This window comes from Zosterops lateralis, assembly GCF_965231275.1.
Source record: "Zosterops lateralis genome assembly, chromosome: 7".
NCBI classification, from domain to species: domain Eukaryota; kingdom Metazoa; phylum Chordata; class Aves; order Passeriformes; family Zosteropidae; genus Zosterops; species Zosterops lateralis.
The window spans coordinates 11,995,395-12,283,752 of NC_139767.1; the positions used below are offsets into that span (position 1 = coordinate 11,995,395).

The 288,358-nt window shown below is 40.5% G+C and overlaps 6 protein-coding genes and 1 long non-coding RNA gene across 19 annotated transcripts in view; 5 read left to right on the forward strand and 2 right to left on the reverse strand.

The window, feature by feature from the left end:
* The first annotated feature begins 375 nt into the window (after nt 1-375).
* NOP58 (NOP58 ribonucleoprotein) lies at nt 376-24,750 on the forward strand. The gene is made up of 15 exons (XM_083865070.1): nt 376-492; nt 3,592-3,668; nt 5,360-5,412; nt 7,224-7,348; nt 8,334-8,470; nt 9,643-9,707; nt 11,014-11,148; nt 12,023-12,168; nt 13,087-13,213; nt 13,857-14,020; nt 14,745-14,879; nt 16,075-16,136; nt 18,654-18,787; nt 23,608-23,729; nt 24,424-24,750. The coding sequence occupies exons 1-15, from the start codon at nt 448-450 to the stop codon at nt 24,478-24,480; spliced, it is 1,584 nt and encodes a 527-aa protein (XP_083721196.1). The 5' UTR covers nt 376-447; the 3' UTR covers nt 24,481-24,750.
* Nucleotides 24,751-34,851: 10,101 nt separating this feature from the next.
* On the reverse strand, nt 34,852-48,305 carry LOC310911648. 3 transcript variants are annotated; one of them, XR_014590578.1, is made up of 5 exons: nt 48,029-48,305; nt 47,064-47,243; nt 46,277-46,400; nt 43,387-43,515; nt 40,068-42,046 (listed from the first exon to the last, which is right to left on the reverse strand). It is a non-coding gene; the product is annotated as an uncharacterized lncRNA (long non-coding RNA). The 3 variants fall into 3 exon arrangements; XR_014590576.1 differs by lacking the exons at nt 40,068-42,046; nt 47,064-47,243 and adding an exon at nt 34,852-39,230; XR_014590577.1 differs by lacking the exon at nt 47,064-47,243.
* A 284-nt stretch (nt 48,306-48,589) lies between these two features.
* Nucleotides 48,590-154,579, forward strand: BMPR2 (bone morphogenetic protein receptor type 2). 2 transcript variants are annotated; one of them, XM_083865466.1, is made up of 13 exons: nt 48,590-49,149; nt 100,576-100,749; nt 102,037-102,216; nt 128,454-128,564; nt 129,084-129,175; nt 131,176-131,406; nt 134,834-134,948; nt 136,497-136,657; nt 137,756-137,903; nt 138,847-138,983; nt 142,930-143,102; nt 144,180-145,441; nt 147,106-154,579. In XM_083865466.1, the coding sequence occupies exons 1-13, from the start codon at nt 49,074-49,076 to the stop codon at nt 147,354-147,356; spliced, it is 3,111 nt and encodes a 1,036-aa protein (XP_083721592.1). In that variant the 5' UTR covers nt 48,590-49,073; the 3' UTR covers nt 147,357-154,579. The 2 variants fall into 2 exon arrangements, with proteins under 2 accessions (XP_083721592.1, XP_083721593.1); XM_083865467.1 differs by having other exon boundaries at nt 147,109-154,579.
* Nucleotides 154,580-164,629: 10,050 nt separating this feature from the next.
* FAM117B (family with sequence similarity 117 member B) lies at nt 164,630-192,816 on the forward strand (the record flags this gene model as incomplete). The annotated part of the gene is made up of 8 exons (XM_083865402.1): nt 164,630-165,167; nt 172,128-172,276; nt 176,974-177,066; nt 177,593-177,706; nt 182,277-182,420; nt 183,430-183,655; nt 184,474-184,594; nt 186,809-192,816. The coding sequence occupies 8 exons, from the start codon at nt 164,630-164,632 to the stop codon at nt 187,125-187,127; spliced, it is 1,704 nt and encodes a 567-aa protein (XP_083721528.1). The 3' UTR covers nt 187,128-192,816.
* Nucleotides 192,817-213,269: 20,453 nt separating this feature from the next.
* Nucleotides 213,270-221,149, reverse strand: WDR12 (WD repeat domain 12). The gene is made up of 13 exons (XM_083865691.1): nt 221,094-221,149; nt 220,914-221,008; nt 219,888-219,982; nt 219,132-219,238; nt 218,190-218,305; nt 217,639-217,793; nt 216,925-216,970; nt 216,649-216,734; nt 216,323-216,463; nt 216,103-216,208; nt 215,050-215,182; nt 214,451-214,523; nt 213,270-213,723 (listed from the first exon to the last, which is right to left on the reverse strand). The coding sequence occupies exons 1-13, from the start codon at nt 221,132-221,134 to the stop codon at nt 213,646-213,648; spliced, it is 1,272 nt and encodes a 423-aa protein (XP_083721817.1). The 5' UTR covers nt 221,135-221,149; the 3' UTR covers nt 213,270-213,645.
* Nucleotides 221,150-224,934: 3,785 nt separating this feature from the next.
* Nucleotides 224,935-256,449, forward strand: CARF (calcium responsive transcription factor). 7 transcript variants are annotated; one of them, XM_083865275.1, is made up of 18 exons: nt 224,935-225,040; nt 226,527-226,778; nt 227,783-227,903; nt 230,158-230,287; nt 230,624-230,708; nt 234,257-234,446; nt 236,581-236,701; nt 237,582-237,725; nt 238,161-238,394; nt 238,788-238,950; nt 239,933-240,008; nt 243,638-243,768; nt 244,743-245,109; nt 245,555-246,259; nt 250,505-250,547; nt 252,399-252,452; nt 253,491-253,654; nt 253,772-256,449. In XM_083865275.1, exons 2-14 carry the CDS (start codon nt 226,584-226,586, stop codon nt 245,671-245,673), a joined length of 2,076 nt encoding a protein of 691 aa, XP_083721401.1. In that variant the 5' UTR covers nt 224,935-225,040; nt 226,527-226,583; the 3' UTR covers nt 245,674-246,259; nt 250,505-250,547; nt 252,399-252,452; nt 253,491-253,654; nt 253,772-256,449. The 7 variants fall into 7 exon arrangements, with proteins under 7 accessions (XP_083721401.1, XP_083721399.1, XP_083721402.1 ...); XM_083865273.1 differs by lacking the exon at nt 250,505-250,547; XM_083865276.1 differs by lacking the exon at nt 250,505-250,547 and having other exon boundaries at nt 246,069-246,259.
* Nucleotides 256,450-271,266: 14,817 nt separating this feature from the next.
* Nucleotides 271,267-288,358, forward strand: part of PLEKHM3 (pleckstrin homology domain containing M3) — a 72,694-nt gene continuing 55,602 nt past the window's right edge. The window contains exons 1-4 of one of the 4 annotated variants that reach the window (XM_083864976.1): nt 271,267-271,311; nt 277,449-277,682; nt 280,113-280,972; nt 288,176-288,358. The exon at nt 288,176-288,358 is cut by the window's right edge and continues 753 nt beyond it. In XM_083864976.1, coding sequence (XP_083721102.1) covers nt 280,315-280,972; nt 288,176-288,358 — 841 coding nt within the window. In that variant the 5' untranslated portion in view covers nt 271,267-271,311; nt 277,449-277,682; nt 280,113-280,314. Of the gene's footprint in view, nt 271,312-277,366; nt 277,683-280,112; nt 280,973-288,175 lie in introns of those variants that run through there. The other 3 variants (XM_083864977.1, XM_083864975.1, XM_083864978.1) reach the window with 3 other exon arrangements.

A 288,358-nucleotide genomic window follows, 5' to 3' on the forward strand; every position in this document is an offset into this window, starting at 1 on the left:
GATGGACCCCGACACCGCTCGGTCCGGCTCGGGGCCGCCCGCTCACAGCAGCTCCGGGATCCGCTCGGTAAACAAAGTCTCCAGCACGGCCACCCGCCTCCCGGGGGCCACACCCGCTTCCTGCCCACGGCGGCTGACCCCGCCGCCAACTGCGGCACCGGGGAAGCGGGGGCGATCGGGTGAGGTGCCGTAGGGGCACGCCGGAGGCTCCCGGGCTCCCCCGTGTTCAGGCGCCAGCAGGCTCGAACCCGCGGCGGGGGCGCGGACGGGCAGAGGCGCGGCCCCGCCACGTGGCCGGCGGCCGGAAGACGGTCCCGCCGCTTCCGCTCTCCGCGCGCGCTCGCTTCCGCCGCTGCCGCTTCCCCTTCCGGTTCCGCTGCGCGGCGCGCGCGTGCTCGAGCGGGGCCCGGTCCGGTCCGCACGTGGCGCCCCCCGCCCGCCGCAGCGATGCTGGTGCTGTTCGAGACCGCCGCGGGGTACGCCATCTTCAAGGTGAGTGAGTGAGCCAAGGGGCTGCGCTCGGGGGCGCCGCGCCCCTCGCCCGGCGGGTCCCGGCCGCCCGCCTGCGGCGGAGCAGAAGGGAGGGCGAAGGGGAACGTGCCGGGCCTGCGGCGGGAATTACGGAGAATCACGGGCGGGGGGGAGAGGGAGTGAGGGCCCCCGTATCCCGTGCGGCACCTCGGGGGCCGAGCAGGGCCGGGGGAGGGAGCAGAGAGGCCGCGCTGTGAGCGAGGCCTCGGGGGCAGAAGGGGAGCTGAGCCCCTCGGTGCCGGCCAAGCGTCACCTCTGGCCTTCGATCCCTCCGCTCTGCCGGCCTGGATTTGGTAGGAAGAGGGGCTCTGGCGGCCGGGCCCTTTCGGCGTGTGTGGGGGCACCCGGGTTTGGGGCCGGCGTTCTCTCCTGGCCGGGCCCTGTGGCCGTGTCCCGGCACAGCCCCGCGGGTGCCTGAGGGGGCAGCGCCTTCCCGGGACGGGCCCTGCAGAGTTCCCGTGTCCCCGCCTCGCTCCCCCAGAGGGAGAAGCAGACCCCTTCCCGGGGCTTTGCCAGCCCCCTGACTGGGTGGCTCAGGCTGCAGCTTCCTGGGGCTTTGGGCAAGCCTAGACTAGAGCTGCTGCAGTGTCGTGCTCCTCTCTGGCTTTTCTTTTGCTCGAGTGTGAACTCCCATACAGTTTTACTAGTTTGGTCATAGTTTGATCATAACATCCTTTTTTTTCCCCTCGTCTAGCTTAGTCTTAGGGTTTAGTTTGTTTGAATGTACGTGCAAGGTGCAAAGAGAGCAAGGCTCTGGTTTCCTTTGCCTGCAGCAGACCTGCACCCTTGCTGCTCTGTGGAGCACTATATTGCCTTCCTCTGCCCTGAAACATTTCCTCTTCATTGGGGTGAAGCCGTGCCATTCAGGCAAGGAGGATTTCAAGATGTATGTCTTGGGAAGAAGCTAGAAACACTTCTAAAAGCAGATAGCTTTTGTTTTGTGCCCCCCTCTCAACACTTACACTGGGGAATTGATGCACAGATAGCAGCCTCCCTGAAAGTCTTGCTCACTGGATGTTAACACAGAATAGTATCTTGAAACTTCAAAGTTACTACTACTAATAATAATTAAAAAAAAAAAAAAAAAAAAAGTTTTGGGTAGGTTGAAACCTCTGGCGCAGTGTGCCAAGCCCTTTTAACTTTTCACAGCAGCCAGGAGGGGCTGAAAATAACGAATATTTTCATTTCTGAAAGTTGAGTAGGCATAAAGCAGAGGTAGGTGGAGGGGCGTGCAGAGGGAACTGCAGGGAGGTCTCTGCAGAGGTGCTGCAGTGTTTGCTGCAGGTGGCAGCAGCTGGGGCTGGCTGTCAGGGCTGCACAGTGTGGCTGGCAGAGAGCTGAGAGCTCACTGCTGGAAATGAACAGAAATAGTATTTCATTAAAGTGTGTATTTTGAGACAAGCTTTGGTTTTCCATGCTGGTTTTGATGGCAGCTGCCAATGCTGGAAATGCCAAAGCCTCAGCCACAGTGCCCATGTACAGGGAAAAGCTCTCAATCAGCCAGCAATCCTTCCCTGGACAGAGCAGCTGTCCACCTGCAGCCTTGTGTCACTCTTACACTTGTGTGGTCATTCTGCATTGACATGGTCTCCACAGAGTTCAGCTACTTTTAATTTCCTTTCTAGGCAGTTTCTGAAGTCTGACACTGCTGGGAGTTTGGGGTGTTCTTTGATTTTTAGTTATTTGAGATTGGACAGATTTTGCATTTCTCAATCTTGGGGACAGTTTTGATCACCCCCTTCCCTTTCCAGCAGTGACCACAAATATTTGTTGCCAGCATAACTGTGTTCTGTCTTTAGGCCTTGGTGAAAAAGAACTGTCTTCTAGAAGCTGTATAGTTCTTTCTGTAGGTGTTGATCCCATCAGAGGAGCAAATAATAAGGGCAAATGAGACATAACCATGTTCTAGGTCTTGAAAGACCTTCTAATGAATCTTACTGTCTTGAAGGACAAATTATCCATAGGCCTGTCATTTTTGTATGTAACAGTCTTGATTTTAGCAGTTTCTATGTCCTGCTTTTCTCTATGTGGCCATGTCCTGGAAATTCTGTAGGCCTTGGTGTAGGAAAGATGAACTGGAGGAAAGAATTGTCTGGCTGAGGAAAGGAAGAGTTGCCTCAAGGTTTTTCTGTGCCTCACAGTCATGTGGGAAGTTAATTACTATGTTTATTTGCTCAGCTACTAATTGAGTTAAAAGAGAACCTCCTTCAACCAGAGTTTAAAAATCTGCAAGGGAGCAAAAATCATAACACCAGGAATGATTTCTGCGCCGAGTTAATTTGCAAATTTGCATTGTGGGGACAAAACCACATGATTTTTGAGTGAGAAGTAAAGAACACAGTATTGTAAAGATCTTGACTATTCCCATGAGTAGTTTTCTGGGAATTTGTCATGCACTCTGCATTTTAGGTTCCAAGAGTGTAAGTGTTAATCTTGTGCTGTTTAAAAGCTGAGGGGGTTCCCTGTGTACAGAGATGGGATTAAGCCTTTGCTGCCTCTTAGGTAATTCTTGGCTCAGTTGTTGACCAGTCTGTGGTGATGACTCTTCTTTACAGGGATTTTTTTTTTTTCTTTCTTGTTTGGATTAGCTCTGATTAATGAAAATAACTTAGGGGATCACTGCTTTCTGTTAGGTTTCCCAGATGTTTTATTTTTCCAACGAGTGGCAAATTTGGGTTTGGGTCACTGTGGTTACGAGTGAGTCCTGTAGAGGAGGTGGAACAAGCCCAGTTTTGACTAAGAAAAAGGGTTTTGCTTTAATGTGCCAGGTCCAGGAGGACACAGCCATTATTGGAAGAACTTCTGTAATTCAGGTGAAAGTAAAAATGTTGCACTATTTGTCTATTAGTTGGGTAAAGCTGCTGACAAAGAATGGTGAAACCGGAGATCGCTGAAGGTGACACAATCGGTGTTAACTACTGCTAACTACTGCAAAGTGGTCAGATACATTGTAGATGTTTCAGGTCTCCTGGGTTGAAGAGTGTTCGAAAATGAACTAAATGTGTGGTTAGTTTATTATTATTTTTTTTAAAATTTAATTTTATTTTACTTTCACTGCAGGTTCTGAATGAGAAAAAGCTTCAAGAAGTTGACAGTCTGTGGAAAGAATTTGAAACTCCCGAAAGAGCAAACAAAATGTAAGCAGCTTTATGTGGGGAGAGCAGTGTGGCTTGTGGAAGGACATGGCTGCCTGTAATTACACACAGCTGAGGTTCAAAATGAAGTATTGATTTTGGGGTTTCAGTATTGTAAAGCTGTGAGCAATGATAATGTGAAGTTGGATATTCTAAGACACTTACAATGGAATGTCAAAGTGAAAGAAATACCTTACAGTGTAATTAAGCAGCAGAAGTCATTACCATGTGTCACCAAAGCAAAAAATTGAACAATATTTTAAGGTGATGTGGGTGCTTTGACAAGAACATCCAAGCTTGTAATGCTGGAAGTGTCAGTCAAATGACAGTTTTGTGCTCACAGGAAATGCTCTTGGGAAAAATAAAGCTTACTCCAGATGGAACTATGTAAATCACTGTTAATTGGGAGCTGGTGTTGTTGCCTGTGCCATCAGTGAGAGTTGGCACCACTGCAGAGTTGCACAGGGATTGCAGGGTCCACTGATCAAGCTGGCCTTTCTAGCAAATTGCCTGAAAGTTGGGGACAATGGTGCATTCCTTCCAAGTCTGGTGTTTTTATTGGAATATTTCTAACCAGCCTTGATTATAATGGATACATCTGAATGAGCTATGCTTTTCATATTTATCCTGCTCTGTAACAGTACTTAGAGCAGAGGCCAGAATATCCCACAATATCCTGTTTGTAGTGTGGCTAATCTTGTCCTGGAAACATCATCGTGGCAATTTGTTATGCAGGATGTGGCTCTTAATGGGATCTCTACTCTGATAAAAATAATTCCTCTTTTGCCTTTCTGAAAAGGCATCAGTGTAAGCCTGAAGCTTTTGTTGGGATCTGCAAATGCTTGACTCAAGTATTCAGCTTTATCTGTGGCCTTGCTTCCTTTGCAGATACTTGACTCACAAAGAGCACTGGTTAATCAGGGCTGGATTAGTTAAATGCCTGTCCCTGACAAGGAATTTACTGGATTGAGAGAGCTCCTTAACTGTAACTATATATCAACACCACAGACTGTGTGAGGGGTAGAGGGAAGCTGTGCCTAAGGATCTGACACAGTGTGGTTAAACACTGTTCATATGATTCTTGGCTCTGGACAGCACTTAGGGCATGAAAGAAATTCTTGTTTTTTGTCTCAAGCTCAGCTCAGAACTTGTATTCTAACATCTAATTACAGGGAAGGACTTGAGGATTCATGGGCAATGAATCAGTTCAAATTTAGTCTTTGAAGATGCATTTGGTTGAAAAGCATGTTAAATCTAAGCTGTGCAGGCTCTGCATTCCACAGAGGCAGAACATTTCCTTTTGAAGATGAGTGGGAAGATGCTATCATCAGTCAATCAGGGTGCAGTGTTGAAATTTAAATGGATGATGCCTGTCTTTAAATATGAACTACAAAGCAAAAAGAGGGGGTTTGGTTTTCTGGTGGTGTTGGTCCAAGAAGTACCAAATCAAAATTCCGTTTTTGTTTTTATTTCTTTATATAACTGTTGGGGGATCCAGCTTAAAAGTCACACCAGACTCAATTGGCCAGTTGAGTGTTCTCAGTCCTTTTTGAGGGTCTGCATGTTGATCTCTGCTCTCTTGAAGCCTTAGGGAAAAGAGAGAAACTGTAGTAGCAGCAGCAGACAAAAGATAAAATGGTTCTAGTATGTGGTTTATATACACTTGTTTTCACACTCTTATTTTATTTCTTTAGAGTAAAGCTGAAACACTTTGAAAAATTTCAGGACACAACAGAAGCACTTGCTGGTAAGTGAGTTAACACTATTACTAAAAAAACCCCAAAACTCTATCATGCACTAATTCATTCATTACTTACCTGTGTCCATGCTCTTTTTCTTTTCTTAGCTTTTAAATTACAGTTTTTTTAAAGTGAGCTGGTTTTGATGGTTATGAGGTCATCTATCCAGTCTATAGGGCAGTAAAGATAAATAAAGTAATAATGTAATAAAGTCTAATTTTTTTCCTTCAGTACACATTTTTAAGCAGCTTACAAATGAACACCATGTAAGTTGTGACCAATACATGTAGCCTGTCTGTTGTCAATGATGGATTCTTGTTGAAACTGAATATCACTGATTTGAGTCAACAATTCGTCACTACCACTGAGACAGCAGACAGCTATTAGAGAACATTCATTATTACAATCACCTGGGGTTTATGGACTTATGTTATGCCTGTTCATTTCAGCCTAAAAAGGTCTGTGTTCTCCTTAAATTCTGGAGTTTAAGAAAATGGAAAGCTTTATGTTCAATAGTTTTTACTAATTTTGCACTTAAATGCTTGATGTGTGGCCTGGTTTGAAGAGAAATTGTAGGAATTCTAGGCAATAATTCAGAAATGGTGTGACAATTACTGCTGAATGTGCTGTATGACTTCAGTAGGTAAATGTTCCAGGTCACACTTATAACTGAAGAACAGTTCTTCATGTGGTAGGGATAGCTTATAAAGGAAGTGAAGAAGCAAGAATGGAGACACAACCATCAAACGTGAGATGCAAGTAGAATTCCTGAGATTGAAGCTGTTGTATGTTCCCCTCCATAGCATATTTTTTTGATTATGCTGCTTTTGCATAGATTTGGATTCACTTCATGTATAGTTAGGCTGATTAAAAAAAAAAGCCAAAAACATCCAAAACCTACTAATTTGCTTGAAGGTGACTTATCTGTGAAATGGAGACATTCAGACTACTTATGGCTCATTTATTTTGAAGGGAAGGCCATGTATGTGACTGTTTCAAGGGGTTTAGATGCTATTAGCCAGCTTGCAGGGTGGAAAATTATCTGCATTGCAGAAGGGTTGAGAGGAAACTCAGCACAGCATTTTGATTTTACTCTTACATGTCAATAGATTCTGGAAACCAAAAATCACTGGCTGCTGCTCTGTTACTGTGATGATGTATCAATTACAGAAGTTCAGTTGAGTACAGAGCTGACCCTCAAAGAGAGTTGTATAAGTGCCTGCTTAAAATATATTGTGTGGGATTGTAGAGCTTTTACAGATCTATTAATATTTGAGAATGAAGAACATCCTTTGAAGATTCTCCTGTCTGCATGATGTATTAAAAGGGTCTATCTGACTGTCCAGTTTGGCATTGTTCCTGGGGCTTTAGATAGTACATTATCATCACCAGAGAATGCAAATAAACCATTACTCAATTTAGGATATCATAGTTGCTGCCTAAGGGACCTGGCAAATGGTTGGTTAATTAAATGATACACAAAATATTCCCATATAACCTCGCCATTGGAAATGTTAAATGCGTATCTAAAGCATATGGCATACTGTTTGTAGAGATCGTTAAACAAAATTAGCAAAAATAGAACTGAAAACATATGGAGAAAGGAGAGGCAACTGGGAAAAGGGTTTCTGATTTAGGCTTTCAGAAGAAGAAGTGTATAATTTTCTTCTATTTTGATTTTTAGCTATTGCATGGTGAAGTAGTACTGCAGCTCAGACTAGAGCTACTGTGGATAGTCAAATGCATGAAATTAGGAGTAATATTATTACAGGTTTTAGAAGTGGAAAGAAACTGTCTTTGATCTTTTTGTTTTATACAGCATCCACAGCTCTTGTAGAAGGCAAGCTCAGCAAGAACTTGAAGAAAATTCTCAAGAAGATAGTGGCAAAAGATGCCCATGAGCAGTTGGCTGTGGCAGATGCCAAACTTGGAGGTGTCATAAAGGTGATAACTGATTTTGCTGTTTATCCTTGTCTCATGCTATTGAAATGCTGTAGTCAGATTCCAAAGATTTTGCAGTTACTGGCAATGGATGGCACTGCCAATGCTGTGTTAGCAGCATAGGGGATAGTTAATCCTAGTTGGTGTACAGAGAAGATATTGTCTTGAGTAGACAGGTGAATGATATGGTAAGAATGCAGTGAGGTGTTCAGGTTTGCTTGATTTCTCTCTTGAGTATTGTTTAGAAACCCAGCAAGTTAAAAAATTAATTTTCCTAATGATCCAGTCCAGGAAAAGAGTGGGGGAAGGAACCAACCAAAAAACTCGAGCCAGGCAGACACATAATCCTCACTAACAGATTCAGCAATAGTAGGGTGATGATTTATGGCCTTGTTGGGAGGGGGCATTGTTAGTGCCTTCCTCAGTGGGCAGGCAGCAGTGCACAGCCCTTGGTCCTTGCCTGCCAGAGGAAGGAGGTGGTGCACTGGAGGTGGACTGCCTTTTCCAGTGGTTCCTTGCTGCCAGTTTCTCAAGTCATGTCCAATTGCTCCCTGTTCCACTGGACTTTCTTCTGACAACCTCTTCATGCTGTCTCAGGAGACTGTGCAGGCTGCAAAATGAGTGTTTAATGTTAAAGTGAGTAGTAGCAAGGACTTTGAACTGATTATTGTCTTGTTCTCTGGAAAAGACACAAAGCCCCCACCCCTCTACCTCTGATTTTTCTTTCTGCGGCCAAACTGTTTCTTGTAAACTTCAAAGTCTTGAATCTTAAATTAAATGTTCTACATGGCAGATAGAGCATTAATTATAAATCTGTCCTTTGTGGGAACTGGAGGTGTCACTACCTTGAGCATCAAAAATAGATGAAATTTGCGTGATCATGGGATTGCAGTGGAAAAACCAGTTAAAATGATGTAAGGCTTCTGGGAGGACTTCAGAGGAAGGTTGTGTTGTGCCTGACTTTGGACCACTGATTTCCACACTGCAGGAGAAGCTGAATTTGAGTTGTATACACAGCCCAATGGTTACAGAGCTGATGAGAGGAATTCGCTCACAGATTGAAGGGCTCATAACAGGCCTCCCTTCTCGAGAGATGGCAGCTATGTGCCTGGGTCTGGCACACAGGTGAGTTCCTGCAACAGCTCTATCTCATCCTGTGTCTGCCCCACTCTCCCACAGCTGTGCTGTGCTGCATGAAGTGTCTCTGAGTGTGTGGCATTGTCTCATACTCTTTAAGTCAAGCTACTTTTGTATCTGAAATCTTGTTTTACAAAGGAAGGGCTTTCCAGTTTCACCCACCCTTTAGAGAGAGGCTTCATCTTCACCCAAAATGGAAGCTGGTAGCTTTCCTTTTCATGTCATGTACTTCAGGATTTTATCTGGAATGTGTCTGGAGCAGTCCAAGGGAGTAATTTAAAGCTCCATTGCCACTAAGAGGCAAGGTGGAGACCACAATTTGATGATTTGTGCCAGAATAAATACCCATATAATAGATAATGCAAATATTAAAGGCAGGGTTGTTTTTCCCACCTCGTTCTTGCTGCTTTTTAGACTTAGTGGTGTAGTAGTTAAATACAAAGTTTTAGGGTTTTGGGATCAAGCGTCCATTGAGTAACGTTTTTTGAGTAACTTTCTAATCCATATTTTAACATGATCATGTCCCGTCACAAGCCATTGGCAAGTTAGAGAAATGCTTTGCTGTAGCTAATTCCTTAAAAGTGTGTTTGCTTAGAAAATGGACGTTAATGTTGAAAAAGGACTTTTAAGATGCGAATCCTCATTGATACCAAGTGTCTTTCACTGTAGCATACAGAGAAATTGTTAACATAACATTAAAGCCAGATGGTAATGGACTTTCTCAGACAGTGAGAATCTGTTCCAGGAAGTTTGTTTTGTTGTTTCATATTAGTGTTGCTGGTATTTGCTACTAGGGAGGTGCAGTTTTATGGATTGCCTCCAGCTGCTGCCCAACTGGAAGTGCTGTTGACAAATACATTTTGTGGGGAACCATGCAGAAAAGCCAAGAGCGAATTAATTTCCTGCCACAGCATTTGTGTTCAGTCTGCTGCAAGTGGTACAAATAACCTTCACTTTCCTTTTCACCCTGGTCACAGGGTATGGGAGGGACACGTCAGGGCTGTTGTGAAGCTTGTGTCAATGTGGCTTCCAGCCACAGCTGACAACTGAGCTTTCAATGAACCTGAGGACAACTGCGTTGGTGTTAAAAAGGATCAGGTGGGGCATATTCTGCAACAGGATGTCAGGATGCTGATGAAACTGTATTTCTGTCTCCTCAGCCTTTCCCGATACAAGCTGAAATTCAGCCCAGACAAAGTAGATACCATGATTATCCAGGCAATTTGTAAGTATATTTAGAGCTTAAATTATTAATGGATTTGACTTAGGGTAGCTGACTTCTTTACATTGGCTAAAGAGAAGTATTGCTGTCAAATTCCTCCTAGAATGTCTTGGTAAATTGGGCACTAATGTTCAGCTAGGCATAAAGTGTGTTTTCTCAGTAGGGTTTTTCACAAGCAGGAACATTTTTAGAGTGATACAATAAGCTGGTGCACACTCTTTCTTAGCGTGGAAATCAGCTGAACTACAGGCAGTGTTAGTTCAGTCCTCTAAGGGCTTTTGTTCCCAACATGCCTCCCTTCTGAGTGGTGCTGGGAGAATGGGCCCCACAGGATAATGTTTTCTGGCCCATCATTTAGCTGGTGTCTTGCATAGAGAGCAAGGTAGAAACCAATCCTACATTAGGCATGTAAAACACTCTACAGTGTGTAATGCTGCATTTTGTCTCCTTGCTTTCTAAATGGAAAACAGACTGAAATTGTTAAAGCAGCTAGGAAGGAAAGCCCATTCCTCATTTTTCCTTGAAGACACACTCATTGTAATCTGCATGCTTGCTGTGAAGCAGTGGTGAGGAATCCTGTTTGGAATATTAATTCCCAGACTGTTGCCAATGATGAAACATAGTTAAACTGAAATTAATGATGTAATTCAGTTCCTTCGTCACTACCACTGAGACAACAGATGGGAATGTTGGTATTGCATTAGCAGGAAATATTTTAGCCTCAGGGCTCTCTAGCAATGTATGCTGTAGGTGCTCTACTCTAATAAACTATAAATCTGGTTATTTGTCATGTCTAGTAAAAGGTGAGCCTGTCGGCCTTGTATTTGGTATATTTATATTATAACAGCAACTAAAAGGCTTGCTCTTTTAAACTGGGTAATGGAACACAAGACCAGTTTGTTACCATTAAAACATTTTTTTTCCTCAAAGTTAATTGAATGGCTACATTTTACACCTATCTTGTGTGTAGCACTTTGGTTGACTAAGAGGAAGGATAACTGGCTGCTGCGCTCCTTCTAGGGCATTGTGCTTTGCAGCTCTTAGGGAGTTTGTCCAGGACACTCCCAGTGATAAAAATTTGAAGCTACACTTGTGGCAATTCTAACATTTCTATAGTATTGTGCCTGGTATTATGCAGTTCTCTGAAAAGTAAAGACTTCTAGTGTACTGCAGTTTGGTTTATTCCAGTATTTATAGAGTGAAATACTTCAGATAATCCGTCATTACACTATTTAATTTGGTTGGTTTGAGAGTACCACATTTTTAGGCTGCCCTTTTAGAAAAAGAACTCTATCCTTCTTTCTTTTAGCACTTCTTGATGACTTGGACAAAGAACTGAACAACTACATCATGCGCTGTCGGGAATGGTACGGTTGGCACTTCCCTGAGCTGGGCAAAATCATCACAGACAACCTGGCGTACTGCAAATGTGTGCGGAAAGTCGGTGAGTAGGGAGGACAGCTGAGCCTGGGGCATGGCACTGAGCATGGCACTGCTGTGAGACCCACTCACTGCTCATCCAGCTGCTCCTTGCCCTGAGCAAGGCTGCCTTCAGACAGCAGAAAAGGAGGGTGTGTTTGCATCTGGATGTTGGTGCAATTTGCCGTTTGGAAGCTTAAGTGAAAGCTAATGCCATCACCAACCAGTCCTTCGTGGACCACCAGCACGTCTTAGAATCACAATTAGTCAGCAGACCACTTTGGAAATTAGCTCCTAAAAACTGATATGAGGAGAAGTGTTGCCTGTCTCTGGAAGTTTTTGAATATGGCAGCTACTAGAACTGCTCATAAGCAACTTTTTTGGACCCTTGCCTCACCTCTTGGGCTCATGTGCTTTGTATTGATGATTTTTTTTTTTTTTTTTTTTTTTTTTTTTTTTTTTTGCATGGTTGCTTTTTTCTAATAATGAAGTTAATGAAGTTTGCAGTCCAAAGAGAGACTTGTGGCTTTAAGGGAGCTTTTTTCCCCCCAGTTGTAGAAACAGTTAAATAGATGGTGGTAAGTGACTGCTTCCTGGAATTCTTTTCTTGTAATATTGTCACTGAAAATTTTGCAGCAACTAGCTACTGAAAAGGTGAAGTATCCAATATGAGGTTTCTGGGTTTTTTTTCTAGTTTCAAATTTAGTATTTCCAACCATTCCTATCTGGTATAAACATGAAGTCAGAACACTGACATATATTTTAGGAATTCGGAATAGTGTGATGGCAGACTTGACTCACTGTTTTTATTTTGGCCTTTTTTCTTCATCTGTCTCTGTGCTTTTTTTACTAGTTCATCTCCCCCCCAGCACAAACATGCTTTCATCTGTCCCCCACAGGAGACAGAAGCAATTTTGCTTCCTCTGATGTTTCTGACATCCTACCAGAGGAGATTGAGGAGGATGTGAAGGCTGCTGCAGAGATTTCCATGGGGACAGAAGTATCGGAAGAAGACATAAACAACATAATCCATCTCTGTGATCAGGTATGTACACATGGATGGATAGGAGTAGGACTTTATTTTATCTGTTTCAGAGCCACTTCTGCCAAGAAGAGCTTTTCCCAGGGCAGTGCTAGCACTCTTGTGATGGCAGTGATGATAACTGTATTGTTGCTTTCCTGATGTTCAGACATGAGGGTGCACAGTCACTACCTCATCTGAGCCATCTCTGTTGATGTCTGCACAAGGCCTTTTGAAAGTGGCAGTCTTAGTTTTGGGAGGAATTTTGCTATCACTGTACTTATAAGTATTTGAAATAATAGCATTGTTTAGCCTCTTTTTAATCTGTCACTGTGGAAGCTAGGTGATAAACCCTGGGTTAAAAATGGACTGCTGACGCCCCAAAAGAATTAGGAGTTCTACCCTGCTCTTGTCTGACTTCAGTTGTGCCATTTGGATCCCTTTGTGATTACCAGGGAGTGGCAGGATTAGAAGTTCCTGTTCTTGGTCTACACCAGGCTGCTTTTTCGTGTGCATTCTAATTGTTTATATTTGTATGGAACAAGTAAAGAGCATGGATCCCATTTCAAGAGAATGGTGGGAAAGTTTTATGTAAAAATTGAATATTCCAGAGTTTTGTCCTAAAGAAAATTTCCTTACTAAGTATTTTTGTTCTGCTTCACTGTCTTTGGCATGTTGTCAGCTCCTTTATCAGGAGTTTTGCTGAGAAAATAAGTTGCATAAGAGAATAAGCAGAACAGATCCTATATACTTTGTGGATGTAGCTCTGCTCTGGGAATATGCCCTATATAAAATTTCCTGCAACTCTGGCTCCTGGCTGTTTGCAATTTGTTAGTCTCCTATATTGAAATTCTCAGCACTTCCTTGTGTCAGTGTATTTATCTGTTACTATTTTTTGGTTGGCTGATGCTGACTCCTGTAACCAAACTCTGTCTGTGCCAGGTGATCGAAATCTCTGAGTACCGGACGCAGCTCTATGACTACCTGAAGAACAGAATGATGGCCATTGCTCCCAATCTCACTGTCATGGTGGGAGAACTGGTGGGAGCAAGGCTCATTGCTCATGCAGGTGGGTTACAGTGATCAACAGAAATAAATCTTAGGTGACCTCATCAGAGGTTTTCTCCAAGGAGCTGGTCAGCTAAAGGCATTATATAAGGCCTGGTGAACATACCGTGGTAAATGGGGCAAAGGCAGCACTTCAGGAATCTTGAGAATACCAGCATGAGCTTGGTAGTAGTCTGTGATGACAAAGTTCTCAGTTGGCCTGAATTCCTTTTTGGAATATGAGGGCAACTTAAGTCACTACCTCTTCTGAGACACTTACTGAGCCTCCTGCTGATAGTTCAGTCACCTCTGAGGTAAAAAAACAACATTGGGCATTTATAGTCAGACTGGCTCAAGTAGCAGCCTCATTTCAGTTATCTGTGCTGCAGTCCAGTGATGAAATGTTCTTGCTGTCAGACTGTCAGGAGTAGGCATTATTCCAGTGGAGTATGTTTTATTGAGTCAGCCTTCTTTCCTGATGCTCAAATCAAATCAAGACAGTTGAGCCGTGAAATACTGAAGTGGTTTACCTGTCCCTCAGGAAACAAATAGCCAACAGCCCTCATAAAAACAGATGGATCTGAACTTCTTACACTATTCAAAAGCAGGAATCTAGCCTAGCTGCTCCTCTGACAAATGACTCGTGCTGTGTCACCTCTTTCTAGGTTCCCTCCTGAATCTGGCAAAACATCCAGCTTCAACGGTTCAGTTGCTGGGTGCTGAGAAGGCACTCTTCAGAGCACTGAAGACTAAAAGGGACACACCTAAGTTTGGCCTTATCTATCATGCCTCCCTGGTGGGACAAAGCAATGCCAAAAATAAAGGAAAGGTAAGTTGCATAGTTCTTTACTAGCTTGGCTTTTTCCAGGGCATTAAAATATCTTGAGTTTCACAGTGAGGCTCTTCCCATGGCTTGCTTTACTGTACTGCTTTGTGATTACATGGAAAAATACCACTGTCCTTCAAGTGGTATCCAAGATACCCAAATCTTTTAATATTGTTCATTTCTGTTAAAAAAAAAGTGAATGAGATTGTCCATTTGACCTATCTGAGCAATAGCAGGTGTATTCCTGCTGATTTAAGACGTAATACTGGCTTTCTCAAGGGGTATGTTTCTACTTCTATGTGATAGTAAACTAAGGTGTTAAAGGCTTTAGTCTTGCTTGAAAATTTGACTCTTTTTGTTCTAAAGTAACTTGTAGCTTGGTCTTAAAGCTCAGTCTTTCATAATGCAGGTGGATGAATATGTGTGTGAATTGTGGAGAGAGCTGGAAGTTACACTTCAGACTAACCTGATGTAAAGGTTGGGGTAGACTAGGATATGTACAACTGACTTGCTGTCTCAGATGTTTCCCTCTATTTATCAAGGAAATAAGGTGTTACATTAACAGTATTTTAGTGTTGAAAGAATGAGACACTAATTATTTTTTCAACTAAACACTGCTAGTAAATGGTTACTTTATTCTTTTGTATGTGGGTATGGTTTCCAGATCAGAGTGAATCATTGCCTTATGTTAAGTCTTAGCATTTAATATTATTTTTGGCTTTTCCAGATTTCTCGAATGCTGGCAGCAAAGACTGCCTTGACTATTCGTTATGATGCCCTTGGAGAGAACACCAGTGCTGAAATGGGAGCTGAGAACAGACTAAAAGTAGAGACGAGACTGAGGCTTTTGGAAGAGAGAGGGGTAAGTCTTGCAGAGAGCTGCATGAAGCTGTCATTCTTGGTCAGGGTATGATTTTCTGACTCTGCTTTTGACTCTCCTCACTCAGTAGCGTGTCACTTATCTTGTCATTCCTCCCAGCTTTGACTGGAGTGGTCAGATCTGTAAGTTGGCTGCAGGCATTTGTGTGTCACCTGTTCTTGTTTACAGGGCTGCCTTTATTTGCATTATACTGAAAAATCTTAGTGAACAAAATGAATAAGATCATACCTTTACATTCCCTACATCTCGATGAATTGCAAGAGAAGGCTTATTACTTCATAGTTTTTCTCTTTACTGTAGGAGTATTTGTGGTTTCTCCCTGCCTCGCATTTCCCACCCTGGTTCCCCAGAATCTGGACAGAATCTGGTGGTGCTCAGTCTTAGGGAGCTTTCTCTGTAGCTAAAGCAAGATGTTACTCTGCAAATTGCTGCATTGCCCTCCTACCACCTGATGCATATCCTGGCTCTCCACACCTGCTGTTGCATGTTGCCAACAGCACAGTGTGCTCGGAGAACATAGGGAGCCTTTTCTCTTTTAGATGGTGTGCCTGCTGCATGTGATCTTCTGAATGACAGCTGGGTTCAACATTCCATCTGATGCCAGTGCTCTAGTTCTGGCATCAGTGGAACAAAAAAGTCCAGAAAAATCTGTCCACTCTCTTCATGGGAGGTGAAACTTCCCACCGGAAGAAAGGCAAGGAGACATGTTAACACCAAAAGACAAACCAGTCACCTGACAAGTACACATTTAATTTACTTTAGGGTCTGTATTGTGGCTTTAAGATTGGCTTTATGCCAGCTGTAGGGTGATACCTGCCCTGACATGCAGTTATTCTTGCCAAAGGAAAAAAGTGCACAAATTTGAGCTGCTTTTGGGAATTTGGAGGTATGATGTTATGTCATGTGACTGCCGTGTATTTGATGCAGCAGTAGATGCCCTTTATTTGAATTGGGCTCTTGAAGGGCAGCATTAGGAAGGCCATTCTCACCTCAGCCTTCCTCACCTCAGTTACACTCCCACTACTCTACACTCAGGTAAAAAACTGGTGCAGGTAGACAAGAGCTTGACCCATAATATGTCTGTCTTTCCATTTTTAATTAAAGAGCTGAATAACTTGTGTTGTGAATTGTTTTCATTATGAGTAATTTGTTTTTCATATCTAATTTTTTCTTGTAGATAAGAAGAATAAGTGGCACTGGAAAAGCCTTGGCCAAGACAGACAAGTATCAAAACAAGAGGTGAATAGTTTTTCCTTTCAGCTTGGCTGAGTAAAAATAACTTCATGTTTTTATTTCTGAAAAGCTTTCTGGTTGTGGGCTGAGTTGACTTAAGATCCTGAAAACATTTTCTGTGCTTTTTAAACACTGATAGTAAGCTCTGTCACTAATAAGAATTTCCTTTTTCCAGATTTTCTAATAGTAAATTACTGACATCATCAGACAGCAAGTACTTTAGCTGCTACCAGCAGCACCCCAAAAAGCAGGGTGTTAATATATAGCAGCTTTATTTATTACAATTCTGAATGAAATAAATTGGCGAAAATCAGAGTTTAAAATAATTTCTTTGACGTGGAAGCTGTCCTAGAGACCTACTTAGCCATCTTATTCTTAAAAAAAGGAAAAAAACAGGTACCACTTGTTCTGAGCAAAGCTTCATCTCCTTGTTTAAGTCTCGTATGTAACAAGTAACACGTCTTAAACAATAGGTAAGGTCTTTATGTACTCTGGACACTGTTTAGAGCAGTTTCTGGTGCCCAAAGTGACACTGTAAATTGCAACTGGGGCAGCTGAACATCTGAGGATTTGAACAAGGTATTATTAGTCTGTGCTGTGACATCTGGGTTTATTGCTTAATTTGGTTGCAGGCTTCTTGCTTAGCTTGGCCTGCTTATTTTGCTGAGCCTTTGGTGTAGAGAGGGCAAGAGCTCAGCAAAACCAGGGCTCAGTGCTCCTGGTGTGAGGAAAAATCAGCACTGTTGCACCCATCTGTAGCCCCCAAACATCTTTCTTGAGTCTAGCTGTAATTTTAATTTCTATATGCCAGGCATTTCCAAGTGTAGTGACGGCTGTGATTTCTGGAGCAGCTTTTGCAGACAATGTCAGTCAATAAATGAAGCATCAGGACATGTCAGGAGGCAGGAGCTGAGGGAGGAGGTTGTTAAAGAGGCAGCATAGATGCTGGGGTTTGACCTCTTGAAATGAAGGATCATGAGCTACTGCCAGGACACGTTTCTTCTGTTAGACATGCTTTGCAAACATGTCTAGGCTTGAGGAGAATCTGAAGACAGTTCCTGGCTGTTTGGCGAAGTCTGGCTGCCTAAAAGGGAAGCTAACTCAGTACTTGTCAAATTGTCCTTGTAGTACAAAAATGGCAGCATTGCTGTATGGGCATGTTAGAAGGGCTAAAACAGGAGATAGGGAAGCATCTTAGTCTTGTATGGAACTACAGATTTTGTATGAAGTAGCTAAGTCAAAGTAATGTATCAAAGTGAAATGTGAGGTAATTTTTAGAGGTGAGGTTCAAGTGAAACGTTTCTATATGCTTTCCAAAAAATACACAAGAAATGCTGTATTTGTCTTATTTATGGTTTTGGTTTTTTGTTTTGTTTTTAATTAGCAGTATTATGACAATGACAAGGAAGCCAGTGAACTCTCACTTGGATTTAATAGGAACAGAGTCCACTTTTTGGAAAAGGCTGCATAATCAATTTCTTTAAACCAATATGCAGTGTTAATACCTATAAAAATAATTTCCCATGTTTAGAGGATGAGTTGATGGGACTGTCTCCTGGCATTACCACATGCTTCCCAGCCCAGTCACTCAGCCTCAGTTGTTTTCATAACCTGTGTGAGGTAGCTACTTCAGATTCCTATTTTAGAAAAGTTCAGGTGTTCGTTATGTGGCTGGGGAGGAAATATTTCAGACTAAGTGTTTTAAAACTCTTTTTTTCTTCAGTAGGAATTCTGTTCCAAATAAGAAAAGAACTGCTTCATTGCTATTTGATGATTCGGTTGCCCATTACAAGTTCCAGTTAAAGAGCACTGGATTTCAGGGTCGCTGGTTCTCTACAGTCTGTAGAGGAGTTTAGGACTGAACAAACAAGCATGCAATAACTGAGAAGAGGCAACTTCAGACACAGATTAGATATTTGAATGTCCCATAAATTCAGTGATACAGGTGGTACAGCAATGAGCCATAACATTACTCTGCCTTGTGAGTTTGCCCTCTCAGTGTAATGGTGGAGAGGTAGTGTAGAAAATGCAGAAGTCAAGCTGCTTCTAATGCTTTGTGTGTATATGTGTTATTACCCCTAGGGTTCAATTATAGGCTCATATACCCAATACAACACTATAATAGGCCAAATGGTGGGGAGCTGTGTGCTTGTGACCATATGGGTATGCTGGATAAGCCTTCAGCATCAAAGAAATCAGTGTATTGGGTAATTAATTCATGTGCTCTGTAGAGTCTTGAACAGGTATAAACCAGGATCAAACTCTTAGTTAACTGGTATTTTTCTTTCAGATCAGACTGTTGTACTTCGTGGGGTCTCTCTTTCCCTAGTTATGATTACTGATAAAGGCATTGTGTATTTGGAGGGAGGGCCTCACTACCTCTAGATGCTTTGTTAGCTGAGCAAGATTGATTTTCAAATATTCTTAGTGGATTGTGTTGGAAAGTTTATGTTCAACTGCAGGGTCTTACCTGAAGGTTTGCTCTTCTTAAAAGATAAACAAGACTTTTTTTCTTCGTTACAGTGAAATAAAAGTTTTTGACCCCTCTGGTGACTCTACACTTCCTGTTGTTTCCAAGAAGCGCAAAATTCAGGAGCTGGATGAACAAGACACAGAGGTTGCAGTGAAAGCAAAGAAATTCAAAGCAGAGATGAAAGGTTGGTTGCTGTACCTGTGCTGCTGCCATGTCACTGCATCATGCAGTTTGGCTTTGCATTTACAGCCAGCCACAGTACCTGGGTATTCTCCTTGAGAATGACAGTGTATTTAAAAAAAGTACTGACTGACACCAGACTGCATTCAATTTACAAGCAGTTGTAAATGTACAAGAACACTTAAAAAACAAAACTCTACTCATATTCTTGCAGAATTTCTTGCTCAGCAGGTTTGTATTTAGTATCTTGAGGACAGAAAAGCTGCTCTCTGTAAAACCAGAACTTGCCCTATTTTCTTTCAAGAATAGTATTTTTTTCTGTCTAGAATTCTGTTTTCTGGTATGTTTCAACATATAAAAAGGTCAGAATTTGACGTGAAATGACACTTGGAAATTTCCATAATACATAAACAATCATTCTCTGGGGAGCCGAAACTGAACTATGGCCATAGTTGTTCTTTCCTTCTCTGATAAGTTACTGTGTGAAAGATTTTGAACTGTGACTGCAAAATAATCTAGTTTAACATTATGGTTCATTTAGAGAAACATTCTATTCTCACCTCATCAGTGTGTAACTTGGGAGGGGAAAAAATGGGGAAAAAGAAGATGACTTAAAGTCAGTTCTCTGAGATCCAGAGCCAGTTCTGGACATGAGCTACTCACATGTTTTGCCAAATGCCTGCAGCAGGTGAGGGCTGTCAGAGCCTTCCCTTTCTGCCTTCTCTGCTGCTCTGTTCTAGGGGATCAGAGTGCAGATATTCAACACCTCTTCATGCTCAGGTGATGGGAGGTGTGATCATTCCAGACATTTAGTTCATGGTGTCTGTGTGCATGGAGGGAGCAACTTGCAGGAGCCTAAACATAGCTGAGAAGTAGTTACACTGAAGGGAAGGAGAATCTTTTGTGCTGTAAAGCTGAGATCTGTGCCCCAGGTTGTTCTCTTATACTTAACATAATGAGAAAAGGACATGAGTACTTTGGAGGCTTGAACTTTGCCCATTTGCTTTTGGAGAATGTGGGTGTTCTCACAGCTACTGCTTTTGAGCTTACTTCCCTTGCTATAGCCAGAATTGTTCCCTTGGGCTTCCCTTGCATTATCAAAGCAAGTGTTGACATCTCACAGGCAGGAGCTCATTGCAGGTGAAATATTACATTGATCTCTGGCCTGCTCTTTTGTAGTTTGAGGAGGATATTTCAGTTCATAGTTCTGTTATTCAGTGGTTGGTGCTTTTATACACAAATCTGCTTGTGTTTGCTTCATTTACTTTATTTCCAGATTTGGGGATTAAGTGGAGCTTAACAGGTGTCCTTGAGCTGGAGGTAGTGCCCAGAATATTTGTGGACAATTGAAATCTGTGCTGTTTGGCTGGTTGTTTTTGAAATTTCCCCAAACCTGAAGTACAGGCTTCAGATGTGTTGCATTTCTTCCTTAAAAGATGGGTCATTCTTCAAATGTATGGTCAATAGCTCCGGCTTTTTCCCAGTTCTTTGTGTCAACTGGGTCATTTTATTTGACTAGCTGGGCATTAGTGCTAACTATGCCAGTTGCTTCAGACTATAAAATTAATGTCTCCAGAGAGTTTATTTATCTTATGTCACCTCTATACAGAATTAATCCCTTCAGCCTGTACTCTTGTACCCTTGAAAATAGCATTGCCTCATGCTTGCAAATTATATTTGAGCATCCAGCAGGGGTACATGGATTTTCCTGACACCTGCTAGACAGATCATAGCCTTGCTGTTTTCCAGCATGATTTCTATGATAACATAGTGTGCTAGTGGGGGCTTGGTGGTCCTAGAGGACTGAGGAGTTCAGCAAGTCACATAATACACAGAAGAGTGCAGAGGACGTCCCAGCATTAAGATTTCTGTTGCATATCTACTTGAATATGCATGTGAGCCTTTAATGTCTGCTAATGTTCTTGGCTCTGTTGTTTTTTGCTGCAGTGCTCTGTTCAGCTTTTGCCTGGTCAGAGATAACACATCCAGGCAGTGTGTTGTAAAAGAAGTCTCTGCACCCTCCTTCCCCATGCTGCTTGTGCAGCTGCATAAAAAATGCGGGTGGTGGGAAAGTAGTCCCAGAAAAAAAGGCATTCTTCAGCCAGAAATTTTTGTTTGGTTTGTATTACAAGAGGAAGGTAAAGGACAGGAAGGAGCTGGGAAGCTACCACTGAAAAGTTTTGGTCAAACCATTGCATTCAATATCTGTTGTAAAGGGAGACAGTATTTTGCATGCCAGTCTGAAGTGTAAATGTTACTGCCAGATGGAATTTTTGGTGTTTTCTCTCTCCCTGTTTGTGCATGAATGGCAGTACTTTGAGTGTGAACTGGCAGGGATTGTGGGTTGAGATGTGACTTCAATTAACATTCACCTTTTACACCTGTCAAGAAACCAGGTGGAAGGATTAGTGCCTGAAACAAGTTATAATCCACTTTAGGAGCTGTCTGTTAAAACCTGTTTTCATTTTGGTGAAGAGAAATAGGGCAGGTGTTTTTGTGACTGTGGTCTCAGGAGCTGGATGTGGCCAAACAGAATGCACACCCCCAGCAGGGCTAGTCAGTGGCCCCAGGGAAGCCTTCAGCTTGATTTAGCACCAGGATATAGTAGCAGTTAGTGACTTGGGAAGGTATCTCTTGAAAAGAGAAATATCTTAAATTAACAGCGTTAATGGAGTGAACCCAGCAAGACACAATAGCAACAGCTTGACAGGGTGTCTTTACTGATGGGCAGTGTGACTTCATTCTGTACATGTGGAATATTGTCTGGAGGAGGGAGGGGACATCAGGCTTGTGTGTAAAAGCTTAGACAGAAATGGTGGAAAATGGTGAGTGGAACACTGCTGGTGGTGTCCAGCACTCACAGGGCCATCAGTCAAACTGCTCTTCAGGGTGCTGCTTTCTGTGCCTCTGTGCCTGAGTCAGAGCTATTGGTTTCCTTGTCAGCTGCTGTGTATCACAAAGAAACCCCCTGTGGCCTTGACTGACTTAGAACTATGGCACCTAGAGGGAAAAGGCCAGCACCCCTGGAGCCTTTATCCTCATTCTGGCTAGATACAAATACGTGAAGTCTTGTGATGAGCTTTGCTAGAAGGCAGCAGCTGAAATCTTCAGGGAGGGCTCTGCTGCCTGCTGTGAGAAGTCACAGTGCCTGTGAGTGCCCAGTGCATCATCTGCCCTGTAAATTGTGACAGGTTCCACTGCCTGCTGTGTCAGACTTGATGACATGTAGGGTAATAACAAGAAATTATTTTTTCAAGGTTACCACCCAACATTTTTCTTGGAAATGCGTATCTTACCACTCCAGCTGAGTAAAAACATGTAGCATAGCAAAATATGATGTGTATGCTCCTGTTATACTGTGTGGCTTTAATATAGCTTATACTTATTTTCAGCAACTTTTTATTTCCCCATGTCACACATAGGGAGGTGAAAACACTTACTTTTATACCTGTTTTGAATGCCTTATGCTAGCACACTGTTTTCTGTGAATTTTGTGTATGGCAGAATCCACTCAAAGTTATATTTACCAGGTTTTTTTGTCTAGAATCTTTTGCTGTTTTGTTTCTGGTGTGTTTTTTAATGTCAGAAAACTGCATGTATTAGCTGGCTGTATTCTTCTGTAGACGTGTCTAGAAATTTTTTACCCTGAAGCCAATTTTTTTTATCTGAAGCTAATGTTAGAGGCAGAGTTCGAAGTGTATTTTTGACTCATACAATCCTTCTTCTGGCTTGAGGAACTAAACTTGTGACAAAATACATTCAAGATGTTACGAGGTTATGTGGTTTGGGTCTTTTTTTCATAATTGAGCTTGTTCTTTTTGTAAATGGTGATTGAGTGTTCTTGAAAAAGGAAATTGATTCTTTCCTGGAGGACATATGGTGAGAAAATGACGTCTTGAGTCATACCTCCAGTAGCAACCATACATACCACAAACACCACTGGGTTCAGCATCAATTTTGTAGCTGCTGAAGGACAGTGGTTGCTGCCTCATGAACTTAGTCATGAGTACTGTGTGAAACTTGGTATCCAGCACTGACTCAGCTGTGCAAATAAATTTCACTTGGGTATGCTCCAGTAACAGCCTGGCTGCTGCATAGGCTGTTAGCTTGGTAATGATTTCTGCTTGGTTTCTTTACCTCGAGATTCCTGAGACTGTGGGATGTATTCTAGGAAGTAAGTGGTAAATCACAGTTCCATTATCACTGTGATTAGATAGGGCAGCTGTTGATGAATAGTTTTGAAAAGTAACTGTAAGGTCATTAGTAAATCTTTCCCTGAGTTGACATTCCTCTCATCTTAAATAAATATTATAAATAATTTCTGTCATCCAGGATAGGAGAGTGTTTCTGCATTAAATGCTTAAAATTGCATTGAGATCTTTGTGTTTGCCAGTTCAAACAGTAAAGAAAACTGGTCAGCTTATTGACAAATTTCCAGCATCAAGATAGAGAAATCAGTTGTGAACAAGCTACTGCTGGCTAAATGTGTTTCTAAGGGGGGATTTAGAGTCCTTTTTGATGGAGTACTTGAAAGTAATATGGCAAACAAATGAAAACATGCAAGCTTGTTTTGAACTCTGGGAGCAGCATATAGGAATAGTGTGATGAGAATTCACCAGGAGATGTGAACAGTGCTGTCTGAACGTCATGACTTGTGTCTTAAGTAGTTGCATATTTTGATTATAGCAGGGGGTAGTTCTGCAGGTAAGGGCAAGGCAGAGGGTAAATAGGAGTCATTACATCCTCTGACATCTCACAGCTTTTCCTTTTGCAGTCTTAATAACTTGACAACCTGCCTTACATTTTGTCCTTTTTGTGGTACAGAAGGGACAGCTTTAGAAGATGGTGAACCTGTCAAAAAGAAGAAAAAGAAAAAGGATAAGGAAAAGCAAGCTGAAGAAGAGGCAGTACTGAGTGAGGAACTCCCCACCAGTCCCATAACTGAGGTGAGGCAGAATGGCAGAGCTACCTGATCTTTTTTGGGAATGTATTCTCTCCAAAATGTAGAGTGAGGGCTGGGGAGAAATTCTTATATGTAGAATCCATGGCATATAAATAGTTTTGCTCTAGTAACTTTATTTTGTGATATCCATCACTGTAATGTCCAAGAAGATTTGCATTACAAAATAAGATCTGGAAAGTCTGTGACTGCAATGCCTCCATTCCCCTGCTGTCCTCTGCCCACCCCCAGCTCTAGTTTTCCCCCTCATTGCATCCTTTCTAGTGGGAAGAGTGTCCCTTGGGGCCAATCCACAGTTTCTCCACTTTAGGACCTGTAGGGAGCAGAGGCTGTACCTGCTGATTTGATATCTTCTAGCAACAGTAGAGCAGATGGGACCAAACCCAATTTTTTGCTCAGTTCTGAAGTCCTGTTCTTGACACAGGGTTTAATTTTGTGCCCTTTGTGTCTGTCAGCTGCAGGGCTGAGGGCAGTGCTGAGCTGTGACAGCGAGGCACAGCCTCCCTGGCCCTGTGAGCAGCCAGGACATTCAGTGGCTGAGCAAGGACATGGCTTGGGCTGTGCTCTGCTGAGCGTGGCAGCTGGGCTGATGCTCTGGGTGTGAGCCCTGTTGCCTCGCTACATGTGTTGTTTGGCTCTTCCATTATGTTTTGTTCATGGCAACATGTGTTTGTTTGCAGAATACAGAGAAAAAGAAGAAGAAAAAAAAGAAAATGAAAGATGATGGTGAAGACTGATGTGGAACAGGAAAACACTGGCTCTTGGACAGCTGCTTTGGAGTAGCATTTATCAGCATAATTTTTTTAGCCTCTTGCTGAAAACCAACTTCCTTGTGTTGCAAGAGGGCAAGGAGATGGGTTTGATAGCTGTCTTCTCTCTGGAACAGGATATCCTGGTGTCTCTGATAATTAGGAGGATTACTGGTTTCTTTTGTTTAAAAGCTCACAATAGATCCTCTTTTCATAAACAATCTCCGCTCATAAGGAATAAAAACATTTTTATGGATATTTTATGTCTCTGTCTTTTAACTTGCTTGCTGGTTTTTCTAGCTATTATGAAGACTATTTCTAAGATGTATTGTTTTAAATGACTGATCAGTTCTAAAGTTCTAAACTGTAAATGTTCTGTTGCAGTTTATTCTCTAAAGATTCCAAAGGTTGTAATATCCTTAAATTTTCCATAAAATGGATACAAATATCTGTGCATGATATCAAAGATGCTTTGAACAGTTGAGTTGTGTTACCAAGTCTGCACTGTAGTTTTCTTGATAAAGCCTTTTTTAAGCATCTTCTAAATGCTTTGGTTCTGCTGCACTGGCTAACAAAATTCAGATGCATTTTTTGAACAAACGTGAGATAGTTTTCAAATTGCTTCATGGTGATTGTAGCAACTTCCCTCACTTGATTTAAAAACAAAATAAAATAATAATTAAAAAAAAATCCAAGAAAAAAGCCCCCAAACCCCAACCAAACCTAAGGCAAAATTACTTCTTCAGCTATTTGATAATGAAGCAGAAAAGACAAGTGTTTTATTAGTAGCAGAAATCAGCCATTTGCTAATTCTGCCATTCTTGTGGGAATACAGATGCACTGAAGTAGCATCATGTGATCAAGACTAAAGCTCTTATGGTGGGAAAGGAAATATTTTTTTAACTATGCTTAGCACTCAGTTTATTAATTATCATGAAGGTTTTTTTTTTTCCTTATGTGTAGCAGTAGAGTATTACCTAAACAAAAATGAGTTTCTTTAGCTGAGTAGCATTTGGTAACTGCAGCCAGTGTAGCTGGTGTTTCTCTCTGGAATACAGCTCCTTTTTTGTTTGTTTACTGAGCAGCTCCTTGGTACTGAACTGCCCATGGCCTGTTAGTGGAAGTGGATCCCTGATGAGATTGGCAACAAGTTACTAATGCACTGTTCTACCAGTATCAAGAATATGAACTGCCTTGTTTTTCCCCCTTAGGAAGGTTGGAGTTTAACTGCTCTAATTGAGATTGCCTGGGTGTACTGAGACCACTCCAGTTCATCTGCTTTTTGCTAGACAAGGGAGATGAATCTAAGCTGAAATGTTTAAATGGGCAGCAAAGGTATTAAAAAGTATTCATAATGAAATAGAAAAGTTGACTATTAGTGCCTTTAGGTTTTTTTATTGTAAATGCATTTTCAAACTGGAGTCCTTACCAGACATAAAGTTCAATTTCCTCTGAACTATTAATGTAGTCTCTTCAAACATATCAGATAAATTATGTATGTGCTGTTCAGAAACTGTCCTGTATAATTTACCCTAATCAGAAATTTTATATGAACATCAGTTGCTAGTAGGTCTCATCAGTGGGATTGAAATGGAGAGAAGTTATTTTTGCATGGCCACTTTTTCCTTCCTTTTGCTTATTCCTTTGATAACAAGGGAATAAGATTTACCTCTTTCCTTATGTAGCATATTTTAGTGGTTTATCATTGCAAGCCAAGGTCCAGTGCAGGGGAGTTTCCATCTCAGAAGGCAGCCCATTGGAGCTCAGTCATGAAGCAGCATGTCTTTCCCTCTCCTGCTCCTGTGCTGAGAATGTTGATTTTAATACCCAATTAACTAGAGCTTCTACTTTATTCTCTTTCAAAATGTCTGTGACCCAGAAATATTGGGTGGAGAAGAGGAAGCAAATTTGAAGCTCTTCAGTGCTGGATAGACCATACACTCATCTGCCATCACCTCTTTTAAGAAGATAAAGAAATGAGTACTCTGGGTTCTAGTTTGAACTGTTAAACTCCTCATCCTCAAAACAATGAGCTGCATATCAACAGGGGCTACTGCTGAAACACTGGTGAGTGTATTCAGCTCAAGTGCTAAATATGATCAGTGAAAATAAACACTGGTGATAGAATGCAGTCACTGTAAGCCAGGTCACTGCATTTAAAGTTGCTTATCAGTTCAAGCAGATAAGATTGGTTTTCTCATGCATGGTTTTTCCACAAACGATGGTTTGGGCATTTGTGTACAGTCTTGCACTTTTAAATAATAATAAAGCCTACAGTTATAGCTGGGAAATACTACAGCCTCTTTGCACAGAGAAGAAGTGGTGATTCTTACCTAAGAAGTGTGACAGGCCTTTAATTGAGACCTAAACATTTTATCTTTTTTACAGTAGATTTGAGGCTTATACAGCCTCTCCTGTAAGGAGTAATTGTGCATCAGAGACATTTATGTAGAGCCTGAACTATGGGTCACTAGTTTTTGTAAGGGAGGTGATGCATCCAAAAATGGATCTTTACTTTGTCTACTGATAAAGTAAAACCAAAATCCCAGAACTAAAGAGTAAGGATAGAGGCTTTGAGTATTTTGAATGCAGAAAGAAGAGTTAGCCAGATGATGGCATTTAAAGCAAAACAGCAAGACCTGTGGAACAGAAGGATCCAAAATAATCCTACAATCTTTAGAGTATTTTACCAATAGGGGTTACTCTAAGCCAAAGCTAGCAGTGGAAAATGGCTGATGAATGAGAGCACCCTGTTTTTCCCTGTCAACAGAATGAGATGTGCAGGCACTGTGTACCGCTCCAGGCACTAGACTATCTGCTCTGGAGTGGAGTTCTCCAGAGCTATCCTGGGATTTTTTGTGTTCCTGCAGTGAGAGGTGCCTGCTGAGACTGGTGTGAAGACACAGAGGTAACTGCTCAGCAGTCACAAAACTTGTCTGCTGTGGAGGGACAGAACCAGTGGTGTTTCTCAGGTAAAAACCTTCAGCTTACCCATCCCTCTCAAGCTATTTCTTTATGTGGAAAATCCCACAAGGCAACTTCCTGCTGTCTGTGCTGCATCCTGGTGCCTGTGTGGTCCTTCAGCAAGGCTTCACTCTTGCTGGAAAAAATAATAATTTTATTATAAACTATAGACAGCTCAGCAGTAGCTTCCTGTTTCTCAGGGAGAAGCACAGCAGCCTGTTGTCTTTTGGAGCAGCTTAAAATTTTGAATAAAAATCTTGTCTGAGTTGTCAGGTTCAGCCTCTGTGCCTCTCCAGCCACAGGGTGTGATGTGCAGCCCCCAGCAGCAGCCTTGCCCGCCCAGAGCTGGTGATGCCATGAGATGGAGGCTGCCTCTTCTGGTTAACATGGAGTGCTGCCAAATGCTCCATCCATGCTTGCACGTCCTTATGCTTAATTAGCCCCTGCTGGAAATCCAGGAGCTTCTGCAGTGAGTGCTTGTCTTCCAAGGGTGAGCCCTAGCTCTGAGCTTTCATTTTCTTTTCATGTCTTTTGCATTCTGTTGTGTTTCTTAAGCAAAAGGTAATTCCTGTTACAGTGGTGAGCATCCCTATGTTCAATGACTCCCAAGTTTTCAGCAGTATTATTCTACAACAGATTTTGTGATGTTTAATTTCTCATCCCATCCAATGGAAACAGCAATTTTGTCTCTACAGATCTCAAGCAAAATACAGTGAGTGGCAGACAGTGATGTTCTTGTGAAAAAATTTTGAGGTACCCTGGACAGAAAGAATGGGGCAGGGCTGAAGTGCTAGGATGAAGTGGGAAAGCTGGGCTGACTGTGTAAGCCAGGGAAGGGCTCCAAATGTAAGGGGAATTAATTAGAAGACCTCTTGTTTGGATCGCAGCCCATTGGACTTGTCACCTTTAATCTCTGATGTTCATATTCCACCTCTTAAAAACTGAGATAATGCCTCCTAAATCCCACAAGTGTACAGGGCTCTCATTATCACATTATTTATGAAGCACCATAAGAGCTCTAAATAGGATGTGATGTAGAAGTGTTGGGAAGAAAAGGAAGGAAACCTGTTTGACAGCACAATGGCTGCGAGTGAGGTTGTCTAAGTCCATGATGAAATCTTTCTTGATAAAGCTACAGCCAGTCTCAGGGCAGCCGCACTAAATGCCCTCTTCTTGAAAAGGAACTAAAGCTTGCTGTGCCAAAACACAAAACATTTCCTTTTGCAGGGTAGCAATAAGGTTGCTTTCTTAGCAATGTAGAAGCACACTTAAAAATGACTTTTTAAAAACTGGTGTGGCACTGATTGGGTGAGGGGGCAGCACCAAAACGTGAGCTCAGTCTTTAGTGCTGCTCTCTGCTGCAGGATCAGCAAGTCTATACAAAATGGAAGTTACTGTGGATGGGAGACAGGCTCCTTTGTAGACAGCTGAATGTAACACCATAACACTGCAGATAGAGATAAATGCAGTATAATTGCCAGTTGCTCAATCACTGTATTGCAACATGCTGAAGCAATCATGGGCAGTGCTGTGGCAGGGGAAGCTGCTTCCTCCCCATGGGCAGCCTGCCTGTGCCCACCTGGGAATAGCAGGACAAGGTGAAAACCTTCCCCTTAGTACAATTCTCCATGGCTTTGCTTGGTTCACAGCAAGGAGGTGTGGGAAAGGAGGTGCCAAGCTGGGTGAGGAATGCCAACAGAGACCTCCTGTGCCCAAACCCAGGTGTGCCATGTGCAGTGCACAAGGGGGTGTTTGAACTTTAGTGCCAGAGTGTCAGGCACTTTCCTGAGAGACCCCTGTGCAAGAGCCCCTTGTGCTCCTCAGATCAACTGAGGCTTCTCAAGCAGGACTGACAAGGGGCCAGACCCCCTCATGGTCTCCCCAGGAGGCAGTTTCAGTGCAGGCAGCTCTTGTTCTTGCCTGACAGCACATCCATGCAAATAGTGATATCCATCCATTAGAACACCAGGGGGTATAGTACTTCTAGACTGCAGTGGTTAAATAAAACAGCCAAAGATGTGGAAATAATTTCCAGCACGTTCTGGACGTGTGAAGCTGTCACAGGTACCTAGAGTGTAAAAACAGAAATTCAAGTCCTCGGATCTGTACTGTAGCATCTTTTAAAAATGTCATCAAAAACAAATGAAAAGAAGGCGGCTTTGTCTAGACGCTTGTTTCCTAACACCAAATGCCAGGAGTTATTGCGCCCGTACCTTTCTGGAGACTTTCTGGCTGGGGAATGTTCTCTTTCCAGAGGAAATCCTTTTAACTTTCAGCAGTTCAAGACTCTAATTGGGTGAAATAATAGCTTGGCACTCCCCCAAGCAATATGATTTTTATCTTTTTTGTTGTCTGCAAAAGCCCGACTTGTCCAATCCTATGAGTCACGGAGGGAATGTGGATGTCAGACTGCCCTTGTATGCAGGGATGGGCTTCTGGTGAGACTGGCATGGGGTCCTTGGTCAGTGACCAATGAGGATCTGAAATATCCTCTACAGAACTTCCCCCTCTGGCCTCACCAGGTTGAGGATGTGGTGTTGATGATGTGCATGTTTCTAGGCATCTTCATTCCCACTGATTTATACAGAGGGGTTTGTTTTTTTTGTTTTTTTTTTTGTTGGCTACTGCTCTGGTTTCTCCAGGTGACTCACAATAATTATGGATTCATGCTTTTTCTTTGCCAAACACTAACTATTCATTAGCTTCAGCTAGAATGTTTAGATGTTTTCAGCTGAGACTTAGATTTTGATGGTTTATTTAGCCCAGAAATAAGCCTGATTGAATAAACACTGGAGCTTTGAACCTCTCAGGCTTTTGTTTCTGTACAGTAGATTAAACAAACTGAGGTACTTAGCACAAGTCTCTTTTCCTTGTTCTGGAAAGAGAAAAGACCTTGAGCCTCAGGGCACAAAGCAGCAGCCGTGGCTTTCACTGTAAGTACCTTGCCATTCCCTGGGGCTGTGCAACTGCCCACGGTGCTCTGGCACAGCTGTGGACCCTCTGGCTCAGTCGTGTTGCTCCTGTGCTCGAGGTCCAGTGTGTGCCAGGAACCACGGCTCAGCCACTTATGAGGACAAGGTGCTGGTTTAACTTGGAGATGCAGCAGGAAGCTGTGTGGATTATCTTGTCTCAGGTCTTGTCTGGCTCACTGAGTTTACCACCAGTCAGTTGAATTCCAACAGGACTGAGCTGGTCCCAACCCCACAGCTCCTCCCTGTGCTCACAGCAGGGCTCCTGTGGGGCTGCAGGTGCTGGTTTTAGCCTCCAGACTGCGGAGAACCAAAACCACATATTGTGCACTGCTGTTTCTCACCTCAACATGCAAAACTCAGCTGCCCCTGGCCTCTCTGCCCTTACACCATCCTCACTGTCCAGCTGGAGACTCCATCCCCCTGTTGCGGATTGGAGCAATGGAGAAAAGGCCATAAATAAGTGAAGATATGCAAACTAGGAAACTATTCCAAATAAAATACCTGTGGGACAGGTGGATGCAAAAGGCTGGGCTGCACAGGACTAGCTTGAGCTAAACTGGAACTAGGACTTCCCCTTGAATCCTTGCCGTGGTTGAAGCAAGATGTTCAAACAGTAAAACCTTTATCTATAAGGAAGTGGTGGGTCCCCATGGACCCTCTGTGAAGGTCCTTATTCTCTTTGTACATCCACGGGATAGACTGAATGCAGAGCCTTACCCATGGATGCAATAGGAGACTAAATCTGGAAAATCAACCAAGCAACCCAAAAAAGCAAACTTGACGTGAGTGCCCGAGTGCTTGGTTTGTAAGCAGCAGGGGCTGCTGGGCTGGCTCTGCTGTTCTTGCTGTCCTTCACCTGTCATGTCTCCTGTGGGAGCAGCATTTGCTCATCCTCCTCCATACTGTGCCAACAAATGCTTCTCCTGCTGCCACTGAAATACTTACTGGGTCAGTAGCCCCCCAACTTGTTTCCAAGGTAGATTTTGTCACTGTGAGCAAAGCAGCCCCTGCTGCAGGTGGCCTCACAGCCAGTGTCCCAGCTGTGTGTTCAGGACAGTTTGCAGGCACCATGGGGTGTGGGTGGACTGTCCCTGCCAAGTCCCTGGCACCCTGCCCCAGCACTGGCTGCCCTGGGAGGTGCGCAACACGCAAGTGAGTGGGGTGAGGGGGGTTCTTAATGCAGGACATGACTTGTGCTGTGCAAGTTTGTCTCAGTTTTACTGTGCCCTTCACTGGTGAGGAGCTCTTTGTCTCCTGCCAGTGCTGCCTCCCTTGGGGCGTTTTTTTCTCTTCTCCTTTTGCCATCTTTACAGCTTGTTTTCCTTGTTTTCCTTCCTGCATCTGCAAGGCTGCCTCCAACAAAGCCCTGGCAGACAATCTTATCTTGAAGCACAAGGAGTCCTGCTCCTTTCACTAGAGTATGTGCCTGCTCAAACACTTGGCTGGAGCAAGGCCCGGGTGGGGAGCCCTGCCTGGGGCACTGCCAGCCCTGGCCCCTGGGCAGAGCCAGGCCCAGCAGGGAGGGCAGGAGAGGGGCAGCTGCAGGAGCTGGCTGTGAGCAGGCACTCGGAGAGGTTTGCTCTGTGCATGCCATTTCTGAAGTGGAATGCTGTTAATTAAATGGGTAGGAGAAATGACTGAGGCTATTTTTTCCCCCTTGGCCTATTCACTTGATTTGAAAGGCCTTTTATTTTTTTTTTTTTCCTCCCCTGAGTTTGCAGGATTAATATTTTGGTTAACAAAATAGATTTGCTCTGGAGCATCTGTGGGAAAGGGCCTCACACTTATTTTGGGAGAGAAGGAAGGGGAAGGAAGATTGAGAACTGTCACTGCTTATGCCTTGAAGCTGATATTCCTGATAAGTAGTGCACCTGAAACTATGAAAGGAAGTGCAGATATGAATAGCAACAAAATTAATTAAGGAAAGGAGCCTTTTGCCTGACCACACCTTGCAAACCAGGAAACACTTCCTCTTATGTAGAAACAGGAAGACTGTGCTGTCCTGGCCAGGGTAGTCTGCAAGTCTCAGGTAATTTGCATTGTTTATGTTGTTGGGGCAGGATGGTGAAGTCAGTGGAACTGCAAGTGAAAGTCTTCATTCTCCAAAGGTTTGTAAAAGCTTATTATCTCTTGAAAAAAAAATCAGTAGAAAATTGGGTTGCTGGGTGCAGCATTTCATCTGGATCCAACTCATATTGTGGCCAGTGGTGACCTTCCTGATTGCTTTGAAAGGCACTGGTAAACAGCCTCAGTCTTACAGGCAAATGCTCAAGATACTTGTTCTGGGGTGAGGGTCAGAGACTTCTTCAGGAACCAGGCCTCTGTTTTATCAGACTGTTCCCCTTTTGTTTCCAAAGTCCAACTGATGTGCATCATTTTGCCAATGAAAAAGGCTGAGAAGACTACTTTCATCAAATGCTGTGCCTAAAGCACGAAGCAGGACTTGTAAATGCTCCTTTATACTAAATACCTTCCCATATGCTAGGCTGGGATTTATTTTTACTTTTTGCAGCCCCCAGCCCTTTCTGACTGGCATTTACTGGAGACTCCTGACGGGTTCCAGCAATGGTCAGTGAGAGCAGGCACATGTCCTGCTGATCCTGGTGAAGGTTTTGCACAAGGCCTGAGTGGATGCCAGTGGTGGTGGATGATCCTCCAACGCCCCATGGTGAGTCACAAGTGCAGGTACTGCAGGCACCAGAGCCTGTGACAATGTAACAGCACAGTCCAAATGGACCTGTGCAATCTGAAGGTACAATCTCGGGTATCATCTAAAAGTAACTCCAGGCATTAAGAAACAAGACTTGTTATGTCCCACGCTGTATCATCAACTAAAAAAAAAAAAAAAAAAGAAAAAAAAAAGACTGTTTTTTTCAGGTAGCAGCTTCTGGGGTTTGGCTGTCTGCTGGTATACACATTTATAGGATCAGTTTATTTTCCTTTGTTTTAGCAGAATGCATAGAAATTTAGGCTGATAATAGCTGAAATGCTGATTTATTCACATGAGTCTCCAAGCTGTCAGGAGTATCAGCTAAGCATGAGACTTCAATAAATCACTGGAGCTCACAACTCTGACACTGACAGTTGAAAAACTGCCATTTGCTGAGGTCAAAGCTGCAAAAAGAGCTTTAAGTGCATTTTTAACCTAAAGAAAATCTGGATGTAGAGTAACAGAATCTGTGCTTTCTCTGATTTCTCAATCAAATTTGCTTAACATGCAACTTAAACATCTAGGTTTCCTTTGGCTGTCAGCTGTTGATTGCCATCCCCTCATGATGCCCTGACCTTCAGAAATTGCTGCAATGAACTGTTTTGCCTACCCATAGTAAAGCTTCATGCCTGCAAAAGATGCAGCTCTTTCTTCTTCTCTGTTTTTAATTCACATCTCTTGTTTCTGGTTCCTGTGCTGTCAGATCAATGGCAGAAACCACAGGAAATGCTGCCCTATGAGAGCAAATCCCTTGAAACATCAAGTCCAGCCCTCATCTTCCCCTTAATTAATGAATTCAGATGGAGTGAGACAGGAGCCCACAGTGACCCTTGTGGGAACTTGTCAGTCACCCCTGCTCTCTGCTGAGGAAGGGTTTGGGCCAACTTCATACAAGTTTTTGGCTAGACTAGTTTTGCCAAGCAAAAAAAAAAAAAAAAAAAAAAAAAAAAAATTAGTGTACTTACTCTGAAAAGTAGTGCTCTGGTGTTGGATGTGACATAGCTCTGGCATTGCATCATACAGACACATCATCAATGCCCTTCAGCTGGGCTCTGTGAATCATCACAAGATGATGCCTACAGGAAAGAGAAGCCAGCTTGGTGATGTCTTCTTCTGGCAGCTACTTCTCTAAGATGGACCACAAAGTCTGTGTGCTCTCTCAGGTGCCATTTATAAAGGGAAGACGCTTTTGCATGTCTTTCAAAGACCACAGTTTAAAAGTGATTTTATGCTTTATGCAAAGGTGGATTTTTCCTATGAACATGCTTATGAAAGCAAACAAAGAATCCAACATTCTTCCTGGGAACAACTCCCTTATCTTAAGTCACTGTCCTGATGTGAGGGGGACAACCACGAGGCAACAACCACAGGGAGACTACCCTGCTGTGCCCAAAGGGCCACGTGTGCCACTGTCCCAATAACACCCTATTTCCACCCAAGGAAGAGGGTGGCAGAGACTCAAGGCTGTTCCTGTGTGGATGGGACATGCTTCCCATGCACTTGTGGGCTGGAGGAGACTGTCTGGCTCTGCACCTACCCACTGCACAGACTGCCCATCTTTGGTCTTTTTCCATTTACATGGGGATTACTCATGCCAGGGCCTCGATGTTGCAACTTTGATGGCGTAATCCTGCCACGTCTTTGGTGACTCAGAGTCTTCTTGAACAGGATGGCGAAGTTTAATATCTGATGTGAAAAGCAAAAATACCTATAAAGGTGAGTATTAAAGTCCTTCTGGATGAATTAATGTGTCACAAAAAAATGAGAATAGAAATGGCACAGAGGGGATTTTCTTTGTTGATCTGTCATTGCAGACCACTTTGAAGTGTGAATTTCTTGATAAACATTTAATATTCATTACACAACTTCATTTTGACATGAAATCTTCAGGGACACATAGTTCAAATACAGCAAACTCCACATTTCTAAAAGAAAGTTAAACTGTATCCTGGTCCATGTACTTATTTTAGTCTTTCCAGATTTCTGTAATCTCTTCACACCAGTTGAGATGCTGCAGAGAGACCCAGGATTGCTTTGGCTGGTGATCCAGCAGAACTGGGATGTCACACTGGCAGTGACCCACTGAAGTCCCAGGGGGTGGATGCTGGAGGGAGCCTATGGGGTCTGTGGTCCTTGCAATTTGTGCCAAACATCAGAGGCAATGAGGGTACAGCCCTACCCCCCATTGTAGTCACCCTATAAGAAAAGCACATAAGGGGTGAGGAGTGGGTGTCTGGCTCTGCACAAACTGCAAGAGCTCGTGCAAACCTGTGGCTCAGGCCCATCCCCATCAAACAAGGTCTAATTCCACTTCTGAGATGGCTCAGTTTGACCTCTTTAGGTTCATGCATTAAAAACACAGCTAAAACTAAACATCACCTTTACTCAAGCTGCACAGGCTACAAAAAATACAGAATGCTTCCCCTGGCTTGTTTTGTGTGGATCACATCCTACTTTCTGTGAGCTTCCATTAAACATATCAAACAGAGTTTGGGGGATTTCTCTTCAGCCTTCACAGCATACTTCATTTCTCACCCTCTGGGGTCATCCTGCTGTTGTTGTACTATGGGAATGTAAGAGTTTTGACCAAGTATTTGTGAAACTCCCTGCACCATAACGAACCTTCTTGAGCTTTGACAGAGCCTGGACTGATGCTCTGAGCAGGGGAGAACCTGAGGGGTCAGCATGAGCCCCAAGCCAGCTCAAGGCCCGCTGAAGGTGCTGCTGGGAGGAAGGAGAGAGTCCTGCCAGTCTGAGAGACGTTTTTGCAGGCTGCAGCTTCATCTGATACCATTTCATAAAGCTAACATTTAAGGGTCAGATAATGAGATATGCTGCCTTCAGACATTGCATACACAAGCCCAGCCCACTGCTGAGACAAAAGTGGCTTTAAGCCCCGTCTATCCATCTATCTGATCCATCTGTTTGGCTTTTGCCAGCTGGCAAGAAAGGTTCTTTTATCTAAAACTAATTCCAGCTATTTTTTCTCTCAAAATCTCCAAAGTGTTTACATGATTTGAAAGAACTATTTCCAGGATTTCTGGCTGCACAGCATTCAAGCTTCAGATTTTATGACAGGTATTTGAGAACATTCCCTTGCTTTTGTAAGGGCTTTTACAGCAGGTCATCTGTCATGGGAAGGGTGTGTCTCCTGCTCTAAATATTCACTTTCTCATGTTATTTTTGATACCTCCTTAGCAATTGCAGGTTGGCAGCATATTACTCCTGGTAAGCCAAGTCCAAAGAATGAGCAGGGAAGTTTTGTGTGTGTGATGAGTCTCCAACTGGAATGGGGAGAGGTTCTGGGAGGTAAGAGGTGTCTCACTGTGGCTGCATCTCTTTGAGACTTACTGGGCTCTGGGAGTTGCAGATGCCCCATTTGAAATTACACAGAGACCTCCAGGTGGGAAGCCCAGAGCAGCTGCTGAGCTCAGTACTGCCCAGGGAATGGGACAGAGAGAATCCTTTTGCTGCTCTTATGAGCCTGCCACTGAGACACTGAGAGTTTTTTACCCAGATCAGCTATTTTGAAAAGACATTTTTATTGCTGTTCAGCACATGGTGGGCAGTGATGATTGCTATGTTTCCTTATGGCAGCACCCAGGCTACTGTATGTTCAGTTTTTCAGGAGTAGCTTTGATAGGTCCAAGTGGGAGGAATTGTGATGTGGATTGTACCTCACTTGTTTCAGGGAGCTTGAATAACTTGTACTTGTCTTCATACCAAACAGCCACAGTTCCCGCTTCCCTGGGTAGCAGCCACATAAGGGAGCAAATCCTGAAGACTGGCCTGTCCCTCACAGTGATGCCGGATGGTGGCATAAAGCAGAGAATTTCAGCTACCTGCTGGAGAAGTGTTTGATGCCAGTCAAAGCTATTGCCTGCTATGTATTTCCAGCCAGCATAAAAAGGAACTCTTTGTTTTGTTGTGGTTTTTTTTTTTTTTTTTTTTTTTTTTTTTTTTTTTTTTTTTTAAGATGTAGCAATTTGTGGCCAAATCACAGGGTCTCGAGGGAGCATTCTTGGCTGAAAAAATTACTTCACAATTTGGTCTAACATAACTTTAAGATAAAAACTTTTATGTAATCACTAATTCACAGTCGCAGTTGCTTTGGCTTCTCTCATTATCATTCCTAAGTTATTCTTTTCATGCTGGGAGTTGGATTTTCCTGGCACTGCATCTGTTTTCAGCAATGTATACACCACAACTGCTGACAACTAGGAGTTGGATCCCATGTTCCTCGACCCTGGCTGTAGCTTGTTTTTTCTGGCATCACTTTAAAGTCTCCCATCTGCACTTGTCTCCTGATGACCAGTGGCAGTCCTTCAGCTGTGTGAGAAGTGCCTGATGTTATCCTGTTGTTCTCGCACTCCTCCAGACCCGTTTCTCAGCTGGGCCGTGAGCACAGCCCCTGCCTTTTCCTAGATAGAGCCTTATCAGGGCCAGCCATGGCAATGCTCCCATCCCCTTCCCAGCCCTCCCTTGTGGTTACTGGAAGGTCCGGTAGCTCAGTGCATTTTAGTGTAGCTGAAATGCTGCTCTGCTGCCTCTCTGGTTTTCCAGTCCTCTTTTGCTTTTCTTAGAAATGTCCCCCTGCCTCTATTCAATCTAGGCTCTGTAGGAGATCACCTCTGCATCCTTCATTTGCTGAGAGGCAGAGGGAGAGCTGTGTACTGGTGTCTGTACTTGCCTCTCATCTCCACTGGGCTATTTTTGTTCAGGCCTGGTGCTGGGTGCGCCATATCCAGCTTACTAATAAGATGCCATCGTTGCTCTTAGCAGTATTTTGAATGAGTACAGCTGTTCTGTGCTTGAATTCCTCCTCCCTTGGCTTACCAGGAGTATGGCTTTTAAGAGATGTGTTCTGTTTGGTAACAATCAGGTGCCCTTGCTCTGCTGGGAGGCTGGGTATTTCTCTGGGCTTACTCTGTAGTTTGATGTGGGCATCATGTACTTGACAGATTAACAGTGTGTTCATTCCTCCTCCACTGCTTGTCTGGGTTTGTTTATTTCTGTTATTCCTGTTATATTCAGTTTCATGTGTTATTTTTGGCTTTGTTTTCCAGGCCTCTCTCCTTTACTTACTTTCGTTCAGGTTAAAGGAATAATTTTTTGAGCTTTCTTAGTATTTTGAGGGAAAACTGATGAGTGTTTTGTGCCTTTTAATTGTACCTCACCAGACGGGGCAGGCAGGAGCTTGCACATACATGTTCCTTCCCTGCCCTCATTCAGATGTGAACTGGCTTTGATCTTCCTATACCTCCCAGCATGTGTTGAAGCTTTACTTGGCAATCAGGGTTTCCATTACCTCCATACCACAGCTGACATGATGTAGCAGTTTTCAGCCATCCCTCTTTTTGCTGTCAACCACTGGCCGCCGCCAGGAAAGCGTTACCCCAGGCTGGGAAATTACTGGGACTGACTCTCTCCTGGAGCCCAGCTCCCACCAGCAGCAACACTGGTGGTTAGGCACGTAGGCCTCCCTCAGTCAGGAGGAGAGCAGTGTCCCAGCCTGGCTGCGTTTCATGGAAAGCCATTTTTCAGCTTATTTCCTTTCCTGCCTGCCAGTGCCCCACTGGTTTCCATGGTATTCGTGGTTGTGTAGGGGTGGCAATTTCAGTATCCTGGCAGCCTTCCAGGCTGCCTCTCCATAAAACCCTGTATGGTTTCAAATGTGTATGTATATATATAAGGTTTTTTTCTTATTTTTCCTTCATCCCACAGAGCTGCTGTGTGCTTTTAAGCAGTTAATCTATTCCATCCTTCGCTTATCTCACAGGCACAGTGTGAGGTTGTGCCCGCTCTTGCTGGCAAGTTGCTTTGAGGTTCCTCTGATGAAAGGTTTGCTGTAAAGGCAAAAAGTGATCAGAGCCATGTTATCGCTCTCACTTCCAGGGGCTCATACAGAACATCCTACTGAAAGAATAACATGGTCCCAATGACCACAAGCTGATTCTTGGAGCTGGACTTAAATGAGCTGGCATCCCCATCACTTCCATCCTGTCACATAAGGGCTCTTTCCATGTCTTCATCCACTTCTGAGCTGCTGTGGTCACTCTCAGTGGGTGTGATCTCCCAGCCCAGCCACACATCTGTAACAGCAGTGCGGAAAAACATCAGAAAATCTTTCTTGTTACAGGGGAGATTCTGTCAATCCTGTTTTGTTTAAAAAGCAAAACCAAAACAATCCAGGGCTTTGCTCTAAGCAATATTTGGAGTGAGCTGAACACACATCTGGTCTCTGCTTCACGCAGGCTTTCATAATGGTCTCTAGCCATAATAGTCTCATTTTTTGGAAGCGAGTCATTGCTGCTCTTTGGGTTGAATGAACTCTGATCAGGCGTGGATCTCAATGCGTCAGGGTGAAAAAACACCTCATGTCTGGGCTGTGGGAGGCTGGAGGGGTTGGAGAGAGGGGGTGCTATGTTTGCATACACACAGAATGGCCTCTGTTACACATAACTTGAGAAGAGTGATTAAATGGTGACCTTCTTGGCTAAAGATGGCAGGGCTATGATTTGTGATTTTGGCTGTTGTGGGCTCTGTTTCGTCCGATAGGATACATCTGGCAGCACAGGGGGAGTACCACATTGAAGGCCCTCATTGTTGAGATGGGTTCAATGGCCCTGAGTTGAAGGAAGATGGTCCTTGGTCTGCTAAAGGGAAAGGGGCTGTAAACTGCAACATGTATTAACTATTTCTATCTGTAGAAACCACAGGAAGAGATAATCCAGTAGTAACAGCTGCCCCTGGAATTATTTGTGCACATGTTTGGCTCCAAAGCTTTTTACCCAGCTGGCTGGAGGTCACAGTGAGTACAGATAAGTATTTGCCAAACGTTAAGGAGAAGACAGGACAAGGTCAGAAGCTCTTCTGGAAGCAAGGCAGAGCATGTTTAGCAAACTCTGCTATCTCCTGAATTGGGGTGAGAGATTTCATCAACAGAGTATGCAGGGGAGCTCTGAATACAAGTGGAGGGCAGGAAGAATATGTTTTACAACTTCTGGTTAAGCCAAGAGAAACTTGAGACTTGCTGGTTCCTTCTGAGCCAAGGACTATCTGCCAGCCTGTCCCAGGGACCTACTCCTGCATTGTGAAACTTCCAGGACAGTGTCCCTGTCAGTGTGGCTCGTATCAGAGATCTGAGTTTAGCACCTTCCTTTTTGTTAAATCAAAATGCATTTTCATTTGTATCCATATTCAAACATAAACCCTCTCCTGTAACTTTTTTCTCCTCCTTTCACTCCTCAGATCCTCTCTTTCTTGCCTACAACTCCCTCCTTTCTGTTCAACATTTAGTTCAGGGTCCATGCTTCTCTTTGCCCTCATATCACACCCCTTCCACCCTTCTGTTGCTGGGAATGTGAGAGCTTCAGCAGTTATGAGACCAGAGCTATAGGGGTGGTAGTCTTCCCTTTTGCTAAATGCAACTTCTCCAAAGTTGAAAGTAAATAAATACAAAAGTGAAACTAGCAAAAATTATAGACAGGGGAAACCCTGCTCAGACATTGATTTTACCCAACTTGGAGGGGCATGAAGAAATGGGAGGAGAAAAAGAAATATGCAAAACATCACAACTATTTTATGGCAAATGTCGGGAGGAAGAAAAGAAGGAAAAGTGCCTTCAAACTTATGAAATTTGTTTGAGCACCTCATGTAGCATCTCTGTGAGATGGTCCTCTCCACTTTTGGAGAGCTTTCATCTGTAGAAAACTACAAACTCTTTACAATGGAGATAAAGGGCAATTTTTCCTTTAGAAATCTCTTCCCACTTATCCCCGCATCCTCATTTATGTGTTTGCCTTTTAATCTGAAATTGTAAGCAGAGGCAGAGGTTTCACAGAGTCCAAGTGCTGCCTGTACCCCCTAAACCACACACCCAAGGTTTGCACAGCCCATGTTATGTTGTGGAAATAGCCTTTGGAGGCCTGGCTCTTGTTTGTGAATTACAGCTTTTAATGCTTCCAAACTTTTAAATGACTGTAGATAGTGTAGGGAGCAACTGTGCCTTCAATGTTTCCTGCAGGCCCCAGCAAGCAGGACTGATGCTGTTGGCTGGAGTTGGTGTCCTGGCCTGTATCACTTCAAGGAGAGAGTTCCTGATGGATGCTTTGGGGAAGCAGTTATTTGGGTTCATGTTTCCAAATCAATCCGTGAGAAGCAAGCAGGGTGTGCAGAGGTACTGACTCATTTCTTGATCTGAAGGAACATTCTTCTCAGATAAAAATGTCTCGAAATTGTCAGGCAACAGATGTCATGTAACAGGCAGAAACAGAAGGGATAGAAATCTCCTGTTTGGTTTAGTAAAAGGTAATAATTTTACTTTTATCTTCCTTCAGGTGATGTTGCCAGAGCTGGCTGCCTGCAGGAGAGGAACGCTGGGCAGTCACACCTTTCTCTGGAAGCTATGGCTCTGAGAGTGGTCAGCCCTCTGACATTGTCCTTGCAATGGCAACAAAATCTGGGTTAAAAGGGGCTTCAATTCAACTCAGCTTTAACTCGTTTTCACATTTGCAAGAGAAGATAAAACCTGAAGGAGCTCTGCTGTTGGGCTTGTAGCTGATGCCTCCTTTTTCATTGCAAAGGGGACCTGTTGTAAGAAGTCTGAGCAAAAATTGTTCCCTCCACACTGTCATTTAAAATAATAAGGAACAAATGCATGTTGGAGACACTACTTCTGTCCTTTAGATGAATCCCTGACTCTTGTCAAGCTGATGTGGAGTTCAAGGATGGCCAGCAATGAGCACAGAGGCTGCTTCCTCTGGACCTCCACCATGGAAAACTGAGTGCAGGTCCATCAGGGCTCTATCAGAGGCTTTAATTTTGTTCTCAGAGGGCATTTTTATTAGCTTCCTGATAGACGTATTGAGCTGATTGGAGAAATATTTTTAGGTCAAATCCTAATTGTCTGCAAGAAAATAAAGACCAAAAAGGAAAAGATGGGTTTTGAAAATCAACCTGGCTTGCACTGCTAACTATATTGTGTAGTAAGTGATTAAAAAAACACCAACCAACCACAGAAAAAGAAAAAATCCCCAACAACCCAGAACTAGAAGGCAAAAGGAAGGTAACAGTAGCAGGAGAGAGTATTGGAGATTCCATGAGCCTCATTCCCAGCTGCCTGTCATGAGTCTGAGAAGGCTGAGGAATGAAACCTTGCAGGTCTGTGGTGATGACATACCCATCTGCTACAAACCAGAAGATGATTCTGACACAGCTCATTACGTTTCTATTTCTGACTACGTCCATTGTTGGATTTAATGAATAAGTGATGTTGTGAACTGATAACAACCCTGCAGCAAATTTCCCATTTTATGTTGTGATGAACAAGCCAAGAGATTCAGACAAGCTGTGAAAGGCCTTTAACATATGATTTCAGACTTAATTCAAAGTGGGAGGTGCTTCTCAAAGCTAACTTGAAAGTTTCTCTCACCTCCACCCCCAAAGTGGACATAAGATTTCCACAGACTAAGCAGTGTTATCTCTAAAACAAGGCAGCAACTGCTACGAACACTGTTGGTAGTTCATTATCACATAATGTATTATGAAATGTAAAAATGGTGATGAACTACTTCACTGCTAATCCTTTTAGAGACAAAACACTCCCTTTGTTTATCCCACAGTGTGCATCTTCCTCCTCCTTCTCCTTGCATACCCAAGGCCAACCTGTCCCAACCCACCTGCTTATGTTTCCAGGCTTGACCCTCACACCTTTGATCATGCAGTTATGGGCTCCCCTTAGGAAACCACTTGCTACACCAAAGTCAGGGAATGTGAGACCAGCATTAAAAAAAAAAAGGAAACATCAAAATAAATCTTTCTGGGGACTGCCACAAAAACGGTGCAATTAATTTTTGCATTACATTTCTTAAAAGTCTGCCATTAAAAGGTAAACAAAGCTGCCAAAACTTCTCTTCTGATTTAGGATGCTGATATCAGACTGTCATGACTTCATTGCTCAGTGTGGTTCACCTTGTAGTAGATTACACAACAGCCTGGTAGAGTTAAAAAAAACTCAGGTCTGAAAACATTTACTAGTTCATACTCATAAATATTTTGGGGTTTTTTTTTCAAAAGCTCAACAGTAGGTGCTCTTTTCTGTGCCTCAGAGACAAAGAAAAATGAAGTCATAACAGCCCTCAGACAGATTTTTATGAGTCTAAAACGTCAAAAGTAATGTCTGGCACAGATTATTTAACTGGACTAAAGGGGAAATTAATTCCCTCTGAGGCAGGGAATTTGATTCACCATTTCCTTAAGGCTTTTGATAGAATTGGGAGCATGACAGCCTGGTCTGGTATGGGATGCCACGAGAGGTTTTGCCATTCTCACATCTTGGCAGGACAGGCTGACCATTGTAGATACGGCTTTTCCTGCCTGTCAGAAAGAACAGAAAGAAATGAATTTTACTCCACAAAGGACTTCTCTGGGATTTTGGTCATGGCTTGGTGTCCCTCTGTCCCTGCTTTGTAGAAGCCATTTTCCCAAGGTAATACCAAGCCCCAGAAAAGGAGCAAAACCCAACAATAATTCAGACAAGATATAAGTGCTGCTGGAAGTTTTTAAAAAGGCTCTGAAGGAGAGGGTGCCTTTCCCTGTTCCCAAGGAAATGTCCCTGACTGAGGAAGGTACTTTTGTGTTCAGATTCTTCTGAAGTCTTCAGAGATTTCATAGTTTTTCCTTATGCATATATGCCTGCCTCCCTGTAACTGCTCTTCCCACAGCCACCTTCCCTACCCTGACTCCAAGGGGATTTCTGGGGGGGTGTTAATGCCACTCTGCAGCACCCAGGATTGGACACTGATGGGAAAATCTATATAAAGCAAGTAACTGAACACTTCCAAAGGTAATGACGTCTGCGTGTGATTACTTGTTTGGCTGCACTGGCTGAAGCTGTAGCTGCTAACTCAGCAGACTGTAAGTAGACACTATTGTCTTTTCAGTGAGTTCTGGCTGCAATTCAGGATGTTAATAATATCTAGAGAGTTACAGGAGGCTTGGATCCCATCTATCAGGAACCACCTCTCTCTCTACATACAATTACAGGAGCAAGACTGGGGAGATGATCTTGCTGACAGTTCCCTAATTTAGCAATGAGTGGCAGGCATTTTCTGGGGAGATCTGTACCGAGTCCATTATTTATTAAGCTATCACTTAGGATCCAGAACGGGTGTATTTATTTGTAGGGAAGTATGTAAAAATCTTGATGGCTGTTCTAACATATGTTTACGCTTCAGAGTCAATGCTAGGGGGATGCTTTCTTTTTAATTTAGGAACAAAATATTCCCTAAAAGTGAAATATCTGGACATGTTGTTATATTCTTTCCCCAACACTTACGGCAGCACTGGGAGAACACCCCAGCCAAGCTGACGGGCAGCCAAATATAATTTATGGCTTGTTTTAAACTGATTTGTTGACTTCATGAAAGGCCCTGTCAAAAAGAACAGTCCCCTGAGTCCTAACGATGATAACAGTTATATTGCATCAGCGCTGAAAAACTCTTGGATAACAGTGAACTTACCCTGAGAAATTTTTTTAAGTGCCTGAACATAGGATTTTCTGAAAAGAAATGAAACTCAAGCTATTTTTTCATAATTCATTTCAGTTTTCTTAATTCTTTGTTCATATTATTTTCCACTGTTTGGAATACTCTCTTGATAGCATGAAAATAGTTTCCCTTATTCCAGTTAATTAAAAATAAAGATGTGTGTTGTTTAAAGGAGATGCTGCTAACAAGGACATGTTTACTTTCTCTTACGTGCAGTGTTGAATTTGCTAGTGATATCAACATGTTTGTGTCTGCATCAGTCTGAGCCAGAGCAGGACACTCCTGAGCCTCCTATCAGCTGCATTTCTCCTCTCTGTGTCTCACTGAAGCAAAGGGCAACCCCCACGTGCTGTTTGTGCCTGTGCTGTTCGTTCAGAGCTCCCTCACCCAAGGGCAAGATACATGTCCCCTGCTGTAGCTGACCCGCATCTTGGGGAGCTTCCAGCCACCAGCCCCTGGCTCCTCTGCCACTGTCCTCCTGGTCCTTGCCCCATGACCCTGCTGCTGGGGCAGCCTTGCCTCTGCCTAGGCCTGTGAGAACAGTGAACACAGCTGAAAAGGACCATCTACTTCCTAAGGTCTTTCCTCCTCATATTTTTTAAGAGTCTTATCTCCAGTAAGTTCAATAGTGTTGTTTTATTTGTCAGAGTTCTTCCTGGTGGAAATACTTCAGTGCTTCAGTCAGAATATTGTCTTTTAAATCTTGGTAAATTTGACGTGTTTTCTCTTGTCTCCTCCCATCTTTACCTGAACCTGTACCCCAGATTTACTGCCTGCAAGTTTTCATTACCCTGACTGCTTTTCTGTAGGTCTTGGTGTAGCTGAATATTTAGCTTACAGATAAAACAATATCACAGGAAGAATTATAAATATGTTCTTGTCCAAGCACATAACAATGAGCGAGTCTGACTGTGACAGTTTGGATCTTTGGTTTCCTCCCACCACCGTGGGAAAAGGAAGCAGCTTCTGTGCTTATACAGCAGGGATTGCTTTCTACATCTGTGTGGTGAAGGGGGCTCAGCCCCTCTTCAGCCCTGCCAGCTGCAGGGACACAGAGGCAGCAGCTCCTGCTCTGCCCTGGCATCGCTGCGTGACCGGGGCGGGTGCAGCCTCCACAGCCAGGAAGGACCTGGCCCTTCAGGGAACATCTACAGGACTCCAAATAGCTTAGAGGAGGAGAGGAAACTCCTGCACACTGCTGTGATGGCAAGTGTGTGAGATTAGTCCAAGGGCCTGATATAAACTCAGGCAAAGCAGATGCACAGCCCCATGCCCTTCAGTGGGGTGTCTCTTCGATGAGGTTTGGGGTTTTTGTGAAACTATTTTGTGAAAAAGGAAATTGGCACGTCTTTTTCCTTCATTTTAGGAAAATACAGAACAAAAATCCAATCCATTTTGTGGAAAGAAAAAAAGAAAAGTATTTTAAGGTAGAATATGTGTTTTTGTACAATTTCTCATTAAGAAGAACTCCTAGCATTAATTAATGAGCCATAACTAGAACCATTGGAACAAATGAGACCTCTGCCATTTACTTCAGGCTGAGCAGGTTTTCATACACATCATAAACAATTACAGTAATTTTCTTTTACCATTTAAACAGTGAAAGTGCTCTGCAACCCACATGGCAATGTTCTTGTTTTCTCTGACCAAGGTAGATCTCTCTTCTTTTATTGGTGGGTACAGCTAGGCAGGGTGTGTTGCATAGTTTGGTGTCTGTGGAACCAGAAAAGAACATTGGATTTTGGTGCTGTAGAAAAAATATTCAGTGTTGGTTTTTTTTTCCTCTCTGGGAGGTAAAACTGTTTTAGCTGTCTTAGGGGGAGAGAGTTGGTGTTGGTGTTTCTTCTAAAGGTTATTTCTTGACACTCACATTCCACAAATAACAGGAAGGATATTGTGGTTAACATGTGGTTGCAATTCTGGAAAATGGAAATACAAATTGCAATCTGTGATTCTATATTTTATTGTCTCACCAATATCCATGTTAGATCTGCATAGATTGGAAGTAAAAATATTGTAGGAAACGTTAAAAACATTTTAAAACTGGGTAAATTCACCTTGACCCTAGGAATGTCAAACTATGACCCTGGCCAAAGTATCACAATGATGAAAATCCTTGGACAATTTATCTAATAATTCTTTTGATGATCACAATGTTAGATTACATCTATTTCATCTGTTACAGCTTGTGAAGAGGAATGGAATTATGCAGAAAAATTTTATTACCACTAAAATTGTAACTCTGACTTGCAACTACACCATTTTATGTAGTAGCATTTAATATTTTGAGGTGTGGAATTGGATTTCTGAACTTGTATTCCACTCTTGAAACTGGTATAGGAATTTGGCACAGGGAAGCATTTCCCATAATCATACCTTTGGTGATGCCCAGATATGAAGGTGCCTTTGGTGTGCAGGGTATACTTAAGAAGCTTTTATTCTATGCTACAGCCAGTAAAACTTGTTTGAAAGAGCCTTGCTAGGCCAGAACATCAGACACCATGTTCCAGTCACAGTTCTCCCATCAGCTGCTGCCCTCAATTTATCTCTTTGGACCTGTGCAACACAGCAAAGGTTAAAGCATACAAACAGCCGAGTGGGCTCACTTTATCTTTGTTTTGAAACCCTAAAATCTCTTTAATTTAAGAGGTAGATAATGATTTTGCTTGGGGAGAGTCAGGTGTCTGAAGCCATAGGAGCTGAGAGGATTTCAGAGTGGACATGAGGAAGAAACCCTTGGGCGAAAGGGTGATTAGCTATTGGAATGGACTGCCCGGGGGGGAAGTGGAGCCACTGTCCCCTGGAGGCGTTTAAGGGAAGACCGGACACGGCACTTAGTGCCATGGTACACGGTGGTGATGGGTCACAGGTTGGATTCGATGACACAGAGGTGTTTTCCAGCCTGGCCGGTGTGTGTGTTCCTGGCCTGCCCGGGCTGGCCGCGGGGAGCAGCGGGCGGTGCGGCCCGTGCTCGGGGGAGCGCACAGGGACAGGGAGCGGGGCTTGGACCCGAGGACGGGGCAGAACCTCCGGGGTGTCTGACACGCAGGCCACGGAGTTCAAACATGACGCAATCTCAGAGACTGCTGAACATTTTTTTTTTTTTTCTTGTTGTTACAGGCGTTTTTTTCTGAATCCCGAGCTCACGCCTCCCCGCTGTCAGCCTCTCTCGCAGACGCGCTGCACGGGGGCAGCGCCCGCGGCCTCCCCGAGAGGGTCCAGAGGCTCCTTCCCCCGGAGCCGCCCCTGGCCCTCAGCTCCGTTACCCGCGGCGGTGCCCCAAGCCCGCGCCCCTCCCTCAGGCGGCGGGGCCCCGCCCGCCCGCGGCCCGCTCTGCCTACCTGGGGCCGCTCCATGGCGCGGGGCGGGGCCGGCGGCGGCAGCGACTCCCCTTTGTGTCTGGAGCCGCCCGTGCTGTTGGGGCGGGCGGGCGAGAGGGGGCGCGGGCGGCGGAGCTCCGGCCCTCGCTCGGCTCCCGCCCGCAGCCGGCGGCGGGCAGGGGAAGGAGGCGGAGCGGCCCCTCGCCGGCGAGCCCGGCGCGGAGGGAGGAGGGCGCTGGCAGCGCGGCGGGGCTGAGCGGAGACCGGCGTGAGGAGGCCGGGCCGGGCCGCCCAGCGCCGTGCAAACTCGGGGCGGGAGGCGGAGGAGGGGAAAGGCCTTCGCCCGCGGAGAGCGGCCGGGTGCGCCCGCAGCTGGAGCCGCCGAGGAGGGGCCTGGCCGCCCCGGGCCCCACCTTCGTCGGGGTGGCCGCGGGAGGCGCCGGTGCTGCGGCGGGGGCCGGGGCAGCGCGGAGGAGCCCGCCCGGCGCGGGAGGCAGATGGGCCGGGATGCGGCCGCAGCTCTCCCCGTGAGAGCGGGGGGCCTCGCCGCCGCCTGCCCCGGAGCGTGAGGCAGCGAGGAGGGGCGGCCGGAGGACAGAGCCCTGTGCCGGGATGGGACGCGCCGCCGCCAGCCCCTAGCTCGCTCTCCGTGCCCCGGCCGGCCCGCGGGGCCCGCGCTGACTGACACCGCTGTGGGCGCCGCTGGATATGTTCCCTTCCCAACCGGGCGCTTTCTTCGATGTCGTGAAGCTGCGTGGGAAATAGCCGGTTCCCGCGGGGTCGGGAGATGCCTCGGGGCTGGGCGGCAGAGCCAGGCGCTTCCCCCGTGTCCGCTGAGCGCTGCCCGCTCCCCGGGCATGAAGGCGGGCGGCTCTAATGGAGTAAGAGAGAAGACGGCTCCTCTCATCTGCCATTTGCCCTTCCAGACGGGATTGTAAACCGAGAGCGTTAAAGGAAGGCTGTGCGAAAGCAGGAGGCATTTCCTCTCTTCGGGGTTTGGGTTGTGTTTTTTTTTTTAACCCCTTATTTCTTTCTCCTGGCGGCTGGACCCGTGTGTTGCCCAGGTATGCCTGCCTCACTGCAGCACCTTGTGCTGGTGCTCCTGCTCTCCAGTGCCACCCTGCTGCTCGGCACTGCGGCTGGTGAGTAGCCACTGCCTCTAGCGAACTGGCCATTTTGGCAGCCAAGGGGGTGGGGTCCGCTGCTGTTTGGGCACATCTCTGCCTCCTTACGAAGTGCCGTGCATCCATTTCAGCGGCGAAGCCTGATAAAAGTTTTGAAATCCCGATACGTTAAGTGTCTCGGGGAATAAAATCTGCTTTATTGTGTAAATGAGCTCGACCTGCGCTCAGTAAGAATGCTTTGCTTAGATCTGCATCTCTTGTCTAATAACTTACTTCAGTTTTGGAAATATATATAATCTTTTTGTTTTGCATACCTCGCCCTTTGTAAGGTAATGCAGGAATTTTTAATATATATTTTAATCGTCAGCAGAGCTGTGCCTGTTTTGCTGTGGGATCTTCGGGCACAGCCATTTTTAATTTTATCAGCATCGGTGCTTCTCGGGGCCTTACACATGTGCTGTAGTTTTGTAACAGAATCACTGTAATGTGTATTTTTTTTCCCCCTTGGAGAGATCTGAAGCAAATATGGAGCTATTTCTCTCGTCACTTGTGATTATAGAACACAAAAAACCACTGTTAAGGAATGCTGAAAGGTCTCGAAGGGTACTCTTTTTTTATAACAAAAAGTTGGAAGCAGAAATGCTGAGAGCATCCTTACTCATATATTTGAACGCTCTAGTCCTATTTTTAATTGTGTTCGGAAGCTCATTGTTAGATATGCAGGGTGTTGGAAGAGAAATGTGTGTTGGTCTGGCATCCTTTGCTTTTCTGTCACGGTGACAGATGAACATGTTGAAGCCTTCCAGTGTAACCCAGCTTTGCTAGGCAGGAATACCAATTGTTCCTGCAGTATGCGTTTTCCAGCACTTTTGGAAGACTCCTACGACTTTTCTGTCGGGATCCAATCTGCAGTGCTTGCTTTTTTTGTGTTATTTTGTAATCTGCTGGGTATAGTTCATAAGCGAATCTTCGTAGGAAAATTGCTGAATCTTGCTGAGCTGACCCAACAAGCTGATGGCAGTTTCCATGTTATTTTTCAGCGAGGTCTTAAAATTAATTTGTCAAAGTTGAAGATACTTGGAGTCATTATTAGGAAAATCCTGTAAATTACATATATTTAGGCAGTTTCTACGTTGCTCTGACTGGATAGTCCCTGATTTTCCTGCTTCTGCTTACTAAGAGGTCTCTTTCAGGAAGGTTCATAAATGAGGAGCTTGGTGTTCCCTATATCATCCTGACCTTTGACTGCCATTATTTTAGATGGATGTCTGCAGCGTCTCTCTGTGGTCGTTTCTGAGGAGTGTTTTTGGTTTTTTCCCCTTTTTTTTTTTTTTTTTTTTTTTTTTTTCTGGGAGAAGGGACTTCTGAAGGTCAAAAATCTTGGTATTAAAGCACATATGAATCAAGAATGCTCAGATTCTCTACTTCTCTTTCAAATGTATTTTTAAAAAAGTGTAAGCTTTTTTTTTGCCTTTGTGAAAACTTTAGTGAATTGGTAATTTCTGTGCCCTGATGAAGGAGGGTTACTGAAGGAGCAGGTACAGATTTGTGCCAGGCCAAGGGCTGGGCAGGTGCTGTAAGAGCCCATTTGCACCGTTTACCCAATTCACTTCCATTCCGACCTGGCAACAGCATTCCCAGTATTTCAGTTCTGCCTTGTTAAAAGGGTATTAATGATGCCACTTTGGTTGGTTGTTTTTTGAATAGGAACCTATTTTCCCATTGTGATTTATTTCTTAATTGTGAAATTTTAACAATTCACATGAAAAAAAAATTGCTCATAATCCTCTGTAAAAGTAATTACATGGATGATTTGAGCTTTAGTTAAAGAAGCTAATGGGTGATTTTAAGTTTATCCTGCATTTCAGAAAAAAATGTCTATACATGGGGAAGCTACACTAATGTGTAATTCTGCCCTTTTATGTTCATGAAAGAGCCAACACTCTTTCTTCTCTTCCCCTCCCCCAAAGTATGAACTGTATGCTCCCATCGGAGTGAAAATGCTGCCTTTGTAGCTTTGAAACCCCTATTAATTCTTTCTTCTGATTAGTGAACAGATACTATATCTCAGCAGTGTATAGAATTGAGTGCCTATAAATGCAAAATCATGACATCAGAGGGAAAGTATTTTGATAACAGGTTTTTAAGTTTTTGTCTGGAGGAGAATATCTGGACCTCTCCGGGGAGAGCTGCACAAAGACCTGGGCTTAGTATGGACAGGAAAGGGAAAATAAGAAGATGACAAAAAAAATCTTACCGTGGGGCTGTAGATGATAGTTCCACTCATAATCTGGAATATGAACGAAGAAGGAATGTGGTTCTTCCTTCCTCTTTGTGACTGAAGGTATAATAAAGAACTAGCTCTAAATTCAGAAACATTTGCTGATTATTAGGAGGAAAATATTACTGGCTTCTTCCATAAAATACAGATCTTATCAGTTATTTGGTAAGTCTGCATTTAAATATTGTATTAGTCTTTGTAAAGAGAAATGCTTAAGTGAGGACATTTTACTGACAACAGTCTTGAGTAGATGTATAAAAACCAGTATTGGACAAAAATTATTTGCAACACTTTGTTCTTTATTTCTCAAGTTATCTGAAATACCTATTTCTAAATATTTTGTGTAGAACTACAAGACATATATAAACATGTCTTTATATTGTAGAGGATTCTGGTGTGTTAATCATGAGGGTTTGTGCCTGAAGAGGTGGTTGGTGAACCTTTGAGCTGTTCCCCAGTATTGCGAAAGGATTTTGTTTGGGTGTTCGAATGGACCAGATATTAAAGATACAATCTCTCCTCATTTCACTTGCTTACGTTCTTTGATATGCAATACTGAACCACTTTTCCTTCTGCATACATGTCCAGGGTCCAGCATTCCATTGTCTAATGTGTAAATTATTTGCAGAAAGTATAAGATGAAAATTAAAGGAAACAGAATATCCTTTTATCTTTGGGAGTATTTTCATAATTCTGTATTTATGAGGTTCAACAGGGCTGCAAAAGTTAAAGCAGGAAAAGAATTGGATAGATACTGATTTTTTTTTTAATTATAATTTTAATTATTAATTAAAATTAGTGAACTGAAGCTTCTTTATCTAATTCTGTCTTGCTGGTTAAAGTTGCTTTAGTATCTCAATGTATTTTGTTTGAAATGTGAATTGGGTGACATGAGGAAGAATCTCCTTTGGATATTTACTCAGTTCTTCTAATTCAGTGTTTCGAATTAGTAACTGACTCTCTGTATATTAAAGAGTGGGGTTTTTTTAAACTTATTTACGTCCCAATTTCTACTTATTTACTGGTGCTACACCCATTGTTTATGGCTTTTTCAAATGTAACCTAAAAATTCAGTTTCTTTTTCTGTTTGTGTTTGGAGCTGTCTCAGAAATCGTAGCCTGGGAGATGGAAACCAGGCTGTTGGCTTGAGGAGCACACTGGTATGCCTGATGGATAATCTCAGCACAGGCACTGCCTGGATGCCAGGCTGGGGCTTCATGGGCTGCCTGCCTGTGTAAAGAAATCGTGTAGCTGTGGGAGCCCAGGGTTCTGCACAGAGCCACTCACCCTGCTGGGAAGAGCCTTTTTTCCATTAAGTAAATCAGCCTGTGTGGACCTCGCTGATATTTCAACTAAGATGCTTCCAGTTTCCAAGCAAATTTCAGTTGGATACTGCACTGTGCTGTGTAGGGACAGCCTGTGAGGAACTGGAAGCTGTGCTCGTCATTCTGGTGGCCAAGGAACCCAAATTTCGAGCCCCAAAATATTACACAGATACCTTGCTCAGTGTGAATGGTTTTACCCTCCAAGGAACCACGTATAAAAAGTTGGCTCAATTGTCTGCCTATCCTTCACTGATGAAAGCAGGCCAGCCTCACTTCACCCTGGACAAAGACGGAAGCATAAGTGTATTAAAATTATTCTTACAGTGAAGTTTGTTGAAGTGGTTATTTTGATGGCATCTTCCTAGCACTTATTACAAATTTCTGTAAAAAAAATTTTGTTGACTTCTATGTTGTTGTTGTTCCCCTTCCTTTTTATATTTCATTGGATATTTATCAGTATTTTGTATAGTCAGTGGCGTTGTTTCCTTGGCAGATACCATCTTCCTCTGCCTTTCTCACTGGGGACACAAGAAAGTTACATTGGGTTCTTCAGAAATGTTTTATTCCTAACAGCAGAGTGCGTGGTACTGGGGCTGCATTGTGTTTGGACTCAGTCTGGCTGTGCTATGAATATGTGCTGTCATTTTCTGGGCAGAATATAACTTTATAGCCAGGGCTGTGAGCTGAGAGTAAAGTTTCACTTGGAACAAAATGTTTATGCCCTGGATAAAACAGGCTGGGTGATGATTTAGGTTGGGTAGGACTGGAATCTGTGCACAGCTTACAGGCAGTAACTATTAATTTTATTGAGATTGTAGACTTAGTGGAGCTACTCATTGCTTGATTTTGAATTTAAGAATAAGTGAAATACAGGAGAAGTTTTCCCCAAAAGACTAACATTTCAGTATGCAAACTGATTTCCTGCAGTGTGGGTTTTATAGTGTTTTGTTTGGGACTTTTTTGGTTGGTTGTTTTTGTTGTTTTTTTACTTGTTTGTGGGGGTTTGGTGGTATGGTGGTGTTTTTTGTTTTGTTGTTTTTTTTTTTTTTTTTTTTTTCTTTTTTCTTTTTTTTTTTTTTTTTTTTCTTTTTTTTTTTTTTTTTTTCCTGAAGCATAAGTTCAGAGAAGCATAAGGCTGGAAGTGATTTCTCTATTTCCTCCATGATCTGGTTGTGTAAGTACAGATAATAATGTCTGACTAACATCTCTCAAATCTCCACTGAAGAGGGATTTCACAGCCTGTCTAAGTAGTCTGGCCTGTTACAGTGCTTAATTATCATGTTTTTCGTAATGCAACAGGAGTAGATTTTTTTTTTGCCTCTTTTATAATGCAAGATTGTTTAAGATACGCCTTAATTAATATGTGGCAATCCACCTGAAAATGTAGTGTGGAGTACACACGCAGGCAGTTGCCAGGGAATATCAGTTTAGATTAAAGTTCCCGTGTTGAAGCTTAGTGTCTTGACCTTGGCTACAGTAAATTGTGATGAAAACCTTGAGTTGACCATCAGTGTTTTAAAATGCAATTTTTCAGTTTTAAAAAACTGAAAACTGTGCTCTTCCTAAAATTTCGATTTCTCATGGTATCTTCCTGACTCGAGATGTTTGTTAATCTGTTAATTGCAGAGCTGGGAGCTGGCTTGAGCAGCTGAGAATCTGATAGGAGAGGTCAGTCAGGGGTGTGGTGAGGAAGGAAGAAAGGCTAGGACGGGAGAGATTTGAAAGGATGAAGGATTCAGTCTGGTTTGCTGTGGGATGAGAACCAAATGGTATTAGACAGCCAGACAGAGATAGTGTCTGAACATTTGTCAGACTTGCTTGGAGAATGAGTGGAATGAACCTTTTGCACTGGGAAGAGAGGGAAAGCATAGTTGTAGATAGTAGTTTTGAAGATTTCTGTTCTTTATCGTGAGAATGAATGGGACACACAGCCATTTAGATGATGCTTTTACCCTTCTCTTTTCCCCTCAGTCTTGTAAGTTTGGAAACCACAAGCTTTTGGGTGGTGATGGCATTTTGTTCCAAGTCACTGGGATGTGTCAGTTTTGTCAGTTTCCTTCTTGAGTTTGCATCAAATCATGTGTTTTGTTTTGAACTGTAAATGTGTCTACCTTTTGCATCTCTCAGTACTCTGTATTTTCCCTTTGGTTTATTATTTCTGTGAGAGAAGGAAGGAAAAATAGGCACTATGGACCCAGAAGACAGCCTTTGACATCTGTGAATCCTTCTGTCTCCACCTCTAACTCTGTAATCTGCTAGCCAATTTCAACCATATGTGAAAGATGAGAAAAGTCTCAAGAGATTAATTTGCTACCGTTTTCATGAAAAAATAGGAACTGAATAGAGGAAACAGTTCCAAGGTAGAGGTTTTGCCAGGGAAAAGAGGAGCATAATTCAGCCCAGGTAATTCTTTCTGCTTAAAAGTGGCTGCCCAGTCAGTGCAAGGATGTAAGTTCTGGACCATGCACAGAATATTTTGTTTCCTGTTCACTTGGCATGCTGTAGGAGACCTGGGGGAGAATGGGGGATCCCTTCTGTGGGAGATGTGGGAGTTGGTTAAGAAGTGTGAGAGAAGAGTCACATTTCTAAGGCAATTAGTTTGCTGCTTGTGGGACAAATGGTGTTTCGGAGACAATGTAGTAGCCATTTTTTTTTTTTTGGCTGAACTTGCAAGAGAGTGCCCAAATCACTTTACTGAATGGCCATCATCCATTTATGTACTTCTCAGTGTGTATGAGTAACTTAAATGGTATGCAGTATTTTTCACACTTTGAAAGTTGCATTTAGCTGATTGTCCTGTGTATACACTGTAGTTCAGATATCCCACACACCAAGCTTCCTTATGATCTTCTTTTTCAACAGTGGTGTAACTCAGGCTTTTCCTGTGGTCCCTTTGAACATTTTTGTAATGTATTATACTTGCTTCAATCTGTGAAATTAATGAAAAATAGTTTTATTATTTGTTCAAGTAGGAGTAATGGGAAGGTATGTACTGTCACCTTCTGGGCTGGAGTAAGTGGCAGACAATGACACAGGTAGTGGTACAGGGAGCCTTGCATTACCTTGCCCACCTGCCACTAACGAGTCAGTACAGAAGCTCTTACTATAATGTCCAGCCAAAAGCTGACATTTATGCTGCTTGTTCTACTATATATCTTTTGACTATTTTGAGTTGTAAGCAGGATGTGTGCAAGAAGAGATGGGTAAGATGCTTTTTTGGGTTTTTTTGGTGGTGGTGAGATGGCTGTAAATATGATCATAGGTCACGTGTGTTAATTGGGCTCCTTAACTTACACATTAGAGAATGCAGCACCTAATTAATATCAAAGTGTTGGGCGTTGACAGTGTCATCTCCAGCTCGTCATTCTTGGCATGAAGTGCTCTTCCCTCTGCATAAGTCACAAAGGTCAGGTTTACCTGGTGTGAGAAGCTTTAATGTAGTTCAGGGACAAGAACAACTGACTAAACATGCTCTACTGCTCTTGCTTTTGCCTTATGAGACTTCCTCAGTAAGGCTGGGTTTCTGTTAAGAATAAACTATTTTATTTCTACAATTACCGCAGCAGATACTTGATACAAGACTCCTAGACCATCCGTGTTAGAGAACCTTAATTAGATTTTTCCAAGAATTAAAGTTAATCCGCAGTCCTTTATTGGACTTTACAAACTTGTATCAGAAAAAATAGTGGGTTGTGATACCATTAAAGCTATTTTCTCTGGTAATGATTGTATTAAATAAATGATCCCACAGCAGTATGCTTAGTTATCCTCTGTATAAAATGCCTGCTTTTGTTAGTGATGGAGTAGTTCTGTTGTAGTTAGTTTGCTGCTGAATGTACTTGAAAATTAGTCCTTTCTTCTGATGATGTCCTTCAGAGAGAAGTCAGCGAAGCTGATTTCCTTGGGAGGCTTAGTGTTCCTATACCTTCCAAGCTGTGAAAATATTGGCGTGGACATATTTTTTTGCAGAAAATAATGTGCTGTATGCTGTGAATTTTTGTCAATTTTTTTTGTTTAAAACCTTAACACTAGAAATTGTTTTCATCTATCCATTGATAGAGAAGTGACTTAGCTGAAAATTAAAATGTTTTAAAACGATTATCAGTTCTTAAATATGAATTTTTGTTATATTTACCCGTCTGAGATATGAATGGTATGTAAAACCAATATAGTAAGGTGAAGAAAACAAAGGTTGTAGCAGGAAAATTGTATCACCTGTCATTTTAGTTAGACAGTGGCACTGCCATACATATGCAAAGCAGGCACTTACCCAAGAAGAAGCTTTCTGTATTAATATAATTTAACTTGCAATCAGAGAAGGATAAAAGGAACCCTGTAATGAAGCTCGTCTGGATGCCACCACGGTGTTGGTTTCTTATGTTTGCATGTTTGAAGTTCTTTTCCTTTATTTCTGGCTGTAATGTCCCGGGCCGGGGAGGCGCAGCCGGAGCAGCTGCCACCACCGAAATACTCGGGCAGGCCTGGGCTGTGCAGCTGCAGCGGGAGCCCAGGGCAGCGCCTGCCTCCCTGCCTCCCTCCCTGCCGGCCTCCCGCAGAACACTCGCCTGAGAAGTGGAAGAACTCGTTCCAGCCTTCTGTGCTATTCTTACTCGGCTCTGCAGGCAGGGATGAATGACTCAGTGAATTTAAATGAGTGAAAAAAGATGTGGAAACAGTAGGGTAAATCATTCCTCATACCCACTGCGGCAGTATTTCGATCTCTGTAAACTTTTTAATACAGAAAATATGCAGATTCTCAATTCTAACGTGTATGACATAGATACAGTGAAGATGAATTGTAAAACATACATGTATATATGGGGGGTATGTGTCTGTATGCATCCTTATGTACTCAGTGTGTTACCAAAATTCCAGCCTAACAGTATGCTCTACTGCTAAAACCTAACATTTTAATACTAGCAAATCTACTGTTCGCATGTGTTCTTCATTTCCAAAAAGTCCTCATAAATGGCTTATTTTGCAGGATGAGTAAACCTTACACTTATTAATTACATCCAGATTCTATCAGGACCTGTTAAATAATTTCTCTTTTAGTTATGCTAAGATGAATCTGACCTAATTAAATTTTAGTTATTTAATCTGTAGTAGTTAATGCTGTTGCAGCAGAACACAATTATTTGGTCACAGTTGTTTCTCATTGTTTTAGCCAAGAATTTTAAATCTAGTAAATATTTTTCCTGATTTTTTTCAATATAGACTTAGAAATATCTAAAGTGGCAAATAGGGAGACTTTCTTTGCTCTTACTGTTTCCTGTCAGAGAAGTAGTACTATTAAGGAAGCTGTCAGTAAACTTAGCTTCCCTTATTTTAAGAAATACTGGAAAGAATGTTTGTGTGCAAAACAAATATTACCCCCTAAATATTATTTTACTAATCTGTATGTAGACTGCATAGCTACGTAAAACTGAAGATGTGGCCTTTGGGCCCAGGAATACACAGTCCAAATATGACATCACATAGTAAATTAATTTTAAAAATGGGCAGAAGGGGGTTTAAAGTAAGGAAGACTAGTGATACAGTAATAATACAATAACTCAATTTTGTGGTTTCACTTTGAGAATTTTCCCCCCCTGCACGTTTGCAAAATGAGAAGAAAATAATCCGTGAGATCCTAAGACACTTGAATAATAAGCAGTGCCATAATATATGAGACTGGTAAGAATGTTGTGAGCAGGAATCACTTCACTGAGGAAATCTAGAGGCATTTAAGAGGGAATGTGCTGAAATGGATGTTGAATTGAGTTCTGTTGAGGAATGGAAGAGTTAAACGTGGAAACAGCTACTCAGATGTTATGTACTTTGAAGCAGTCATCAAAACAAAGTATTTTATCTTGGAGAAGTGAAGGTCTGCAAAAGGAAGCAAATATTGTCAAAGTGATATCATGGCCAGCAGCTTGATTTTCTTGACTGGTTTTGGAAGAGTGGGAGAAGAGTTAGTAACAAAAGAACTGAGAAGATAATAAGAAGTGGAGAAAAATAAAGAATGGGCTTTTAATGTGGTATAAACAAAACTAGGAACAGACTTTGTGATCCAGTAACGAGGGAAGAAGATAGGTGAAAAAAAAAATGCTCTGCAGTCAGTTAAGGTTCTCATTAAACACCGGGAGACCCTGGTGGATTGTGGAGAAGAGTGAATTGTGTGTAGCACCAGGGCAATGTTCATTGTCCTCTTACTCCTGGATGCCCTGTTTCAGAACAGCATCTGAAATTGCCAGTAAATCCAGAATGTGCCCTAGAATTCTGTCTGAACTGCACTGTGTGTAGCAAATGCTCATGATAATAGCAGCAACAGGTTTTTGTTTGAACTGTAAAGAAACAGATGAAAAACAAAACTCTGACTTTTAGAAAACATTTAAAAAAAGTTTTTATGTGGCACATGCAAAACTTTACAGAGCCTTTTTACAGAGAACCTGAATAATCCACAGTTGTACTAAATTAAATAAGAATTTGCTTTAAATCTCCACTTTTTTTATGACTGTCTTTTGGATTATGATTCTGGAATATGTATCTACCATAAATTTGTTGTTATATATTTGTGAAAACTGGTGCTTAATTTAAGTGATTGAATGGCTATGGAATTTTACGTACAGTACCTATGTTTTAGTGTTCCTTTAATACAGCAAGATGAGGTATGGCTTCTCTTTGGTGCTGGTTTCATGTATTTGTTACCCATATGGTATCTTTTCTGCCAAGTTCAAATCTTAAAATGTAGTTAAATCCATCGTTTTCAGACATCAGAATTCAACATACATTTAATGGCAGTGTTGTATGTCACTCCCAGTCTTCCTGCAATATGTTCATGCGTATAATGCAAAAGCAAAACCCAAAAACATCAACAGCCATTAGACAGGCTTCTAGTTGAAGATAAATCAAGATAATTTTACATACTGAACTTTTTTACTGTATCAACTAACTTGTCTCGTGTATCTGATTGCTGAGGGGAAAATGAACATTTATGTGAATGTTCTGTATTTAAAAGGAAATTTAAATAAGTCCCTTTTCCCTTTCTGTGCTGATGTGATGCCAGTTCTGAGCTTCTCAGTGTTGCTTTTTTTCATGTTTTTGTGTTCATGCTATAAGCTTAAACCAAGAATCACTTTGGGACAATGAAGTCCAGTACAGTTATATTCTATTTCCATATGCTTGTTATACATGATGCTGGTGTAATCCCACAAGCCTTTTTAGTATTCCTGTGTTCTGAATACTTTATTAATTTGTACACAGTTATAGTTAGTTCTTTGAACTTGACAGAGGTTTTGGAGATCAGGCATTTTATAGTGAGACTGCCAGGAAACACTGAGAAGTAAGCCTATTGCAATATCCTGGCTTCCCCAGATAAAACTAGACATCCTGGCTGGATGTTTACCAGTGTTATTACAGAAGAAGGTATTTGTGTCTTGATTCTTTCCTAGATTTGTCCATCCTTCTCCACCCTGGGCTTTGTTATTCTTTTTAGGATGGTTAGAATAAGCATGTCACGAATTTACCTTTATGTTACCGACATGTGCTTTCAACATGTAACTGCAACCGACCAGTTTAAAATCTGGGAATACCACAAACAAACAGTTATTACATTTAGCTGAAATATTTAATAGCCCAGGAGGATGACGTATGTGATGGAATCCGATAGTAAATTCCTTTGTGGCAATTACATAAAGCAGTTTGTTTCAGTGCTTAATTGGTAACACTGGAGCTTGCTTCACTTCCGTGAGGTGTGGGAATACGAGGTGCAGAGGTAACTACATTCCATCAAGTCTCAGTCTAGACAGGCATTGGAGCATCATTCATCCCATAGCAAACAAGGCAGGCTAATCACCTTCTTAAAAGTGACCTTGCAGCTGAAGAATGTGCTGTGGTGGGCACACAGAAAGGCAAGTAGAGAGCTCAGTGCCATCACCAGCAGCACAGGTCCTGGAGTTCAGAGTCTCACCTGAAAGGATGTGATCAGAATTGCAGAATGCTGGTTCCGCCTCGTTTTATAGAGGTGGTGGTTTTTGAAAGAAATGGTTTAATGAACTGCTGTACAGTTAATTATGTTTGATTGAAGGAAAAGCTTATTATCTAGTTCATGTGGGAGGAAGTTTGAGGTGCACTTTTATAGCAGTAAGTATTAGGATGCACTAGTAGAAACTCAAATCCCTTTAATTGAAGAGTAACAGAGTGAGCTTTGACTTTTTCAAATAGCATTTACAGGAAAAGGATTTTTTATTGTATTTTATTTATGAAAGTGGATGGTGGCTACTTCTAAGGCATAGCAAAATTAAGAGGTAAGTGTCACGTAGCACGAAGTGAGCCCTGTTTAAATATTTCTGCTGGATTTGGTAGCCTAATCTCTACACAGACACTACCAGAATTAGTTGGAGAGGATTTAGGAGTGGAAAAATATGGGAGCTATTGAGGAAAGTGTGGAAAGGTGTTTTCAAGTTTTCTTGGTTATGTGAGGACAAACAGTTAATAGCAGGTGCCCCTAATAGCAACAGGAGGCACAAAGAGTGAGATGTACCATGACAGCTTGAAGATAATTGTTAAGAACTCTTAACAAAGAGATGTAAAGGAAGAGGATGAGTTCAGATGGAAACTAGTTTGCCAGCTGCTGTGCTTTGATTGACTCTGTGCATGTTTCTAACCTGTGGTAAGTGTTAAGATAGCTCTTGGAAAGGAGTTTTGAGTATGTAGATGCCCAGTTGCTGTAGGATAAATTAAGTAAATTAACACTGTCATTTCATATTTTATGTTATCTGGCTTTGTGGACATCCTTTCTTCTCCCTTGTCAATTGCTCTGCTTGAGCAGGAGATCATAATCCTGCAGATTAAGATCCAAGTGGAGCATTTAAAGAAGGGAAGATGCAAATGTTCTTAGCAGAGAATGAGCCCAGTTTTGTAATTTTGTTTTCACTCAGAAAATCAAAATTACCTAAAAACAGGGCATTATAAATGAACATGAAATTAGTCATATAAACCTCTAAATTGTCATTATGGCAATTATCTGACCTTAATTCAGATGCTTTGTGTATAACTGTGATGGTTTTTATGAGGTGTTTTTCTCTGCAGGATATTTGCCTCTTTTGGTGAAAATAGGGTAATTTCAAGGCCTTGCAGGGAATAGACTTTCACAGTTACACTCTCTCCTGCTTCTCTCTTCCCCATGGGTGTTATATCCTTCAGAGGTGGTTCTTTATGTGTGCTTCTTTCTTGATACTATCTCTTCTTAAATTTCACTTACGTTATTTCAGTTATTGTAGAAAGACATTTTTATTTCCTCTTGAATATTGCTGTTTTATGCATTTCTTCTCTTTAATGAAAAGAAATAAGTTGTATCATGTTACTAAAAAGAGATCTTTGATAAGTGCTCAGATCAACTGGGTTGCATAAAGGAAGTGCAAGAGACTGAAGTTTATTCTTCCCTAGAGGAATGCTTAGCTTCTCTGACTCTTCTGGTATGCTTTCAAAAAGTAAGGCTCCTTTATTTTTCTACTTTTATTTTCTTGCAGAACACAAACCCTCAGAACCTTAATTGCTGGTAATATAATTTGTAACTGTGTAGACAAAACCCAAAATTATTCTCAGCATTGTCAACTCCTGTGTGGCAGGGGAAGGTGGTGTGACAGTTCAAAAAGAAAATGATCATGCTCTCTTGGAGGTCTGTGTCTAGTCATTAGTGTGATAGCAGATACCTTGTACTTCTGCTAGATTTATTTTGAATTCTCATCTTTGTGTTTAGAGTTGTATTGTGCAAGACTGATGAGATCAGTCTTTGGAAGTTAGCTTGGAACTGCTGTAGCCTTTGCTTGCTCTGCCCTTCCTATCCTTCCGGTTTTTATTCACCAAATGTATACAGATGTGAGCACAAATACTGTGTTCATCTCAAATGTCTCCATCTGAGGACAAAGACAGAGTTCCTTTCTCATGTCCTGTACTTGGCATATGGTAGCATTTATCTAGTTCTTTTAAGGACTGCAGAAGACTTGCTCTAGCAGAAGACTTGCTCTAGCAGAAGACTTGCTCTAGCAGATGACAATAAACCTCTCACAGCTTCAAAATAAACAGAATTAAATGAAAGTCAGAGTTAACTAGGATTTCGGCAATGGTACTGCAAGAGAGAAGCTCTTAAATTCCTCTTCAGTGATCAACCAAATACTTGCTTTTGGCCATCAGGAGCTGACAATTCATGCAGTGCTGTCTGTCTCTACAGATTCCTGTACTTGAGTTTAATTGTTCCAAGTGCAGATGATCACACCAACTAGCAGTGCTTGAGCAGCACAATCAGAATCTGTGTGAGGTCTGCATTCCCTTTTACATTTATACACCAGCAGCTTAAATCTGGATCCCCTGGCTGGCCTCAGGGCCTTACCTAATTCAGGCTTGCTATTTCTGTGTGGAACAGAAATAGATGCATTCAAAGGTAAAGTTGCCTGCTGCCCTTCAGAGCAGAAGTTGATTTGGAAGCAGTATTTGGCTTTTGCTTAGGACCTGTGACAGTACTGAAGACAGTGCATAGTTGCAAGCTGCAAGCCCTGATATTTTGTAAAAACAGCTGAGAGAAAAGGAAATAGTAGTTACGGCTTCTGTGTAAGATGAAGAAAGGAAATGGGAGTCTCCCTTAAGTGCAGCCACTAAGGAGGATAGTTAAAAATAGCTGCTTTTCCCCTCTAAACAATTGTCTAAGTTACCATAAATCTTGTTTTTTTTTTTCTTGGGACGTGGAGACAAGCCTCATTCCCTGGGTGTTCTGTTCTGAAACACCAGTTGCGTTTTAAGAACTTGCTCTGCGCACATTGGTTATTGCAGTACAGATGTTTAAAAGGAAAAAAATAAACATTGAGGCCCAACTGTGATTGTAACAAGCAAAAGCATGACAGTACTTAAAAATATATAGACAGTAGACGGGAGGAGGAGCACAGTGAGATGAAGTGTCTTGCTGTTGCTTAGTGTGCCACCAGCAAAAAGGAACACATACCTGGTTTGCTGCTTCCAAGTGCATTGTCATCCACTTCACCATCCATCCATTATAATCCCAAACCAATAGATCTTTTGAGATTTATCATGGTAGAAAGCTGGTTGTGATAGCATTGTACTAAGTAAAGCTGCTCTCAGAGAGAAAAGCTATGAAAAGTGGCAGCTTTATTGCAAAACATACAACTATTAGAGATGCCAATTTTAAAGGGAAATTTTGGTTTTGGAAGGTTTAGAAATTAATTTATTACTTTCTCACCAATGCTAACTGCTTTGTTTCACTTCCATACAAAAAGTTCAAAAGTCATTTCAAATATATTTTGGAGTGTTTTACTTTGTGTCTTACCCTATTGGTGTTTGAATTTTGGTTAGTTTAACAGATTTTTAATAATCATTCCTAGCCACTACACTTCTTCAACTTGTTATGCCAGCCAGGCCACAGATTCCAAATATCTGTAGTTTTGTATCATCCACTCATGCTCTTTGTCTTTTTGATTGAGCTGCTTCTGGGATGTTCAATAAAACAGCTAGGAAACAGATGACTAAAGAGGCAGTGTGTACAATTGCCCAACTACTTAAATATATTTTAATGACTCAGCAAAAAGCTTTTATTTGGTAGACGCATGGTGAATGTTCCTTATTTTAGATGAAAGTGAATTTCTAATCTTAAGCTGCATCTAAATTAGCAGTTCCAAGTGTCTGTACTCTGACATGCTTTCACTGCTTTTCTTAGAAGCAGCAGGAAACTAGAATGTTCCCTGTGTAACTTATTTTCTTCCTTGTCTTCTGACAGTGAATCTAGTTGGGGTTTTATATTGCAAGAAGAAAAAAAATTGTAGAGATGTGAACACATGGCTAGGATTTCATTACTTTTATTTCCTTTTTTCATATTTGTATATTTCCTTTGGGTTTTTTTCTACTTTTTTTTCTCTCTTCTGCCCAGTGTTCAAGCGCCTGCTCTGCCTCTGTAGAAGAGAGAAGACGTAATTTGAGCCTCAGCATTATCCAGTTATGTTGCTGGAATGCTTTGGTGTCTAATACTAGTACATGTAGAATTATTCTGAGTCCTGCTTTCTTTGAAGATACCAAGAAACTTCCAGACCCAAAGGACATTTAAATGAACATATGAAACCCTAAGAGTGTTTTCCTTTAACCTTTTCTGAAGCTATTAATTTTTTGCTTCTCAAGTAGTAAGTTTAGTGTGAGGGAGTCCAGTAGGCTACCATCAGAGAATCAATAAAAGCAGATTATATGGATTTACTTAGATATTGCCAAATTCTCAGTGCAGTTTGGTGAATTTTAAGGTACACCTACTATGGTGAAACTTTAGTGTAGTTGTGGCTACAAGTTTTTTCTTGTAATCATTTGACTTCCAAGACCTTCCTATTTGTAACAGCCCTTATTTTTGCTAATGGCGAGCTTTGTAATTTTTCTTAAGGCTTTTTGTATGTGAGAGAGAGCAAGCTCAGGATGATTGTGGTCATAATTAAAATTATTGGCTGTGGAATTAGGAGACAACATTTTAAGTCATCTTTGGACAGTTGGAACTTTACATTGTCCATTTTGGATGCTCAGTGTTATTAGATTCTTGAATTAAAATACTCTAGTTGTCAAACCTTACATTATGGCCTTATGAAAACCATTATGAAGGTGGACATGGACAATGAGATATAGTTTCTTTACTGTGGAAGAAACATTCTAACGAGGTGCAGATTGCAAACTGTGTTACTAAAAAAGTACAGTAGAATTAAAAGTATCACAATCTGTTGTGACATACAGATGAATATGTGGTAGAGTATTGGTTAATAGATGGGAAGATAAGATCTCTAGCAGAAAAGGTTATTTCAATGATTTACTGCTTGGATGCACATGAAAATTTAGTGAGGTGCAAGAATGCTGATAACTTAACTGGAGATTAACTTTTTTCTGTCTTGATTTTCCCCTGTGACTGAATGGGTGAAGCGCCAGGTAGGTACTAGGCTTGTGTGAAAAGTGAATCCTCTTTACAAGGGCCATGGAATAAAGATCTGTTTAAGCATGTGGGAAAAAACCCCATATTTGAGTTAGTCACCAGAAAAGACTGGACAGAAAGGAATTGTTCTTCACTTAAAGCCTTTGTAGATGTCTTAGTAAATAAACTAAGGAGTAGATTTTTGATGATGACACATGCACACAGTTTGTGCATAATTATCTGTCTCTGCCACAGTATGAAGGTGCTCCTTCTTTCATGTCTGTAGTATGTAGTCTTGTTGGCACTAAGCAGGAATCTGCAGTGAACCAATTAAAAATACATGGTATCTTACAATTTTTATTTGTTTATGTAATTCTCCTCTAAATACTATGAAATACAAATATGCAGTCTTGCATCCACATACCCCAGTGAGAGCTTTGCTGTAAGGTTATGGAAGAAATTAATTCAAAAAGTGAAAAAAACAGCCACAAACTCAAAACTTCATATAGTGAAAACAAGATGTTATTAAAAAGATCTCTTGCTGTATGCTTTGAAGTAAGCAGTTTATTTCCTACTGTTTGCTACAATAATATTTTTCTCCTAAGCACAACATTGTGACCAGAATCATAGAATAAATGCCAGGGAGCTAGAGGGTGAGCAGAGGAACAGGAGGAATAAAAAGCTGCTTCTACAAAGCAGAATTGCTCTTTATTGGAGACCACAAGCATTTCCAGTCTTTATTTTCTCTGTTGCAGCTTGCATCTTCTCCCTGGCTTTTGGTCTTTTCATTTGGTTTTGACCTCCTTTGCTTTTGTCTGCTTTCCTGAGCAGTGGCACCACTGCTGCTTTTTCCACTGACCTGTGTTCTGTCTTTTCACTGTTTTTCACATACCAGCTTTCTTCATATTTTTTGGGGTTTTTTCTATTTTATGTGTTACCCCGGTAAAAGCAAGATTAGAAGACAGAGTGATGCTTTTAGTTCCAATTTACCAGAGTAGGTGCTTGGCTGCTGGATGAGGACTGAACTTCACCTCAGCCTATTCAAAAAGCACCAGATTTTTCCGTGCCTATGAAAGCAGCGTGTGCAACAATCCCATGTCCTAGACAGACCGTAGAGCATGTCCAGTGCTGCTGGTCTGTGAAAAATTGGGTTTCCAAAGTAACAGCCTCTTCTGAAGTTTTTCAGAGGCCTATAATTTTGGTACTTTGTCAAGAAAATGAGCAATCCTCTCTCTGTTCCCCTTCTACTTCCCCACAAGAAAAAAAAAAAGCTCACCGCAAACCAACCAGCAGCCACACCCTTGGTATGAGGCAGCCCGTCTGCCACAGCTTAAATTCAGCTTCTTCCACTTTTAGAATTCGTCAACAGAATACTTTAAAAAAGTATTTTAATGTGGACTTCACAACCTATTTTTTCTAGTCTTACTGCAGGCATGACAACATCATTTTAACAGAGTCTTTTTTAACTTCTAAGTGAAAGAGTAGAAAAGTGCTTGCTGTAAGAAATCTGTGACCTCACTGATAGTTCAGTGAATGTCTTAAGCAACTGAAAATGGAGTTCTTCTAAGATATGTCAGATCCCTAATTACAGGCAGAATTCCAGGCTGGGTTATAATAAATGTAATTACTCCCTCCCCTCTCAATTTAAATTAAAAATAAGTAAATATAAATAATGTCAACCCAACTGTCCCTCAGTGCTGTCCTCAACTGGCTAACATTGAAAAGGTGGCTAACAGTGCAATTAGTTTTTAGAAGAGGTCCTAAAACTTGAATTTCAGGTTATGTATATGAACATGCTGAGGTGAAATTGTGTGAAGATAAATGAGAACAGGAGCACTTGTTGTGGTGGTCTCTTTAACAAAACCGAATCATGGTAAAAAGGCAATGACAAAACAGACCCCGTGTGTTAATATAAATATTTGTAACCTATTTGACTTGAATTATCATTGTCTTCCACTGTTTTGCAATTTTGATGAAAACTTTCCTTCTACTTGAATTTGTCTTGTAGCATTGTTAACAAATTTTTAAAAATATCAATTCAGTACTCAGTAATTTCATGGAGTTTGCATGGAGAAATCTGTAAGTACTAGCAAAATTTTTTGAAGAAGACAGCAAGCACTCCATTATCTGATGATGGAGAATTGGCATCATTGCTATTCTGCAGCTTGTCCCCAGTCCTGATACTTCTCAAACAAGCTACCATCTGTGGAGGACTATTCTAGTGATTGCTCAAGCTTATTTTCTGCTCTGTAAGCAGAAGAATGTGTATTCAGGTGAGTGTTTTTAATGGACCTATTCACAAGAGCATAAAACTCCTCAGAGGTGCACATGCTGCAGTTTTTACAATCAGACTTTTGAATAACAAAACCTTGTATCCCAGCAGACAGAAATTTTTGTGTTTTGTCTATTGGACAGTCCCAGGGGCGTAAACTGTGTGTCTGACAACTAGTTTGATGTATGAAAGATAGTTTTAAAGGCCTTTACAGGAGAAGTAAATGTTTTTCGTGGTCCCTCTTGTGAAGATGGTGTTGTAATGGCTGTGCAGGTGTAGGTGTGCAGTTGGCTGGTGTGGTTGAGGTACCTCCATATTTTTGAGAGTCTGCATGAGGCAGTATAGTATTCTAATGGGGCCAGCAAGAGGTTTGATGTTTCTTAATTGACTCAAGACTGTGTGGCCGTGAGATGTGTTGAATCTTAAAAGGAATATGAGAGACTGGCTGAAAGGCATAGGAGGGAATCAGTGTAGAGTACCCTCTCACGTGTACGCCAGGTGAAGTTTACAGTGGCTGAGTTGAAGTTCCCTTCTTGGAGGGACTTTTTCATCCCCATATTGATGAAATGTATTTGGGGGTTCCTGCAGCAAGGAGAGACCTGCTCCAGGTCTGCCAGGCATTGCAGTTGATAGGGCACTGGCTGTTGGGGGATTCTGGTAGGTTCATGTTTTGACACTCACATTTTAAATTCCCCAGTGCTGCAGTTCAGTCACTGCTCATGATGAAATCATGTCACCAGTAAATTATTTACAGAGGCAGGGCTGCATTGGCAGAGGTACCCTCATTGTGAAGTGAAAGCTCCCTAAAGCAATGAAACAATAGAGAGTAGAATTGGAGCAGAATTTAAATGAAGTAAAGATTTTGTGGCAGCCAGTCAGAAGGTCAGGTCGGGTTTTCTGAAGTACTGGCTGGGTTTGTCTCTGTAATCTGATACTGCAGCCCTGAAAGTTTGTAGAGCTTGTTTTGTTTGTAAGGTGACTAAAATGTGTGTTTGTCATAGCATCTTCTAATAAGCTACTATGGCTTTGCTTATCTAGGGATTCACGGATCCTCTTCTCAGGTATTATGAGCAAGGCTGGGGAGACAAGGTCACTTCAGTTCAAGCTTGTTGAGAAGAGGATGCCGACCACTCTTGGTATGGCAGAAACAGTATATTTAACACAACAGCAGCAAAACTACGCTTCTCTCTCTGCCTCCAAATTTACTCCCACCTCCCACATCCCAGGTGAAAACCTGACTGAGAACAGACTTGTTAGCAGATGGTAACCTCCTGTTGTGACTGTCCACAGCATGGGCTGCATAGGCCTCCCAGGTCCATAGCCTTGTCTGAGCAGAGCATGGGACAGAGGCTGTCTTGGATGGACATCAGGGAGGAATTCAGCACAAATAAGCATTTGGATTTTAAGGGAAATTTCAGCAAACCGTACATTTCAATATCTCATGGATTCTTGCTGCTTTCAAATACTGTTGCCACAAACTTGAATTTATTATCTAATACTATCATTACAGGCTTTAGGTTATGTCAGCACATCTTTAAAAGCAGTCTGTGGGAGTTTTTAGGTGTGTATGTGATGTTAACTCCAAGATCAAAAATTAACCAACATTACAGTATTTACTACTATAACTTACTTGCATAATTCTACAGGGTTTACAGTGATTGTGGGTATGATACATTGTCAAAAGTTGTGTGGAACTGAAAAAAAATGAGTTTTGAAGGTAGATTTCCCCCCATACACTCCTCCAATGGCCACTGAAGCTTGCAGACAAATTCTCTGAACCTTTCTAAATATTGTTCATAAACAGTAATAGATGTCTCATTTGTTTTTCTGAATCTTAACTGTTCACTGTGATTTATTTTTTCATCAGAAGCAAGCCATTATCCCACAGGAAACAGTTTTAGAGCTGATATATACCACTGTAAGAAATATGGGGGGGTTTTTTTGGGCTTCTCATCGTTCCTGTTTAAGGTAAGGCTAGGTTAGTCAATTTTTGACTGAGTAACTTACCCTTTTATGAATGTTAGCTGTTGTTCTTAACAGCTGCAACTGAGCAATGTTCATTGAACATACACAGAAGTAGTGCACTGTAGCTAGAAGATACTTCAAATCCTTTAGCTGCAGATAGTCGTATGGTGGGACAGACTGTGCATTTCACTGGTTTGGAAATGCAGTTTGTGTCGCTGATGGTCTTGGAGCAGGTAAACAAGGTGAAAACTTCAGGACTGGTATGTAAGCTGGAAGCAAAGGGTAATATTCACTTGTCAGTAATTTGATGCAGAATGGTGCTTGCCAGGGTCAGTGCATCTGGGTTTGCAAATGGTGCTACAGTGTCACCGTTCATACAGTTTTTGGTTTAGTGAGCAGTTTGTTACCTTGAAAATAAATAACCAGTGAGATAAACATTTTAGAAAAGAATAACTTATTAATACAAAATTCTAGCTGCACTTCTTTTATGTAAATAGTTTGATTAAGAAATACATTTCTCTCTGCCTTACCCCTTCCCCTGCCACCCTTCTTTTCTTCTTTTTCATTTCAGAGCAAACAGAAATAATTTCTCTGTGGGGATGGTGTTTAATGCATTTTTAAAGATAATACATGAATTTGTAACTATGAATACTGAATTTGAGGATTGCAGGGCATTGCTTTTGAAGAAGTGTCTGCAATTAACAGTAGTTGAGGTTTGGTGAGTGAATGCCCTTTGAGGTAGGGAGAGGCAGGGGGGTAACTTAGAGTTCTTTGCCTACTTGTGTCCCATTTGTCTCATTCTGGCAAGAGCCTTCAGGAGCCAGGCAGGAGGCTGAGGCTTCTGTAGCTGATGATTTAGTCATCCTTCTACAGCAGCAATCCATTAGGAAATCTCTCCCAGCTTCTCTCCTGCTCCTAGCAATGTAGTCCTTCCTCTCCCTTGTACTCATCTAGAACCCCTCATTAAGCAGCTTTAAGTCTCTAACTGGCAGAAATTTAAGCAATGTTTTTGTGGGGCTACTGACCTAGTTTTCTGCCAGACTGGTTAGTTACAGCAGCTCGTGGGGCTCCTGCTGTGGGTCAGCTCCAACACTTGTTAAATAGTGGGAGTGTGCAGTGCTTTTGTACCCTGCTTTGAAATTTTCAATGTTTCTGGCAATTATTCTGAGAAAGAAATTTAGCTCTGCCTGCTCACTATTTATTCAGGAACTTGGGGCTGTTAGATGGTGAAACACAATCTGTGTATGTACTAAGATTCTGTGAGTATCTGGGTTTCTTAATAACACACATCTCTATCCTTTTGTAAAATTTGAAGAGCCTGCGGCACTTCCTTCTGGTGCAGAATGATCCATATTTCTTCTTTTATGTTATTAGAGCAAGGTTCCATAGCTAGATATCTATCAGACTGATAACATAATTCATGTCTGTTGGTGAAGCTGGACTCTTCTGCATAGGAGATGAATGATTGTAACACCATGAAATATTATAATGTCACAACAACACTTCAAATGTGAAATTTGCTGTAGAATTATATAGAATAATACAGTATTTATGTGCTGCACAAAATGGTTTACAAGGTGTAAGCAGTTAAAAGAAATGCTTCATTATGAAAGATCTGGTTGATTAACCAGTAAAGATACAAATTTTTAAGACTCTGTTGCTGTGTATTTTTCTTCTAACGGCAAATCTTTGAACTTTTTTCACCTACAGATAGATTCGCTTGCCTTCCAAACTGAAAGGCTTGGAAGTTATTTGCTTGCTTATCTTTCCTTATTTTAGTGACCATTTCTGTTAAGGAGATTGAAAAGATGTTCTGAGTAATCAAACACCTTTTTATCTTCCATTATTATCAAAGGTCATTCTCATAAAACTAATTTAAGGTAATTTCTGTTGTGTTACAGTGAAGTTGTCTTGTGTGGTTAATCTTTCCTTATACATCATCTCTCTGTGAAACACTCCCTCTTCCCAGTGCCTTTGCCTTATTCTAGAGGAAAACCTGAGATGTTTGCATTGGACAAGTAGTCTTGAATTTCATGAATACTTGTGTGTAAGGAAAGGCAAGTCTGATTATTTGCAACTTGAAATTCCAAAGTCCACTGGTATTTGTCCAGGAGTGAAGTTACTCAGGGTCAGCACAAAGGAGGAAGTAACAGATTTACTGCTCAGAGATGGTTTGGAAATGTCTGTGTGGAGTAATTGCTCACAGGAAGCTCTATGGGAATAGGAGGTCTGAAAAGACCAAAACTGGCAAGTTACAACATTTGGGGAGAATCCAGGCACCTGTGACTAGCAGGCTCATCACTGATTTTGCTCATCGACTTGAGTGATAGTTGCGCAACGATCTGCTTTTCGTTTTGAGTATTTCAATGTGATTAATTTCTTTTTATTTAGGAAAAAAATAAATCTGTTTTTAACTATATAATTGTGGTAAAATTTTCAAGTTTCTGCTTGACTTCTGGAGGTTTCTAGAGGCTTGTTAGAGATGAGTATAAAACGATTTTCAGGAAGGAAGTCACATTGTTAGTAAATAATCCAATTAAATTTTAATGCGGGGAATGTATGGGTGTCTGGTTTCTCTGGGACAGAGAAATCGATCATTCATTACTGAAACAACGAATGCTTTCTCTACAGTTTATTTAAAGGGATGTTCAGAGAACCTCTTTGCATTTTCTATGAAAATATATGCAAATTGACTACCCAGAAGTCCGTTAACTGAGCTATCAAAAATGTATTAAAGTACTTCAAAAAAATTGAACTAAGCGATCCTGAAGTGTTATCATAATGTAGCAGATTCTTTGTGTTTCTCATTTCTTTACCAAGAAATTTCAAATTTCTTCATTGACTGCATTTACTTGGTAATAGGTTGCTGTGAAATAGATGATGTTACATTTTAGCTCCACAGAGGTCAACGAATGAAGTGCAGTGGTATTTAATGCTGAAGGGTTTAGTATTTTACTGTTCTTTGTACAATTCTATATGTTAATTACTCAGTGCAGGATGAGGTTGCAGCTTAAACTTCTGTAAAGTTCCCATAAAGGCACCATGACCAGTCAATGATTTTAAAAATAATTTCCCCATGAAAAAGTTCTTGGTTTTAGTTCATGGGTGTGTGGATGGAATCACACAGTGGACTACTGGAACAATCAGGCAACAATGGCAGTTTTCTAACATGCCTCCAGCCAGCATTTGATGAGTACAAATTTCTATTTCAGTGATGTGACCATTGGCTCAAAAATACTGGTGTCTTTGCATTTGTAGAATTGTTAGATGTTTGGTTTGCTTTTGAAGGAAGTGGTGAAGCCTGGATGCAGTTCTGTGGTAATTGAAGTTGGTCTGAACCTTGATCTGGCAGGGACTACCTTTGTGGACTTCACTCACCTCCAGTATGCACTGGTAGCCAGCTGGCCTTGCCTTCTCTTCCCTGCTAGCCCCAGGGCTTCAGTGAGACCCTTCCAAGAGTGGGCTTCTCAAGGCTAACCTCCCCCTGCTCCCAGTTTGTTCTTTCCCCAGAGCATCTCTCCAAACTGGTTCTCTCTGCAGTTCCGTGACTGTCAGCTCTGTCTCAAGAGAAACAGCAAATAGGGGAGGGGAAGAGGCAAAATGCTGCTAATCCTACTTCAGTTGGGGTTGAGAGGCGGTGTAATGGCCTCGGGAGAGAAAGAGAGAATTATTCCTGGATTACTGAATAACAGGGTTGTCTGGAGTTATTGAGCAGCCGATTAGGAGAAAAATCTGTCTCACCGCAATTGTGCTGTGGAGCACAAGAGACCCAGTATTTCACTACTGATGTGTAAAAAAACACATAAAACAACTTAAAATTGCATTGTCTCAATGAAAACCTTGGCTTAAGTGTTGATGTTTTGGAAACTTCTTGCCTGAGGAGAGAGAGATGTCTTTTTTTTTCTTCTCCTATTTGCTTTGATAGTTTACTTGATTTATAGGAGAAGGAGGCTTGTTTTGAGGCTTGACTATATTGTGCTTTTTCGTGATCTTTGGAGCAGACGTTTGCTGGAAGGAAAAAGGAACTGAATAACTTTGAGCTGGTTGTCTGTGATACTCCGACTTTTGTTACCATCTTTTGAATTTCTGCAGTAATTTTTTTTAACCTCTGTTTCTGTCACTGGGTAAATAGCAAGTGGTGTGAATGCTTGAGTGTTGGAGTCTTTCCCCCCCTCCCCCCCCTTTTTTTTTTTTTTCTTTTATTTTAAAGCACCCATTTCTACTTGAGAAGCATTTCTTTGTGGTACTTCCCAGCCCTTATCTTTTGTTTCATGAGGGCCTCCCTAGAATGCCTAAATATGCTAATCCCTGGCAGAAGGAGGGTAAAGGCTTTATAAACTTTTTGGGTTTGTGAGCCTTTGGTTACTTAAGATAATAAGAAAATGTAAATAATAAAGATATGTAAATGATGTGGGTATTATTGTCTAAAAAGGATACTGTAGATATAGCTGGCTTTTGAGAGACTTCTGTAGTGGGAGAGATAGTAAGGGCAGAGAGACAGAAACAGAACACTTGCAGAGCTCTGAGGAACTGTTTCTAGCTCTGCTACTATATCTATTTGATGTCTTTTAAAATAATATTGTTGCTGTTCTGAAAAGCTACTTGTTTAAATAAATGATCAGTACAATTTTTCATAAGCTTATACTTAACCTATTTATAATTTAAATATTTCATACTGAAGAGTTTGAATAGGTCTGGGTGTTTTTTTTTCCTCCCATTTAATCTGTTGCTCCATTTTAGATTATTTGGTAAAGTGATAGCTACATTATGGACACAAGCTGTTACTAGGGGGTTCTGCATCATGTTTGGATAAGCTGTAAGCATGACATGCAGAAAAATGTGCGACGTGTATATTGTCTAAAGATTTTAAGAGAGTAATGTTCATTTCTGAAGAAAATATGGGGCTGATACTTGGTGCTAGACAACTCTATAGTTTTTAGAGATACTAGCATGAGCAGGAAAAAAAGGACATGAAGACTATTGATTTTATCATGATATTTATGATCTATTGCAAACTTGCTAAATACCACGTTCCAAATCATAATTTCTTGGGGCACATACAACAGAAAATTAACAAATCTTTTATGATAAGCACAAAGTTAAGGATACATTTATGTTCTGCTGAATACGGGTCTTGAATGATAAGCTGAACAAAGACATTTATCTTGTGTTCATAATAATAAGCTTGAGTTTGCACGAAGTCACATTTTTCTTGGTGCTTTATTGCTTTTTTATAAAGTAATACTTTATAATGGACTTTTACACAATTGGGTAATGAGTTTTTTTATGTGACCTGATAAACAAATGGTTTTGGTAGTCAATTATGGACATTTTAAATGTCAGCTTACATGTTCTAAGGCTGTAATTGTCTATTCCAACTCTAGAGAAAGATGTCAATCTTACCAAGATTGAAGGAGGTCGTTGCTAGCAAAATGTTTTGTTGCTGTTTTTAATGCAAGCTGTTTCATGCCATTACCTTCCTGAAAAGAATATTGATTAATGACATTAAAGGATATTGAATTGCATTTCAAATTTCGAATTGCTTAACATCCATATTTGCATTTTAGTTGGGTAAAGCCCATTGTTGCTTTTCTATGGAAGCTGTGATTTGATACAGTTGGTTTCTTTCTAAAGACTATTGGCACATGTGCAGGATAGAACAGGATGATGAAAAGGAGAAATACGCATTTCATATCTGAAAAAAAATTTCTAGAGGTTTGGGGTTTTTTTGACACAAAATGCTATAATCTCTGACTTAGAGAGTCCCAAGCTGCCGCTGCTGCTTAGAAACCAGAAGAGTGTACTGGAAAATATTGTATGTTTGTGTGTCTGACATCTGAAACTGGTCAGAATTGGAAATCATCCAAAAAACATATGCAATGTAAGTGTTGGATTTCAAAAATACTGTATTCTGTTACTGGCACCGAGTGAATAGCCGGAGGGAGACTAATGTAACACCCTAAAACCTTTTCACACCCTGAGCAGTGAGCTCGCTGAAGTGCCTTTTAACCAGCAGGATAATCCTTGTAAATGATGTGCTTTAGGTCACTGGGAAAAACACTTTTCTCTCATACTGAAAGTAAAGGTCTTCTGATCATTTTGCCCGTACATTAAGAATGACAAAAGGCCAATCTTGTGCATTTTCCCGTCTCCTCCTTGTTGAACATCACGCAGGGCATTTGTGCTGCACACCGGTGCTGGTACAAATAAAGAAGTGTGCTTTTCCAAAGCACATAGCTGCTTCCTGAAGGAGTACGGGGAAGGTGAATGCCTTAATCTGAAGCTTCAGCCTTAGTCTGGTGTGTGTGTTTTGTCACCGTGTTGTCACGTAGGCACTGGTGCCATCCTGCCTGCAGTGGGGGAGGTCCGATGTCCTCGCAGCTCCTTCGCTCCGCTGCTGCTGATCCTGCTGCTTTTCTGCTTCATTACCCTGATGTGGGCATTGTTGGTGCCTTTTCACTCTGTCCCTCAGTCTGATTCAAAGGCTACTTTAGTGTATCTAAAGGAAAAGGTCTTTCACCTCCTTCTCTCTCAAAATATAGCCTACTTAGCAAACTCAGTGGTGTGATTATTGAACTATGTGGTGCTGCACTGTTACAAAGATTTAAATGGAATCCAGACTGAAATTTCCGTCCAGTTTGGTGAGAAAATGATAAAAGGAATAACAGGTTTTTCATGATAGCAGCTTGCTAAATTACAGGTTGCTGAATATTGTTAAGAAGAGCAGACATTTCCATCTCTTCCATCTTCTTAATTATGCAGAATCAGTGTCTCTTCCCAAATATCCTTCTCTTTTTTGCATTTCACAGGCATTCATTTGTATGTATTTCATAATCTGAAGGTTTATGAGGATGAGAGGATGGTGTTAGTTGCAACCCTTTCCTTCAATACCATATAGTGGATTGCTAATTAATTCTAAAATTAAGTGATATCTAATACACTAAATCATTATTTAGGTATAAAAATGGTTTTACGTTTCAGCTGATAGGAGTGTTATGATCAGTGAATATATAATTTGTGATTAATGGGGGAATAGATTGTCATGGCAATGATAACCCAGCCAGTGCTTTGCCCCTCTTGGGCAGATGGGCTTACCTGCTGTCTTCCACCATCTTTTCTCTTGTACCCTAACCTTCCTTATCTGTACTTTTGTTTGCTGTTCATATTTCCCACACCCTGTGTGTACTGTTACTGCTGTATTTAATTAAATAGTTCACCTTGGCAGAATTATCCAAATGCCATCCGTGCTTCACTGAGCCACGTGCTAGGAAACGCCTTTCGTAGGAAGTGATGTCTCATTGCCAGGTGTCATCTGGAGAGACCTGCACCCCTTCTTCCTCTCAGCACTGGGGAGGCTTTAGGTTTTATCTGTAGCATTTACTACAACTTTGTGCTCATTAAAGCTCATCCACATATTATATTGGGTACAATCTCTTGCTGTTCCTGATTCCTTGTTCAGTGATCAAGCAACAGCCTTCTCCCTTACCTTTGGGAAAAGCTTCATCCATTCTGACAAGGCTGGCATGGATGGAGAGAGCTGGTGCTGGTCCTAACCTAGGATTTACTTGGTGTGTTCATTAGATGCTACAAACAGAATGTCTATAATGTAGGATTTGCAGAGTAAATGCCTTTGCTAAATACTGTATATTTATAGTGTGTAATTTTCGTTTTTAAAACAAAAGGCTAGGGCTGAGAACTGCTTTCAGCACAAGATGGCAATGGGAGTAAATTTCCTATGTGTTTGTTTTGAGCTTGGGCAGTGCTGGCACTGAGCCTGAGGAGATGGGATTCTTTGTTGGTTCACTGGTGGTAATTTACAAAAGTTACCCTTTTCAGATGGAACTTGGCTGCCAGGAGGATCTGAATGTGTGGTTTCTCGAAGGGTGTCCCTCCTGTGCACAAGTGATCTTTTGGAAAAGATGTGTTTTGGACCTTGTTAGCAAGGGTTTGGATTATACCCTTTAATATGATAGTCAGTCAAACTCAAATTACAGTTTTAATAAAGTTTGCAAATTATCGTAGAGAGAAGTGACATTTCTTTCCAAGTAAATAAACCCCTAAGCAAAACAAGAAAAACAAGAAAATCCTACTCCATAAATGGGTAAGAGACAGCACTTTCTGTGCACAATTCATTGTATTCTGGCTAATTTTTTTTTTTTTTTACTTGAAACTTAATGTAGATCTGCTTGGAAGCAGAGAAATTGCTCTCTATGGTATCCTTAGGTTGTATTGTAATCTTTTTTGTTTTAAGCCAAGCTTGTAGTCAGTCAGAAAAGGAGCTAATCTAAAATATTAATATGAAGCATAAAAATTACTGTATTTTAAAAAATGTGGACTTATGAGTGAGCATTATATTGTTCAGCCAATTGAGTAAGTAGTGTCACTAATATGTTACTGAGGTGTTTCTTTAGTTGATACTTGTTTAAAGAATGAATCTCCTGCTTTGTAGAATTTGGTTCCTCTTGTAGTTGTTTGCCCTATGAGTGATGCTTAGAAAAGAAATCAGAACTTCTCTACTAGTGACTTTTTCCCTCAAATATTGAATATATAACTCTGTTTCCAGCAATTGAAATTATAAGAGTTAAGGGTTTCTTTTGCATCAGATGTTAGCCGACTGGAACAGCATTATATGTAAACTTTGTTAATTGTTATAAGGCATTAGCGCCCGCTTTTCTTGGAGGAGAGTTGAAGTGACACCGGATTAGCTCAGATAAAGTCCGGGCTATGCGATATTCCAGAATGTCGTTTGTCTCTTTATTTTGGAAGTAAAAGCCCTGCTGTCAGGCGCGGCTTTGCCCGCGGTCCTTGTCTGTTTGATGAAGGCTGTTTGTGGCGCTGAGAGGCGTCTGCAGTGCCAGGGAGTTGCCAGGACCTCATTAAGCGCCGCTTGGAGCAGGGCCAGGCATTCAGGGCAGGGGAGCCTTCTCTCCCCGCGAAGACAGGCGGCTCAGAAAGGGAGGGGGAGAAAGAAAAGACTGCTTCGCCCATCAACTGCTGTGTTTTATTGTGCTGAAGGGGTTAGCCGAGTTCTTGGAAATAAACTCCAGGCCGTAACTTCTGCTGGCTCTTGTAAAAGTTGAATGTGGCCCCTCCTGTCCCCTGCCTTTTTCCTTGGCGTTAGTCAGACACAGTAGCTGTAACAGGACAGTCAAAGGTTTTCCCCTACTCTTGGTACTGCTATTGTTCTATACTCAAAATCAAATGAGAAGAAATGTGTTAAAGATGTAAACATCGTCACTTTAGAAAAATACAATCTCTTTTTCACATGTCCCATTCTTTGGAATCTGTAAACAATTAAAAAAAATTTAAATATATTTTCTTAAACTGTAAATTATTAAAATAATAATTTCAATAAGGCATCAAACTTTTTTTTGGCTAATATTAAAAGTATATTTTCTGTATCAGTTATGGTGAAAACTTCAGGTATTTTCTGAAATACTCAGTAACTGTTGTATGAGATCAAGAAAGGACACGTTCTGAGAAGTTCTACCTGACAGAAGGATTTTCAACTCTGATGCCAAGATTTTCCTTCTGTATTGAACCTATGATTTTGATCTGGATAAGATTTAAGGCTTTCTAAAGAACACTGTAGCTCTGAGCGGCACCAATATAAAAAGCTTTTCATTTAACTGCTCCCCTGCTGAATGTTTTGAACAACTAAGATGAAAAACTATGCCCTGAGATGTCTGTGCGAAGACAATCCAGAATAATTTAGTGTAGCTGAGCCATTGTAATGTGGATTGCTTTTAACAGTGGATTGGATGTGTGTGACATGGATGTATCTGGATCTCTCTTCTGTCTTTCTCTTTTACCCAGAAGTGCCCAAAAAGATTGCAGGGGGAGCAGGGGGAAGCATGAAAATGAGTTACAACCTGCTGCCAGCCAGGGCTGTCAGCTGTGAGAGGGACTGTTTGCCTGTGTTGCAAATTTAAAAAACAACTCTTTCCAGACTTCTCTTTAGAAATTACAGTCCCCTCATCAGTTTTATAGTTTATTTAGGAAGATGATGGCATTCTTAGCACAGCTGGAGAAACCTCCTCTACCTGAAGAAATAAATGGTGGCTTTTGTTGATGGTTGTACTGGCAAGGCTTATACAGTGCTGTTTTCTGTTTTGAGAACAGAACCTGATAATGAGTCAGAATATTCATAAAACTAACACATGGCCCCTCAGACTCCACAGGACTTGTGATTTCAGAAAAGCCCTTTGTGGAGATGCGGTAGACAGACTGTCATGCAATTTACTGTTTGGGACCTGTATGTATCATTTTGTAGACTAGGGAGTATGTCTTGAAGGTATTTGTTACTGTTTTTCAGACATTGGACTTACTTGAGCTTAAAGAAATGCTATTGAATGAGATAAATTGTAGTAAAGGAGACTGTATGCTGGTGAAACACGGCTGTTTGTACAGCTGCAGGTCAGTTAATAGAGACATAAAGAAGCAGGCCAGGATGGGGATCTGAATAGTCCTATATTGTCTGAAAACTTAGCAGGGTTGATTATGAAGGAGGGAAGCAGCCTGTTCCATACGGTGGTGTTAATCATTTTCTGGGAGCAGGGCAGTGCAAGGGGCAGTGCTGCTGAGTGGTTACAGTTAGCTTTAAACCAACGTTTGTTTTACAATGCAGATAAGTTGTATGAAAGAAAATGTGCTGCTTTTTTCTGTTCTTTTTTTTTTTCTCACAGGGATTTAGAATTACTGTAAGGATTCCACAAACTGATGTTAAGTCAGTGTAGTGGTTTTCTTCTGCTAGTAAATCTTATGTGTGTAGAGAGGAGTGTGCACTGAGTTCATACACAAGTATTGACATATAGTTGGTACTTGAGCTTAGAGGGAGTTGATTTACAATTCCTCATAAAACACTGGTTTAATGTTTAGGGGTGTAGCATGAGAGAGAGGAGGACCTACCAATGGCTATTACTTTCTGTAGATTTCTTTTTCAAGAAATGGCTGTTCTGCAAGTATTTAAAACAACACTGTCGAAAGCAAAAAATATTGGAAATATTGCTGACCAAGCAGAAAACTCAGATTTTCCCCCCTCAGTTGGAAAAGATAAGTTGATTTGAACATTTACTATGTTAATAGTACACAGGTATTGATAATAGTGTGTAAGAAAAGTGTAACTGACCACTGCAGCTTATTTGTTTGGTAATGGTAGAATGGGTGAAAAACAAACTTAAAAACCTCATAGAAGCATTTGGGTTTTTTCCCCCCAAGCTTGACAATGACATATTTTGACACAGATGTGAAAGATGTATCTATTTGCAAATTTAGAAGGCTGTAGCTTTCCTTGACATGGTCTGAATAATGCTGCATGTTCTTAGAGCCAAATTTTGAGATGTGGGAACTCTACAGCCATAGACCCTGCATGCCATCTTTGTGCTTAAAAGTAGTTGAGATAGTTAGAAGGAAGTAATTTCATTGAAGTTTTACCTTTTTCCCCAGAAAATATGCACAAGTGAAAGGTGATCTCCTTGAACTTACTTAGGTCACAAAAAAAAAGTTTTAAAGATTCTGAGTAATTACGAGCAGAACCATCTCTAGTTAAGGTTAAGCAGACAAGTATATGTGGTTTTTCTGTGCCTTGATAGAATGTCAGAAATGTGTAATCAAATTTGCATGTCTGGGTTTGCATTTAGTATCTAAAGCTATGTATGTAATTTAGAAAATATTTTCTGGTTAGATATTTGGATTAAGAATTTAGAGAACCATTTAAGAAATATTTTCAGTTGTTATTGCAGTTGATGGTAGTTTCTCTTCATTGCTTGCAGGTTAGATATTGATACTGCTCGAACTTTTTCTCAGACCTGAACTCCATACGTAAGATATTCATCAGAAATTGTAGACTCTCCCTCATTTATGATTTTAAAAATGAAAAGTTATTTTTGAAGAAAAAGAATTTAAGTTGCTACTTACACATTTGTCAAATGACAGTGGTAACTTAAATCTTTTTATTGTATTTCCCCCACTAGTGACTGTCAGATCCCTCACTGCAATAGATGGATTTTTTAGGGTCTCCAGTGAATTGGCAGCTGAGGTTGTTATGAATGTTATGCCCAGGGCTCTAGAAGAGAAGTATAGATATCTGCACAATATGAATTAATTTCATGACCTGTATTTTTCCCTCTATTATTTATTTTCCTTTCAGAAGGAGAATTCTTACTGTCCCCGTTTTCCTGCACTTGAGTTCTTTGAGAGGTGTGCCAAGGAAGCACAAATATTTGGTGTCTGCTAGGAAATGTTTTTTCTTCCACTCATAAGAACTGAGCCATCTGTCAGCTATAGCAGAAACTTGTGATAAGAACTACAGACAGTATTCTTTGATGTATTAACACTTGTTTTCATTTATGTGAACTGGAGGACAAAGGGCTGAATCTCCAGGGCATAACGACGTTACTGGTACACGACCATATTGCCATTTGAACATGGTGGCCTGCAAGCCCCTATAAATGCTGGCATCTGTGCCTGCCATTAGCAATGGTGAATTGTTCATCTTTCCAACACCACAGTCCTGCCCAGGGCCTTCATTTGGCATGCAATAAATATCAGAAGTTCACCTTGCAGCTGAGGGGTGTCTTCAAACTCAAAAAATGGATTAGACCAGAGCCTGGCAAATGTCTTGATAATTATTTTTCAGAATAAGATTCGAACCAGAGAATCTGTTAGAATTCCCATTTATTCCACATGGTTTTGGCAACAGGAATACAGTGGAGAACTGATGCATTCTGATGGTGTTCTGATTTTTACTTGAATATTATAATGGCAGTTATAGTTTGTACTGGCATCTGAAATGATATTTTGTTTTTTCTTGCTTGCATAACATTGAATTTCATGCAGAATGGTGGAACCAATGAACAAAATACATAATTGTCTGTTATTTACCCCTGGATGGCAGCTTAAAAAAGATAAGCCAGTGGTACCTTTACTCCAGTCTTCTGTCTTTCCCTAGAGGTAAAACAGCCCTGGATCTGTTTACAGTCTTCATAATACTTTAAAGAAACATATTATTGCTATTAGTCTTTTCTAAGATACTGATTCAAGGATACACAGCCTTTTCTGCGAATTGCACCCAGGTCGTTAGGCAGAATTGGTTTGCAGCAGATGTAATGAAATGTTACAAAATACTCTGGTTGCAGCATGGTGAGTCAAAGAGCTGGGCTACCAGAGAAATCTGTAAATGTGGAATTCTGGCTCTGCTGAAATATGTGGCAAAACTGCCTCTGACTTTAATGAGGTCAACCCTTGGGTTGTAAAGGGACTCAAATAAATACCTTGCATAACTCTTTTCTTGTTCTAGTGACATTTCCTGCAGGCATTTGGGTGTGGATATTGACTGCTTTATTTTATTTCAGAACTGTGAAAATAGGTGAATTTATCCAAGTCTGTGTGGTCTTTGCAAAAGCAACTTCTGTAGCAGATGTCCCTGCTAGTCTTTGGAGGCTTTGTAGGAAAGAGAGGCTCCTTAGAAAAGCAAGATAGACATGGCATTTTGTTCCATCTGGAATCTGAGTGTGTTGCATCAAGGAAGTTTCAAGAGCTGCAGTTGCTATAGTGATGCTTGCAGTGATGTTTTTCAATACTTACTTTCTTTGAACCCATATAAAAAGTAAAGCTTAAGAAAATAAAAATTGTCAGCCTCAGATTCATTTAGCTTTAAATGGTGTCTGGAGTGTAATCTTTTAAATCAATTTATGCGTGTCAAGAAAACTGTATGAAATGAAAAGAATGTCTGCTCTGTTCGTCCTACTGCCAACTGTAAGTTTTGGGTTTTAATAGATAAAATTCTTCATTCTTTTAAGATGCTGCTTGTGCCAGTGTAGGATTAATGTAAGTGTGTGCTTAAGCAGGTGATGAGGATGTGTGTGTGTTGATCCCATAGGATTCAGTTGTTTGAAATGCTTTAAAAACAGACGCTACTGTGAGGAGTGCATGGCTGAGCCTAGATTAAAACACAGCAAGACATTGCATGTGGCTCTTCTTCCGTTACCTCCCTGTTCCATTGCAACTGGTCTTGGTTGGGAAGCTGTTGGCTCTGTTGAGAAGGAGCAGAGACCTCTGCAGTGTTTCTCAGCTTCCACTCTGACATGGTATTTGCCTCTAACACTGCCATTTGGCACTTGTCCGGAACTCAACTTCAGTACAATTTAAGTAAAGTGTACCTGGTTACATGTGTATGCCGAAAAAGTTATGGAAGTGAGAAATGTGGACTAGATCTGATGATGGGAAAAGTTCTGGCCACACTGGGAGCACTGTGTTTGCCAGAGGTCCTCTGAGAGCTGCTGTGATGAGATTAAGTAGGAGGCACTTCTAAGTAACCTTCCCTTTGGCTGTAAAATCTCTTGTGCCTAATCTCTTGCGCACCTTTTCTTTCCATTGGAGTGGTTCTGGTGCCACTTGCCTCTACCCAGCATGCTTTCTTTGAACTCTGGAGAAATGAGTATCCATGAGGTCTTTGTTTTTCTATCAAATTTGATTGCAAATTGCAAGTGAACAATGTTTTATGATCAGTGGGAGAGGAGGGCAGAGTTTGTAAGAAAGAATTTCCCTTGTTTTAGCATCTGGTGTCTCTAGGTTATGGAGCTGACACAGAGTTAAGAAAGGGACTGCTTTTTGTGTGGGTAGGAACAAACCAGTGGTTAAATCCCCTCTGCTGTCATTGTTAGTGCAGTGCTGTGCCCATCCACTGGTGAATGCCTATCAGCCTCAGTTCCTGCCAGTCAGTGTGTGGGTTTGGCTGGCAGCCTCACCCAGGGTCACCAAGAGAATCTTCCACAGTAGCTGCTTGTGCCAGTCAATTTACCAGGGCCCACAGAGATCTCTGGAAAGTCCTCACCTTCCCTCCCTCAGATTGTGGAGTTACATGAGTTATCCCATAAAATGAGAGAACAGATTGCTTCTCCTGAATAGGGACTTTGATATGAACTTTGTGGTAACAGGCAACATAATAGTAACCGGGATGGATTTTATCTTTCTTATTTATTGTTTTTGATATGTATTTGGATGAAAGCCTGAGTTGGATCCTGTCTCAGTTTATTAAAAATCAGAATAAAGACACAGTGAAATGATTCAGGGCAAAAAAGAAGTGTGGAGGCCAGGTCACAGGCTGAAGAATGCCAAAGACAGTCACAATGGAGCCATGTGTCGTGTCAACTTAATGCTCTGTTAGTGTGGGGGTTTTGCTGATACTTCTTAAATGGTTTTAAAAAGAGGAACTAATTTCTTCATTGTGGATTTACGTTGTGGTGGAAAATAATATCTGCACAAGCTTGGATAAAATCAGGTGAGAGTGACGGTGACTTGGCAGCTGCTCACAGGAACTGTGCTGTATGTATAGAGTGACCTAGAAAAGGTGTCGTGGTGCTTAAGAGAGAAACTGGCAGCTGCTCTCAAGTGCACCAGGGGAGGAGCAGGCACAGAAATGATAAGCAGATTGAAAAAAAAATCAGTGGGGAACTGAATGTGGTGGGACTTTGAAAGGTAATATACAACGAGGTTAAACATCAAGGGGAGGAATAGCAAGAGAGAGAACCTCACTGCTTCAGGGGTGCAACGGGGAGGTGGAAAGGTACATAATAATCACTTCTGTGATGGTTTAAAAGCTACCTGGAACGTTATATGTCGTGGGACAGATTCTGCACTCGCTGTTTCAGTAGCTTTTTAAGTCCAAATACTACTAATCTAATGATGGTATTTTATGAGTAAGCTACTCAGTGTGTTCAGACATTGCTGAATTTCATTGTACTTACTTTGTGTTTTCAGTTACAAGTTAGCATTTTTGCAAAGCTTGAGAATTGTCATGTCCTGTTAACATTTTTCTGTAGTGTTGAAAATATCCTGAAACTTGATTTTCATGTACAGAAAAAACCAATTATTTTTGTTTAGAACTTTATTTACATTTCTCCTATGCTTCCTCATTTGGCTTTGTATTGAACCAAGAGACCTTCAGCTGAAGGGAATGGTGTTTTTCTGCTTATTAGGTAGAGAAAGCTCAGACATGACTGAATTAATTCCTCTTTTTTTGATCCATGGAATGCTCCTTTTCCTCTGTAACTGGTGGTCACTGGTTTATTGTCAGATGGTAACAATTGCACATTTCCTTTGTTGGATTTTCTTCATTTTCCTTTGCTATTACTCTACAAAGATGACCCAGCTTGGATTTTTGTCTTTGCGTTTTGTGTTCTGTTCTTCTCTTCACAGAGAAGAGACTTATTTATTTGCCAACATTTTCATTATTTTACTTTCAATTTAGTGTTGGTACCTGTGTTGTGCATCCTTATGGTCCAGTGTTCTCAGAGAGCACTTACAACACACTAATTAGAGGCAGGGGGCCAGGGGGAAAGGATTAATGAAGCTGAGCTTTAGCTCCTTTTATATTTCCTCTGTGAGATCTAACAGATTCTGTTGTTGGGATCTTCTTCATTTAATTCCTGTTAGTGTTTTCTGGTCCCTGAATAATAATACAGTGACTGGGTAACATTAAACCCCACATCAATCATAGTATATCCTGTTTTCTCATCCTCATTGTCTTCAATGATGTACAACTGTGATTTATAAAAAAAGGTGTAATGGAAAGTACAGCTTTTAAAAATAAAGAAGACACAGGCAGTGTAGATGAACTTGTGTTTAGACCTTCTGAGACATCTTTACTTGGATGAAAGGATAGGGAAGAGAGATTTTATGTATATAAGAGTGTAAGACTGAAAAAAGCTTGCAAACCTGAGAGGTTTACCTTTCAGTATTATGGGATAGAGACAGCAAGCAAGATCTCGAGAGTAACCATGTTGTAAACAAAGAAGCTGAGGATAAAACTGTGGTAAGCTGCTTTTCTTTAACTACTCTGCCTCATTCAGACAGAGCATTTAAAAACTCTGAGTGGCTGTTGTTTCATCTTATCTCCGACACAGAATGTTCAAAGACCTTTAAATCCCCAGAAGGTGAGGGAGAAAAGACAAACTAAAGAAGAAGCAAGTAGGAAGGAATAATCTATTTAATCTAAAAGCTTTCTGGAAGGCTGTGCTTTGAATAACTGGTGCATATTTATACTTCTGTAGTTCCCCCCAGGCAGTCTGTCCTCTTTTGACTGGCTGTGAAAATCTGACTTTGGCTTTCTCTTCTAAGATATAGAAGCCCTATCAATACTTAGATACTGTGATCAAGATGATCCTGTTTTTCTCCCTGTACAGGAATCTTAGAATTTAATATATAATTTCAAATTAAATAGACTAAAGTCAGTGTTAGTCAAAGTAAACCATATGCAGCAAGAAGAATGCCGTGTCCATACTTCTGATAGAGATACACAGCTCTACTCTGCTAACATTATTACTTTTTTTACCACCAACCTGAGGGACGAAGTAAGTTGGTTACTAGTGTCACCAGAAAACTAAAGACACTTCCTTTTTTTTTGTAAGCAATGCTGTAAACACATCAGTATCTTTTTAAATATGCTGAGTTCTGCTGCTTTCCTGTTTAGTAGAAGCTGTCTTCACTAAAAACAATACTTCTTTCTCATAGCCTTAGTGAGGGAAAAATATTTGGGCATAGCAAACTATTAAAGGACTATTTAATATCAAGGACAGTTTTTTATTGAGGGCTCTTGGAAGTTTCTCTTTCACAGTTTTTTCTACACATGAACTGAAAAGATACTTGAAAACATTTTGAAGATAACCCTGCAACTTCCAACTTGTTCCATTTTTTCTCTTTCCGTGATTTTATTCTAGCATGTATAAGGTAGTAAGGTCTCATGATAAGATGAATTTTGGTATTGGTTTAGTTTTTAGTGAGATTGGAGGAGAAGTCTGAAAAGTCAAATCTCTACTGCATGGCATCCTTAGCTCTGAATGGTAGTGTTTAGTAAGCCTCCCGTTCTTTATTTTATCAGGTGTTACTGTAAATGTAGTTTATAACAAGATTTTCTAAAACCTCATGCAATTCCAAATACATCAGTTCCCTTTTTATGTCTAATAAATAAAATAACGAGTTATTATCACGTTATCCTTCTATACCCTTCTTTCTGGCAACAATGGAGTATTCCTGAAAGCACTTTCCAAGTAAGCTAGCTGTCTACAGTCTATGATAATCAGCTGTAATGGCACATAGGCAGCTGGTTTGCTAATCCTTTGATTGCAGTCTTAGTTTGTCTCAGAGATTCTGAAAACCTGTCTGATCCTGTAAATGTGTTTAGTGAATATTGTAGAATAAATTATATCTTGCCTTAAGACTCTAAAACACATATTCAGGTTATGAGTTGTGTATTTTCTGGGTTTTTCCCTTTTTTGATACCTGTGTTTATGTTTAAAGGGAAAAAATGAAAGACATGTCTGTCCTAAAACTGCTTAGCAAAATACTGAGCTTAAATTCATTTAACACTGAAGGGATTTGTATTTTAATCACCAGAAATTGTCCTTATCTGGCTTATCACCCTGTCAAGTAATTCAAGCTCAGATCAGGATCTCTTATTTACAGGGAGATTGCAAATAAGTTTTCCTTTATACAAATCTGTTAAAAAGAATAGAAAACCTGCTTTGTAGGTACATATGGATTATTTAAAATATGCAGTAATCTGTGCAACCATATATTTTTTTATTAAAAAACATAAATAATGTGTGTGCAAGCATGAGGTTTTTTTAATGTTACACTTTAATTTTCATAAATTAGAGCCAGTTTGCTAGGAAATAAGTACATGAGGTAATAAACCTGATCCAAATTTGTTTAAAGATGCTATTTAAATGTTTGTTGCAAGTTTTATTGCTTTCTAATGTTTCTAGTTCAAATTAAAGAGAAAAATTTATCAGTTCACAGAATCATAGGATTGTTCAGGTTGGAAAAGGCCTCTAAGATTAATGAGCCTAAGCATCAACCCAGCACCTCTGTGTTCACTACTGAACTATGTCCCCAGTCATAAGTGAAAATGTTCTCAGTACAGGCTAATGAAGTATTTGATCACAGTTTTGTTTCAAAAGACACCAAGTCAACTAAGTAATAGTTGTTCAAGGTTCTTGTAATAAATGTATATAACACTTTGTGGTGTCGAAAGACTAAAGTCTTTAAAAGTGAAAACAGAGGAAACCACCTCTTTACTGGTAAATTCTGTCATTGTAAAGCCTCTATGCTGTTGTGGTTTTTTCAGTTGTCATAATGAGATTTGGGGTTGTTCCTTCCTTACTAGTCCCAAATGCCAAGATGCTGTTTGTGCTTATTTCCTGCCCTTTAAGTAGGTCTGAATTGGAAAAAGTTCAAACTCTTCTGGACTGAAATGCTGATCTTGTCTGTGATAGAGAGCTGCAGTGTGTGTGGGGCAGCCCCCACACAGTCTGGCTCTGTGCTCACCCCTACAGCAGCTGGTGGGTGGATTAGGCTGGCTTGAGACCTGAAGAACCTGATGTTTTCTGCTCACACTTCTGCTGAGTCTTATGAGATGTTTTAACCTGTGCTACCTGAAGTATATGTATAGGGTGAGGAGTTCAGATGGTCTTTTGAGCATAGCTCTAGCCATCATTCTCAGGTGTGCAATGCAAAATGTTAAGCATTGATGTTGATCACAGTCTTTTCCTTGAGTGTCTATTTTAGGAGTGCCCTTTTGCATGTTTCCTGTCACTAGCATCAACAATGATAATTAAAAACAATCTTCTTGTGTTTAATTTTTGTTGTTGTTGTTTCCTTGTCTCCCCAGAAGTTTGTTTCCTTGGTGTGATGTACTTCAGTATGTGAAAGCCAGTCCTTGAAACAAGGGTATTCAGTAACCTGGGCTTGTCTGCATGTACCAACCATGCCCTTTTTAACTGCATAAGTTTAGAAATCAAAAGTTAGTGAAGAGCTTGTCTTGACTAGACACTGATTTTTTTCTGACTATACAAAGTCTGTAAAACTTTGCCTATATCACCTTCTTAGCCAGCAAAGTTGGTTTTAGTACAACAAAAATTTAAATGGAAAAGAATAAATGCATAAAGAAAATTTATGAGTTGATTTTAAATACTTCAGTGCTGTGCCCATAAATTTCTAACAATTTAAGCACTGTAACATCAAGAAATATATGAACAGCGACCTCTGTTCAATGGGCTGATAACCTTGAATCTAACAGAAGCAAAAGTCAATATTTTCTGGTTTTGACCAGTTCAACAAACACCATAAATACCTTTAGCTGACAGTTCTTTCCATTCCTGCTCTAAGTTAAGGAACACAAAGTAGGAGCGTTTGAAGTAAGTTCCTGTAGCAGCCCACAATCTCTTACAGGTCTTTGATAATCTGCCCTCTGCACGAGCTGGCGTTCACCTTGCGCTGCCTGTGCTGAGGTGCCTGGGGAGCTCTCATGCTGACCATGTTCTTGGCTCAACATAACAATGGTTTGTGGGCTATTCTGTGGCACGCTAATAAATGTCTTGAAGAAAAAGGCTTGAGACGTTTTTGAACTTAAACATGTGTTCTGTGAGGAGTTCTGGAAAGGTGAGAAGCCTCAAACCCTTGTGAAGCATCTCAGGGTAGAAGCTCGTTTCTGCCTTTTGCTGTTCTTGTCATTTTCTTCAGGCTTTAAGATTTCAAAGCCAAATAGATTATGCTTCTGTCTGAGGACAGAATATTACTGATGATTCCAGAGCTTAATTTCCTTGTAGATTCAGGTTGAAGAATGTTTGCCAGTTTTTGAATGTTTCAGTATATTCACAGTAGTGTAAGCGTCCTGAAAATGTTTATAGGAAAAATTGTTGTAATATGCTGGAAGATACAGGCTGTATGGGTTCTATCTCTTCCCAGATTTAAGGTACTGAAAAGTTCTCCAGAAAGTGTTTCAGTAATACCTGCAGTAGAAATGGCATCCCTGCTAGGTAGAAAAGTGACTACATTACACGTGTTAGGGGATTACCAAGTAGCAGATCTTTTTCAGAGAATGTAAAGAAGAGTCTGAAATAAGCAATTTTGCTGTGGGAAGTCTGTTATATCTGAGTTTGGGGGGTAAATACCACATCATTAGTTTGCTTTACTTTACTTTCGCTGCAGAGTTTCCTGTGTTATTCCATGCAGATACTTTACTTTGACAGCCCAGATAAACAAAAGCCAGACGCTCATACCCAGAAAAAAATCCCTGAACTCCAGTCTAGGGCAAAGATAAAGAATTCAGGCTTTTTCAGTTCCATGAATAGACACTGGCCACTGGAAAAGATTATGTGTGACTAAGGCTGTGGTGATTTCTGTTCTGACCTAATTGCTAAACAGTAACATGAACTTACTTATTTTTTTCTTTCAATGGAGACAGAGTCATTTAGGAAGTGAAAAAATATATTTAAAAAATATTGGGAAAATGCTAGACTTGTTTAAATCTTATCGTTTAGTCACTCTTTCAGATTAAGTAGACTGGTATTTTTCTAGGAGACCTTGCGAAGATGCATGTCTAAAATCCTGCTGAGTCAGTGAAGGCCAGCTACTCTCTTCCCTGTGCTTTTCTAGAAATCTGGGTTTAAACAACCTTTAGTGTGTGTAATTGGAGTAATTCTTGAATAAAGTGGGAGGGTTTACTTAAAGCTGACTTGCAAAATACTTTCCATTGAAATTTTTTTCGCTCTGTGTTGTGAGTCTGTGAGTAAATTGTCTCTGAGGTGATTCAACTATGTGTAAAGACTGGAATTCCTGTTTGCTCATGGAGTAAAATAAGCAAAAATCATTTCGTCTTGAGACAAGAAGGCAGTGCAAACCAGTCAATGTGATTTGAAGCCACAAGGGTGCTTTTTGCCATGTGAATCCTCACAGAAAATCATCATCTTCAACTTTATTAATTTCATGGAAGTTCTAAGATTTTTTAAAAATAACAAAAGCATTTGAAGTTGAGGATAATTTTTTTATGCTTTGTCCTCCACTAATGTATTTAGATGAGTAGATTAGATTCTCCCTTAAGTGAGTGTTAAACATATTCTGTGATTTGACATTTTTATGGTATTTAATGGTTTCATCACATTTTATACTACTCTGCATCTACTTTTGAGTATTGGAGCTTAACACGGTTTTCAGAAGACTTTGAATGTGCTTGGACCCTTGTGTTTCCATATTGGATGCACTGACTGGATTTGCTTTAATATTAAATGACAAAGTTTTTAGAAATGGCTCTAAGTTGAAGTTTGATGAAAAAGATGAGTATTTTAAAGCTTAATGAAGTGAATGCTAAAATGCCATGACATTTTACTGTTTTTACAACACCAAGAAACCTCCTGCACTCTCTTGCTATAAAGCCTTTAATTGTTTCTTAAGTGCCAAGTTGTGTGATAAAATGTCCTCAGTCTTGTGTAATCACTGAACTAAGATACTGTGACAGGTTTTTTAACATACCAGAGGGGTTTTTTCACAGCTAGCATGTTGTTTAGGAATTCCATATTGGTCAGATTGATAACCTTTTCCCACTACCTTTTTGGTATGTGCCTTTTGTTTTAATTCTGTCTTGTTAAAAATCAGTGGGAGTTTAGCAGAGGGGGAAAAAGATGGAAGAGAGAAACCTGCTGAACTAGACAGACTTTTACAATGAAAACAAATGTCCAAAGTGTGTACCTGCTGAACACAGCTATACAACAATGTTAAGGAAAACTCTGAGTCACTGTGAGAAGTAGATTCTTTTTTTTTGTTTAGTTGTATGCATTGTGGAGGGGATAATTTAAGGTGGAGGAAGCTCTGATTAGTGGCCCAAGTAGTCAAAGGTCAACTTGCTATGGCTGTAGTTGAGACTTCAGGACACTTGGGTTTAATTCTGCAGTTTGTCCTTCTCTGACCCTGGCTGAGTCAATATCCTCATTACAGATTCAGCTTGAATCTCTTCCCATATCAGCTGAAAAATGCTCAGCCTCTTGATGTAAAGCTGTATTAACTGTTCAAATTCATTTGATATTCTTTGATTTGACCCCAAACACAGGTGTTGCTAGCTTTCTTACCACCATATCTTGCGCTCTTCACTAGATGGATAAAATTTTGCATCTGTGGTAATGTCTGGTTTACATGAAGTTTGCACAACAAGCTGGTCTGGTGGTCCTCAGAAACATTTAGAAAGTTGCAGAAATAAGTCAGTGACATGGTTTATTGGCAATAAACTCAGGTATTTTTTCATAAAATCTGGCAGCGTTTGGGAGCTACATAATTTGTCAGCTGCTAGCAATAAATCTCTGCCATCCTGGTTCTTTGCTGCGTGGCTTCTCTTGCATAAGCTGAGTTCTTCTAAGGCAACACTTCCTTTGAGAGTAAATTTGGGTAAAAGGAGAACAAGGCCTTCAGTACAGAGTTTGAGTTGACAATTTACTTTTTGGCCTCTCCATACATCACTATTTCCATTAATTCCAATTAGTGACATTCCTGGTATGGCAGATGCGTCTGCTCAGAGGTATATAATACTAATGTAAGGCAGCAGGGGGGTACATGTTGGTAGCCAGGAGCCAGTGAGGTTGTGGCAGGATGGTCAGCTGGTCCCAGAGGAAGCCATGGACTATGTACCACAGCGATGTGAGACAGCAGTGCCTGAGTGGAAAGCAGAATGTGAACCTTTTGCACAGCATGACTCAATAACAGCTGCCACATGGTCTGGCTCTGTTGCACTTAGTGCTAGCAGACCACTGTTTCTTCAGAATGAAGCTGCAACACCAAGATACCCAAGGGCTGCTAAAGAACACTCAACAGGAAAAAGCTCCACTGATCAGCCTTGATCAAACCACAACACTGTGTTAGAAAGCAAAAAAATAAAACGTATTTCAAATTTGCCTGCTTGCTCGAAGGCTGGATTGAGAAGGAAAGACCACGTATATCCATGTACAGAAAAAAGACACTTGAATTTTCTAGTCTGTTTTGAGGCCAAAGGACCTTGTAGTGAACATAAGTTATTTTGTCATCTGCATGTGCAGCCAATCACTTTGAAATGGGTATCAGTGCTAGCATTTGTTGTAGTTCTGGCACTAGTTCTCAATCAAAGCCTGGCTCTGTGTAATTGCCAGCATTTGAAACTGTGATGTTAGTCAGCAAAAGCAGACAAAACCAAAATAATTTTCATCAATGAAAGCTAAGGACATGCAGCACTGTGAACAGATTATTCCAGATTTTAACATCCAGTATAAACTGTAAAGGATTTATTGTCAAAATATATTTTACATTATATCTTGAGGTACATCAGGTACATTTAAAGTCCTGTAACATAGTTAATGATTATGATGGTTTTTATTTCCCCTCTTTTTCTTAGGAGGAGAGGAAAATATGTAAATTTACCACAGATGTAAATTTCTGAAGCATTTTTTACTTTCCTGCCTCTTTCCTAGAAGTTCTGCTGTATTCTCTTGTGCAAATTTCCATTATTTCATCTACACATCTTTAAAATATTAGTCCAGTGGTTGTGTTTGGGAGCCCATCTGGAGGACTTTGGATATGGGAGTTTGTTGTAAAGCTTTAGGCTGTGCAGCCTGCCTGACCAAACATTCCCTGGCTTTGTGTTGTGCTGTGCTGCTCCTGACCTCCTGCTCAGAAAGTGTCCAGCCCATTTCAGGTTGGTTTAGACCTTCATGTCCTCATGCCTAATCCTTAGGCAGACAATTCATTTGTTTTTCTGACCAGTCAATGCAGAGCCCTCCTGTTCAGTTGATCAAACATACTACAAAACAGAATACTGGAAGTATAAATAACGTGGAAGATTACCAGTAGTTTAGCTTTATTCCCTCCCACTCTAAGTTAGTATTGAGGGTGGTCTGTCTGAAGAAGCATGACTTCCTTCAAAAGACATCTGCTTAGGATATATTTTAATATAAGTGGATACACATTTAGAACATTTAGAAATATTTGTAATTAAAGCCTCTGAGGAGAAAAAGATAAAAAAAGCAACATTAGAGTTTTTACTAAGTGATGATTTCTTCAAGATTCTGTTTCTCTGTACATCACACCAGAATTCAGCTATCAGTATTTGAAAAGATACACTCAGAGGATCTTCCTGATACATACCTTCCTTATAATAGCATGTGTCTTCATAATGCAAGCTATCTCATAACCCTGTCTCGAGGGCAATGATGTTTCTCCCTATTGTGTAAATAAAAGAGCTCCACAGAAAGCTGACAGGGCCAAAATAAAACAGGTTTTGTGTCTATGGCTGTTCTGATGAAAATCTCACTAATTGAAAGGGCAAGTTACAGAAAAAATGTCAAATCTTAGGAAACAAATCTGTTGCAGCCTACTGAGATTCCCAGTTGAAAGTGTGGTGGCCTGTATTTAAAGAAATCCCATTACAGGCAAACAAATGCTCAGAAACCTTTTTTTTTTTTTCGCCTTTTTTTAAGTTGTCACGTATATGGACTTAAAGGCAGTTGATGTAATTACCAACATGGTGCCCCTGTGTGTGGTCTGTGATGCCAGCAGGTCTGTTCTTGTAGATTGCGTGCAGGTTTGTCTTCAGTCAGACTGTTCTCACGTTCTTTTACTTGTGACTATTGAGTCACAAAATGTTTTGCCTGGCATTAATCATAGAGTGGCATGTGTTTTATTTATTTGTCTTTATTCCCAATGGTTAGACTGTGGAGTAGCATTCGAGTAACATTTGAGTCTTTCTGTTCGTTTCCCCTTCACTTTGCACTTGACGTGAATTCTATGTACTGCATTGAATAGATGCAGGTCAGGAAGCATCAGTTAAGTACTAATGGAAGTGACTTCCGATGCTATTAGTGAAAACATGACTCATGTTCTAAGGATTTGCAGTTGGATTCCTGTAACTTTTGGTATTTCTCTTTCATTGTTTTCAGTAGTTGTTTTCCTAGAACATGCAGTGATCATGAAAGAATTGCTATATTAAAACCAGCAGCGGCGTGTTCATTTGTTTAAACTCATCCTAGTATGGATGAATTGTGTGTTAGTCCTGTGCACCATTTCCGACATGGTAGATGCATTTGTAATTTTCTTCTGATCTTTGCTGTTCAGAAACATCTTTAGTGGGGGAAGAAAGGCAAATACTCAAATAGTAAACATCTCAGGGTGTTTTTGTAGTGAACAGACAGAATTCACTTATCAGTGTGAATCAGTTCTCAGTTTCTGAGCAGGTGGAAATAACATCATGATTACAGGGAGAAAATATTGAAAAAAACCTATATAGCAGTTTTTTCTATGATAACGTTCAGATCTTTTTTTGTTGACAGTAGAACTGACTAATTCTAAGACAGTAAATCACATAAAAACCTGAGCAGTATGCCAGAAGAAAATTCTTGAAGCCCTGGTCCTCTTTCTCAGGGCTGTGTAGTGGTATGGGGATGAACTCTATGCCTCCGGAACACTGTGACAGTATGTATGAGCCACAGGATGGACTTGGGAAACAATTGGCAATTCCCAGTTCCTTTGTGATTCCAGGAAAGTCATTTATTGTAGGCTATGTACCCATTCTCCTCCTGGAATATGACAACAGGTTTTTTCACAGTCTGATTCGGGTGAAGTCTGTTACAAGTGCGTGCGGTGATCAGACTCACCGGTAGTGGCAGCCAAGCAGGAAAGCTGAGAACATTTAGTGTTTCTTAGATGACTGCCTGGAGAACCCATATTCAATTCAAATACCACTTATGTTTGTTTCTGAGGCTGTATATAAAAGTGCATTTTTGTATACGTAGAGGTGTAAAATGGGCTGGAGAGCAGCAAAACTCATTTTGAGGTTTGATTTTTTTTCTGGTTTATGATAGGGAATTGAAGAGCTTGCTGTGCTCTTGTTGGTTTTTCCCTTGGTTGAACTTCTGGGAATGGTGCCTTCCCCTCTTGTCTTTGTTAGAAATCTCTGCAGGATGAGAGAACAGAAGCTTGAATTCATTTTATTATTTCTGTTGAATTATTTTGACATAGTTTGTCTGGTATGCAAATACAAGAGGAATGGAAAATTGACGTTTCATTATAAGTTCTTCATAATTTGTTGTTTTAAGTTTTATTTTTTGTCCTCTTCAGTGTCAGCCTATCTGTTGAGCAAATTTTTTGGTGGTGTATGACAGGCATTCAGTTGCCATTTATTTATTTCAAAATCTCTCGTGAAATTTCATTAAAGGGTTAATTAGTAAAGATCTGAATGTCTGATGAGTTCTATGTGATGAACAAACAGAGCTTACTACGAAATTTGCCTTATAAAGGTAAATTCAGAATTTTAAAGGATGACTTCAGCCATGTCCTGTGTGTCCTCTGAAACCTATGCTGCCACTTACTTTGGTGCTAGGTCTTGGTTGTATTTGTATGCTGGGACATTTCATGTCTGGGCAGATACACTGCATGGCTTGATCTGTAAATGGCTTCTTCATTTTGCTGATTTGAGGATACACTGCTGGTGCATCTTGGGTCTGTGAAATCTGTAAGGAAAAGAGCACTGTACAGTGAACTGCTCATGGCCCCCTAATATCTGCACACGTCTGCAGGGACTTTGCCCTTCGTGTTTCTGACAGGTAGCAAGTGAACTGGATGTATCAAATAGAGCAGTTCAGGAGCCTCAGTCTTCAAAGGATAAGTTATTTATTTTAATTGCTCTTGTTTAATGAAGATCTTAACATTAAGGTATTTCCTTGGGTCTGTTTGGATCTATTTGAACTGAAGACAAACAAGAGAATCCAGTAGTTCTAGTCCTACCCTACCATCTCACCTGCCTTGGAGACAAAAAAGAGCAAGTAGCCCAGCTGAGAAATAATTTTTGCATCTTGTTTGCTGCACATTGAGTACTCAGAGACATGCGTGAATTGCAGAATGGTTGAGGTTTTGGGGGTCATCTTGTCCAACTCCTTGCTGAGGCAGGGTAACCAAGAGCTGCTGGGAGCATATCTAGATGGTTTTTGAATATCTCCAAGCATGGAGAGGCAGCTTTGGAATTGTTTCCAGCTAAGCTGCTACAGAGGGGGTGTTAGTGGCTGCCCTCAAACATTGCAGGTGCACAGCTGCCAAGGGACAGGGAGATGTGTTTCAGCTCTGAATGCACTCTGCAAACCTGGTGGTTCCCATGGTGACTGAAAACTGCCAAACAACGTCATCCATGTGGAACATGTGGAAATCCAAATGAGCAACGTTTTACCTTGACGAGTGTTTCTGTTGAAATAGGTCAGCTTATGAAGAGGGACCCCAGCACTTTTGTGTGATTTTTGTACTAGTATTTTGTAGTACTTTTTTTGGGCAGGGTTAAGGCATACAAGCATACTCACCTAGGGTAGAGGCTGCTTTCAAGACCTGACCCAGAAGTATTCCAGTACTAAAAGTTTTTGAATCTGACTAGTTTCCAGTGCCAGGAAGAAAGAAATCCCAGAGCAGGAATGTAGTGAAATCATGAGCAGTAACTGCAGCAGCTCATCTATTGTGTTGTTCTGCAAGATGGTTTCTGTACATCCGAATGCCCTACCCAATTTTCTTCGGCACTTCAGCTTCAACAATGAGCATACAGAGGCCACAGAGAAAAATAAAGTAGCTTTTGTTCCATGTCCCCTGTTCTCCAGATGTTCTGTGCCATCAGGGAAGGGCCAGGGGTCAGCAGAGTATTGCAATGGGTACTGCTCCCACAGGGGCTGTGCTTCTCCAAGTTATTATCGAAGCAGGAATGTGCAGTGATCAGCATGAAAACTCTAGTTGTTGGATGAGTAACCTTTATTTTTTGTTGGAAAAGTTTCCCACTGAGATCATCTGACATTAAATTGTGTCAAGTTAACTCGTGTTTTTATTACTTTGCAAGAAAATTGATAGACATTCAGGTTGCTATCTCTGTGTTGTATTTTCCCATGCTTGCCCCATCCTCCCCTCTGCAGGTATTCTTATAGGGCAATGCAGTCTTTTTAAATCAGAAAAACCTTTGGTAGTTACTTTGTTTTTTTCTATAGTATATGTATGGTTGGACAGCATCTAGAATGACTCTTAATAGCTTCTCTTTTTTTGAGTATTTTCTCACATTTGTACCTCTCAACCTTGATCCTAGAAGTTTTATAGAAAGACTGAGAGACCTGAAAAGTAAGCAATTAAAACTGTCTCAGTCAATGAAGCACAGACATGATACATGTTATTATTCTTTTTCTGCATCCAAGGCAAACTCAAAAGGTTTTGGTTTGTTTTGGTCTTTTTTCTTCTTCTGTTAGTTATGGGTTCAAAGGTGGGGTTTTTTTTGTTTGTTTGTTTTTAACATATTGAGGTATTATCGAAGTGCACTTTCCTGGAATTACTTTTCTTTTTAAATAAGGAAACGGATTTGTGTGGCTGTTTCATAAATTCTGTTCTTTTAAATTAATTTTTCACAAAGGCAAGTTATGAAAGGGCTTATCTTGCAGCAATTTGAGCATTTTGTAAACAGCCAGATCTTGGATGGCCTTAGCCCCACTCAGCTTTCATATGCAACAGGTTTTAAAACCTTCCTACTGTCCCTCAGAGCAGATATGTCCTATTTCACAAGGCTGTATACTTCCGCGCCATTATGTCTTGAAAATTGTAATTCTGTGACAGTTTTTTCTTCTTTGAATTTTCCAAAAGTTAGTCAGATCCAGTTCCCTTACGGCAGTGGGGTCCTGTCCTTTTATACGCTGTTTCTTGGCCAGCCCCATGTCACGGAGCAGAGAATGCAGGACAGATGCTTCACGCCTGGCATACTCAGCTGTTCTGAGAATAAAACTACAGCGTGCAACTGGCAAGTTCTGCTGGAGGCAGCCTGTGCTGGCTGTTAATGTGTGACCTTTTTGTACTCAGTAACTTGACTAACTCTGCTCAGAGTGATTTAAAAAAATTGGATATGAAATTTAGGTGACTGACTTTCTGAATATCAAGTAAGTCACTGCTTCATAACAAATGTATTTATCACTGCAGAACTGCAGTACCAGATGTGAAGTGTTAGCACTGACCAGAGTTCAGAGAGGTGGGTGAGCAGCATAGACTGCCAGCCATGTTCTTGGAGTGTGTGGGGCTGCAAGTGATTGAATTACACTGGTTTAAGAAGTTCCTTCCCCTCAGCTGAGAATTTTAGCCCCAGTGAGCTGACATGCAGCTCAACTGATCACACACACTCTACCAGACCAGTAGAAAAATCAGCCAAGTTGGGCTATTTTGTTTGCTGCTGCCACAGAATAAATGGGGAAGCACTGACAGAATGCTGGCCTGAAAAGTGCAGCAATTTATGGTTGTCTCAGCATAAAAGAATTACAAATTTTGACTCCCAATAAACAGTAAAATGAATAGTAACAGCCTTAGAAGTGAGATACGTGTATCCAAGTCTCTTGGTTTTTCTTAGCCAATCACCCACACTGGTGACAGAGTGAAGCAGTGTTTTTGCACTAAGTCTGCCTTGCTGAAGCATGGCTTCTTTGGGGCCAGTGCTGAAGAGTGATCAAAGAAATAAACTATCTGTGAGGAGATATTTTATACAGTACCTTTAATAATTCACAATTACATATGCTATAATTTTACTTTAAGTTCAAAATCCGGTTTTCCCAAAAGACCAGTCGACTTCATCTTGCATCTTTTTGCTGCCAATGCTTTGATGGGAGTTAAAGAACTGGATGAAGACTAGTTGTTGAAATATGCAGTACAAATTCTTACTGTGATTGGATGTTTGCTGAGCTATACTTCTGAATAGTATCTAAATGCCTTGTAGTTACACATCTAGCTTTTTTTGAATGCATCTTTTCAGAAGACCTCAATCATCTTTTTATTAAAGTTAATATTTTATGCATAGAATCACTGACAAAAGTTATTTTTCTCTCTTTGTCTAAAGCTACACAGAGTGAGGAGCGGCTGTGTGCATTTAAAGACCCCTATCAGCAGGACCATGGAATCAGTGAGAGCCGAATCTCCCAGGAGAACGGCACAATTTTGTGCCTGAAAGGCAGTACCTGCTATGGACTTTGGGAAAAAACACGAGAAGGAGACATACATCTTGTCAAACAAGGTATGTAACAGTTCAGGTTTACTGCAGTAGTTTTGTTACTTATTTCACTTCTTTGTGATCTGGCTGATACAAAGATACACAGCTGCAAATCTAGGCTTCTTGTACATTTTTGGAAAGCCTAATTTTAAACTTCCCATTTAACAATTTTAAATGTAAACAGAAAGTTTGTTTGAAATGAATGACTTCTAAAAGAGACTTCTAAAAGACATCAATGTACAGTTGAAAGAAGCATTCAGATTTCTTGTTACATAGGATGTCCAGAGGAAGATGGCTTTCTTGAATTTCAGTATGTGTATTGATGCAATGATAACTTTAACAGTAAGTGTCTTATTAAGTAAAAAGTGTATATTCATATTGATTAGATGTTTGTTTATGAAGGAAATTGCAGCTATAGTTCACATATCAGTACTGTAATTCAGTGCTGTTCTGTGGAGAGAATGAAGGTAGGAGGGGTGAAGGGCTTTGCAGTTTCTGGAGATGTGTTTTGATTACCATTCTCAGGGACTCTGCTCTGTAGTATAAGGCTGGATGAAAATGCAGATGGTATTTACAAACAGCCTGTGGAGTTGTAGTCCATGATTCCTGTTTGATCTGGCAGTCTGGGGAAGGGAGGAGCCTGACTGCTCACCTCTGCCCCACTGCTGCCTCTTTCCTTTCCAGGTATTTGTGGATAAATGACATTTAGCTGCTTTTGACCCCACTTTGGAACAAACAGTTGCTTCAGGGACAAAGGACCTGGTATTAACCAGGCAGTAAGTTGTGATCCTGTAGAAAAGCCCAGTGATGCTGACAATGAGGAAGGGCAGAATTTTGAAAATTATGCAAGAAGCACCAAGCTGTAGATGCAATTTTGTGGCCTAAGGAAGTTACTAGGTCACAATTCATTTAGACTGTGGACCAGAGAGTGGTGATGTGGTCTGTGGTATCAGAGAGATGGGGAATGGCATACTTCTGCTTAGAAGACTCAGAAATTCAGGTTTTATCATATTAAGGCAATAACTGGACCTCTCTGATGTTGGCATTCAACCCTGCTCACATTTTCTTCTCTTCGGCTATGGAGAGTTCCAAAGTTCTTCAGGTTTTGGTTTAAAAGTAAAGTCAGACAAGCAAATTATGATAACTGTTTTCACCCCACTCTGTAATATTTATTTAAGTAATGTATGGATTTCTGTAGGAGTGTAATGTTTAATTAAATAATGTATGGATTTCTGTAGGAGTGTTTATCCAGTCAGAACTAATTTGATGCTTACTTAAAAAAAATAATCTGTCATTTGCTTCTTTTTACAGGTTGCTGGTCTCATATAGGAGACCCACAGGAGTGTCACTTTGAAGAGTGTATAGTTACAACCACCCCTTCCTTGATTCAGAATGGAACATACCGCTTCTGCTGCTGTAGTACAGACTTGTGTAATGTCAACTTCACAGAAAACTTCCCACCTCCTGACCCTACCGATACAACACCTTACAGTAAGTTTGTGTCTCTATGATTTCATGGTACAAAGATTTTAGGGAAAGAGCCTTCTTTTGTGGTACTGTTAAATGTGAAACCTGTGACCTTTCTGTGTCACAGAGATGGCAAACAACAGAGCTTTGCCTCAGGAAGTTTGTCACACTCCTATTCCACACTGCTCCATAAAGAATGAGCTAAGTGCTTACAAGAGGATTGCTTGTATAGGCAACTGCTGAATGCAGATTATATATTTTAAAATGGTCTCTAATCTTGTGTGTTTTGATATTTGGATGCCCAACCTCATAAACCTAAGAAGGTATTCAGAAGATTCATGACTTCTGTTGAGAACAGGCCAGTGGTTTCATTAACACTATGGTACCTTTGGAAGGTTTGGCCTGTCTGTTCAGTCATGAATCACAGGTAATTCTGAGTGGTAGAACTGGTCTTGTATCAGACTGCTGAAGTTCTCTCCAACAGTCTCTGAAATCTGACTTCTTTCTCTTGCATATCTCTGGTAAGGGCTAACTTTGACATAACATTCAAAGAATACTAGTTTAAGCAATGTAATTTTCTGTTCAGTTATTTAGTATAAAATCAGCCTAACATGGAGATCCAAATCAAGGGCTCAGACTTGTTAACCTGATATGACAGAAGCAAGATCATAACTAGTAGGCACACTGTTATGCTTTGTTCCAAAAGTTAAGAACCTGTAAAGAAGCAGAGTTAGTGGCCTATTCTAAACATTTGGATAGCCTTTGCTAAATAAGAATTGTGGAAGGGAAGTTGAATCAAGTTAGGTATGTAAATAGAAGCATAACTGTTCTGTATGTCAAGAGTTCTTTATCAGTGGAAAGTATTTTGTGGAATGAAGGTGTATAATTGGATAGCATTTACAGCTGTAGAGTGCAAAAAGAATAGCTTGTGTTTAGGAATGATAGTATTTGATTTAACATCAGTGTGAAGATACTGATACTTATCACTGGTGCTTTCAAAAATGGCTGTAGGGTCTAGTATTTGTAAGGAATTTGGATCAAAATGAGGATTTGGCATGCTGAAAACTAGCAGTCTTTAACTTGGGAAGTGGGTACAATATTATGAATGGGTAAAGAAAGTTGGTAAAACATTCTGCCTTTTGGTTGACAGTACGGTTTGTAGAACCAGTAAACAACCACCATTTGGAATCTATGTTACTGTGCAGTGCAGAACAGACTCTGCTTGACTTCAGTAAGAGCATCAGATTGGGCTCTCCAAATGTGGCTGGAGTTAGTGCTGTGCAGGGAAATTAGACAGGAAGAAAACCAGGTGTAAAGATAATTCCTTGTCCCTTTCTGTCCCCCCAGAACATGAAAACCAGGTTCTTACAAAATGGCTTGTGCTTGTTCTTCTCAAATGATAAAACTATGAGCTGAATTAATTCAGTTGTTGAGCAATAAGATCTTCAAATAATTTTAAATGGAATTTTTGATACCAAAAGATCTATCTGGACTTGCAAAAAGGGGCGGGAATTAAATCTGTAACACAGTCCTTAATTCACCCAGCATAATTGAGCACTGCAGTGTACATTTCTCTGACTCAAACTGTTTTGTGTTATTGTGTCACCTTCCATTTTCATAATAGGCAAATTTGGCTTTGGGCATAAGCACAAGCAAAGTAGGTTGCTTTGGAGCACAGTTGTCTGTCTGCTTTGACTGGGTTAAGAGATGGAGCTGGGCCATCCCAGCAGCCAGGATGGCCTCGTTTGCCACTCTGGTGTTTTATTTGTAAAGCTCTACCATTTCTGCATCCAGCAGAGGTGGGGCTGCTCCTGGCAGTCCATATCCAGCACTCTGGTAGCCCTGTGGAGGTACAGAATACTTGAGAAAGGAGGAGTGAAGAAACAGGGAGGCTGCATCACCCAGACCCCTGCAATGTTCCTGACCCCCATTCCAAGTGGTGGAGTGTTCATGGACTCTCGGCTCCTTCCAGAACCCATTTTAGTGCTGTAAGATTATATTTTGGCACATTAAGTACAGAATTCTTGCTTTGGCAAGGTTGAGTTTTCATAGAGTTGTGAGAAGCTTTGTATTAGCTACTGGATACCTTCCTTGGGCGCTCTTCCAGCCTTTCTGTTAGAGCTGACAGAGTGCTGTGAGGACATTAGCAAGGTTAGCTGCACAGGCTGTGGCAATCTGCGTTACCATACCTTTTAGATTATTAAATTGAACAGGTCACAGTCACATGGGAAATCTTCTGCAGAAGGTTATTTCACTATTGCCTATGAACTGTAAAAGTACTATTTTTCATCTATATTTTTGATAAATAGTTCTTGAATGGCCTAAAGTAAGATATGAGGCCTCCTAGGACTGTACTTAGGGCCCTGGAAATTCGAAGTGGAGGTGACTGGTGTAAAATTCTGTGAAGCCTGATGAATTCAGGCATAACTATGTATTTGTAAATGTTTTTCTTCTCATTTCCAGTAAAATCATACAGAATAAAAAGTTTTAGGAATGACAAGTAAAAATTCAGCTGTAGTTTAAAAACTAATGGAGCCTGAAGACCTTGCTGATGACCCTAATCAATTTGAAGCTTAATTTTGAAGGAAAATTGCAGTCGTTCTTTTAAAGATGTTTCCTTGCAGCCATATGAAGGATCTGTGGAAACAGCAGAATAATGTTAGGCCCTTGGGCTAAATCCACCCAGAAAAATGATGGAGGAATATAACAACTACTTTATACAATCTTTTGGTTGCAGTTTTTCTATGATACTTAACAGTGGTGTGTTGAAAGATACAGCTGGACTGTAAATGAGTCAAGAAGACAAAATAAAGTTAAGATCTTAATACATGTTAAATATTTCAAATTATCATTGTCATAACATATAGCAATTAGGAAAGTTAAGTGTAATATTTGAGATAATGTCAATGTTTTTAGGATGTCAAAACATTTATCTCACAACTGTATCTGTGTAGAACAGAACAACTTGCTTTTAAAAAAAATTCATGTTTGATGAGGGAACAAATACATGTAATCCAACATGTCTTGTAACAAAACATTTATAAAAATGAAAAATAAGATTGAGGACAAGCAGGTTCTTGAAGCCTGAAGTTTAATCCTTACTGCTTCTTAATGTGCAGCTGGTAATTTAAAGCATTCATACATCTGAGTAGTCATAATATTCATCTCTTCTATCTTAAAAGATAATCCAGGCAGATTTGAATAGCTGTTGGTTGCTAATCCCTCCAGCTAGAATTTTGCAAATGCTGTAGAATGGGTGAGAGTCTAGAACCCACAGTCTGGAGGTATTAAAAAGGCAGAGATTAAGATAACTGTTTCCTGATGCCAGGAGAAGTAGTGGTTGGAGAATGGTGTTTACTTCTGATTTCAAGATTTGGCTGTGGAGTTTGGAGCTACTCAAATGCAGAAGTTCAGAAACTACCACTCATCCCTATCTTTAATTTGCGCTTTTGGGGAAAGGTATGCTTTTGTCTTCTGTGGTAGATCACTCATGGATAGATTCACTGTTCTTCCATCTCATAAGTTCACAAAAAATAGACTAAAAATATTCTGTCTGAACTTCAGTTAGTATACTCATATACCCTTTAACCCTATCTAAAAAGGGCCAACTATGGGTTGAAGGGTCAGTGTTTTGAGGTGTGTTTACTTTGTTGGCTTTGTCAAATATTTAATTTTGACTTGCTAAATATCTGCCTTTTGTGACTACAGAATGCTTCCTAAATTCTGAGACTGTTTTGAAGACAAATTCATTAGTTCCTCAGTCATTCATAATAGCCAGTTAAATAGAAATTATGTAGCTAAAGACTTAAATGATCTCCCTTGTTGGTCATAGATATATTGCTATAATGAAACATTCATGTTAAAATAACATCAAGATGAAAGAGCAATTTTTAATTATTTTTTTCCCTCAAGGCTGCTTCCTGGTGCTGCAAATAAATTAATGTAGCAGTAACTGAGTGTTACGAATGTATTTTTCTATTATAGGTGTTGTATTTGTGTGATATATGGAAAAAATCCCTGGCAGCAACAGTTGAGCAGTTACTGGTACATGTGGTTGAAAATTATGCAGGGTTTTCATCTCCTGACAGCAAATGGTGGCTGCAATTTTTAGAGGATTTAGGAAACTTCTTGAATAAGAGCACTGAGTTGTGGATAGAAAGAGACCACCTCACACAGACAAGGAACTCTGAAACACTGATAACAGGCTTATCTTTCCAGTGTAATATTCTTGCCTCTCTTTGCCAGCCTTCTTGCTGTGTATATAAAATAGGTATGTAAAAGTCTGACTTGAAGTGCTCATGGAATTGTGTGGAAACTTTGACAAAAGCTACCATTAAAGAAAAAGAAGTAATTACTAATGTATGTGGCTGGGAGAGGTTAATTATGGTAGTAAAGTTTCCATGTAACTATTGGTTTTGAGAGGCAGCAGTTAGACTCGTGTAGCTGTGGGCACATGGCCCAATCTTAACTCCCACTGAAGCTGAATTAGATCATTCAGGCTAATTTTGGAAAGCTGTAACCCTGCTCACTCTCAGTTGTCTTGAACTGCTTTTTCTGAAGAACAGCATCTGATATTAATTTATAATTGAAATGCATTTACTTCAGCTGGGTTGCAGCATCTGATCAGCTGTGTTTGTAGCTGATGTTTGAGCTGGTCTTCAGTTTCTGATCTGCCTGATCTAAAAAACCACTCTGTAAATCAGCTTTTTCCTTCACATGCATTATTCTTTTTGTTTTCAGGTGATTTAGATGTAAAGAGGAAATTATAAACCTTTACAAGGTGGCAGATCTCAGGTTTTAAAAGATGAAGGTGGGAGTGATTTACACGAGGATTAAAACTTGTACCCTTGAAATGACTGGGAGTCAGTCAGGCACCTTCAGTGAAGAGACAAGGCATTCTATGTTAATAATGTACCTTCACTATGTTATGAGGCAGGGGGGGAAATACTAAGACAGTAATTAAGGACTTTAATATCTCCTAAAAAAAGTAGTTTACTCTGAGACAGCTAAACATTTGATGCAAGAGGACGATAGTATGCCTCTGAGGAAGTTGCTTTAGAGTGCAACTCTAAAGCATTTAGTAGCAAATGAAGATGCTGAACTGCTGAAGGAGATCCAGGTGAATGTGCACGGAGATTTCTTAGTGTGTGTCTCTTTTAAAAGAGATTGTATGTGGAGCTGCTGATAGAGGGGGGAAATGAAATGTAGAGCTTTTTTTTAAACAATTCTTCACTATACTGGCTTCATTATGAAATATTTGTATTTTTAGTCAGCTGTTGACAAATATGTATTTTCCTGGAGCTTCAGTTGCCTTTCTGTCTGAAATTTAGTGCTTAGTGGGGCGTTTATTGATGTTTATTTCGTTACAGGAAGTTAATTAACTGCGGAGGGGGCTGTGACACTGGGTACACATTGCTGCAAATGCTGAGTGATAAGATTTCCAAAACGTGTGCTAATTAAGGCTGTGTCTTGTGTCATTGCAACTGAGGGAAAAGTGATGGTGGTGTGGATTAGTGTAGGGGAGAAAAAGTAGAAGTGAAAGTTATTGCAGGAATCACAGTATTAAAGCAATTGCAGTAGAAGGTTATTTAGAAATTCAAGTGAAAGCCTTAACTTCTGTAGAACCAGTAGAACGTTTTGCAGGTCTCTCAAGATAACTAGTAATGCTTGTCGAGTAACTTCAGTTTCCCATTAAAACTGAATCTATCAAAAGCAGAATCTCTTAAAGATTGTTGGTAGCAGCACTTACTGTTTTAACTTCTAAGACATCATAGTCTCCTGAGATTAAATTCGAATCTTTACTGAATTTAAAAGTAAAGCTTTGATGTGAAATTGGAGTCTTGCATATGAAATGTTAGCTGGGAAGGCGAAACCTCCTTAGGCAGAAAACTGTATGTGTAAATTTCTTCTCTTACAGAAACATTTAATCAGGAAGATGAAATGGAAGTGTTTTACATGCACTGACATTGAAATGTTTTGGAAATGTTTTTAAATTTCTGCTATGCACCAAACCCACAAAATGCTTAAAACCATGTTAAAAGAGTAAATATGTTTGTTTGAAAAAGCAGAAGCATTTAAAATATTATTTTTACAAACACACCAATAACCCAAAACCCAAACCCTATTTTTTTTTTTTTTTTTTTTTTTTTTTTTTTTTTTTTTTTTTTTTTTTTTTTTTTCCTTTTACAAGTACATTCCTTGTTGCTTTGTCAGACTCCTGTTGGAGCACACTTGATAAGAAAGGTAATGCAGGAATTAGTAGTGTATTGTGACCTGGAGGGCCGAGAGCAAGGATCTTCACAAAGTTCTCTTAAAAATATGCTGGAATCTAAAAAGGGTGCTTTTTTGATGCAAGGTGGCATTTTTTTCTGTATCTTAACGTTGCGATATAATGTGTTTGTGAAGTGCTAGAGGTATATTTGCACTTTGTTTTAGGGGGCTAAACATATTTTTCTTGAGTCCTTTGAGACTGCAATTCCTCAAGTACATGTGAGTGTAACTTTTAGCTTATTCATTTGATGCAATTGTCTGTTCTGCATCTTTGTCATCCTTGAAGTAGCCTGCTTGTTTCTAGTACTCCACAGTGACCATCTTATTCACATTTTAGATCTAACTTTAAGAAAGGAAACACAAATTTTTTGTAATGTAATCACTGGTTTTGCCACCTTCAATAATAGTGAAAATGTGCATTTTAAGTTAACCAATATCTCTAAATAAGTGATTCACAGTCTTGTATCGTGCAGTTCCTGAGGCACCAATTTGCATCTCAGCTGGAAATTACTTGCTTATGTTTTATGCACTTCTAAGAGTTTAAAGATCTGCAAATATCTTTGGGTAATACAAATATAGTAAAGATACTGTTTCCATTTACTGGGAATGCTGAGTACTGTCAGACTTTTGTGTTGTTGTATAATGCATTCAATGTCATCATTGGCTGATATCTTCTGTGACAGTGTGCGTTGGGGCTTTATTGTGAATGCCTTAGAGACACAAGGTAAAGGTAGATAAGGCTCCTAAGAGTGATACTCTTTCAGAATGCATTAGTGGAAAGCTGGACTGTAAATAATAAAGGTAGCAGATAAGGAATTGTTTTGCCTCATCTCAAGGCAAAGTGGAGAATAAACAACGTTGCTCTACTTTTTATGTCTTTATTCACATGCTGCAATATGTAGTGTAATATATGTATGCAATATCATCATTATTCTAAACAAACCCTACACTGCTACTTAATACAGATAATTTGAGAAATAGGTAGAAGATCTCTGGAAGGCAGGTTGGTTTAGCAGTGCGCTTTTGGGTGACACAATAGATCAACAGGCTTTCTGATGGTGATAGGCTTCAGTAACTATTCCTCAAATACTTTAAGGCTGGGTGCTGTAAATTCTAACATTTCAGTGGGAGTTAAGACCACACCTCTTTGGAAGCATTTCTCCTTTAAAGACTTGTGAATTTTTTTGTTTTGTTTTGCTTAGGTAACTGTACTCAACAAAGTATACTGACTGAATTAGTCAAGATAGTGTACATTGAAGTCACTGCCAAGCAAAATGGAAACACTGTTTATGTTTTGTGGTCGTTCTGCTTGTCTATGTCCCTGTGCTTTTTCAAATGTTTATTTTCACATTGGTGATGTTGATCTCCTGCTTTCCCCATCTTGTCATGCTAAAGGCTCCTTGCACTGAGCTGGAATGGCAGAAATGGCTGTGCACAGGCTGCTGGGCGGCTGCAGCTCCTGACAGAGGGCATTAGCTTCAAAAGGCTGCAGCTGTGTGTCCCTGGGCAGCCTGGAGCTGCTGGGCTTGCTGAGAACGCTGTTTCCCGTAACCCCCTTTGTCCTCCTGCCGTGTTACCCACAGAGCATTCCTCAGGATTTTTAGCATGGCTCTCCTCTGGTTTTCTTGAACAATTTTGCAGTGAATGGAGTTAAGATTAGAAGGTGCAAGAGCTCTGTGAAGTTTGGTTATGAAGCACTGCTAGGTGCTGCCAGCTACTACTAATAAATTCCTAGCCTATGCCCAGCACAGTAATAGTCTTTGTCCTCACACTGCTGGCATAGTAAGAGGCAGACTTGGGACTGGAGCTGTTAAGTGCAAAACAGAAGATCACTTATAAATACTGGGTTATTTGCTCTTCAGTGCTATTAGGCTCATCTGTGTAGAATAGTGTTTAGATCATGGAAAACCTTTCATGTCTTTTTCTTTCTCCTTAGTTAGACATTTTCAGTAAACCTTGCTTGTTTCTGTCCTGTGTGCTAGTTTGCTGACAAAAATCTGATTCCCTCTCAGGATTTTGAGTTTGATACAATTTATAAAGAAAGCTTTAGGTTCTTGGCATTTGACTTACTCTTAGAATAGCCTGTTAGCCCAGCTGCTTTGCAGTCTTACCTGAGTTGCAGCTATAGATCAGTATAATGGCTCAGAGGAGACTGAAAGTCCAGACAGACACTTAAAATAGGTTGGCCCTTCAAAGCTGGTCATTAATTATGTTTCCTTATTGAGCAGTTTTTGATAAATTTTTTCCTTTATCTGAAAAAAAAATGTGATCCAGAAAATCCAATACATTACTTAAAATTGATTTCTGGCTCCTTTCTCCTTTCCTTGTGATAAAGCATTCAGCATATCATCAGAGAGGGTGCTATCTGGAGGTAAAACACTAATCAATCTATAGTCCTAGGAGCTGTAGGTAAATAAAACATTTGGTTAACAGTGTGATGTTGTTTCTAAGGACACTTGAATTACTTTTAGACAAAAGAGCTGGAATTATGTAGGTTAGCTGCCAGGTGGCTCCTGTGGAGCAGAGGCTGGTACAGAGCAGGCTGAGTGGAGATGGCAGCATTGCCCCCAAACCAGGGAGCTGAGGCTGCAGGCAGCCCTGTGCCAGCTGGGATCTGGCTTGCAGGTGCTGCAGCCAAGGCCTGAACCTGAGACTGTCTGTGCATCTTTGTATATATGCACTAAGTGACTCTTCTTTGTGTGATTCGATTTCTTTCACAGCTGTGCTGGTGGAACATCTTCTGTCAGGAGTATAAAAAGGGTTGGGAGCTATGCTGGATAAGAAGCTGTGGATTGTCTCTTTCCCTTCATCCTTTCATCACATCAGACAAAATCTTTGTATGTGGATGGATATTGGGGATCAATGTTTTAAATTCATTCTCCTTACAAGGAAAAGCTCATGTCCTTCCTACTAAAAGAGTGAATGGCAAATTCAGCTAAGTGCCTCAAGTGTTTGGATTGTGAACTTGTGACTAGCTCTGGAATTCTGAATTTAAAGTTTTGTAACTGGGCATCTAGCTCCTGACATCTGTCATCGTGGCTGTAGATATCTCCATTATTTCTGAAAAACTGAAATGTCAGGGTTGTTTTGAAGTTGCCTGAGATGATGTTTTGGCTTTTTGGCTAACAGAACTCACGTGCTTGAAAAGCAGAGTTCATAGAGCATCCAGGGGAGCCAGTACAGCCCAGGGAGCATTGCATCAGTGTGCTCCTGGTCCTGTTACCCCTGAATGTACACAAATTGCAGGTTTTTCCAAAGCTGTAGTTTTCAAGATGGAATAACTCCTATTGTTGCTGTCCAAATGGAAGGTGATGGAGTATATTCACTAAAATCTTGGTGAAGATTCCTGTGAATGTAATTGTACTTAAACAGGGATTCAGGTTGATGCCAGAAGTCTGTTCACATTTGTGTTGGTTGTATAATGAAGAAAGCTTGCTCTGGCTAATAGGTTAGACTAGGGTGTGGTGAGTTTCTGAAAAAATTATAAGGATACATAAATGAAGTTAAAGAATAGAGTTCCTTAATCCATAACTGCTTTTGTATACCCATCCTGAGTATTTCTTTGTCTCCTTTGATTTTATCTTGGTATTTTGTGGTCTTACTGTTCTTAATCATGCTGCAGTTTTGTTTTCTTTCTGTGATAGATTTGAGAATGTTCCTTCCTTCCTTATATATTGAATTAGCTGTTGTTGATGTATAACATTCACTATTATTATTTTTACTGGTTTGTATTTAATAAATCAAATGAATGGTGAGGTGTTGCTATGGACACTAATACATGAGCATTAGAGTTGGTACACCAAGTGTTGTGTCTATTTTTATGTGTGACAGAGACCTTTTTTCCCTCTTTGCAATTCTCATTAGGACTGAATTTTCTGGTAGGAGATCTGATTTTTCATCTCAGCTGTTAGAGGTCTGCAGACTTCTCTTGTTGTTTTTTAGCTTCCACGTTTTCAATATCAGAATAGGTATTGATCTTTTGAAAAACCAAACATCAGATTTATTTAGACAGTCCATACATTTCTTTCACAAAAGTCCTGGTTTATTTTATCAGTGTTTTATTTTTGGGATACTAAGATGTTTTATTCTGTAACATATTTCTTTATTTGAAACAAACGATATATTAATTAGCCTTAAAATATAACTTTTCCACTCTACTTCAGTTTATTTGTGCAGAATACTTCCATACAGAATCAATTAATGGAAAAACATTTGCTGTATAGATATGTCTGGGGAGAAGAAGTTAGGAATTCAGTTTTTAAGGGCAAGGAATGTACTGAAAGAGGGAAGTGTAAAGATTTTTTATTACCTTAGCGCCTTTTTTTTGTTTGTTTGTTTGGGGTTTTTTGGTTTTTTTTGTGCTTCAGCTTTTTTCTTTTATTTTGTAGAAGAAAGATTTCTAATTTTCTGAGACATCCCAGGAAGGACTTCTTTTTCTAAGACATTATTATCAAGTGGCAGTGAGATAGGAGTTTATGATCCAGCTCTTTTAAATTCCTTTGAAGATTCCAGTGAGGTGGAATGTTTAATCAAAATACTACATAGACGTTTCTTGACATTATCATTTCTTAAAATTTCTGGAGTACCTGTGAATGACATTATACAGCTTTTGACTTTGGCCTGGATCTTTGCCTTCCCTTGGACTGGTGACATGAGGCTCATTTAGAATCTGCTTGCAGGCTTGTAAGTATTTTTTGAGAGTAGCAAAAAATTCCTTGTTTCAGACATTCATATTGACTTAAAACTATATATAGTCTGAGCAAGGGTGTAAGGTATCCTTGCATCCTGTGTGAAAACACTTCTCACTTTCATAATGCTAGAAAGGGAAATACAGGTGTTGGAGCTGTGGCAGTGGAAGTGATTTTTTCCCCCCTGTGCCTAATAAAAGTATTTCTTTTTATCTTTGAGTTGTAGTTCAGTGCCCTGTCTATCAATTTGTTCACAAACTGGATGTGTCTGTCTGAAGGAATACACTGCCATGTGCTCTAGACACCTGGAGCAACTATATATGGAGTGACTGCAATCATCTTTGCTTGGCTGTAGTTCTGTTTCTCCTATTAAAACATTAACCTGCTCTAAAAGTAGTTATGCATGTAGAAATAACACTTTAAACCCCAGAAAATTAGTACTAGTGTTATAAAACAGAAGCACAGTTTTTATGTAGGTATTCCTTTGTAAAGAGTAAAACCTGGGGGGTTTTATTCTTTAAAAAAAACCTAAAACCAAAATGATGCACAAATAAAAACTTCAAAAAGAAGCAAAAGCCAAATCCACCCCCTCCTCCCCGATAGAAAAACCAGACAAAATAACCCCCAAGCATGGAGGAAATACCCACATTCACACCAACATGAACTCCTGACAGGGTAGACATTCAAGCTGCAGCAAATACAAATTGGTTATATTCGAACTGTGGTTCTGTTTTTCTCCATTTCTGTTCTCTGAGGATATAATTGCAGTGACTAAGGTAAAATGGATGATGCTGAGCCACGGTGAATTGCACTGAGCAGTGTTCTTCCTTTGGATTCCAGACACTGCTGTTCCACAGTGCTGTGGGAAAGAAGAGAGAACTTGGTGAAAACTTACTGCAAATTAAGGCATGGAAAGCCAGAGAAATCAGTGGCAGATGAACATTTAGAAAATATTTTAACTTTTTTGAGGAGTTTTTTTAATGAGTCTGCGGAGTAACTTGAGTTTCTCTGCCTTTATCAGCACTGTCAGCAGACTGATCCTGCACTTGTTACCTGCAGGTGAGGCTGGGCCATGCCCCCCACTGTGGGTTTGGGTGAGCAGAGCACTGCTCACCCCTGCACGAGACACTCCCAGCTGCAGAGCCATTCCCAGCATCTTTGGAGCAAACCAGAACTGTGTGTGGGTGAAGCAAGTCCAGCCTGCAGCCCCAGGAGCATCACACACCTCTGGGTGCTGTGCCAGGCACGGCTGTCCCCAGGCCCTGCCCGGGCTGGCACAGGGAGGCAGAGCCAAGGGAGGTGTGGGCTGCCCCTGCCCAGCTTTGGAGGGTTAAATAGGAGACTTCTGTCTGGCACTAAGAGAATAGTTAGTGAGTAAGGGCAGTGGGAGGGAGTACATCAAGGAAAAGATTTGAAACTAAATTGAGATTTCAGTGTATAGCTCAGATGTGCTAACATTACTTTTCCTTTTTTTCTACAGTGAAATGTTATTTTCAGGAAGGTTAGTTGGTTTGGGTTTTTTGGGGGGGTGCTCTTTTTTTCTTTTCTTTTTTTGGGGTTTAGTTTTGTTTTTATTATTTCAATTAAAACTGAAAACATCAAGCTCTTTTGTGGGAAAAATTTTCATAATAGTCTTGGAGTGTTAGATACCCTGTGATGAAGACAATAATAATTAAATATTGCTAATGGAGGGAAAAACTCATAAACTGAAGCAAAGTGAGTCCTTGATTTCACTAGATATTCCAGAGTACACCAAGTGAAATAAGGTACTAAAGATATCAATCTGAACAGGTTCTCTCAACTCTGCTGAGTTTGATCCTACACTGAGCTGGTGTGTAATATTGTGAGCTGTAGTCGACTATTCAGAGTAGGGAGTGCAGGTGAGCACAGTCCTACATTTAAGAAGACAGTGGCTGTATGGTCACTGTGCCATGATCGCTGTGGAACAGAAGTTTCCTCTTGTATAAGGAGCACAGCACTAAGTATTTCTGAGATCACGTGTCACCTAAGTGTTCATCAAGGACTTGTTCATTTTATGCCTATACACTTACATGTGAGTTTGAGTGAGTTGGTAGGTGGACATAAACAGGTAAATGTAGAGCTTTTTCTAGTTTTTTCTACCTGTATAAGAATTGAAATTAGCACTTTTTAGGCATGTATAGTACTTAAGCCAAACCTTATGAGTAGCCTAGCACATCTGATGCCAGAAGCATGACATGAACTTCCTCCACTGCCTTAATGTCTTTGTAATCGTTGTAATGGGTTATGTCTTATTCCCAAAAGTGCTCCTGGCACAATGCCAGCCTGTGTTATGATAGAGCCCTTGAAATGAGATTGGAAGGCAGGCTTTTATGTTCTTTCTGGGTGGTTATGGAATGAAACAGTTATCAGGTAGGTACAGGTTTTTCTGAGAAGCAAATATGTTCTTGGCAAATGCTATCAGCTTACACCTGTAATGGAACTGTGTTTTGATTGTTTAGTAGAAATGTGGTCAAGGACCTGACAACTTCATATGTTTTTGTAGTGAACTGGGCTCCTGACAGACCTTTAGAGGTGTTGAAACCTTTCAGGAAATGGCAGTTTAGAAAGAAAAAGAGAAAGTGTGTTGTGTAAGCATCATGGAGCTCACAAAACACATGAATTTCCTTTTTTAAAGGATAGATTGGGAACCAGAACTCTTGTCTAAAACAGTAATAGGACAATATCTGCTCAGAGGCCTGGTGTGATTACCCGTGAGTTGTTAGAAGGAATAAGCAAGGAAAAAACCCTCCAACTACGAAACTGTAGTTAAGGCTGAAAGCATGAAGTTGATTTGCAATCATAAATCCTCATTTTTATACTGGTTATGTGTTGTCACTTTGATGAAGCTTATACAGTTGCATATTCCTAAATCTGGACTAGCGATTGAGGATGTCTTAAATTTTGAGTGACCAAGCAAGGATGTGTTAAAAGTGTCTTCAATGAATTATAGAAATGCTTTGATGGTGGCCAGTTGGAAACCAGAAGAACCGTTTGAAAACCTTGCCTTGTGACTGCATATATTTTGTGATATGTTAAAGTGGGAACACCTGTCAGAAAGGAGTCTGTCTCAAGTTTAGTCTTGGTTTTTTTGTTTTGCAAAAAAAGATTTCTACTTGCTTAATGAAACTTGAGGTTTTTGCCTTTCATTTAATAGGATTTCATGGTACGGTCAGGATTTGAGTAAATTAGATTGACAGAAGACTTCTTTATATTCATTTTTTTTAAAGGCTCCTTTTTCCATTCTAATTGCTACAGTATCTGTGTAAGTAAGTGTCTTGTGAAGATACCCGTTTTAGACTTGCAGTTTAATTGTACAGAATCATGAAAACAGCTGAAACCAATACTCAGGATTGTGACCGGTTCAGGGATTGATTTAAGGAAGTTTTTATTACATGGAAAATATGTTTAAAGTAGAAGAGCTACAGAAGCCATATCATTCAATATGTTTTATTCAGTCTGTGAAATTCATCTAGTAATCATGCAGATTCCAACATCGTTTGCAAGTAATTTCCATAGGATTATGAAATGTCTCCTCATGACCTATTCAGATTTGTGTTGAAATATTTATTCCTGGTTTGAAACAAGTTTGTTACTGTAGGGCAGACAGAACATGTTATACAAGTGAAGTCAACTGTAACACGAATTGATAGCTTTGATGCCAGCCTTTGTACTTGATTGATGTATATTTATTTTGGCAAGGATGTTGCCTTAGATATGGTCCTTCCTCCCCTCCCATGGTGTCCCCGTTGGCTTCCACAGCCCGCTCCCAGCTCAGCTCAGCCGTGGTTGTAGCACAGCACCGCCGGGCTGGAGCAGCACCTGGGAGTAGGAGGCAAGGGATGCCTGAGCTGGCACTGCTGCTGCAAGAGCTGAACATCAAACGGTGTCTGTATTTCATCTGAAATCAAGTACTTAGATCTGTACAGGGATTTTGCATAAGTGCAAACTAAGGATTACTATTTATCATTATTGCCTTTTTCATCTTCATGCTATTTTAAAGTAATCAGAATAACCTTTGAAGTTAGGGGAGGTACTGTTTTCCCATTATATAACTAGCTAACATAAAGCACTAAGAAGCAAAGTAACCTACCTAAGATCAGGCTGTTCTGTGTCAGAGCCAGAAACACAATCTGAGTTTCTCTTTGTTTTGTATTTCAAGTTCTGGAAATTTTTTCTTTCCTTTAGGAAAAGAAAATGCATTTACACCTACCTAACGTGCACTTGTGTGCCCTCATACAAGATGCAGTTTTCTGTTTGAAGAAGGTCACTCCAGCTGGTGCCTTGGAAACAGAAGCTGTGTGTCACAGGAGACTATTGATTTTGCTGGGGTCCTCGGGAGGTTAGAGCCTTTCTCCTCTCTGGGCCTCTCACTGTGTCAGCCCCTGCCCAGCCGAGTGCTGGCCCTGCTGCTGCCTCTCCTCCTCACAGCCTTTGTCAGGTTCCCACAGCCTGTTCTGTCCTTTATTTCCTTCTGCTTGAGAGTGTCCCCAAATAGCTGCATCTCCTATCTGTGAAGTATCTTTGAGAGAGAGGTTCTTCCTGCCCAGAAACCATCTGAATCTCCATTTAAGCAAGGACATTAGAGGGAAATAGCCCTTGCTAAGGCCTCTCAACTGGGAAGGAGAGGTGGCTTTCAGCAGGAACCAGGAGAGGTTCAGCTGCTCCACTGCCCTTCTCTGCTCACTGGCATGGACACAGGGGTGAGCAGTGTCCTCAGTGATGGCCTCTGCTGGATGGGACCAAGTGAGGAGCAGGAGTGAGACTGAGACACTGATGCAGACTGAGTGAGACTGCTGACAGTCCTGAGGAAGAGAAGGGGAGATGCTGCTCACTGCATTCCTCAGGCCCCTGGAGTGAGATAGGAGGGGGAGTTCTGTGTGGTCCCAACTTTCTGCTTCATCACTCAGTTCCTCCTAATAAACATTTCATCTGGGAAATACCTGGTAAGACCAACCAATATGATATTAGAGCATAGAGAAATGTAGTCATTTTCATCTTAAAATTACAGAAGACCTAAAATATTTTTGAAGTCCTAGAAAAAGCATTTGCTAAAGTTAGAAATTATATGGCCATGTAGAGATGATGATTGGTGAAAATAAAAGAGTAGGGAAGATTAATGAGAAAATGGGACATGTACATTCATGTTACTCTCTCCTTCTAAACCATGACAGCAAAAGCTAGAGCACATGTGTACCTTTTGGAATACTGCAGGCATTGTCTGAATTTGCATTAGCCAGACAAACACAATCTTTTACTAACTCTGAATGTTTCTAAAATATCAGCCAGGTTTAACTCACAACTCTGTAGTATAGGCCTTCAAATTTAAAATCACAAAACCTGTTATATACAAGAATGTACACTATACAGAGTTGTACTAGAAGTATAGAAATATGTTCTTGAATTAAAGAGAGTAGGGAAACTTAAGTTTTAGTACTAAAATACTTGCTACACTTGAGGATTACACTTGAGGATTACAATATTAAGCTGATTTAGGGTATTACATCTGAAATACTAGGACATAAACCAAACGTGTAATGAAAGGTTTGAACTCATTCTTACCCTGTTTGTATTGATCTTGGGCTTCTGCTTGAAACAGGTTGGCTGTCCAAAATTGTGCTATAATTCAGATTTCATTGCATGCTTAGGGAAATGTTTTGGAATAAACACCCAGTACAGTCATGACCTTTAAAATCATTTCATTCTTCATTGCCTGTTGCTAAGGTTGGCAAGAAGAAAAACCTATTCCTGAAAGTCAGAGGGGTGTGTGGCCCTCCTGGCAGGACAGGAGCGCTGTGCATTGCTGCCCCCGCAGGAGCAGCGCTGTGCCCTGGCTGTGAGCAGAGGCAGCACCACACCCTCAGGTGTGCCCGGCACAGCCTTCAGGGACAGGCCCACATCCCACACCTGGGCTTGCCTCGCCTTCCCACCAGGAAACGGCTGGCACGGGGGCCTGGTTTCTGTACGGGGAAGGGAGTGTGACTGACTGGTAGGCAGCATTCCTGGGCTCCAGCACTCTCGAAGACATGAAAAATGCAGCACATGGGGTCAGAGCTGCTTCTTCTGAAGGATCTGAGGGGTTGGTTGTTAGCTCACCCATATAAAGACAGGCATTTCAGTGTTTTGATGTAATTTTTTGGGCTCTATTTTTAGTGCCTGGGAACATTGCAGACATGGAATATGTAGCTATTGAGCCTGTTGGAATGAAAATAGCTTCAAATATATTTAAAAAGGCTTTCTGAAGCCTTTCATTTTTTTCCATTGCGGCGCATGTAGTTTTTGATCCAATACATTACAGAGGCTGGAATTGTGCCATTATGTTAAAGCTGGTGTTAGAGTTTGGTTTGATAAGCAGGAAGTCCTGTTGGTCCAAGATGAATGTAAGGGGATAATGTAAATGTTATTTTCAGCTTTTTTATTAAAAATAATTTTTCTGACTTTTATTTCAATATGGAAGATTTCTCCAGTATGTTGTTAAGTGCTCAAATTAGCTTTCCATTTAGCTTAAAGGTAAGACTGAGGTGTATTCAAAACCAGTTTGACTATAGAAGCAAGATACTTCTTTTATCTCTCTAGTAATCAAATATGTAGGAAACTTCAGAAATAATAACCTGAATTTAGTTTTGTTATTGGATTAGGATTGCTATTGATTTTACATACATCGTGATTATAAGGTTCTATTCGGTAGTGTTAGAAATTATACTGAAGATCCCAGAAGAAAAGGCAGAAAGAGAAATTTTGTTGGGTTTTTATGAACTCATTAATTTCTTCTGCACACATGTGACAAGCTGCTAATTCACCTCTCTGTATCTAGCCATCAAGGAAAGAGCAGTTAGGGATTTCATAACCCACTCTCTTGCCAAACTCATTACCACTCATGCTTCATTTTTGAGTTTCAGTGCAACCTTCAGCATTCAGAATGAACAAAAAAGACCAATCTGAATGCCCCAGCCTGGCTCCAGATGGGGTGCTTGGTGGCAGCCAGTACACCAGAGGAGGGGCCGTTCTGTTGAAGGGATTCTATCTCTGGGAGTGCTTGGCTGCAGGCATAGCAAGGGAGTCCTCCTTTTGGAGACAAAAGCTCAAATCCAAATTATTTTTCCCAGCAGAGGATTTTTGAAGAGAGATCTGCCCACTGAAACTCTGCCACCACGGATGGCTGACTTCTAGCTATAGCCGGATTCCTCTAGAGCACATTATGGGCAATAAATTTTACAGTCCAAGCTATATGATGTTTTGAGGCATTCATTGAGGAGGCAGATGGGATCTGTGATGCATGAGTGCCAGGTTTTGATGTTACTGCAAGTCTCATGAGAGACTGGTGCTTTCTGACAGTCCAGGTTCCATACAATGATGCAATTATGTGAAAAGTGCATTAAAATTTTAGCTCCCCTGATGTGGAGAAAAATATGAAAAGATGTGTCATAAAGGGCACCCTATGACAATAAGTATATAAAATTTTATATTAAAAGTTAAAATCAGTCAAATATTATGCTGAGTGCAAAATGGAAACATATTGGTGTCTGTTTAAATCTTTTCTTCAAACACTGGAATGATGGGAAGCAAGTGCAAATTATCTGTTTCATCTAAGCCAATAGATTGGAAACCAGAGACTTGCTGTTAAGTCCAGGGAAAACATCCATTTTCAGTTATGAAAGAAAACTGCCTTAGGGTTATGGATTGGCAGGATTATTCTGTTAAGAATGTTGCACCATCTCCCACAAAAAATACAGTTCCCATTGTGTTTTCCATTTGCATGTGCACCATGCTCTGTCCTTTTCCACAGACGTTATCTTGCAAACTTCATTGTGCCTTCAAGTGCCTCCAAAAATTTTATGTGAAACAGTGGTTCCTTACCTTAACTTTGCTTTAAGTATTGAAGATGGTCGTGGTGATAACATTTTATAGTCCTACTACAAAATTTGGAGACAGATCTTAATTTTATTAATAATTTGTCAAATTCTTGCAGAAAGACACAACCTTACCTCTTATTCATGGTTTTAAAACAGAATTAGGGTAATAGTTGTTTTAAAACATGCACCTATGAAAGCTTAGGTCAGTAGCAGAAGTTGTTAGGAAATGCTATTTTTTCCTTTCATCATTCTCAGCTATAGATAGATTTAATAGAAAATTGGGAACAGCTCCTGCTGGAGTTCATTGTAGATGTCTGTAGACCATAATTTAAAGGTATTCCAGCCTTGTAGCTCCAACTTAACCAAAAATATAGGTTTAAATGCTTTTAATTAAATTGATGTAGATGAGATTCTTGTTTTCATTATATGAGAATCTGACCTATGTCTGTGGTATCTATAAGGCTACTAACATACTTTATTGTTAAAATACTCTACTCTTTTTTTTTTTTTTTTTTTTTTTTTTTTTTCCTTTTTTTTTCTTACATGTTTTGTTCCCTGCACTGAATGAATTTAGGATTTACATAAAATAGTTAGGGTTGTTCTGGCATAGTGTTTATATCAGAGGCTTTCTTGTCACTTGCTTTAATGTGATGAAGGCTGTACTTTCTGGCTGCAGGACAGTGGATCAGGAATGAAGCAGTGGTCACTTGGTTGGAAAGAAAGGAGGAGAGGGAAAAAGACCTTATGAGGTGTTTTGGTTTGGTTGGCATGTGCTGGCTGAATGCAGTAAGGGATGCATATTTTACTAGTTGTGGAGAATTCCAAGGACGTGTTTGATATAAGCTTTGTGTAGACAAAACAGATAAACAGATTACAACTGAGGTCTGTAGCCCTTGGAAAAGATTGGTAATTGTGTGGTTTTTTTAAAGGACTGAGATCTTATCACTGTCATGAAAATTGTGCAGGGCTACTGTGAAAAGAAATGTGACTTTAAAAGCGAATTGAATTAAATACACTTGAAAGGCTTCTTTCTGATCTGCAGAGCATATTTGCAGTTATCTGCAGCTGAAGGCCACATTGCCCCCACGCTGCAGCCTTCCATCTCACACTGCTTTGGTGGCAGAACCTCTGCCTTCTGATCTCATCCTCAGTATCACTGAGATTCCTTCATGGAAGAGCAACTTCTGCACCAGATTGGCTATGAACATATTGAATCTATCACATCAAAGAAATAGTTGTAGGATGGCGTGAAGACTCTGCTTCTTTTTAAAGTGATCTGTATAGGCAGATCTTTTGAATCCCTGTGTAATTTTACTGACTTTGATCAGAGTCCATACAGCTGTAGTTGTTTTGAAGAATCAGATGTTACTGTTGTGCTGTGAAGGTTAAAGGATGGTGTTTTCCTTATTTGTTCAAGACTAATGTTGCTACTTACGTGTGACATGGCAAATTAAATAAATGTTAATATTTTACTGATCAGCTTTAAGATCAGTTGGGATCTTAAATTCTGTGGGAACATAGGTAATTACTTCTAAAACTTATTTTGATTATATAGAATAATTGTATGTTTGTCTAAAATGTTTTTATATAATGCTTCTCTAAACTTAAATACACACATATATTTTCTAGAATTATTTACTACTGTGTGGCAGATACACAGCTGTGAGTCATTTACATGAAGAGCAGGCAGATTTCTGAAAATGGAATGAAAAGCTTTAACAGCAATATAGAGATCTGGTGGAAATTTATGTGCAAATGTCCTTTATTATATGATCACTACCATGTAAATATATAGCATTGAAACAACATTCCAAAGCCCAAGGTTTCACATTCAAATATTAGAAGGAAACAATGTCATTGCTTGCACAGTTTGAAGGCCATATCCTTTTGTGTATTTGTGTTGGGATACAGCCTTTAATTACACAAGCAAATTTTCCCCCTTGGGATTCCTAGTTTTTCAACTTGGTTGACACTTAGTGCCTTTTCTCACAGCTGTCTTAAGATGTCTCATCATAATAGTGACCCCCTCTGGTGTCCCGGGGAGCTCTCTGGCCACTGTGGTGTAGCACCTTTGGTGTAGGGATAGAGAGAAGTTTTCTGGACAGCTTTCAGCTGTCATTTCCCATTCCATTTGCTTCATACCCTCTCATTTCAGTAATAGTATTGGGGGAGCAATTGTTGAATGGTGAAGTAGGAAATACAAGAACTCTGCCTGGGTTCCTCACAGTTCATTGTCCAGGCTGGAATATTTTACCTCCAAGAGCACAGACAAGGGTGCTTGAATTGATGCCGTGATGTTGGTAGTGGTGGGTTAGTTGGTGCTTTACCCAGAGCAGCCTCCTGTCTGCAGGCCTCCCAGTATTTGTAGAAGGAAAAAAAAAAAAAAGATAGAAGAACGGTGCATCCCCTTTCTGGCTCCCATGAAGGAGTTCTGTATGTTTACAGACTCATTTGTTTGTCATTAGCTGTTGTTACCTGGCTTTGTCTCACTTTTCTCTGCTTTCTCACAACATTCTTTGGTCATAGGATAAACGCTGATTTTGAAGTATGGAAACAGGAAGCCTACAAAAGAGGCTTTAATTTTTGAAAGTTAAATTAGAGAGAAATAAAACGTTTTTTCAAGCTTAGGTACAGTTTGGAATACTTTCGCATTAATTAATATTACAAGCTTATATTTATAGTGGAAAAGTTACTTTGAAGAAAAAACATTCTTCTTCCTGATGCCATCAGCCCTGGCAGTATTCTTCATTCTGTGTCATTCCTGGGGAAGGTTAGCAAAGCAGCAGTTTGACATCTTCCATGTGTGGCAGTATGGAAGCTTAATCCAAAAACCTTTAATTCATCAAAGATATTGTATAAGTGCATGGAAACTGTTATGGTAGTAATGCCTGAGAAAAGAGACAGAAATGCTTAATGTGGTAGAAGTGCCTGCAGGGCGTGTCCCAAGTGCAGGGCTGGGTTCAGCCAGATGACTCACTTCTAACTGAATACTAGAAGCATTTCTCTTCACGGTTCACTCTGAAATACATTCCCAATTATTTGTGTGTACCTTCTCCATACACAGGAGCTGTTGTACTCGGGTTTTTGGAACCTGAAAACAAGCCCTTTATTGATGATGAGGTCAGGACACTTCTGGGAATGCTGGTTTGTTGGTTACCAGCTGCTCCCCAGCCAGGAGGAGGCTGTCCTGTTTTAATGAGCTATGCTTTGTTTCTTTCTCTTTCTTTATTTAAAAAAAAAAAAAAAAAAAAAAAAAAAACACCACTACACTGTTTGCTGTGATATTTCTTTGTGATGGGATTGGTAAACTGCTGACTACTATCAGAATTACTGGCAAAATGTCTCAAGACAGAAATGTGTACATGTTTTCCACATGGCATCCCTGCACTGCTGCTTGTAGAGTCAGTAGACCTGTGAGCACTGCTCCGTTTCCCTTTTAAGTGGGATAAGAAATTGGCTTTTAAGGTTATTTGGGCCTTACAGCAGTTTCCATTGGCCTTAGTTTTTGTTGTGGCACATTTTATTGTAGATCAGGGAGCCTAAGTTGAAGTTGGAAATAAAAGCCTCACAAATAGCAGTGAAACAAGTACCTTCACCAGCCTTCCTTTCAGTTACAGTAACATAAGTCAGGAGGAGCTCTGACAAGATCTTCTGTGTTCAGCTGTACATAGAATTTAGCTCAGCAGCCAACTCCTTAATCACTGGCTTTTCTAGAGTCTGCAGCTAATTCTGCTCTTAATTTTGCTTTTTTTATGCAGTACATTGGGTTGGGAATAATACTGAGATACCAGCATTCCCAGTCTGAGACTTGAAAACTGTGTTTTTAAGTCAGTTGGTATTTGTGACTAAATGCCCAAATATTATAATGACTCCAGAATTTCAAATGAGATTGTTGAGTGATTGTTAGGCATGTTTAAAGACATGATGAGAAAATACTGAAGCTGTAGGGCACATGTCTGGTCCTCACCAATAAACTTGAAAAGCAGAGTCCACTGATTTGAGGGGGAGGTTGTTAACAGCTGAAGACCAACCGAGTCTTAGTTCAGAAAAATGTAGCATCAAACCATAGCTTTCATAATGAATGTCCTAATCATGATGAGTCATGGTTGTTTTGGCCCAGACTGTAAGTTCATGGAAGAAAGCATGAAAAGAAACTTCTATAAGTGTGCATTTTACATCTTTATTTTTAAATCATTATTTTTATATCCTTATTTTTAAAGTGCCTTGCTTAAGTGTTAGTGATTTTATTGACCTGGAGTGATGTGTCTTTTGGTGTGTTACTTAAAATGCATGTCCAAATAATACCAAGAGAACTATGACTCTTGTGCATAGGTATATAAAAAACTTGTATTATTTACTTAGATATTTAAAAGAGCAAATATGAACCTCTGCATATGTCTTGAGAGGTCCTATATGGTTCTTAGCTGGGCATTTAAAGGTGAGTATGACATAAAAGACTAAAGATTAAATATATCCAGAGAATGATTAATAAAATTAGTGAGTTAATAAGAGTTCTGTTAAGTTTTGGAAGATCTTAAAAGTGGGGTGATAAGTGATATATCCTTTTTGTTCTGTATAAGAAAGATTGATTATCTGACAACATCCAAAGTTATTGTTTTACAAAACAGATAGAGGGTTGATAGAACCCTCTTTTGGCGGGGAGGGAGGGAAGGAGCTGTCTGAGCCCTTTGTCATTGTGAGGTTTTTGTGCTTTCCTTTTAGTGTAGATTTACAAGCAAAAGATAGTAAAGTTGCCTTTGCTAGGGAATGACTGGCTGTCAACTACAGCATTTTTACTCACTCATGCTGTTTTGAGCTGCATGTTATCACTCCATTGAGATGCTCACTTACTCTTCCTAAGAAATTTTATTTATTCTTAAATTTATAAATATTCCTCATTACCCTGACAGTAGTAACTTGCACTGTGGGACTGATTTGGCTGTAGGAATGTTGTCAGTGGTATTTTTAAATATTCATAAGAATTGAAAATTATTTCAAGATAAGCCAATACAAAACTCCTATGAAATGACTCTGCTTAAAAAAAAATTAAAACATTCTTTCCTCTTGAAGGCCAGGAAGGTCTGTGAGGTTACCTGGTGGCTGCACAGCTACCCACTGAACAGAAAATGCCCCCAAAGGGTATTGTCCATCAAGGAAGGAGAGAGAAACAATCCTTTTTCTCTGCTGCTGATGGGAGCAAAATGTTATCTTGAGATTTTCTGGTGTCTCTTCAGCCTGCAGAATGTCACCATTCACAGGCTTCTAAGGGGGGGAGTGTGCCAAGGCAGCCAGAGCTGTGGAGGTGCCTGTTGCTCAGGAATCCCATTCCAGGGTAGAGGAAGGCCCTTCTGGTGGAGGCATTTTGTCAAGCCTTTGATTATTCAGAAAACTACAGAAGAACAATCAGACTCAGGCATCAGATATCATTTGGCAAACCGTGGTGGAAGTGATTGCTGGTTCTTTGGTGATGGGAGGGTAGCAAATGGCTGCGCTCTAGTTGTGCAGTCAAGGAAAATACGGCTGGGATTATAACCAAAGGGTCAGTCTCTTCAAAACCTGCTACTCCTTAGTACATGCTAGCCACTGTCTTGAACTGATGCAAAACCTGCCCGATTTAGTATGTATTTTAAAAGATAACCCGATAAAATGTAAATTCCATTCATAAAAATGTGAAAGTCAAATCTGCCATTTCCCTGCCAGCAGTTACTCATCTGCTTACACTTGTGTCATGCTTCATATAGCTTTGTATGATGTAACAGTTTCCTTTATGATGTTGTGGGTTTCAAAATATATATATATGCCTATGTTTTAAATTCATAATTTAGAATACAATTGTAATGTGTGTATTTTAATCTCCTCACTATGGAGGAGCTCATACTGAGGTCATATTCCACATATGAGCTGGTCACAGCTCATATTCCACATTATGTTCTATGGCAATAACATATTTTCATAGTGAAAGTTATTTTACCAAAACCATTAGGGATGGTATTTCTTTTGACAGAACAAATCTAAATTTGATAATATTGTGATTATCACAAGCTCCCTTTTATTTAAAGGGTGTATCAGATATGAGCTGTGTGTTGGTTTTGATAGGTGATTTTTCATATACTTCTGTCACAGCTGAAATTCTCTCAGGCATTCTGCTTTACCAACTTTTCATTATTTCCTCTTATTGTTATGGTTATGTAAAAATGACAGTTGTTGTCTTTTAAATTTGCTTTTCCTTTTTATCTGGTTCTCTTGTGTCTGTCCATACTGGGAATTTGAAATAGTGAATCATGTTGAATTTCTTTCAAATGCAATTCAAGAAAAGTGAATATGCCAGTTTATTCAGCTAAATGTTTAAGTTTTGTGTGCATTTTATATTTTGTGGTTTTAGCGTAGTTAGGTCTCATTACAGTCTTTTAAGGAGTACTTTTTGCAGTGTATAAGACATGTTTAAACATAGTTCCCAAACTTGGTTTTGAAGCCAAAGTAAATGAGGTCTTGTAGCGCCACATTCCAGTGATTCTGACATCAGAAGAGTATCTGCACTAATAATTTTTTGTATTAAAGTGGCTGGATTTTTATATGCCTGCAAGAACTAAGACTGGAGTCTGACATGGAGAAGCATTTCAAGGCATTAACAAATGTTTTCATGAAATCTTTTTTTCTCTGAGGAAGTTAAAAACCCAACCAAAAACCTCATAAAACGTGATAACCAAGAAAAGCAAGATGCTCATTTTGACAAAAAGGGAAATGCTATTTTACAACAGACTCAATAAAACTAGTTTTCTTTAATTTTGTGTAGTGTTTTATTTTTGTTTCAGGTTTCCTGCTCCCAATTGTGGAGATACTTCTTTTTTGTGTATTAATAAGTAAGAATTATGCAAAAAATTATCTGAGCACTGACACAAAACAAATCAAAACTCCAAAGTGTTTTGAAATATTTGCGTAAGTGGACTTATGAATGTTTTAGGAATTTTGGGTGTGAAACATTCAATTTTCATCATATTTGCAGCTCAATTTGCAAGCTTGTGAGATTTTTGTCCTGGGAAAAACAAAAGAACCTTGTAAAGGTGACAAACCTGATTCATACCAGGAAGCTGGATTAAGGCACAGATAACAGATGAGCACTGCATCAACTTGGCCCTGTATGGCTGTGCTGACCTTTGCCAGATAGAAAGAAGAATCACTTTCTGCTGTCAGTGCCTCTCGCGACAGGGCAAGGGCAGACTGGGAAAAGCTGCCGATGAATGTGTGCCCGGCTGGTGTTGAGCTGATTGACTCTTCTGCCATCCCTAGATTTTGAGAGGAAAAGGAGTTTAGTGGGATGTTTGACAATCCAGAGTATATTTTTCTTTTCATTATTGTAATAACAAATACGTGTTTTATGGTGTTGATTCTTTCAAATTTACAATTTAAGAGTCCTCATCTTGTTTGCTTTCAGATTCTTCTCATTCTTTTCATCGAGATGAGACCATTGTTATTGCCCTGGCATCTGTGTCTGTACTGGCTGTTCTGATAGCTGCTCTGTTCTTTGGATACAGGATGCTTGCAGGTAGGGATTGATGACCTTTTTGACTTTGCTTTTTTAATTGTTCAGTTGGCTGTTGCTTAAAGTTATACTTAGGTCTTCTGTTCTCCCCAGTCCCTGTTATATGCTTGTACATATTGCCACTCCCCTTTCTCCTCACTGACATTTTATGGTGATGTTCCTTCCATAACAGTTTGGAGAGAGTTATGGCTTCTCTCAACTGGCATTTTGGGACCTATTTTTCTTCCACAAATCCTCTGCTCAACACAGCTTAAGTGAGGTGGTGAACATGCTTTATAGTTTTTGCCAGTGACTTTAAATTATCGAAGTAGTTGTGTAGCAGGTATCTGTAGTTTGTAGCTTATCAGCACCTTCACTGCTCATTTTCCTGACTTTGAGAAGGTTTTACAGGACTCCTTTTTACTTGTTACATCCTTGGCTAAAATATGTAATTCTGCCAGGACCCAGGTAAGTTGCATTTTTTTCACTTGGAGCATGTCCAGAAAGGAAACTGGCTGATTTCCTCCTCACCCTCTTCCCCAGGAGACCGTAAACAAGGCTTGCACAGTATGAACATGATGGAGGCAGCAGCATCAGAGCCCTCACTGGATCTGGATAATCTAAAGTTGTTAGAGGTAAATATTCAACTCAGTTATTAATCTTCATTTTTATTCAATATAATGCTTGTGGTCATATCCCAGGCATAGTTACAGAAATGAATGTATCAGTGTTCCTGTAATGTTTTCTACTAAGTCACAGTTTCAAGAAGAAATTAAAATTTAAAAAGGGTTGCTGCAGGTACATTTTGTCTAATTTTGTTAGTAATATTGTTGTTATTAGCTAGATCGTGTTTTACCCTGAGAACAGAAAAAGAAACACTGGGAGGTAGTGGGGGAAATTAGAATGTGCTGTATTTCAGCATTGTATCAAAAGATCCATCTTTTTTGCTTGACACTGATTGCTTTTAGTACAGTGTCCTACTGTAGGAATTTGAAATTCTTTACTAACATTCTTAGAAAAGATAATGTACTGCAGATAGGGCAGTGTATTTCAGTAATGGTGCATTTATTGTAGTCATTCTTCTGTGTGGGGCACTGTCTAGCTCCATGGCAACTAGAGGCCAGCCAGAACTTTCTGCTCAGCTTGGTGTTAGATGTATCATCACAAAACTGCAAAATGTTATGCTTCCAGTTGGTATGCTCGATGGAACATATGGAATTTTTTAAACCTTTTAGCCAGGAAAAAAATTAGTAGAACGACTGAGTTGCAGAGTACTTTTCTTCTTTTTCCCAGTAGAAACCCCACCCAGAGATGCAGACTGCAGATATGCATTGTGAGTTGCTGTAATGGTGACAGCAGACTGATGGGCAAAGAACCTTAGGTGTCTTCTGCCACCAAGAAAGTACTTGAGGCAGAATTTACAGTCTACCAATGTGTATTTTAGAAGTGTGCAAAGCCCAGATGAAAGCACTTGGACTGATAATGCAGTCTTGTAGAGAGCAGTGAGTTTCTCCAAGTCTGAAAGTTGGTTCAGAGTTCTGCTGTGGTGTCTTCTGTCCTGCTTCTTGTATCCTAAGGAGCTGACCCCTTAGCCCCAGTCACAGGGTGTTGCTTGCCTTTTGACATCTCTGTGGGTAGATTACAGTCCAGGTTTGTACCTTGAACTGGCTTGCTGCTGCTTTGCAGCCCAGTGATGTAAAAGGACTGAGAAACAGAAAATCACTCCATTAAATGATAGCTTGTCTTTGAAAATTTTCCTGTAAGACAATTTTATCATCTTAAGAAACATTATTTTTGTTATCCCTTCTGTTTTCTCTTTCTCTTCCATTTGTAAGTTTTTTAAAATAAAGTTAAAAAAAAGGCTCATGAAATCATTACAGTTTCATGTATGAGTCTTCCTGAATTTTTTTAAATAGGTGCTGAAATTCACACGTAGTTGGAATTTTTTAAGCTTTAGAAATTAGGGCTGTTGCTGAAGGTGGTCCTACATTTTGGTATAGAGATTGCATCTTTCTTCTGCAGTTACCATGGAGATGTGAAAGGCCATTCTTGAAGACTGTCTAACATAGTGGGGGCTAGAATAAAGATTCACAGGTAGTCAGGAATTAATTACTTCCTTCTGTTAAAATCTGTTTACCTCTTTTGGCATCTATTTTGCACTACAAATGCATATTTTGTTATTACTAACCTGGAAGGTACAGCTTATAAACTGTCCTAAACCTAAAATGTTTCTCTTAATGTCTGTGTTTTCTGGAGTGAAATGAAATTAATCACATAAAAGCTATAAATCTTAAGTAGGCAGAAGTTAGTAAGAGAAGTAGCAGAACAAAACATATGTGCTTTATTGATTCTGTATATAAAAGTACTGAATAGATTATTTATGATATATTTACTGGATATTCAGACTATAAATTGATTAAGTAAAACCTATGTTGGCTCATGCTGAGGTTTCCAGCTCCAAAATAGCTTCTATGAAAGCATTCTAATTCTGGTTTTCATTACAAAATACTCGTTATCTTCACTGCTCTTATACTATAAATCAGAGTAAAAGTTGGCATACAATTCTTTTAGAGTGAAAATTTGGGTTTTGTCTTCATCTATTATTTTTTGAAGTAATTATTTCTATTTTTTGCAGCTGATTGGCCGGGGACGATATGGAGCAGTGTACAAAGGCTCCCTAGATGAACGTCCAGTTGCTGTGAAAGTATTTTCTTTTGCCAATCGTCAGAACTTTGTCAATGAGAGGAACATTTACAGGATTCCACTGATGGAACACGAGAACATCGCCCGCTTCATCGTGGGGGATGAGAGATTCACTGCAGACGGCCGGATGGAATATTTATTGGTGATGGAATATTACCCCAATGTAAGTGCTTCAAAGAAATCAATTGGATTGGTTCAGAATCCTAAGAATAGCCACGTGAAAAGGATGTACTTTAGATTTTGGTGGTGCTTCTCACACAGTAATGTAAAAAATAATCCATATAAATGACATTTTTAATGGACCTTACTGTGAGTTACTGTAATACTCTTTTAGATTTCCTAGTTAGTGCTACCAAATGTAGTCTTACAAATTACTAGCTCTGGAGTATTTGGTTTTGGTGCAAGGTTTTTTTAATCAATTCTGTCTATATTCAGTGACAGAATTTGAAGAATTGTTTTTACTTAAAAATAATCTAATAAATTTAAAACTTCTTAATATTAAGACATTATCTCTGTCTTATGACCTCACTCAATAGCTGTGAGTAGTGGGGTTTTTTTACAGTGAAATGTAATAGATACAGAATTGTTGTCAAACTAGTTTGTGGTACTGTAAATCATGGTGCTATTTTATTTCATTATCTTCTTTAAAGCTTTCTGTGGCATATACTGGTGATGTAGGACATGTCTTAAGAAAGTGGCCTTACTAAACACATCTTCAAACCTCCTCAGCTGAGTGCTTGCATTTCTCAAATTCATGGGACAGGATACTTAATGTTCTGAGTGTATACAGAACCATTTAAAAAATATGCAGTGTGAATGTGAATAGCTTTCCTGAAAAATCATAAAATATACATGGGGGTTATATGTAGGTGAAAATGCAAGAAAATGGTGTCACCATTTATCTTGGGTTTTTTTTTTTTTTGCCTGTGTATGGGAAAGAATACTTAGTTATGCAGTTAAATATATATATTTAACAGGCTTTTTGGTCTCAAGTAGGCAAGCTCATATTTCCTGCAGGGTGTGAAGGAGATGGCTGAAGCCTGATCTATTATGGAGGCTTCAAAGCTGCTTATTAGAATGCAAAAAGGAGCAGAACAGTACTGAGTAATGATGGCCTGTCTTAGGGGTTTTTAGGCTCTGTGTATATGCTTGTATTGAAAGTTAAATGCACCCATGTAAATATATACTTTAAACTTTACACACATCTACACTATATACCAACTTAAGGCAACAAAGCACAAATATAAAAAGAGAGTCTTAACTGAAAGGTTTAAGTGAGAACACTCATGATCATGTCAGGTTGTAAAACTGGCATCTAAGAAGAGATTGCAGAAGCTAGAAGTGACCATGGAAAAGGTCAGTTGTGCCCATACCAGGTGGACAGTGGCAAAGCATGTGATTCTGACAAAACTGGTGTATTTTCATGTGATCAAGTGAAATAAAATTGATATTCTGTTCCTGGGAGGGCATAGCATAGCTATCTTCACAGCTGATCTGGTTTTGCTGTTTTCTTGAATGAAAGGATTTTCAGTTGAAATGCAATTTGATTGAAAATTATGTCTTGTTGCTTATGCAAACAGGCTCTGTTAATGACCTGATTAAATGTACAGATGAAGCTTATGACATCATATTATCAGATTCCTTCCCAATGTGGTATTAAGAACAGCAAGATTAGTCTAAAATCAATCCACTGGTTGTTTGGAAGTCATTGGAAAAAGTGCACAGCAGGTGTAATTAATGCACAGTGTGATCTGTAATTCAGTGAGCAGATGTTCTGCTGTATGTGGAGTTAACAGCAGAAAAGGAAGCCTGCTGTGGCAGCCCTGCTAGAAGGGAATTGCAGTGTTCAAACTGGAGCCATAAATCTGATTTCAATAAGGACTAACCAATACAAGATGTGCAGGTGAAATATTCCCCATCCAAAACATCATTCTCCCTCAAAATACTTTCCTTCCTGAAAATAGGAACACCAGGGCATTTTTACACAGAAATTTGTTCTTGGTGTTACCTTGGTGAAAGGAAGACAAATAGGTTTAACCCAGGTTGTGTTTTTGTCCAAACATGCCTTCAGACTGAAGGAAATAGGCAAGGAAAAGGAATGATATGTGCATTTATCAATTAACATGCTGTTCTGATGAGGCTCTGAGTTGTGGTAGGTCAGTTGTGAGGGGTGACATAGGAAATACATAATGGTCACAGAACTATAGCCCCAGTAGCCAGACCCTTTAGAACAACAGAAAAATTGTTTTAAAACACAAATAGAATCTCTAGTTGTTAAAAATATCAGTTTTATCAAAAGTTACAGTCAGAACTAAATATCCCCAATTTAACATGTAACCCATGGCTCTGACAAGATAGTCTTAATTACAAATATTTCTCTCTCTCTCTAAACTTGACTAAAACTTTTCCTGGTTATCATTTTAACTTCACTGAAAGCATAAAATCACAGCCTTCAGCTAATTTAAAAAACATCTGGTGGTGGGAGGCTCTGTAGCAGAAAGATCTTGAAGCTGGTTTAATACAGTGAATATTTCCCAATCACATCATGACAACAGTCCTGTGACCTCTGTTAGAATGGGCTGGAACCTCAACCCACTAAACCAAGAAAAATAATCAAGTTGATGATATTTGGAGGCTAGTAAGAGGGCTTGAATTTCTTAAAAAGCTGTAAACAACAAGGAAAAATGTGAAAGGAACTCGTTCCAAATTTTTTATGAACCAAACATTATAGAACTTATTTTGTATTTAGTTGCATCTGATAAGATGATACACATTGGTGCATCTTGAAGATTATGGACTGAAATAGGCAAAAACAGAGTAGTTTCTAGTCCTAAAAATATAATAAGCATGTAGAGTTAGGCAGATTACTTGTACTTTATGTTTGGTGATTTAGCTTGTTTAAACTAAATATATTATCACTGGAGACTGTGCATCAGAGGTGTCACATTTTGCAGTGTCTGGCTCTTGTTTTGGATAACAGTCTCAGTTTCTAGAATATCTCAATATCATAATTGACGCACTTCCTTCTGATTTTCTTAGAGATTTCATGGCAAGTCACTAGAAGAAGCCCCATTTTTACACATCTAACTTCACTTTCAAGAAAAGGGGAACATGACATTCTTTTTTTCCATCTTAATTCAGTGCATGTTTGTAATTGCCTTTGGGGTGTTTTGTTTTGATACATAAATAGATTATAGCAAGACCTGTGAGAGATGTTGGGTATTCTGTAAGTGATAATGGTCTAAAGCCCACTTTTTAGAAACCCAGGCTGTTATGTCTGTAGTTACCTTTATTCTGTTCTGCAACAAAACTTTTATAATAAATATAATTTTTTCTAGAGGCAATCCTTGCAATTCTGTGATAAAATTTCTATTCCACTTTAGAGAAATTAAATGGCAGCAATGGAATTTAATGAAACTTCAGTCAAATCTTGTGTTTTGAAACGTGGGTAAACACATAAGCAGTTGTAGGTTTATGCCTTTTAGAAGCAGTGGATAAAATTGAGTCTCCAAAAGATTTTGAGTTATTCTACTGGACCATTATTTTAATCTGTGTTTTTTGTTTTGTCTTTTTCGGGGTTTTTTTTTTAGGGTTCTTTGTGCAAATATTTGAGTCTCCACACAAGTGACTGGGTGAGCTCTTGTCGTTTGGCTCACTCTATAACTCGGGGCTTGGCGTACCTGCACACGGAGCTGCCTCGAGGAGGTAAGGCCAGGAGGGGATGCAAAGATCTCCAGTATATTCTTATTTCTGTCAGGTAGTAGATTCCAGCCTTTCTTTTATTCTACTATGAGTAGGAAATGATGAATGCAATAGAGATTACTGAGAACTTCTGCTAGGTTACCTCCTTGTGAAGAGCCCTGTGCTGTGGGCTCTGTGACCCTTGTGTGACAGCACCGAGTCCGAGGTGGGGGAGCCCCAGGAGAGGCAGGAGCAGGCAGATTGTGCAGTGCTGCTGTGTCATGGCAACACATTACTGAAGACCTGAAGCACTGACTGCCTCTCTGGTACAGGGCAAACAGATGAGTGTTGTGTCTGTTTCTGCAGTTCAGAAACAAATCACCAAAGCAATTTTTAGTTTGTGTATGAACTGTAATGGTATAAAGTTAAATCTTGTAACCCCTCTGTAGTTTTATTTATCACATCTCTGGATTTTTGGCTGAGGGTTTGGGCCTAGTCTTTGCTGTGTACAAACAATACTGCTGGACTTCTGGTACTTTATTAGAGCACTGGCTGTGACAATGAATTGATTTGGATTTTTCTGTCTCTGCATGCATGCTTCAGCCAGCCTTTCAGCAGCTAAAGTATCATAATTATAAAGTAGATATTCTGAGATCTGTGATGTATCACACTGCAGAATATGGCCTGGCACTGAAATGTTAGGTTTTTGGCAGTAAATAAAAGGTTAGTTTCATTATATCTGCCTTAAGGTGCTAATGTTTGGATTAAAATTTCAAACTATGTATCTCAAATGTTAAGCATGAGACTAGCAAAGAATGACAACTAAAGATGCTATTAAAAGTGCTGAAAATACCCAAATCAGTATTCCTATGTGCCATTGAAACTGCAACTCTCATCTTAACTTCATAATTTTGAGATGTGCAGACAGGTGTGTCCATTAGCAGTCAGCAAATGTGTAAGCTTTCCATCATAAAGGAAAGACAGCCACAGTCTGTGAATGCTAGGAAGGAACTCATGGTGTAGAATAAATCCACAGTAAAATGAGATCTGTACTGCTGGCTGCTTTACTAACAAAATAAATAAAAACTAAGAACAGTTGAGATTATTCTTTGGAAAAGATCAGATCCCTTGCAAGATGAATATGTTCAGGCTCTCTGGAATAAGAGCCAATGGTAATTCCAATTATAATGTAAATAATCAGTGCTGCATTTGACACAGGAGTGTGGAAATGACAGAGTATTTGGAATGGCTGTCAGGGCTGTGGCAGCAGGTCTGTGTTTAAATACACAATGTCTCCACTGCCAAAGTCAGGCTGAAATATCCCTTGGGAAGAAATTGTTGGCAAACATTAGAATTGTATATGGCAGTAGCCTAATACATCATATAGATGCAGTGAGACTCTGGATGCCAGTCAGTTTTGTCTAGACAGCTTCTTCTGGAGCTCATTGTAAAGAAGCAAAAACGTTAGCTTTCTAAAGAATAAGTTGATTCTCTGCTTTTAGTAGCTGAGGCAATTTTGGCAAACAGTAGAATTGCTCATATAGTAACAAGCACTTTGGTGTGTCCACACAGACCATTACAAACCTGCAATATCCCATCGTGACTTGAACAGCCGCAATGTTCTGGTAAAGAATGATGGAACGTGTGTGATCAGTGACTTTGGACTCTCCATGAAATTAACTGGGAACAGGCTGGTACGACCAGGTGAGGAGGACAATGCAGCCATTAGTGAGGTAAGTACAAATGCTTGGATGAATGTTCAGGTGGTACAGTTTCTGTCATGAGGAGTGACTGTAGTGTGGATGAGAAGTGGCTGAAGTGTCCATAGGAAGAAACTGGTTTTATTCTCAAAGTAGTCATCACAAACCTGCCATTCTGAAAGGCAGTAGATTGGCAGACTGGAGTTTCTGTGTGAGATATGAGAAGACACAAGGTAGGTTTGGTTGCCATGTTCTCTGTGTGGTACAGGTCCCTTTGGTCTCGTACTGCAAATGTTGACTGAAGACCAAACATTCTTTGGTTTTAATTTTTGGTTTTGGTGTTAATTTTTCTGAAATGGTGACATACCACATTCTGCATCTTCTGCTTCACATCTAATACGGGCTACTGAAATACAGTGAGACTGTTTTAAAGAAAGAGTGCCTAATGGTTCAATGTAGTTGTCTGTGCTTTTACAGAAAAACTTCATATGTCATTTAAAGAACATGCTACACAGTGCTAATCATCCTCCCTTAGAAAGCAAATGCTAATTTGAAAATGCCTAGTGCAAAACAGCTCCATCTAGATTTTCCCATAATGAACAAAGAAACAGGGAAACTGCTGGCTAAAATGCAAGGATGTGGAGTAGTCCTTCGACAAAATACTGTCGTACAAGTACTGATGAGTAAGTGCTCTAATCTAACACGTGTCCTAGTGAAAATAAATAGATATCTTCCAAACTGTTAATAACCTTTGACGGTGGAAGATGTAGGATGGAACCTTGCTGACAGTCCAGGAATAGAGAATAAGTTTTATATTCAGCAGAATTCTCTTCCATTATGATGCATATCTTGGTGTTTAACAGAGTAATTTGGAAAAAGAAACATTTCTTCTATATCATGCTTCATATGAGAACATTAAGTAAGGGACAAAATAATTTTGTTTTCATACATACATACCAAGAGTGGGGGAAGGCGTTTGTTATGACTAGACTGGTAAGAATCTAGAAGCTGAGGACATGGATTAGGAATAAGCTGTGTTTTTTTAACTGTGGAAAATACCAACCAGAGTAGGTTGGTATTGAATTTGGAAATGACTTCCTGATGTGAGGCTTTGGTTTGATGTTTTTTCAGGTTGGTACGATCCGCTATATGGCCCCAGAAGTGCTTGAAGGAGCAGTGAACTTGAGGGACTGTGAATCTGCTTTGAAACAAGTAGATATGTATGCACTTGGCCTTATCTACTGGGAGATATTCATGAGATGTACAGACCTCTTCCCAGGTAACAAAAAGAACTGAGGAAAACCTTAATAGTAGGAAGTGGCACCAGCAACCAAAGCTACTCCCGAGCCCGAGTTTTTGGAAGTGCAGAAGGGAGGTAGTTCCCTCAATTGCTTCAGCCATTAAGTCGGTGCCATCTAGTGTTGGAGGTGGTGCTTGTCAGGACGGTGGCTCTGAGGGCGAGGCGGGGTTCGTGCTCCAGGCTCGGTGTGACCTGTTCGGGCGGTTTGCAGGCATCGTGCCAAGTGCCTTATTACTGTTGTTGTTATTATTGTCCAGAGTTTGAAAACACTGAGAGTTAGGCTGATGGCAAAGGCAGTGTTTCCAGTTCTGAGAACTGATAGAAGTGTCCGAAGGGTCTTTCGGGCTTTTCATCATGAAAGAAATGCTGTGACTTAATGTAGCCTTTAGTCAGTTGTACTTTTATTTATGATGGGGCATTGAAAATTCAGGGAAATCCTCCCTACCTGTAACATAAACCAAAAGGAAGTAGATTTAACATTTACACATGAGATTGTGCCACATCCACCATCTTTTTCCCAAGCTACAGCATACAGAATGAATGTAAAATGCAGAATACACTCTCTACAGTACTACAGCTGTACTTTATGTGCAGAGGCTTGTAATCTTGCTGGGCTTCTTTCTGAATGAATATAATCAGTCAGTGGCATTTCACAGAAAGTAGGTGTCATCTTTAGGCTCCAAGACATTCCAAATGTGCCACTGAACCTGCAAAGTTTGAGGATGCTATCCTTTGAAAGGTTGCTGAACAGCACTTAATTCATATGCAGTTAATTCAGCTTTCTTTGGAAGTCAGACTTTGGGGAAAGTGGGGAACATCTCGATAGACAGCAACTTTGATAATGCCTTTCATCAATTGAAAGCCTTTGCTCTGTCTTTTAATCTGTGATTGATTTTTTTCCCTTTCTTTCTTTTGCTAACAGGGGAATCTGTGCCAGAGTACCAGATGGCTTTCCAGACTGAAGTCGGGAACCATCCCACTTTTGAAGATATGCAAGTCTTGGTGTCTAGAGAGAAGCAAAGACCAAAATTCCCAGAAGCCTGGAAGGAGAACAGCCTGGTGAGAGAGAATATTTTCAAAGAAACAGTGATTTAAGCAGCTTCAGGGTGTTCTCATTTCTTAAAAGCAATTTTTTAGGTTTTGGGGGGTTTTCCCTCTTTGTTAGTATTTAAGGATGGGGAGCTGTTTCTGCCTGGACTTCTTAAATATTGAATTCAGTTTTTGCAAGTTATTGATGTGAAAACTGAATTTATTTTAAGGAAAAATGTTGTTGTTCTTGCATGCTGCAGCGTGATATATAGAAGATAAACCTGTTACATTAATTTTTGATACTATCTGCAGTATTGTGCATGAAATGCCTGTGTGTTCTTCGTGTACTGAATGAGAAACACAAAGCCATTTTTTGCCTTTTGACATCTTATAAACTAATAAAACTGAACTAAAATACCAACTAAAATAGCTGGCAAAAACATCAATATGCTCTTCCAAAACTAAAATTGGTAAACATTGTAATAAACTTTTTTGAACTTGTATAGTCCTCAGGACTTGCAGAGGCTAAAGCTTCTAGCAATCATTTCATTATAACTACATGAAAAAATTATATAGCTTCATTTGATCTGCAATTTTTATTTTCAAGACTATAAACATCATAATATTGTTTGTTGTTTTGAATTGAGTGTAGCTATGGCTTAGAGCCTTGCTGCTGCAGGCCAACAAGTTAGGGCAAGTCAGCTGAACTCTGGTGAGAGTCTGGGCTTGCTTTCATCTGCAGGAAAGGTCAGGTAATGTGAATCCCCTTGGCTTAGAGAGGCTGTTTGTCTTTTATTACAAGCAAAGTGCAATGCAGACAGTTACTGCGTTCCACCTGATACAAGGTAATACAGCTTTAATTGCAAGTATGAAAATGGCATATTTAACTGTTATTTAAAAAGATAGTTCTTGTTATCCCCTTATGGAAATGATACCCTTCAATTTTCAGAGACTTTGATGGTTGATAAGTCTGTAGCTACTGTGCAGACAAGGGGGAGCCCAAGGCCTCACCTGTGCTGGTGCTTGTAAATACGTAGGAACCTGCTTTCAGAGAGGAGCATAGCCTGCAGTGGTACACTGCAGTAAAACATGTTGTAACCCAGCTGAGAGCTCCCAAAAGAGGTGCTTTCATTACACACTTCTGGCCAGCCAGTCTCGGGGGCAAAGGGGGGAAGAGGAAAAAAGAGAAATCAGTGCCCAGAATATACAGGGAATCAAACAACAGCTGTTTTAACTATACTCATGTTAGTGAATGCAGCATTGGAAGAACCAAGCTTGACAGCTGTTTCTGAAGATAGTTAAAACCAAAACAGTTCAAGGTTTGTTTTGTTTTGCAGACTACAATTTTAAATGTTAATTATGTTTGAGCAAGCTGATGGACTCCAGCATTATTAGATGATGCCCATATTTCAAATGCCTAACACATTCTTTGTGTTGTTACTAATTTTTTTTTTTTTTTGAATAATCAAAATGATGATGATAACTCCAGCTCTAAGAATTGATCTACACCATTGCTTTAAGAGAAAAGAAGAATAATCACAGGTGTCAAACAACTTGCTCCACCCTATGCCAGTCTAGGATAATATCTGAATGACCACTCTAGGGCAGATCATGTAGAAAATTAAGCTCCAGATCACCTCACTCTGGACCCAGGTCTTAACCTCCTGTATGTATTGTATGCATGCAATAAAAAACTTTTCCCCATTATTTAAAGTTCTGCTGACATGTTGGGTTATAACACCTTCATGTAAATTCACCTATGAATGAAATGCATGTGTCCTTTTCACCGTTTATGTTATATTGTAGACCTTGATTAGCAGTATTGTTTTCCCCAGTATAAAGCAACAGCCTGAGCACAAGATATACATAAAATAATTCAAGGGCTATAAACTGTTGAAATATTACAGTATTCTTGTCTCTCTTGACAAAGTGGCGTCCATGCTTGACTTCAGAGGTCAGCACTGATGGATACTAACAGAATAATAGAATAATGCAAATTTCTGGATCCTTCTATCTTTTTTGATGAGTCTAGTACTTGTAAATAGTTCATCAAAAGGAAGGGGTCTGCTAAAGGACAGACAGTATTCAATTAAACATTGAATTTGCTGCTGGTGAAATCTCTTGGAGAGAGTCTTGCAAAGAGGCAAGGCAGGAGATTAGGGTGTCCACTGACTTTGTCTAAACTGTAATGAAATCAAGTCCTAAAAGCTGAATGAAGGCATTTTGTTGTGGGAGAGAAAATAGATCCAGTACCCTATCTTGCCCTTGTCCCTCAGGGTGCTTTTGGACTCATGTCCCTCAGCTGTAGCAGTGCCTTTTAGGTGTGGAGCTGGAGCCTAGATCCAAATAAGCCTCTGCAGTGGAAAAGCCGCTTGGGGGAAATTCAGGCAAAGCAGTCCAGCTCACACATCCACACACACTTGCTCAGCAAGAAGAGGCAGAAGGGCCTTCTGTATGATAAAGTTCCAGTGAGGTTTATTTCAGGTGCCAAAGGGTATCAGGAACAAAAGACCAGGCCCTGTGCTGTGTACCAGGTTCAGTATGGGGGCCAGCAGCCAGTGACCTGATGGCACAGGGACAGTACAAAGAGCAGGCAAGGTCAGTGACCTATAGGGAAGACAGAGCTGGTCACCAGGGTCCCAGAATCAAAGGGTTATCAGGGAAAGGAGAGACCACAATAATTTGGGCATCAGGGAGAGTGAAACTGGGGTAGTGTTACTGAATGTCACAAAGTGCTATGGGGAAGTTTTTCAGTCTAGGTGGGAGTCTTTATGGTAAATCCTTCCAAGGCCAGACCCTGGCTAATACCCTGAGTGGCTCCAGGGACTTCACACTCAGCTAAGGAGAGGGTATTGGCTTATCCCCTCTGTGATCTGCTGTAGGAAGGGAGATGAAAGGTTTGCCTGTGGGGGAGCTCATCCCCACCTGTGAGCCAGAGCTGCATCTCAGAGCAGCAGTGATTGCCAGATGCAAGTGATGCCAGGAGCCCACTCTGTGGGTGAGGAGCTCTTGGCTGATGCTCAGAGCTAGTCCTAGCTTCCAGTGCCAGAAGGGCACAAGGCAGTTCTGGCACAGAGACAGTCAGCAGGACCCACTGAATGCCTTAGTGCCTAGCTGGGATTATGCACAGTCCTCAGTGCTGGAGAGGTTAAAGCTGGGCTGTAGATGTCAGCTGTGCTGGCAAACCAGATCCTCTCCATGGCCCACAGACTGACAGCAGGGGCCCATAAATGTCTGCCTGGCTTTTGTACTCCAGATGGAGTGGAAGAAGAAGTGTTCAGTGCTCGTCATTTCAGTTGTTTCCTCTCCAGTTCCCTGAACATATGGCAGTATGTTTTGGAGGTCTTGAGCTCTAATCCTGACTGTACCGTTCATCCCACAGTGTGAAGCCAGGAACACGTGTGTGTTTCTGTTTCTGCACCTGTAAAACAAGTGCAGCAAAAATCTCCTCCCATGGCGCAGACAAATTCATTGATACTTACAAGACATTTGGATGTGACTGTGGTAAACAGAGGGAGACAAGGGTGACGAAGTGAGCATGGCTGTTATTTGCATACAGTGCAGGGGAGCGAGGCAGTGACCATTAGCAGAACTGTGAGCATAACCATGGCAGCACTTCCAGAATATCAGCAATCCTCAGTACACAGCTCTCATAAGGCAAGGAGAGTGAGCAGAGGATGCATCCATCAGAGGGCTGGCTGAAGGCTGTATGGACATTGGTGAATGTAGCTTTTTTTAAGTGTTTTCCCAGTTGATGTGTGTGAGGTGTGATAATACTAGATTTGCAAATTGCTATTATTAGGTGAAAATAATGAGTGAAATTTTGTATCTTCTTTGAGTGAAATTGTGTATCTTCTGTTTCTCTCTTTCACCAGCTTGTGACTGTTTTCAGGCATACAGAACGCTGCCATAAAACAGTAAATTAGAAGCACAATATAAAGGTAAAATAATTTAAAGGAGTTTTGTCTCCTGGCAGGCTGTGAGGTCACTTAAAGAAACAATTGAAGACTGTTGGGATCAAGATGCGGAAGCTCGACTTACAGCACAGTGTGCTGAGGAGAGAATGGCAGAACTCATGATGATTTGGGAGAGAAATAAATCAGTTAGTCCAACAGTCAACCCTATGTCAACTGCCATGCAAAATGAGCGGTAAGAAGAGAACACATTTGGGTTTTACAAGCAGGAAATGCCCAGTGCAGCGCTCGGCTCACTCCAGGACAGAAGCTACAGCTTGGTGCACCCATTAAGTGGCGTGTGTTACATGACCTAGTTTGCATATGGGTATTGCATGACATAATCCCAATTGCTTGTGTTCTTAACATCTCCTGTGTGTCCCCAGAATTCAGGCACCTTTTATGTACATAACTGTGTTTCTCACAGAAGGCCTTTTAACCTGAGCTTAGGCAAACTGTCTCAGCAGGCTTGCTGTGGTACGAAATGACAAAGTGAGTTGTCTTTAAGTACACTTGCTAAATGATGGATAAAGCTTCTGTTTAAAGTGTTCTGCTAAAAACTCTGAATTTGCAGTCAGTATGAGTTCAGGAAATTACCAAGTCTCAAACCTGTAGTTTTTCAGTTAACAAACTGCAGGGCCATTGTTTAAGTCACTATTATTCTGACCCAAGCAAGAGAAGTGCTGCCTGTTCTCTGCTTATATATGATCCAGAGGGAATGAGAATTTGCAGAACTGACTTTAGAGCTTAATACTACACTCTAGAAATCCAGAAGAGAAGATGAAGAATAATGTTACTGTATATGACAGTGTTTATTGTCATGAAAAAATATTATGTTCAATTCATAGAATACCTAAATTGTCACAATAGTAGAGTTTTCATGGTTTAGGACCTTGTGACATTTTCCCAGCATCACTTTTTTGATCTTGTCTGTTGGATTTTTGTTGACCTTTTTCAGCATCACTTCTCTGCATCTAGAACAGAACCTTATCAGTACTTTGCCAACTGGACAAACAGTGTATTGGACAAATAGAAGATTACTGTTCCCTTAGGAAATAACATCCATGATGAAATTTTCCCCTAATAAAACCAATTTTCTTATCCCCAGACTTTGCAAGGAAGTTGCCAAAATACCTCAGTTTATACTGTATCTGTCCTTAGTTTATGCATTAAAAGAAACGGAAGGACACCCAGCTCTCTTAAATGAGAGGCATTATAGTATTGAGGTGATTTTTACATATATGATCTTAATACCACTTATTTTTTCTTAAAGGAATCTGTCACATCATAGACGTGTATCAAAGATAAGGCCATATCCAGATTATTCTTCCTCTTCCTACATTGAAGATTCAATCCACCACACTGACAGCATAGTGAAGAACATTTCTTCTGAACATTCAATGTCCTCTACACCACTGACATCAGGGGAAAAGAATAGAAATTCCATTAACTACGAGCGGCAACAAGCACAAGCTCGCATCCCTAGTCCTGAGACAAGTGTCACCAGTTTGTCCACCACCAATACAACTGGCCTCACTCCTAGCACTGGCATGACCACCATATCCGAAATGCCTTATTCGGATGAAACAAACTTACACACTACGAATGTCATGCAGCCAGGGGGGCCCACCCCTGTTTGTCTGCAGCTAACAGAGGAGGACCTGGAGACAAATAAATTGGATCCGAAAGAAGTGGATAAGAACCTGAAAGAAAGCTCTGATGAGAATCTGATGGAACATTCACTTAAGCAGTTTAGCGGGCCGGATCCACTCAGCAGCACCAGTTCCAGCTTGCTTTATCCACTGATAAAACTTGCAGTAGAGGTGACAGGACAACAAGACTTCACACAAGCAACCAATGGTCAGGCCTGTTTGATTCCAGATGTTCCATCTGCTCAGGTCTATCCTCTACCCAAGCAGCAGAACCTTCCGAAGAGGCCTACTAGCCTCCCTCTAAACACCAAAAATTCAACAAAGGAGCCACGGCTAAAATTTGGTGGCAAGCACAAATCAAATTTGAAGCAAGTGGAAACAGGTGTTGCCAAGATGAACACAATCAATGCTGCAGAACCTCACGTAGTGACAGTTACCATGAACGGGGTGGCTGGAAGGAGCCACGGCATAAACTCTCATGCTGGCACAACCCAGTACGCCAATGGCACGGTGCCCTCTGGCCAGAGCAGCAGCTCGGTAGCGCAGAGGGCCCAGGAAATGCTTCAGAACCAGTTCAGTGGGGAGGACAGTCGGCTGAACATCAATTCCAGTCCCGACGAGCACGAGCCTTTGCTGAGGCGGGAGCAGCAGGTTGGCCATGATGAAGGTGTTCTGGACCGCCTGGTCGACAGGAGGGAGCGACCCCTGGAAAACGGCCGGACAAACGCCAACAACAACAACAGTAATCCATGTCCAGACACAGCTGCGACCAGTGTCCAGAATGTAGTGAGAAATCCTGGGCAGACCCAGACTAGAAGAGCACAGAGGCCTAATTCACTGGATCTGTCAGCCACGAGTAGTTTGGATAGCAGTAGTATGCCGTGTAAGTGCCTGCAGGACTGAACAGTTTCCCTAACACTTTTTTACCTCATATCTGCATACATCTGCTTGAATAGAAGTTATTTCTGTCTCTCCTCAAAGCATACTTATTAAATCTCATATAAATGTAATTTCTCTCAGCACAATTTCAGTCTTTTTGATAAGGTCCTGTCTCCATCAATTCCAGTACATTAGATCACTATCATTCTTCCACATACACAGAATAAATCTGTCTCTTTCTAACCAAACACTCTGACTCTAGGTTAACTTTCATTATTCCTTGCAAAGCTCCTACCTTTTGTAGCTGCAAAGCATATTGAAAAAGTGTGCTGTTTTTTTCTGCAGGGGCACATTATACCTTCTTTTCCTTACTTTTCCTCATTCTCTCAAGAGTAGCTGTCTCTAAGACTCATTGATTTAAATAGTTTATTATAATAACTACTTATATGCTTTGTGATTTTAAAGCAACTGATTTTACTGTATTCGCTCAGCCTAAATAGAGGGTCAGGTATTTTCTATTTTGCTGTCCTAGCCCCAACAATTAGAGCAATTCGTCATCAATTTGGCATGTACATAAAAATTAATCCAAATAATTAGAGAAGGATTTGATTTTAATAGTTTATTTCAGAAAACTTCCTTGAGAGTTCTATGGCCAGAGGTCTAGGAGGTTACAATGGGGCTCTCCTTTTTACAGTAAGAATGTAATCATGTAGTTATAGTTAAATTACATACATCCTCTAGATTTAAGCCTGTTTGAGCTATTGGAAAGACCTCCTGGTGTGCATTTTAAAGAAAATATATTTCTAGAAGTCACTGTAGTCTTGAAAGGTGCTTACAAATCTCATGACTGTGTTTAGGAAGATGCTGTGATACTAGTGGAGTAAACTGAGATGCCAGGCATCTTGGAAATCAAAGGTTGAAAACCAAACGAGAACATACCTTTCAAGAAATGTAGTTGAATGCTCAGCAATGAAATGCCTTCCTTTTAAATAGGAAACCTTAATTTTTGTCTTAACATGTTGATGTGAGTTGAAATTTTACTGAGATAAAGAAAAAAGATCATTGCAGTGACTTTCTTTAATTGAAGGTTAAGTTAAAAGAAGGGATTGTGTAAAGTTTTTTTACAATCAGATTTCAACTGCTGAGCTTTTATCACAATTAAATTTGGTTTTGCAACCTAGCATTCCAAATCCTGACTTAACAGAGAATGAACTATTTTGTTTTCAGATGAAATGCTTTGCCAGGTGGAGTAGGATTAGGGGACCTAACACTGCACTGTTTAAATTTTAGCCTTTGCTGTCCTGTAGTAGCAATGTTCTTTTGTACCTCCTATTACAGGTAATATAAAATACTATGATTGCAAAAGCCCCTCAAATGTCAAATGCTGATTCTCCTGTTTGATGCCAATGTGCATTCCAGGTAACACAAATTACTTCACTGAAGTAATTTCTGACAAAGAACAGAATCTAAGCCTTTGTTTTAGTGGCAGCTGTTGTAGTTGATACACCTGTCATTCCTCTTCCACACGGTTGCCTCTGTGTTAAAAGATTTTGTTCTTTTGTTCTGTTTCACCTAAGTAACAACCCTGGACTCCAGTCTAATCTTACCTTCCTCATAATACTATTTTCTGTTCTGTTTTTTTCTTTGGTTTGGTTATTTTTCCTTCAGTAGGTGAGTCCTCACAAGATGGCAAATCAGGCTCAGGAGAGAAGATCAAGAAACGAGTGAAAACTCCGTACTCTCTCAAGCGATGGCGTCCGTCGACGTGGGTCATCTCCACGGAGCCGCTGCACTGCGAGGTCAACAACAACGGCGGCGAGCAGGCGGTGCCCCCCAAGTCCAGCACTGCTGTGTACCTTGCCGAGGGGGGCACTGCCACCACCATGGTCTCCAAGGACGCAGGGGTGAACTGCCTGTGAAACGCTTCAAAAGCCGACAAATGACCTTTTTTTTTGCGTTATTTGAAACAAACGTGCAGAAGACATTTTAAAAAACTGCTTTCTCCTCCTGTCAGCAACCCCTACCAAGGACTCGCTTTAAATAGATTTCAGCTATGCAGAAAATTTTTAGCTTATGCTTCCATATTTTTTTATTTTGTTTTATTTTTTGAACGTTTTTGCACTTTTATTTAGTATCGCTAAAGTTAAGTCTGTCTGTTTTGACCACGGAATATATATATGTGTATCAAAGATGTGGTCTCAAAATATTTTTTTAAAAAAAAGTAACAAAAAAAAGTATTGCTGATAATCAGTTTGGACCAGTTTCTTAAGGTCACTAAGATCATAAGCAGACTCTAAGACAGGTTTGACTGCAGTGGTGTCTTGTAACCATGTTTTGATTTCTGTGCACAAGCTAGTCTGTATATTTCTATGTTACAAAGTGTATTCTCTTTTGAACTCCTTATTTTCCTTGTGTCATGTTGAAATGTGCAATAGTCTATAGTTCACAGTAGGCTTTATTGAAAAGTGTGTTTCTAAAACTGCCACGTGTTCCCATTTTTGTATTTGTTAATTTTTCCTTGACAGTTGAGCAGTCAGCCGGTCATGACAGTGAACTTTGCACATCGTAGCCAGCTTGAAGCAGCTGCCAATATCACATTGTGCTCAGAGGTGACAATGCATGAATTTTCCCCCAACTTGAAAGGGCTTTCAAAAAGGAACAAAAAAAGTCTGAGCTCCGTACCTTTCCTTTGATCCTCTCAAATCAAAATGTGTTTCCTTTATAGTAGTAGATGCCAGCCTGTGAAGCTGAGTAACAAAATGTTGAACAAATGTAAGGAAACAGTGTCAGCCATTTTTTCCATTTTATTTTGTGTGCAGTTTCACCCCCTGTATTTATGTAAAACCTTATTTAGATCACTAATGATGTACATTGAAAAATACATTTTATTCAGAAATATTAATAATTGTCATACTTAAAAGCTTGAGTGAAGATAGGTTGTGAACGTATTTTGTTTACACAGAGAAAAAAATGGTGACTCTTACTTGGCACAAAACGGTTTTCTGATGAGTCACAAGTCTTTCCTGATTTACCTCCTTACAGACAGTATGGGGTAAAAATCAGGCTGATTATTTATGCAGGTAGGTGCATCCTAATTGATTGTTGTTGCCAAGTTGAGTTGAAACTCATCCTCCTTTCAGAGTTCTTGAGGCCCTCATTCATCTTGTTAAAATTTATTGCATGCTTTTAAAATTCATGGGTGTTTGTGGGGGAGGGTTGGGGATTTTTTTTTCCTTCTGCTTAGTCCCTTCTTTCAGTTTGTATGCACATTGATTTTAGCTGTCAGTGAATGTGAATGTAATATATATTGAGATAAATGGTTTTTTCACTATCTCAAGTAAACCTTTCCTGGTTTTGGAATGATTGGTTTTACTGTCTACTGAAAGAAAATTAATTTTCTCTTATTAGTTAGAACCTCCTTCCACCTAAGAAATAGCCTTCCACTCATTCCAATTGAAAGCACTCCAGTAAAAAGTATTTGGATATAAAAAGGTGTAACACATCAGTCTTTGGTAACAAGCAAAGATTTATCATTTCATCTGAAAACTGGTGATGTTCAAAGAAAGAAAATCAATTTAGTCAGCCTGCCAGACTCCTGTGGCAGGATACTGGCAGCAAACAATTGCCTCCCCCAGCCTGTCTCCTTTCAGCTGACTGAAGCAGATGCTCTCTGCTTTTAAGCTCATTCATTTCTTTGCCGTTTTACCATTTTTCCCCCTGAGATAAACTTTGCCAACCCTCTTCTTCACTATCTGTTGATACAACTCACCTAATACATGCATTGCTTACATCTGATTCTTGCTGTTCCCCCAAATCCCTTGTTTATGCTTGATTCCTATGATTTTCTCTTGTAATGCTTCTTAACATTTCTTAGATTCTCCTAGATATCTCCAAGAGATAGCACTATAAATCTAGACTTTGATTAAGTGTAGTTGTAGAAATACAAGCCACAAGGCACATTTTGAGCTCCCTATGTTCTTTAAGCACCAGTTCAAATAGTACTTCTTGTCTCTGAGGCATAATTATGTTTTCCCCCTGTATAATACAGTTATATCTCCCCTTTTTAAAAATACAGCCTTCTTCTGGCTTGACTTTTAATTCACTCTCTGGCTTCCCATCTGCTGCAGTCTCAGGTCCCAGATGTTGAAAACCTGCCAGTTGCTCAGCTGGGTTTCAAGACCTGAATCAGAATTTCTGGCATTCTGTTCACTTTGCTCACTGTGGCTCTCTTCTCTCCTGGCGTCCTGTGAGTCTCCATTTGGAGTGTGCGGTGTTGTTTTTGGTGAGCACAGAGCACATTGTGGTGTTGAGGATTCTTCACTCCTTTCCCAATGATTTTTGCTTTGCCTTGCATGTATCATCCATCAGCATTTCAGAATGTGGGCTGAAAACAATATTTAGGACTTTTTCTAGTCCAGACTACTCTGGGGAGAGAAAAATGACTTGTCTGACTGCTGCTGCTTTCTGCTGAGACAGAATTGCACCAGTCTTGTAGCCTTTCTTTGCAGGCCATGCCTTCGTGAGAAATCCAACTTTCTAGTGATCAATGCAATCAAAATAATTTTAATACCAGATGAAAATGTTGTTCTGCAGTTCTCCTTCAACATTCTTAGATACTTTTTTTCTTTCCTTTGTCTATTTCTATTACTTGCTGGAGGGCCTTTGGAATGAATTACAATTAGTAGCAAGATTGGCTGTGCAATCTACCATGGATAAATATAATTTGTAACATGATAGAAAAATGTACTTTATCATGAAATACCCTATAGATTAAATAGATAAAAATCTATTCTTTTTTAAAGGTCAGTCATAGCAAATTCTTAAGTAGGTACCAAAATACTGTAATTCTGTACAGCTAGATGAAATCAGATTAGCAGTTTGGTTTTAATGCTTAATTTAGTAATGCCATTTTTTTTTTTCCTCACAGCACATAATCCAGTGTCCATAGAACACTTTCTCTGTAAATTAAATTATACTAAATTTTATCTTGTGCCACAGGGAATCATCCTTAACCAAACAAAATACATGTAAGAAAAAGAATTCTACAAATCAAACACGGGGATAGTTGATATTGTACAATAAACAAGGAAGACAAATGTGATTTTTTTCCTTGTGCATTACAATTTTGCTTATTTTGGGTTTTTTTAAAAAAATGAGAATTATGAAAGTTGATAATTTTCTATCAATTTCTCATGTATGTTGCAGACAAGATAAATATAGCAAAATTAAAATAGAATGGTAGTGTAAATACCTATTAATTGTGCCACTGTCAAATAGGCAATAGTAGAATATTTGTAATGGTAATTTATAATGGATAATTCAAGTAAAATGGTTGAGCAAACATTTTGATGTTTGTATAAGACAAAATCCAAAATCTTGTTGGGTATAGAAAATGGCTTACTAGTAGAAGCAGGAGAGTTGCTTAGGTTAATGCATTGTCTCTTGTTCTGTTTCCTGTAATAGAGTACCAACAAAACGTGGTTTTTAGAATGTGAATTCTAACCCTTTGAGCAGACATGCCTCATAGTCTTCTAAAATTGATATTTACAGGTCAGATTATCTACAACACTTCCCTGAATTTGTTTATAATGTTTTACAGCTTCATATGCTAGCCAGTTGGTATTACCAAGGCCTTTCTTGAAACTCCAAGATGCACTTACACTGCACAACTAAAGTAAAGGTATTCCTAATTTAAAAGAAAACCTTCTGATAGTATCATAATTAGAATATTTTCAGAAACAACATTTCCATTCTTGTTTTGCTTTCTTGGTACCACTCGTTTGTCTCCTATTTTCATATAGAAATTTACCTAATTTTCAAAGGCAACACATTTTGATTTTTTTCAGTGCACTGGGCACAAAACAATGCAAGATAGATGCTGGCAATTTTCAGGAAATAAGCAACAAAAAACACCTATCTCATAAATAGGTTCAGAAAGTTCAGATCCTCTTACCTGTCAGCTTTCTCTAAAAGAAATCTGGAATCCTGCCTGCCTCAGACAGGAGAATAAGGAAGTTCTTTAATTTTATGGAATAAATTATTGGCCCAAACTTAATAGTAATGAATTCTTACTTTAAAATATATATGCATACATGGTATATGCCCTAGTAATAGTGTTCAGTGCATTTTTGCTCTAATAATATTTCTTTTTTAAATTTTAAAAAATATCCATTAATATAACATTACTGTGTCTATGTTCAGATTATAATTTTCTTTAATGAAAAATACAAAAGTTTGCCATTGAAATGTTACTGTGGACATTTCTTGCCTAATTAGGGAGAATTTTAAAATTGACATATTTAGTCTACACTTTAGAAATTAATTATGCTGTAATTTTTACTTGTATAAAATTGATGGCTGGTCCCATAGCTGAAATAGTCTGGGTTTAAGCCATAAAAATAATAATTGCCAGGCACAGTAGCATATAAATGACCTGATGTCTAATTGGAAAATTTGTAGCGGCTCATCAAAGTAAATTGAAATTGGATTGATCAGTCTTTGAAAGTTGGATCGTAGACTGGACTATTTAGTAATTTACATAAATTTGGATTATTTGAACTTTTCTGTCTGGTATCCCAGTGTCCATTTTAACACGTAAATAGATTAACCTTCTTTTTAAAGCGTGCTTACTATTTTTTGTTCAACCTCAAGCCTTTTTTCACTGAAAAATCTATACATATTGCAGTGAAGCCAGATATATATATTTTTATGTAAACTCTGTATGTATTTAGATGCATATGTATGTTGTGTGTAAGTTCCAGGATTAAATTCTGTGAGTTACAGCATCAGATGGTAGCACTGATAGAAAGTATAATGTGGGGGAGGGGGGTTTCATATGCCATTTTAAAATTGTCTGTAGTGCATCACAGTAAAGCTGGGATCAGACTGTGACACATAGTCCAGTAGTTCAAGATCTCCCGTGACAGACTTGTCGCTGATTGTTTGGGTGGAATGGATTTACGAGAGAGAGAAACCTGGGAATGCACATGACAAGCTTTATCTGAAGCTGAGTAATTTAAGATACCTCTCTCAAAGATCAAAAAATAACCCAAAACACTTAACACGTGATAATTTTTACAAGGCTTTTTTATGTAGTAGCTATAGTTGTGTGTGGTTGCCATTTAAACATAGTATTTTAGTCCATTAAATCCAATAACATTTTAGGCTTCTCTATTGTCATATGAAACTGTAGCTATAGAAATACATCCCTTTTTGATCTCACCCACCCCCCAGGTAGGTTCAGTTTTCACATAAAAAAGTAACAAATCAGATTTCTCATTTAGGGTTTCTTCTGTACTGAGTAAAATTGGAGGCAGAACTTCCATTTCTGCAATAACAGGTGTGGGTGCTCCTGCAAATCCAAATGGATGTTTTGTTCAGCACCTGTGTGTCTGAGGGAATGGGCACCTCATCGCCTCACAGCTGAGCCCAGTGCTCTTGGAATACAGCAAGAATCTGCCTTTGATTGTGGGTGAAGGAGGGGTGGCTTCTGCTGGCTGTGGTGTTAGAATGTTTCTGGGGAGGATTAGCCCTAGGAAAGCTGATGTGGAATGTGGGACTGCAGGGGGCAGCCCTGGCTCCTGAACATTGCTGGGTGTTGCTGATGGATTCAGGCTGTGGAGCTGGGTCAGGACAGGGCAGCTGTGGCTTTGTCCAGAAGTGGAACTGCACAGGGGGAGTGGGAGTGGAAGGGTTCAAGATAAATCCTCATTTGCACCAAGGCCCTTTAATGTTGACATGGGCTCCATGCAGGTCTGTTTAGCAGTGCATTACTAATACAAATTACTTCTTATGGCCATTTCTGTTCATTTCATTGTGGTTTAATATACACGTGTGTAATAAGCAGGAACTAGTTGGAGTTATGCTAATTCATAGCTTAATCATCAGCTATATTTCAAAGCCTGTTCCTGTTTTCATCAGCAATTGTTTGAATTTGCAAGTCATTCAGTTGGTTAACTTCAATGCATACACCTTGCTTCCACAGCACAGGAAGGAAGGATTTCTTCTCAGTCCTTGCAGGCTTCTGCAGATGTATCACTGGAGTGTGTCCATCAGGGCACAGCATCTCGCCTGGTAACTATTTTAAAGCAGAAATAATTAGCCTTTATGACTTCCTAGGTCCAAGATCTCCCAAACCTCCACTTTTGTAGCCCACTCACTTGTTCTTAAGACAGCAAATGTGTGAGGTTTATTTCTAGAGCACTTGATTCACTTTCTTTTTTGTGCTTCAGAACTGTATCATGAAGTTTCACACTTCAGTCATGTTTATTCAGAAAATGGTTAAATGTTTCTGGTCTTTGTAGTTTGTAAGAAGTCACAAGAACAAACAGGCAAGTCCAAGTTATAGCTGACTCATTTGTCACTTTTGAATTTCCTGATTGGTGACTCTTCCCTCTCCTTCACACTGTTAAAACGTATTTAAAATGGTTTGTATGTATGTGTTTCTTGTCTGCTTTTTGTCTGTAGAGGAAAGCGTGCTCTATTCACATTTATATAAGCTGGAATCATATTTTACAATTGCCATTGATTATTTTCCCCCCCAAAATGCTGTATAAGAGGAAAATAAACATGGCAAGAATTAATTTCTAGGGCTTGGTCTTCTGTAAAGGCTGAAATAAGATGATGTGAAACTGCCATTTTCCTCATGAAAGACTGTAAAGAGAGCATTATTTTCTGAGCGAGCTTTTCTGGGGGAAGAGGGGGAGAAATCCTAGAATATGGAGTCTCATCAGAACCCTTTTCTTAACGGGTATTTTTGGTTTTCCTCTCAAACAAATGAGGAAATATCATGTATGAATTTATAAATAATTGCTTTCAGTTATTTCTTTTGTATAAGCTGCCCAATACCCTTGCTATGCTGTATAAGTTGTGTTTCATGGAACAGTGTGAGTATGAAATAAAAAGCTAATTTTTGGTTTTTAATCATCTGTGGATGCCACTATGAAAGCTGACATTGTTAAAGCCACTACAGAGTTTTCTATGAATACTTGTAAGAATTGCTTTGTTATATATAAACCTAAATAAAGAGATTGTATTGATACAGAGACATTGGATAAGAACATTTAAAAGGCTATTCTTTAGGCCTGAGAGAAAAGGCTTGCTGTAAAAATGGTGCATTATTCCATTTATTAAAGATCATATTAATGACAAAAAGCATGCTCTTTTTTTGGTGGTTCATGTCATTACTAGCCACAAGTACTAACATGCTCTGCTATGTTGGTTGGTTGAAGGATAAGGAATTCCTTGATTACTAAGGGCTGAATAGGACTTCCAGACACCTTTGGCATGAGCAGGTCCCACCCTGCCTTGTTCCCAGGTGCTCCTGTGCATTAGGAATCACTGGGGCTTGCACTCACTGGAGTAGTGGTGCCTCTACTCCCTTCTGCTCCCTTTCTCACTGGCCAGCCAGGTCAAGGGTTTGTGTTGGAACTGAGCACAGTTTTGCAGACATTTCACAGCAGCAGGCCTTGCATGACCTCTTGTCATGCTTTGTCTGCTTGCTAAGTGTAAATGCAGGAAAAAAGAAAACTGGAAAGAGAGGTATTAAACCAAGTACTTTTCTCCTTCAGTTTTGGTTGGCGCTTGGGAAGAGCCCAGGATTGATGGCAGACAGGCATGTGGAGGAACACAGCAAGCAACGACCTCTGCAGCTGGGACAGGAATTAAAAGAGCAACCCCTTACCCTTCTCACACAAATTATTGCACTTCCCTCTCTGAAAATGCTGCGAATTTCTGCCGACTGTACACAGATTGGTGGCATCCATCCTGCAGCTCACTTGCTTTGTTGTTTTTGTGTCCCCTCCTCAATTACCGTTAATGTATTTTTCTCTATCCACAGTGATGATTTTTGCAAGCAAAAAAATGGTGCAAGTCTCTGGCCAAAGAACTAACTCCAAAATTCAAAGAAAGAAGGGAGACAGAATGACGGGCTTCATTTCTTACTGCCATAAATAAGGAGGAAGCAACAAACTGAGGCAAGTAGTGTGGGTTGAGTATCTGCCTGTATGGCAGATCATCTCAGCCCTACAAGTGAACCTAGAAACCCTTGGCTACAGGAAGGGGCCATGGCAAGCCTTGCTTTCCCTGGAAGAAGAAGCACACTGGGAGTGGGGGCCAGCATGACAAAAGTAGCTGTCCCCAAAAGCAGTTCTCACTCTTGACTTGCCTTACAGTAGGAGCAGCCAAGTCCTGCCCTACCCCAGCAGGTGTGGCTGAGCCTTATCCTCAGGGCATCTGAGAAGCCTGACTCAGCCCTGCAGGAACAGTGTGAATGGTGAATTTTACTGATAGATTTTTCTTTGGGTGCATGAGCTACTCGGGCTTAAGAAAGTCTCCTCATGATTTCCCTGACCTCATACACTCACCTCTGCCAGCTCTCCCCTGCAGAAATAACAACCACATTCATTTGCTTTTGCTTTGCTAATGGGAAATAAAAGTAAAACAACAATAATTATACTCTCCTTTGTTCCAGAGCAGTGATGCAGCTGCAGAACGTACTTTGTGGAACGCAGCCATGTCAGTCTTCCATTTGTTTCCATTCAGGGTTTTTTTCCCCTATTTACTTCTTGCTAATTCTGATGTTATGGAAATTCTCCACGTGCGGGAGATTATAGACATCTGCTCACTGCCATGACCCAAAACACATTCTGTTGGATAAGAAGGTTAATTTTCCACAGGCAGGAAAACTCAACTATATCAAAATATTTGTATAAATTCAGCTTTTCATGTTAACCTGAAGCATTGTCATTCTCCATCCAGAGAACAGTTAAAACGTTTTGATTACTGGAACTTAAATGGCACACTTGGGTATTCTGCTTTTACATCAGGGGATCTTCTTTCAGCTCTCAGTACCACAGGGAAAGTCTGTGAGAAATCCACAAATGGTGGTCTGAGCTGAAGTCATGCTTTGGGGATCACTGATACCTCTTTGTAAAAGACAACAAATAAGGCTGCCTGAGGACAGCTGGTCTGTGGGAGGTGATTAAGGAAAGAAAGTCTGTATTTACTATGCAGTGTCTGAGCAAATGGCATTTCTAGACAGGGCTCACATGAGCACTGGGAAAATGTTAAGGATGCAAATATTGAGAAATGTTGGAAATAACTGATCCAGATTCATTTCAGTTCGCAGAACAGGAGCTTTCCAGCACCCTCTATCATGGTCCGTCAAGTCCTTTTGAGAACAAGGGCATACAGTCAGTAGAAAGCAGGCAGGTGGTTTGGGCAGATAATGGACAAAAGCCAGTGGGCAGAACCTCGGGTACATGAGGTAGATTTGAGGAAGGAGAAAGCATGAAGGGAGGCTAGGGAGACTTGTTTCAGGCATCAGCAACACTGTAGAACTCAGCATTTGTCTTTGGCCCAATTTCTTTGTTGTTGCTGCCAAGTGCTAACAGGAAAGGATAGTGTAGGGCGTTGTGATAAAGAGGGTACAGAGGTTGTACAGCTCGTTTTACCCGTGCCACTGCTTGTAACAGGCTTGCAAGCAGCTCCTAGGAGAGGTACAGGCCTATTTGCCTTCCCCTGTCACCTATTGCAGCCTTTGTTTGGGAGTTCTTGCCACAAGCTATCAGATTTCTTAATCAGAATGACTAGAAATACAGTTTTCATAAGGTACTTTTGTACATGGGACTGTGTGCATGGGGAGTGAGATTGGCTTGTACGCTGTTCCTGGTTTTGTTCCTGACAGATTGTGTGCTTTGCAGTGACTTGTATTTTGCCAGTCTGCTATAATATTGAAATTACACCTGTTTTCTCCATCTCCTTCCCTTTCTTTCCCCTTGTCCCCCTCCCCCTTTCTTCTTATTGGAAAAATAATAATTGATCCCTGCAGATGTGTTGTAAAGAGTAACTTCTAGCTCCTCTAGGTCTCTGGATTAGCTAAAAAAAATCAGATCTGGCACAAGTCACTGCAGCAGGGTATAGGTCTGACTAGCCCAGGAGGTAGGCATTGCTGATGCACACATCAGCTGTATTGGTACAGCCCCAAACGTGTGTATGGGTGACCAGAGAATTTCCTGCAGGATCGATCTCTGCTGAGGTGGAAATACTTTATTGGGAATCTATATTTCTGTTGCCATTCCAAGAATTTTCTTGCTGCACCAACAATTCTGAATCAGGTCTCAGAAATGGCTGGCTTAAAATCACTATTAAGCAAGCTAACTTTATTTATTGTTTGCTTCTGGAAAACCAGAATGCAACTAAATCATGTGTTTGAATTTCATCCTGGATCATGAGGGATAGAAATGAGCTTTTAAGGCACAGACAAGCAGGAGTTCCCATCTATTTACATACACTGTGAACTGAGACTGAAAGTGACATGAGAAGTATTTGCAGCCAGGCAGAAACAAGCAGCAGGATCAAGAAGACTTGATCTGGGCACTGTGTTAACCCCAGCTCAGCAGCCAGTCACAGGAAGGGCTCACAAGTTCTCATGTGGCAAACCAACAATAGCTTCGGGAATCCTTCTCCTGTCCTGGGTTGAGGTGCAGGAGGCAGGCAGAGGAACTGGACTCTGCTAGGGAGGTGGGGGACAGAACAGCAGGAAGGGCAGGGTTCTTTCAGGATGAGCTCCTGGTGGGATGCCAGCTGGAAGAGCTGTGGCTCCCTGCTGGCATGTGGCAGAGCTGAGAACAGCTCTTGCAGCTCGGGGTGGAGCTCAAGGAGAGGAGACACCCTCTAAGCTCGCTGTGATGAAGCACCAGTTTAGCCATGCCAGCCACAACTGCTGGAGATGTCTGCCTGCTCCTGCTGGGCAGAATCAGCCTGACACCTTGTCTGAGCACTTGGCTGTGAACAGCAGCAGGGCGTGGGGCTTTGCCCACCTTTGCTTTCTTCCTCTCTAAGATGACACCCTCTCTCTCGGTGATGGCTCTCTGGCTCTCCTGGAGGCAGTCAGGCTGAATGGGAGGTGCAGTCATGAAGACAGGATGGTACCACAGAGACAAATTGATGCCTGGTTCAGATGTGACCAAACAAGTTAAAAGCTCCCCTGTCACCCATGGCTGAGTGCAAGAGAAGATTGAGAACTCCACTTGATCCATTCTTTTCCCATGTTTTCCCAAATTGGAGAATCACACGCTCGTGCTTCATCACACACTCTGCTCAAGTTAATTAGTCTAACTACAGAGCTATATGTATAAGTCTGTGGAGAGAGAAGAAAAAACACTTTGTCACTGCCTCTCAGTGCATGAATAAGCCATGCCAACGTGCTTTCCACCAACTCTTAACCTTTTCTAAAGATTTTATTAACAAGTAGAAGCAAAACAAGATTTTAGGCCTGAATCAGAAAGAGTGAACTCTCTTCTCTGTTAAGTGTCTGTAATTACATGCCTATTCATCACTTACACAGGATGTTTATCATCCTACAGCATAGTCATAAAACCTACGTTATTGAAATATTGTCACTTAACAAAATAATTTATAATGTCAACATTTGAAACAAATATTTCATAGTATGTAATTCTGTTGTGCTCACAGTACAGAAATTTTACTGGTGCCTTGCTGGAGCAATCAGTGTTTAATGTTTGTAAACGAAGACTTTCCTTCTGTAATTTGCACATGTTTTTCTAACATGAGACTAGAAATACAGAAATACATGTCTAAACACAACACAAATATAGAAAAACCTATTGTATTTGCAAGCTCTGTAAATATGAGCTAAAAATGCTAAGTTTTTGAAAGATAAAGAAAAATCCCTTGCTTTTCAAAAGGTAGAAAAGTTTTATTATTGAATGGGAGGAATCATGTGCAAATTATCATTCAGCATCTTGTAGGTTAGCTGGGGGAGATCATACTATCTCTTGTTTAAGTGAACTAGGCCACTTCTCTCAGTTTTACTGAGAAAAAGATTCTGGAATGTGGTGGACAACATGCTTTTCCTGCTGGTCATTCTCTTCCCTCATCCCACTCTGAGACAATTTTAGGTCTTGTCACTGAAGAAAGTAGGAGTCCAGTTGCTCCTTCAGCAGCTGGACACTTACCACGGGGTTATTGGATACTGTTGCTGCTGATGTTGAACACATGCTCAGGAAGCAGATCTGTATGCACGGAAAAACGTGTCACATGTAGGTGAGCTTAGCACTGCCTTCTAAAGAAATTAACCTTGTGCTTCTCCCAGGTAATTACATGTGCCAGGAATGTGCAGTGGGAGCACCTCCCAAGCCTGCACATCAGTGTTGCATTGAGAACTGAGGTTCTTTGACAAAAATGTGCTATCTTAATGCCAGTGAGGTACTGAAGCCTCTGTATGTTATTTCTATGACAACTTTTCTTAAAGATTGTACCTTATAAAATGTCACAGAAATGCATTTTGCATTTTTCTTATTGCATGGAGTTTGATTTATGGAGTTTTATTTATTTGTCCAAGGTCCCATCTGTTGTTTTTTATTGTTTTAATCTTAATACCTTATTTCAATCTGTTTGCCTTCTCAAATCCCCACAGATATTCTGGAATATTAACTAGGCTCTTACAGGTTTTGTGTGAGGCAAATTCTATTGTATTTGTCCTATTTTTCAAATGTTTTTTTTTTTTTTTTTCCAGTTGATGTTTAACACCCACATAAACAAGCAAAACAATCTCACTCTGCAGGGGAGAGATGAGAAATGCAATGAAATATCCTGAGGCATAATCTAATGTTTAGATTAGACTCCCGGAATCTGTGGTCTTTCAACCTTCGATATTGCTTACATTAAGTGTGGGTTAAAAAAAAACTATTTCAGGCAGTAGATTGCTCCTCTACATGTGCTGCTTTGCATTTATTTAATTTTAGAATAAGACAATAGCGTATTTGAGGCTGCTTGAAGTACAGTCATTTTCTGTAAGGTTTACTATTATTACTATTACTATTTAACAGAACATTTTTCATATATATTATGAGCAGTACTACTCACACGTTTTCAGCCTGTAGTACCAGAAAATTCCCTAAGTATTATCTGTTTTATTAGCTGTACAGTGGGATTTGGGCCTCTCAGTTTAGTTAAACCTCTCTGACCCTTGTTTCTCTGCTTTTCATTTGGTGTTAGCAGTTGACCAGTTCCCTGACTTGTTTACATCCCTGCTTTCAGCAGGTTCCAGATTTGTTCATGCAGCTCTGTGTGTTTGATCAGTCTGCCCTTGAGGGCATTCAATATGCTTCAGCCTTTGGATTGATTTGTTTGTATCTGCAGCATTTACCACACACCATATTTTAAGAAAGAGCCAACAGCTTGCACATAAGGGGCTGGCTGCCGTACCGAGGCTTCATCTCCCAGCACTGAGTGCGGAGCAGCGCATTTTGGCAGGACTCTGGACGGGTGCCGAGGGCCTCCAAGCCAGCGGCATGTGGGAGTGCTCGCCACCTCCTGGGGTGGCACTTCAGCCTGGTTTGTGAGCACAGCAGTCTCTACTGAGCTCCCACGGCAAATGGGTTGATAAAAATTCCAGGCAGAGAGGACCTGGAGACATGGAGATGGGCCCTGTGTAGGTGGGAACACGTGTGACTCCAGGGCATTTGGAGTCACTAAAGTGACTGTGGTCATTAAAAGGCAGATTCACACGTTGCTGGTAGAAGGCTCACAGCCTGTATGGTAATGAGTTTCATTCCTATTTTTTGGATCACTGTTGGCACCATTACATTAGGTGTTATGGCCAGAGTAAGAGTGTCACAGATTTTATGGAACCCCAACCTAAGGTTACACATGAAACCATATGAAATGTGTTGCTCAGAGGTGGCCTGGACAGCATTTGGCAAAGTGTGCAGGCAGAAAGGAAGGTGACAGCTGAAAAAAACCCAGACCCCGAGAGGTGTGAATTGCAAGGAGAGTCTGAGGATCTGAATCCAAGTTATTTGGGACTGGGGTTTTGTTTTGAGGGTTTGGGTTATTTTGTAATTGAAAAAGAGTTTCAAAACTAATTTCAAGTTCATAATCCTGCTTTAGCTCTTTCCATTATTTCCATAAGGTGTAGGAGTAAGATCCTGTTGTAACACATTTGTTATGATTTAAACAAATGAACGTAAGAAATACACGGTGTTTGAGTAGGTCTGAGTACATGACTTTACATGTTGAGCTCTCATGTCTGCTGCGTGCAAAGCAGCACAACTGATGGTGAGCAGTGCACATAAATGCTTTGCTTTATATTCTCACAGCTACTCTGTGGAGCACTGCCATCTCTGCAGTGTGACAATAAAGTGGGAAGTACTGTAATTGTCACAGGTATCTTCTGCAATCGAAGTCGTGACTTGGCTCCATAGTATGCAGCATGAAAATAAATATGAATCAGTACCTGTCATTTTTGCCCTCTTCAAAGCAGTAACAGGAATAAGAATGTTTTCAGAATATTTTGTGCCTTGGAAGTATCTTTATGGCACAGTGCTAGCAAGTATTGGGAAATATTTCTGGTGAGGATAAACTGGGATGAGTCTGCTGCGCAACTGTACAGGCACTGGGAGTGGGTGCTGTAACAGCAGGAAGAACCGCGTCTTCTGCTCTTGACAGAAAATGGCAGCAAAGAAGTGAAACAAATGCTGCATAAATTAACTTTCTTTAGGATAACTGCGCTGTTCTGGGCTGCTGTTGTGGTTTAACCTGTCAGGCAGCTGACAGGGTAACCCCACACAGCCGCTCTCCCACTTGCTCTTTCCCAGTGGGTGGGGGAAGTGAACTGGGGGCAAAAAGGTAAAATCTGTGGGTTGAGATACTGACAGTTCAATAGGGCATATAATGATGACAATAGATATTAATATAATATAGTGTGTATATCTATATAGAATATATCTATAACATTAATGGAAGAATACAGAAAGAAAGTGATGCACTGGAATTTCTCATCACCTGCCAACCAAAGCCCAGCCAGTCCCTGAGCAGCAGCCCCAGCCAGCTTTCCCCCTCGTTCACATGCTGGGCTTGCTGCTGTGTGGTGCAGAACATCCCTTTGGCCCACTGGGTCAGCTGTCCTGCCTGTGTCCCCCCAGCTTCTTGTGCCCCTCAGCCTCCTTGATGGTGGGACTGGGTGAGAAGCTGAAAAGTCTCTGTTTTCCCTGGTGCTTTCTGCCAGCAGCTCCAGGTAGGGCTGTTCTCCAGCCATGCTGTTTTACTAGTTGGTGAAAACACAGCTGTTATTTGTTGATTACATCCCTTGGGTTCTGACAATGTCATCTTGCCATTTAGTTTCTAAACACTTGTTCTCCTAGTCCCTTGACCTTACTTTGTGTTACTGCAAAACTGGCTTTCAGAAGGATTCAGACTATTTTCTTCCCCTTCTCAAAAATTTCCTGTGCTGTGTTGCCCCACAGATGAGTCACAGAAACAGCTGAAGGACAAAGCAGCAGACAGGTTCCATTTATTTCTCTGGACGTGCTGGGTGCTGGTTCTCCTGGGTGTTTACCTGTGAAGAGCTTTAAAGCTGAGGTTCTCTTTTTCAATATATATGTGGAGTCACTGAGGGAATGAGGAGATCCCTTCATCTCCAATGACAGCAGTGCACAGCTTACACTGTTCTCTGCCTCTCAGCCATTCCCAGTGAGGAGTGCACTGTCTCCCGGATATTTCATTAATTATGGGTTAACTGGGATTTTGATGCCTTGTCACATTGTACCAGCAGTGCTTGTCATGGCTACAGAAAAATGACTGGGAAGTGTCCCTATGTGTAATTTATAAGGTAACAAGTAAATTGCAGAGTTGAAGGAAGGGATACAATAGGGCTGATGGTGATCTGCCAAGCTTCTGGAGCCTTCCCTTGGCAGCCACTTTCAGGGGGAGTGCAGGACAATTCTTGAGACTGGGCACAGCCTCTTGCAGTAGGTTTTGATTGACCCATGCAGCTCTCCTTCAAGCCCTATTACTAGCCTTTACAGTACCTGTGAGAGAGCACAATGCCTTTTAAAATAAATGTAATTAATCCAGAATGCAAGAGCTTACTTCACAACAACCTCACCACTGCATCTGTGCTGTCCTCTTTTGCCAGTCTGATTCCTCACAGAAAGCTCCAACTCTGACAAAAGCTTTACTCTTCAAGGCTTTAGGTGGGCCAGGCATCTTTAAGAAGGGCCTGTGCACATAGTCTTTCTTTTCAGGTTTGTTTAACTTGTCAGCCTCAAGGATGGAGCTCCTCAAGGGAGAATTAGGGATTTTAAAGTGAAGTTAGCTTCAATCAGAAACAGCAAAGGAGAGAGGAAAAAAATAAACACAAGCACAACCAAGATGAACAGAGAGCAGTATCAAATTGCTGTCATGCCATTTGTATCATTGTAATGCTTCTCAATTGCAACTTGTAGAGCAGTATTGAAAAGAATTTGTGTAAGTTCTGGTAGCTCAGAAGGCATTTGCAATAAAGACAGAAAAAAGATTTTTTTGATTCTTTCACGTGTTGAGGGTACTAACATGTGTTTACCTTGCATCTAAATAACCAAGCACAAGGCCTGTTCCATGCACGTATTCACTGCTCTCATGTATAAATTTGGTTAACAAATTATTAACAAATATTGTTAAAAGATTACAATGAAGATGCAACTACTCTGACCTACCGGAGGAGAGTAAACACAGCAGTTAAGGGAAAAGGGGGTCAAGTCTGCCTGGATATTGCCCACGTCTCTGGTGCCATCATCGGTAACACCGAGCTGGTGGCGAAGTGATTGGATAAAGCGCTGTGGAGCCCCGTCCCCTCCTGGAGAGCCCCTCGGGCCGGGAGCGCTGGCACAGGGATGATGGTCCCTCAGAGCAGGGCCGGGGGCCGGGGGGCTCTGCCCGTGGGGGGGCGGCTGAGGGGGCCGGGAGCGCGCGCCGCTCCCGCCGGGGCTGCCCCGTCGCACGTGCCGGGGGCAGCGCGCGGCCCCGCCGCCGCCCGCGTGAGGCTCTTTAAGCGCTGCCCCCGCCCCGCGCGCCCCCCCGGCCCCCGCGCGGGCTCGGCCACTCAGGCGCGCGCCCCGCAGCCAATGGGCGCGCCGTAGCTGCGCGAGGCGAACGGCGCCGCGCCCAATGGGAGGGCGCTGTGGGCGGGGCGCGCGGCCGGGGCACTATTGTTGATGAGGCGCACGGAGGCTGCGGGCGCAGCGGCGCGGAGGGGACGGGGCCGGGACCGGAGCAGGGAACCGGGACGGGGCGGCCGTCGCCGCTGCCACCGCCTGAGGCGTCGGACCCCGCGAGGCCCGCGCCTCGCACCTTTCCCTCCCTTCCCCGCCTCGGGCCGCCTTCCGCGAGCCCCGGCTCCCGGCGGACAATGTCCCACCAGCGCGTGAGGCGCGGCGGCTCCCCGACACCCGCCACCTCCGTGTCGGGGGGAGGCGGCGCGGCGGCGGCGGGCGGCGGAGCAGCGGGAGCGAGCAGCCGCCTCCAGCCCATGCGGGCCACGGTGCCCTTCCAGCTCAAGCAGCAGCAGCAGCAACAACATGGCAGCCCCACGAGGAGCGGCGGCGGCCCGGGCGCGGGGCTCCCACGCGCGGCGCCCCCCGGCAGCAGCGGGCGCGGCGGCCCCGCCACGGCCCCGCCGGGGGGAGCGGGCAGCGGCGGCGGCGGTGCCGCTTCCTCCCGGGGCAGCCCCACGCGTGGGCACGGCGGGGCTCGGGGCAGCCCCCCGCGGCACCACCACCTGCCGCCGCCGCCCCCCCCGCCGCCGCCGGGCTGCGGGCCCTCGCCCTGCTCCTCGCCCGTGCCTCCGTTGTCGGAGGGCAGGGTCCGCCACCACCACCGGCGGCAGTCGCCGGAGCCGGGCAGGAGCTCCCCGGAGAGGAAGAGTCCCAGCTCCCCCGTCTGCAAAGGTGAGCGCGGGGGCTCCGGGCCGGGGCGAAAGGCACGTCCCGGGCGGCCGGGCCGGGCGCGGGTGCAGGGCCCGCGGTGCCTGGAGCGCGCCGTGCCCCGGGGCACAGGCAGGGACGGGGCTGTGCCCGGGCCGGTGCTCGCCCTGCCCTTTCTCTGGCCGGCGGCACGGCTTGCCGGGTGTGTGTGCGTGGAAGGGCTCGTTGCTTTTGTTGCTGCTCTCTTGCGCCCTGGCTTTCAGAAGAGGAATAGAGAGCCGAGCGTGCCATGTGGGGGTTGTGACCGCTTCTGTAGTACCGCGAGTACTGCCTTGGGTTGGCAGAGGAAGGGGATTCGGGAGGGTAGATGTACTTGAGGTGCTTGGGCACAAACTTAAGGTGAATCTGGTGTTTGGGGGCTGTTGTGAAGCCTTCACAGCTCCCCTTTCTGCACACCTCGTGCCAGATGGTGTATGTGGTTGTGATCCAAACAGTGTCCCTAAGCTTGTAATTAAAGAACTAACTAGTGCTGTAGGATGGCACATAGCTGAAAAATGAAAGTATTCATTATCTCTCTTAAGTAGTTGCTTTCAACGTGAACCCTGCAGGAGGATGTGTGTGCTTGAGAGTGATGACAAGCTTGTGCTGCAGTGAAGATAGAAAATAGCATAATGATAAGCATACATTTTGTAACAAACTGCTTTTTAACTTTTTGAATAATTAAATCTTACTGGGAATGCTGGAACGTAAGCAATACATGGCATCAAGCTGAGGATAATAGAGGCTGACATATATAAGTCCTTTTTCTTCTTGAGTTAAAAGTTTACTCAAAAATGCATCAGTGAGGCTTTGTGTTCATGTCTTCAAATCTAGGAAAAAAAAAGTAACTTTTAAGATACCAAAGCTTGCAGCTACTCATTTCCATGAAATTGCCTGTGGTAATCTAAAGAGTAAAGTTGAGTAATATGCAGAAGTGTACATGCAGAAATCTAGGACTAGCCCTCCCTGTAACACTTCTGCTTCTCCTAATACTCCTCCCCCTTTCTAAAATAATGATTGTAACCAGACTACCACGTTGGGCTTTTTCTTTTTTCCTATCCTGGCTCTTGAGGAATGGTACTGCCAAATGAGACAGTCATAACCAGTTGATACAAGATGACTGTGTGCCTCCTAGTCTGTTAGTGTAAGAGAGGACTGATAAGGTTCTGAGTTAGATTTTCCACTTTCCAGATAAGAGTAATGAGGATTTTATTAAGGCTGTATTATATTAAAGGCATTGGATTGAGGAATGTGTGTATTCTTCGTTTGACATTCTTGTTAATCAGTAATCTGAGAGACTTTATACACATCACAAAATCCTGTCTTCTTTCTATGAACTTCATGGAACTCTTGCCTAAGGTGCAATCTGCTGGCCTGGAGAATGAGGAAGAGCGTGGTTAGCCTTGAGGTCCAGGTTCAAAAACTGTTTGTAAAGGCATGCGTCAGGCAACTTAGGGTGGAAAAATTGCACTGTCTTTTAGTCACTGTGGAGAAGCCTGCTGAAACCATGCTGGCCTCTTTACTACTTTGAAGAATTAACATATAGAAGGAAACAAGTCATTTGATCATTCTACTACTCTACAGATCACTCTACAGTTATCTTACAGTGTTAAGATAACTCCACTAGCTTTTTACAAGATGTGTGAAAACAGGAGAGTAGTGTCCATCTAATTGCTTCCACATGTTCTAGTTTCTGAGCACTACTTGTACTGGCCCCAAATGCAAGCTAAACCTCTTTAATATTGCTTAACATTTGTGTTGTGTAGTCCAGTGCTTGATAGAGGCTGAGTTAACTTCAGGTTTTTCTTCACCTAAATGAGTAAACAGGGTTAGCTGAGAACAGGGAGGGTTTTTTTGCTAATGAGGCAATGGTTGTGCAGACACACAGGACACTTGAGGGTATTGGTCAGAATCAGAATAACTTGGGTTTTTCTGTTTCTTGCTTTCAGTTAATGATGGCTTTTGTTCATTCCTACAGCTGCAGATGTATTTTTGTAGATAAAAATGAACCTTGAGGTTCATCTTGAGGTTAGACAAATGATAGCTTTTTCTGAGCTTAGATACTGATTGTATCTAAGTTTAAGTTGTATCTAAATATAACTTGTATACTTCAGACTCATTTCATGCTTTTCAGATTTTCTTTCCTGGGGAACAGTTGAATAATTTTGAACTTAGTTTTCATGAACCTGCTTTACACTCAGAACCCTAACTTGTGAATTTATAAATGTGACTTTTGTGGGTTTTGGGTGTGGTTTTTGGAGGGGTTTTTTAGCACTTCTGTTCTGAATTGCAATTAAATGTTGGAAATACTCAACCGAATTTTCTGTTGACTGTGGGATAATTGCAAATGGAAGATTCTGTCAGACAATTTCTACTTTTCCACGCTTTTCTTGCCACTCTCCTCTCCTGAGGGAGGGAGGTATGACCAGGAACCTAGATCTTGATGCTACCCATTTTTCATCTTTTACTTTCCCTTTCTACAGTCTCTAGCACTTATTTCCCAGAATTCATCTTCCAATTGGCTGTTAATGTGTTCTGCCCTTCTCATCACTGGTGAGGCCTCATTTCTACCCTGCAATCTCCAGTTTTGGTTCAGTTTTCCCATATTCCTCTTCACCTGTCTGCAAACCACCCGTTAGAGGCCTTTGTTTTGACCTACTAGTACACTGTTGCACCATGAGATAGAACATGCACATTTCTCTATCTTTATCAGTTTTACCTTGGTTTATTCACTGAGTAAAGGTCTAATGGGATCTTGTTATATAAAACACATCTTAGAGGAGTTGAACTGCTCAGCTGCAAGAATGTTACAGTGTACCAGGCTGAGTAAACAAGGAGGTTGAGACCAGAGCCTTTGCAGTTGTTTACTTTCAGGTGCCTTGAGGCAGTGAGAGAGTTCTCTACTGGGTGCTGGACTTTCTGGTATATTCCAGCTGACTGTACTGGACATCTGAACTCATTATGAAAATTAAGGAGAAAAATTGGCTAGTTTTATTTGGAAGAAATCTTAATTGTTTTGTCTGTGGAAGGGTAATATTAAAGCCTACTTGTGTGAATGGAAACAATGAAAGTATTATATGAAGTCTAAAAGAAGTCAGATGTGAACCTTTCCTTGGAGGTAGAGAGAAAGAAATGGAACTCCATTACGTTCTTAAATTTCAGCATAGAATTTATTTATTTTAATAATCTGATGAGTGACACAATAATAGCTGCAGACCTGTCAACCTTAATGCCAAGGTTTTGCAGTAGTTTTGAAAGATATTACTGTAAGATAAGAGAGAAGGCTTTGTGTACCATTTCATTCCTGCTCTGCTTACCTAAGCTGTTTAACAAATGGTAGGTGTAAAGAAAGTGAATTCATTTTTGTAGCATCATACTATACGTTTCTTGTGGCCAGCAGTTCATGGAAGTTTATTGGGATTAAAGATATTTTCATTTACTAGAGTTAAGTAGCTTGGACATCTTGGGCTTTCTTGAGGATTGGTTTTGTAAAACACCATTAATTCAGTCATTCTTGTACAATAGGACAGCTTTGAATTACTAGTGACTATTTCTCTTTAAATTTATGTGAGGATAATGGGCAGGATTATCTTCCAAAGGGAGTGTACACAGTTGGGTGGTGTGTCTGTTCTTAGCGCACTGTCTGTTCAGTCCTTCTAATGAAACATGAAAAGTAGGCGATGCCCCAGACATCAGTTGTAGCTTTGGAGAAGATGGCTGTGCCAGCTGTGTATGGGGAGATCCCATGAATGTCCTTTCTGGGGAAGAACCTGACCAGAACAGAACAAAAAGGTCAGCTGTGTGATGCCAGAGGAGCTAACTGGATCTCACCCCTTCTCACTACTTTGGATAGCCCACCTGTATTAAAAAAGCCTCAAGTGGAACTCTCAGGGAATTTTGTGAGTTCAGTGACATCCTAGGCCTTTCTGCTGCTTGTTTTCTCACAGTACATGTCAGAGGATGTCTCTTTGGTTTCTTTCATACATTTCAGTTAGTTATTGATAAGCATCTATATTTGTTAATTTTTGCTTTTCAGTCCCACTGTTACAGTGCCTGAACTTACGCTGCCTTTGTAAGTGCCTTTACACTGCAAGGGGTGTGTGTGGTACCAGGTCACCTGTAGCAACTTCTGTTGGTCACCTGTGCAGCAATGACTGGTGAAGACATGGCAACTTGCTTGTTATTTCCTCACATTATGGACTTCATGGATTGGTGTTGTGTATGTTCTCTTTGGTTTTGTTCTGTTACTTTGCTTTGTTTGAGACCAGATTGCGGACAGGCTTTCTAAATAAATTTTTACTAGTGCTGGATGGATAGGGGGGTTGATATTTATCACAAATACTGGTTTAGAGAGATAATCAGGCCAATTAAAAGAGATCTAATATTTAAGAAGCGTCTATTTGATGAAACAGCTCCATTGTTTTTCATCAGCCACAGCTGTTGTAACTGTTATCTCTATGGAGGCAGATCTCTTGTTATGTAGGTCACATCAAGGAAAAATAGCAGCTGAACACTTGCTTCAAGTATTGTAGGGGAAAGTGCAATGAAAACATTGTATATGTTCCCATTGAAATGTTTTGAAACAGTAAGAATTGCGTAGTAGACTTTGCCAATTTGTATAAAGACAGGTTGTGAAGGTGGAAAAGTAAAAACATATCCAAACATCATTCCCCCATCTAAATATAAGTATTTTGAAAATAGAATATCTTAAATGAGCTTTTAAATCAGAGGAAAGAGAGTACTTACAGGCTTTGTGCCTTGAAATGAGCAGCTTCCCTTGAACTTAAATAGTGAACAGGCTCTTCAGTTCTCATTCTCTCTGTTTGTTCAGCAAAATAGTCTTTCCAGTTGTTTTTTGTTTTGTTTGTAGCAGAGAGGAGAGAGATTCTGTTTCTCGAGTTTTGAAGCTGTCTGCTGCAGTGGATTGCAGATGATGTGGCTGACTATGTGCACTTCCTGATTTATAATTTTTTTTCACATCCTTTCTGTTTCCTCTTGGTAAGAAAAGAGAAGCTTCTTGAAGAGGAAGAATAATAACTGAGCAGAAAAACAAACAGGGAGGATATGGCAGCTAATTCTAAGACAAATAACATGTTTAATTTAATTTTGGAAGCCAGCATAATTTTTAAGGAATGACACGTTGTGTTAGTTTGCCACATTGTCCTATAGTACACACAAAGGGAATTGTTTTTAAATCATCTGGTACAAACAGACCCTTCAGTGTGCTGTCTGGTGGTAGTAGTAGTAGTAAGAGAATTTCTTTGATACAGAAGTCTTAAGTGCAAACTCCAAAACATATTTGCTGCTACACCCTGAGAACAAATCTGCTGAGCTCAGTTGTAAGGTTGTATCATTGTTGGTACTTGTGGAAATAATAAAGCAGATGAGGTTTCCTGACTGCTTTGTGTGAGTGTGGCTAATTATAGTGCTAATTGTTTCCTTATAGTTGAATTGAAATATTTCCCACATTTTTAGTGTGTACATTTCTAATAAATTTGCATGAGGCTATTTAGTGTAGAATGTCACTAGACTCAGGTTCTGTCCACTCCACTGAAATCTATACCTAACAACTTTTATTAGTATTTATCATATGTATTTTTAGTAAATTGCAACAGCTTAGAATTTGAATGTTGGACTTTTGGTGTCAGTGGTTTTATTTTCTGACTAACAATCAGACCCTAGTCAGGCACAATTTCCTTTGCCTGTGTAGGAGTTTATATATAATACAAATTGCTATGTTATTGATACTTTCAGTGTAGAATTCATCCTAAGGCACAGTGAGAGAGGACACATGACTTGAGTTTTTCCAGTGCCCTTTTATAAAGCTTCCATCTGATTTCCGAATCATGCTTGCTGTGTTGTAGCCATGTGTTTTAGGACTTTCTATTAATTATAGGTAAGATTAATACACAATTCATTCAAGTATAATTGAAATTCTTTTTGTTGGGGGTAGGTGAGATGATAGTAAGCTCAGATCGTGATCTCAGGATTTGCATTTTTCAACTCAAATTCTGTGAGCACATATGTATATCTAGACCCTGGGTCTCTGCTGCCAATCAATCTCTTAAATTTACCAACCTAAGTTACTGTTTTGAAGAAACTTTCTTTAGTGTTTATTCTTCAGAGATTGTGGTGTAATCTTTTACTGCCACTTTACTTAAGACATCATTGACAGATGAGATAGATACAAATTTTTATTTTTAACGGTATTCTTCCTTCTCATATTGGTTCCAATGGTTGTTGTATTTAACATTTTTTAGGAAGGATTCGTCTTAGTGTCTAAATTGTTCTGGAATACTATGCCAATATATGCACTATAAATGAGGTATTGCAGACAATACTGCACCAAGCAAATATTAGTGTTGTTACCAAGTAGCATATTAAGGGAGGAGATGTCTCAATTAGCTTGTAAAATGTAAATCATTACCTTATCAAAGTTAACTCCTGAATCTAAGGATCATGCCATATGTCATGTGCTGAGGGGTTAAAACATGCAGGTTTAGAGTGTCCTCTGAAGTAAAGTAGGTGAAGGCCTAGTGGGATGAACTGTAAGCTCAACATTCAACTGCAAATGTTCAACCCAGTTTTTCTTCATTAACCTTTATTTATGTGTAAACATATGTGTAAACAAGATTTTCATTTCTTCTACACCTTAATCATTTAAGATACAAATGACTGTTGGACTTTTAAAAGGAGTAAATAGTGGTGTGTAAGCACTGATGTGACATTTGTGACATAAAGGTGTTTTTAAGGAAACCATACAAACAGATTTCAAGCTTATTCACACAGAATAGAGCCTGGAAAAGCAAACTTAATTTCCATATTAAAAGTATCTTCTTATGTGCTTAATAACATAGTTCCAGATTGATATGATTTCTTGTGGAGTGTTAAAATGGATAAGCTCTCTTTTGATTTCTTTGTAATCAAATGTTCTGTCTCCAACAGACAAATCAAGGCCACCTTCGTCAAGCCCTTCCAGTATCGTTCGCCGCACATCTTCACTGGACACAGTCGCTGCTCCCTACCTTGCTGGGCAGTGGCCTCGGGATAATCACAGCCAGGCTGCTCCCTGTATGAGAGACAAAGCCACACAGGTAGGACAGAGCTTTTTGTCTTTGGAGTATATAAGTGTGAAGACAGGATTTAAATGTAAGAAGCTTTTCCCTTGAAAACATTCACTTTAGCTTTCTTCCTCACAGGTTCCTATTCACTTTCAAATTGCAGGAATCCTACCTTTGCTATTGCATGTGTGAATTATTTGCATTCTTTAAGTAAAGGCTGAGAACTGTAGTATCTTTCAGGTGTTCCACTTCCTTCTTGTCTCAGGAAAATCTAGTGCATTGTACATTTGTATTCTTATTGTTCTTACAGGGTGCAGTACACTAGATAGCACTGGAATTAAATATTGTTTACTTTAGATTCATACAGAGAACTTGGTGATGAGTCCTTATATGAATGTCTGTCTCCAGCTCTTCATCCGCTTTGTAAAAGGCCCTTAATGTTCACTTGGGTTTTAGCACCAAGTATAGAATTATATGCATTGAAGAACTTCCTTGTTAAACCATGAATGGTGTTGAAATCTAGCTCAACTGGAAAGTACTAAAAAAATACACGATTTGCCAGTAAACATCAACTGCTTAGCAAAATTTCAAAAGCTTTAAAGATTCAGTCCTGTGCCACCCGTAAAAACTGAACCAAGAAACAATTGAATGAAGCTGGCATCACCTGACTGTATTTGTGGTGTTCCCCTTTAAAGGGAGTGTTGTTACATGGTATCCCTTCCATATTCAGAAGTGGTTCAAGATGGATTATTCCTTAAAATATCCTAGTGTTTCATTTCTCCTTCTGTGGGTGCAGTCTGGCAGTGGCTTTCTCAAATATAGAGTATAGAGGGAAAGAAAGAGGCAAATGTATCAGATTTTAAATCTCTATTCCTGGGACATGGTTTCAACAAGAACTCTCCACTAATTCCAAAGAACAGAAGCAGAATGCAGTTGGAAGAGGACCTCACAGCATGTGGGACGTTCTTGTGTTTGAACCTCTGTTAGGTTTGGTAACATTGGAAAAAATGTGTCTCCATAGTTTTCCGTGTGTAAGGATGTGTAGGATGTTGAGCAGATGAGGTCTGCAATGTTACTGTAGGGTCTTTTTGAGATCCACAGGACCACAACTCAAAGAGTAGATCAGTAGAGCAGGAAGATTTTTGTAGGGAAATACGCTCATGTGGATAAGATGGAATTAGGAGCTGGTGAAGAAGAAAGGACAGTTGAGGAACAAGTTTTCTGTGCAGGAAAATGAATTGGAAGAGTGGTTAGGAGACATGGTGAAAAAAGTAAGCAAACTGAAGTAAGAGGAGGAGGATGAAGGAAGGTATGTGATATACAAAGGAGTAGCTTTTCATGTCTAGCTGTTAAAAGACATCATTAAAGGGCAGAACTAAACCCATATGGGTGTCCTAATAATTTATTTTCATATTTGATTTCTTAGGATAATACTTTTTTTCAAAATAATTGTATTTCTGTACTGCTGCCAAAGTATTTGTTATGTTCAGTTGATCTCATTCAGGTTAGCTTCAATATAATCTGAATCATAGTTGGGCTTTTATAATCTGTATTTGCCAGACATTGTCCTTTTTGGCTTGCATTTTGCTTTTGGCTTTTTCTTCCAATTCTGACGCATCTAAAAACTGTGGTAGTGGAGCTTTTGTAGAGCAAACGTATTTGAAAGGTTAATGGGAAGACTCTAAAGGGCATTAGATATTTCTGCAGAATGAGTACATTTAGTGGGGATTTATGGTAGTGTAACTCTGAGAGAACTAAAATGATCTGTTTGCACTTCCTGATTTAAAATTTATCAAACCAGTAGGAAATTTAGGGCTATAGACATACATCTGTATGTCCAAAGCTGATGTTGATATGACACTGATGAGATATTACTGCTTTTAATCTTCTGGTGGGCCTGAGAGCAGCCACTGGAGCTAGGGACAAGTTTAAAATGTGACTTACAATGGTTAGTTTCCCAAGATAATACAGGCTGCCCATTTGTATTGTTCAACTTTTCTGAAAATGTCATATTTGGATGAAGTTTCACTTGTGAGATACTCTGGTTCCAGTGTCTAATTTCAGATTTCACAAAGTCTGACATGAAATGTATGTGTTCTTGTGTTCTGATTCCAAGCCTTTAGCGAGCAAGAATTGCATTTGCAAAGTTATAAAAGGTTTTCAAGTTGAGTAAGCAGGGTATCTTGATTGTGTGGAGTTATGGCACAGGGAGTAGAGTCATTCAGGAAGCAGACTGTGAAGAGGCAGCAATTAGTGGCATACTTCAGCTTGCAGGCCTTTCTAGAGATGCCCACGGGTCATGGAGGCTGAGAGCTGTGTAAGAGACCCCAGGGCATGCACAGACTGTCTCTCTATCAGACTCCTCCTGCAACTGAGTATTTTGATAAAACCTGTCTATAAAACTAGACTGGACTATGTACATGAAGAATATTAGCTGGATGATGAATAGGTGTATTACTGACCATCCAAGGGTCTGGCTGGAAATTATACCTGCACATATTGTTTTACATACTCATAAAACAGGTGTTAATAATCTTGCCTTTTTTGCTTTGAATGAAACGTTTGTCTTACAAGTTAAAATAAGACAATTACTTAGTATTTTTTTTAATTCTTAAATAATTCATTGTGACTGGAAAGTTTTTGTCTCTTAAGACTTCTTTTCTGAAGCATTCTACTGTCTGTAATAAATTTAGCCTTAAACTAATTTCTCTGTAATTCTACAGAGGGGGGATGATGTTGTAGATGGTAACAACTAATAAGCAAGTAGTAGTACTTTAAGAACCTATAGAAATAGAAGTCCCACTTCACCTATTGGTTATTTGGTCTATTTCTTGATAATAAGTACTATAAACAAAATTTGGGGAATAAATAGGAGGAGACTTGCTAAAATAGTATTGAATTTCTGTTTTTAATGTACAGGTTTCCTATAGTTGAATCTGAAAAGACTTTTAACTATTTGTTTTGAGGGTGAGCATCAAAGCAACTTTAATGCTTTAAAATGAATCAGATATTAATTTATTTAATAATTCTTGAACCTTGAGTCAAAGTCTTGAATATAAATTAAAGGCAAAGACTAATTAGAGTGTTAATTATTCTCCTGTAGGCAAGTGTAATGGTTGTGCTGAGTTGGGAAACTAGAATTAGTAGTTAAAACTTACTGTTTCAGGAGCTAGAGGATAGGATGATACTCCTGACTGACATTTGAGAATTGACTAGACAAAGATTGGTACTTGAATGGGGGTTATCAATTATTCTATTTTATGATAAAGATCAGTGAGTGCTTTTCTAGAAAAACAGATTGTAATGGATTCTGATTTTGCTATGAAATAGGAATTTCAAAGCAACCCTATTAACTTTATTATTCAGATTTGTCCTAGTTAGTTTTTGATTTAGAATGATGAAGATTAAAAAGTACTGATAATGAAGGCTTCATTTATATGAAATTTGTGTCTGTAACTGAAACTGGTGGGGTTGCAACCTGTATATTTGGAGTTAAGGCACCATATTCCCTATAAAATAGGGATTAATACCACAAAAGACTTGAGTTTCTGTGATACAAGTGCAGCTGGGGTAAGAAAGGTCAGCATGTGTCTTCTTCAAGCTGTTAGTCTCACACCTAAGAGCAGCCATGGCACACTGTAGATGTGAAGGCTTTGAGGCAATCAAAGTTCTTCTCTGTAGGAGAAAGTGAGATATCCAAAATATGAGGTTAGCTAGATCACCACTGTGCTAAGAACTGCATAGTGGCAAGAGGGAATTTCAAGGAATTTGCTGTCTCTTTCAGTGTGTAAAATGCTTCCAGAAATTCTTCCCCTTGCTTCATTAGGTGTATTTCTTGTGACTGCTCAGAGATTCCTGATAGATGCAACTGTCTGTCTTCTTAGAGCCTTTACAGTTCACTGCTTTTGAAGACATTCCTGGAGGTGGCTACATAGGAATACAAACTGCCCATAAAGCATGCAGTATTATCACAGTCTTGTCTGTGCATTTTCTTAACTGAAATACAGCATGTCTTAATGATACTTTGCATTTCTCAGAACCCTTCACCACAATATGTTTGTGACATTTTTGATTAAACACTAATGGCTCTATTGGTTTAGTAAAACCAGCTTAGTATTATCTGTGTTGCTTTTGGCTTGGCCTGGAGCAACTGTGAACCTGGAACCCTTTGAGGCATTAATAAATTTATTCCCTGCTTTGCAATAGTTTTTTTGCAATAGTGGTGCTTATGTATCTTGCTTTCCTTTCTCTCATTTGTGAGAGCAAGAACATGATTTTGAAGCTGTGCTGGTGCAGGCTTTCACAGCGCTTACTCAAAGCCACTCTTGCTAATGCTTCAGAAATAGCAAGGTCAGCATCTGTGCTGGAAATGAAACATACCATCTCCCCCCAGTTCAGCACCCTCACACTGGTTCTTTGGAGCACTGTAGCAGCCTGTGGTACATCTGGCTGTGAGCACTGCCTTATGCTCAGTCATTTGGAAGGGAAACTAGCACCTCCCTATATTACACTATGTCTGAAAGTTGTGGGTTTGGGGGTTTTTTATTTATATAGTTTCACTCTGCTTTTTTGTACTTTACATGTGAGAAAGACTTCTAGTTCGTTACCGTTCGCTTTCAGTTCTGAATCTAGCATATCTTAAATGTTCTCTTTTCTAATTTGTCTCAATATATTCTGCCAGAAAGTAGCAATTACCTTTTCTAATTAATCCTGTAATCGTCTTCTTACAGACAGAAAGTGCCTGGGCTGAAGAATATTTAGAAAAGAAGAGAAGTTCACACAAACGTTCATCGTCGTGGGGCAGCAATGAACAACTCAAGGAGGTCAGAAATGCCATTACTTTAGATAACTTTGGATTAAGTGGTTTTTTGGGATGTGCTGATACCATGATGCTTCAGGAAGGCAGGAGTATTTTGCTACTTTGTTTAATTATACAGATACAGATGGTGGGCTTGGTAAAAAATATTAAATGGCTGTTCATTTGATATTGCTTTAACATACCGATGCAAGTCAATTAATATTTTCAATCTGAATGTGTGAGAAAGAAAGTGTTAAATGCAGGTGATATTTTTTCATCAAAGATGGAAATAACAGCAATGATCTTACTACTTTCAAACTTTATGTATTTCAAGTTTTTTCACTAAACCTCCAGAGATGTCTTCACAGCATCAGCTGAACTGGTAGCTAACATACTAGATTTGCAAGAACTTGAGTATAATCTAGTGCTGGCAATAATTATGTATGTTATGGTAGTAAATAATTTTAACTAAAAGGTGGAATAAATGGATGAAATTACCTGTGTACCTGAATACACCTGTTGAAATCTGATGTGAATTTTTCCTTCGTTAGATTGCAAAATTGCGTCAACAGCTGCAGAGAAGCAAACACAGCAGCCGGCATCATCGGGACAAGGAAAGACAGTCTCCTTTTCATGGCAACCATGCAGCCATTAACCACAGTCAGGTAAGGCTATGTGTGTGCTTTTTGGCCATGTTGGGTAGCTAATACTACTTTTAGATCCTTTTAAGGTTGTGATTTTTCTTAGAGGGAACTTAGAAATACCACAGACTGCTATATATGTTGTAGCTTGAGGTGAATCCTATGAAATAGAGCTCTTTCTTTTGGCTACTTGAGTGAATGGGGGTCCAGATATTTTTGTTTCTTGGATGAGCTGACTTTGAACCACCATTTTCAAATAATTTCAGGTAGTTAAATACATCCTTAAAGCCTGGATTTTAAAGTGCATTCTACAGGTTTGAATCCTTCCACAAAAGGATGACAGATTAAATTCAATCTAAAACTATAGACCATCTTCTTCATTACATGTTGATGTAACAATTAAGACTTTGTATGTAGACTATGGCATGGAGCAAACTGCTGGTAAAACTGTATACTCAAATAAAAGGTAGTTCTGAGCGCATTTTGTTGTCTTGCCAAACGCTTGTCTAATACTGTGATGAGATTTAGAGGGCTTACTTGACAAAAGGCTGCCCCATGGAATTATTTATTTAAGTGTTTACACACTTCGTAACTTCATTCAGCCTTTTAAAGATTTTATCTTTTTTTTTTTTTCCCCAGTCATTTATCATGCCTTGAGACTTAAAGTAATAATCCCTTCTAAAAAATTGTGACGGTTAGGCCACTACATGTTCTGTTGCAGTTTCAGTTTTATTTCAAAGCTTCTAATGAGGTCAAGTTGACAGAGGTGTAGTATTTTTAGCTCAGTTGATAACAGGTGTAAAAAAATTATGGGCTTTTAGAAACACAGATCTTTTTCAAGTGTGTTTTTGTTGAGTAACTTTGAGAAAACCAATAGAAAAGTTTGGTCATTTTTTCAGAAGGAAACGTTTTTTTTTCTCTCCCTACTGATATCTCATGAATGTACATTTGATACACACAATTTCTCTAACAGTTACAAAAAAAACAAATCCCTCACAATAGCCTTGGCAAGACAATGTAGTTGAAAGAAACTAGGAAGTTGTCAGTGTTGTGAATTGAGAAAGTACTTCAGCTGTGAAGCTTCTTTGAAAATCTAATCATATTCCCAGTTACTCTTGAAATGCCATTAATTGTTCCAATAAATATCATAATCTGACAACAGTTAATGAAAATTGTTATTTATGTCATTCCATCCTTTTGGAAATAATTTGGGCCAGGTTCTTTCATTCTTTTGTTCAAAGTCAGGTGTCTGAGTGAATGTGTTCTATTTCAAGAATGAAAATAAGAAAATAGAGTGTTTTGAATTTCTTCTGCTCTGTTTTTAACTCCTACTTTGTATAAAAGTCATTAGCACCTTTTGTCTCAGACCTTAAGTTCTTATCCCTGCTGTAGAACATTTAATTAGGAGTCATGACTTTTCAGGACTTGTCTGCCTCTTGAATTCAGTTTGTCAGTAGTTTGAATTCTCTGCTACTGGAAATATTTAGGAATTTTTTTAGAATTACGTTTTTTGACATGGCAATTTAGGGATTACTGAAGTGTGGGTTCAGTATACTGTGCTGCTGATTTTACTGTCTGCTCAAATCAGAACAGTCCAAAATTATGAACAAAGAAAGACAAATAAATTACTCAATCCCTTTCTAGGAGGCTTTGAGAAAGTTCATGAAAATCAACATATAAAATGTCAAACTGTTAGTTCAAAAAACCAAACCAAACCAAAAGACAGATCAACATACCTGATTCAGGTGTTTTATCTGAATCTGTAGAACTTGTGGACAGTATCAACCAAAAAGTGTACTGAGGAACTTTTGATGTTGGCCCTTTAGTACACTGGAAAATTACATGAATTTTAAAATGTTTGCTTGGCATTCTACAAACCTGTGGGTTTCTGAATGCTAAGGGTATTGCCACTTTAGTACAGATGATCTTAGTGAGTTTTAATTTCAAAAATTAACAACAGTGCTGCTGTTCTGAAAAATGCCTCCCAGAATTATGTATATAACCTTTTAAAAATCGTAATTATTTTATTATTTTGCTTCTGGTATGGATGTCTTTACATTCTGCCAAATTTTATAGTTTGTAAATAAAATATTGTGCAATGAATAATGAATTTTTGGGCTTGTGAAACAAACTATAAAATATAAATTGAAGCAAAGCAGCTTTTCCAGGACTGTTACAAAACAGAACATTGTTTTTCTTGGTGAATTTTGTGCCAGCTGTGTCAAGCTACTGGTGAAGGGAAGAAGTTAAAGAAGGATTCAAAGAGTAAGTGAAGAGTTTAGATTAATGGCATTTAGCAGCTGTTTTTTAACTTGAGAGTGCAAATCTGTAGCTGTAGTCATCAAGGGCAAAGTTCCTGGATTTTCTCTTTTTTTTTTTGAGGACTCTAAATTAGAATTTCTGGCAGCAGCTATGTCCCTTCAGGATTTGTGGGAAGGACTGTGTGGAAACCAGAATTTAGTAATTAGAATATTTAGAATTTTTTTTTTTTTTTTACATTCCTAGCTTGAAGGAGCTTAGAGCATTTTTCCTGAAATGCCTGCGAACAATTTAGATTTGTCATCACCGCTTTATCCTACCTTGTGAGTTTATGCTGTACCTGTAAGCTTCAAAACTGAAAACTCTGTGCCAATGTGTTACTGTGTGAGCACAGGAATTATTATCCTGTGCTTGGCATCTTGCCTTGTGGTGAGAGTTCCCAGGTATTTGGATGAGTAGTTAAATGTTGGTAGTCTATTCCTGCATGTCCATGCAGACCTCTGTGAAGACAGTATTTCTAATAAAAAGTTTCTTGTTTTGAGGCTGAGTGTTCTACCTGTGTCATGTCATGATACCTCCTTCCTTTTCCACTCTCTGGCACCCTGGGCTAAGAAATCATCCTCAGTCATGTACAAAATATTATTTGTCTTGGAAGTGAAACATGCTGTACTTCACTATATTGAACTCTACTGGATCTACTTTGAGCTCTTCAAATAGTAGCACAAACCTAAGAATTTTTGTGGTAGGCAATCACATTTAAAGGTGAAGAATTTCCACGTTTTGCTAATGGCTGCTAAAATCTTAAAGCATGCTTGAGTCTACTTCTTAACAAGCTCAGTTTGTCCTAAGAGTGTGTATACTGAATAACTGGGCACAAAAACAGCCTTTAGTGCCTGAGCTTGGGCTGATATATCTATATTGTGACTGAATATCAACTTGTATTAGTTTATTGGATTGTTGAGCCAAGGCCTTGCTTGGAACAGAATTAGCAGGGTTGCCTTCTCAGACTTTTTGTGTTCTTCTCCAGTGATGTTTTTCATCTTCAGGCAAGACTTTAGAAACTCTTTACAAGTTTGGCCACTATGAGAACGTTTAGTTTTTGTTGACAGAAACAGAGTGACAAGCATTTCCTGAACAGAAGCTTTTGTAGTTCTTGTGCAAGTCTTTTTTGAGTTGTTCGGTTTTTGGGTTTTTTTTTTTTTTTTTTTTTTTTTTTTTTTTTTTTTTTTTTTTTTTTTATGGCTAGCCTAATGTTTCAGGAAAGCAGAACCAATATAATTCATGAATTTTGCTGCTGTAGAGATTTGTGATTGTGACAAGAAGTCTCTGTTATGATCTGTGCTTAAAATACCTTGTTTACATTAATTTTTCTGAGGTAGATTTTCTGCCAGACAAGCTTTGTGTGGCTTTTGAGAATGTACACAGGAAATTAAAATGCTTTGGTGTCCGTCTATGTAGTCTTATTACTTAAAGGAAAAATTAAAATAAAACCCCCTCACAAAAATGCACTTTGAAGACCAGATAATGCTGGTCCTTCAGTCAGTAAAGGAGTTGATCTCAATCATGGCACACTAGGCCAGAGAGTCCAGGAATTCTACATGGGAATTGTACTATGACCTAAGTGTGTTGTACTGTTCTTGGCGTTGAACTAAATGTTTGCAGGAAGTAATGTTTGTGCATATATTGAAACACTGAATTTTTAAACTGTTAATCTTCATTCTGAAGCAACTAAGTATTATGTTTGAGTTTGGGATTTTATTCTTTCTGTGGAAGTCTCCCTAAGCTGTTTTATCAACCTTTTATTCTGTCTTAATACTGTTAATACATTGGTCTTAATTTTTAACATAGTGCAATCTTGCATTTGTGGAATAATTTTCCTTCTGCATGTTATGGCAGGTGGCCACAGATTTCCATTAAAATACAATTTTGGTGTAGTTACAATCCAACAATGAGTGATGTGACATTGTGGTATAGCCCACTTTAGGAGAAATGTGAATGTATTTTAAAACACATCTTCAAAATTAATTGCACTTAAATGTTTACTGTTTTATTTTCACTTGTAAAGCCATGTCAAGCTAGAGGCAGAGACCATATTAGGGGAGATTTTGAGACTAGTTAATATAGACTTTCCTGCTAGAAATTGGATTTGAAACAAAATTCAGGATGTCTGTCTTCAGTTCAAGCATCCATTTGAACACAATCACTATGGTTTTGTGTAAATCCTTGATACTGAAGTGTAGATGTGTTCTGTTTCAAGGGTCACTTTTGGGTAGAAATAGTAACTTTGTTTTGTAAATAAATCTACATTGTTTTCTTATTGTCTCTGGTTCTTTAGGCTCCCATCCCAAAGAGTGCTCTTGTTCCTGTGATACCTATTACCAAATCAACAGGGTCACGATTCCGAAACAGTGTAGAAGGATTGAATCAAGAGATTGAAATAATAATTAAGGAGACAGGAGACAAAGAGGAACAACTTGTTGTATGTATCTGCCATCAATTTCTCTATATAATTATTTTGGTTTTGTTTTGAGATCAAGTCATAAACTTTATTTTGCTCCATTTTTGAATTAAATTTGTTTGGAAAATTTTAATTTATATTTGTATTTATTATTTTCTTTAATAACGTTAGTTGAAAAGTCTCTTGGAAAGCAAAAGGAATGAAAGAATTAAAGCTTGAGTCTGAACCTTTTCCTCTAAATAAGAAATCTCAGTGAAACAGGGAAAAGCAAATGGTCTGTTTTGAGAGTTTTTATAGTAACTCTTTTTTGCCCATGCTGAACTGTCCCCATCCTAGGTGAACCATAATTTGCCCATTTTTAAATTTTATTTTATTTTAATGGTATTTAGAGGTGAATTTAGTAATAAGGTATCAGAAATACAGACTGTGAAGATGATTAAGGAACCAAAATGTCTTTGATAAGATGAGAAGCTGAGAGAGATGGAAGTGGTCAGCCTTGATGAGAGACAGCTCTGCAGACCTTATCAATGTACTTAAATATCTCATGTGTGGAAATGGAGGGAGCTGGTCTCTTCTCAGTAGTGCCCCATGATGGGGCAAAGGGTAGTGGGTGTAAATCTAAAAATGTTAGGTTTTGGGGATGTTTTTTACGTCTGAGGGTGTGCAAAACCCGGAGCAAGTTGCCCAGATAAGCTGTGGAAACACTGTCTGTGGAGATATTAAAAACTTGACTGGATAGAGTCTTGGACACACTCTTCTACCTGAGTCTGCTTGAGCAGAGATGTTAAACTTGATAATCTTAAGAGGTTCCTTCCAGCCACAGCAATTCTGTGATGATGTGAAATCTTAAAAACCGTTGTTCTTAGTTTCTGAACCTGACATTTTAGTTTCTTTTAGAGTTGCGTGTAGCAAATAGTATTTTCTACCTCAAATGGTTTTATAAAACCCAAAAAGACCTTCACCATTACTGGATGTAAAGAAATTGCTACCCAGACAACAACAGCTGTCTGATAACTTTAATTTTTAACAGCCTCAAGATATTCCAGATGGGCACCGTGCCCCACCTCCGTTGGTGCAGCGCAGCAGCAGCACTCGCAGCATTGACACCCAAACACCCGGGGGAGCAGACAAGGGCAGTAACAACAGCAGCCGCTCCCAGTCGGTGTCTCCAACCTCATTTCTCACCATCTGTAATGAAGGCAGTGAGGAAAGTCCCTGTTCTGCAGATGATCTCCTTGGTGATTCCAGAGATAAAGGTACCGTGTCGCTTTAAAAGTTCAGCAATCCTGAGCTTATGTGATGAACATAACTGCATATGTAAAAGAGAGGGTTTGTTCTCTGCATCCATGGAGAAAGGGTAGAATGTGGGGGTTTTTGTATGTGATCTGGGTTTTTTTCCAAATTGCTCTAAATACTATGTTTGCACATATTAATTAAAGCTGGATAGATGTGACTGAGGAATGTGCATCCCAAAAAGCTTTTTTTTAGATAATAGATTCTTTGAGTATTTTAAGCAGGTTGAACAAGCAAGAATGTACAGTATCAGGTGAAACAGTACAGTAGTCCTGCTGCTTGTGTCAGGTGTTTTTAATGATCTTGACCAAAATCTGCGACCTTAAAGAATTTCATACACACACCTATAGAAGTTTAAGTGTTTAGGGTTTATTTAATTATTCTTTCTTTATCTGAAATCTTTTGAGAGATCCTGAGAATTTCATAATTCAACACAAACCTGTTCTGTTTTTCTAAGAATATGGCTTCTACCCATTTCTTTTGGTAGGTGATAACAGCACAGAACCATAGATTTAGGTTTGCAGTTACAAATTGAAAGTATCCCAGAGTGATCGAGATTGCAGGAGCCTGAAAACGTTGTAAGGAGAAATAGAAAGATGGAAAGGAGTTGAGATAAGAAAGCTTATTTGCAAATGAAGGCTTTGAAGGCAAATGAAAATGTTTTTGAATTTTGTAACATTGGTAATGAAGGGGCTTTAAATTCAGGGGACATTGAAAGGTAGCTCTTGTGCTTTTTTTATAGTGTGTCACTTTTCAGTAATGAGAAACTCTTTTCCTGCAGAAAATGGGAATAATTCTCCCTTGCCAAAATACGCTACCTCGCCAAAACCCAACAACAGCTACATGTTCAAGCGTGAACCTCCTGAGGGCTGTGAAAAGGTGAAAGTCTTTGAGGAAAACTTGTAAGTTGATTTTTGCTACATAAGAAGTAACATCTTAAGATCAGATTAATTATTGATTTTGTGTCTGATAGCATGGCTTTAACAACTGGACTAATAACTTCTAACAGCCTGATCTCTGTTTTTTGGTGTGACTTTATACTGGCATATCTGTATGTATTTTCCTGCTGGAATGTAGTGTTAAAATCTTGAGTGGTGTTTTTTAAAAACCAGCATAATTTGAGAGGAGTCTCTTACCTGGCAGGTCGTGGGAGAAGAACTCAAATAATCAAATAGGGAGAGAGGTAATAACAGGCTGTAGTGCAGGTGCATCAGCTAATGTATGTCACAGCTTGACAGGCACATTCACTGATCTAGACTCTGAAGACCATATTCTTCTCAGCTAAATCAATGTAGTTATGAAACCTCTAGTGACAGAGGAGGGAACTTGACCCTGAGTATTTGATGCTTTGATTATTCTGAAAAAGCGAACTTTTGTCATTTGGGAATATTCTGGGAGGTTGTTTTATTATTATTTCAGAGGAGTTTTTATAACTTCATGTTACTTGTATGCAAGAATCTCAACCTACAGTTAAAAATTGTATCCTGTCACACAAGGAGTATAGATTGATTGCAACTCTCTTATGCCTCTATTATCTCAAGAATACATCTTGTATAAATGTTAGTTTTTAAAAAATGAGCTTGGCTGACCTGTGCAAATAGATTTTGAGAGGTTTCTACAGCCTGTCCCATAGCAACGTGGGAAGGGTTACAGTGACTAAAGTTTCCTGTCTCTATTTTAGCCTGTGTAAACTATGTTGCCAACAGATAGTTAGTATTCCCTTGCTACAGGAACATGATCTAGTGGAGTTCAACTTGTTTTTGCATTTATTTTCAGAAGTTTTCTCTGCCTAACTGTAGGACTGTTCTGCTGTAGAGTTAAACAGGCTTCTACAGAAGTTTCTATCTTGCTATGGCAGTCCTCAGACACTGCAGTCTCATAAAAAACATCTTTTTGTGTCTGTTACTTGAATTCCGTGTGTGTGGAATACATGAGTGTACCTATTTAAAGCTCAACCTTTGTTTAACATAATTTCTATTTGAAAATTCTATACAGGATTTTCTTTTGGGAAGAAAATTTACAAGTGGAGTTGAATTTTCTGGACATTTGGGGGAATCAGCTGGCATGGAAATGTACCTTATTTCATGAACAGAATTACTTTTCAGAATAAAGTATCTCTACAAGAATATCCTGGAAGATTGGCTTGCTTAGTAAAACAAAGACAGAAGTGAATGTGGCTCCTTTACAAACACAAGGAGAGGAGGGAGAGGTTATAGGCTAAGGGACAGTGCTGGCAACAACAAAAAGTGACTAAAAATTTCTGATGGCTATTTTCAAGCAGTAAAGAGGGACTTTAAAGCAGATCTCTATAGTTCCATCTTGAAGTAGACTTTGGCTATTGTAAGTAGATTTACATTGTGGCATTAGAAAGCAAAAGGGAACACAAAGCATTCCTAAGCTATCCATGATTTCCATTCCAGCTCTGTTTTGATTAAAGCATGTCTTGGGCTGAGTTCTATGCTGAGACGGCAAAACTGCAAGTTGAGATCTAAATACATGTTCCACACTTCCTTCCTAGGTTATAGGTCCTTGATCATGAAAACTACACTTTACTCTCTGCATTGAGTTTTTTAGTAAGATTGGGGACATCCTCTGTGGAGAGTCAGGGCACTCTCATGTGAACATGCAAAGAAGGCAGAAGTATAGAAAAGGGGATCCCCGATGATCATGAGCCCCTTTGAGAGAGGCAATATTAAGATCATTGCTATGCCAGCTTTCTTTCACATGGCTTGCTGTATAAACAGTGTCTGTATGTGGGGAAGAACTGACTGGATTGTGAAAGTTTCTGACGAACACAATTGAAAATACTTTCTCACATAATGGATGTGCTAATTCATGGATAGGTTTGTGATCAACCATGATGTTAGTTGGGTTCCTTAGGTTTGGAAACAGCCTGCCCTAAGAACATGCCATTGCCTTGCAGCACATGTAAACAAGTGGTTTAAACCATCTTGTCATTTGCTGTGTGCTGTGAGTGTCATTAAGGCATTATTGAGTAGCTGAAATACTTCAAATTGAAACCTCAGCCTGTTTCTGGTGATGGGTTCAGCAATGCATTGCTGCCATTGGCAGAATTTGATTGTTCCATGAAACTATTGTGTGTATTTTATTTCTAGGCCAAAGCCATTGCACGAAATTCCAGCCTTCTATTGCCCTGACAAGAACAAAGTGAACTTCATTCCGAAAAGTGGCTCTGCTTTCTGTCTTGTCAGCATCCTCAAGCCACTTCTTCCCACCCAGGATCTCACACTTAAGGGCACTACACACAGCCTGACTGTCTCCTCCAGCATGTCGCCTGGTTTGTTACAGCCCATTTCTATGGCCTCCTTGACTACAAGCACAGATCAAGACAGGATCTCTCGTGGAACAAGTACAGTAATACCACAGACCTCTCTGCTCCAGCAGTCAGGATGTATTGAGGAAGCTGAAGAATAATTTAGATTGTCTTGATGTTCTTCTGGGCAACTACTGGGAAAAAAATGGAACCTTTCTGATCACACACATGCATTGTTTTAAGAATTTATGGCACTGCCATAATCAAACTGTTTGTATAATTGACAGTTTGGTAGCACATTGAGAAGTTCAGGAGGATGCAGCAGCTGATATGCTGTTGTACTTTCTGCTTTTGAAGACTCTGGTTCTGTTTCTCTCCTGCTTTTTTTAAACACTGGTGAAAACAGACTGTCGTATTCCTTTGTCATTTAAAGGACCAGTTGTTGTGATGGTGTGTATCCTCTGACTTTTCTTTCCCCCTTAAAACAAATCTCAAGACCAGCCAGCTGATCCCATTTACCATTGTAATCTTCAGAGGGAGGGGCAATCAGATGGTTTTGCAAGATGTCTTTTGTATGAAAATGTGTATTTTGTAACAAAATTTTGCCTTTTCTGGTTTGTAGCAGATGGTGTTTCCTGGTGATGATCCCCCTACCTTTTTTTTTTTTTTTCCTTTGGTAGGGAAGGCTCTTTTGTACTTGGCTGGCTTACAGCTGATGGGACCAAAGGATTGCTGAACTATTACGGCAGTCTCAAATTATGTGACCTTGCTGAACAGCCTCAGACCTAAACAAAGCAAGACAAGTTAATGTGTTTGAAACTTTTAAAACAGAAGAGTATGCAAAAACAGTGTTAGTATATAATGTAAATTTTTTTAATATCAAAAATTTGTGCTTCTGGTAAGTCACATTCTTAAAACTCCTTCCTTCACAGAATTCCTACTAGTGTTGGTTTATTGGCTGGAAAATTGCATTTTAAAGCACTTGCCCTGGTGTTGTTCTATTTGTTCATAGAATTTTTGTGCAGATATAGGGGAAAAAATATACTATCCTCTTACTCAGTATTCTTTCTTCCAGAAAATACTTGGCTCTTACAGGATTGCTTAGATCCTTAAGAGTCAGCCTGAATCATTACTCACTCTTGGTACAAATTTGCTCTGACGTGACTCATCACTGTATTATAGACCATGGCCACATAATACTGAAATACCTGTGCATGGTTTCCTCCCTTTTGTCGTAGTGGTGTTTGTGTGTCCGTTGGAGGTGATGGTTTGTCAGGCATGATATCTGTTATGCAGAAGTTTACAGCAGCAAACTGTTCTCTCTTTTTGACTAGCAGCTTAGGCTGGCGTGTAAAACAGGATTTTTCAATACTTGGTTTGTCCTGATAATGGGGCAGTTTAATGGTTGCTTTGAAATTACAATAAAAGGCAAAAACGGGGAGGGAAAGACAACTGCAAACAGAAACTGTTCAGGAGCTTCACTGAGGTTTCTCATGTGTTCCTGGAGTGCATTACTTGGGTTTGAGTTAATACAGTTTTAGATATGCAGAAAACTGCAATGACCTGAAGACCAGTGTCATAGTCACTTACAAAACGAGTTGGTCTTGTTGGTCTTCAACAGAGTTTGATTCAGTAATTTCAAAGTAGGTGTCGTTGTGGGCAGTCTCTGGGTCTGAATATTGGTCTATTACACACGAGCAGGTCTCACTGGCTTGCATATACACAACTTCTGTCTACACAGCCTCCATGGATCAGTTGTATTCTCAGGTCTCCTCATAATGGCAACTATGTAAAGATGACACTGCAAATATAACACTCTTGTTCAGTGCTTAATATGATGAATTTGCTTGCAAACATTTTGTTTGAGAGGAAAAAAGCCCCTGCTTATGTGTACAGATAATAATCATGATTTTGATGCATATTTGCTGTTCCTTTAAATCCTGTATTAGCAACTATGATTGCAGTGTACTTTATTCAGCAAATAAGTGTAAATCATACTAGAATGTGCAAGTTCTCTGTTTATAGTATTTTTAAATGTTATGCAAAAAAATCAGTCAATTGAAATTGTACCAGGAAATATGAAACTATTTCACCTGTTAAATTAGCAAACAGGCATAATTTGGTTTACTATCTATCTTCCCATGAAAATGGACAAGATTGTTTTGAAGTAACAGTTCTGATTTACAGTGACCTTTTCAGTCACCTATAGTTGTTGAGGAACAGAGTTTTAAAAATAAGCGGCTTTGTGCATCAAACTTGTGTAATTTTGCCAGTTAATAGTTCTTTTCTGGGCTTTGTGGATATTAATTTGTTTCTTCTGAAACACTACAGTGCAATTTGTAGTCCAAAATTTACTGCTTTAGATAGGTTTGTTTAAACCTGGTGTGACTGAATCCGGATCATATTCAGGTGAAGGAAGTGCTTTTTAAGTCTGTTTTCTATTTCTGTAACAGTAGCATGTAAAGAACTTCATTGTTGCCAAACTGCCTAGTGCTTTATTAGGAGATCTTAACTGTATGGTTAAGAACCATGAAGAAGGGCTAAAGTTGACAAAAAAGCCTTTATTACAGCCTTGACACTTAACTGACTTCACCAAAATGCATTCTGATGTTTGTTTTCATCACAGTGTGACTCTCCCAAACAGCAGTGGGCTTTCTTACTGTAGGACTTTCTTTTGCACCTGTTGTTGTAGTACTTTAAGTATCTCTCTGGTAGTTTACCTTGTATGTTATTGGATAATGTACTGTACAAATTAGTGAGCTGCTCTGATAAAAACCAAATCTAAATGTGTGAAGATTTTGCTTTTTATAAAAAAAAAAACTGCATCCAGGACAACATTCAGTCGTTTTTATATGCAGGACAACTCTACTATTGCTGTGGCAGCTCAAGATTATTATGAATCCACACTAAAGACTCAGAGTTAAGAAAACGTGACAGCTCTTGTTCTGAGACCAGCTTTGATCTGTGCAGACAAAAATTCAAAAATTAGCCTTAAATTTTTTACGTGCTGTCTTTTGCCATAGCATAGCTGTTAGCTGAAGTATTTGAATCGATTCGCAAATAGCTTTGAGAGTGCATGGAGTTTTTTAAAAATTCTTTTATGTATAGAGTGGGATGTTCATTTTTGGGGGGAGCTGACCTGTGCATTACACAAGCACAGTTTTACTGAACAAGTTCAAATTCTTTAGGCTTACTTAAAATCCTAACTATGCATAGACCTAGTCAGTTCCTTGATTGCCTACTTTGTAGCTTAAGAAAAAGTAAAGGTCTATTTTTATGCATAACTTGACACATTTGATATTCTTGTTCTCTTGGTGTTCTACACTTCTAGCCACACTTAAAGGCCGGTGGTTGTGTTCAATAACACTGGCAGTTGATTTTGAGATATACTAAATGATGTTACTCCAGTTGTAAATTCTACTTAAATCACAAGGAAGGAGTTCATTGTAATGAAGTCTATGGTGACAGTTGTGATTATTAGAATTGATTCTTCCAAAACTCAAGGCACAGAGGAAGAGAGATCCTTTGGTAAACATTGACCTGCATCAGCTATTCTTTCCTTGCTTGGTGCCATAATCCTGTAACATTTAAGTACTTGGAAAAGTAACAGACAGTGCTTAAATACATATATCTTGGAAAGAAATTCTTGGTTTCAGGTACATATCCCAAGTGCAGAAAAAAGAGAGTGAAAATTAAATATTGCTTACTGTGGAAGTAAATGATTGCTGTGTTTAACTTACATAAAGCAATAGCGGCTCTTATAAAGTATGTTTAGTCTCAGGGCTATTTTTTGATTTGTTCTAAAATACAATTTCCTGGAATTCAGAGTCTGAGACTGTTGAAAAACACTGAGGCTGAGCTTTTTGGGAAGAAGGAAACAAAGTCATATCCATTAACCTTTCCTTTGCCTCAGGCCAAACTTCTTCTTGCTTATTAAGAGGATTCAGTGGTACCACAGTAATTCCTTGCTGAAGTATTATCTGTTCTCTCTCCCTGCCATCTCTAAAATGCTGATTGATGTCTTCACAGAAACTCAGTGCCAGTGATGTCCATATTTCCTTGCTAAATGTTTCCTTGCTGAGTACTTGACAGCTTCTCCGTCTAGCTGAGAGGGCAAAGGAGGATGTGTAGGAAGTCACCAGAGATTTGCAGTTACAGAGATTGTTCCTGCCGGGTGACTTCTTGGGTATCTTGATTTCCATTTGATTCAGTGTGTGCATGCACACTTACAGTCTGGATAGGTCTGCTGCTTTTATCTGTGTGATTGGAAGCAGAGCTGGTATTTTTGAGCTGTTGTTTTATTTTTTTTTCCTATGTACAGACTTGCAGAGCTGTTCTCTTCCAGAACTGATGCACACTTACATGCATCTCCAAAGCAAAACTTATGTGTTGCTCTTACTTGTCCTAATGAGATTAATATAACCTGCAAAAAGGAAATAAAAGAACCCAAGCACTTGAGAACATCAGGACTGTGCTTTCTCCATATAATTCTGTAGTTCAGGTGCGTGCCCTTCATCAGATGACTTAGACCCAAGCCAGGTTGATATATTACACCAAAAATGTTTGCTCTTAGGAAGGGCAATAGAAGGTAAGCCCTTCATAACCTAGGGAGGTGAAGAGCACTGGGGAACAATTGACTTTACTGTGATCAAAGAGTTCTTATAGAATTGTTTTTCTGAATATGGGTATACAGGAAAACAAAGTGACCAATCACTGCAAGATGTATCTGTGTATTTTCTTGATGTGAGCATTCAGCAACTCTGCAAATGAGTTCTGCTCTCAGCGCTCTGTTTATACAAAGAATGGTTTAGATGCGTTGTTTAGAAACTGTTACTTTGCACGTCAAGTGGGGAGAGAATGTTAACTATTCTCAGGTGTCCTGTGAAATTCCAGTCCTGTAGCCCAGCTGAACCACAACAGTCTCTTTCCAAATGCTCCAAACGTAAATGGAGTCCTGTTACTGCTTGCTTGGTTTCGTTGCATGTCATCAGTAAATGCTTAAGGTATGGTCTTTGTTTAATAGTCCTTCATTGGGATTTGTATTTGACTACAGAGACTTCTGTAGTGTTGACAGGTCTGTCTGAACAACAGAAGAGGACTTGGCCTGATAACACTGCAAATTAACATTTATTACACAAACTTTTGAAACAACTCTCTTTGAAAAATCTGCTAAGTTAAAAAAAGAAAACAAACCCCTTCTGAATGCATCATCCATCCTAATTGTCAATGTACTGATAGTTAAGAACATAGCTTGGCTTCATTCTAAATTATTTTGTATATTGAAATGTGCAATTTTTGAGGGTAGCAGTCAAGGAATGTTCAAAACTGCCATTAGATTTGCCTTTGTATGAAATTGGCTGACATGTTTTCCTCTGTTACACTGTGATAACTTGTGGAGATGTTCTTGCTTATGTTGTACTGATAGGTTACTTGTTGCATGTAAAGCAATTTTTGTAAGCAAGAGGAATTCCAGGGATGTTCTGCAAAAAAGGGCCTATTCTGAGGTGATGTACACTGTTGTAAAACTGGAGCAGCTCAACTAATTTCAATGGAATTCTTGATTTACACTAGTCTTTTTGCTATGTGTAGTTATGCCAGTACAATTTTGCACAATGTTATTTGAATATTGCGTTCTGATTTGTGAACTGTTTCTATTGAAAACAGTGAAAATTTTACAAACTGCAATAGCGGAATGTTTTTGGCCTTTTTTTTTTGTTTTTGCCTAAAATAAAAAGTTGTCACTTCAAGCTGTGGGGGTAATCTTGGATTTATTTTTAGTAGCAAGGGGTTTTTGTGTTCTCACAGTCTAGAGATTTGCCTGAGCATTTACCCTGAGGGTAGTGGGCATTTACTGCAAATAAAATAAGTGCTTTTTAAACCCTTTTGGAAAAAAATCATCAGGATGGAAATTTTTGTTTAATTCATACCCTCATTCCTCCAGTGCATCCTGGAAAGTGGTCCTGAAAATTCTGCCTTTCCCTGTCTTCATCTTTAGTAAGTTTAGTCAGTTTTGAGGACACTACAATTCCACCATTAAGGGAAGATGCATAAAGTCCTGGATTTTGGAAACAGAAGGATTCAGCATGTGTTCTCCTGGAGTGAAGGTATGAGAGCAGGACTGAGGAAAAGCCCTGGATTCCTGCTGGGAGGCTCATTCTGCTGTTCACTAGAATGCAACTGCTGAAGCCTACCTGAGGAGGCATTTAAGCTGATGGTTGAAATCTATTCATGTTCTACATTTGTCTGTTTACTTAAAACAAGCATCTTTCTTCATGAGCAGAATTTGGAGCCAAAACTTCTCTAAACTAGAAGTGGTAAACTAGATAAATTATTGGGTTTGGAGTTTTTTTTGCTAGCTCTTATATTAAATTTTGGTCTAATTTGTCTAAAAGGCTTGGAGCGATTTCCCTTCTGGAAAATCATTGTCAGCCATATTTAGTTTCAGAATAGAGAGGTAGATTTCTTGGAATCTTAAAGAATTGAAGGACTACTATGTGTCCCTCAAGGCAGGGCTAGCTTGTGATTTTCCAGTGGTTTAAAAGTTTGGGCTAATAAATGTGACATCAGCATCAAGTTCCTAATACTGTGCATTTCACAGCCAGAGACCATGGGTCAATTTGCATCCAAATAGGAAACTGCTTGGCTGAAATGTAAAAGAGGAATTCACAGCCAATGAAGTCTGGAGTATATTTGATGCTTTCTCACATTTTAGTCTTTTTTTACCTGTTCAGTTGTCTGTGGAGGTTTGCCTGTTTCTAGATAAATAGGATCTGATTCTTTATTAAATAGGCTGTGACCTCATTCTCCATTAAACTATTTCTTCATCACTGATTACTAATCTAGTAATTTGTTTTTGTGCGTGTAAGGATGATTTTACTGTAAATATGTCTGGTGTTCAAAATACTTTCACCTTGCATTACATATAGGAAAACTGCCAGAGACATTAAGACGCTGATGAAGATCACCTATGTAGACAAAGAATGGAAAGAGCATATCTCTGTGGTGAGCGATGACTGTCTTTCAATTCTTGATTCACTGTTTTCGTTATAAACAGTTATGTTCCTCAGTTAAATAGCTACTCAGTTGTTTTTTTCTTCAGATTTTGAGATAATCGGTCAGGAGACCGCTGGGAGGATTGTTCAGGTATCTCCGTGTTTTCTTGGTGTTAGATCTAACTGCATAGCAAATTACTATAGAAGTTGTAAGCCAAGGCTTCTTGTGTTTTATCATATTCACTTGCTGTCCTTTTCCTGGCTCTTCACTCAGCATTTGGAAATTGTGTAAGATAGTCATCCCACCCAGACTTTAGAACTTTTGAAGAGCTGCTGTCTAACACTATTTCATTTGTATACAGCATTTACAGAAGTACTGTTCACTGCCAGACATGTCCTGGTTAAATGCTGTGTACTGCAGATGTGAGTTAGAATAGGATGGAGGAGATAATTTAGGTGAAGTTCTCCCACACTTGAAATAGGCTGGATTCATCACCACTGCATATACCCTTTTTTCAAGTCTTACTCCTGCCAAACAAGCCTGATTCATCTCCTCCTGCACTATCTGTTTACAGAACTCATTTCACCTAACCTGGGCTATGGCCCTGTAACTGATGCTTGTGTTGACATAGGAGCATGTCTGTGGTCAGTAGCAATTTCACACTGTGGTGACATTGCTTGTAGTAAAGGAAAGATTTAGTAGTAGATTAAAACCTCGTTACTGCAAGCAAAATAGAACACAGTTCATTAGTTCCTACACTTAGGAGCATGGGGATGTAACTGCTGTGATTAAGCTGTTGATTAAGAATCTGTTTGCACAGTTTGTTGTGGATGCCTTTTCCAACTCCAGATGTGTAGCTGACCACTGTAAACACTAATTTCACTGTTGATGGAAGTGGTGCTTAGGGAGGTTTCTCTGTTTCGTGCCGATGGGTGTCCACTGCAAGTAGCTGAAGAGTGAGCACTGCCAGAACTAATCTGGCTAAGGTAAGAATGTGTTCTCTTTGCCCTTCATCTCCCCGAATCTCTGAAGTTAATTACAAGTTAGGATAGAACTTGGCCTACAATGTCTTGTACTGGACAAATTAACAAAGAAGGTACATTCTGGCCTAGCCCAAATCTTTTGTGTGGCTTTTGCAAGATTTTAATTGTGTCAGAAAATATTTTTCTATATTCATAATAGCACTGATCAGCTGCAAGATGCTGTCGGGCACTGTGTAGAATAGATCAAGGGCTACAGTAGAATTTGGTTTATGATTTGCAGTTTTGCAAAGTTACCTGTATTTGCTGTAGTGAATACAGTTAACATCAGCTGGGACACCACAAACTAGGCTGAGCAGTCAGATAATTGAGTTACTTCTCTCTTGAGATGAAGTTTTCGTTTCTATTTCCTGTTCAAATAGAGCAGTTTGGTCTAGGGTTGTTCTGGGGGATTTTTTAGGCATTCTCAGCCTTTTGTGAATTGTAGATACTTAATTCTTCATTAAGAGGTTGTTTTATACCGTGTTCCTGCAATTTCAATGGAACTACTTCCTTTCCTCACACAGAAAATGGTCTTTTTGTGGTGACTTTTGATTCAAGTTGTAAGCAATGTCTTCAGCCCATAAAGTTATCTTCAGGTTTTGGGGAGATGTTTGCTAAGTTCCAAAAATTTCTTACAATAGAACTCTAGAAGCTGTCCTTGCTCCATGAGTAGGATGGATGGCAGCATTCTCCTGCAGGTGTGTGACAGCTGCCATCCCAAATCACCCACATCCATCCACACAGTAAGGCAAACTCATGGGAAGCAGCGGGTCCCTGAGCTCAGGAGTCAAAGGTTGATTCTGATCTTAAGTTGTGATCTCTGGACAGCATCAAATGCTGCCACTTAAAAAGCATAGTTTCACAAATGTGTGTTCGGTTGCATTGATTGTTTAAAGCTGCATTGCCTCCATATCTGTTCTTTTCTTCCACAGCACTTTCACTGTGGGAAAATAAATGTCTTTTTAGAGAGAGATAAATCTCTTTTTAGAACCACAACCCCAGTCAAAACAGCTTTTAAAGCCCACTGCTGTGCATTCAGAAATGACAGGATCAGAAATGTAAAAGCAGCTAGAATCTGCATAAACTAAAAAAAAACACAAAAAACTTCAAACTCTGTCCTACAGTGTAATTCTCCATGGCCTTGGGCTGACTGAAACCCACAGAGGGTTGATGCTGGTTTTGGTGCTGCGAGAAGTGAATTGCAAGTTAAGGGAGAGGCATTTCATGGGCAAATTCGTAAAAGGGCTATATCCTGGCCTAGTCAGGATGGGTGTTTCACGTTTCTTTGGCAATATCAAGATTTTAACCATGCCTCATTTTTGGCATGCCACATCTGTATTCTAACTGCTGGAGACCTAATGCAGAACCTGTGCTCAGTCTCACCTTTGTTGCCAAGGAAGGTCCTGTGAAATTGCAGACAGCATAACAATTCTAAAGCTTTCCAAGTGCCCAGAGAAGTTGTGGATGCCCCATCCCTGGAAGTCTGATTGGACGGGGCTTTGAGCAGCCTTGTCTAGTGAAAGCTGTCCCTGCCAACTGTAAGGGGGCTGGAACAAGATGATCTTTAAGGTCCCTTCCAACCACAGCTGTTTACATGATTCTATGAAAAACCCAAATTCGCAGCTTTCTCAGGGTTGGGAAATGATACCATCATTGCATTCATTTTTATCTCAAATGCAGTTTTGCTCTCAGGTGTGAGTTGTAAGCATGTGATTTCCTTGAAGATAGAACAATTAAAAAGAATTCCTTTGTATGCCCTGGAGTACTTTCCTGGAACTACTATTTGCCTGGTAACCCCAGGGATTTTATTTTTAGAAGGCCATGGGATAAAAAATAATTAGCTAGATCTAGTTCCCCCCCTTTCCATCCTCTGTGATGCATCACAAATCAAATCTTATCTGCGTTGAACCATACCAGCTTAACAGGCTTTCAAACAGCTCCAAAATGTCCCAAACCCAAGGTGTTACAGACTGATTTTTCTCTTAAAACTCATAGTAGGATCCTTTAATGCTGTTCTTCTTGGAATTTAAATGTTCACTATCATACCAGATGGTCGTGTGTATCTGTAGCAGGATGTTAAACCCTCTTATAATAGTAAAATGAAATTAATCTGGTTTAAAGACCACTGTAATAAAATACTGTTGATATCTGCCCATAGGGATAACTGTCTAAACATTAAGCAGTTCATCTGCTGAATTTCCAGTGGCGTCTGGATTTGAAAGGAGAACCAGACCTGCAAAACTACTGAACTATGTTGATACAGTTTTGGTACTATTCTAGACAGTTAGAAAACATATAAGATGAAGTTTGTTGTTAAATACAGTAAGACCTTTTTAAATAATAAAGTATTTAAATTGACCTCAGGATATATCTGTAGACAAACAAAAAGTAACTGAAATATGTTCTTGTCTCAACAAATTAGAAGTGCTGGCCTAACTTGAATTGATTGGTCCATGCAATGAAGTGGTAGATTGAGCTACTTTACATGCTGAATGCAACTCAATGAATGTTTCAGATCACCTGGAATTGGGGTCTTAATAAAGTACAAACTTGGTGTTTCTTATCAAAAGTATTTCATAATACAATAGAATACAATCTGCTTGAAGATTTTCTCCATCCTTCAGCCTGAGTTCCATTACGTGGGAATGGGTACAGCCAGTGTCAAATGCTGTTTGATAGGAGTGTTTATGTTACTTTTTTCTTCTCACTGGCACGTTTTCTGTCAGTAATGAGACTTAGAGCAGGCAAAGTAAAGAACAAATTCTCTCCCTGAGCCAGGAGTGTGGTACTGCTGGCTAACATCATAGTGTAGTGCTTGCACTGGGAAGTGCCAAATGTGGTTGACCTTTGAAAGAGAGAAAAATGAATTTGTGGGAGCCTAGAAGATCTGTAGGACAAGAGGTCATATGTTGATGCATTTTTCCATTGCAAATTCAGGTGTTATCGCTTTTGCTAATTACTTTTTGGGAAGTAGTGAACTGGATGTCAACTACAAGATTAAGATGCTGTAAAATGTGAGCTATGAGATTCAGTACAAGGCACAGGCTACCCTGTGGTGACTCAGTTATTATAAATTAGTATTTATTCCAGTTGTTTGAATTGTCTTTCCTTTAAGCAGCTTAAGGAAATAATGTCCCAGTAGCTGCATCAGCTATTATCCTTTTCTGATTTTACTGTAGTGCTGAACATTACAGATTTTACATTATGAAACTTGCTTTATGAGACCTATGGTTATTTTAAGAATTAGAGATGGTTGTTCTTTTTTTTTTTTTTTTTTTTTTTTTTTTTCTGAAGTACTGATACAGATTTGAGGAACACTAGAATTGTATTGGATACAAGACAATTGCACCTAAATTTTAAAATGAAATTTTTTTAGTGGATTTACTGGAAAGTTTACAAGAATTCAGTTTAATCTACTCAGTCCAAGCCCATTTCCGATTCTTATTTTCTTTGTCTAGCAAAAGCAACTCAGCTGAATATTTTAAAATGTGTGTTTGAAGAGTGTGCATTCAAATTATAAAATTCTGAACCCAATACTTAATATATTTTCACTTTGCTGGCTGATCTCTCCAATGCTGAAAGAATCAGGAGTTAGTAAAGGATCCAAATTCCCAGAATATTATCCTGATATATTGAGAATTGACTAATTGTATTCTTTCCATTTTATAGTTGCCAAAACAGAACAGAATTTTACTTCCTTCAGTTCTCTAGTTGTCTTCTCTCCTGCAAAACTTAGCAATGTGTAAAGTAGGACAGTGGAATGTGATGTCTTTATGTGTAAACTTATTCAGATAACTGTATCATAACCTACTTTCAAGATGAAAAATTAATTTCTATAAGTAGTGAAGTTTTCATTTGGTTGCTGCTAGATTTCAATTGGCATTTCTTAAATGAGTGCATGTTCTCATTTGAAAGTCCAGGGTCTGCAGAAAATTTTTCGTGCTTTGGAGCAACTGATTCTGCAGGTGGCCTAGAACTTTGTTGGCTGCTCTAAGAGAGCAGAGCAAAGCTTTTCCTCTCTGTAGATGTGTTGGCACTTCTGATGCTGTAGCTGGATTGATTCATCCTAACCCTGTGTGTGGCTAATGTATTAATTAGCCAGCTGTTCCTCTCTTTTGCAGGAGATTGCCGTGCACGTGCCTTTGGCTGGGAAGCATTTGAAAACATGTGCTACTGTCTTAGGCTGGGTGACTCCTGGTCTTGCAGGCTGAAACACTCCCTCCTCCTTTTCCTCTTGCAACACTTTGTGTGGAAAATATTAATGTTGTTGTTATTATGTTTCAGTACAGAATGGTTGGGTTTTCAAACCATCTCAGCTAGAGGAGAGGAATGTTTTTTGATACAGAATCACAGAATATGCTGAATTGGAAGAGACCACAGTGAGTCCCACTCCTGGCCCTGCACAGCATCATTCCCAAGTCACACTCTGTGCCTGAGACCATTGTCCAATCTCTTCCTGAACTCTGCCAGACTTGGTGCTGGGACCACTTCCTTGGGGAGCCTTTTCCAAAAACCCTCTGCGTGAAGAATCTTTCCCTAATATCCAGCCTAACCCTCCCCTGACAGAACTTCACACCATTCCCTCAGGTCCTGTCACTGGTCACCACAGAGAAGAGATCAGTGCCTGCCCCTCTTCTTCCCCTCATAAGGAAGTTGTGACTGCAGTGAGTTCTCTCCTCAGCCTCCTCTTCTCCAGCTGAACAGATCAAGTGACCCCAAAACAGTGATACTTCTGCAGGTACTTCTAGGTGCTGTCTAGATCAGCCCTAGTGTACATATTTGGGCTGATCTCATGGAAAAGCTGTTCCACCTACCCTCTCTTCTGAAGAATAATAGTAAGAAATGTCAAGAAGTAGTTTTAAGTTACAGGTGTTAGAGGCAAATTTTCATGTTATTTTTGTGTGTTTTTTTTTTTTTTAATCATTTTCTGGGCTTAAATCTGAGAATCATCAGGCTTGCTTATCTGCATGCTGTTTCTTCATTGAACTTCTGTATTCTGGACTTCTGGAATAACTCCTGAAATAAAAATAGGCCTGAGATTTTCAGCTCTTTTTCAGTTTTTTCAATACTGCAAGAAGGGCTGAAAATTAAAGCCAGGAGGCCAGAAGAAATTCTCAAATGTGTAGGCATGGGTGGATCGGCTCCATCATAATTTGTTAAATAATTATATAAGAGTTAGATGACAAAGTATTTGGAATAGTATTGTTTAAAGGTTACATCATTCTTGCAAAAATTGGGTGTTGTATTTCAGAAAGTTCCTTTAAAAAAGGATAAAGACACATTTGAATTTGAGTCTCCATTGTTTGTAATATCCTCTTTCAGCATGAAAATATTTTCCGTTCCCATCAGTTTTGTCTTTTTTTTTTTTTTTTTTTTTTTTTTTTTTTTTTTTTTTGGCAAACATGAATATTTTTCCTGAACTGTGAGCAGAATGAAAAATTGTTATTTTTGTTGGCTTGCAGATATTGTAGCTTCCTTTCCAATAAGACTGGCAGATTTATTTTTAGAGTTCTTGTCCCAATACGTCTTATATAGTTATTTAGTGAAAGTAGATTAGTCAAGCCTAAAGAATAGGTTTAGTTTAGGCCTTGCTTGCAAGATTTGAGGGTGAGCTGTATGTGACAGAGAATGGGTTCTTTCTGTCTGTGAATATGCAGTAAGTTTTACTCCATGGTTACACAGCTATCTGCTCAGCACTCTTGGCTGCCTCCATCTCCCTCTAATCCAGCTCCAAAGGGACTACTTCTGACATTCCAAACAGCTGAGCAGCTTTCCGACAGCTGCTATTGAAATCTGAATAAGAACAAAACTGTTTTCTTTGCCTTCCTCCCAAATGGGGATCAGGTGAAAACAGAGCCAATTTCTTGTGTGTGCCAACTCTACCCCAGTGCTGCATTGCCAGTGCTGGGGTGGTCACCTCTGAGATGCTTCAAAGAGGAACTGAGAGTTGGGGTTGCACTTAGAGAGGACAAACAAGAAGTTCTAAGGGCTGGAGATGTGAGCCCTGTGTATAGAGGGACCTGCTTGGCACTGTGGGTGAGGTGGCCCAAGATAAAGAACAATCCTTCATGACCCCATTACCATGGTTCTGGACCTTTCCACTCAATATTCAATCTACAGGAAAGCTATCTTAGGTGTTTCAAGGGTTTAATAATCTAAGTGTTAACTTTCCTGATCCTGGTAATTCAGTTAGCTGGGTAAAATATTAGACATACTGTAAAATATGTGTTTAGAATGGGGGAAAAAATGAAAGACTGCAAGTTGAAGAAGATTAGAAATCAGTCTTTTTTTAGTTGAGGGTTGCTTTTTTTTCAAGAATTCTGGGAAGCAGCTATTTCCTTTCTAATGAAACATGTGCAGAATGTTTATGATTCTTCTAGAGTGCAGTTTAATTTTTTGTGCTTATTGCTTACTGATATTTCTGGAAATGTCATCCTTCTCTCCACATTCTTCATGGGGTTGCTTAAGGGAGACTTCTGTAATGGCTAGGAAAAAATCTTTCTTGAGAAAGAAAGAACACATTGACCTCTTGTTCCATCTCTCCAATTGATTGATTCTTCCAGTGCAAGATGTGTAATGATGATATTCTCTCAAGTTTCTGCTTGTAAAAATACTTTCAATAATGTGTTTAGAAACTGTTATGGAAATTCTGGTTATACTTCATAACACTGGGACTGTTTGTATTTCCTTAGGAAGATGATGGTATGCCAAAATTTTGGTCACACTTAAGATTCCATTTTCTAAGTTACAGTGCTGTACAGCCATGTATTAATTTAATCAGATCTCTTAATTCCATAAAGATACTTTTATAGATGGAATTTTAATAAACAATATGGCCAGAGAGATTTAAAAAAGGAAAAAGTGAGGGTAAAGGAGAATAAATGTTCTGCATTTCTGTATACGTTGGCAAATGACCATGGGGAATGACCTTGAGTCATTCAGTCAGATGAATTCAGTTAGTGCTGAATTCATCAGTCTTCTTTTCTGAAACTTTTAATCTGTTAAAAGATTAACAGATGTTAAAAGAAATTTGCCTCCTTACAACAGAATGATAGAGATGGGAGTCCACTGACTGTTCAAGGGCTTTGGACGTGAGCTGAACTAGTTTACAGAATCACAGGCAAAGAATTTATTGAACTAGTATAAAGCTGGCTGTTATTTGCTTTTTGTTTAACTGTCTGGTCCTACAGTATGTGGATCTCAAACAGTTGGTTTTCTATTTGATTAACTTTAAAAAAAGGCTTCATCCCAAGCTTGAAAAATACAATCCAGTCTTATAGCCACTTCTCCATAAAGCTTCACCTATTCTAAAATTGGAAAACTCACTACTGAGCATGCAGCTCTAATGTCCAGGTACTTATGCATATAGTTTTTGGATAGAAGGATAATTGGAATATTCAGGGGTGAATGAGCACAGAAACTATTTTCTTGGAGGAAAACAAGGAATTAGGGCTTAGCCTTTCCCTGTGTTATTTCCCAGAAGGCTCTGCAGAATTCTTCATATTTTATTTTTCTAAGTCGAAGATAAATTTTTAAGTACCAAAGTTGCATTTTTCTCTTTTATTGAAAAAGATGACTAAACTGTGCAAGACTGCAGTTCAGGAGAGGTCATTCCTGCAGGCAGGCAGACAAAGGCATCAGGTCCATTCCTACCACGGGAAGATGCACACTCAAGTCACGGGGAATTGGTAAGGGCAGGTGAGCAGGAGGGGTCTGGGTAGAGCAGATACCTCCTAAACTGACAGGGAAGGTGACAACAGGTACAGAGACTGCCTTAAAGCATGTTCACATTCCAGCCTGTACCCCTTCAGCTTCTCAAACTCAGATCTGGTAACCCTTCCTTCCATCTGCATCTAAACCTCTGCAAGCTGGAACATGCAAAGGCAAAAAAAGATCAGTCTTTGACTCTTGCTGTACTACCTGCAACAGTTTCTGATTAGAGAATCTGTGACTTTAAAACAACTTATTCTAAGTCCCAGTCCTATGTATTTTTGTTGTTATGAGGTTTTTTGTGCTTATATGATGTAATCATGTCTGTTCCACAGATATTGACCATCTGTTGCAGAAAAATGTAGAAATACTGGATAGTAATTATAACCTCTTCACTTCCTTAAAGTGAAAACCTAGGAGTGGAGGTAATCTTTTACAGTAACCTAGCAGTATGTGTGCAGTTTTGGCTTAGATCCATTTTATTTTGCAGAATCTTAACTGTGCACTTTGTGTATAATTACATTGTCATCCTACAGGAGAGTGTTTCAGGCAGAAAAGAGAAAGAAGTTTTCCTTTACCCTTTTGTTTGCTCAGAAAAAGCACTTGAAAGAGTAACTGCTGGAGGGACAGAAGATGGAGGAGAGGCTTTTGGAAGACAATTGTCTAAATGAGTAAGAAAGTAATTGCAAGGTTTCTCTTATGGTGACTTGTTCATGGTGATAAGCACATTCTTCAGTTTTAATAACAAATACAGAAAACAGCAGGGGCTTGTTCTCCAGCTGTGGAGGGGATTTGTTTAGTTCTCCTTTGCTTGCTGAGCTCACTCTTGAGATCCAATAAAACCTTAGTATGTACTTCAGCTACTGATGACATGTCTTTGCATCCACTGAAGTCACAGTGAACTTGCCTGGAACCAATACTTCTGCAGTGTAGATAGTACTTGTATGGGTGAGTGAATGTTTACTTTTTTGGAATTCCCTGTTTTGCTTGCTGTTGTCAGGAATACAACTTGTGGGATTCATCTTTCATTCACATCACTGCTTCTTTCTACTTTGTGCCAGAGGGCATCCACTATTGTATTTTCTGCCATTCTATGCCCCAAAGTGTAGAAGTACCAGAGATTCACATTCCATAAATGCAGCTTGAAATTTACAGCAATAACAGGAACCTGTTTGCCTGCTTGTGGACAGCTTTGCATCAAAACACTGCAAAAGCCAACTTAGGCAGTGCCAATTCTTTAAACTGGAATTCCCAGCATTCTGAATATAAATAGAACTAAAGTGTCATCCAGTAATAATGACTCCTCTGCTCTTGCCAACTCACGGTAGATAAGTGGGGGAAGGAAGTTTGATAGCAAGGTGTGTGTCTATCTCCCAGCAGTTGCATTGAACTTCCCTTCAATCTGTTGATGAAAATGTCCAAGAACAGCTGGAGTGTGTAACAACAGCTGCTGCTATTGTTGCCTGGGCCCTGGAGCAGTGAGATCCTCCCATAGAACTGTGCAGGGCTTTGGCAAGTGTCAGCCCATGGGGCTGGAGTTTGGCACTTGGTGCATCTCTGGGTGGGTTTGTATGAGCAATAGTTCTGAGGTGCTTGTGAAGCCCAGTGTGAACAGTAGAAGGATGTGTAGGAAAGACACAGAACAGGCAGACAGCCTGAGCTGGGGAGGAGAGGGGCAGGGCTCCCCATTATCACCAGATCTTCAGCACCTGTGTGCTTGTACTTGGCAGACATCAGAGTTCAGCAAAGTGGTTTTCTCTTCAAGTATAAAATGGCTTCTGCTTTTGACACGTGTCCCTCCAAATACCGCAGCGATACCTTCATACAAATTAACAGCCATGCATTCAACTGAATGAATGGGGACTACTAAAAAATAAAATTGAAAACCTTGCCCTTGACATCTGTCCTTTTTTTCCAGATTCACTTGCATTGTAATCTGCCCGAGGCATTGATAAGAGCCCTAGCTTATTTTCTTCCTCCAATATGGCTATAAAAAAAAGTAATTGAAAAATAAAATGCATGGCAATTCCAATTTACTGACAAGTTTTATCATGAGAACTCTGAGGGTGTCAGAACCAGCACATTGTTCCACCTGGTAAGGTCCATAAGACAACCTTCAGATTCTGACAACATTTGCAGTTGGATGTGAGGTACCTGGGGTGGAAAAGAGTGAATTTAAAATATCACTCACTACAGTACATGTCAGACTTCATATGGAACAGTGGTGACATGACAGGCATTGGGAAGAAAAAATGTTTAAGGAGTATATAGGCATGTTACAAAGGAAGGTAAATGTAAACATTGTACCATATTATTAAACACAGTGGGGTTTGCTGAGTTTCTACTAAAATGTCTTTAACTGAATTCTGGGATTTAAGAAGATGTTCCCAGTAATGTTTCCTGGAATTTTATGAGGCAATTTTTCTGTTCTTTTTCTTGAAACATACAGAAGCTTTGGAAAAAAATTGTAATATCTAAATAAATTTATATGTAAGTTATTATATATATCTAAATTCCCAAAATACCACAAAATGCAAAAAGTTAAAAATAAATGAGAAACCACTTGTGTATATGATTTTATGTATGCTATTAAGCATTTTAAGATCATTCTGATTAACATTTTTGAAATGCTTATTACAAACAGCAGTTTAAAAGGCTACACAGTTGTAATGTAATTTTAAATATTAGTTTCCAACCCACTTCCCATAAATATTTTTAACATATCTGTAAAATGTTGATTTTGCTGTCCAAAGGTGGTTTTGGTGGTGGGATTTTTGAAGAATTAAGAGGTAAAAGTGCAATGGAGGGAGAATTTCTTTTCCACAATCTTTTGACATTAGTTGTCATTTTACACTGTGTGATTTATAAAGAATTGCACATGAGCAATTACCTATTATTATGCTGGCATTTAATTTTTAAATTGGAAAGACACAAAATCTTTTTTAACCTCTAATTACTGTTTTTCAGGATAATATGCTATTGAAGTTTTCAAGCATTATAAAATTCTTTCGGCATTACAATTACAGCTTTGGTAATAGGCCCTGCAAAGTATAATTAGATTGAATATTTAACAGAGGACTTTTTATTGTTTTAGTTGGGAAAATGCAGCATTAATGTATTTTTTAATGAAAGCTCAAACCTAATCTCTGTGGCCAATCCCAAGTGATGACTCCCTCAGGAGACCATAAATGTTTTAATGTACCTTGATGTTATATACTATATAAATATACATCTAGAGAGAGAGAGCTATTGTATATCACTAATGTTACATATTCAGTACTTTATTTAAATAACAAGAATGCTAAAAAAGAGCAAAGAAAGAACAACCTGAAACTAGGAGAAGCTTTTTGCTGTATATTGTACCATAAAGTCCCCACCAGTATTCTATTACTCAGCAGTAGATATCTGTACAGGCCATTTGAATGGAAGAACATTAAAAAAATAACACTTTTTAGAAGGAAATTGTTGATTTGTTATTTTGTGAACATAAGCAGTTCAGCTGTTAATTATACAATTGTGTAAATGAGCAGTATGAATGCAAAACTAGAAAATTTTAAATACAGAAGCATTCTTCTATCTCATAGCAATCCAGCTTCCCAACCACAGGAAGAACAGACGCAAAAGTGGAACTTAACTACTGACAAGTGCTGAGTGCTCCTTGTAGAGAGTGCAACCAAGACGTAAGTCGTAGGAGGGTGGTGATCCAAGCTCCTTATGCCTTTCACCAGGAGTAATGATGAGCAGAGAGCGGAGGGAGGATCAGCTCCTGGGGAATGGCTGGCGGCTTCAGCCACGGCTGTGCAGACTCTGGCTGTGGGCAGCACTTCTCCCAGGCCCTGCTGGTGCTGCAGGACTGATGTCAGCAGCCAGGGCTGCATCAGAGCACCAGCTGTGCTTCCTTTTCACTCAGCCCTGTCCTTCAGGTGCTGGGAATTCCTCTCAGGGTGGGGAGGAAACTAATAGCACAGGCATGCAGAGTTAATGTCAATGACAGGAAGGTGTGTCAAAGGCAAATGCTGCCTGCTGCCTTGGTCCTGCTGTCACAAGGGAGATAGAACTGTGTGTAGGAAGAGAAACATGGTGACATGGCATTGAGAACCCAAAGAGGGTGCTATATTTGAGTGTTAGCCTAAAGTCTCGTTAAAAAGAGGAAGATTTTACCTTCTTGATCTTGATGCTCCTTTGAGGAATAAGAAACTAGACACTTTGCTTATAAAACAGGGAGTGGGTAGCAAGATAAGAAGAGTAAATGCCAAGAAGATACTACTGCAGAGGGAAATGAAAAAAGTTTGGTTTTCTCCAATTTTTTTTTTTTAATAGCAGCCCTACAAACTGTTGTATCACAAATTATAAAAAATAAATACAGAAGGATGGTAGGAAATGGCAAAAGCTATACTTGAGCTAGCTAAGCAAAATTATTACCTTCAAATATGTCAGTAAAGACATAAGAGATTACAGTTCAGACATCCCAAAAGTGAAAATACTTTTCAGTTGCTGCACTATACTGCAGCAGGCTGAGAAAATACTAGAAGTGGAGATTTCTTTCATTTAGACAGACTTCTCTGGTATCTAGTATAATAATATTATTCTCAACAATGATTGGGTCGGATTTGTCTCATAATCCTCTGTTTACATGTAGCAAGCAATTCCTATAGACACTGCAGAGGTTCACAGTGGTACCTGGTGGGATAGTGCACAGCTTGGAAACTGCTCCTCTGGCAAAAGTCATGGCTACTTTTTAACAGGACCACTTGGACTTGCACATTTAAATCACAGCAGCCTAGAGGCTGGAAAGCTGAACTAGGGAAACTGTAGTCTCCTCATCTTTGGTGAGTTCATGCTGGATTCTGTGGCACCAGTACCATACTAAACATCTGTTGTTTTGATTCCTCTGTTTAAATTGATTGGATTAGAAGGGGAGAAAAACCATCATCTCCTCCCCCTCACCATTCTGTCCAAAGCTTAGTTACTATGAAGACAAATCTTATTTATTTCCTGTCAGAAAAGGTTTCACTAACATGGAGTATTTGATTTTTTGGAGACTGGTTCTCACTCAGTTTTCAGCTACATTAAGATATAAGATCTAATTATTGTAAATTGCATGCAGGTAGGCTGTATGCATGCTCTTCTGTAAATCTGTATTAATGCCATTGATTTGGTTAGGCTTCACTGTATTAACTGACATGCTCTGTGATGATAGCAGGTTAACTGAAACCAGGATCTGTTTAAATTTGTGCTGTTTGGATCTAGGAAACACTTTGTTTAGTATTGTAGCTGCAGGAGAGAAGTACTATTTTCTGAGAAGCAACAGAGACTATCCATTGAAGGTCTCTGCATACTCTTAAACCTAAAGGCAAAACACTATGATTGTTAAATCCATTAATTCTTTCATGTCCTATGCTTATATCAGGAGGACCATTTGCATGTTGATGTAAGATGGAAACAAAAGCTTTTGTCTAACATCAAAAGTATTCTTGATTTCTACTCCAAGTATTAAAAACCTACTGCCAGCAAATTCTAACACTACATCCTATGCTCAGAATCCACCAAAATAACAAACTACCAATCTAAGACCTGAGAGATAAGATCTCTCCAATGGAATGCAGGGAAATTCTGTCAAGTTTTAACACCACCCCCCCTTTCTTTTTTTAAGATCAAAAGGTTTTTCAAATTTGCACAAACCCTTACACGCTTGGGCTAAAGCTTACACAAAGAAGAAGAGAAGAAAGAGAAGAAAATAATGGGAGAGAGATGGAAATTTGTGCTCTTTAAATAGGAAATGAATTACTGGCTTTAACAGGGGACGTTAGCCAACATGTTTGTTGTGAATCCCAAGCAGCATGGTATGAACAACACTTCCCACTAATGCACACCCATGCCACACTTTTCAGACTTTGGTTCAGTCTGTGTTTTGAGCAGATGGCTCTGGATGTCCACATCCACTGTTCAATCAGCAGTGTGCCTAAGGCTTGGAATCACACAAATGAGGAATTTGTGTCACCCAGTAGCCTTCAGTGCTGCAAGTATTTTTAAAAAGGAGAGTGGAGCTTTGTTGTTGTTGTTGTTGTCATCCTCCTGATCCCCAAACAAGTCCCAATGACAAAGAACTCTCAGCCTGGCTCCAGACTCTGTGGTGACACTTTGGTTACTGCAGCAAACTCTAACTTGCTAAGCTGTTCCACCAAATATAAGTGTGTGCAGGGATGTGTGCACAGATACATAGTGACACCCCTGAGAGGGGAAAATAGCTTGTCTTCCTCTCTGGTGCTGAACAGCTTCAGAAAACAATCATGTCATTCTAACACTTAATACCATTTTTTTTGGCTTTTCACATGATACAGACAACTGGGTGCCCTGTTGAAAGTAACCAGTACTTGTTATTGGCAGGGAGAACGAGCCATTTTCATGTATTCATATTCTATCAGTTCATACTGACTCTCTTCATGGTGCATAGATTTATCACTTACTTGGCATCCTACTCTGCATCAGATGTTACCACATAGTCATCTTCATTCTTTGGTGAATGTTTCAATTTCCAGTATTTCTTCTGTGCTGTGTCAGCTGTTTTTTTGACCTGTCTTGGGAGCAGAAATCCATTAGACTTCTGGTTTGTGCATGTGTATGTAACAGACTTGAATAGTTTTCAAGAACTGGGATAGAGAGAGAATTAAAGGAGAGGAATTAATTTTCTGAGCATTTCCTGAAGGCTCTTCCAAGGGATTTCAGCTGTCTTTCACATGCAGTTTAGAACAGCTGTGGTCTGACTGAAGATCTGTACTTCCCTATTCTAAATTTATAGACCACAGACAGTAGGAAGTGTGATGGGGAGGACTCTTTTGGATAAGCAATATAGATTATTGGGATGTTTTGCTCTAACTGGCTTATCGTGTTTCTCCCTACAGCTTTTTGTGAGTTCTGGTTTGCATCCAGAGGTCATTTCAAACATTTAAAGAAATTTCTTTGCTTAAATTATACATTATAGGCTGGAACTGTAAGTACTAATCAGAGAGCATTTATTTCAATGTTTACTTAGTTCTACAGAGTTTTTCTGCTGAGATCCCCTGTTGGTTACAGGCTGCTGGTTGTCCAATGGAATAGATTGCAAAGACATGGAAAATCAACATTTTGAAGTTTCAAGTATGAATATTGAAATTGCTACAGAAATTTACATTTTTGTGGTTTGAGTTCCGTTTTCAGCATTCCCTACAGTACGTGTCTTGATTTGGATGGCTTCATAGACTCACCCAGACTGAGCAGCTGTCTCTCCTAGACCAGACTTAGCAAGCTTCTCACTGGCAGCTGAAAAGCTACTCATTTCATGCAATTTACAGGACAATTTAAATTGGTTTTCTTGACAATTAATTTCAACCCAACTTTTGCCTGTAATTTGAGATCTTTGCCAATGAGCTTACATCAAACAAAATTGGTGATTCAAACTTGATTGGACTTTTTTTGGCATATAAATTGCAACATAAGCTACTACAACTTCTTGTTACTGATGAAGTGTCTGTGTAGGTCACTGTAGCCTTGTGCTCCTCACATTCAAGCAGGGTGTTGATCCATAAACTGCATTCACCCCTGGACTGGGCTGTGTCAGGGCCAGCTTGGCAGCCCCATTCTGACAGAGAGTAGAAATCTGAGGTGTGTTGACCTAGTTATCACTAAGTTTTATTTTGATAAAACCTTTTGCCTTTTCCGCAGCAAGGGAAAAGAGCACATGCTGAAATTTCAGAGAGGTCATGGAACCTAAATCACATCCACCACTTGTTTGGGACTTTTTTTCGTTGTTGTTTAGAGGGATTGTTTGCTTTTTTAAGAATCATGTTTATCATCACACAATTTTGGAGATAATTTGTAGGCTTCATTAATTCAGTGATGAGAAAAACCTTAAAAATTTGGAATTCTTCAAGTCATATCCACACTTAAGTAACAAGTTGATAATTAACAAGACTTAAATCAACTTAAGAGTGTAACAAAAGTGTATCATTCCTTTGGGCAATCTGCAAATGTGCCAATCTAGTGCTTTCTGTTGCAGAAATGTCAGAAAATTCAGGAGAAAATCTCATATCTCAGGAGTTTTCATTAGAAGTATATTCCTTTATCTTTGTGTTTCCTTCTGATCTTGGTGAAACACTTTTGTTTAAATTGTAGAAGTCACTTGAAGCATATGTGGTTAGATCTGTTTCCTAAGGTATGCATCCTAAAATCTAGAGGAGTATGTTGAGTTTATCCTGGAAATTTATCAGCTATACAAAACCAATTGAAACGTGTAAGTTTATCTACGCTAAGAAGGAACTTCACCTCGGGCTCTGGACTGCAGGTTGAGAGGGACAGCACTGGCTGGAGATCTACATTGTTGACCTAAACTCTCATATATCCCTATATCCCCATTATTCACACCCATTCAGGTTGTGTATCACTGGAATATTTACTGTTTCCTTCCCTCTTCCCTTGTTTTTAATTCAATCTCCTAGTTGAGAGAAGACTGAGATTAAAAAAAATTAACCAAATGCCAACAAGAGAGAAAGACCAGTGCTCTGCCAGGGCTGGCTGTAGGAAAGGGATGGCAACCATCCAGAAGCAAAGATGAATTTCTCAAAGCAAGAAGAAAGCTGAAAGAACCAGCTGGGTAAAAGGAAACACGTGAACAGAAAATGCAAATGTGACACTAAGCCAGGGACCAAGCAGGTGAACCCTTGTCTTGAACTAATGCTTTTAATGTGTGTCCCAATGCATGGTGGTGTTTGAACTGTGTTTACATGCAGCACACATGTGCTAGTGGACAGTTATTTATTCTAGGTGCCAGTGCAGAATGAAAAGATAGAAATAGAATAATGTGTATTGCATAGCCTCTCAAAAACAAACCAACCCCCACCTCCCATCGATAAAAAAGCAAATGTAGGTTAATCTTGCAGTAGCTGATTATTGTTTTTATTGCCCTCGCTTGTAGTATCACTTTTATGTTTAAGCAAAATTGGCAAATAGTGCATAAGAATTCTTTACTTTTTTGTATTATGCTACTGGGGCACTAGGAATATGCAGAAATGGTTTTTAGGGGAGGAAAAAAGTATTTTTTGTCAGTAGAGTCACCATCAATACCTTGATTTTGGATTACCATGTTTTTGACTCAGTTCTTCTGCAGTTTAAAATCAACTCATGTTGACCATTGTCCTTTCACGATTATTTAAATGGAAGGATTGCATGTTTGAAAGTCTTATTAAAACATTTAAAAGTACAGATTATCCAAAGAACTGTCAGCCAAATACAAAAAGTATTGATTTCAGGATAGTTTATGGACAGTGGTAATGCAGTTTCAAAAATACGTTGTACTTACACTGGTATCACTGCATGTTAATATGGTTTACTTATTTCCTTCTTTGTCTATTCCTTTGCCACAGTACTTTTCCAGACAAGAGCAGGGTATAAAAATGCTCCTGCTTTTCACTGTGGTCTATCAAAACCTACCATTTTAGATACATTCTGTGGATTTTTTTACAGGTGATTGTAGATCTGACAAATTCACTGTTTCAAACTGAAACAACTAATGCAAACTGGGTTTTCTTGAGTTTAAATAGTATTAGTCTAAGATAAGCTGACATTTCAGGTGACATGATCTTTTTAAAAAGTGTTTTGTAAATCTTTCTGGGAGGGCAAGAAAACCATATTAAGGTTACTTACCTTGCACTCACGAGTCTTTAGACATAGGCATGTAAGTTGTTATTTGCAGTACTTCACTTGCAGAGCAAAGGGATCAGAGATCCTTCCCCTGACCTTTGCCATTTTCGCCAATTTTGCTTTTTGATATTTCTTAAAACTCCTTACCCAGAACTATATGTAGTATATATATGTATATAAGCTATATATAATGATATATATATATGTCTACATTACAGATCTAGAGGTCAGAGTTCTCATTCTTCAAAGAAAAAATATTAATTTAAGCTATTGACTTGTTAGTGTTGTACAGGTGTTACACAGATTGAAAGCCAAGACAATAGTGAGGATATTCAAGTGTGGTCTCCACAGAGTTTAACAGTGTCCTGGTTTAACATCACATGTATGTAATTTGACAAGCTGCAGTAACAGCTTTTTCATTTGAGTGCTGAGCTCAAAGCAAAACCACCAGCAGAGAAATTAAGCATGTTTAAATAGCGCTTATCTGCCACCAACCTAAAAGCTATTACAACTTTTTGCATCTGTTCTTTCTCAGAACAAATTACTTCTATTTCTGCCTTCTTGATCCACCATTGTTTCTACACATCTGCTTTTAGGACCAAAGACACCACATTAGCAGTACTGCAACACAACAAGTACTGTGGTACAAGGCTGGCATTCTTATAATCTACAGCCCTAATTTATGAGCTACTAAAATATGGAATATTTCATCTGCCAGTAAATCTGTCAATTTCCTCTATATGATGCTATTTCCACTGCACACATACCAAGTCTTCATCCTAGAAAAATGCCTGGGTTTTTAATTAAGGACCAAATCATAAGAACTTCCAACAGCCAGACTGAGAGGAGAGCTGAAATGTCATTTTTATCTGAAATGACACACTAAACCAATGAACTGTTGATAAAAGCTTTATTTTTTTTCCCAACTGATAGTAGGTAAACTCAAAAAATAATTTAGTCAGTGAGTAGCTTTTCTTTAAGCATCAGCAAACAGTTTACTTCTTATTTAAAGGGCTATACAAATAGTAATTTAAAAGATGTTAATTCAAAGCCATCGAAAAGGGAGGAAATGACCTTTGCTTTGTTTCACATGAATCCCATTTGGGCTTTGCTATTTTTCTGTGAGAGACATGGATTTAGGTTACTAATACAAAAACCAGGAATAGCTCTCTGAACAACCAACTTCTTTATTCTGAAGTTGATTTTGTAGAGATGCTAATAGAGAGCAACTGCTGTAAAAATCTTGTTTTTTTAAAGGAAGTCTTCTGGCTGTTGACCTTCATGCCCCAACATCAGAGGCTGTAGCTGGGTATCTGTAGCAATAGAGTTTGTTGTCCGCTCCTCCGCTCAGTAACAACTGATGAGAGAAGGAAACTGATTAATATCAGAACTAAGCAAAATAAGTACATAAAAGTGAAGGACCCAATTTTTTTCTTTCCTTTTTAAAAAGTAGTAGTGAATAATGAACTGTTAATGCATAACTCAAACCCAGAATCAAAGTGCAGAAGCAACTTTGTCTCTTACTCCCCTCTTAAAATAAAAGTGAAACTTGTGTAGGAAAGTTGCTAAAGCTTTTCCTGACTTTTAAAGCAAACACGAACCACACTGAAAATCTTGATCATTCAGAGAATGGGTTTTTTTGATAATTTTAAATACATGTGTACACTACAGTAGCAGAACAGTTTGCTATAGAGGATTATACAATTTCCCCGTTCTACATGCACTGACTGCCACGCCCCAGCTTTACTTCATGCTGCTGCTTCAGTCCCAATGGCAGAAAACTACCTTGGAACATGTGTTTTCTGAGGAAGGTGCAGTGCTGTTCTTGTCTCTCCTTGTTTGGAATATCACTATAATGCTCAGTTAAATCCACAGAGCTTCTGCTCCCACCCTTCCCCTTTGCAGGGTGTGGGGACATGCTGCAGTGCCTGTGACACCACCACCCAGACAACAAACACAGCACAACTACAACTGCCTGTCCTCTTCTAGTTTTAAGCCTAAGGAAGTAACAGCCCATGGCTGCTTTAGCTCTCTTCTTAAACACCATGCATATAAATCAAGTAACTTGCTCTTCAGATTCTTACCCCAGCTTCTGTCCAGTCCACACACAGAACCTTGTCTTCGTGGGCAGCCAAGTCATACAGAGGAGCTTTGCAACTAGTGAAAAACAGGTTTGAAGCTACGTGAGCAATCACAGACAACAACTGGTCCCCGAGAGAAATGCTGTCCCAGTGCTACCAAACAGATGTGATCAAGCAGTAATAAACACTTTGAGAGAGTACAGACATTGACCATCTGTGATGCTTCCTCTGCTTTCCCCAGAGCCAATCACATTATTATTATCCTCTCCTACATCCCCAAAGAGAAAAGCAGCAACATTTTTCATCTGCTTGCAAACAGCTTTGAGACTGAAATTCAATCAGTTGTTAGGAAGAATTTATTACAGCTTCCTTCTTCCATGTGCCAGTGCTACTCAACAGTGTATGCTCTCCAGCCCTGTGGTAGACTACAAGTGTTTTTCTCCCTTTAATGTTATGGTTGACTTCCAAAACCTAGAGGGTTTTCACAAATGCCACACGTGTCTCCACTGAATGTCTCTGACTGCTTTTGCTATTTCATGAAGGGTAGCTCACCCTGTAAGCTTACATGCCTTTGAACAACAACACACACAGGTTTATTTTACCTCCTTGTGTCCCAAAGCTTCACAATGTTGTCCAAAGAACCAGAGATCAGCTGATGCTCGTGGGTAGGTGACCACTTCACAGATGTCACCCAGCCCGTGTGAGAAGTCAGAGACAGGAGAACCAAGGAGCCATCTGAATAGAAAGAGGAAAAAACACAGACATCAGCAGATGCTGAAACCAGCACGCTGAAGCTGTACAAAATCCAGTGTGACTGCAGTTCAAGTTAAGTGTTAAGTGAACTTTATTTAAAGTGAACAACAATGTAAGCCACACAAGTTCTGGGGAAGAAAAATCCCCCAAAAAATAAACCAAACCAAACAAAAAAGAAACCAACCCGAAACTTTATAAGATCTATTTTCTTGTAACTAAACTTCCTTTTCAAAGATTTTTTTTAAAGCAAATAAAAAAATGCTTTGATTAACAACATGTAATATGCTAGTGAACTTTGGATTAGATCTACAGAAGCTAAACAAATAAATGTTATTTACTATTTGTGGCCTTCTAGTACCTGAACAGAATCTACAAAAAAGATGTGTTCAAGGCCAGGCTGGGTGGGGCTTTGAGCAATCTGCTCTGGTGGAAGGAGTCCCTGCTCAGGCAGGAGGGTTGGAACTCAATGATCTTTAAGGTCCCTTCCAACCCAGACCATTCCATGAAATGTGTCTACAAAAATATATTTGGTCAGCTCAGTCATAATACCTGTAATTATATTTGTTTATGAAACATAGTACCATGTCTAAGTGATTACTATTTCACTTTAATGATTATCAGACCAGCCTCAGTCTGAACCTTATGAAAAAATGAAGTCTGCAATTGCACAGTTGAACATTCATTAGCAAATTTAAAAAGAATAATTTCTGAATTATTAGGTAAGAAATTAAAACAAGTCTTGCACCAGAATACAGAAAATAGATGTAAGCTTTGTATTTCATAAAAGCCCCGAAATGGCTGGTTTCAAGCAGAGGGACCAGAAAAGTTTGTGAGATGTCTCTCAACGGGACAAAGTTCTGATTTCGAAGAACATCTTTGAGACCATGCAGGTTTAAGCTCACCTTTACTGCGAGGATCCCACAGTCTGATGTGTCTGTCAGTGCTCCCTGACGCAAGGCGTCGACACAGGGGTGAGTAGGAGACAGAATTAAACACTTTGTTTCCTGTCTGCCAGTAAAGAAAATAATAATTCTGAGACAGGAGCTACTATTTTACACAGCTTTTTCTTTTTCTCTGAGCTGGATTTCAGCTGAACCTACAGGCAGAGTATAATGATCTCACCAAAGTTGATTTGAGATCTCCAGTCTCAGCATCCCAGAGTTTAATGGTGTGGTCCCATGATGCGCTGCAGATTTCTTCAGCATCTGACCACAGCACAGAGGAGATGGCTTCTGTGTGGCCAGACAGGGTTGCCAGGGGAGTCTAGAATTCAATGGTGACAAATTTGAGGAAGTTATTTAAAAACCCTATTATTTCAACAAATAAAAACGTCTGATTATCCTGAGACATACCAGCAAAAGTTTTAAAGTCACCTTTAGCAAAGAGAAATTATTTGTTGTGGCTACACTTCTGAAGAAAAATCCAGACAAACCCAGAGCTCATCTTACCCTTGTTAGTCCCAGCTGTTCAGTTTTCTGCTTTTTCCGTGGTCTGTTGGCTGCTTCTTCCATTTCATCCTCTTCATCTGTAGGTACTGGGACAGAAAACCGGCAGACTTGAGCTACAGGTTTTTGAATTCCATGTCCATGTAAGTAATAAAGCAAATCCCCATATTTATGGTGCCTGCAACCATCATGCAGGTGATAACAAGATCTGAAATTGTGTAATTAACCAAACCAGTAACTCAGCATAGTGATGTATAACCTTACAAACTTACATCTTACCTGCAGACCAGATCTTTAACATCTTATCCCAGGATCCACTGCAGAACTGTATGAACAGAAATATTTTATTAAATGTTGAACCAGACAGCCCTTGGAAGAGAGACCTGCTTGAGAAATGAACCAATGGGTTATAACATACAGTGCTGGGCTTGTAAAAATCCCCCCAAAATGGTTGGCATACATCAAATTATTCTTTTTTATTTCCTTTGTAGGAAAAATATCTACAAAACAGCTATTTCCTTCAGCACCAAAAAGTTTGACTTTAACCTTTAACTTTGTCTGCTACTGAGTCAAGCTAGGAGAAATGACTGCACCTTTGGTGGGAGTGCTCTGTGGAATTCCTGGGTGAAGGGAAAGAATCTCTTTACCACCTGCTTTTTCCAAGAACTCTGGAAAATTTTTTTCCCACCAAAACCACTGCAAAAATTTAGGTCAAATTTCGAAATAGTTAATTATAAATTCTCATGCATTTAAAGTAAAATACACTGTAAAATTTAACTTGTTTTCTAAACTAATTGATTTTGTGATTCTATGACTTAGCATTGATGTAACACTCCTAATTCTCAATAGCCACCACTTATAACAAGACTGGAAAATTATTAGTGTGTCATAAAATCATGATGATGAATACCCATGCAAGGACAAAACCAGGATTTTTGAGGTACAGGTTGCTATATCCCAAACCACAAAGATTTCTTTCCAGAAGTCACTCACTTTGGTTCTTGTACAATCCACAGCCACAGACTCGACACTGCCAGCGTGTCCCCTGCAGCAGTGAAGGGCTTTCACTTTGTTCTTCTCCACATTCCACTCCCAGAGCAGGACAGTTTGGTCCATGGAAGCGCTGAGTAACAGGCATGATAAACTATCTGAGGAAGAAAAAAGTTACGCTCATGCTCAACTCAGCTTTCCAGAGTCTTTATAAATAATTATTTTAATCCTAGAAGAAATAGCAGATAGACAGAAACTCATATGTGTTTCAGTTTACATCATGTGACCCTGCAAGTACAGTTAATATAACTACATATGCACCTGTATTTGCTAATGGAGACTGCGAGGTGGATAGACAACAATCATCTTAAAGTACCTATATTCATTACTGTCAAAGGACTATTTTATGCACACCATGACTTAATTTCTTATACCACTGACAGAGATTGAAATAATTACATTTAGATAATGAAATATTCACAGTTAAGGAACTGCAGCATTTCTCCCCCAGTAAATCAAACTAGTACTACTATTCCCCTTCTATATATACTGACCTTGCTTCACCCATGCCACATCCTTCACTACTTCTGTGTGCCCAGCTACTGTCGTGATGGATTTTCCTTCCACAGACCAGATCCGAGCAGTCTGATCGTAGCAGCCAGTTAAGATCCTACAGGGCACAGCATTGGAAACATCATTGTCTTTAAGACCAACAAATGTTTTTATGGAATAAAGCCTCAACCAGAAACTTGGAAAACTCTTAGCAAAGTAACTGGTTTAAAAGAAATAGCTTGAAAGAGGAAAAAATATAGTTTTTGCTACAGAGCCAAGCTTCATTAAAGCCTTGCAAATGGGAGGCCAAGAGTACAGGCTAGAAAGACAAGCAGTGAGAGGACTGCATGTTCTGGTTGGTGGGACTATAGATCCCTTACATAATTCACATAATTCAAAACTTAATGTTAGTAAAACTACTATGTTGCCAGAGGTGCTCAAAGCATTTTCAAATCTCTACTTAATATATGAACATTACCTAGTTGATTGGAAAATGAATGTGAAAATACAGTAGAAAAAAGCAATTATGCCTCTTTGGCTTTTTTCCAGGAAAATCTCTGCAGGAAAGGTATGCTATTCTATTTGTTGCTAATGGGTGTCACATTGGAAGTCAAGAGTTTAAGCAAAAAAGAGTAATGGGGAAAACTTTTCCTTTAAGAAAAAGGATAGTAAACAGCATTTGTTGTGTTCATTTGTATAAGCAGCATCTCAAGTTCAGTGTGTCTAGCTGTTTTCTACCTCATTAAAGTCCCTGTCATGTGACAGTGTAACCAGTGACCTGCTTACAAAAGCAAGTAGCTGACTAAAAAAAAAAGAAAAATAAAGCAAAGAGGGGAAATCCCCCCCCCCCCCAATTAAAGAGAAAATACTGCTCTATTTGATACCATGATTCATGAGGAACATGAATAAGCAAGACAAAACTTAGAACTGGTTTAATGTGGTACCATTCTTCAGTGGCTTGAACAGAACTGATCCAGTCATCATGGAAGATGCATTCTTCTGGCTGAGGGGCCATGTATTTCTCCACATACTCGATTTCCACCACTTCTTCCTGAGCTCACAGATAAAATACTTATTTACTGATATAGCATGGTTTGGGTTTTTTTAATCACTAACAGTAAAATTTAACTGTAGAGTGGCACAAATATACAAGTTTATTGAGCAAAGGTCTTGGTATCCAAGTCCTTCACCACGTCAGTAGAACTAAAGTATTTAGAAAAAAAAGTGTGAATTACATTGTTCTCCATATTTTTATCAAATTACTATTAATAGCAAGCTGGAAGCAAAAGCAAATTATTTCACTCTACTTACATTCCTCTTCTTCTATATTTACTAATACAAAACTGGTAGCTAAAACACTTTGCATCATTTTCTAGAGGTAATATTAAACATCCCCATTATCCTCCATCATAAGAGACAAAAATGTATTAATGATGAACTGAGTAAGAGAATTTCCCCTCTGAACTGTACACAGACAACAGATGGGATTACATTCCTTGCACTGCTCTGTCTGTAGTCTCTAATCACTGCAGTTCCTAATGGATTTAAAAATATAGAGAATTCTCCTGGGAAAGTCAGAAAAGAAATGAAACTAGCAAGGAAATCTACCTAGCTGACAGTGTAATATCTAAATCAGATTGAAATAAACTGTCTAAGTCTGTTCTGCAGTCCAAGAAGGGGAGACATTGAGTATGACTTACTGTAGAAATATTTTCCATTTCCATGTGTGTGACCAGCGGCAATCGCAAGAACTGGCCATTGATAAGGAAGTCAAATTCCACATACTTGTGATCCTCTGAAACCAATTGGGAAAAATCAATGTTCAGGTGTCACTATTTATTTGATACCATCAAGAATGGCATCGTTTTGTGACTGGTTCAGGAAAATGGAGCCAGGAAGAGTTTAAAAAACACCCAAACATAAACAACTCCCCAAAACCAAACCAAAACCCCAAAATAAATGATAACAAGAACAAAAAACCCAACCAGTTAGTTTCTTCTCCCAGTTTTAAACGGGCAGCCCATTACGTCCGCAGGATAATTTAAGAGGAAGGAAAAATTGCCTCTTATTGTATTTTCCCTGTAGCTACCTGCTATCAAACCCCAGTGGTGCTTCCTGACTGTTCTGTTTGGATCTTGTCACTTGTTACTCCAGCTAGAGCCCTGTGTTTGTGGCACCAGTAGGCAAACCATAGGAACTTTTGGTTCATACTTTTCCTTATGTAACGGCATATATGAGAAACGCTCTGCATTTTGGCAGTAGCACTGTGCTGTGCACTAGTTTTCTGTTCAAGATTGTTTGCAATGTCATGGGTAAAATGGGATTTTCCAACAACATTGGACAAGTGTGTTTCCTTAGATAAGCCTTCAAGTCAGTGGGCCCATTTCACGCTGACAGAATAGCTGAGGTTCTCTTAAAGGCTGTAATAAACCCCAGACCTCTGGATTCATTAGTTCCTGAGCCAGGTTTGGGGCATCACTTCCATTCCCATTTGTGGCAGCCTGGCCTGTGGCGCCGGGCACACACGGTATTCCAGCCCTTGCTCCATTTCTCCGGAGATGGAGCAGCCCCGGTACCCGCGGGGTTCCAGACCGGGTTCCGGAGTGTCTCGGTGCAGGCACCGGGCCGGGCAGCGGGGCAGGGCCGGGGCAGGGCCGTCACCATCCCCGCCCGGAGCCCTGACAGCCGCGCGGGGCCGGGCCCAGCCCGGGACACGAGGGACATACCGTGCGCCGCCGCCAGCAGCTTGTTGATGAGCTGGCTGAGGTCGGTGGTCTCGGAGGTGGCGGGCACGGAGAAGGGCACATCCTCCACGGCGAACCTGCGGGCACAGCGCTCCGTTACGGCCTCCGCGTCACCCGCTCCCGAACCCCCCACGGCCCGGCCCGGGAGGGGAGGCCGCTCACCTGCGGTTCTCGGTGCGGAACCGCGCCGTGAGCTGCGCCATCGCTGCTGCCGCCGCGGGTACCGGCGCTGCCCACGTGTCGCGGCGCGCCCCGGCCGAGCCCCCGCGGGACCGCGCACCGCCTGCCGCGCGCCCGCCGCGCTCCCGAGAGCCCGCGCGCCGCCGCCTTCCCGGCGCCCCCCGCGCGCCCCCGCCCCGCTCCGCGCTGAGGGCCGGCGCGCGTGCGCGGAGCGGAGGCGCGCATGGCGGCGGGGCCGCGGCGGCCGAGCCCAGGTGGAGTAACGCGCCCCCGGCATCTCCCCCCGGGCCGCCCCTTCCGCCGCCCCCGCCGCGGGGCCGGGGACCGAGGGGCGCGGGCTGAGGCGCCCTCCGCGCTCCTCAGGGCTGCGGCGCGTTCCGGGGTCTCTGGCAGGTGCGGGAGCGGCTCCCGGGGCTGTGCCCGGGCCGGGCAGGGCTCCCTGCGGAGCCCGGGGCCGCTGGAACGGTGGTCTCTGCTCGGAGTCACTCGGGTTGTGTTTCTCTGCATGTCAAGCGACACACCCACAATAAACTGCCTACCAGAAGTAATAAACCCAGCGCGCGGTGGACTTTAAAAGAGGCTGTAAGTGTGTGTGGTGTCCTGGGAGAAGGCTGTGCTTGTGTGAGGACGTGCTGTGTGCTTGCGTTGTGCGTACAGTTCTGTTTCCCCACCTTTTTGACAGCCCTCCGTGGCCTCGGGACCCGCTGGCGTTTCCCTGAGTGGGCTCGGGTTTGGTGTCTCCGCTTGTTGGAGAGCGGGCGGCTGTGGAGTGTTTGATGTTTCGTGAAACTCTGAAATCCCGTCTGTTTCTTAAGCATGCTTCACAGTTGTTTGTCTGCGAAATTGACACAGGTGTATTTTGCAATTATTGGTGTTGTCTACAAAAAAAAAAACTGACTTGGGAAACCTTTTAAACGTGAGTCCTCAGATCTTCTCTGTAGTCCTAACAGCATCTGCCTCCTCCTCCACGATAGACATAATGCTAAATTTCAAACCTGGTACAAGTTGACAGAGCTAATTGTAATTCCTTACTGGGGAGTGTCGCCATGCCCTAATGCTCCTCAGAGGGAGCTTTTTCAGACAGTGTATTTTGATTGCTGTAAGCTGTGCAGTTATCTGAAGTCTTCTTATAAAACCTCTGCAACATTTTGCAGAAAACTCAAAAGAGATTGATGGTGAAGCACCCAACTGTAGGTATTTTCTGTTAAGTATAACCAACACCCTGCATACAGTGCTCATGATGGTTGTCATGTTTACCTGTGCTAGCAGTTTCTGTGGCTGCTTGCTCTTCGTAGAGGTGAACCAAGGACAACAATGGCCAGAGATTTCCCTTTATTTGAGAAAAGTGCTTCCCAAATGGAAGCAGGGTGAAGGAAATAGACCTGTGGCATTAAAATACACTAGCCCGTATGCTGGAAGTGGCCCTGCAGTGCTGGACTTGGGAAGCAGCCTATAAAGTGGTGAGGGTGGAGTTGAGTTAAGGCTAAAGCTGAGGCATAGAGAGCTCCCTGTGTGCTTTGGGGATGCAGCTCTTGTTCCTACTGTACACTCACATTAAACTCCTGCATTTCTCCTTCCCTGGCTGTTAAGTGTGTGGTACTGTGGAGTTACAGTGGGAATTTTTGTGGTGCTCACCTAATGTTCATGAAGAGATACTTATGTGTTATTTACACATTCATGACAAAATATCTGTAGGTATACATAAATATACAGGATTTAACTCTCCTGTTTGGGGAATGGGTCAGCAATATTTATATGATTATAAGATCTGTTAATGGTATATATACTTGTACACCTCTGTAGAAAGATATTTCTTTAAGACAGAAAATAATAATCTTTGTTTGTGGTTGCACACAAGCACTTAGGTTAATGAAACCTGGATGGTTAAACCTTGAAGTTGATTTTCCAAGTGTTGTGTGTGCCAGTGGTTTGCCTGGGTTACAACAGTGATTAGACAAAATCATGGGACAACATTGTACCACAGGGATTATTTTAAACAAATATAAAACTTCAGGTATTTTTGGGCTGCTTATGAAAGGAAGCTGGATCAATATGACCATGTATATAGTGTATATAGTCTACTGGTGGATTTTTTCCCTGAGCTTTGTTATTAACCATTGTTAGATACAGGATGTTGGGCTGCCTGGGTCGCTGGTGTGTCCCCATAGAACTGTCTGTCCCAGTGTCCTGTGGCTGGGTTCCAACATGCTCAGAGTACGTGTCATCAGTATCTCTGGAACAAACTCAGTTTATCTCAAAGAACTAAATGTGCTGCTTTCACAAAACTGCCGTGTCTTCTTTACATCTTTGAACTGAGAGGAAATGGTTGAGTGATTATGAAACCTACTTTTCTGGGTTTTGTTTTTCATTTGCTGCTAAGATGCTTCAGACATTGTAACTGAAACGTCTTGTAATTGTTCTCAGATCCAAAGCTCAAAATTACTTGGTAAACATGAGGTAACTTCATTTGGAACTTGGTCTGGAGTGTCATCACTTGAAAATTGAATGGAAAAATAAATCTGCTTTAGATTAAAGTATTAATATATTGAGCATATGAGCAGCTTAACTTCTCAATGTTGTTTGTATCAGCAGGATGCTTTATTCAGCTTCAAAAGCCAAGGAGATGTGGATTTACTTTGCCTGTGTCCTTTATACCTTTGCAAAGCAGAATAAATCTGTGCTTTAAGAGTTGTACAATTCTTTTGAAGTTACTCTCTAGCCTGTTACAGTCTCCTTACAAAAGCTGTAAACTGTTGAAATACCACAGCCAAGAAGGTCCATTCCGAGGAATTTGCTTGCGTGGTGTGGTGGAGAAGATACAGCTGGTAGGAGTCATGTGCTAATATAATGCAGCCTGTCTTTAAAATAAATACTGAATGGAAAAATTGTGACCACCTTTGCCCCTCCTTCACCCCAAACTACAGGAGTTTTCTTCTATTCAGTTGGGTATGTTATGTTGTAGTCTTGTAGTTGTATATACTCTTGTTAGGTAAGGGCCAAGTTAATTGTTATTTTGTCCTGTTGCTTGGGGTGTTTGGGATTGGTTGCTGCTTTAAGGGTGTGCTGTGCATGAGACCATTATCCTGTGGATGCGGCAATTCATTCTTCAGTATTGTCTGTCTGTTTGAAGGGTTATAATGGGTAACTGAGTATCTTGAAGCTTTCTTTGGGATAGGAGGTATGTCTCTGAAGTGCTGGGAGCTCTGTCTTTTTTTCTTTCACCATATGATTAATGCCAAATTTTGTTTTACATATCTGGTGGTTTTTTCTGCCCAAAACATACCACTGTAGACTAGCAATAGTAATTTTATTTCATTTATATGCTGTCTTATAAGCCTTTAAAACAAGTTGATTTACTTCAAGATGTCTGCATGACAGAGTTGCATAATGCAAATTCTGTCTGGTGATTATGGAGGAAGGTGACTAATGTATTTATAAAGCACTGCTGGCATGTGCTTAAATATCAAGTGTTCTCTAGATGTGTGCGGTTGTTAGTTCGGTGCTCTTGGACATATTCAGATGAAAATGGTGGGAGAGTGTATGTGTGTTTTGTATCTGTGTATGCAATGACAAATCAAGCAAGTTGTCTCATAGAAAAGGCTAAGCTGTACTCCTGGAGCAACACACTGACATTTTTCTGGAGTGAGTAATAAAGTGACAAGGAGGCAAAGATTTCTCGAGAACTTTGCTGTTATCTTGCAACAGTGTTAGAACTCATAACGCTAAATTTGTAAGACTTAAAGACAACACCTGCAGCAGAGTCCTGGCAGAAGGCTAAAATGAACTTTTATAACCTTTTCAGGTCACTTTGTAATGGAAGAAAGTGGAGCTGACCATGATATTGCTATGGAAGGATCTAATGGTTTGTTCATAGGCAGCTGTAATGGTACAGAAGAGTCAGAAACAAATGATCAGGTTTTTCAGGTGAGGTATGAATGCTCTGTCCTTGTAGATGCTTCCTTTACAAACACTCTGAGTTTAAAATATTCTATTTCATCAATTCAGGGTTTTTTCTTGCCTTTAGAGTAATACATCATGTCTTTTAAGAATGTACGTCCTTCCCCTGGATTCCTGTGCCATTCAGTTTTGAACTGATGAATATCCAGATGTTAGATGTAATGACAGCCTTCAGTAATTATGTCCTGCTACAGGGCTGAAGAAATGCATGTTTTATTTTGTTAACCATTTAAAAAAGGAATATGTCATGCATTGGAGTAGGAGAGGTTCAGAACAGGTTGAAAATGAGGTGGCATTGGTTAGTGACCAAATGTGACAAATAAAGAGTTCAGGGACACAGGACACCTGTGTATGTATTGAGGGAGAGGAGTCTTTCATGTATTTTTTATCAGATATTGCCAGGTCTTCTTATTTGGGGAGATTTCTGTGCATGAATGCTGTTCTGCAGAATGTTCTTCTAACATAAAATGTCGGTCAGGTAGTGATTTACTTGTGTGCTTATGGTCTCTGCACAATGTCTTTAACACAACAGGTGCCATTTGTTTGTTGCTGCTTTTCTGGTGTAGTTCACAGTAGACAGTATCAGCACAGAAGATTTATACCTGCAGAATTTTTGTGAGGTTTTTTAGATCAAATCTGACTTTATATATAAAATTTAGAAACATTTTCCCTCACTCTTTGATTTGTAATGTATTAATTTTTGTTGCAAAAACAGTGGAGTTGTTTGTGCAGTTGCTGCAAGAGATACAACAAATTGCAGCTCTTCTTGCATTGGTCAAATGACAGCTTGATGTTATTGTACACAAGGACTGCCTATTTTTCCAATATTTTTACATGCTTAATGTTTGTGTTGTCAGAGTTTCAACAAGACAAGTATTTGTGCCTATGCGCTTAAATTTAATGAAAAAGGGATGTACTCTAAGACTTCAGGTCTGCAAGCGTGATAAAGATACGCTCTATTTTTTTAAGGTTTTGAAAATCTGATTCTTGGCCTTGTCATGTACACTTCTTGACCTTGAATCAGAGGTTGTGTTGCTCGTGTTTCTTCTGTGGTAAAGAATTTTAAAAATGTGTAGAGATTTTTTTCTTCATAGCTAAATGCATGTATGGAAAGGCCAGGTGGAATAGTATCTAGGATTTCTTCTGAAGTCAAATCAAGTTGGTGAATATTTTATAGGTGGTTTTTTTTTTGGTATAAATCTTTTCAGTTTCTAGGCAGATTTGAGGTGTTTTAAAGTGGTAAGTGGTTTTGTGGAGCAGATTTTGAGCAAAAGGGATTTGTCTTTTGCCTTAGTAGAGAGACTTCATTCTAGGAAGCAGGAATTTTTTAGCATGGATAGAGAAAACAGAAGTAGAACTGCTAGTGTTAACCTCTTGATCCAGAAGGACAAGAGCTCCTCTGAGTATACAGCACATGCTACATTGGTTTCAAATGTTCTTTTTCTTTTTTCTTTGTAGAAGTTGCTGCTCAAAGTACATTTTACTGTTTTTCCTCTGTGAAAGCAACTAACGTGCATGGATTCCAGGGATCCATTGTTTGGCCAGAGCGACTCTCCCCCGGCCCTGCCCGTCCCAGTCCCCGTCCCGGGCAGTCCTGCAGCGCGGCCGCCCCAGCCGCGGGCCCACTCCGCAGAGGAATTGCACCCGGCAGAGCCGCCCCGGCAGCCCCTGTGTGAGCTGCAGCCCCTGGGAGGGCCCACTGCACCCATGGTGAGTGTGTCTGCACACGGGGCTGGGGCTGTGCTCACTGATGAGGGAGCTCTTTGAAGAACTCTCTTATGTGGTGGTTTGCGGTTGCAACAGCCTGATTCAGACTTTATCTCTAGCAACAAGGTGGAACTTTTCAGTGGTACAGTTCATGCTCCAGTTGCCCTTCTTCAGGTAGGCAAATCCTGTCTGCAGCCATTACTAATTTTATTAAACAACTGATATCTTTTGTCAGTATCGAGCCTGGATGTGTAGTGTGATAAGATCTTGTATTTCTGTTGCTGCTGCTTTCCCTATATTCCCTGGATAAATCTCTCTATGTTTTTTGGGGGGAATCAGAACATTAGCATAGCAGTAAGCTAAGTCATTATGTCTCATCTTTCCCCCAGCCCTCAATTAATTTTCTTAAAATGTTGCTTTGCAATTTGTAATACCTATATTGTAAAAAAGGTAACTCTCTCACCCAGAGTCCTTTGTGATTATGGGTAAATACACCATGAGGAGATATTCAAGTTTTTTAGAATCTCAGGTGATTTAATTTGTATTGGTTTTTTAAGCCCTGGAGCTTTTCTTCTTTCTGCTTTTGCATGACATGCTGCCCATAGAGGTCAGTTTCTTAGAAGTAAAGGTCACAATTTTTATGTTACTATTAGTTCTGCTAGTCCGTGAAAGGAGTTACAGCAAATCCAACTATGAATGGCCTTCAGGTGTTTGATAGCTTTAATAATAGAGTTGTCAGTTTCAAATAAATGTGTCATTCATCATAAAATCAGGTAAAGTAGTGAGCTTTTTTTGTTCCTTAATTAAAGGCCTATTTTAAAAGGAGAAAGTAATTTTAAGAAATTGACAATAAAGAGACAGTTTTCTTACTACATAAAGTCAAATAAATATACAGGCCCTAAGTCTAAGCAAAAGATTTCCTGTTCAAGTAATAATCAAACCCAGTTGTGCTGCATGATCAGAATACAAACTAAAGCCATTCATGCTTCTGTGTGACTGCCTTACAGATGATTGTTGCCAGCCAGTCAGAAAATGGACAGGTGCTGCATGTCATTCCTTCTGCCCAGCCAGGAGTGACCCAAGTGATTATTCCTCCAGGTCAGCTTCTGGATGTGACCAGCCCACAGGGTGAGTTTAACCTGTGGGACTTGAGGGTTTGTGCTCTTGTGACTAAGCTTATCCTCCATGGCCCTTTTTACGCACCTTGTTTCCTTTCCTTATTCAGTTATAAGGCAAAATATACACTGAATCTTGCTTTCTGATTGTGAGTCTGGCACCTCACACCACATTTTCTGTTGGGCAAAAGCCTTATGAAAGCTTATGAGAGATATTATGTCCTGTTTCTGAAGGATATGTGATGGGTAGATTGACATATCAAACACAGAGTTGTTTCTTGCCTTATTTACCTTTAATAAGGATATTTGTGCCATTAGCTGTACTATCAGCTTCAAATTTTCAGTATTTGTTTACTTCATTGTGAATGAAGTAGTTAATTCCTGTAGTGCAGACAGGCCAGAAGAACATTAAGTCTTCTGTTCCAGAGATCACTGGTGATGATGCATCTTCTGTAAAGCCAGGAATGAATCACTTACCTAGAAATTCAGTTCCCAGTCAAGGAAAATAAGATGTAACTTTGCATTCATTGGAATGTGTTAGTTGTCACATTTTAAGCATGTGCTAAAATTCACAACTAGAAGCACAAATTTTAAGGTTTTCTCTAGAAAATGGACATACTGAAATCTGAAAGCATTGATTATTAATCTGCAATCCTTGCTGGATGGCAGAATGCTGTGTACTAGTTTGTATTCACAGAGTGAGACTGAGAATGAGATGGTCACATTTTGTTAAACTTTCACATGTTTTTTAAACTGTTTTTTCATTCTCTCTATAAAATTCTAAAGATTTGAGCACTGTTTTAGGTGTTCCTGTGAAATGATAGCTCAGAGTAAGAGTAGAGGCCTGGTGCTGGGTAGATAGAAGAAAAATTTGCAATTCAAGTCATGATCTAGCCCTTTTCTCTTAGGGTTGCAATATGGTTTCCTGACCTGGCATTGAAAGACTTGTTCCTACACTCATGCTCAACCTTCCCTCCCTCTCCAGCTCTTGCAGGGGTAAACCAGGTTTGGTTACAGCAGAGTCTTACAGTACTTTAAAGCCAACTGGGAGCCTTTAGTGACAAAACAATTGCTGCTACTCTTTGTGAGCATTAAGTTGAAATACTAAATAGTAGTTTTGCATTTCCATTTTTCATTCAACTTGAGGCTTGGTGTCACAGTATTTGAATACATGTTCTACACTGCTGTAGAGCTCCAGGTGTCATTTGTGGGGTTTTTTTGTTTGTTTTTTTTTTTTTCTAGAGACTTGCTGTGTAAAAGACTTTGTAGTGATTTGTAGTGTTTAAAAGACATCTGGGGAGCCTTGTCAGCAGTTTACTGTGGAGGTGAAAGAGAAAGGAGAATGGCCTGTCAGCTCCTGAGTTTCACTTGTCTGCACATGGTGGTAATGCGTGGAATGGTGCAGACTTCAAAGTAGCCTGTAGTGTCTTAAGGGCACATCTGTGTAGGAGAAGCCAGTGCTTTGAGCCAAAGTGGTGTTAATCCCAGTGCACACTTATGAATCTTCTTATGGAGCTTTGTGTGGATCCATTTCTGTACTGTGTCAATAGCTTACCACTCTCTCTGGATGAGGGAAAGAAGGTTTCATAACTGAAGGGCAAAGATCCCTCATCTAAAGACACCTCATGTGTTTACGTTCAGACTAAAATATTGAATGTCTGCTTTCACAGTTTTCCATTATGTTTTTGTTTGACTGTACACACAGGCTTCAATCTAAGAGTAATTTTTGGCTTGTGGATTGCTCCTTATTACCAAGAAAGGCTAAAACATTTGTTTTAACAGCATGTCAGATTCAATTACAAGAGGCCTGTTTTTCTGTTTTAAGTGTTCTTTTCTGAGTACAAAGCAGTATCATTACCTCATCTTTTTCTTGTTTTAAAAGCAACCACTATGTGACTTGCAGCTGAACAAAATACTTGTGCAATTCTATATTGATTCCTGGAAGCAGAGTAATTTGCAAGTTGTTCTGATTATTTGCCTAATTGTGGAGGGATTCATAAGCAGTAGCACAATTACCAAAGTCCTAAAATATAAGCAGCATTATCACGTGTACCTTCATATGTGTGCCAGGAGTTTGAGCACTGATTCACAACTATTAGACTGCTTTGTCATCTGTAAAACTTCCTTCCTATGTCAAAAGGCTTGCTTGAACAACACGCAAAGTTTAATCATAGCTTGTTTTTCTCCATTCTATGTTCAGTTATTAACCAAGAAGCTGTTGTTTTGGGTTTTTTTGTTTTTTTGTTTTTTTGTTTTTTTTCGTAAAGATATTTTGGAAGAGAAGTGTGGTGATGGGAACCTGCAGACTGTGGTGGTGGCTTCTATAGCAGACAGTGCAAGCAGTTACATTCTACATCCACAGGCATCTCTCACCATATCCAAAAAAACAACCACCAGGTGGGTCAGGGGTTAAAGGGGTGAACAGTCACTTTGATCTACTGCTAGCACTGCCTTTTTTCCTTGTAGTTTTTTTTTTTTCCCCAATGGTTATCACAAAATTACTATGGAACAGAGGTTATGAACCCACAGAGGTTATGAATGTTTGGAGGACTTGAATATAGAACCCAGCGGGATTTTAAAATACTTTTATTCACTGTAAATTATTTTAACAGTTAAATAGAATATGAAGAAAATGAACCTTCGAATACACTGATTTGATCTTACCTGTAGTTTAGACTAAGTTGTTGCTTTTCTGAATGTCTGTGTAGACTTCTATTCTTTCTTTTTTTTTAGGGTAGTGGAAGATTCTTTTCCCATCCCTCTTCAGCCATTGCCACTAAATACACCTGCATGGGCACGCCATCTCAGGAGCTGTGAGGTGGGCCACAAAGAATTCTGACTTAATGTTTTATCATCTAGCTCTGAGACAGTGTTCCTGTTCATTGAAAGGAATAATTCATAGCTGGAGAAGTGTTCAAGCTTCCTGGTATATAGCACAGGTACTGCTAGCACAGTTAAGCACATAAAATGCTGTGAAAACCTTTTCTATTTTGAGAACTGTAGAATAACTGACCATCAACAGCTCCTGAAGTAAAAGATGTGCTGCTGAAAACCTGCTATCTTGCAGTGCTGGGAAGAGCATTGTGTGCCATGTTAGAGTTTGCTGTTGAACAACAGTGCAAACTTTGCTGACTTCTGCAACTGTTCACATGGTTTGTGTTATCACAAAATAGAAATCAAAATCCATGTGATTGGCCAGTGTCAAGTCTGAGACTTAACACACCCTGATATCAATATTTCATTGAAGAGTCCTATTTTAGATATTCTTGCTGATTCCTTTTCTTTTTGTCACAGCCAGTTAAGTTACTTGTGCTTGTTTTCTCTTTTGTTAAAAAATGCTCTGTCTTGATGTTCTGTGATGATTTTTGACCTAAACAGAACTCTTCCTTTTTTGCATATTGTTAGATGTTTGCAGAACTCCCCTGATAACTAGGATGCTATCAGCAGCTAGAATGCATCATAAGTCCCGTAACAGGAAGGGAGGGGAGATGGGAAGTTTCTTGAGAGATCAACTACCACTTCCTCCTGCTGCCAGACTCTTCCTGATAGATGATTATTTTACTTTCTCTTAGTACCTTTTAAAAGGAAAGCTCATACTCTGTTGGTGCCTGATCTCTTTAGATATCTCTGCCACTTCTTTTTTTGTTTTGTTTTGTTTTCTTATTGACTTGACCACTGATAACTAGAAGTTGCAGTTTGAGGGACCTAGAGATTGAATTTCTTTGTGTATCTGCTTAGAAACAGTTTTTAAATTAAATATATTCATATGTTTCTTTTGTGTTACGCCATTTATTTAATACAAATAGTACTGTCCACTCTTATGTCCACATAAATGTTAAGAATTCAGAATATTAACAGCATGAGTTCTTCCATGCTGGAGATACCACTTTTATAGAATCAGTTGCTTAATTCAGTAGGCCAGTTAGTTCATAAAGTTCACTGTGTTTTTAGACTCTGTGGTGCACTTTCCTGTCTTAACATCCATATGGCTTATCTGAATCATTTATTATTTGTATCATATTATCAGAGGACTTATGATGTGCTTTGTCTCTCTATTACAAGAAATTTCACCTGCTGTGTTTAAAATTCACAGCGGCATTTATAGAAAAGTTTCTTATTTTTAAAGAAAAGGAAATAGAAATAATGTCTATTTGAATATGTTCTGAGGACACAAACATCTCCCTCTGCTGTTCAGCAGAACTGTTGCCTGTATGCATTAATCCTCCCTGATCCACCAGAAAGTGCTGGGGTGTATTGTGCCTTTTTTTGGGCACAGACTAGAGACACTGGGATTCTGAGGCTTCATTTATCTTTCAGGTGTCAAAATGTTTCGTTACTAGTAACAGAATTGAAGGGTCCTACTGAAATTTGGAGATTCTATTGGGAGAAATGATGGTAAATATGGCAGCTCCCAACTCCCCTCTGTCAGTTGTCTGCCAGAATTGAAACAAACTTGAAACAGTGTTGTGGTCTCTGTGACTCACACAAGATGTCAACAGGTGAAGCCACTGCACTCCAAAGGGCAGTGACTCCTTTGGCAGTTACTGCTGTGGGCAAACAGAGCAGTAAAAGCTGACTGCCTTGAAATGTTCAGCTTACATTTACTGTGTCTGGACTGCAAAGTGCCTGTGGTACCCTGCTGATGTGAGTTTCCTCAAGGAAAACTGTAGTCTTGGTGTGTGTACTTTAGGGTAAGCTTTTATGTACTTTGTCAAGGCAAGGCCTGAGGAGAAAGAAGGAATTGCTCAATTTTTTGGCTTGAACCTTGGAGTTAAAGGGCTGGAGGGTATGTGATTACTTCAAGGTAATTACATTGTTACAGAGTTAATTTAAAACCAGTTCCTTTCAATGACTTCTATTTAGTTTTCAGTGGTCTGATCAGAATGCATTTCCTGCATGTATCAGCCTACTGAAATAAAATGTAATTGAAAACTGCATTCATTAACTATACAAAATTAGCTTAATTTATTTGAAGAAGGTAGTCTTGTTTGTCCATTTTTTTCCTACTGTGAAGCCTATAGAAATCAGGGATCTTACATGCTGTATGGTTTTCTTCCTGTCCTCCTCCCCACAGGTGGGTGAGTGCAGCCTGTGCAGACTTGGTTAGCTGCTGCAGCAGTGCCATCAGAGCACTGAGCTCTGAGGTGTGAACAGCTCGTGTCTCAGTGACTCACACCCAGTGCACACTCAACCCTCCGTGTCTGGCCTTGCACTAGGAGCAGCACTGTGCTGGCCCAGTTTATTCACCAATCTTCATTGGTTCATTGTTGACTTTAGGTCTTCCTAACCGCAGACATTCTGTTTTGCTTAGATGAGTGTGAGGCAGGTTTTAGGCAGTTGTCACTAAGGTATCTGTGTGATAATCTTGGAAAGACACTGTTGCCCTTTTGTTGTCAGTATTATTTAGAAACCTGGCTGTTTAGTTCTGTCATTGAAGGTGGCAAAACAAATCTATCAGACCTCATTCACCATGTGTTTGTCCCACAGATACACTTTAAGACTGAGCTGGCAAACTCTCTGGCTGTTACAGCTGGTTGGCCAGCCTGACCCTGAGCTGCATATGAACAGAGGCAAGCATTGCATTCTGAGTTTGGATGAAAAGTTCTTCTCTGTCCCAGTAATTTTGTTGCTTGCTGGCTGGCCTTTGCAGACCAGCACTGAACCAACTGTGATGGCACTGAGTAGCTAGATAACTCCTTTGAGTCAAGTTAGATGCAGATTTTGTGGAGTTGCTCAGAAATTAGCAGAGTTCATTGAAACCATTGCACATGGCAATCTGGTATAGTATGTTTCTGTATAATGCTGAGAATCAAGAGTACCTCAAAGGTTGGGAGGGATGCTGTGTGAAACATTCAGTTCAGAGTTAGTGTACTAAGTAGCTGAGGCAGTTACTGGTGGTATGGGCAGGTGCATTCTGCTCCAGCTCAGTGCAGGGTGTGTGTTGGAGTAGATGCAGAGACAATTATTAGGGATTCAAAGATCCTCTATGGCAGCCATTAGTATTAATCTAATACTAATTTGTCTAGTCATTGCCTGCAACTGAAGTGTGTTGGGGTAAACCGCGGGAGTGAAGTTGTTCTCTGGAAAACAGAGTTGGCAGTGACTGTAACCTTTTCAGGGGTTCTTTGTGTTCTTAGGGTCTTGGATGGCTGACAAACTCCTGACCTCAGTGGGGACTGCTCTTCTGTTAGATCCTATGATAAATCTCTTTATGAGGATACTACTGTGGGGACAAAAAACATAGAATGCCAAAAATCTGGGCCTATATTCTCACCTGCCAGAATCCCTGACTGCTTTTGTTTTCTTGTGTAATGCAGAGCAGTCAGATGGGTGAATAATGTATTATTTCCCGTCCTTTCCCCGCAGAGAATTGGGGACTCGTACCGCGGCTATTGTGTGAGCGAGACAGAGTTAGAGAGCGTTCTCACGCTCCACAAGCAGCAGACACAGAGCGTGTGGGGCACGCGCCAGTCTCCGAGCCCCGCCAAACCCGCCACACGCTTGATGTGGAAATCTCAGTATGTCCCATATGATGGGATCCCCTTTGTCAATGCAGGTAACTAACTTTTGTTTTAATAACTGCTTTCAAGATTTCAAGATTTCAACATCCGCTCCCAAATGGCCATAGAGGAGAATCTTTATGTTGTTCCTTGGTTTTGATAAGGTCAAGACACAAACATAAAAAAAGGAGCAGCTTGCACACTGCTGTGAGAGTCTGAAGAAGCTTGTTTCCTTTTTTATGTTTTGCTGTGATTATTTCCTTTTGTCCTTTAGAGATTAGCTAAGTACCATTTGATGGGATTCTTGTGATGAGGTCTTTAGGTGGAGGTCCCATCAGCTCTATTAGGATGTGAAAGTTCTCATAAGGGTAAGAGCTTGTTCGATTATTCCTGCCTAACTTGAAGATCTTTAGAAGAGTGTGTTCCACAGGAGTCAATAAACTATTTAAATTGCAAACATTAAAATAATAAATAAATAAATTCAAGACACCAAACAAGTAAGATAAACATCAACAGACCTCAGCAGAGAGACTTTTGGCATTTGGGGTTCTTTTTGAAATGTACATGCTGACTTCATAGTTTGGTAATTATATATTTAGCTTGTGAAATTACCAAGAGTTTAGTTTGGATATAAAATGAACAGGCTTTACTTGCTACATAGAGAAAATGAGTGACAGGAATGTATGTTGTATTTGAGGTTTTTTCTTCTTTTTTTTCCCTGAACGTTACTGAAAAAGGGAAATGTTAGCACCAGTTTTAAAGCTTCAGCCATAAATTGAGATAAAAGAAAACTAAGAATAAAATAAAAAAAATTACCCTTTCTTTTCCCCAACATGCGTATGAGACATCTTTAGTTTCATCTAGATCATTTGGTATCTTATGGAAACACATTATGTTGTTGTTACAATACTTCAAAATTTTCTGGATATATCACTTGTGGCATAGGCAGCTCATTGCCTGCATACTAGAGTACATGAACTATAAGATAACTAAATGTGATGTGGAAGAGATTTGGAAGGTATTCCTTTCTTGACCACTTTAATGCTTTGCTTGTTGATCCCTTTTGTTAGAGGTCTGACTGGAAGAAATCACTTGGTTCTAGTTTAGAGCAAAGCAGTTTTGTTTGAGCCTGTCTGGTTTTGTGTGGGTATGCTGTGCTGAAGCTCAGTTATTTAGCAGTTAAGATTTCTTAACTGCAAGGCTGAGCTTTTATGGGACAGCATGGTCAGAACTGTTGGTTTAAGCCAGGAGGCTGGAAATGGGTGCTGGCCTTGTGTCGTGGTTTGACCCCAGCTGGAAATCACCACAGAGCTGCTCACTCATTCCTCCAGTGGGAAAGGCGAGAGAATCAGAAAGGTATAGGGAAATCAGCATACACAAGCAAAGCAAAGTAAGGAATTCATTCACGGCTTTCCATCCCCAGGACAGCAGGACACCATCATTTCTAACAGTTACTTGGGAAGACAAATGCTCTAACTTTGAATGTTGCCCTCCCCTTCCTCCTGCTTCCCTCAGCTCTGTGTGCTGCTCATGATACCATATGACATGAAATATGACTTTGGTCATTTCGGGTCAGCTGTCCCAGCTATGTGCCCTGCCAATTTCTTGTGTCCCTCAGCCTCCTCATTAGTGGTGTGGGGTGAGAGGCAGAAAAGACTTTGACTCTGTGTAAGCCCTTCTCTGCAGTAACTGAACATCCCTGTGTTATCAGCACTGTTTCCAGCACAAATCCAAATCACAGCCTCACACAGACTACTGTGAAGAATGTTAACTCTATCCCAACCAAAGCCATCACACTTTTGATTTCAACAGATTTTCTCTGTTGTTTTGGGGGTTCTGCTTTTTATGTTTATTACCAGTATTGTGCTCCTTTGGTTGCTTGAAAGACTTCTCATCTTGTGAAGTATTGGTGCTCACCAGGGCAAAGTCCAATATTTTTCCTTTACATATGGTGAGGAGTGCTGTGAGGTGTAATAAGTTTGAGAAATGGTTTAAAGTGCTCTGTGTTCTTACATACTGGGAGAGAAGCATTTGCATTGTATTTGCTTATTGTACCTGAGGGTTCTGCTTTCTGAAGAGTCTGATGGCAAACAGAAATAACTGATTCAGAACTCGTTCCCTGTAGTTACTATTTTACTGTAATGAATTCAGTGATTACTTGAACAGAGTGCATTACTTTTGTGTTTTCAGGAAGCAGAGCCATTGTGATGGAGTGCCAATATGGGCCAAGGAGGAAAGGATTTCAGCCCAAAAAAGCTGGTGAGCAGGAAAGCACCTCTGGCCAGCTGTACAAAGCCACTTGTCCAGCAAGGTAAGAATTATCTGTAAAGCTGTTGAGCATCCTAAGAAAACATTTTCTGTGAGCCATGACAGAGCAGTGGTTTGGAGTGGTAGCTGATACTTACTGTAGCTTTTAGCTTTACCTCCTTGATAAGTTGAGGTTGATGCTCATTTAGGGTAAGGAGGAAATGTTGTCCTGTTTGATGAATAAGGCTGAAATTTGATAGGTTCCCTGAATGCAAAGTAGCAGTACATCACTCCCAGTGAAATGCAACTGGGATTCATTATTTACCTGAGCATTCACAAATTATTGTGGTGTACTTTAGTGACTATTTCTGCTCCTAAAACTCATCTTATTTGTTGTTTCTTCTTCAGGCTTTTAATTACACTGATATCAGACATCCTAGGTTAGCACATATCCTGTGTGCTGAAAGAGTTACAGTTCTTCCTTTTCACTGGGGATTTTCTCCTTCTTCAACACTAATGGTTTTTTTCCTCACCCTTGAGCATTCTCCTGGGTGCTTGTTCAGTTTTACTGAGCTAAGAGTGTGTTTGATGAATAGCTGCAGCCAGGTCTGTATGTGCTCTATTCTGCATAGCTGGGTGAACTGCAGCCTGTTCACAATTGGTGTTTTGCTTTTACTATACTGAGGGACAAGAGCTTTTGCTGAGGACTAAAATGACTCCGACTGAGTGGCTTCCAGCTCAGAACAGAAGTGTGTCTGTCTGCATCCATATCTATTAATGTATCTTTAAGAATTTTACAGTTCATTTAGAGACTCCTCACACCCTACATCACTCTGCTTGAACTTTTTCTATATTGCCTGATATGAAATAAGTGGGATTTTTGCCTTTCCCTTCCCAAGGACGAAGTATACTGATGGAGAATTTTTTTTATTCCTCCTTGGAAGGATCTATATTAAAAAGGTTCAAAAGTTTCCAGAATACAGGGTTCCTACTGACCCTAAAATTGACAAGAAAATCATAAGAATGGAGCAGGAGAAAGCATTCAACATGTTGAAGAAGAACTTGATAGATGCTGGTGGTGTCCTCAGGTGAAACTTCCATTTTTTTCTGTATTTTCACAAATGAAGCAGAAAAGAGCAGTATTTTACTTGGATTTTGTTTTGGTTTGTTTTCTTTTTCCTAGTCACTTATTAATAGTAAAAAATCCACAATGTCAGTAAGACATCTGTGGCACTGAAGTATTAATTTGGTAAATGTGTTAAGCATTAAGCTATGGAATTTCAGCAAGTATTTCCATGCAAGGTATCAATAGAAATAGTTGTATTGTTCTGGATTTGATCTAGTTTGTTTTGTATTGAAAGGTGTGAGAGGGCCCTGAGTTCTGAAAGACATCTTCTTGCTCAGGGGCTGTAAAAACTGTCACACTGACTAGGTTGTTGGTAGTTCTCAGACTGCTCCCCCAAGACACTAATTTTTTGCCTTCGTTTGAGAGTTGTGTGTATAAACTCTCTCCTTCTTGCTAGGTGGTATGTACAGTTACCTACTCAGCAAGCCCACCAATATCATGAAATGGAAACTTCCTGCCTCCCTCCTTCACCATCTCATCTTTCTATGTCTTCTCCTGAGGAAGAGGAGGAAGTTGTTAGAGATGAGAACAATACTCTGCCTTCTCGCCTTCATCCTCAAGTGGCAGACAAGATCCGAGAACTGGTGTCTCAGGGAATAGAGCAGGTCTATGCAGTGAGGAAGCAACTAAGGTACAGAACTGTCTGCAGTGCTTTCAGTCTTTAGTGCTGTATCTGCTTTTGTATTTGATTAATTTGGTTTGCAGCTAAAGGGCAGTGCTGGTGCATTATTGAATCTAATTCCCAGATGTCATGAGTCTGTTTTTCTCAGCTTTTGATATCTTTTCATATCATTGTAGATAGCCACTAAGAGCTGCTGTACTCTTTAAAATTACTTGGTTAAATGAGGGTTTTAAATTCCAAATTCTGTAGCAGATGCAAAAAGAACTGGCTCAGAAGATCATCTAGCTTGCTTTTGTCTTGTCATTGCAACAAGGGGAGGGAGAAGGTAGCAGTGTCTCTTAACAGTGGGAAATAGTGGAATATATTTAAGTATGGTAATAAATGTCCTTTAACATATGACAGAAAGTATGTGGAAAGGGAATTGTTCACACCTGATGAAGTGCCAGAAAGACATAACCTGTCCTTCTTCCCCACTGTGAATGACATCAAGAACCACATTCATGAAGTGCAGAAGTCCCTAAGGAATGGGGAGATGGTGTATAATTCAGAAAGTATCCCAGCAACGGTATGTTGCCCTTTGTGTATCTTTTTGATTTTGGAGTTAAATACTGGAAGTCTTAATTTTTACCACTCAGTTGTATTTCATCCAGAATTCTCTGTGACTTTTTATTTCCAGCAGCAATATTTTCAGTGGAATCTCTGGCTGAGCAAGATTGGATTAAATGTGAATAAAACCTTCTGACCTTATTTGGTATTTATCTTGTCAGCATTAGATTTCTGTTAGTTGGTTGACAAATTACACAGTATTAGCACTTCTTGAGGACTGCATGAACTGGAAACCACTGGTGTAGAAAAATTGACATGTGGTGTAAAATTTTATTCATAGCTCTGTTGTTGTCTCTGTCTTGAAGAAGCTGCTACTACTTTTCAGTAGCTGAAAAAATGGGGATGAAGTGTGTCTCAGGTGCAGTCTAAATTAGGACTTAATAAACATTTTGAATGTGTAAATAGTAATAAATGCACTTTATTGTAAGTGCAGTGAGCTTGGAGTTGAATCTTCCAAGTGCTCAGTAGCTCTTAAATCTTGTTCCTTAATTTTCTTCCATGTATTGACAAATAAAGGGCACACAGTGATCCTAGTTTTCCCAGCTATGAGACTAACTGCTAAGAAATGGCTGATTTAAAATCAGCTTTGACAAACAGTACTGTTAAATCATGCTGTGCCATCAGTCTTTTCCCTCTCCCTACACTGGTGTAGCCCAGGTGAGTGTGTTTGTTAGTTAGCCAAATGGTTTGACTATTTTCTGTTTTAAAGTCATTAAACGTTCATGAGCAGATAAAGCAGATAACCTTCCTGATACACAGTGGTTGTTTAAAAGTCTTTTACAGTACTTTTTTTTTGTGAATCAAGAGGTCCTAAAATATAATTATAAAAAAGTAAGGAAATGTAGTTTTAGACACTGTTTTCTTATCAGTCCGGTATTGAGCCTGTGTTCCTGTTGACAAGCTTGCACCCTTTCTGAGAGCCGAGTTCTTTTTCCTTTCAGCTGCAGTGGACCACAGATAGTGGGAATGTCCTCACAGAAACAGTGACTGTTGCGTTTGCCTCACCACCCTCAGATGGTAGGACTGCATGTATAACCTGTCTGTCTCCAAATGTGTTTTATTAGCCATGTCACAGAAGTTCAGTTTCCTTCCAGGAGGGTTGCTGTCATGTCCCGTCACTCAGGTGAACTTAAGAAGGATTATTTTGCTATGACTATTTTGGTTTACTTTTTTTTTCTATTTGACTACATGTGTGGAAAAAACATGCATAGTCAGGATGTTGTTGGCAGAAGTATTAAAATTATAAATTTGACTGTTATTTAGCATCTTCAAGCAAACAAAAATTTTAATGGGATGGTTGCCTGGAAAGAACATTTTACTGTGGATCACAGTGCTAATAATACCTGTTTAGAGAGAATTAAGTCACTACTGGACAGATATGTCTGTCAGGGGAGACAATACTCAGGATCCAGGAGGGTACTTGAGTTTCCAGGTAGTTTGTGCTTCACATATGTTTAATGTCTTGCTGAAAGGGAGTTAAAGTGCACATTGAGACTCCTGCTTCTCAGAAGTCATTGGCCTGATGAGTTCCAGTGCTAGGATCAGGCACTGGACAACAAGCATTGTGTTTCTGTTGTTGGAATTGAGAGCAATCTTTTCCATTTTTCCTTGATGCTTAGAACAGAAATAGAAACACAGATGTTAAGTGGCAGCAGGGCTAAGAGATGTGTTTCCTCAGTTCTTTGTGATGTAACTTCTTTATTGACGTGGTACCCAAGTATCATCTCTTCCCAGTGATTGTTGAGCCGCAAAGTGTTAAACTTCTTGCCAGTCTGCTGCAAAACTGGAGTGTAGATATGGTGGATTTTTATATAAACTTACTTTTATGCATTCTTGGTCAAAGGCCTGGTTTTTTTGAAGATGTTCTGCTGTTTTTGCTTTGTTGAAAGTGGGTTCCTACTACTATTACTTCAACTTCAAAACATATAGTAAGACGAAATACAGGTGTTTGTAACTAGATCTACTTGCTACCCACATAGTTGGAATACAAATAGGCTAAGATGTTCTGTTGGATTATGGTGGCTGGTAATAAATGTAAAATTAGATTATTCTACCTTCCCACTCTGGTTTCAAGAATATTTTGTCTACTGTGACACCAAAAGAATTTTTCCTCATGTTTGTAGATGCTTTCCCCATCCTCTGTTTAATAAGTTTGATGTGAAACTCATCAGAACTATCCCTGGCTTTTAGCAGGGATATGATTGAAGTGAGGTGGAAGAGTCTCATTGTTTGTACACGTTCAGATCATGCTGCAGACTTTGCAGATGTTTTTAATCTCAGTAGCAGAGCCAGCTGGTTTCCCCATTTAACTGAAACATGGTGGTGGGTACATTTTGTTCTAGATAGCTGATAGAGAAGTCTACAGGGACCAAAGGGGCGCTGCCACAGTTGTCATGTTCAGGATTTACTAGTGTCAACAATTATCTTGTGGTTCTTGCCTGAAGAAATCCTGATGTGTTTGTGTCCCTTTCCCCTTAGGTCAGGGAGAGATGTGGGCCAATTCCTTATTTGTTGTAGCAGGAAATATAAACCCCCAGAGGTCTGGCTCACATCATGAGTTCTCCTCAATGACTTGGTGAACCTGATTTATGTGAAGCAGTTCCATGTACACCAGTGCATTTACTGTTAAAAAAAGCAAAGGTTTGGCTCTGTTTTGTTTGGGATTTTTAAACTTGTTTTGGCTGTTGCTGCAATGGATTAATTTGAACTGAAGAGCATTATATATGCTTAGTGCTTTTAGGGAGAATTCCAGTGTTTACAGCTGTGAGAGAACAAGAGGTAAATTTTTAGCCTGAGCTTGAACAGTGTCCCTCTTTTTTAAGAAGTCTTGTTTTCAGGAAAAAAAGAAATTTGCAATGTGAACAGACTTACTGCTCTTAAGCTTGTATGCCTGTGTTGATATTGCCATTACTTGTGTTTTTATGGAGAGACACAGGATAGTTGAGCCTTCAACAGCTGTGGTAGAGCTCAGCAGGGATGACTTTTATATGAACTGCGTGCTGGAGAACACTCAGAAAGAGACCAATTCTTGCTTTCTTTGTTTTACACAGATAATTTTCTGAGACAAAGTAGCCTATCAAATGTGTAAACATCCATGCAGTGACATACTGAATTTTACAGGAAGCAAAAGTATGGGATTTGTTTAGTTTTCTGCTCATGTGAACCAGCTCAATGAATATAAGCAGAAACTCTAATTGCAGCATGTCTTTTCTCTCTTTTTATGTGTGGGTATGTGTTTGTACACATTTCAGCACATTTATAATTGTATTACAAAAACAAAGCCTGACTTCCTAAAAATGAGCTTTCATTCATGTTTGTGAAATGGAAGCAAGGGAAAACAGCATTGACTTTTCAGACTACTTTTTGTATAAATATTTTTTTTTAATTTCAATTTGTGCCGAATGGAGACAACTGTACATTTAAGAAATCAGGCAGCAACAGAACTTGTTTGTGCAGAACTCCCTATCTCCATGTGATACAACTTTCTTTTTAGTGAGTAGGGGAGGAGTTGAACTATTACCTTTTTTCCCAGGGATGTTGCTGTAGAATACAATCCAGGGAGAGAACTACTATCTCTTCTTGCATGTGAACATTCACGTATGCATGTGGGATCTCTGTAAATTATTCAAAAGAGTCTAAATATTTGAAGCACTTGTGTTCAAGAAGATTTATAGATTTGTATGTATCTTCTGGATAGATACGATAGTTAAGAGTCTGCAGATCATTATGTATGTTGAAAAATCTACCTCCACTCAGATTGCTGGAAACTTTTCCTATGATTTCCGATAGAAAAAGTTTTGCAATTGACCATTCTCAATTGTTTTGCATTCACCAGACTAATCCGCATTTACAGGGCAAGTTTTTCTTTTACCTCCATAACAGTGGAACTGAGAAATAAGAAGCTGAGCAATGTCTGCTTGTGTCTCCATAAAGCTTAACCAGAATGTTCTGGGTGACTCAAACAGGAAATGGAATGATCTCATGAGAAGTTTTCTTGCAGAAATTGTTATAAGGAGATCTCAGTTTTCACAAAACTTCTGGAAAGGAAGTAGATCATTCTTGCATTCAATAAGAATTTTGAGGATATATAATCTGTAGGCTGAAAGACCTCCAGATAAATGGGCTTTGGATGATATTGCATAGAGGTTATGCTCATTTCACAAAGATGGGAAGGGAGTGGTGAGACATAGAAAATTTCCTGTGTAGATTTTTCTTTTGAAAAACAACCCTTTCTTTCTCTGTGTTTTTAAGCCCTTACTGAGGTATAGATATTGTCAAATTATTTGCTGCTTTGCTAGAAATGTTTCAGCTTTTATGCTATAACCACAAATTCAAAGCACAGTGTAGAGTGCAATTACTTTGCTCTCAGGAACAGATTTATTGATGCCTCTTGGTTTTGCTCTGTACAGATACATACAAACTTCCTGCAGTATTGTCTTTTTTTCATACAGTCTTCTTCCTTTAGCATCCAATTTCTGCAAAGAGAACAGCATATATGTGTGTATATCTGTATTGAACAGCATATATGTCTTCTCTATATCTGTATTGAGATTGAAGGGAGTTTGTTTGGTTCACAGGGGAGGCTTTTATTAAACAGAAAGAAGAGATTTGTCATAACTGTCTGCTTCCTCACTTTGGCACTGTAGGGAGCTCAGGAGGGGAGTCAGTCATCACCAAAGCAGAATCCAACCAGAGCGGGGAGTCCTTGACACCAGAAACAGCTCAGCTGTTGTCTTCACTCTCTTCACTTCAGCCCAAGATATTTGCACAACTTCAGGTACAGTCAAGTCATTTACAGAACATGAAACATGCTGTGCTGGAAGGTGAGCTGAGAACAGCAAGTTCCCTGTCAGCTGATCCCAAACGTAGCTGGGTAACACAGACTTTGAAGTAGCTGTCAGCTCTTACTCTGGTTGCTCATTCACATTTAGCATATAGTGTTGCAGGGGATCCCACTACCATCTTTTGACAGTTTGAAGTTATGGTCTCTTGTGGAGGCAAAACCAAGAGGATGAAGGCAGTGGGTTTCTACCTCAAACCAAGTACCTATTCATTTTCTACATGGTCTAGTCATTTCATAATGAAAATGCTGTAAAACTGCAGGGAGATAAGACAGTCTTGTTTATTCCTTTTAAATCTTCTCCAGCCTCTTAAGAAAGTATCTTATAATCCTGAAACTTGCAAGTAAAAAGGCTGAAGAGGGAGGGATAAGAATGTCATGCTAAAAGAGCTTCTTCTAAAGTTCATCTCCCTTCAAAGCTGGCTTTCTTATCCTTCTTCCTAACTACTTTGAAAATCTGCCTTCATATTTTCTGAACCCCAGTGAAATGCATGATCTTTTCCCTAGAAATACAATCTGGAGTAATATTCTGTTCTGTTTGCTGTTTCATTTCTTTCTGAGGACAGCCTGGCTCCACCTCATATCATTTTATTTAAAGCAGTGTGCTTAGCTTGTAGTACCCACCTCTTGTGGGAATGGGTAGTACTGGGGAATGATCTGAAACTGAGTATCAATCCAAAATTAGAGCTTTATGGTCATAAGCTGTCTTCTAAATGCTGCTTCCATTGTTCTAATTGTTTTTGAGTGTATTTTGAGCCTAGTTTGAGTGTTCAGCCTGGGTTTGAGTGTTCAGAAGAGTTGATGAGTAGGAAGTCAAAAGCTGTATAGACAATACATTAACATTTGCATGTTAAATGCAAACTCCTGCTGTAAATACTGCCATGTTGGTACTTCTGCCTTCTCTTTCACAGGGATTACAGCTGCAGTCAACATTTACCTCAACAAACGGATCAACAGCCCTGCTAGCTGTAAATAACCATTCCCCTCCCAGCCCTGCAAGTCTCCTGGATTCCCCGGGGAGTGCAATAAGCAGCCATTCTCTAGCAGTGAGTCAGGGGCACAGTCTGCAGGCAGGTGCTGGCCTAACACAGGACGGTGCTGCTGCCCCTGCTTTTGGGACTCTGCCTGGCTCTGATCAGAGTCTGGTTGCCATGGGCCAGCTGGTACCAGCTGAAGGGGTAGATAACTCCAGAAGCCTGGAAGGAGGAGTGCATCAGATTCTCTTGGGAGACGTACAGACTATTCCAGTACGGATTGTGGACAGCCAGCCAGCACTTAGTAAGTTGCAGTTTTCTCAATAATATGTGAATATAGAAAATAAAGTGGATTTTGTTCTGCGTGTCTTGAAGAAAGGAGACAAATGTGTTGATAGTGGGGAACTCCAAAACAGACTTCTTTCACCCAATTCTATTTTTTTCTTGGGAAAGAGGAAAGATGTTTTGTGTGAAAGTGATTTTGTATCTCCAAACATTTAATTTTTTTTATAAATTGGCTTAAATATTGTTACTCAAGAGGAGCCTTACTGCAGTAAGTTCATGTCAACTTGAAATGCTTTAGAACGCAGTAGGTGACATAACTGGCTAAAAAGCAGTAACCTTCATATATGCTTTAACTATTAGCTTGAGTTCCTAAAATATTTTTCTTCTAAATGCACAATTACTGGGGCTGAAGCATTATCAATGGACTTTGAACTTCAATGTTTGATTTTTGTTTTGTTTTTAAGCTGAAGAAAATACAGAGGGTGTTGTTACCTGTGTGAGCCAATTTAAACAAGAACCAAGAGAAAAAGCATTGTCTTTGGAGACAGATAAAATCAGAGACTGCCACAGTTCCTCACCATAGTTCTTCACCTTCACCTGTGAAGCCTGGAAGGATTTTTCAAAGTGGAGAACTCTAAATGTCTTGGAAGGAAAGACGGGGCTCTCAACATACTGCCATTCTTTTTTAATTGTATTATGACATTCAGACTGAGCATATTGTAGAGTAGTTCTGACAGAAAGCTGTTTTGGTTTGACTGATGTGGCTCACTGCCAACTCCATGTCATTCAGTTGCCCTGTGGAACACCACCTCTCTCTTCTGTTTCAAGTTTTGAGTAATTTGGATTCTATCCAAATGACCCATTTTGTTCATTGTTTCTGAATGTCTTCCACAATTTAATTCATAAGCTTTAGAATGTGGATCACAATGCTGGATTTGCATTTTCCCCTTGAGACTCTTGACTCTTATTGCACTACAGAGACCATAGAATCTGTCAGCTCCAAGATCACAGAATCCAACAGCAAAATGATCCGTATAACAATGGTTTTGTGACAAAAGGAAGGTCCAGGATGCTATACTTCAAAGTGATAAAGGACATGGATGCTTAAGAAAATGCAACTTTGACCTGATCATAATGTTCCTGGTGTGAAGATCAAGGAGAGGAGAAAGGTGAGGTTGCCAGGTGAATGTAAAGTTGTGTGATGAAGAAAAGTGTGTGAATTGTAATGGTGAATGTTTTTGACTTTGATGTCTTTGAACCTAAGTTCTGCCTTTCTAATGGGGTTCTAATGTCCTTTGCAGTGCTATGGTATTTGCAGTTGTGCAGAACAACTAAATTCAGGAGTCTTTCTCATGGAAAATGATTAATGCTGCCATTTTAGCTTATCTACCTCTTGCTTTGTACACTTAGAGCTATCAGCTCAGACAAATGTGATTTGGCCTGCTGCTGTTTGTGATGTAGGGCTTGTGGATACATTCCTAACAAAGAGAAGCCCAAGAAAACAAAGGAAGTAATCAAAGCAATATATCCAAGTGTGCTGTCACCTCAACGTTCAGAAAACAAACCCACCTTTTTCAAAAGTGGCATATTCTAAAACTTATGTGGTCCATGCAATTAAAATAATTACCAGGAATCTTTAGAAAATTGAATGTTGAATTATTGTTCAGTAATATTTGAGTTAAAGCCATAGTAAATGACAAGCACTAAACTTGTAATGTGTGGCAGACATTTCCTTAAGAAAAAGAAATTGCACCTACAAATAGCTTGGAATCAGTTTAAAGCTGTACATGAAATGAAACTGATGCCAACATAGACATCAAGCACTGCAATGTTTGCTTCAGATGTTGAATTCCTAGAGCAACATTTAGAGTAGTTTGTATACAGCAGTAGAAGCTTTTCTGTTATTAGTTCCTACTAAGTAGTTGAGAGCTTGATCATAAAATAGAGGTTTTTTCTGCATGCTGTGGAAGAATTCAGTGTGAGGATTTTTTTCTTTTTCAGACTTCAAAACAAAGAACCTCAGGAAAATAATTAGTTCATTTATGTAGAGAAGAAAGTGTTGGGAATATTAAACAAGCCAAAATATTAACATTTTAAAATTGTTCCTTTACCTTACATTCAAGCATTCACAAACATCTTCTAAACAGTTGCCATTTAATTTTTTTTCATTTTCTTTTGAGTATTTAAAGCTAAAACTTTCTAAAGCCTTACATTGAGCTTGTGTTCCAAATGCCTTTATGTGCAAAATCTGTTAGATGCTATATCTTTAGTCTTAACATACATTAATTTCTTTGATGTTAACTAACATTGTAAACACTGTTTGTTTAAAGATAATGCTTATGGGTTAGCTCCCATTAGAATTTTCCAGCAGCATCATTCTCTTATTAAATAAGAGCCAGAATTTTATCATGCAAGTGCATTAAAAAATCTCCAGTTTTTTGGAGCCTCTCATATTTAGTGTCTACTCTGACTTGCTTTATGGTATGCTTTACTTATTTCTGGCTAGGAAAAATCCCCCAAGATTCACGTGAGGGGTTTTTTAAATTTGGTTGGGGTTTTTTATTTTGTCTTGCTTGTTGGTTGTTTTTTTGGTAGGTTATTTTGCTAATTATCAAAATATCTCCCAAATGGTTGTTCTCTGCTGCAGTTGTAGTTCTGGAGCACTCAGCCTTCTCTTTTCCCACTCAAAAACTGCATACCAGAATTGGTACTTCCTTCCATGCTGCTGTATTCAATAATCCATCACCATCAGTTTTTCTTAAAGTTTAAACTAATGCATTCCAAACTATATTCTCTTTCCCTATATTTCTCTTTTTTTGAGAATTTTTCCTCATTGTTGAGAATCCTTCTTTTCAAAAGAATAAATTACAGCTAAAGATTATCAGCAAGAGGTTATTTCAGTTTTAGTTCTCTTCAAAGCAGACAATACATTTGTGATTGGAGTAAAAGCTTAAAGAAAGACGAGTTACATTTCCATCAGTTCTTGCTTAGTTCCCTCATTAACAGTTCTATTTTAACACTGTTCTTTCCACGTGAGCTGTAGTCTCATCTTGTGCTGCACAGTATTTCTGATGGTATTTCTGGTTTTGACCTAGTGCTCACAGCTGGAGGAAACACTGCTTTAGTCCATCCTGAATTTCAGACTCTGAAATTAATTTTGTATTCTCTCCTGATTTGCATGGTACTCTGAAAACAATAGAAGAAAAGGTTGGAAGAATTTTAAAGAAGCAATAAATAATTAGTTGTTTTTAAAAGCTGGGGATTAGACTTGTAATTCTGTTTATTGAAAAATTTATTTTAAATGATTCTTCAGCCAATACTCATACTTTAGTCTTCAGTTTTTGTTTTCACAGAATTTCAGTTCTTTGTCTTCCAAATACATATTTCTGTTTATTGCTGTGTTTTTTAATGTAATCTTTCTTTTTTAAAGTGTGTGTTTTACATTTGTTTTGTGCTTGTTGCTAAAGGAGGAACATGAATTTATCCCCCGTTTCCAGTCTCTATATTCGATTTAATGCCTTTGTTCACTAACATCCACCTAAACTTTACAGAGAAGATTGTTATGTATCTGAAAACAATCAGAAGTAAATGCAATCACTTTCAGTGGTTAAAGTTGTTTAAATAGAATAGTCAAGGCTGATTTTTCATAGTAATCTATGTAGCTTGATGCAAAGTAGTTGGTTATAACTTTGTGTTGGAATTGTAGATGTTTTTCTCATGTTTACTTTGTTTTCTTGTGGTTGTGTGCAAGCACTCACTTTGCAAACCTAGAATTTCTGACCTTCAACAATACTGTAAATGAACAAGGATTCTCCAGTTACCCTTCTTGGTTATCTGTAAGAGTGATTGGTTACTTTATAAGAAGAGATGTTCTTCTGTATGTGCATGCAAAAATAACCTTTTGGTAAAATGTAGAGAAGGTGTAAAAAGGTACACATCCATAGCTGTCCTTCAAGGCTGGAGGCCTCTTGAATGGAAACCAGTACTGGTAATGGATGCTTTTTATGGTACAAAATTATTGCAGCTTTTACAAAATTTAGAGGCTCAAACGTCTGTATATGTGTGTGTATATTTTTTTTTCTATAGTAACTTAATGTATAATATTCCTATTCAAATGTAAACTACTTGTTCTTTTAAAGTAATGATCTCTTTTGTGGCTATGGGGGCTCATGGGGAGAAATGCAAGAGCTCTCTCAGGGCAGTGGATTTTAGGGATGATGGAGAACAAGTAGGATAACTCCAGGGAGACCAGATGGAAGAAGTTGCTGAAAAGCAAGGATCCTGTTGGAGGGCTTATGGGGGCTGTGCCTGGGGGGGCTTTGGGGCTGAGAACCCAAAGGCTCAGTGCAGTTCCTGAGTCTATCCATAGTCTTCTCTATGCCAGTAGTGTATAGTGTGAGTTCATGGTAGGAATTTAAAGATGTGGAAGTAAAGGGAAGCCTGTCTTGGTCTTAAGAACAGAAAAACTGCTTAAGTTTTGGTGAGCACCAGGGGCAGATAAATGACTCTCCATAGTCTGAGGTGCCCATTCTTAGCTTCTAATATGAAGAAACTCTTCTTCCGCCCAGGGCTGTAGACTCTTTTTCTTTACCTCTTACCAAGGGAAACAAACCTTCTCTTCCCAACTGGATTAACCTGCTGCTTTCCTCATCCCACTGACTGCAGCTCAGTATTTCCCCAAATGTCTCTTTCTTCACACTTATTAAGGCTTCCCCAGATATTTCAGGCTCTCAGGCCTTCCAATTCTCAGTGTTTCACTGTTGGACTGTTGAAGGAGCTGCTGAGTTCACTGCACAGGTAAACACTGGTGAGCTTTGCCCCGTCAGTTTTTCTCCCTCCTTCCCCACGATCATAAGTACATATGTTCCTTTAAATTTCATTAAGTGTTTTTACTTGCTTGCTTAGGGGCTTATCATCATTACTGGGATGAATATGAAGGAGCCCTGTTTCACAGACCATTCATTTAAATTTGTAGCAACTGAAAAGATTTGATAAAACAAGAAGGAAAGGATGGTTTATCTGCCAGCTGTTAGGGCTGGCCTCTCTCATACCACTCGAATTCTGATTCTGGCTGTGGATAGTAGCTGCCTGTTAAGTTGTCTGTCTGGCACTTGTGGCAAAAGAGCAATTTTCTCCCTTAAGCCTATTCAAGCAGGTATTATCTCAGGTGTTTAGGTAGGAAGAATCTGTTCCATTAGAGATAGAAAGCTGAGGATGGTGCTGGGAAAAGTTACTGCTTTTTGTCTCTGATGAGAAAATTGTCTTTGATCTGCCTTGCCTTTCTGAGCAAAGCTTTCGTAGGGATAGACTTCAGAGCCTATCCCATCATTAACAATTATCTTCTCCCAGCAACAATGCACCTCATTAATGAATGAAACAAGCCTTGTGTAAAACAGGTGGTGTTGATTTTTTAGGTCAGAAGCTATCCAGCTGGTCTATCCAACAACAGCAGCTAAGGTATGATTTGGAGGGGAAAAGAGGAGAGAGCAAATAACAGGAGTGTATGTACATGCTTTTTTTTTCCTTCCAATATAAGCCCTTACATTTTAGTATCCCATTCCATTTCTGATGCACAGGACAAATGACGTATTTATTTTCTGGAGGGATTTGAAGTGTTTTCTGAAGTGCCTTCAAAGGAGTGATCATAAATAGTACTGCTGTATCATACAAATTACTAGTACATGTTTGTCAACTAGGACTGCATTCTGTTCTTGTACAGAAGGGGTTTTAAAAGCCTGGAAAGCTTTACAAGGACGAGTACTGAGTGTCCTTGTCCTAAGCAGTCTTCCCTGGACAGGAAAATAGGAGCTGTGGGAGTAATTCTCCTCAGTAGTCTTTTAGCCTCTAATAGATAGAAGAAACCTTGCAAAAAGCATGTATATGATGGGCCCTTACACAAGTTACCTTTGGATATGTAATAGTTTTAAAATACATATGCACATGTATATAGATGTATGTACTGCAAAATAAAATGCACACATGACTATAGTTGTTTGCACAGTTCTTTAATACTATTTTAATTGCACTTATCTGTGGTTAAATGATGCAGATATTTTAGGGCACATGTAATCAGATATTTTAATGTGGATAATTGGAATTCATGTTTTTACTACAACCATCCTTCGCTCTCTGCAGTGCGGCTCAGTTGGTCATTTGGCATGTACTGGCTTCTGTTAATGACATTCTGCCTGTTTAAACAAGAGCATGCTGTTCTAAGTAAATTAAATTTCTCACTCTTCCTGATCTTTTTTCTAATAGGGATTGATAAGGCTCATAATGAAAATCTGTTTGTAATATAGTGCTTTCATAAGAGTTAATTTCTGGGTCCTCACTAGGAAGAAACTGGAGAGCAAAAGCTTACGTACTGTTGGATCTGTCATTTGGACATTTGTCTAATTACTTGGTTTTCTATAGCAGGACAGTGTCAATACAGCATAAACTGCCGCTAAAATACTGTAAAAATTGCAACTCTCTCCCTTGGTCAAATGTTGACAGTTCAGTGGCTCCAGGAAAGATCATAGGAATACTTTGCTCTTTGGAGAACAGTCTGTAGATATTGTTTGAAACATAATTAGATGTGGTCATCAAATGGCAGTAGGAGACCCAGAAGCAGTGAGGTGTGTGTTGGCAGATCAGTGAGGGAGGGAGAAGTTCAGTCCCAGTGTCCTTGTGCCAGACTAACATTCTCTGTGCTAGTCTGAAAGCACCCTTCAGAAACAGTGGTTGTCTTTGTGTGCTGACATGGCTGCACTTTCTGCTTACCCACTCAAGAAGTTCTACAAACCTTCAAGGGACATGGAGAGCATGAAGGTGTGTAAGATTTCCTGAGAGGACCTGCAGGAGTGAAACAGGAGATTAAAGTTTCATTACATGACTTCTATGTAATGCACTTTGTTTGGTGGGAGGAAGAAAATTTCCAATAGAGAATAAAAGTAAATCTTCCTTTTCAGAATATTAGTATTATTGCTAACTCTCTCTGGTCTGCTTGCCAAGATGCCTGATGTTTGGACATATCTCAATGTTTTTATGACTGCATCCCAAAATTTTAATGAATACTCAGTCATACATTGTCATCTTTGCATGTCCTACTGAAACTTTAGGCCAGTGACCTCCTGATCTTTTATTGTCTGTGTGCATTTTCTTAAAGTAAATGAAAGTTTGTTTTATAAAGAAACAGCAGAGAGCTTTTATCCAGAATCTTTTCAGATGTGTACCTTCAGAGTAGCTTTAACTTAATAATGTTGTGTATTTCTAACCCTTTAATAATAAAATAACCAAAGCCTTTTCATTTTATTTCTTTTTATCCAGAACATGAAGCATTCCAAACCACCCCTCAAAACCACCATGCTCAGAGCCTGAAAGGTTTGGCACTTTTCTTCCTCTGTAGCTGATCTTCCATCTGTGCTGTGTTCAGTGTCTTGTATGCAACACCAGAATCCAGAGTTAAGACCTATCCTGTCACATGAGGGCAGTTTTTCATCTGCATGATCTACCTGGTCACTTGACATCATGTCAGTAACAATATCTGCAAACCACAGTTTTTTCATTAACATCTGTCACATCAGTTCTACATGTGGCAGATTTTCTTTGTGTGTGGAATTTGCACTGGTTTAGTGAAATCAATGGTGTCAAAAACAGTCAGTTCTCATTAACTGAGAGCCTTCTGTTGTGAATTTGATCTTAATCTGAGCTAGGGACAAATTCTGAGGCCGTGCCCCTGTGTTCTGCAGTGCTTGTTGAGCAGAAGAAAAATCTTCCAGCTCCCAAGAACAGCTGCATTTGTGTTTCTACCTGATGCAAAGCTGCTCACATTAATCTCTTGAAGGATGGCTCATGGAATTCTGCATTCCACTTAAGGGAAGATGAAGTCTCTGTGTATGAAAGCTCGGTAGAAAATGTTCAGAGAGTTGGGAGCACCTAGAACAGTCAGTCTCAAGTGTACTTAATTTAGGAATAGGAGCCAGGTAGAAGAAATAAGCAACTGAAGAATATCATGGTAAAAGTAGGCATTCTTGCTCTTTACATAGCATTGCCCTTACATAATATTTTTTCTTAAATATGTTCTTTGACAAACACTGGTCAGCAATGAAAAGAAAACAAATCTCAATTTCTCCCCACTGCCAGTGTACAGTTTAACAGTGCTTCAGCAAGTTAATCACAAGTTGGGCCTAAAAATTTATTCTCGATCTAAGTTCAGTTTTTCTTTGTCAGGTCACTGTTAAGTTATAAAATTTAACTTTTTTGCATAGCTGTTTCTTTTACAGCTAAAATTAAATGTGAGAGAGAATTGGAAATTTTGTTTCTTACAAAGGACACTTCAGTTCTCTGAAGTGTGCAAGTGTTTCCCCCTTGTCTTCCACTTTTATCTATCAGTTCACTATGTATTGGCTGTTTTCTCAGGATCACTTACCTCTGAGAGTACTCCAGATAACTGTCAAGAGACCAGAGCAGAGAACAGAAGAGGAAAAGAAGTTTGCAAAAAGCTGCTTGCAGGAGATAAAAAGCTCTCAAAGTTACAGCTGAAGATTGCAATTTCTTATGGCTGAAATGGCTCACTTTACATGGTAAATGTTTTTTTAATATACTACTTTTTTATTTGTTGATTTTGTTACTATTTATGCTCTGAGCTCACATCTAATAACAGCTGGAATTGTAATTATGTATTTTGCTTTTATCTTCAGTGCACTAGTTATCTTCTGAATGCAAGCTGGTCTGATAACTCCATGTTTTTGGCTGTTGACAAAGCTGTTATCACATCTGAGGTGTTCCATACATGGAAGGAGATAAAGGAAGTGGAAACCTTCTTGACCTTGCTTCTACTGAGAACAGATGATCTGTGGAAAGAGGGCTTTACCAGTTCAAAATCAATATCCTCACAATAATTTGGTGGGTGTAGAGGTTTTTCATGTCAAGTGCTAGTGCATGTCTAACTTTGTACATAATACAAGCCATAAAATGACCTCTCACTGGCCTGGCCATATTTTTTGTTGTCTCCTACCACTGTACTTACTGCTTTTTGGGAGTGGGGAAATTGTTTTAACATGTTCTCATTTTCCACTTTTCTGCCTTTCACCTGTTGCCTCTTTCTCATACCCAGAGCAGCACAGAAACAATTTCTCATTTTAAAAACCTTCTCTATCCTATTCCAATTCTTCTCTATCTCTGTTTCAATGGACCTGCCACGCCACACAGTTGAGCACATCAGTGAAGCTGGGGCACCTCTGTGGAGGTGTCTGTAAGAAAGGGCAAAATGCTGCATGGCAGAGAGGAATGAGGAAGAAGGTGAAACAGTCCTCTGAGCACCCAGGTCAGAGAAGGAGGAGAGGGAGGAATTGCTTTAGGTGCTGGAGCAAGTGTTTTCCCTGCAGGCCACAGAGGATCACATGCTAGAGCAGGTGCAGATTTTTCTGAAGGAACTGCAGTCCATGGAGAGGAGCCATGCCAGAGCAGGCTTCTGCTGAAGGACAGCAGCCTGTGGAGAGGACCTACGATGGAGCAACAGAAAGAAGCTGTTACGGACTGATTGCAATGCCCATGTTCCAGTTTGCCTGTGCTCCTTGGACAAGGAGAGACAGAGAAGTTGGAGGTTCAAAGTATGAAGTTGAGTCTGAGGAAAGAGGGCAATGGGAAGAAAATGTGCTGTTTTAATTTGCTTTTGTTTCTCAGTGATTTAATCTATTTTAATTGGCAATAAATTAAATTAGGCTTTCCTCCTGTTGGTTCAAATATTGGAATTTACATCTGGACACAAGTCACAGTGGAAAATCTTGATTTCTGTTTGATCACTGCAAGTCACTATTGCCTTTAATTTTTAAGTAATCAAATTTTAATTTTTAAGAATTTGTTCTGTATGAAGGAAGTAGTGTACCTTGTCTGAATCAGGAATTGCATTTCTGGATGTATTCTATTTAGATCTTTCAAGTTCAGTGTACTCATCTCTTCATTAGAGTAGATCTCAGGTGGAGAATTAACTCAGGAACATGTCTAATCCATTACATTTCAGCTGGAAAAGAATTCCAGCCATATTTTTACAGGTTTGAGCATGAGAAAGTCATTCTTAGAAGAGGATGCTGAAGCAGTAGATTCTTTTTTATCTACTTTGGTAAAGCTGTTCTTACAGGTGTTAAGGGTGTGGCATCTTCCCACTGTTACGTCTAGCAGTGCTTCGGAATGGGGTGAGTGGCATCTTTGGTGAAAGTGCTGTTAACTTCAGGAAAAGAAATAAGCGTTTGGGAATGAGATTTGTATTCTTGTTCTCTTTTCAGAGATTATTTTCCTGAATAAAAAGGGAACTTCCTTTAGAGGATAGGCTTTATATGCATGTTCTTACACCACCTTTGGAAAATACCTGGTACTGGACACCAAGGGTATCTAGACAGGGTACTAGGTGACATGACACATTACTGGTTTATAATGGGGGGCACTGGAATGTAAAATTGATTAATTGCTTCCTAACATTAGCTAAATTAATATCTTTTTTTTTCATCCTTTCTCTTCACATTTCACTAGAAAGGGAGGAGTCTCTGTTAAAGGGAACACAGTGAATTGTTAGTTGTCCATAAAACTGTTTATGGAAGAGTTGGATGAAAAGGACTTCTTTGATAATGAATTAGATGAGCTTTGGAAAGAATTGCATGGTCATTGTAACCTCAAATATTTTCTTCCAATGTTATCACTCACTATTGATTATTGTCTGATTGTTTATTTGCTGTAAGCTTTTCTGGCCATGTGAAGACCATAAAAATAATACATATGGCAGTTTTCTTTGCTCTTGAACTTTTATAAAAGGGAAAAGAATCCTTCATTTTGCATTTAGCCACCAGCTGCTCTGGAAAAGTCCATGATTATCCGTGTTCCATAGCTACCAAAAATCTTTGGTGCTGAAGTATTCCTTAAACTTGTGATTTTGCCTTGGATCGGGCAAAGTGAATTTGACATCTTTAAAAAAACCAAATTTAGCATCTTCAGGAGCTGTGACCTAGGGTTCATCAGTTGCAATTGTAAAAATATTAGTGTTTTCATAGTGAAATGTTTTTATTCATCTAGTTTAATCTATGAGCAAAAGTATCTCCATTCCTTTTACTTCAGACTTCTGAACTCCTTTGCAAAATGAGAGATCACTAATGAGATTAGCTAATAACTACAAAAATGGAAAAGTTTCACCAGGGACAGGTGCTAACAAAATGTTGTACCATAAAGTCAGCCAGCATTAGCCAACATTATTAGTAAGGCAAGATCTTTCAGAGATTAACTGCAGGCTAATACTTTTTGTGGTACACTGACATTTATTCTGATCTTGCAAACAAAAATAATGTTTATGTGCCATTGCAGAAAGAACTGGGAAATAAAGCACTTTGTAAAATGCCAGTCTGTGGTGGTTTTGGTTTCTCTTGGCTTTGTCAAGCTTTTACTTGGTGTTCATTCCTTTGTGTATCCATTGTAGGGTCTGTATCTGATCTCTTACATAGAGTAAGCTAGAATAAGTTACTAGTTAACACTTAGAGCATAAGACCCTTCATGGCAAGATGTGATATTTTATATATTTTCTGTAACAAATAGTAAAAGTTGAATATTCTTGCTAATTATCACAAGAGATTTAAGAGAGTCTTCACATGCTGTATTCATTATTTTTGTCTGTGTTTCAGAATTCTCATTTCTTTGCAAGTTGTCAAGAGATTTTAGCAATGAAATTACTATTTTGAAATGAACTGTAGGTTCCTGACTGCAGTTAAAATGGTTTCAATTAGGGAAACCAGGTTTGTATTAATTTTGAATGACTAGAATTTCCAGGAAGAAGAGACATTGGAGCCACCTTTGCGCACATAGAAATGCTACTTTTTGGGCATAATGTTACAAAGTTCAACAAGGTTACCAGAGAAATTTGACTGTCATCACAGCCAAGGATAGCGTGGTGTGAGGCAGTGATGCTTCCTGCTCTGAGATGCCTGGAATACTCTGTGTTCATTATTCAGTGTCTTGCTGCTGGCATACCAGTGAGATGAGAAAAAGATGAGAGTCCATGATAAATGTTTTGTTCAAACCCAGAAACAGAGGCAACAGCTGGCATATTTAAAATTTTCACACAGGTGAGTGTCTTGAGATATTTGAGGAGTGAAAAATTGTTGTGGGTTTTTGTTTTTTGGGTGTTTTTTTTTCCTCTCTCTCTCTCTACCATTGTCTAGTAACAAAAGATAATATGTTAAGCTTATATGGAGAGTTTCCTAGGATCTTGGGTCAAGTAGTGCTAATAATATTACAGATTGGTAACAGGGCTATTTGGGTGCTTTTTTTCAGATTTTTAGTTGCTGTCACTTATTTTCTCCAGGAAATTTTTGTCAGTACATTCCAGTGGCATGCTGTCTCCACAATGTTGAAGTAGTTTTGTTTACTAACTTGGAAAAAATTTTCTTTCCCATTACTGAGGTGATTTACAGGAAGGTTAGTTGAGTTGGCTGTCTAGATAAAACATAGTCTTCTGGAGATGGAATTATTTAAGGCTGCTGAGATGGCAGAATATGGTGAGTACTGAGATTTTGAAGAACCAGAGGACAATTTTTTGATTATACCATTGTTGGAACATAGCATTCACCAAGGCTGATACCTGAAGCAGAAATTCTTTTGCACAGGTCAGCCAGAGTTTACCATTCTTGCTCACAAAGTAAGAACTGAACTAGGTTATTGACTACTTGACCAGCACTTATTCCAATTCCTTCTCACTGTTTTAGAATGAATGCTTAACTTTTGGCTGCTTGAGAAGTGCAGTTTCACAACCAAGTACTTTAGCTGTCTTCTAGGTGACAATGTGTCAGAAGTTTCTGAAAGAGGACCTGGGGAAAATACTGAAGAAAGATCTAGGAAAGTCTGTATCACAAATAAAATGTGCACCAAAACAAACTCTTGCTTTTAAAAAGCCCACAGAACATGTTCTGAAATGGTGGGGCATGAGCCAAGCTGGTATTGTGGGCCTGGGCACAACCTATCACAAACCTCCAAAACCCTCTCAGCAGCAGCACACACACAAATTTGTTCCTGTTCACCCCAAGCCAGAAAAGAAGTCTCTACTTAGGCCACATACTAAATTAAAGTTAATTTTTAGTGTCATTTCACCACATCCCAGTTTAAATGGGTTGCTTGAGAAAGCAGTCTAAAAACAATGATGCAGTCAAAAATTGAAGCTATGTTTTTTAAAAGTAGAAGGTGAAAAAATGAATCTGTGTTCAAATCTGTAATTTCTGTTTTCCATTAGAAGGGAGACAGTGGGGAAATAATATTTACCTACTATTGCTATGTAGTGTAATAGGTAATAGTCTGATGAATTTGTGGCAGAAAGGAGTGCTCAAAATGCCTTAAAGCACTGGGACAAAAAATGCCACTCTCTTGTAATTTTTAATTAGTTGTATTTTTAAATTTTCTCTCTATGTGAACTGATGTTTTAATATATTGTATAAGGAAAGCATGCGATTTTTTTATTTTGTGACAGTTGATTCTCATTGCTAATGTACATCTTGACGTTATAATCCATATTTATAACATTATCACTTATACAAGGACAACCAGTATTACCAGAGAAATAGCACAGAATGGGGCATCCAAAACTACTTCTGTTGGCTTTTATCAGATTTTTGTTTGTTTTGAGTGGCAGTAGATAACTGACAAGAATAATTTAGAGCCCACTCTTTCCTTGGAAAGTCTGTGCCCTGCTGTGTATTTTTTGTCATCTACAGGATCAAGCAGAAGAGATAGTCTGAGGGTTCTGCTGTTTGGAAGACAATGGCTGCGGAGTTACTGAGTGTGGGCAGGGGACACAGTCACCATCTCTGTATCCAGCAGATGAGAGAACAGGGAATGAAATAGAAGATGTGAGCCCCATTTTTCTTCTGGTGTTGCCATGTTAGATCAAAAGATTTCTGGGGGAATTAATGAGCAGCACTGCAGGAGAAAGCAGAGGTGGGACTTGGTGATGGCATCTTGTTGAACTCCACTAAGTCATCCAGCTACTTCTGTGGCATTGGAAGTGAGAGGATACTTTCCCAGTCCTCCTTCAGACTGTTTGGAAGGAGTATGTTCTGTCCCAGGCTATCCATTCCCTACTTCCTGACTTTGAGAGGGATGATGCCAGTTAGGCCAGCAGATTATGAGAAGAGATGGAAATTGGCTAAGTGCACCCTGCTCAGACAACAAACATTAGTAGCAGTTCCAGTAAATGTTGCCAGTTCTTTCTGCAGCAGGTGCTCTGTACATCAAGAGATGGCAAATTTAGGAACTATACTTCTGCAGGCTGCAAAACCCATGAGATTTGTGTGTGTATGTGCAGCCTCATGCAATGCACACAACATGTGGAACTATGTAATAATTCGTTAATAGTAACTGCTACTAACAACTTGGCAGAAAGCTGCCTTCAGTCATCCTATGAAAAGCAAAGAGCTTGTCTTGATGTGACAGCTCAATGAGGCAAGGACCTTAGAAACTTTATAGAATGTACAGCAGTTTGACAAAGACAGTGATTAGAAAATTCATATTTTCTGAGGTGTTAGGTGCTCTACTTGTGTGTTAAAAGAATTTTAAACATTTAGCATGGTTTTTACCATGTATTGCTGTTTCTGTGTTGAGTAGTCACCGAAGTCCACATTATAATTACACATGCAGGAATTTGATTTTTTTACCTTGGATTAGAGAACACAGTCTTCAAGCTGTTTTCAGGCTGGCATTATAGAAGAATTAGAGGGTTTATTCTAATTAGATACTGAAATTTAAGAAATGTAATAAAATCACTAGTGGCTGTAATCAATGACAGTCTGCATAAATTGTAAAGTCAAACTCTTGGGAAGGGTCTGTATGGTTTGTGAATCATTAGTGACTCTGCTTTCTTCAGCTAACATCAAAATTCATTTCCAGGTTCTGTCAGCCAGTATCCAGGCATTGCTTTGTTCTGCAAACAGGTGGAAAGAGAGAGATTGCAGTGGGGTGACCCGTGCAATCATAGACAGGAGGTGGTGCATGTAAGACATCAGATAAAGTAGCACTGAATGAAGGGAGAGGCCGTGCCAAAGTTCTAAATGTAGAGGAGCACTAAGCAATTGCCAACATTAATAGGCACCACTTCTGGAGCATCAGCACTGAGATATATGGTTATCTCAGCCTGGCCTGACCTGGTTTTCCACGTCAGCTGATCTCCCTGCACTTCACCCCTTGTTTCTTCCCCAGCTCTGGCAGTAGGGAGATATGGCACAAGGTGCAGTGTCCCTGCTCAGCACAATGCTGTTCTTTTCCTAAGAAAAGCCACAACTGATCTGTTTTGTGTGTGGGTGACTGGAACTCTCTGGCCACAACATCAATGCATGAAGTTAAAGCATCTCAGACTGTATGAAAGGAGAAGGAGAGGTTCCTGGAGTTTCAGTGCTACTTATTCTGCAACTTGCAACGTGGAATGAAGTCTGTGATCCTCCCAGCAAGACCAGACCAGTTTGGATTTAACACAGAATCAGATTCTTCTTACATTAATGGCCTCTTCAAAACTGAAGCCTCATAGGGAGTTTAATTAGGTGCTTGATCTTTCTGGAATATTGTAGCTCTGATGGACGTGATGTATATGAAAGACAAGGCTTGGGTGTCAAAGAGAGGACAGCAGACACTAGTGCGGAGTCATTGGGAATGTCACAATGAAATCTGCATTGCCTGCCCCTGGACTACAGAATTGTGCCTTTCTTCTGAACATAGGAGAAGGAGCTTTCTAAACCACTGAGCACAGGTGTAAAGGTTGGTGTTGTAGGTTCTATGTACTAGTTTGGCTTGCAGTTTTGGTGAGCGACTGTGTGTAGCAGCAAATTCATTTGACCTTTCCTATCTTGTTTTGCCTCTCTCTAACATTCTTTGCTTTGTGTTTTGAGAGGATTGCTGTACCATAGAGAGAGGCTTCCTGGCTCCAGGCACAACAGAAATACTGTAGTCACTGGAGCAGAGACATACAGGCTTTAGCATGTTTGTGCTTGTCACCTCTAAAACCACTCCCAAATGCCACCAAAAAAGATGTTGGCTACACATCTTCTTCTTTCCCTGGGTCTGGGAAAGGAAACTTGCTAACACACTCTGGAAGATTTAAACTGTAGCCCATAGATGCCTTTTTCACCTACATGATTTACTCAGGTAACACCATTTGGGTACCCTGGAGAAGGGGAGTTCTAACACCACTGAAACAATCCTGTTTTGCTCTTCAAGGCCAGAATCATTATCTTGCCAGTTTATATTGGTCTCCTGTGAAAGCTGGTAACAAGATTGGACTTGTACAATCTTTACCTGTATTTCATGGATTAGAATGCAAACTAAGATCCTGCCTTTTCCTTTCCTGTGAGTGTGTTTGCCTCATCATTCTTAGGGTGACAATGTTAGCTATGTACACATAACTAGCTTAAAAGATTTTGGTGGGTTTTTTTGTTTGTTTGTTTGTTTGGTTGGTTTGTTTTGGAGGTTGTTTTGGGGTTTTTTGTAAAAAAAGAAGATAAGGGTCAGACTTCCTTAATTTTACTGAAATTTCCTTATATGTCCTCTCTGTTCCTTTAGGATGACAAAGGTACCAACTGCATTAATCCTTTTTGATGCTAGAGGGAGCTCATGACTTGAGCAGCCAGAATGAACCATGATACCTTGCACAATTCTTGAGGAAACACAGATGGAAAGTAAAGTGCTGTTGATGACTATAATGCTCCTTTTTCCATCACTGGCAAAATTAGAAGGGCTGAATGCATCTGCTTAGGAAATTACACATGGCTTTCAGAGACACTCAGATCATGAAATGCTGTAGCTGCAATTTCTTCTATATCTGAGCACCTCCCTGTTCTGACTGAATTTATCTTCCCAACTTTCTCTGAGGAAATAAGTTCTCTTGTATCTCTATGAATACACAGGAACTGTTAACACCAGGAGCACTTGTGCTACTCTGTGTGTGTGTATATATATACACAAAGTAGTAGTCCAAGCAAAATTCTCCAAAGCCAAAGTTCTCCAGGAGAAGACTTGAAAACACAAGGTAACATTGTGAACCATATTGGCTGACTCTTTTGCCATCTCCTTGTTCTCCACTGGGGATCTGTCACTATAACAGTGCAGTTGACAGCACATTAGCAACCAGAATTTAGGGTCTTTGGAGGCTGAAATGCAGCCACAGTTGAACTGGCCTAGCTTAAATATATTAGCTAAAATAACTTTCCATTATCAGAACAAATTTTAATTTACATGACATCCATTTCATCATTCAGAGTTCTTAACATGTGGACCTCTAATCCTATTGAGCACCACCTCTAATCTGTTCAGTTATATTTCAGTAAATCCTTACTCCTTCAGAAGAAGCTCAGCTGTCACTTCAGTGCTTGGTGAGGCTACTTTAAGTGTCAGGGCAACAGCAAATGGACAAGCATACTGCTCCAGTGCCTGAAGCAAAGCAAGCTTCCTCGCTGTGCAGAGCTTTGGCAAGTCGGGCTTAGCGTTCGTGCCGGGGCAGCTCTGCCCGGGAGAGGGCAGTGGTGCCCGGCCATGTGCTCCGGCAGAGCAGCCATGGTGAGGAAAATGTAATATATCGGACAGGGAGGTCCGTATAGACAGGTGGATAGAGCTATGACTCAAAATAATCATTCACATGCAAGTCGCAGTATTTCAGTGGCATATTACTGCCAGAAACATGCTATCCTGCTGTCCTGTTAAGGAAGCCAGACAAGGGGGCTCTTGCAAAGGGTTGAAGATGGGAAAGCATTACAATGGCATTGACTTCACAGATACCTATGCTATACCTATGCCTAAGTACTACAGTTTGGATTTGCAGCTCAGTCTGATTTGTGGAATAGAAGATACTTCAGCCATCTTCGGGGTATACTCAGATACAGAGTGCCTAAGCTTTTCTCCTTGGTATCTTGTGACACAGTTGTCTAAAGCTTGATTGCTTGGGCTTTACTCTCACAGGATGCAGTAAGTACTAGAAACTGTTACTTTCTTACAGATGACACTGTAGAGACTCCTCTGCCCAAGGCAAACTTATGTTCCTTTGTCACCTAAGAGGCTCATCTGCATGAGCACCAACACATCATTTTTATTTACTTGGATTCCCTGTTAACTCTATCAGTCTTTTCCCCTTCTTTTTATTTGTGCTCTAACTTTAAAAGCTAAAATGAAAAAGGCTGAGACTATTATAACACATAATATTGAGGCCGACCATATTCTTGGATGTACTTTGAGCATGAGTACCATGATGGCTAGATGGAGGATGGAGTAAAGAGGATTTTAAGTCTCAGGATAGTATTTGTATAGCAGTTGTAGCTATGGGGAAGTTATACCTGTGGGCCACATTTATGGTTTTGAGAGCTCTGATTCTTATACCAGGGAGAAAAAGAGCCCTGAGGCTGCTCTAGCTTCCATGGAACTGCAGCTGCACCTGAAAGGCTAAAACATCAACCAGAGTTCCCTGCTCTGCTACTTGCTAATTAAATTAGCATTAAGATGAAGAGTCACTGTAGAGAAGTACAGCAGCAGATACTGAAGGTCTGGCTGTAACTTCACAGAAGAAAATAAAAGCAACTTGCTAGCAGCAGCAATTATATGCGGTCAGTTTTTGTTTTAAGGCAGAGTCAACAGATCATGTTTGTGAAAGCTTTGGCATCTCAGACTTCTAGATGGGATCTGGGTCAAGGCTCTCTATCTAAACCTTTCCAGGGGAATTGGGGTGGAAGTTATTGCTGTGTAACATCTGTTCACTCATTTCTAGCTTCAGCATTTCCTTCCCACAGCATTTCCATCCCAGCAAGGAGCTCACATGGGCTGTATCCACATTAAATGCAAACAGTGTCTTGTGAGACATGCCTGAATTGGCTGGAGGCTCCACATTGTGTTGTGCTCCTATGCAGAGAGACTGGCCCCGGCTCTAGGTGTAGGATGGCTGCTCACAGGGCCCCACAGGTAGGTGAATGAAGTGTTGCACAGCACTGAGGTGTCAGTGTTCCTCCCAGTCCCAAAGCTGGCAGGATTTCTGCTGGATAGGGGAATCTCTGCACTGAGCTGCCTCTCATGGTACAGATATTCCTCTCTTCTGCTGTATTAAAGACCTCACAGAGTGAGCAAGCAATGTCCTCACAGCAGAATAAGGTCAGTGCCTATGATTGGGAAGCTGGAGAAACCATGGACTGCACTGAAAGAGGCCACAAAAGGGCCAAGATACTGTGTGGGGCCAGCACAAGGAGAGAGATAATCTTGGAGCAAAGGTAGGCAGGGAGCGTTCATAGGCAGGTAGAGCAGGGCAGAAAACATGTAAGGAAATGAGAGTACTGAACATTCTTAAGGCTGCCTATATCCTCATAAGATGAGGAAGCTAAACATGGTGCAGGGATACAGAAGCCACTCCTGGTCAGGACAGGAGTTCATGAAAACTTGATTTCTCAGCCGCTATCAGTGTGCAGTTTAAGTGTTCTCAAATGTACCCTTGCAGCAGCATTCCTCTTTCTGGACAGGGAAATGGAGATGTGGAGACTAAAGCAGCTTGCTTAAACTCACACAGGGAGCCCATGAAGTAAAGCCCCAGAGAAGTAAAGGAAGAAAGTCAGCACCCTAATCTGGCATTCCTGCCTGTGAACCTTTCCAAATGGGCCTGCATGGACAGACAAAGATGTTACAGGCTCTCTCCTGTCCCCCCTATTCTAGTGGACTCTTGATGTACCAGGCTGCTGAGTGAGTGCTTCTCTGTACCACTCCTGTTATCCAGGAGAATGGCCTGCAGGAATAAAAAGGAGGTGCAGGAAACACCAGTGGAGGGCATTAGATGGACAGGATTTTGCTAAGCTGGCAGAACAAGGCCTGTTTAGTAATGAAAGAAGAGTTCTAAGGATACAAAGACAAAGCAGGGAAGTTGCATTGAACTAAACCAGGATGGCACTTGCAGAGATTAATAGCTGTTTCCTGTCCCATATAATATGTCTTCTTGCAAACATACACAAAGGATTTTCTGGAAATGCATACTTTACTCCTCCTTACTCCAGTCCAGTTTCCCCTGGGTTTCAAAACACAAGTGCAATTGAATAAATGGCTCAAGTCTACATTAAATGAGATCAAACACAATTTGAGGCACAATCCAAAACTGCACAGCCAATTAAGGGCTTTTCATTGTTTTAGAAGGATTCAGATCAGATCCCAGTTAGATAGTTTATTTAAAGTGTAACAGGATAACAGCAGTAGAGTGAAGTAAAACAACCTGGAGGGCTCCACTTACACTCATTGTCTGTTAGCTTCAAATACTAATAGAATTAATAAAAATAAAGGGGGAGGGTGGTGAGAGAATATCTTTGTACTAAACTATAGGTGTTAATGAGCAAGTCTAAATAGAACTGGCTTGATGAGATCTGATGTAGTCATTCCCTGCTTGCTGCAGGAACTAGACCTGGAGGAGAATAAATTGGCCAGAGACTTGCAGACAGGATGGTGGCTCTTAGACTGAAGCTTTGCTTCCAAGACCTTACTTGCTGAGTTTCCATCTCTTTTGTATCTGATGCCTTACCTTCAGCTGTCCTAATCTGGCTGAAGTTCCAAGAAATAGATCCACCAGTCTCTCATTGCCCATCCTATCTCTGTCACTGGGAGACAGGATACTGTGAGCTCTCCTTTCTAAAGGACCATCTCATTTCAGTCTGCCATGTACAAGCTGCCCATTGAACTTCCCTTCATGCAGGGTCTCGAGACTCCCCCTTCTCATGACAAATCTCTGCCTTGACCATCCCTCCTTTACATGCTGCAATTACTTGTTTTGTGGTATCCATATCTTCTAAGCCATAAACCAACTTTTTTTTCACCTTTCTGTTAATTTCCCCTTGCTTTGGTTATCAGTGAGATTTCAGTTCTTCCTTCTGAGTCACTGCTTTGTATTTGTTCAAATATTGTCTTCATTTGCAACAAAGCTGGCAGTATTATCTGCTAGTGGCAAAGGAGGAGGACTTTTAAAGACACTTATAAAACAAAACCCATGCCAGAGGCCAGGTCCTGTGCTACTAGTAATCATTGCTTTATGCATGTTTAATGATTATTCTTTTAAGAAGAAAAAATCCAATATGAGCAGAAACTGATGAACATGAAGAATGAAATGCTGAAAACAGGATGGATTTTCTGTGTCAGGAGTATGATCCTGAAGTGTGATTCCAAAGAGGGTGAAGGAATACCGGTTATATTGATACACTGCAATAAGACTCTGGAGAAAGAGCTGTATTGACTTTCTAGCTCTGCCTGGCAACAATGACCTCAGGTATTATTTAATTTCACTGAGGCTTAGCTCTCTGTATATAAAGGGTGATTACTCTTTCTTTGACTTGCAAGATAGTTCTGAGATGTTTTCATCCTATACAGATGGTGTTCAGAGGAGCACCTGTGAGAAGTTTCTTTTGTTAGAAGAGATGCAGTTTGTGGTGAAATGTTGAAAAGGCCAAAATCACGAACATCTCAAAACTACCACGCCCTGAGGAAACAAGGGTAAAATCCTTTGTGGAGGCTCTTTCTTTAATCCAGAGTCATGTGGTTTAAGTGAGGAGTCTGTCTCCACATACCTTTATTTCTCTGCTTGTGATAAACCTTTAGCATCAGGATATTTGCCTAAGTGGAGAGGACTGAGTGGGTGCCTGTGCAGAGAATTTTGTCCTTCCAGACCTTGGCTGAATTAAATAATTTATCAGAACAAAGGAAGCTCAGCAGTGAGGTTCCCAAGACTGCTGCCCTGCACATGTACAGGCACAAAGGCACTGTTTTGTCTCTGCAGTGCATGGACTGGTTGTACAGTACAACCATCTACTTGAAGGTGAGATAGAGTAGCACAGTGTCCATAGCTTGGCTTCAGTAAAAGACCTTCTCACGGGAGAGTAATTTCCTTTTATTGTTCTTGAGATTCCTCATTGGCTAAAAATTAGTCTAGCAGTTCTCAGCCTTCTATCCACAAAACCTTGGGGAAGGCTGTATCATTCATTATTTGTATCTTTGTGTACCATTACAGTTCACTTCAGTGCTGTCTTTTGCAGAGACCTCTTGAGACCGTTTGGCCCCATTTCTCTGTTTTAGTGGCCAGCATGCATCTGACCCTGTAATATTGCAAAGTTCCACAAAAACTGGCCCCTAACAGCTGGTGGTTGGAGATGGGGGAAGTTTAGGAGCCCTCAGAAGAATTTTAGCTGCATGCTCCTGAAAATGGCTCTGAAGAATGTTGGGATAGAGGTTCACGCTTGCTTTTGCCTCAGTCCATCTCTTCATCACCAGAGAACTGCCCACAGCCAGAAGGTAGGAGACATTGGCCGATGCTAAATCCCAGCCTGCCTTCTCTGGCAGTGTGGGAAGGGGAGGCTGCTCTGGTCGTGCCTTCCCAGCAGCATCTCCCAGTCACAGCTGCTGGATAATGGACAGCAGCCCCAGGTTTTGCTGCGAGAACTTAATCTGCACTGTCGTTCCTCATTACTGCCACTCAGTGCCGTCGTGTCCGGCCATGAAGGGTCACAAGATGACATGAGAGAGGTCGGGCAGGGGGTGTACAAAAGGGTCTGGCAAGCATCGGGAAATACGGAAAGGCTAAAAAGAGAACAGCTACCCAAACGATGCTCCAAGCGGCTCGGTGGGGATGGGGCTGAATGCGGCTGGGTTCACGCTAAGTTTTCCCGAAGGTCACTCTGCAATATGGTAACTCCCAGCCCCGCTGTCAGTGCCCATAAAGGCAGCTCTCCTCACAGTGCGGGGGTGGGGAAAGGGAAGGAGGTTTGTTTAGAAGCATTAGTGCGCCCCTCCCCCGGCCCCATTAGTGGCCCTTATTAAACCAACACAGACAAAGAGCAAAGATGCCCTCGTTAATGGAGAGTCTTCGATAATTACTCTGCTCTGCCGCTTCTTTTGGGGCCTGAATAGCCTTTGAATAATGTTTCTCTTGCTGTGGTTGCAGACAATACCCTCGCAGACTGCTTTAAGCGGTGCCAATCCCATTAGCAGAAGAATAGCAGAGCTTTCTGGTTGTGTGGGTGTGTGTGCTCACGGGAGGACAGCGGGCTCGCAGTGGGAACAGGCTATGCTGCCCACTGCTTCGCTCTCCTCTCCTGCCCTCCAGGGCCCAAGGAAGCAAAGCAGGCAAGTGCTGGGCGAAACTGCATCTCGGAAACCATCTCCCTATTTCAGCAGCCCCCGTGCCAGGGGTTTGTGAGAGCCGTGCGGCTCCTCACTGCGGGAGCGCAGGGATGGGCATGGCTGCTCACCAGAAGGGAGGGCAAGAGCTGGGAGGCAGAAACCCCGCAGGACTGGGGTGCCTCCAGCCTTTCCTCATGTTCCCCAGAGGTGTCTGGGGAACTCTTCTTGCACCCACACAAAATTCCTAAGAGGAAGGAGGCCTAATAGCCCCCAAAATCAGAATCAGGCGGAGCTGCTGCTTTACTACACAGAGGAGATGAGACGCTCATCCTTCTGCATCAGATGATTACAGAGCATGAAAATGGCTATTCCACCCAATTTTGGGAGGGTTAATTTTGTGCTGCACACCCTAAGCAGAAAGCTAATTAGTGTGTTCAATGGGTAGCTATCAGCCAAACTTGGAAGAGTTGGGATAATTCTACCTGAGCCTTTCTCTTTGATCTCCCTTTCTGCATGATAAGTGAAAATAGTGTATAGCCGGGCTGGCTGTGGTGTTTAATTTAATCATCTGATGATATTTATTTTCACAAACATGAACTCAAGCAACAATTATCAGAAAGGCTTCATCTTGTGCTGAACGCTCCAGCGTTAATGGCCTTTCCGTGAGGAAATAGCTTCTATGTAGGGAGTCAGTAATTAAAACGTGTGAAAAAAGGCCACTTTTTCAGAGGCAGTGGAAGACTGGTGGGTCTAATGCTCAGCTGGTATTGAGCTGTCAAGTCGGTCAATGGCCACAACAAATGGGCATTGCTCCTTCCACCTTATACCAGCAAAGGATGTGCCCAGAGGGTTGTTGAGAGTTTCCTAGTTTGAGGAGGTTTGGATTCTTGTCAACAGGAGCCAAACTTAGAAACACGGTGCAATGATCTGGCCTTTGAAAGATGATTCTGGGGTACTCATGGAAGAGGTTCAGATTGAAGGAGCACTTGGTCCTGTAAACTGTCCCAACAAGGAAAGCACCTAAGTTAATTTTCTAGTATTACTAAAGAGAGACAGTTTTCCCTCTTTCAATGCAGTGTTGAAACTAAGGGAAAAATTACATTTGACACATTCTAAGTAGCAGGAAGATGAGTTCCTTTATGTCTTTGTCATATGGACAAATAATGTACGAATTTTTTACTCATACAGATAACCACCATATGGCTCCATGCAGAGCATGGCCATGGCCATGTGCTGATGGTTGGTGAGCAATGAGGACAAAGCTGGAAGTCAAGCTGTGTGGAAGGTTCTGAGAGATAGCCACCACTATGTCTTTAACCAGTATATCTTACTAGAAACAGCTTGTGATTTCGTGTTGGGGGACAATGATATGCTTAAACAATGAAAATTGCAAAATCTGAAGCTTGCATTCTGAAAGATATATATAGTAATAACAACAAAAAAAAATTTCAAAGGTTCCTATTTCCTCAGAACTGAGAGTGGTTTTCTGCAGCTTTGAAAGATAATGTTGATAATTGGGGATTTTTTTTTTTTCCTCTCTCCATTGGCACACAAACTGTGGGAAGAAAAATATTAGAGAAATCGACTAGAGGAATCAGAAGCAAAGAAGAGATAGTTTTGTTTTGGGTGTTTTGGTTTTTTTTGGGGAGGGGGGAGTTTTGTGGTTTTTTTTTTTTTTTTTTTTTTTTTTTTTTTTTTTTTTTTTTACAGTGCACACTGTCTGCTTTTCTCCCCTGACAACTGTGTCCCCACAGGTAATGGACCAGCATGCCCTATGCACGATTTGGTTGGGCCTTGAAAGGAATGAAAGGAAACTTTTAGTTTGTAACTGGAAGAGATGCAAAGTTCTGCAACAGTCAGGCATCAGGGTCCTATAGAGTCTCTTTCCTTATGAGGAGCTCAAAAGAAAAATGTCTAAGTTCCATTTGAGAAAAGGTTGGCTGGTGATAAATAACATAGCAGGTGAGGATACTGCCTTGTCTTTTGTGGGATCTAGGTGGATACAGCTGAACTGGAATAGAGAAGATCAATCTTTGAGTGTTACCCAATGCAAAAGCCATTCATCTTTCAGAGCAGGACTTGGAATGCATGGTGGTCTAGTAATATGTTATTTTTAAAGGCCGAGATTAATTAATTTGCAGCCAGATTAGCTGGTATTTTGTGTGCCAAAGACACTCATTTATCCTTTCTGTCACTGAAGTGAGATAACCCATACAAACACTACTTCTTTAATTGTGCCAGTTGCATTTTGCACTATACACTAATGTGTGAGAAGATGAAAAACTACTGGTGGAAGCTGACCTGCCTTTTGCTGTGGATTGTGAATCCGCTTTATGGATTCAATTCAGCACCACATCTTGTGGTTTCACTTGAGCACTAACGCGATCTGAGCTGCTCAGCACAGCCCCACCGACTCCCCTGTGGCACAGCCGGCGAGACAGCACCGCGCCTGTGAGCACCTGGCATGGTGCTAGTGAGGGTGGTCTGTGTGTACAGGACATCAAAACTCAGCTGCATCCCTAATCCAGACGTGACTGTTTGTTGCTGTGAGGTTATTTTTTCGGGACCAGTATTGATGGGTGGGTTGCCATGCTACCTGAAACAAGCCATTTGTAATTGTCTTGTAACTGTTTGTTTTCCTTGGGTAACAGGTTTTGCTGGAGATCCTTTTGCTGCCCTGTGGCGATGCGGATCCATGCACCACGCCGCTCCCTGCAGCCCTCGCGCCTGGGTAAGCGAGCTCGCTCTTGGGACTGTTACAATCCGCTTAGGATTTCCCTTTCCCATCTCTCCTGGAGTGCCAGCTCCCTGAGAATCCAGGCTGCTTTAAACTTGGAAAGGTGCAGCTTTCCCCTTGATGTTTATATAGGAGAGCCTGTGGTTTTTCTAGTGCTGTATTTTTAAGGAAAGCGAGCCCGGCGGGGTGTCGGGCCGGGGCAGGGCCGGGGCTCGGCGGGCGCTGGCGGCGGCAGGAACCTTTGTTGTGGCGGAGCCGTTTCCCGCGGCGGCCGGGACGGCTTTGCGGCAGGACGCGGCGGCGGGAGGGGCGGCCGGGCAGGGCCAGCGCGGGCCCCTCCCGGAGCGCGGGCACAGCGCGGCCCGGGCGCAGGTAAATAAATCCTCCTTCGGTCCGCGGGCGGGGCGGGGCCGGAGGGGGCTGCCAGGCTCCCCGGCCCCTCCGGGGCGGGCGGCCGGGCCGGGCTTCCCGCAGCCTTCGCCGCGCTGCCCGAGCCTGCGGGGCCGGGGGCGAGGGCCCGGGCGCGGCCGCGTTTGCATTTATGGCACAAACACGCCTGTAGTCATGTGCTCCTCTGGAAGGACATGTTCCCCTCTGCATAAAAAGGCCCCGTGCTCTCGTTTCCCCCACCCGGTCACGGTGTCAGCAGGAATTTGGGTGCCCCTCCAGTCAGACTCCAGTGTGTGTAGGCACAGGGCGCTGACATCCCTCTGTTCTAATAGCCCAGAGTGTGACATAGTGCCGAGGTCTTCTTACCTTGCAGTAGAACTGCTTCTTTTAAGGAGCAGGCACCCCGACACAGCCAGTAGAGTTATCCCTTCTGGAATTAAATAGGCCTGACAAGAGAGTGTGTTCTATGGGAGTGAGTGTGTGCTAGCTGGAGTGTCAGCAGAAATGCTGGGGTCACTGGCAGTGCGAGGTGAGGCAAGGGAAGAAACTCGAGTGTATGTTTGTGTAGGGCATCCTGACTCACTCCTGATCTGTTCTGCAAACGTGCACAAATGGCCCTCATTCTGCAAAGCTTTACAGACAAATCTCACTTTCAGCACTGCATACCCTACTAATTGACTACAAAAAAATCACAGTAAGAATAAGAAAGCATCTGAATCTTAGTTGGTCCAATGTCCATACACTTTAAGCAACAGTAATTTTCATCTTGCCACGTTTATATCTAATTTATTCAAAAGTAATGAATTAAATTTGGGACTTAAATCAGAAATCTAAAATGTGAAACAGAGCACTGTACAGTGGAATGAAAGTTCTTACCAGTCTATAGTAACTAGATACATTGTTCCTGCAGAACCCTATCAGACTGAAGTCAGGTTATTGTTAGCATTTCAGTATCATTGGATGCCTTGAGATTTCTACAGGGCTTCTGCTAAGATTTTCTGTAAAGAAGATGTAGTTCAGTTTGGAACAGAGTAAGCACTTGTGCTGGGTAGTCACACAGCTCTGTAGTGGTGCCTGTGGTTACAACCAGGGGCAGCTGTTGTGGCAGGGCTGCCAGGACCTGAGCATTTGCTGAACTTCAGCCTTATTTGGATCATTGCTTCTTTCCTTCTCTGCTAATTTATGTGACAAAACACTGTAGTCCTGGCTGTTTGAAAAAACAAGAGAAGAGCTTAGTCTGAGGTCTGAAATGAGGTGGTGATTACGTGCTGTATTTCTCTCAATGTCAGCATGCAACCTCTAACAGTTACAGGAAGTCCAGGTCTCACTGTAGAATGGCTTGTTCTGTCCCAACTGATTCTTTGGGTACCACAGCTGGAGAGAGGAGTTAGCTCCAGCTGCAGATCAGGGCTACTCAGAAAGCTGTACAGTACAGATTTGGGTGTCAAGTGTGTTTTCTTACAGCTGTGCTAGGATTTCAGGGAAGAAATGGCCTCCTGTGTTCTTGTGGGAGATGGTGTGTTTCTTATCTTCTTTTGGGCCTCTGGGGCAATGCAAGCTGCTATTCCCAGCTGTGATTTTTAATTCTGTTTATAGCTCAACAAGGACAAATTGAAAATGTATTACATTTCTGAACTTAAAAAAGTCAAGCATTTAAGGACTGACTCTTTCCTCTTCAGCCTAGTCCTAGAAAATGTGGAGTAAGGAGATACTTACAGAATTTCAGTTTGCATGAAATAGAAATGTTTAATTTTTTTTAAGGGAAGTTTTATTTTAACTGATGTATACAAAGTTGCTCCACATTCTAGCAGGAGCCAAGCTGTTCCATAGAGGCAGATACAATTAGAAGTATTAGACTGAGTCATGTTGTTTGTTGTTTCCGGCTTGTCTAGTTCAATCATGTTTCCTCTTGTACTGGAGGAGTTTGTATCACCCCTCTTGGGTACCCTGCTCCCTGACATTTTCTGTGCTCTGTGCTGAATTCACAGGTGACAGGCAGGTGACAGGCTGTTTTGTGGTGTCTGTGTGCCTGGCAGAACAGGCAGTGTTCTTGTGGACAAGGACAGCATGTAAAATCCAAGTTATACAACTTTAGACAAAACTGGAATATAAGCACAGAAATCATTCACTGCCTTGGGCTGTTGTTTGAGGCTACAGGTGTGTTTAAGACCACAGGTCCACGTCTTGGGCCAAATCACTGCACTGCTTTGTTCTTTTTGTCCCTGTGGATTTTGCGAGGTCAGGCAGCCACCGGGCAGCATGCAGAGGGAGGGGTCTGGGTTTCAGTCCGATGTGACCTAAGAAAGTGCCCATGTGCTGATGGGTTTGGCTGGCTGCAGTCTGGGCTCTGTGTCACCACCAGCTGTTCCCCTGTGGTTTGTCTGCTTGGCTTTTTGTTCCTTTCCTTGTTAAAGTCCTTCATCCTTCAGCCCAGCTGCTGCGATTTGAAATGGTTACTCATTCCCAGGAAGTGACACAGCCCTTCATTACTCGGTGGTGCTCCCCAGCCAGGAGGGATGTGTGTCAGATGGCTGCAAGGCAAACGAGTCAGCGATAAAGATCTTGGGAGAGCTGTCCAGCAGTCAGTTTCTGGAAAATAAATCCTTCTGGTGGTCTGTCTTCCTCCACTCCTAGGTGCTCCTCAGCCTCTGGCCCTGCTTTGTTCTAGTGCAGGCGGTTGTGCTCTTTGCAGCTTAGTATTTTAATCACTGTTTCCAAATGACAGTTAGAATTAAAGATAATGTCTGCTGTAAGCACTGTTTATTGTGCATTGCTGTGTGCTCATCACTGGATGAGCTGTTCTGGAGCTTGTGATGTGTTAGTTTTCCACACGAGGAGGATGCCTGGAGAGCTTCCTTGTTAGAGGCACTGGGTGAGATCAGCAGCTGGGGAAGGTCTGTGCTTTGCAGAGCTGGACTCATGTGTCTTTGCTAAGGATCTGTTTCCCCTCACAGAATGTGGCATTCTTCCTACCTGGTTTCATTTGTTTCTTCAGTTCATCTTTTCGTAGTTGTTTTTGTTTGTTTTGTTTTCTGTAGAGTAGAAGAGATCACGACTGTCGTTTAACTTGACTGTAATTAGGCCCCAAGTTAATTGAAGCTGTACCTGCTATTTGCCTCTCCCTGGGTCTAGCAGGCAGGATGTGGGAGCTCTTCTTCAGTGATGAATGCTGGCAGTTAATTTCAGCCTTAAGGGCAATGAGACTGGCAAACAGGTGGGTTTGCAACATGGAAATGGTTATGCTTACATTCAGCTACCCTCTCTTGACCCTCTAGCCAAGCATTCCTGACCAGGAAGTCTCCTTCTCCAGTTTTTGTGAGTTTTTCCTGAGTATTGCCAGTGGGTTTGTGCAGGAATATCAGTCAAAGTATTTTTTTGTGAGACATTTTAAAGTTGGGTTAGTCTGAAAAATTTAAGCAATGAATTTCTCAGTTTGTCTGTAGGGGAAAGAGGCCTTTGGAGAGGGCCTTTAAAAATGTGATCTAAAGACAATTGCCCAGGTGATGCTGGATCAACCATTGCCGGTCATATGCCAACCTTTTGAAACTGTGGTTCCCTGTATATGAAAAGTTTCTTGTAGTTTTCTCTTCTTGGTGAGGCACTGTAAATTTCCTCCAGCCATTGAAATAGTGAATCTAACAAGCTTGTGTGCTCTGTCTCACTTGATATACACAGCAGTAGGTCATCTGGGGCTTTGGAATCACTTGGGAAAAGGCTTGCCTTGTGCCACAGGAACAAAATACAGCCAGGGTCCAAGAGAATGTAATGGTTTGCACAGGGACAGTGTCCCAGCTGATGCTCACTTTCTACAGTTGTCCCTTGTGAAATTCCTCCTTATCAGTTGCCTCTCCAAGATGAGTGTGACAGGCAGCCTTCAACTGCTGCTCAGAGAACTGCCCACTGCATTGCCTGGGGTTCGTAACCACTCGGAGGGGAAGTGTCTTGAACCAGGACTCTTGCAGGACTGTTCAGCTCCTTATGCAAGCCCTTTGTGCCAGTGATGTGCAGAACTGCATAGGCAGTGGTAAAAGCTGTGTGTGTGACAGCCATCTGTGCATCCTTGTTCTCCCTTCTGTCCACTCAGGTGTGCTCACCTGATAAATACAGCTCAACTTCTCAACTATTAGGTAGCACCTAAGTCATCAGCTTCATAGCTTTTTCCAGGGATTCTGCACAGCAGAACCTGGTTTTCAAAGACTATCATTGACCTAAGTGTGTCCTGTTTAGATTCAGGGCAATACTCGTCTGATGTGACCTGCAGAGCAGAAATCCTTGTAGCAGCAAAACCTGTAGGTTGTGCTTGTTTGAGGTACCACTGGAAGACATTCATGTCACAGTCTGAGGTTGCTCAGACTGACAGGTAGGAAAGCTCAGTAGGTCCTTAGCTGTGCCAGCCCCAGTGGATTGTGTTCAATGGGATGGTGCATCCACCTCTTCTTCAGATGACCTGTTGTTCAGACCAGGTTTGTCTGAACAACAAATAACCCATAAACTGGACTGTAGTGGTCCAGGCCTACAGCGTAACAGAAATAAAAGTCCCTAGACTGCTTGAATTTGCTCTGCTACCCAGTTGTTACCCAACTGAAAGAATCTCTCTCTGTTTTCCTTCTTGGCTTTGGAGTTCCAGCCCACAGTTGTAATGCAGTGTGAGATAAGCAGAGCTGGTTCCCACAGAAGGTTCCAATGTGTTGAGAAGGGGATAGGGCAAGCTCCCCAGTGCCCAAGGCACCCCTGCTCTCTATTTGTGTACAGGTAGCTTGTAAAACTCCTCTTGTGCTCTTGAGAGAAAATTCTCAGAAACCCAAATCTTTGCCAGGAATTTGAGCCCAAGAGTCATTAAGAATCAATGAGACTTGAGGGACTTATTATAAGTCTTTTGCTACCTTTTACTGACTGAGAGCTCCTGTAATTTATGCATTTTCTCATGAACATCATTGATAGTTCCTTTCTAATTCTCTCTCCAAATACCAGAGGAAAGGGGAAGTCTCTATTTATCTCCTTTGTATCACTTGTGTTAAGCATCTCTATTATCTGGAATAGAGCTAGGAAATCTCTGAGCACCAAAACCAAAAAGATTGCTTATCAAGTAGTGTGAGGTCTCCTATTCTTTCTTTCTGCTTTTCCCCTCTGCTTCACAGCATTTTCTGTACTTTTTAAACTTTGCCATGCAATGCTTGGACTTTTTCCATGACCCATGAGGATCCAGAAAACGTTATCAGAAAGTTAAATGATCTTTTCCAGTGTATGTTCCTGGATGTTTATCATTCGTGATTTTTCTCTGCTGTCAGACTGTGCTGTCACCTAAGTTAAATCCATGTGGCTTCTCCAAGGGAGGTAGTCTTTACTAAGCTGAACTTCAGTGTCTCGTGTGCTGTGACCAGTAATCCTTGCTGTTTACCTCAGCCATGTGAGTGATGGGGCCACTATAAACTTGTGATAGTAAGGACTACTCATGTTGTAAGTGCTCATTAATTATCTGACTGCTGCATGTTCATGCTGGGCAGATATATGGAAAACTGTTTCTCAGCTGCTGCAATCCCTGTGTCCAGCAGTTTTTGCTGAGTACAGTGCAGCATGTTTTTTCATCCTTTTTTCACTAAGACTAGTTCCCAGGGGCTTGGATGAACACAAATCCAAGCTTACAGTTGCCCTTAGCTTCATCAGTCTATAATTGTTTGGGCTGATATTTCTTTCTTCCTCTCATATTCACTGCCTTAGACTCAATGTCTTTGGAAAATTTAAGGTGTTTCAAGAAACAATACATAAAGCAATACATTTTGTAGTAACTTAAAAGGAGTTTAACTTATCCCATTGTTTGCCTTTTTTTACCCTTCCCATGAAAGAAGTGATTTTCACTGCTTTCCCTCCTGAAGGAGATTCTGATGAAACTGTTTACTGCCATGTCAGAGTTTGCTTTCATTTGGCACCAAATCCATGCAGACATCTGAATTAAATTTTTGTTGAGTGGCACTGTTAGAAAGTGCCTAATTGCATTTATGGAGGATATGTAATTGCAGGATCTCAGTGCTGGTGGGAATTACTGGCACGACTCCTTTGGTGGTGTAGGGAAGGATGAGCTTGCCACCAGTGATGTCACCTTTCACATCTATATTGAGCAGGGCAAACAGACTAGCTGGGAAGGTATGAATGCTGCAGTTTGTGAATCGTGTGATACAGGGGCCTGTCATCTCCTCATGACCATGTGATTCAGCATCCTACTGGATATGAGGTCAGTTTGGAGTTTGGCATCACCACACTTGGCTGCGTGGTACTGGATAGCTCCAGTCTCACAGGATCCAGGGAAACATTCAGCTGCTTGAAGCCTCCAGCATTTAAAAATGAACTTAATAAACGTAAGTGTCAATTTTTATCCCTTGTTTTCCACCTTTCCTAGTGACTTTAAGTAAAGAACAGACCAACATTGTATCTGCTGTCACTAGAATGCTGCAGTGTCGTGTCACAAGCCCTTCTGAAGTGATTGCTGCTCCAGTTGCATGAGGGAGTGCAAGGCTGCGTTCTCTGCCAGTCCCCATGGGACAGCATCTTCGAATGGACCAGGCTGTAGCCTTCACTGCAGGGCTATGCTTACATTGGTGCTAGTCTTGTTCAAGGGAATGCCTCTCATAGTTTGCAACTTCAAAATACCATTCTTGCTGTAAATATATGCTACAGAAGGTCGTAGAATGAGTGGAGAGGTTGCACCATATTGTGTTCCTTGAGCTCCCAAGCTCTGTGGTACCAGGGAGCAGAACACTGTTCTGGGACTGCTGGCTGGAATGAGCTTCAAGAGTAAACTCCATGCTGCATTAAGCTGACAGTGCAGATATGCCCAGGATGACTTAATTTCCCACTGCTGTCAACTAGCACAGTTACACAGCTTTGTGAAGAGTCTGCTCCCGTACTGTTCTGATTTGAAATAACTCCAGGTCTGTTTTGTTCAGCCCTCTGGTTGTGGTTTTGTCTCTGTCTTCAGTGTGTTACTCTATGTTCACATAATTGAAGCTGATCCTATCCTGGTTCACTATTAGACTAGTAAAGTGAATCCTTGCAAAGAGTTAAGGGGAGAAAGATCTCAGTGTAAAGCTTGATGTTCTGGAGTTGTGTATGTGCTTAGTTATTGCTTTTGAAAGTTATTTGGTTGGAGTGTCTTTGTGGACATCACAGTCTGGACTGCAGATCTGCTGGGAGGGAGGGTGAGCTGCTGCTTTTGAGCACAGCTGTGTCATGGCTGGCTACAACTGGAGCAGGTGTGGGAGGAAGCCACTGGGGGATTGTGGAGGAGGTTGGTTTGTGCTGCAGCATTCTGTGCCCCCTTCTTGGGGGTTGCTGTCTCCCTCTCGCTTGCTGTAGTAAAGGGTGCCTATTTAAGCACCTTTCCTAATAGAAGTTCGGCTAATAGACTGTTCTGGATTAAAACAAAACAAAACAAAACAAAACAAAAACAACAAACAAACAAAAAAAACCCCCACCAAAACAACGCCTTAAATAGAAGTATTGTCTGGTTTTGATGTTGTTTAATAGATGTTTTTCCTGCTAGGTGTAAATCTTCATGTGTCCTGGTAGGACTTCAGCAGCATTTACAAGCTAATAAGCTGCTAATTATCGGCCCAGCCCAGCTAATTAGTTTTGTTAAGAGTGTATTAATCTGGGCAGAGCTCTGAGCTGATGCAGCTTTGCTGCTTCTAGGACTTGAGCTGATGTGTTCAAAACTCTGACTTTACACTATTCTGCATGTACAAGCTCTAGGTACTGTGATCTGTCTTAAGAGACTTGAGGGCTGTTTTGCCCGTACAAATGCCCACTCTGCAGGTCCCAAGAACTCGCAGACATTTGAAGGTTACCCCAATTTAAAGATACCTACCGTGCATTTCCCTTTAGCACAGCAGCACTGTGGATGGAGCTTCAAGACTGAGAAGTTAAACAGCAGCAGACTCCGTGTGGCAGGAGTCAGCAATGGGACACCCCCCTGCTGCACCATAGGGAATAGAAACTCTCCTTCCTTCCTCCTTGCAGGTGTAAGCTCAGGTGGTCAATACAGCTCTCAACAGTTCTAGCTTTAAAGCTCCTTGCTGGTCTTAAGTTTTCCCCAGTTAGCCAACAATTTGGAAGTAAAAATCTGCAGATTTGTGACAGTGCAGGATGTGGTGTATTTTGTTGTGGAGGTAGATGCATTGTCTCTGGGGCTTAGGTTGCTACATGGTTTCACTTAGGTTCACAGTGATATTCTAGAAAGAAACTCTGTGCGGTGCTCTGCAGCAGCCTGGTTGCTTTGATGTATTTGGTAAACTTCACAGTTCTGTTCATGCAGACAGGTAGGCAAAGTAGCCACTGTAAAACTCATGTTGGTCTCCATAAAATTGTGAGTTCAAGCAATTTTGGACAAAAAGGCAAACTATTTGAGTCTGGTTGGCCTATTTTATGACCCTGTAGTTTATCAGCTTTTTCTTAGAGACCTAAGGAAAACTCTGTGAAGCTTTCCTTAGGTGGCTACCTCTCAATGTAGCTTTCTAAAGCTTGGTTAACAAATGGTATCCCTTTGATTTCACATCTTCTGGTGCCCCATCCTGCTCTCTGCAGCTTTCTATTCAAAAAGTGATTATACACAGAATTTATACAGAGTGAACAGCAGAAACCACAAAGGGTTTCTTCATACATGATAGTATTGGTGCCAGTTGAAGGAGAAAGTTAAATGAAGGGGATTACGACTGTGAAAAGTGATGTGATTAAACATATTTACCTGGGAATAGACTCTTACTGATGGGATGTTTTGCTTTTCTCTACAGGTACTTTTCATCACTATGAGCTTGTTTCATACAGGAACCATAGCCCACTTGGTCAGTGGGTGTGAGATCTTCCCTCTGAAGACAAATTGAGTTGGTTACTTCCTACCACTATGGGCTGGGGTTGGTGACTGTGTTTGCCCACCACATCTAAGTTAATGATGTGCCCAGGACAGATGTGAAGCAGGTCTTTAGCTCTGTATTGATGTGGTATCTTCTTAACGCCTCGCAACGCCTTGAGCGCACAGCAGCACAGGACATGGAGGCTCTTGAAGTGGATGACATTAGCCCTGCCTTGGAAGTGACTGAAGACTTTTTCAATAGTTTTGATACTAAGCTTGAAAAGATTGTTCAGCCCTCTGAGGTGTATGGTGTACAGGAGGTCCCTGAACTGGTTGGGCATGAGGTATTTGATCAGATAACAGGAAGCAGGAACCTGAGGAATGTTGCCTCCTTAGCCAAAAATAGCCTCATCTGGGATCACTGCAAAAATGGCCTCTTGGAAACCAAAGCTCAGACAGCGTTCCCTGCCAAAGACCAGCGCATGGTGCAGAGGGGAACAGCTGCTGACAACCTTGCTTGGGCAGGGGAAGGGGACACCACAGCTTTTAACATCTTCAAGATCTGCCAGCGGCGGAGGGATAGGCCTCGCTCAGTGAATGACATCCTGGTGCAGAATGAGGAGGCCTCCATGTTCAAACCAGGTCACAACAGGTCACGCTCTGACATCAGCCATGTGAACTGGAGAGTGGTCTTCACAGGCACCTCCCTGCAGCAGCCACCTGCACCTGGTCAGGACAATAACTGTGCTCTGCTTTCCTACCTGGCATTAACCAAGGGAGAGGACATCCAAGGAAACACAGGTTTGTGCTGGTGCTTTGGTTATGTTTATATGAAGAGTTTCCTATTTGGTTTTATTATTTGTCTTGAAAGAGGAGCTGAATGTTAAAAACCACAACCTACTCAAAACCCAAGTGTGAGGTAACTCTTATAAGAAGAGAAATCAGTATGGCTCTTTTGTCTTTGATGTGGCTCTGTGTGTTTGCCTGCCTAAGGATAATTTTTTAAACTTACCTTGATTTCTGTTCTTTTTATGGTTTAAAAAACTAAGCTTGTTTTACTTTTTGCTTCTCTCTTATTCAGTTGGACTTGGAAAAAAATAATTTATTTACTGTGTATTTCTGATAATTTCCATGAATGATTTTCCCAAACTCAAAAAAAGCTTTGAATGCTAAAGCTATTGGGAGAATGGCAAATCCAAATAAAAGCGGTTTTCTTAAAGTGGAAGAGTGGCCATTAAAAAGAGGGCATACAGAGCTTTGCTGTAAGGCCCAAGATCTCTGCTCTCTTTCTTTAAATAATGCTGACTCTTCAGTCCATAAACAATTAACACAAACTAAACCACTCAATTTGTCAATATTAATCTACAAATATGTAAGTTATTGTGTTATATTGTGACACAATATAACATATTTATATAATTATAGTTATAGTTGCTGTATTCCAAAGAAGGGTGTTCTTGGTTGACGAAGGCAAATGTACCTGCTGTTATTTTTGTTTAGGGAGATATATTGCTTCTTGTAGAGTGGAGTCTCTGTTCTATATCTTTTCTGTGGAAAGGATGCAAAACAGAAACACAGTCACAATTCTGGAGACAGAGCTCTTCATTTTTGCCAGCTGTATCCTGGGCATCTCCTGGGTTTGACTTGATGTGTAACAACTTAATATGCCCACAGAAACTCCTTTAAAATGTAGCCATTGAAGATCCATACATGCCCCTGATACTGTTTTAAACTTAATCTATGATTCCGTGATATGAAATTTCCATGGACCCACTTCAGAGGTTTTCAGTGCTTGCTGCATGCCCTCCAAGAGCCTTTCTGTGTGGAATGTTGGAAGGTAGGGGTACCTTCTTTGAGGAAGGAGAGCTTCTGTGCCCTGAAAATATGCTTTTTAAAACCTGTTTCCTTTACCTGTTCTGTTCAGCTGCTGTGCAGGTTTTACAAGGTAGCCATGCTATTTCTTCCCTCTGTGTTCATGAGAGAGCCTCACGAAGCGTTTGCTGCTACTGTGAGCTGAGCTGAAAAGAGAAGTGCAAAAGCAGGAAAGTAGGTTTTGCAGACATGTGTCTGTGGCTACTAATTATTCTCCAGAAAAGGTTGAAGAACATGTTTGGAGGTTGTATAAAACCTGCTGCAGTTGTTGAAGCGGTCATAGTGGTTACATCCTTAGAAGACATCCCTTTTCAGGGTTTTAATCCAAAATAATGAATGCTGTGAGATACTGAGAGGACTTTCAGCAACTCCTGTCAGTCCTCACTGCTGTAAAGGACTTCCCTCTGGAGCCTGCAGAGGTCTCCCAGTCCTCCAAAGCTGTCCCAGTTACTGCATAGATGAACTCATCACTTTTTTTTCCCTTACCATCATAGTATACCCATTACTGTGGGCTTGTCTGTTTTTGCTGCTTGCTCTTTTATAGAATCTCAGAATCATTTAGGTTGGAAAAAACCTTTGAGATTACCTACTCCAGCTGTTAACCCAGCACTGCCAATTCTACCACTAAACTGTAATATAAATAAAATGACACTGAATCCTTTCCATGTGCTGAGAAAAAAAAGGACCTGAAAAGAAGCTGTGCCTTTTGGGGCAGGATCTTAGGCCTGCTGGTAAAAGAGCACATGTGCCAGAAATAAACCCTGTTTGTGCTATGGGGCACAAGCAGAAAGCAGAGGTATCAAAAACAGAAGTTGTAAGCAAATTCAAGGCAGGCTCTTGTATTTCTGGGCATGTGGCCTGGCAAACAAAGAGAGAATACTGCTTCTGTAATATACGGTGAAGCTTGGCTTGGATTTTTAAAACACACTGTTTTAAACACGGCACGGCTTGAGGGTCATGTGGATGTTATCATTCAAACACTGCCACTCCCGACAGTGTGGGTGCTACAGTACTTTTCTAGGTAGCTGTTTTGTTTGCCTGCTGTGCCTGTGAGCTTGGGGAACTCTAGAGCTGTCACTGTTGTTGAGCACACTGACAAACTGAAAGATACATATCTGCAGACCCAGCTGGGAAAACAGATGGGAAGAAAAGAATGTATTTTTAAGTAGGAAGATAGTGGACATTGTGGATCTGAGGCACAGTTTGTCCCTGATCTAGCAAATCCTGCCAAGAAGGTTACTAGCCCAACCCAATTTGAGAGCATTTTAAATCCCAAACATGTTTTGTAAAAATGCTCAGTTTTGTAAAAATCCAAGAGGAAAACTACTGACAAAAACTCTGTAACTTAGACTCATTACTTGCTAAGAAAATTCAGAGAGGAGTGCCCTCTCAGGATGCAAACTCCTCACAAACTAGGCATCTCTGCTTCTGCTCTTTTCCAAGTTACTTGGAATGACTGTTGTCAGAAATGCTTCAGTGCTGGAAAACAGAGTAAGCTTTCCTGCTATGTCAACTGAGATGCAAGTATGATCAGTTGTTCCGGAGTGTGTATGGTCTGGACGTGCTGACACAACACTTGGTTTCCTTCTCCAAGGTGTGGGTTGCCCCAGCTGCCCCAAGTGTGGTGAGTGGCAGGTGGGTGCTGTCCTGGTTTCAGTGCTGTGTGCAGGGTTCCAGCTGGGACCAGTGGGCAGTTCCCAAGGGAGAGGAGAGATGCTGCGGAAGATATTACACTGGCCCCAGCTGCTGAGTCCCTCTTTGTTTTCCACTGCCTTCTTTCACCTCTTTCCTTGAAATTATAACTCCAGATGGCTCAGATGTGGGCCATTTACTGTGATTATTTCCTTTTTTTTTTTTTTTACTCTTCTTCAATTTACTCTGCCTGCCTCCGTAAGGAGGAAAAGAGATGCAGTTTCTGTTTGGAAGGTGGAAAAAGAGATGGTACCATTTGCTCTCTGAGTAAAAAGGTACTATCTGGCACGGTGCCCGTGGAGGAGATAAAGAAGCAGAGCTGTAAGATGTTTGTGTATGTGCAGCATATGGATTCAGCCTGTCTCTGCCAGCAGCTATTGCCCTGACCTAAACAATACGAGGCATTTGAATGTTAATCAAGGTGGCTGCTGGTTCTGTCCCAGTTTGAGCGAGAGCCATTGGAGCCAATTTCACAGAGCTTGAAGGGAAGGAGTGGGGTGAAGGAGGGAGAGGGGAGTGCCTCTGTGAAAGACAGAGAGAGATAGCCTTTCTCTAACTCAACAAAAGATAAGCAAACCTGTGTGCAGATGAAGGAGGGGTGGCTGGGGGAAGGTTATGAGTTGTCTTATTATGGAGAAGCTTGAACGGTCATCTGTACTTGATGGAAGTGAGAGAGATTGCAGTTGGAGCTGCAGAAGCGCTGCCTCCCTGATTGGATTAATAGAAAGGGAAGATGACTCTAGAATGGCTGTCCATTATCTGCACTACAAAGGGATTAGTGTGGGTTTCAGAGAAATTAATGGCTTTTGAGTTAGTGCAGAAATACTAATGAATGTCAGGGCCAGAGATATACGGTGAACAAAATTGGTTCTCTTTTAGTATGTCCATGTGTGTGCACATCTATCCATTTGGGCTATCAAAGTGTGCTTTTTCTCTACCATTTTGGGTTATAGATTAGGCTTTCAGTTTTCATATTTAGCTGAAATACTCTTGAGTAGTTTATTGATATGCAAGGTATAGTTATACTGACCTTTTTAGACCTAGTGCCAAAATAGCAAATTTTTAAATAGTTGTTATGGTTTTAGCCATATCTGCAGGAAATCTCTGTAGATGGAGTGCTTTGAGCATGATGTTAAAAGCAGGCTCCATTCTGAGTACGTGGGTGAATGGGGAAGCCGAGCTGTCAATGTGAAACCTAAGTGTCTCCTTTTTGTTAGAGGGGCTGCAAGGTAGCATCCTTCCCCCATTTTTAATCCCCATGAGATCTCCATACCAACATTAAGTATATCAAACAATTAATTTTCATATATGTTCATTAAATTTAACTGGAGCTTGTCTACTTAATCCTCATAAATCCTTAAAAATCGATCTTTGCTGAAGAGCTGGCAAAAGCTTTTACACTATTTGCTATTCTGCTGCTTTCTCTTGCCCATAGAAGAAACTGAGAATTAGCTACAGGAATACTTCCAGCCAAAGGAAGGAGCATCTTATTAGAAAGAAGGTTACAGCCTAAGGTTGCCCCAGCTGGTATCAGAAGCCCCTGGATAGTAACTAAGATCCTTGAATACTCAAGAGCCGCTGACCCTCCTTGTGCTCCAGGAGGACAGACAGACTCACCCCTTAGCCAGCAGTGGTGAGAGCTCTTTAGCCATCAGTCCTGGCTGTAATAGCTGGGAAGTCTAGTACAGGTAGGGATGTAGTTTCTATACAGGCCTGGTTTTGTTTCCAAGCTTCATCTAGTCTAGATGTTTCTGTTCTCTTAGGTCTGTGTTGCAGACATCCTCAGTGTACTCAGAGATGATGTCTAAAGCTTGTTAGACTGTGGCCTGTTAACATGACTGTAACTGGTTAAGCTTGAGATGCTGAAAATGTTTCATGCCTCCAGCTATCCCTGTTTCAAAGGCTGTCAGCCCCAGGGTAGAAATCTGGAGTAGACCACCTCTTGTACTGCTGTGGTCTGTAATGCTTGTGTTAAGGTCAATTGATGCTGATTTTGTTGTGACCTAATTATACTGGGCAGTGGATGAGGAGCTGTTTCCAGGTGGCTACCTTGCTCTTGTGCCAGGAATAGCGGACTCCAAGGGAGATAGATGGTCAGTGGCAGAAACCTTTACTTGTGTCTGCTAATTCTGTCACTGATTATAAATGAAGACCAAGCACAGGTACCCTTACTGGAAGGGTGAAGTAGAACTCAGATGGGAGTAAGAGTTTGTTCATCAGGCCTGGATTGTTTCGGGGTGCCAAGTGTTACAGTTGGTATTACAGTGTAACAGTGAATGCCTCTGAATTTATACAGGGACCAACAAAAATTGCCTAGAGCCATATGCCTAGCCCAAGGTGAAAATATTAATCTTGCCTGTGGTGGCTGAAGTGGTGCAAATCAGATTGGAACAAATTTTGTATGGAAACCTTATTTTAAAACTTGGAAACGCTTTAGATAGTTCCTTTTAAATTTACATCATTTTTAGTGCCTGGAGTGACTTGTGTATGGCTGGTTTTCTGTGGATGAAGAAAATTCCCCTCTATTTTGCCTTGGGCTGGGGTTTGTGAAACAAGTCTGCTCCAAAGCACCTGAAGTGCTGAGATGCTCAGATGTCTGTGTTTGAATCCCTCTGGGCAGCCTCTTATTTCTCGTTTTTGGTTATGTCTGCTTCTTCTGAGCCTGATTCTCGTAAATCAGCAAAACTCTGGAGTAAAGAGAGCTGCACAGAATGTTTTGGTCCCAGGTCGTGCTGGAATGTGGTAAGAGACTGCTGTGTTGGGCACAGTTATGCATTCACCAGGTCAGTCCAGGTGCCAGGTGCTGTGTCTGAGTCCAGGGCATCCCTCTGGGCACCCTGGATGGTCACAGACCTTGGGAGAGAGGCCTGGGACCCAAGAAGGAGGGTCTGGGGTCTGTGCAGGGGGGTTTGTCTGGCACAGAGCCCAGAGGAGGACACAGTCTTTGATTTTAGTCCATGTGAAAAACTTCCAAGCAGAGAAGAATTACAAGTCAGAAATGTCTAACAGACAGTGTAGCTAATCACCAGGTAGAAGATTTTGTAGTTTTGGGATTTTTAGAATGTAGGTGCAAGGAGATAAGATGGAAGAATTAGGGTGTTACCCTGAGTTCTTCTTCTCCCTTGGCATCCATCTTCTGTAGTGACGTGGCACAAGGTAGTTTGATAGGATTGGGTCAAAGCAGAAATGACCCTTCTTGCATAGGTGTTAGGCATTGGCATAGAATTGTAAATAAGAGACACGTAGTTATCTGAATAAAAGCAGAGTGACCTCCCATCACGGGGGGAGTCACATCGTGTCTCAGCTGCTGTGAACATCTTGGCTGGACACAAAGAACTTGTAAGATAAGAATTAATACACAACGCGAGAAACCAAGAAAACCAAGACCTTGAGACTCCATTCTCGTGCCGAGCACAGACTTAGATTTAAAGCCTTCAGAGGTCAGAGAGAACAGAGACAGAAAAAGACCCACCAGAACGACCAGCCTGAAATCTCGGGGAAAGAAAACCTAAAAACCCAAGAGTGCTGCACCCAATGCTGGCAGCAGGGCTGTTCCAGCCGGTTCCAGCAGCCCCTCCACAGGACACAGCTGTGCCCATCAGCCACAGGTGGGGCCTCTTTGGCAGAGCACATCTCAGGAAGGGCACAGCACTGGCAGATGTGTCAAGAGCAGCTGAGGGTCGGAGGATGAGAATGTGCTCCGGACCCTGGGGAGAATGTGGTGGAGCAGGATCTCCCTGCAAGCCCGTGTGGGACCCCATGCTGGAGAATGTGGAGATTTCCTGAAGGAACTGTGGCCATGGAGAGAGCTCATGCAGGGGTATGTTTCACCTGAAGGACTGCAGCTCCTAGAGAGGACCATGCTGGAGCAGGGGAAAGGTATGAGAAGGAAGGAGCAGCAGACAGGAGCTGAGCAGACACCACTATTTCCTTTCCCTCTGAGCTGCTTAAGATGGGGGAGGCAAAGGTTGTGTGTGTGAAAACATGAAGTTGAGGCTGGGAAGGAGCAGGGAAGAGAGGGTAAGGTGTTTTAATTTGTGTGTGTTTCTCACTGTCAATATGTATTTTAGCTGGCAATAGGTTACTTGATAGTATTGTCCACTTCTGGATTAGGTTCTGGGAAACCTCTAGTGTTTCGTTTCTGTTGTCGTCCTGGATATCTCAGGAAAATTGCTCTGTTTTTCTGTCCCTCTGTTTCTTTGTTCCCTTTTTGTAAGTAGTTTTGATACCTCTGGGTAAAAAAAGCGCTGTGTTCTCAGTGTCTCAAATGTAAAGTGCTTGTGTTTGATAATTATAACCTGTTAGATGAAGATTCTCTCTGTGATCCTATCCTCAGATACGCCGTGTATGGGTAGGAGAGATGTGGAAGCCAGCATTATGTAGTAATTTGAGACGATTTTTAAAAAATAATTGTAATACTCTGATTTTTTTTTCCTCCAGAACACAAGACAGTGTTCCCAAATCTTCTGAAGAAGGGATACTTGGAAGTTAGAAGAGACAATGACAGCTACTGGCAAACCTGTTACGCTGAGCTCTCACAGTACAAACTGTACCTGTATTGCTTGGACAGCAGTGGCAACCAGACTCTTCCCACCGTGTATCCACTTCTGCGTTTTCAAAGGG

Coding starts and splice junctions, on each gene's coding strand:
- WDR12 (XM_083865691.1), bottom strand. CDS start 221,134: ATGGCGCAGCTCACGGCGCGGTTCCGCACCGAGAACCGCAG. Junction 219,983..220,913: donor GCTGCTGGCGGCGGCGCACG/GTATGTCCCTCG, acceptor AATTGGTTTCAG/AGGATCACAAGTATGTGGAA. Junction 216,971..217,638: donor TGGATTGTACAAGAACCAAA/GTGAGTGACTTC, acceptor CTGTTCATACAG/TTCTGCAGTGGATCCTGGGA.
- NOP58 (XM_083865070.1), top strand. CDS start 448: ATGCTGGTGCTGTTCGAGACCGCCGCGGGGTACGCCATCTTCAAG. Junction 16,137..18,653: donor GACAAGTATCAAAACAAGAG/GTGAATAGTTTT, acceptor TCTTCGTTACAG/TGAAATAAAAGTTTTTGACC. Junction 18,788..23,607: donor ATTCAAAGCAGAGATGAAAG/GTTGGTTGCTGT, acceptor TTTGTGGTACAG/AAGGGACAGCTTTAGAAGAT.
- CARF (XM_083865275.1), top strand. CDS start 226,584: ATGGATTCCAGGGATCCATTGTTTGGCCAGAGCGACTCTCCCCCGGCC. Junction 237,726..238,160: donor GATGCTGGTGGTGTCCTCAG/GTGAAACTTCCA, acceptor CCTTCTTGCTAG/GTGGTATGTACAGTTACCTA. Junction 245,110..245,554: donor GGACAGCCAGCCAGCACTTA/GTAAGTTGCAGT, acceptor TTTGTTTTTAAG/CTGAAGAAAATACAGAGGGT.
- BMPR2 (XM_083865466.1), top strand. CDS start 49,074: ATGCCTGCCTCACTGCAGCACCTTGTGCTGGTGCTCCTGCTCTCCAGT. Junction 49,150..100,575: donor GCTGCTCGGCACTGCGGCTG/GTGAGTAGCCAC, acceptor CTTTGTCTAAAG/CTACACAGAGTGAGGAGCGG. Junction 100,750..102,036: donor CATACATCTTGTCAAACAAG/GTATGTAACAGT, acceptor TTCTTTTTACAG/GTTGCTGGTCTCATATAGGA.